General features: G+C 42.2%; 8 protein-coding genes and 3 non-coding genes across 31 annotated transcripts; 4 read left to right on the forward strand and 7 right to left on the reverse strand.

The window, feature by feature from the left end:
* The first annotated feature begins 6,136 nt into the window (after positions 1 to 6,136).
* Positions 6,137 to 37,352, forward strand: Nek4 (NIMA related kinase 4). Of its 2 annotated transcripts, XM_042680169.1 has the most exons (15): positions 6,137 to 6,370; positions 9,528 to 9,794; positions 10,649 to 10,846; positions 11,006 to 11,113; positions 13,815 to 13,969; positions 17,509 to 17,650; positions 21,766 to 22,167; positions 23,442 to 23,591; positions 24,304 to 24,450; positions 26,395 to 26,461; positions 27,434 to 27,531; positions 29,093 to 29,181; positions 31,314 to 31,519; positions 32,130 to 32,263; positions 36,112 to 37,352. In XM_042680169.1, the coding sequence occupies exons 1-15, from the start codon at positions 6,278 to 6,280 to the stop codon at positions 36,202 to 36,204; spliced, it is 2,349 nt and encodes a 782-aa protein (XP_042536103.1). In that variant the 5' UTR covers positions 6,137 to 6,277; the 3' UTR covers positions 36,205 to 37,352. The 2 variants fall into 2 exon arrangements, with proteins under 2 accessions (XP_042536103.1, XP_042536104.1); XM_042680170.1 differs by lacking the exon at positions 23,442 to 23,591.
* A 3,131-nt stretch (positions 37,353 to 40,483) lies between these two features.
* Positions 40,484 to 42,840, reverse strand: Spcs1 (signal peptidase complex subunit 1). The gene is made up of 4 exons (XM_042679730.1): positions 42,446 to 42,840; positions 42,100 to 42,159; positions 41,932 to 42,018; positions 40,484 to 40,879 (listed from the first exon to the last, which is right to left on the reverse strand). Exons 1-4 carry the CDS (start codon positions 42,659 to 42,661, stop codon positions 40,754 to 40,756), a joined length of 489 nt encoding a protein of 162 aa, XP_042535664.1. The 5' UTR covers positions 42,662 to 42,840; the 3' UTR covers positions 40,484 to 40,753.
* Positions 42,841 to 42,931: 91 nt separating this feature from the next.
* Positions 42,932 to 53,942, forward strand: Glt8d1 (glycosyltransferase 8 domain containing 1). Of its 3 annotated transcripts, none has more exons than XM_042679727.1 (10): positions 42,932 to 43,019; positions 46,117 to 46,170; positions 46,255 to 46,353; positions 49,705 to 49,918; positions 52,097 to 52,214; positions 52,412 to 52,496; positions 52,564 to 52,676; positions 52,933 to 53,099; positions 53,190 to 53,299; positions 53,445 to 53,942. In XM_042679727.1, exons 2-10 carry the CDS (start codon positions 46,155 to 46,157, stop codon positions 53,633 to 53,635), a joined length of 1,113 nt encoding a protein of 370 aa, XP_042535661.1. In that variant the 5' UTR covers positions 42,932 to 43,019; positions 46,117 to 46,154; the 3' UTR covers positions 53,636 to 53,942. The 3 variants fall into 3 exon arrangements, with proteins under 3 accessions (XP_042535661.1, XP_042535660.1, XP_042535662.1); XM_042679726.1 differs by lacking the exon at positions 42,932 to 43,019 and adding an exon at positions 43,140 to 43,158; XM_042679728.1 differs by lacking the exon at positions 42,932 to 43,019 and adding an exon at positions 44,022 to 44,071.
* Positions 53,943 to 53,993: 51 nt separating this feature from the next.
* Gnl3 (G protein nucleolar 3) lies at positions 53,994 to 61,866 on the reverse strand. The gene is made up of 15 exons (XM_042679725.1): positions 61,768 to 61,866; positions 61,118 to 61,176; positions 60,562 to 60,699; positions 60,360 to 60,470; positions 59,877 to 59,957; positions 59,329 to 59,461; positions 58,538 to 58,647; positions 58,202 to 58,319; positions 56,806 to 56,893; positions 56,080 to 56,254; positions 55,836 to 55,978; positions 55,624 to 55,760; positions 55,372 to 55,541; positions 54,473 to 54,542; positions 53,994 to 54,385 (listed from the first exon to the last, which is right to left on the reverse strand). Exons 1-15 carry the CDS (start codon positions 61,778 to 61,780, stop codon positions 54,303 to 54,305), a joined length of 1,629 nt encoding a protein of 542 aa, XP_042535659.1. The 5' UTR covers positions 61,781 to 61,866; the 3' UTR covers positions 53,994 to 54,302.
* LOC122108283 lies at positions 56,306 to 56,383 on the reverse strand. The gene has a single exon (XR_006147520.1). It is a non-coding gene; the product is annotated as a small nucleolar RNA SNORD69 (small nucleolar RNA).
* Positions 58,407 to 58,488, reverse strand: LOC122108289. The gene has a single exon (XR_006147523.1). It is a non-coding gene; the product is annotated as a small nucleolar RNA SNORD19B (small nucleolar RNA).
* LOC122108282 lies at positions 59,204 to 59,281 on the reverse strand. The gene has a single exon (XR_006147519.1). It is a non-coding gene; the product is annotated as a small nucleolar RNA SNORD19 (small nucleolar RNA).
* Positions 61,867 to 61,974: 108 nt separating the features above from the next.
* On the forward strand, positions 61,975 to 188,341 carry Pbrm1 (polybromo 1). Of its 18 annotated transcripts, none has more exons than XM_042679705.1 (34): positions 61,976 to 62,138; positions 64,694 to 64,833; positions 65,040 to 65,157; positions 67,521 to 67,673; positions 69,996 to 70,093; positions 79,651 to 79,798; positions 88,206 to 88,349; positions 93,016 to 93,132; positions 98,733 to 98,801; positions 102,873 to 102,971; positions 106,286 to 106,371; positions 107,220 to 107,315; positions 109,332 to 109,423; positions 112,304 to 112,517; positions 117,352 to 117,493; positions 119,143 to 119,240; positions 121,898 to 121,942; positions 126,809 to 127,085; positions 129,275 to 129,380; positions 135,052 to 135,694; positions 139,875 to 140,086; positions 149,493 to 149,678; positions 151,605 to 151,762; positions 153,358 to 153,621; positions 158,537 to 158,682; positions 161,731 to 161,888; positions 170,099 to 170,282; positions 172,500 to 172,710; positions 174,295 to 174,496; positions 177,616 to 177,780; positions 181,004 to 181,159; positions 184,684 to 184,754; positions 184,880 to 185,096; positions 186,023 to 188,341. In XM_042679705.1, exons 3-34 carry the CDS (start codon positions 65,110 to 65,112, stop codon positions 186,193 to 186,195), a joined length of 5,178 nt encoding a protein of 1,725 aa, XP_042535639.1. In that variant the 5' UTR covers positions 61,976 to 62,138; positions 64,694 to 64,833; positions 65,040 to 65,109; the 3' UTR covers positions 186,196 to 188,341. The 18 variants fall into 18 exon arrangements, with proteins under 18 accessions (XP_042535649.1, XP_042535658.1, XP_042535639.1 ...); XM_042679707.1 differs by having other exon boundaries at positions 93,019 to 93,132; XM_042679715.1 differs by lacking the exon at positions 181,004 to 181,159 and having other exon boundaries at positions 61,975 to 62,138.
* On the reverse strand, positions 186,613 to 198,109 carry Smim4 (small integral membrane protein 4). The gene is made up of 3 exons (XM_042679729.1): positions 197,794 to 198,109; positions 194,097 to 194,184; positions 186,613 to 188,239 (listed from the first exon to the last, which is right to left on the reverse strand). Exons 1-3 carry the CDS (start codon positions 197,942 to 197,944, stop codon positions 188,236 to 188,238), a joined length of 243 nt encoding a protein of 80 aa, XP_042535663.1. The 5' UTR covers positions 197,945 to 198,109; the 3' UTR covers positions 186,613 to 188,235.
* Positions 198,110 to 200,108: 1,999 nt separating this feature from the next.
* Positions 200,109 to 208,833, forward strand: Nt5dc2 (5'-nucleotidase domain containing 2). The gene is made up of 14 exons (XM_042679742.1): positions 200,109 to 200,395; positions 204,330 to 204,514; positions 204,610 to 204,684; positions 204,929 to 204,984; positions 205,074 to 205,167; positions 205,332 to 205,460; positions 205,576 to 205,636; positions 205,715 to 205,817; positions 205,910 to 206,011; positions 206,240 to 206,321; positions 207,927 to 208,013; positions 208,105 to 208,245; positions 208,327 to 208,391; positions 208,477 to 208,833. The coding sequence occupies exons 1-14, from the start codon at positions 200,170 to 200,172 to the stop codon at positions 208,736 to 208,738; spliced, it is 1,668 nt and encodes a 555-aa protein (XP_042535676.1). The 5' UTR covers positions 200,109 to 200,169; the 3' UTR covers positions 208,739 to 208,833.
* Positions 208,713 to 240,388, reverse strand: Stab1 (stabilin 1). The gene is made up of 69 exons (XM_042679741.1): positions 240,263 to 240,388; positions 235,436 to 235,572; positions 234,902 to 235,017; positions 234,628 to 234,713; positions 234,491 to 234,560; positions 234,095 to 234,190; positions 233,471 to 233,581; positions 233,123 to 233,319; positions 231,583 to 231,713; positions 231,309 to 231,436; positions 230,934 to 231,028; positions 230,609 to 230,743; positions 230,352 to 230,492; positions 230,114 to 230,176; positions 229,703 to 229,816; positions 229,568 to 229,621; positions 229,270 to 229,350; positions 228,922 to 229,080; positions 227,814 to 227,876; positions 227,488 to 227,583; positions 227,154 to 227,240; positions 225,424 to 225,535; positions 224,799 to 224,985; positions 224,604 to 224,697; positions 224,324 to 224,482; positions 221,973 to 222,068; positions 221,042 to 221,137; positions 220,825 to 220,872; positions 220,541 to 220,671; positions 220,239 to 220,350; positions 219,816 to 219,893; positions 219,621 to 219,719; positions 219,402 to 219,500; positions 219,109 to 219,240; positions 218,660 to 218,788; positions 218,489 to 218,545; positions 218,129 to 218,212; positions 217,419 to 217,614; positions 217,208 to 217,303; positions 217,071 to 217,116; positions 216,886 to 216,962; positions 216,570 to 216,695; positions 216,289 to 216,362; positions 216,082 to 216,156; positions 215,736 to 215,858; positions 215,390 to 215,437; positions 215,143 to 215,220; positions 214,902 to 215,048; positions 214,377 to 214,517; positions 214,234 to 214,293; positions 212,920 to 213,096; positions 212,750 to 212,836; positions 212,513 to 212,662; positions 212,356 to 212,412; positions 212,070 to 212,271; positions 211,609 to 211,758; positions 211,426 to 211,530; positions 211,207 to 211,314; positions 210,934 to 211,127; positions 210,706 to 210,850; positions 210,492 to 210,625; positions 210,238 to 210,403; positions 210,055 to 210,164; positions 209,844 to 209,963; positions 209,612 to 209,761; positions 209,430 to 209,534; positions 209,206 to 209,352; positions 209,001 to 209,120; positions 208,713 to 208,918 (listed from the first exon to the last, which is right to left on the reverse strand). Exons 1-69 carry the CDS (start codon positions 240,341 to 240,343, stop codon positions 208,862 to 208,864), a joined length of 7,725 nt encoding a protein of 2,574 aa, XP_042535675.1. The 5' UTR covers positions 240,344 to 240,388; the 3' UTR covers positions 208,713 to 208,861.
* Positions 240,389 to 245,407: the final 5,019 nt, after the last annotated feature.

Below are 245,407 nucleotides of genomic sequence, written 5' to 3' on the forward strand. Positions count from 1 at the left end.
GTTAGCCACTTAAGGAACAAATAGTTATTGGAAAAACCAGTTCTTGGAAGGTTCTTGGAAAACCCACACTCGAAACTGCAGTTATACCCCCTAGCAGCTGCCAGTTAGGTAAAGGGTTGAGAAATACGACCCCAGTTACTGGAAAATGGACAGGTGGGTCAAGTTCCTGGAAAAAGCAGCTGTAGGGTCATAAACAGTTAAAAAATATATTGTTTCCTAAAAATATATTGTTTTCTGCATTCCTATGGTTAGTCTTACGTATCCCAACCAATGATCTGCTTGCTGTGTATGATTTAACCAATCCTATAATCACTAAGTTGGAAAGCCCCTACCCTTACTGGAAATAATTATGCCCCTAACCAATGAGCTTACCCTGAAATTTGCCCACAAAATGCTGACCAATTGCTGACCAATTATGTAGAAGCCCGCGAACCTTAAACCCCCTCCTATTTGCTGGAAACCCTATAAGAACCCTACTGAACATGTGGTGGGGGCTCACATCTCTGACCTGTGGTACTGGTGATGATTGTGAGCTCAAGCTTGCAAATAGACGACTCTTTTGCTGTTTGCATTGGTCGTGGTCTCTGGGGATCGCTGTGGGGGGGGGGGGTCTCAAGTTCGAGTCTAACAAGGCACACCTCCACTTCCAGGTATTTTGGTACCTAATTGGAGATAAGAGTCTCTTGGACTTTCCTGACCAGGCTGGCTTCAAACCTCAATCTTCAGATTTCAGTCTCCTGCATAGTTAGGATTATAATTGTGAGCTATCGATGCCTGGCTTTTATTTCTCAGACAGAGTTTCTTATATTTGCACACGGCCAGTCTCAAATTGTGATTCTTCCATTGATTTTAGGCCCCATGTGCTAACTCCTGGGTCATCTCTGGCCTTTTGCCCCCAATGTGCCAAATAAATGGCAAGTAATATTGAACAGCAGAGAAAGGCTGTGTGGGCAGCTGAGGGAAAAGGAAAGATAGCCCATCTTTGTCAACCAGACACTTACCTTAGGTATAAATAGGAGGAAAAACTGGGGTAGGGGTGAGAGGTACTTGTTAGCACCATTTTGTCTCCCATATATCTAGGATTGCAAGTGTACACCATCATACCTGGTCCCGGTAGTAGGCAGACCCCTACTCAGGCAGGCAAGCACACCCAGTCGTCTGGAGTGACAGAGCCCACTGCAACAAAGTTGTTAACAAAGAAGCAACTTTATTGAGAAGGTTCCTACACTGACCTGTCAGGCCACAGCACAGGCTCGGGAGCTGATACTGCGCCCCGAGCAGCCCCCATTCTTTGGTTTTTAAAGGCAAAATCCATGCGGTCGAGCCTGGTCACTTGCAGGTGACCAATGGGATCATAACACACAAAGGATTGTATAATCATACCAGACCACACACAGGTGGCCAATAGGCGGAGTTTACCGCAAGCATGTGCAAAAGGCAGGGTTTACCATAAGCAAGTAGTGTCACCAGTTGGAGCCAGATTACAACCTATCTGTTTTATGGGTCAATCTTTAACTCAACAATCAAGGGTGGGTTAGGTTATTAAGGGGAGAGGGACCAGATGCATTTTTTTTCATTCTAGGAACTAGGCTCATCAAGTTTAAAATCCCTAAAACAGGGGCTGGGAAGGTGGCTCAGTGGTGAGCGCTTGCCTTGCATGCCTGAGCCCCGGGGTTTGATTCCTCAGCACCACATAGCAAAAAGAAAAAAGCCGAAAGTGGCGCTGTAGCTCAAGTGGTAGAGCACTAGCCTTGAGCTGAAGAGCTGAGGGACAGCGCCCAGGCCCAGAGTTCAGGCCCCACGACTGGACCAAAAAATAAAAAATAAAAATAAAATCCCTAAAACAAAGGCAAAGCTCAAAATGGAATCCTACCAGCTGGGGCCCCATCTCAGGGTCCACTTCAGTCCCTATATGTAAATTATTGAGGAATGATGATCATCAAGCCGAGCCATTTTTGTATTCCCATTGATAATGCAAAAGGATTCTTATTCCTTTACATTTTTGGTCTATATCCTGATAGACTTGGGTAAAAGCATTTGTCAAAATTATCTAATTCCAGGCTGGGAAGGTGGCTCAGTGGTAGAGCGCTTGCCTTGCATGCATGAGGCCTTGGGTTCGATTCCTCAGTACCACATAAGCAAAAAGAAAAAAACCAGAAGTGGTGCTGTGGCTCAAGTGGTAGAGTGCTAGCCTTGAGCTGAAGAGCTGAGGGACAGCGCCCAGACCCAGAGGTCAAGCCCCATGACCGGACCCAAAAAGGAAAAAAAATTATATAATTCCATACTTAAGCTTGTACATTTTGTGTACAATGCCAATTTCATCTCCATAAGAAAAACCAAACAAGCCATTATGTGGTGTAACCCTAGCTACTTAGAAGAGAGAGAGATCAGGAGATTCTAGTTTGAGATCAGCCCAAGCATAAAAGTTTGAGAGATTCCATTTCAATCAATGGCTAGGGACAATGGCTTATGCCTAATAACCTAACCTACTGGGGAAGCGCAATGGCTGAGTGTAGTGAAGCACTTCTGTCACCCCACTGGCAAAGGCAAACACAAATAGGAGGAATGTATTGTGGGCCAGCTGGGGCATAAGGCAAGATTTTAATCTTGAAAATAACCAGTGCAAAAAAGGGACCAGTACAGTGGTTCAAGAAGTAGAACACCTGGTTAGATTCAGACCCTGAGTTCAAGCCACAGTGTAAGAGGTACTTAAAAGCTGCTTTTGCTGAGGAACACTGACTGTTTGTGCCCACAAATTAGTTAAAACCTGTCAGCAGTTTACAGCTGTAATCCTAGCTACACAGGAGGCTGAGATTTGAGAATTGCAGTTAAAAGCTAGCCTGGGCAAGGAAGTTCGTGAGACTCTTATCTCCAATAACTACCAAAAAAATCCAGAAGTGGAGCTCAAGCGATAAAGTGCTAGCCTTGAAAGCAAAAAGGCTCAGGGACAGTGCCCAAGCCCTGAGTTCAAGCTCCAGGACCAGCACCCCCTGACACAAGGAGGGGGGCGGAAATAGGAGAAAATCTGGTCATTCCTGCCTCCATTTTGTATCTACATTCTTTTCTCCGAGTCATTATCTCCTGTAGTTATTTTACAACCATCTTGAAAGCCAGGAAGGAGAACACAGAAAACCAGGGCAATAGTCATTGTGCCAGGCCACAGACCCCCAAAGACCACCAAGGAGCCAAATCCGAGTACGTGAGAGCCATTTATTGCAAGCTCAAGCCTGGACTCACAATCATCACTGAAGCAGCGAGTCAGAGTTGTGAGCCCTGACCACATGTTCAGCAGGGTTTTTATAGGGTTTCCAACAAGAGGAGGTGTTTCCACCCTAGCAGTTACATGATTGGTTTAAGGTTCTCGGGTTTCCACCTAATTGGTCAGCATTTCATGGGCAAGTTTCAGGTAGGCTCATTGGTTAGGGGCATAATCATTTCCAGTAAGGGTAGGGGCTTTCCAACTTAGTGATTACAGGATTGGTTAAATCATACATAGCAAGCAGCTCATTGGTTGGGATACATAAGACTAACCATAGGAATGCAGGCAACAATATATTTTTTAACTGTTTATGACCCTACAGCTGCTTTTTCCAGGAACTTGACCCACCTGTCCATTTTCCAGTAACTGGGGTCATGTTTCTCAGCCCTTTGCCTAACTGGCAGCTGCTAGGGGGTATTATTGCAGTTTCCATTGTGGGTTTTCCTGAGAACTTTTCCAAAAACTGTTTTTTCCGACAACTGTTTGTCCCTTTAGTGGCTAACTTGTGTTCTTCCTCAACATAGCCAGGTGTTAATATTATTATAACAATGATCCACTGGACCAATTTTGAGATTTTTGAGACCAATTTGTCAGACTACATCTGACAGCACCTCTGGCCACCCCTCACCACCTCTGAACATCTCTGTGACTTGGGACTCTTAACTATACATGTATATCTCTTATCTTTTGCCCCTTAGACATTAAGCTAAGGCCAATGTGTGTACTTCAATGATGGATGAAACTTAACTCAAATCTTCCTGTGTCATATGTGACATGTCTCTGCCCTTCACCATGTCTTTTTATTTTGGCCGGATTTGATATGTGAAATTCCTGAAGTTTGGGCCTGGGGTCTAAAATTCCAGTTCCATCTATGCTGCCCAGTAAAAACCCAACCAACCAAACGAACAAACAAATACGTATTGAACTCTAGTTAATGATATTGTTAAGTGAAGCCAGGCATTTGTTGGAAAACAGAAAATAGATTTTTATTCAGTAACAGTAGTTGCAGTAAGAGAAAGGACTGAGGTCTTTTTCAGTTTGTGCAGAAGGGCCTGGACACTTTAAAGGGGAGATAGGATTGCTTAGATAAAGAAATAATGACAAAGGATGTGTGTGTGTGTGTGTGTGTGTGTGTGCGCGTGCCAGTCCTGGGCACACAGTCCTTGAATTCTGGGTGCTATCCTGAGCTTTTTATGCAAGGCTAGCGCTCTACCACTTGAGCCACAGCCATACTTCCAGCTTTTTCTGAGTAGTTTATTGGAGATAAGAGTCTCACGGACTTTCCTGCCTGGGCTGGCTTTGAAGTGTTATCCTCAGATCTTAGCCTCCTGACAAGCAGGCTGTCATTTTTAGGTATGAAGTGTATTAAAGTGGACCCTGAGATGGGGTCCCAGCTGGTAGGATTCTATTTTGAGCTTTGCCTTTATTTTAGGGATTTTAGACTTGATGGGCCTAGTTCCTAGAATGAAAAAAAATGCATCTGGTCCCCCTCCCCCTTAACAACCTAACCCACCCTTGATTATTGAGTTAAAGACTGACCCATAAAACAGATAGGTTGTAATCTGGCTCCAACTGGTGACACCACTTGCTTATGGTAAACCCTTTTGCACATGCTTAGGGTAAACTCCGCCTATTGGCCACCTGGTCTGGTATGACTATACAATCCTTTGTGTGTTATGATCCCATTGGTCACCTGCGAGTGACCAGGCTCAACCTCATGGATTTTGCCTTTAAAAACCAAACAATGGAGGCTGCTTGGGGTTGCAGTATCAGCTCCGGAGCCTGTGCTGTGGCCTGACAGGTCAGTGTAGGAACCTTCTCAATAAAGTTGCTTCTTTGATAACAACTTTATTGCAGTGGGCTCTGTTACTCCAGATGACTAGGTGTGCTTGCTTGCCTGAGTAGGGGTCTTCCTAATACAGTATCAGTAAATAAAGCACAGTGATGTGCTCAGTGCACAGACTGTTTGACATGCTTTGAGAATTAAAAAATAAAAAAACTTGTAGGAGTCTTTTTTTTTTTTTTGGTGGATCCTAGAGCTTGAACTCTGGGCCTAGGCGCTGTCCTTCAGCTCTTCAGCTCAAAGCTAGCGCCCTACTACTTGAGCCACAGCACCATTTCTGGCCGTTTCTGTTTATGTGGTGCTAAGCAATCGAACCCAGGGCCTCATGCATGTGAGGCAAGCACTCTACCACCACTGAGCCACCTTCCCCAGCACCAACTTTAATTCCCATTTCTTGCATGGAAAGCTACAAACCTTTTTCCATTTCTCTCGACAATGACACTTGTTTCTTGTGTGTGTGTGTGTGTGTGTGTGTGTGTGTGTTATGTGTGTTATACCCTCGGGCTTGAGCTTAGGCCTGGGCGCCGTTCCTGAGCTCTTTCACTCAAGGCTGGAGCTCTATCACTTGAACCACTGCTCCACTTCCGGACTCTTGGTGGTTAATCGGAGATGAGAGTCTCACTGACTTTCCTGCCCAGGCTGGCTTCGAATCACCATACTCAGAGTAGCTAGGATAACAGGCTTGAGTCACTGGGGCCCTTCTGTTAATACTGCTTTAGAAACATATACTCTTGCTAAAACTTTCAAGAATGAGTGAATCACACTTGTAAATGGCCTACAACTTGCAACGGCTCAGACCGGAACCCATCCCAACTTCAATCCTGCAGCTGGACTGAGATTCCGGAAGTCGGCCTCACTCTGGTGGGCTCGCTCTAGCCGCCCAGCGCCGAGGCTCTATGTCAGGTCCTCCCGGAGCTACGGAACCACTCTGGCCGCGCAGATGGCGCCTCTATGGTAAGGTCCTTGGCTGTCGGAGCATGCGCGGGACTTCCCCAACAGGATCGCTATGGCAGCGGCGTCGCGGTGGGCCGGGCTTCGGTGCAGTGGCCAGGCCTTCTCCTCTGCCGACCTCTCCGCCGCCTCTTGGGCATGAGCGGGGCCTCCCGCCACGGCCTGCTGCCCTACCTGCCGGCGCCCCCGCTGCAGGATCCCGAGGGTGGGCCCGCGCTGGGAACATGCTCCATTCCGCCTACTGCTACGTGCGGGTCGTGGGCAGGGGCAGCTACGGGGAGGTGACGCTCGTGAAGCACCGGCGGGACGGCAGGCAGGTCAGCGGGGCCGGGCCGGGGCCGGGCCGGGCGAGGGCCTCAGCGGGCCGGGGTGCGCCCAGTGCGCGGTCTGTAGGTCTAGGCCCGGGATGGTGTGAAGGGGATCTTCGCGGACCACACTTCCTTGGGAAAATCTTCCTGGACTATGAAGACAAGGCCAGGCCCACTGCGATATACACCCCAAACCCCTCTACTTTTGTAGTATTAATTAGTGGGCTTGACCTGCACAGTCCTCTCCCACCCCTGATATATCCCCGAGAGCAGATAATGCATTCCCAGGACCTGACAGCACAGCTTTTGTAACAACCACCTCCTCCACCACCACCACGTCCTCCTCCTCCTCCACCTCCTCCTCCTCCTCCTCCTCCTCCTCTACCACCACCTCCTCCTCCACCTCCTCTACCACCACCACCACTTCCTCCTCCTCCTCCTCCTCCACCTCCTCCTCCACCTCCTCTACCACCACCACCACTTCCTCCTCCTCCTCCTCCTCCTCCACCTCCTCTACCACCACCTCCTCCTCCACCTCCTCCTCCACCTCCTCTACCACCACCACCACTTCCTCCTCCTCCACCTCCTCCTCCACCTCCTCTACCACCACCACCTCCTCCTCCTCCTCCTCCTCCCCCCCTTTCCTTCCCCCCTCCTCTTTTTCCTTCTTTCCTTCCTCTTGGCCTTCTCCTTTGCTCCTTCTTAATTCTTTTTAGTTTAGTTTATTATGCTTTAAATAGCAAAGTAAAAGACAAATACCAAAACCTCATGTTCCTAATAAATGAAATTCTAAAACATTTTTGTCAGTACATCATATGGAATTTCCTCCTCATATTTTTATGTTTGAAGTAGACATTACTTAAATAATTACATGTTTCTCTTATATTCATACCTACCTTGGCAATTTTACATAGGTTTAAACCTTATAATTATTCTTTAATAAATATAAAAGGATAAAAATGTCAATGAAATTTGGGCAAATATATTACTATTCATTATAATTCACCTAGTTGTTGGTTTATTTCATGCCATTATTACATAAATTTTTATAGTGCTGAGTTTGATATTAATAATAGAGCATCAGTGTTTGATGGTATAACTACTGTGTAAATTTTAATGAATTTTTTTCTTTTTTTTTCTGCCAGTTCTGGGGCTTGAACTCAGGACCTCAGTACTGTTGCTGAGCTTCTTTTGCTCAAGGCTACCTATTCTACCACTTGAGCACCACTTCCAGCCTTTTCTGATTATGTGGTACTGAGGAATTGAACCCAGGGCTTCATGAATGCTCGGCAAGCAATCTACCCACTAAGCCACATTTCCAGACCCCTTAATAATTTCTTGAAGGAAGGGCCCCAAATATCCTTTACTGCAGGTTGCTGGGCTCACCTAAAAGTTAGTTCAAACCATCTTCCACCTCACAGCCATGCAGTTGCTCAAGCTGGACAACTTTGATTGTATTCACCTGTCACTATCCCAATAGGCATCTTCTCCATCTCCACTAGTACCAGCTCAGTCCAAAAGCATGGCCACTGGGTCTCAGGTAGACCCTGTCATCTGCCCATCACTTTCACTACATCCTCAGTGGTCTTACTAAAACTTAAATCTGATGTTGTCACTCCTCCTTTGTTTAAAGTACTGTATCCCATCACCCGAAGGATAACATAGTTTATTTATAGGGTGACCATATAATGTTTTGTTCAACTTGGGGTAATTTTGAAACCCAAAGGAAGCACTATTAGTAGTTACACCAAGAGCCAGGCAATGGTGATTCATACCTGTTAATCCTACCTACTGAGATGCATTGAGGATGGTGGTTCCAAGCCAGCCCTGGGAGAAAAGTGTGAGGTTCTTATCTCCAATTAACCAGCAAAAAGTGGAAGACCCTATCTCAAAAAAATAACCCTATGGCTCAAGCCTGTAATCCTAACTACTCAAAAGGCTGAGATCTGAGGATCGTGGATCAAAGCCAGCCTGGGAAAAGTGTGAGACGCTTATCTCCAAACCACCAGAAAACTGGAAGTGGTGCTGTGGCTCAAGTGGTAGGGCACTATACTTGAGCTGAAAAGCTGAAGGACAGCACCCATGCCCAGAGTTCAAGCCCCACAACTGACAAATAAGTAAATAACAGAATGTGCTTAGTGCAATATGTCTGCTTACCCAAGACAAGAAAGAGTTAAATAGTTAAGGGCTCTCTACTCAGAATGTTTTCCTGGTACAATTGTGTTGTCTTTTTGTTGTTGTTCCAGTACTGGGACTTGAACTGGGGCCTCTCACTCTGACTTGGTGTCTTTGTTCAAGGCCAGCATTCTAGTACCTCTAGTTCTGGCCTTGTGCTTTTGCTTGGCTTTTCACTTGGCTGAGGTTGCCAGTTCCACTTCGGGGTTTTTTTTTTTTACTGGTTAATCAGAGAAAAGAGTCTTTCTGATTTGTCTGCTCCAACTGGCTCAACCCTTAGATCTCTACCTTCTGCGTAGGTTGGACTGTAGGCAAAATCCACTGATGCCCAGATTGGATTCACTTTTTTTTTTTTTGTTTTGGTCATGAGTCCTGAATTCTGGGCCTGGGCACTGTCCCTCAGCTCTTCAGCTCAAGGCTAGTGCTCTACCACTTGAGTAACAGTGCCCCTTCTGGCTTTTTCTGCTTATGTGATGCTGAGGAATTGAACCCAGGGCCTTATGCATGCAAGGCAAGCACCCTACCACTGGGCCACCTTCCCAGGCCCTTCACTTTTTAGCTATTGATAAAATTGTATATTTGGTTGTTTTGTCTTTTCCTTGAGGAAGGATCTCAATATGTTACCCAGGCTAACTTTACTTCTCTGGGCCCACTTTTGCTTTGGCCTCTATCTGCAGGCATTTGGTTCAACGAAATTTGTAAAATAAAGACTTCTTGACCCCACAGGATTGTCAGCCCAACTTTTATTTTTTAAAAAAAGTATCATTAGCTGGGTTGGAGATATAAGTGGTAGAGTTCTTGTCTAATATGTACATATGATTTGATCCCCCAGCATTGCAAAAACAAACAAGTATCATTAGAACAATTTTATACTTCCAAAAAAAAGGAGTAGCTTTTCTGAAAGGCTCTAGAGAGCACTTAGATACTTTGGAACTTACAGAAGTACATGTTTACTTGTACATTATAAAAAAATATGTGTTTTCTTCATTAGTATGTCATCAAAAAACTGAACCTCCGAAATGCCTCTAGCCGAGAGCGGCGAGCTGCTGAACAGGAGGCTCAGCTCTTGTCTCAGCTGAAGCACCCCAACATTGTCACCTACAAAGAGTCATGGGAGGGAGGAGACGGTCTTCTCTACATTGTCATGGGCTTCTGCGAAGGAGGTGATCTGTACCGGAAGCTCAAGGAGCAGAAAGGACAGCTTCTGCCCGAGAGTCGAGTGGTAGAGTGGTTTGTACAGATCGCCATGGCTTTACAGGTACCACCTATACTCAGCATCCCGCTTGTTCCAAGGTGGCAAGAGGTTACCAGGTGTATTTTAGCAATTTTTTTCCACAAAATACTTAGTGAAAAAGAATTTTTGGAAAGCCCACTTATAAGCTGAAGTCAGTCCCTCTTAATGTAACTTTACAGTGTTTCTACGTGAAACCTTGATTTAAGTAGATAGGTTTCATCTATAACTGGAGGGAATCCTCTTCTTTACTCTGAGTTGAAAAAGAGCAAAGGATGGCCATGCTTAGTATTTGCTGGCCAAGGGTGTCATGCTGAAAGGTAGCTGGGCTGATTCATATTGTTGTACTTGGGGCTTTGGGCTTCCAGCCTGCTGTGACTAGAGGCTGCAAATGTAAAGCAAGTTTGTGTTTTAATATGCACATACTGTTTTTTTGCTTGGGATTTTTTTTTCCACATACTGTGTTTAAACTGTCACTGGAACTAGAAAGACTTATCCAGAATTAATTGATCTTGTTTATATTTTCAGAGACTCTCTTTAAATAAAAATGATTCTTGTTATTCTTGAAGATGTTACTACGTTCAGGATTTCATCAGTGAGAGTTTGTTAGTATATATTTTTAACTAGATCTAGATGTAGTTGTTAAGTTACCAGGAAACAATTTTGCCAAGTTCTAGACCAGTTGATGCCTAGAACTTAATTTTTATCACTTTGGAAGTGGTAAATGAGACCTCTTATTTAAATATTACAGAATAGTAATATTTTAGTAGGTAGTACCTATGGATCTTTAACTCACAGAATAACTGAAGATACAGAAGAAGCTGGAATAAATAAATAAACCAGTACGTTTATATGTAATGAAATTTCACTTTTCTTCCCAGTATTTACATGAGAAACATATCCTTCATCGAGACCTGAAAACTCAAAATGTCTTCCTGACAAGAACAAACATCATCAAAGTGGGTGACCTAGGAATTGCACGAGTGTTAGAAAATAATAGCGACATGGCCAGCACCCTCATTGGCACACCCTATTACATGAGCCCTGAATTGTTTTCAAACAAACCCTACAATTATAAGGTAAGATTGGGCTGTGAAAGCTGGTTCACCCTGTGTGTGAGAACTTGCTCAGAACTTCAGAACCCATCTGATGAGTTCAGTCAGAATTATCTATGAATCAGAAAAATGTAATTAAGGTGTTTTAACATGTAACCACTTACTGATTTTTTTCTTTTGTAGTCTGATGTTTGGGCTTTGGGATGCTGTGTCTATGAAATGGCCACTCTGAAGCATGCTTTCAATGCGAAAGACATGAATTCTTTAGTTTACCGGATTATTGAAGGAAAGGTAAACAGATAATCTAGAACTAATTGAGCAAGATTTATATAGCTACTGATAAGATCATTGATTTTTTTTCCTTTTTTCTTACATATGCTGGACAAATACTCTACCACTGAAATGTAGCCCCTTCCTCTTTGATTGTTTTATTACTTATTAAGTAGTCATTGATACTGTATTATTAGTTAAGAAAGATGGGTCCCTTCTAGGGGCAAGGTTGAAGTTGAGGAGAAGGGATTGATCATTTCTTAATGCTAATTTGTAAAAGTGGTATAGTAGCTCCAAAGAACCAGCTTTTTGAAACCAGTAGCTGGGAGATGTACAGATTCTTTGAGAGGCTATTAGTATCTTTTGGGAAGTTGGTAAGTGAATATCCTACTTACAATCAGTGTTTCCTTGTTTGTCCTTTTGATAATCATCACAGTTGTTAACACTGCAGAAAGCATTGTATATTGCCATAGTGACTAACTTCATATGTAATTTCCATGAGGTTATGTCATGTCAGTCATCCATGTATTGCTGGCTAACTTTGGACTCTTATTCATCCTACCTCAGCCTCCTACATGCTGGGTTTATAGACAGGTACCACCACATCCAATTATGTACTATTAAGTTCTAAAGTCTTAAGTCACTTCCTGATTTTAATATTATCCCATGACCCATTTAATTTTTTCAGTTTGAAAAAATATTTTAAAATATACACAAAAAAGTTAAATTTGCCAATTCCTGTACTTAAAGAATCAAATAAGAATGTGTGACCCGGCTAGATTAGGAAGATTGTGGCTTGAGATAGGCCTAGTCTGTGTGTGTGTGTGTGTGTGTGTGTGTATTTCCTTTCTGTATAATAATAATAATAATAATAATAATAATAACAACAACAAATTTAAAAAGAGTTTACTCCAGGTGCTGATGGCGCATACCTGTAATCCTGGCTACTCAAGAGGCTGTTTTGAAGCCAGCCCAGTCATGAAACTCCATGATACTCTTATCTCCAATTAACCACCCAGAAACTGGAAGTGGAGTGTTTGCTCAAGTGGTAGAGCAATAACCTTGCACAAAAAAGCTCAGAGACAGAGCTCAGGCCCTGAGTTCAAGCCCTAGGGTCAGCATAGAAAACACTTTTTTTTAAATTAAAAAATTCACAAAACTCTCCCATGCCCATCTCAACCAATAAAAAATGTTGGCATGGAGATATATACTTGCTGTATTGCAGCTACACAAGAAGGGTAAACAGGAAGATTTTGGTGTCTATCCCAGCCTAGGAAAAGAGGGAGATCCTGGCTAGGTGCTAGTGACATACTCCTGTAAACCTAGCTACTTAGAAGGTTGGGATTGAGGATTGAGATTGGAAGCCTGGAGCAGAAAGGGTTGGGAATATGGCTCAAGTTTGAGAGCCCAAACTTCAGTAACATCAAATAAAAAGTATTGAGTGAAACCTCTTACTTTTAATTTCCATACTTGCCTTTAAACAGAAATAACTGAATATATCCACATATACCTGATTCTAAAAAAAATAAACTGAAATTGAGTCAGGCTTTACATAGTATTATAAAACTTACTTTGTCTTTTTGGCTGTGCTAGAATTTGAATTCAGGGTCTTGTGATTGCTAGGCTGATGCTTTACCACTAACCCACACTTCCAGCTCTGGTTTTTGCCTTTTGTTTGTTTTTTGTGTGTGTGTGTGCTGGTCCTGGTGCTTGAACTTGGGGCCTGGGTGCTGTTCCTGAGCTTTTCTGCTAAAGGCTAGCACTCTACTACTTGAGCTACACTTAGGGCTTTTTGGTGGTTAATTGGAGATAAAAGTCTCATGAACTTTCCTGCCTGGGTTGGCTTCGAACCATGATTCTCAGATTTCAGCCTCCTGAGTAGATTACAGGCATGAGCCACTGGCACCTGGGTTTGCTGGTTATTTTTAGGCTAGGATCTTGTTTCTTGTCTTGGCTCATGCCTGGACTTTGATCCACTTACTTTAAGCTTACTATAGTTGCTGGTATCAGAGGTGTTTGCCACATTGTCCAGCTTCCTTTTGTGGAAATGAAGTCTCATGGGAGTTTCTGCCCAGGCTGTCATGGAAATGCAGTTAGTATCAGCCTTTCACATAGCATATATTATGCTATGTTGTTGTGCCACTGCACCCTGCTGTGGGTTGACAAAGAGTCTTTTTTGCCTAAGCTGACTACAAACCATGATCTTCTCAAACTCGGCCTCCCAGGTAGCTAGGTTTACAGTTGAGCCACTAACACCTGGCACGCAGCTTGTATTTTTTTTTTTTTTTAATGTATGAGGGACATATTTCCTGGTTAGTACTTGTCTTTTTTTTCAAAGGAGCTATCTAGTATTTTATCAGAATATACCATAATTTATTTCACAACTCCTCTATGGATATATTTAAGTTGTTTTTACTTGTTGACTACTGGAAGAACAACACTGCATTAAACATCTCAGTATATGCATCTTTACTGCGATGTATGCTCTTAATTTTCTGAAGGAGAGATTTCTAAAATGGGGCTGCTGGGTTGAAGGCAATAGTTTTACTATCTTAAACCTGCTGTTACAAACTAGTACCAATATACTTACTGTAGACGAATATGCTAGTTACTGCCTACTTCTGTGGATAAATAAGTAATTTAAATAAATACTGGTACTTTCTACTTTTACTTTGCTTTATGAGATCATTAGTCCTAATTGTAGCATTGCTTTTCTTTGTAGCTGCCACCAATACCAAGAATTTATAGCCCAGAGCTGGCAGAACTGATCAGAACAATGCTGAGCAGACGGCCTGAAGAAAGACCCTCTGTGAGAAGCATCCTGAGGCAACCTTACATAAAACACCAAATATCCTTATTTTTGGAGGCCACAAAGGCGTAAGATACTTCTCTTGTAAATTACAGGGCTAAAGAGATGGCATAAGGGCTGGGAAGGTGGCTCAGTGGTAGAGTGCTTGCCTTGCATGCCTGAGGCCCTGGGTTCAATTCCTCAGCACCACATAAGCAAAAAGAAAAAAGCTGGAAGTGGCGCTGTGACTCAAGTGGTAGAGTGCTAGCCTTGAGCTGAAGAGCTGAGGGACAGCGCCCAGGCCCAGAGTTCAGGCCCCACAACCGGACCCCCCAAAAAAAAGATGGCATAAAAGATGTTAGCTTCTGTAATTTTCATATGCAAGAATTTATAGTGAGTTGTTTGTTTTTTTTAAATGCAGGTACTGGAGCTTAAACTCAGGGCCTGATCATTCAGCTTTTTCCATTGAAAGATCCTTAGCCATTTCCACTTAAAGCTTGTGTTTACCACTCGAGCCACAGCTCTATTATCAACTTTTTGCTAGTTAATTGGCGATATGAGTCTCTGGCTCCCAACCTCAATCCTCAGCCTTCTGAATGTGAGCCACCAGCCCCTGGCCCTGAGTTTTCTTTAAACAGGAAGTAAAAAAGCATGATTAGAATATGGGAGAAGGCAAAATTCTACCCTCTGAGGGTTTTTTGTTTAGCCCTGAGAAGTTAAGGGGCATAAGATAAATTAACAGGAGAAAAACATACAAAATTTGTTTAACAAGTCTTATGTGACACGGTAGCTCTCATGAGGACCCAAAGAAGTGGCAAAACCTAAATGCATCTTTACTAATCTGAGCAGAGGAAAAGTAACTATGAACTAGATGGAGAGGCCAAAGGAAGATTAGACGTTTTAATAAGGTCTGTTTGTTTATACAGAGCTTTCTTCTACTTCTTAATGATAAGAATGTTACTTTCCTTCTGGTATGTGAGTTTCATCTTTAGTTTTCAAGAATCAGGAGGAGAGGGTTAGATTACCCTTTTTATACCTTCCCTCCCTCCCTCCCTCCCTCCCTCCCTCCCTTCCTTCCTTCCTTCCTTTCTTCCTTCCTTCCTTTCCTCCCTCTTTTATTATGTGGTCCAGGCTGGCACAAAACTTGCCTCTATCCTGCCTTTGCCTCCTAAGTGCTATTATAGGTATCACTATACATGCTGGTTTGTTTTGGCAGTCCTGAAAACTGAACCAGATTATGTCTCCTACCACTTAGCTATATCCCTGATCACACCAGTTGTTTGATTTTGGCAGTACTTAGGTTTGAATGCATAGCTTGACAGGGAGGAGCTCTTCTACTTTAGCCACTGCTGTGCTTCTGGCTTTTTGGTGGTTAATTGGAGATCAGTCTCACTGATTTTCTTGGTATACTGGCTTCGAACCAAGATCCTCAAATCTCAGCCTCCCTGAGTGGTAATGATCTCAAGTGTGAGCCACCAGACCCTGACTTTTCTTTGTCTTTTCAGTGTGGGATTGAACATAGGGCCTAGTACATGCTAAACAGGTGTTCTACCACTTGTGCCATTCCTCCAAGCCATAACTTGTTGGATGGTATTGGAATTTGAGTTCAGGGTCTTGTGCTAGCTAGCTAGGTAGGCACTATACTAATTGAGCCATACCTCTAGTCTGTTTTGCTCTGTTTTTTTTTTTCTTTCTTTTCTGAGACAGGGTATCACTTTTTTTCCTAGAAAGATCTGGAGCTACGGTCTTCCTAAACACTTCTTAGTAACTAGGATTACAGACATCCACAAGCATACATGGCTTGTAGTTTTTTTTCCACCCAGTATTGAGGCTTGAATTCAGGGCTTGGACACTGTCCATTAGCTTTTTTCTGCTGAAGGCTGGCACTCTACGACTTGAGCGACAGCTTCATTTCTGGCTTTGCAATTGGAAGTAAAAGTCTCAAGGACTTTCCTGCCCCAGCTGGCTTCAAACAGTGATCCTCCAATCCCAGCCTTCTGAAGAGCTATGATTACAGACATGAGCCACCAATAATACTGTGCTTGAGCTTCATCTTTTGTTTGTTTGTTTTTGTTGATTGTGGGGCTTGAACTCTGGGTCTGGGCTCTGTCCCTGAGCTCTTCAGCTCAGGGGTAGCACTCTACCACTTTGAGCCACAGCACTACTTCTGGTTCTCTTGTGGGTTTATTGGAGATAAGAGTCTCACAGACTTTTCTGCCCAGGCTGGCTTTGAGCCTCAATCCTCAGATCTCAGCCTCCTGAGTAGCTAGGATTACAGGCGTGAGCCACCCACTGGTTCCCAGCTCCATCTTTTTTTGAGAGTTGCTTCTATTGTCAAGAGAAAACTCAGAGTTGTAAATGAAGTTGAAAAATAAATTATTTTTTCCACATTTGTTCTAGGAATTCTCATATGCTCAATTTTAAAAGTGTGGCTTTGTAAATAGAAGATAAGTATAAAGGAGTGGAAAGAGGAATTAGCTTCAAAGCAATGAATTTCATGGTACATCTTAATCTAGGGTACCTGCTTTGTCTAGGAAAAAGTCTTTTTTAAAAAAATTTGTCAACATGGGGCCTCTCAGGGTATCCGGGAGCCAGGCCTCTGTGGCCATTTGTTTCCACTAATACGTGCTGAAGGATCAGCTGCTGTATTTTTTTTTGGTTTTTTTTTTTTTGAGGTAAGACATTTCAACTTTGAAATTGCTGGCTTTCAGGCAGTTACAACCATGGCTTAATAAGGACCATCATTTTGTTCACATTGTTTATAATTTTCGAACAGACCTTTGTTCTTCCATTAGTCTGATCTTCGTGCTCTCCTTTAATTTTCCAAAAGTGTAGGCTACTAAGACAGGTTATGATACTATTCCTACATACTTTTCTTTCTTTTTTTTTTTTTCTGGTCCTGGGGCTTGAACTCAGAGCCTGGGCTCTGTTCCTGAGCCTCTCTGTGCTTAAGGCTAGCACACTCTACCACTTGAGCCACAGCACCACTTCGGGCTTTTTCTGTTTATGTGGTACTGAGGAATTGAACCCAGGGTTTCATGCATGCTAGGCAAACACTCTACCACTATGCCACATTCCTAGCCCTCTTATATACATGTATCCTCAAGTCAGAAAATGTACACTGACCATTTTTACTATCAAAATTGGTGAAGCAGTTGTGGTTTTATTGTGAACATGTAAAACTTATCCTGGTACTTCTATATCTGAGGGTTTTTATTTTGGAATAATTTCATACTTACAGAAAAGTTGCCGAGTAGTGCAGAGTTTCTATTGCCTCTGCATCTGTTCTGTTTTAGCCTCTGACCTAACTCCAGATTTTATTTGGCTTTCACTAGTCTTTCCTCTGAAGTATAATTTACCATTCCAGCATTCAGTTTGGGATTCCATAACACATTTAGTTCTCAATGTTTCCTTAATCTCCTGGGGTCAGTGATAATTTTTTGCTTTCTTTGTGTCTTATGATCTTGACATGTGTTTTATAAAATGCCTCCTATATTTTTTAAAAATTCTATTATCTGTCAAGTGGTACAGTTCTATAAGGAAGTGCAATATATGCATACATTTTTCACATATATATAAAACCCTTGATCTTCACTCTGTTGATTATAACCTTTTCTTCTTTATAAAGAAAAACTTCCAAAAATAACATAAAAAATGGTGACTCTAAATCCAAACCTGTTGCTGCGGTCATTTCCAGAAAGGCAGAATCAGACCATGACGTGATCCACCACCACCCTCACTGTTCTGAGGCTTCCAAGACATATGTAATGGTACGTTTCTTTTTAAAGGATCATGTTTTAGAATCTATGTAGCAAAGTAGATTATCTAAGAAAATTATCTAATAGGGAAATGATTTTGCTTTATTTAAAATTCTGTTGTGCAATGACTTCTGCATTAAAAAGAAAAAATACTGGTGAGGGCAGGTTCTTTAAGTTACTGCATCTACACAGCCTGTCAACTTGTGCATGAAGTCAGTACCTTAATAACTTTTTAGATGAATTTTGCATAGCATTAACTATTTTAAAATGGACAGTTATATACATTCAGAGTGTTGTACAGCCATTATTTCTTATCTAGTTCCAAACTGTTTCCATCAGCCCAAAGGAAATCCTATATGTTAAGCAGTCACTGCCCATTTCTTCCTTGCCTGGCAACTGCCAATGTGTTTTCTGTTTCAGGAATGTACCCATCCTGGACATTTCACCCGAATGGAGTCACATAATGTCACCATTTATATCTGGCTTGTCTTACTGTGTTTTGAAGGTTCCTCCATGAAGACTATATCAATATCTCAGTTCTTTCTAGGCCTGACTATTAGTCCATTATATGTGTGTAGCATATTATTAGTCCATTATATGTGTATAACACACACATATATGCTACATGTGTACCCATTTACCTATTGATAAACATTGGGAATTGCTGTGAACATCTATATGCCTGTGTTTGAATACCCATTTTCAGTTCTTAGGGATATATACCTAGGAATGGGATTGCTGGGTTAAATGGATAATTCTAAGTTTAACTTTTTGAGGAGTCTCATATTGTTTTCCCAGCAGTTCTGTCGTCTTACAGTCACCACCACTTGTTATGTTTTGGTCTTATTTTTTATTAACATATATTGTCCAAATAATAGTTTCATTATGACAGTATCATACCATGTGTATAATGTACTTTGATAATATTCGTTTTCCCATTATCTGCCCTTATTCTCTTTCCTCACACTGGTTCCCTTCTGTGTTTCTTTTGTTTGTTTTTGGTGTGTGTGTATGTGTGCTGGTCCTGGGGCTTGAACTCAGGACATAGGTGCTGTTCCCAAGCTTTTTTTGCTCAGGGTTAGCACTGTACCTCTTCAGCCACAGCTCCACTTCTGGCTTTTTTTGGTAGTTAAGTGGAGGTAAGAGTCTTTTTGCCTGGTCTTTTTTTGCCTTTGAACCATGATCCTCAGATCTCAGCTTCCTGAGTAACTAGGATTTTATAGGCATGAGCCACCAGTACCCACCTTTTTTTTCTTTTTTGTGATAGCCATCCTAATGGTTGGGAAATAGATATCAGTGTAGTTTTGATTTGTATTTCCCTAATCATTAATAATGTTAAACTTTTTTGTTCTTTTTGGCCAGTCTTGGGGCTTGAACTCACGGCCTGAGCACTGTCCCTGAGCTTTTTTGGCTCGAGGCTAGCACTCTGCCATGTGAGCCACAGTGCTACTTTCGGCTTTTTCTGCTTATGTGGTACTGAGGATTTGAACCCAGGGCTTCATGTATGTTAGACAACACTCTACCACTAAGCTACATTCCCAGCCCCTAAAAAAATTCTTTCATGCTCATTTATGTATCTTCTTTGGAAAGTGTCTGTTGAAATCCCTTTCCCATTTTTTATTTGGATTATCTAGGGTTTTGTTGGAGTTTTCTATATTCTAACTATCAATCACTTCTTAGATATATGAATTTTAAGTTTTTTCCCACTGTGTGGGTTGCCTTTTGACCCTATTATGGTCTCTTTATTTTATTTCATTTTTTTATTGTGAGACTACCATACAGAGGAGTTACAATTACATGGGCAAGATAACGAGTACATTTCTTATCAAGCTGGTCTCTTTTTTTAAATTTAAATTTTATTTTATTGTAAAGGTGATGTACAGAGGGGTTACAGTTACACATAAGTAAGGTAATGAGTACATTTATTGTCCAACATTATTACCCCCTCCTATTATGGTCTCTTTTGATGCATAAAAAATTTAATTTTCACAGTCTTATTTTTCTGTTTTTTCTTTTGTAACTCTGTCTTTGGTGTCATATCCAAGAAAGCACTGCTAAATCCAATGTCATGCTCTGGTTTTTTCTAAGATTTTTATGGTTTTAGCCCTTACCATTTAGATCTTTGATCCTTTTTCAGTTAATTTTTTTTGTCTAGGGTGTTAGGAAAGGTCCACAACTTCTTTTTTTTTTTGTGGGTTGTGGGGCCTGAACTCTGGCCCTGGGCACTGAGGAAGCGAACCCAGGACCTCATGTGTGCAAGGCAAGCACTCTACCACTGAGTCACCTTCCCAGCCCCTACAACCTCATTTTTTTTTTCTGTATGTAGATAGTTTTCTCAGCACCATTGCTGTTGTTTAAATGTCCTCACCAAAATTCATGTTAAAATTTAATTCTGAGATATTAAAAAAGTGAGACCAAGTGGGACCTTTGAAACATGATTAGGTTATAAAAACTGGGTCTGCATTGATGGATTAATGGGTTGATGGTGTATTTTGAGAAAGGTTCTGTTAAAAAAGCCCGTTTGGCTCTGTCTTTTAGATATTTTCCACTCATCATGTGACTTCCTGCGTCACTTTGGGACTCTGCAGAGCCCCACAATTAACAAGACCCCCACCAGCTGTGGCCTCCTCACGTTGTGCTTCCCAGCCTTCAGAACTGTGAACTAAGTAGTTTTTTTAGTTTGTGTGTTCCAGTATTGGGATTTGAACTCAGGCCCTCATGATTTTGCTTGTGCTCTGCAGCTTGAGCCACCTGCCTCTACTTCTAGCTCTTTGGTGGTTAATTGAAGAAAAAAGTATCACAGATTTTCCTGCTCAGACTTGCTTTGTACCTTGATCCTCAGATCTCAGCTTCCTGAGTAGTTAGGATTATAGGCCTAGGCCACTAGTGCCCATCTAAACTAAGTAATTTTTTAAACATTATTTATTTTTAATTATTTATTTTTGTGATATTGGGCTTTGATCTCAGGGCCTTGAGTTTGATAATTAACTTAATTAGCTAAGTTTTCATTAGCAAACAATAGTACAAGAAGGGCAACTGATTTTTGTATGCTGATTTTGTCTTCTGTTACTTTACTAAATTTATTTATCCTAGCAGTTTATTTTTGTGGAATTGTTACCATTTACATACAAGATCATAACGTCATAGAGTTCCTGCCTGGGCTGGCTTTGAATTGTGATCCTCAGATCTCAGTCTCCTGAGTAGCTAGGATTACAAGTGAGAGCCACCAGCGCCTGGCTTTTTTTTTCTTTAAATAATTTTCAGTGCAGCCTTTCATATATAACTTGTCTTATATTAAGATGTAAAGTGGTATTTTCCCCTTTATTCTGTTCTTGTGGAGTGTAATGTTAATTGGTGAGTATGCTGAACAATCTTTGTATTTCAGACATAAATCTGACATAAAGATCATATTTTAACCATGTTTTGTTTATTTCTTTTCTACAGCTGGTTAACCTTTTTAAAGTTGCTTTTTAAAAAAAGAAAAGCGTGTTAGGATTTGAACTCATGGCTTTGCACATTTTAGACAGGTGCTCTACCATTGAGTACATTCCTAGCCTTTCATTTGAACCATTTTTAAGTATGCAATCCTGTGTCCTTAATTACATTCACAATTAGTGGTCCACCATCACCAGCACCTTCCAGAAACATTTCATGTACCCATTAAGCTAAGCTGTAATGCCTTCTTATTTTCCGTGTCTTCAGAGCCTAGTAACCATGTTCAATTTCTGTTTCTATGAATTGTTCTATCCGAGATATTTTGTATAAGTAAAATCACATGCATATCCTTTTGTGTCTGTCTTTTTTATTTAGCATATTTTCATGTTTATTTACTTCATAGCATAGTCTATATATACCACATTTTATTTATTCATCTGATAATGAACATTTGGGTTTTTTCTACTTTTCGGCTATTTTGAATAATGCTTCTAGAAACATTGGCAGACACATATCTACTTGAATTCCTGCTTTTAGTTCTTTGGAATATATACCTACACAAGGAATTGCTGGGATATATGCTAATTCTGTTTGCTTAATTTTTAGAGGAACCTGTTAGTCCACTTTGAGTTAATTTTTGTATATGCTATGAGGAATGCTATGCTAACTTGGAAACATATGCTTTTGCTCAGGGTGAAGACAATTGTTTGACCCAAGAGAGACCTGTGGTTATTGGTCCCTTGAAATCGCCTGCTAGTCCAAAAGGCCACACTGGCAAACCAGACATGAGCAAGACTACAGAATCATTAGCTACGATTAGTAGAGTAAATATTGACATCTTACCTGCAGAAAGGAGAGACTTAATGAATGATGGCTCAGTTCAAGAGAATCAACCAAGACATTTAGATGCTGCTAATGAGCTAGGTCAGTGTACCATTTCTCAAGTGAAAGAGAAGACACAGGACAACACGGAATCCAGGGCTCAGCCTGAAATCCCGATTCCCATACGGTGCTCTGATAATGGCCATAGGGAGGGAAATGAACCAGTGAAGCCATTCCAGCACCTAAATAAAGACCAGAGGCCAAAGGACCAGGTAAGTAATAAGTACTAGGAGTGATATATACTAGGAGACAGATAAGTTTCGGAGACAGTGTGGTTACAAAGTGTGAGTTTGCTTTGGTTTCTCATGTTAGGAAAATCAGTTATTTTGTGTGCCAGTTTAAACTTAGGTGTTTTTTTTTTCATCACTCAAAAAAAAATCCATGCTCAGTTTTACTCTCCCTTCTCCTTCCCTCAACCCTTGTAACATTTGTCCCCATAGATTTACCTATTTAGACATTTCTTATAAATAGAATAATACAATGTATTACCTTTTGTGTCTGGTTTTAAACATGTTTTCCAGGTTTTCCCATGGTATCTACCAGTATTCTTTTTATTACCAAGTGCATTCTCCTGAACGTACCCATGATAATTTAAATATCTTTTCATTATTTAATTATATTTGGGTTGTTTCTGTTTTGGGGTTACTGTGGATAATGCTGCTATGAATTTGTGTTTGATTTGTTTTTGTAGTACTGGAGACCAGACACAAGGCCATGTGTGTGCTAGGCAGGTAGCTCTACCACTGAGCTCAACCGTGCTTTGAATATCTGTGCCTGTGTTTTTGTATAGATGTGCTTTTTCAGTTCTGCTGGGTAAACAAACATGTAGGAATGGAATTTCTAGGTCATTTGGTAACTGCTTAACTCTTTGAGGTACCATAAATCTATTTTCCAAACTATAAAACTACCAACTACTAACAGCATTTTTTCCACAGTCTTTTTCCACTTTTACCACAGTCTTTACCAACACTTACTCTTATCCCTCATTTGATCATAGCCATCATCATAATGGGTATGCAGTAGTTCTTAATGTAGTTTTGAACTAGAGATATTGAGCTTTTTTGGTTTTTTTTGGTCAGACATGGGGCTTGAACTAAGGGCTTGGACACTGTTCCTGAGCTCTTTTGCTCAAGGCTACCACTCTACCACTTGGACCTACAGTTCTACTTCCAATTTTTGAGTGGTTAACTGGAGGAGCTGGGTGCCAGTGGCTCACGCCTGTGATCTTAGCTACCCAGGATGCTGAGATCTGAGGATCTCGGTTCAGTGCAGCCTGGGCAGGAAAGTCTGTGATAATCTTATCTCCAATAAACCACCAGAAAACCAGAAGTGGCACTGTGGCTCAAGTGGTAGAGCACTAGCCTTAAGCAAAAGAGCTCAGGAACAACACCCAGGCCCTGAGTTCAAGCCCCAAGACTGTCCCCCGCTCCCACCACATTCTCTGGAATTCTTCTGTATATGTTTGCTTTGTTTTATTGTTTTTAAGGAACAAGTTGCTGATGAATATATTATGGAAAAGCAGGGCACAATCCATCTTGGTTTGCAGCCACACAACTCTGAGTCTGAACCATCCCTTTCCCGACAGCGATGGCAGAAGAAAAGAGAACAGACTGAGCACAGCGGGGTAAAGAGCCAGGTCAGCAGAGATCTGGCTTATTGAGATGCTCTCCATTGTGCTGTTGCTTGAGATTCTGGTTTCTGTTTAGTACAATTAACAGTTGCCAAAAAAGCTTTTAAGTAATGCATGGAACATAAGGGGAAGGTGGCAAGGATGAGATGTTTTAAAATATTAGTGCATTGGACATACAGTAAGAATATCAGTCTTCCACAGCAAGAATGGGAATTAAAGAAAATAATTCTCAGGGCTGGGAAGGCGGCTCAGTGGTAGAGCACTTGCCTTGCATGCATGAGGCCCTGGGCTCGATTCCTCAGCACCACATAAATAGAAACAGCTGGAAGTGGCGCTGTGGCTCAAGTGGTAGAGCACTAGCCTTGAGCTGAAGAGCTGAGGGACAGTGCCCAGGCCGAGTTCAAGCCCCATGACTGACCAAAATAAATAAATAAATAAATAAAAATAAGGGAATTCTCCCATCTACTGCACAATATCATGTTACCTCCTTTCTTAAATTACCTTCCATAGGTAGCTTTTTTTGAGATCTTAAAGGACCATTCACCTTTGGCAGTCTCTTTATTAAACACACACACACACACACACACACACACACCAATGTTTTGAAGTTTTTAGGGACAAATCACTAACAAATACTCAGGGGGCTGGCAAATAGGGGAACTTTGGAAATAACAATATATGAAACTGACAATCTCCTCTCCTTTTTAAATTATTTAAGTTAAAAGAAGCACCTCCTCAGTTTTTGCCCTCTCATCCTACTGTTGGAAAAGTGAATGTCATATCAACACGAAACGTTGAAAACCAAAGTAGACTAGCCAGTGAATCTGTGAGCCGTTCTACAAACAGTGAGATATCATCATCAAAGGTTTGTGAGTGTGTGTGTGTGTGTGTGTGTGTGAGAGAGAGAGAGAGAGAGAAGAGAGAGAGAGAGAGAGAGAGAGAGAGAATGAGAGAGAGAATATGTCTTGTTTTGTTGAGACACAATTTCTTCATATAACCCAGGTTGGTATAGGTTGAGATCCTCCTGCTTCAGCCTCCTGAATGCTACATTTACTGGCATTGACACCATGCCTAGCTCTTATGTTTTTTTTTTTTGGATTGGTCATAGGGCTTGAGCTCTGGGCCTGGGCACTGTCCCTCAGCTCTTCAGCTCAAGGCAAGTGCTCTACCACTTGACCTACAGCGCCACTTCCCATTTTCTGGTGGTTTATTGGAGATAAGAGTCTTAAAGACTTTCCTGCTAGGGCTGGCTTTGAATCGCGATCCTCAGATCTCAGCTTCCTGAGTAGCTAGGATTACAGGTGTGAGCCACCAACGTCCAGCTAGTATGTTGTTTTTTTTTTTTTTAAACCTTTTTATAAAGCTTTTTGGTTATAAAATCTTGTGTATGCTGTTAAGTGTTATATTAAAACAGCTCAGGAAAAACAATGTCAGTCCTGCTCTTTTTGCTGAACCCTGGAAGGGACTAAGTTGTATTTCACAGTAGAAGGTTTGATTGAACCACATAGATTCTGTGGTTCCAGAGATGATCACTTTGTGTTAGTTAAGACGATCAAGTAGATTTTGTATAAGAAATGAAAAAAGTAAGACCAGGTACTCATGTGTAATCCTACATGCATAGGAATAATGGTGACCATAGAGATTGAAGCCAGCCTGGCCAGAAAAGTTCATGTAGCTCCTTTTCAACCTATACCTGGGTGTGGTGGTGCATACCTATTGCCCTAAGCTGTGTAGGAGGCTGATATTGGGAGGATCTCAGATGAGGCCAATTTGAGCAGAAAAATCTCTGACACTCACCTCTGCAGGGGGAAGCTTGGCAAAGTGGCACATGCCTATGATCCCAGAAACAATAGGAAGTCTAAGTAGGTGGATTGCAGTTGAGATGCTTGTGTGAGCAGGAGGTGAAACCCGATCATAAAAATAACCAGTTTATCCAGGCACTGGTAGCTCACAACCTATAATCCTAGCTACTCAGGAGACTGAGAGCGGAAGATCACAGTTCAAAGCCAGCCCAGGCAGGAAAGTCCGTGAGACTCTTATCTCTAGTTAACTACCAGAAAACTGGAAATGGCACTGTGGCTCAATTGGTAGAGCACTTGCCTTGAGTTGAAGAGCTGAGGGACAGCGCCCAGGCCCAGAGTTCAAGCCCCATGACCCCTCCCCTCCAAAAAAAAAATCAATTTAAAAACAAGCCTATACGCATGGCTTGAGTGATAGAACACTAGCCTAGCAAGCACAAGGTCCTTGAGTTCAAAACTCTGGTATTTGTCTCCCAGTTTCCCCTAAAAAGGAATGTGAAAGTCCCTTTTGCCTTTCAAAAAATGAGCATTTTGCAAAAACCAGGTCTGTGATTGTCCCTTTCTAGTAGCAGTAACCCTGGTATGAACATTTCTTTACAGGCTAGTGTAAGATCTTTATGTATTGTTGGATGATAGATTGTACTTTGTGTTACAAGAATAATGAATAGGAGCCAGGCTCTGCTGGCTCATGCCTGTAATCCTAGCTACTTAGAAGCTGAGATCTGAGGTTTGAAACCAGCCTGGGTAGGAAAGTAGGCAGGAAAGTCTGTGAGACTCTTATCTCCAATTAAATCACAGAAAAAGCTGGAAGTGGCACTGTGGCTCAAGTGGTAGATTGCTAGGCTTGAGGACAAGGAGCTCAGGGATAGCTCAGACCCAGAGTTCAAGCTTTAGGAGAAAGCAAGCAAGCAAGAGAAAGGAAGGGAAGCAGGGAAGGAGGGGAGGAAGGGAAGGAAGAAAGAAAGAATAGTGAGTAGGAATTGAAATGACTCTGTGACTTTCTTTAAAAGGATCGACCATTATCAGCCAGAGAGAGGAGACGGCTAAAGCAGTTACAGGAAGAGATGTCCCCTTCAGGTGAAGTTGGCCTCTTTTTTTTTTTTCCCCATCTAAATGACAGGTGATAGTTTGGCTCATGGTCATAAACACTGGTTCTGCTTGTGAGGTATTTTAACTTTCAGAAGGCAATACCCCATTGGGGGAATTGATTTAGGAGGTTTAAAAAAATTGGGGGGAAATTAAATTAAAAAAAAAATTGGGGGGCTGGTAATATGGCTTAGTGGTTGAGTGCTTGCCTAGCATGCATGAAGCCCTGGGTTCGATTCCTCAGTACCACATAAGCAGAAAAAGCTGGAAGTGGCAATGTGGCTCAAGTGGAAGAGTGCTAGCCTTGAGCAAAAGAAGCTCAGGGACAGTGCTTAGGCCCTAAGTTCAAGCCCCAGGGACTGGCAAAAGTTTCTTTTAGAAAACTTTTAGAAAATTATCATAGACTATTGAGTCTGGAATATATTTCACTGGAGAAAGAGGATATTAGAAAAGAGAGCAGAGGACTCTGAATGACAGTAATTCCTGGGAAGTTTCTGGCTGGAAATCAAGTGAATGTTTAATTGGTTTTCACATCCATAACCCGCTAGTCAGAGAAATGCTCTCTTCTAAGCAGCAAAGAGGAAGTCAGGGGAGGTGCTGCCTTGGGCTGAGGGCTGTGCTCATTCCTATTACCATTGTCTAAATGTGGTATTAGCAGTTTTCCTGTATTCAGTGTTGTCTCCAGCACTATGGTAAGCATCTTAAGGTCATTATTTCATATTTATAGAAACTGCCAAAAGTAGGCAGTATTTTCCCCCTTTGGCAAGGAAGAAAACTGAGGTTCTGAGGGGGTTAGGTAACTTGCCCAGAGTTACAGAGCTGGTAGATTCAGAACTAAGATTTGAACTAAAGTGCCCATAGTGATGATAAATGTGCTGTTTGAATTACTTCTGGCTGGACTGTCTTCAATCGAGACCAACCAGCCCATTATAAATAGCTGCTTGGGGATGTTCTTTTTTTCAGGCTCTTCAGTGAGGAGTGCAACTGGGCCAGGGAAACCACAGGAAGAAGGCCATTCCATCCCTACCCGACGGTTCTCTTCTGACTCCAGTATTGCTCAGGTGCTTCAATATTTCTACATCGTACAAGCCTAATACAGAAAATTTCATGAATGTCAGCTCCATGTATTTTAGGGGTAGGGCTGGTTAAGGTATGCCTTTTGCCTCTTGATAAAGAAAGGAACTGGTAAAGTATGATTGTGTTTGATCCATTAAGGGTAGACAACTTTCAATTATTGTAAACATCTGGTAATCTAGTTTAAAAAGTCTATTTGGGGGTTGAGATGCAGCTCAGCCTATAAGGTACCTATAAAGCCCTAGGTTTGATCTTCAGTACTAGAAAAGAAAAAAAAAGAAAAATCTGATTGTTAAAACAAGACTTTCTTCGAGTTTCTACTAGGACACACATTGTGTATTCTACTATGTTGCTAGTATACTCATCTACGTGTCCAGACTTCAATCTCACTTGCTAATCATCGTTAATAAGTTTTCTCTTTGTGTCAAATTAGTTCACCTTCTTTCCTGTGAATGATATAGGAATGCCATCTAGGGGCTAAATGGGTAATTGCAAGGTTTCCAAACCTGGGTTAACCTCCATAATACACCTGACACTCATTTTTCTTGCCATTTGAAAATAATGAAGATATTATTCCTTTAACAGTATCACTTAGTTATTTCACTAATTGAGGCTTCCACCTCCATTTCCCAAAGTTATGCTTTTTTTTTTTTCTGTCATGGGTCTTGAAGTCAGGGTGCTGTCTTTCAGCTCTTCAGCTCAAAGTGAGTGCTCTACTACTTGAGCCACAGCACCACTTCTAGTTTTCTGGTGGTTAATTGGAGATAAGAATCTCATGGACTAGGAAAGCCAGCCTGGGCTGGCTTTGAACCATGATCCTCAGATCTCAGCCTCCTGAGTAGCTAGGATTACAGGTGTGAGCCACCAGTGCCCGGCAAATTATACATTTTGTATTAATTATATCAAGTATTTTTTTTTTTTCGTTTGCTGGTCCTACGGCTTGAACTCAGGGCCTGGGTGCTGTCCCTGATCCTCTTTGTGCTCAAGGCTAGTAGCACTCTTCTACTTGAGCCACAGAACCACTTTTGGCCTTTTTTGAGTACTTTATTAGAGATTAAAGTTTCACGGACTTTTCTGCTTGGCTGGATTTTAAACTGTAATCCTCAGATCTCAGCCTCCTGAGTAGCTAGGATTACAGGTACCTGGCACAGGTAATCTTTTAAAACAGAAAATACAGGAAATACATTGCTTTGATGTAGATAAAATTCTGTAAACTGCAATATTCTTTTTGTAAAAAGGTTTCTGTTTAGAAGTTGATACATTAGAACTAATAACTCACTTTCCTCTGGAAAGGAAATTTCTTCATGATTGACTCATCAGGACCTTGTAAAACCTCACCTTGGTGTTCCTTAGACTTTATTTAGGAACATCATGAGTGAACTGTAGACATCATTTGGAAAAAGTAACTTCGATTTTTGTGTTAGTTAGTTTCTCCTATTAAATTGCAGTAGGAGCACATTGTGTCCAGCCATTGCCTCTAACACTGTTCTTGGGTTATATTCTGGTTATGTTATCACAGGTGATTTTATTTTTTCCAAACATTAATAGGAAAGAAAACTGATTCATTGTCTGTCTGAGGATGAGTTAAGTTCTTCTACAAGTTCAACAGATAAGTCAGATGGGGATTCCAGGGAAGGGTAAGTACTTTTCTATCTCCTGTCAGGAGCTATTTCTGTTTGAATCGATCCTAAATATGCATTTATAGTAGCATTCTGAATTGTAGTAGTCTCATTGATAACATTGTAGTTTGTGGTACATGCTAAAGCTGAAAATATCTTTTCTGTAAGTGCAGTCTAATTTTTTTAAACAAAGGTGGTTTTTATGTTAAATTTTTAAAAAAATGCTGTAAAGATGCAATCTATTATTCAGAATTCTTCTTAGATCTATAAGTTTATAGTTTTCATCATATTTGGAAAAGTTTTAGCCATTATTTCTTTTCTTTTCTTTTTGGTTGGCCGTGGGCACTGTCCCTCAGCTCTTGAGCTCAATGCTAGCGCTCGCTCTACCACTAGAGCCATAGTGCCACTTCCAGCCTTTTCTGCTTATGTGGTGCTGAGGAATTGATCTCACATTTCATGCATGCGAGGCAAGCACTCTACCACTGAGCCACCTTGGCAGTCCCTCCTCTTGCCTGTTGGGATTCTATGTACTCACATGTAGATTAGACTGCTTAACATTCAAAAGCTCATCAATTCTTTGCTCATTTGTTTTCATATATTCTCTTACTGTATCTTCAGTTCACTATATCTTTCTTTTCTTTTCTCTTTCCTTCTTTCTTTTCTTTCTGCACAGGCTATACGGTTTTGTGCATACTAGGCAAGTGCTTGACCACTTTAACCATGCCTCCAGCCAGCAATTTTTCTTCTGCAGTGTTTAGTTTGTTAATTCTATCCCATATATTTAAGACATTGTAATTTTTATCTGGGAAAATTTGATTTATGTCTTGCATGTCTCTCTAGAATGTTCATGTTTTTCTCTACCATGATTTTGTATAATTATAGTAACACTTTAATGTCTCATCTACTAATTCAATCACTTCTGTCATTTCTATTAACTGTTGTTGTTTTCTCTTTACAAATATGTAGTGCTTTCCTTCTTTGCATTCCTGGCTTCCAACTTTTTTTGATTGGATGTCAGACCTTGTGAATTTTATCTCATTGAAGGCTGTCATTTCTGTTTCCTTAAATACTTCCTTCTTGAGGTTTATATTTATGTATAGTTTGGTTGAGCAGAATATATATATAGATTTGGGGGATGTTGCTTTGGGTCCTTCTCCTTTCCAAGAACCCTCCCTTGTTTTCTACAGGCATTGGTTGCCTTGGATGTTGTTCCTTGATTTTGGAATTCAAAAAGGCTAGGTTTCATCCTGTACTTTGAACTACCTGTGGTCTCTCTTCCAGACTTTGCCAGCAGATTTTATTCATTCTCTGTTGCCTTTACATAGTTGGTTTTGTGAAGAGATTATTTAGGAGAGGGTCAGTCTATAGGCTTACATAGCATTTGGAAGCAGAACTACCTAAAGGTCATTTTGCACTAACTCTGAGAGAGAGAGAGAGAGAGAGAGAGAGAGAGAGAGAGAGAGAGAGAACTATTTATGGGTCTTGAACATAGGGGCTGGATGCTATCCCTGAGCTTTTGTGCTCAAGGTTAGTGCTCTACCACTTGAGGCACAGCTCCATTTCCAGCTTTTTAGTAGTTAATCGGAGATAGCAGTCTCAAAGACTTTCCTGCCTAGGCTGGCTTTGACCCAGATCCTCACATCTCAGCCTCTTGAATGGCTAGGATTATAGACATGAACTACTGGTGCCCAGATGCATCTAAATTGTAATGAAAAATTCTCATAAGCTGTGTGCCAGTGCTCATGCTTACAATCCTAGCTACCCAAGAGGCTGAGATCTGGGATTTGAGGTTTGAAGCCAATCCGGGGCAGACAAATCCAAGAGATTCTTATTCCCAGTTAACCAGCCAAAAGTGTCAGAACTAGAAGTATGGCTCAAGTGGTAGAGCACAGCAAGAGCTCAAGGCTGTGAATTCCAAGTCCCAGTTCCAAAACAAAACAAAATTAAATAAAAGCCAAACAAACAACAGGGCTGGAGACATAGTTCAGGTAGTAGAGTGCCAGCCATGCAAGCTGACAGACAGGCCAAGCAAGTGCAATACCCTGAATTGAAGCCAGAAGAAGGGGGAAGGGGAAAGGGAAAAGGAGGAAGAAGAAAAGAAAATTTTCATGAAGCCAATAAATAACAAGGTGAATTTTTCCCCCTTGCAGGAAAAGTCATACAAATGAAATGAGTGACTTGGTACAGCTGATGACTCAGACCCTTAAACTGGATTCTAAAGACAGCTGTGAAGATATCTTGGTACCAAATCCAGTTCCAGAATTCAAACTTCATCGGAAGTATCGTGATACGCTGGTACTTCATGGGAAAGTTGCAGAAGCAGCAGAGGAACTCCAATTTAAAGAGCTGCCTTCAGGTGATCAGGTTATTCTTTCATAGCAGTCTAGGAACTGTGTTTATTAGAGGAACTAATACTATAGTTTTGGCTTTTACAACTTCATTTGGGTATCTGCATAAAAGGTATATCTTACTTTATGTAGCAGATGTATTCCTAAAAGTCACATGAAAATTAACATTTAAAGACAACTGTAAGTAAATCAATATCAGCTGGGCATTGTGATATACTCCTGGAATCTTAGCACTCAAGAGACTGAGACAGGAGGAGCATGTGTATTTTAGGCCAACTTTGTCTTCATAGTGATAATATGTGTGTGTTTGTGTATAGTAGGCTGTCAGTATAACTCAGTGGTAAAGTGCTTGCCTAGCATGTTTAAGGAAGCCCTGGTTTCAGTTGCCAGGAGATATATATATATATATATATATATATATATATCTTATATAAATATACAATCTCCATAAATGTAAATACATTTACATATTTATATCTTATTTTTGTCTTAATAAAAACAAAACAAAATAATTGTGGTGTTCTTGCCTATAGTGGTGAAGGATTTAATTTCCCATATATATATGGGAAAGCACTCTACCACTAAGCCACATTCCCAGCCCTTGTTACTGCTTTTTAGCTATCTTGCCAAGTTCTGAAAGGATCAGAAGAATAATTGAAATCTTGAGAGCTGATGTAATCCAGGCCTTGGGAGTTCAGCTTTTAGAACAAGTGTATGATCTTTTGGAAGAGGAAGATGAATTACAGAGAGAGGTGAGTATCTCATTAGCTGTGTTAAAATACTCGGGTTATAGAAATTTTTAGCAACTTTTTGAAATATATTTCATGTACTATACAACTTGTCCATTTTAACTGTACATTTAATACTTAGTTTTTGGTGTGTGTTTTTTTTTGCCTGTCCTAGCCTTGAACTGTTGTCAACTGGATGCTGAGCCTCTTTGTGCTCAAGGCTAGTGCTCTACCACTTGAGCCACAATGCCACTTCTGGCATTTTTTGAGTAGTTTATTAGAGATAAGAATCTCATAAACTTCTCTGCCTGGGCTGGATTCCAACCATGCTCCCCAGATCTCAGCCTCCTAAATAGCTAGGATTACAGGCATGAACCACAAGTGCCTGGCAACACTTGGTTTTATAAAACATGTTCACAATTATACAATTATAACCATAATCAGTGCCTGAATATTATCCTCACAGAAACCCTATATCCATTAGTAGTCTTCCTCCATTATCTCCCAAGTCCCCCATCCCTAAGTAACCACAAATAGTTTTCTGTATAAATTTGTCTATTTTGGACAATTTATATAAATAGAAGCATACAAAAATGTTGCCTTTTGTGTTTTGCTCATTTCACTTAGCATAATGTTTTTTTTTTGGGGGGGGGGGGTTCGGTTGTGGGGCCTGAACTCTGGGCCTAGGTGCTGTCCCTCAGTTCTTCAGCTCAAGGCTAGCACTCTACCACTTGAGCCACAGTGCCACTTCCAGCTTTTTTTTCTTTTTTGCTTATGTGGTGCTGAGGAATCGAACCCAGGGCCTCATGCATGCAAGGCAAGCGCTCTACCACTCAGCCACCTTCCTAGCCCAGCATAATGTTTTTAAAATGCATCCATGTCTAATTCCTTTATACAGTTAAATAATATTTTATTGTAGGGTTTTGTTTATCAGCTTATGGTCTACTTTTTGGCTATTATGAAAATTCATGTGGAAGATTTATTTTTGGTAGTACTGGGGTTTGAACTCAAGGCATCATGCTAGCTTAGTCTGGTTCACTGGCACTATAATTTTAGCCATACTTTCAGCTCTGTTTGTTTGTTTTTGCTTATTGGAAATGAGAGTCTCTTGGGCTTTTCTGCTTGAGCTGGCTTTGAATGGAGATCCTCCACATATCCTAAGTAGCTAGAATTACAGGTATAAGAGCCACCAACATCAACTTAAATTTTTCTCCATTTTTTAAAAAATACCAGTATTGGGATTTCAATTTAGAGCTTCCCACTCACTTGGCTGGTGTGATACTGCTTAAGCTATACCTCTAGCCCAGCTTTCATATGAAGCTTTTGCATGGTTTCAGTTTCCTTGGATGAATACCTAGGAATGAAATTACTGGATCATGTAAAAACTCTCTTTAAATTTTTGAGGGATTTTCCAGACTGTTTCTTAGTGTATCTGCACCATTTTACATTCCTACTAGCTGTAAGATAAGAGCTGATGAGTTTTCCATACCCTTGACAATACTTATCTAGTTGAGTATAGTTAGAATCTTTTGTTAAATTGATTTGATTTGTATTTCATTGATGATGATAATCACTTTCTCATACACTTGTAGCCATTTGCATATTATCTTTGGTATAATGTCTTTTGCCTGTTTTAAACTTAGGCTATTTGTTGCCTATTTAGTTGTGAAATTTCTTTGTATTGTCTAGATACAGGTTGCTTACCAAATAGATGCTTTGTAAATATCCTCTAAGTTTGGGGAATGGGAGGATGTCTTTTCACTTTTAAAATAGTATTCTTTGAACTACTAAAATTGTTAGTTGGTGAGTATAATTCAGCTATTGTATTTTTTAAATTTTAAAATGGTTTTTGGTGGTACTGGAGTTTGAACTCTGGGCTTTGCACTTGTTAAGCAAGTCTTTCTACTTTAGCCAGGCCTCCTACCCCTTTAACACTAGTTACTTTTTTGTGCTGATACTGGGGCTTGAACTTAGCCTTGTACGATCACTTAGTGTGTTTTTTCTTTTCTTTTTTCTTCTATGTGTGTTTGTGTTGGTACTGGGGCTTGAATTCCAGGCTTGACCACTGTCACTTAGCTTCCACTTGACTTTCTTGATTATATCTGATGCTCTACCACTTGAGCCACACCTGCAAGTCATTTTGCTGATTAATTGGAGAAAACTTTTCTGACTAGGGTTGGTCTCAGTCCATCAGGCCTCAAACTCCTGAGCAGCTAGAATTACAGGTGTGAGTCACTAGCACTTGGCTTTAGTTCTAGGTGTGCATGTATGTGCATGTTGTGTGTGTGTGTGTTTTGCCAGTCCTAAGGGTTAAACTTAGGGGCTAGGCACTCACTGCTCAAGGCTGGTACTCTCCCACTTAAGCCACACCTCCACTTCTGGCTTTTTTGTTTTCGAGTGGTTGGTTAACTGGAGATAAAAAGTCTCACAGACTTTATTTGCCCAGTCCTGAGGCTTGAACTCAGAGCCTGGGCACTGTCCCTGAGCTTCTTTTTTTTTTTTTTTTGGGTCCGGTTGTGGGGCCTGAACTCTGGGCCTGGGCGCTGTCCCTCAGCTCTTCAGCTCAAGGCTAGCACGCTAGTACTTGAGCCATAGCACCACTTCCGGCTTTTTTTTTTCTGCTTATGTGGTGCTGAGGAATCGAACCCAGGGCCTCATGCATGCAAGGCAAGCGCTCTACCACCTTCCCAGCCCCTGAGCTTCTTTTTTGTACAAGGATAGCACTCTACTACCTGAGCCAAAGTGCCACTTCTGGCTTTTTCTTTTCTTTTTTTTTTTTTTAAATGCTGGTACTGAGGAATTGAACCCCAGGCTTCATGCATGCTAGGCAAGCACTCTACCACTAAGCCACATTCCCTAGTCCCTCTCAAAGACTTTTCTACCTGGTGTTGTACCACGATCCTCAGCTCTTAACTGCCTGAGTAGCTAGGACACGGGCATGAGCTAGACACCCAGCTAGGTTACACATTTTCAACTAAAGTACCACCAGAATGGTATGGTGTCATCAGTAAACTCTATCAGGAGTTTCAGGATATCCTTAACACATTGTTATTTTCACTTCAAGTGTTTCTTGAAACAGATAACCGTAAGATGTCACACAGTACTTATTACTAGTCAGATTGATTCATGTATTGAGTGCTAATTGGTAATTTGAGTTGTTTTAAAATGTATAGGATTTACATCGACATAAATATATAAATGAATTTGACAGATTATCTATGTGATATTTTATTTCATTAGTTCTACTATTCTAATATGGTTGGGGTTATTTTATACTGTAAGAACTCCTTGTAAGGGTTGTCAAAAGGAAACTCCCATGCAGTTCAGGCAGAAGAGAGTATATTAGGAAAGAGAGAGAAAAACCAAACTATCAGCCTGTGCAAGGTGGAGGCATGAGGAGCAAGAGAGCTAATGAAGGGAAGAGAGAGACTATATAGGGGAAGGTGGGGGAAGATGGGGGGATGGGTGTGGCCACAACAGATGTGGAGGTGTGCTCAGAGGATGGGGAAATGACCTCAGAGCCTTGGGGACCTCCCACTGCCCCAAGCATGCCAGTTGCCTGGGTTACATATGCTGGGCAGGGACTTACAGGGTACACTAGGAGAAAACCAAGGGAAGGGGTCATTTTTCCTGGGCAGACCTAACACTCCTTATACATTAGTGCTACTAATCCTTTGGCATGAATGTAAATATTTTCCCCGGTTATTCTTTGCTCTTTTATTTTCATGGTTTTTAAAAAAAAAATCTCCAAGTTTTAACTTTTTACGTAAATATAACTTTTTCTCATATGGACCCACTTTTGGTATCATACTTAGGAAAGACTTTCTTCTAGGATTATAAATACTGATTTTCTTTTTATCTTTTCCAAATAGGTACGTTTACAGGAGCACATGGGTGAAAAGTATACCACTTACAGTGCAAAAGCTCGTCAGTTGAAATTTTTTGAAGAAAACATGAATTTTTGAGAATTTTGTTACAATCTGCTAGAACTAAAGCTATTCTCAAAGGTTTTGTCTTAAAAAGCAAACTATTACAGTTTAGGTAGCATTCACCATTCTTTTATATCTCTTTGGGATTTTCTTATGGAAAAGAACAAAGTAATATAAAGCAAGTTCAAAGACAGTAAAAAAAAAGCTTTTGATTTTCATACTCTTTTTATGAGGAAAAAATGTTACATTTGTTTGGTTACTGTTTACTGAGCCGAAACCAATTTTATATTTTAACTTTATTTTTTTAAGGTACTAATTAGCTTGAAAACAGTGCCAGAAAGCATTGGTTTCAGTTATTTTATTATAGTAATAATACAACAGTAGAAACAAGTGACATGGCCAGTGATAATATCTGCTATTGTTAGGAAGTACTGTGTGTGCAATATATACATATACATATACATATATATACACACACACATATATATGTTATATATATATTGCACACACAGAGTAGTTGAGATATATATATGTATATTGTCAATTTACTATTCTGGGAATAGATTTAAAGAATATGAAGTTCTATGTAGTATTTGAGAAACTGGTTTTCTTTTTACATAATGATGAACTGTTAATATTTTACTTACTATGAATCCCATTTAGGTATATGAGAATTGGATCTAAAGTATTAAAATACTTTGTAAATCATGTTTTCATATATTAGTTTTATTAGATTTATATTTCTACCAGCAAGAAGTCTCTTAAACACTCCTTTTTCAATTAAGCAATTTGTGAGTAAAGTCCAGGTCCTTTACTTATATTGAGCACATGTAATGTTTGTCTGCTGAAATACGTCTTCATGTACATCAAAATAGTTTCCTTTCTATGTATGGCTGTATATCACATCATTTGTTTGATAAGAAATACTGCCTACACAGGAAATAGTTTTTATAAAGTAAAATACAAGACCTAGCCAGTAAATTTTCACTTTGTATTTAAATGACTCTAGAAATAAATACTCCAGATGTTCTTAGTTTCTTATAAAAATACTTTCTTCAAAATTTACACACACACAAAAATACTCTAATGAAATTTTCTTTTAGTCAGTTGTTTTTATTATGTGCTAGGTGCTTTGCCAGGAGCTGATATAGCAGTGAATAAAACAACACTTCCTTGCTCTTACAGTGCACAGTCTAGTTTCTGAGACCTTTTACATTGAAGAGCTTATTAGAACTCATTTGTAAAACTATCAAGCTCCAGTGCCAGTTGGGGAAAAATCTTTGACAAATGGCTGGTCTATGTTTTGGAAATCTGCATCTTTCTGGATAATTTTAATTACATTTTTTAATAATTATTTTCTTAGACTTAAATATCCATGCTGTGTTTTTGTTTAAACATTGACTCAGTTTTCAATCTACTCTCTTGCGGCTCTTCATTTTTATCTTAACTTTTTCCCCCTCTAGTACTGTAGATTGAACTTGGGACCTTATTACACACTTGTTAGGCAGATGATCTACCATCAGAGCCAAAATGACACTCCAGCCCCCATCCCTTTGTTGTTGTTGTTGTTGCATTGTCTCCAAGGTAGGCTCTTTCTGTATACCTGGGCTGTGACCCTCCTACTTATGCTTCCCTCTGTCACGGGATAACAGAGTACAAGTTGTGCCATGCCACTGTGCTTCCTGGCATCACCATGTCCGGGTTAAGATGGAGTCTCTTGAACAAAGCCAAGATCTTTTTTCCATAGAGCAGATGTTCTAATTGACAATTAACAGGTAAGCTACTGTTTTTTTGTTTTGTTTTTTGGTCTGGTTGTGGGACCTGAACTGTGGGCCTGCATGCTGTCCCTCAGCTCTTCAGCTCAAGGCTAGCACTCTACCACTTCAGCCACAGTGCCACTTCTTTTTTCTTTTTGCTTATGTGGTGCTGAGGAATCGAACCCAGGGCCTCATGCATGCAAGGCAAGCGCTCTACCACTGAGCCACCTTCCCAGCCCGTAACCTACTGTTAATGAGATACGTTATGAAACTCAGCAGACTTAAGTGATAGGCATTATACTTCATTTCAACAGATGGTCAGAATATTTATTTTTCATCTGAGACTAGGCCCAGACTTGGTATCTGATGCTTATTGGTTAGTGCTCTACCATCTGAGCCACACCTCCAATCCCTGGAATTTTTTTTATAGTAACAGTAGGTAGAGATCTCAACAAAATTTTTATACCTGCTAAAAGACATTCCAGGAATGAGGAATTATGCAAAGAAAAAGGGTTAAAAAGTTGGTCTACCAAGACTGAAATTTTGCCAAACTCATATGTAACTGTCTTCTACAATTCACAATTTTTTGGCACTACTGGGATTTGAACTCAGAGCCTTAACACTCAGTCAGCTTGCTTGACAGGCACTCTTCTGATTATTGTGGAGATGCAGTCTCAAATCCTATGGACTTTTGTGTGTGTGCCAGTCCTAGGGCTTGAACTCAAGGCCTGGGCACTGTCCCTGAACTTCTTTTGCTCAAGGCTAGCAATCTACCACTTGAGCCACAGCACCACTTCTAGCCTTTTCTATTTATGTGCTACTGAGGAACTGAACCCAGAGCTTCATGCATGCTAGACAAGTACGCTACCAGTAAACCACATTCCCAGCCCAATCCTATGGGCTTTTCTTACCAGAGATGGCCTCAAACCTTAATCCAGACGCTAGTCTCCTAAGTAGCAAAGATTTTAGGTATGATCCAACAGTGTCTGAATCATAGATGTATCATTGCTTCTCTTTTCAGCCTTTCAATTTCATCTTGAGAACAGAGGCAACTTGATTTTTAACTACATCTGGGAACTTCTAACTTTTTAGTCACATTCATTATCAATGAGTCTTAGTTTGGTTACTTAATTTCTCAATCTTTAAAAGATTCTTTCCTAAGTTTTGCTATGCTAATGTCTTTGCTTTCTTTCTTTTTTGATGATGTACAGAGAATTACAGTTATATAAGTCAGGTAATGAGTACATTGCTTTTTGAACAACGTCACTTCTTTCCTCATTTTTTCCCAGCTTTTCCCCTCCCAATTCCCCCCACAAGTTGTGCAAGTTCATTTTCAATAATAGTGTCTAGTGAGTATCACTACTGGATTTGTTCACCCTTTGTCTATTTTTGTATTCCTTCTTACCCTCCCCCAGATAAATTTATATACAAGACAAAGGTACAGAAAACAAAACAGTAACAAGGGAGGGAAAAAAACCAAAACGCAAAATAAAAACCTCTTATTTCCATTTCTTGGAGTTAATTTTGATAAACATCATTTTATGTGCTCATATGTACATAGCTATTGAGCCTTTTTGATTCTAAGAATAATATCCTCCTTCTTCAGTCTCACTGTGTGAATGTCTAGAGGCCTGTATAACTTATCATAGTAAAAGTAAAAGAATACACTTGGACATGCTACCTTCTCTTAACAAGCTCACAGTCTGGTAGCTCTGCATCCCACTACTGAGAAATATAACATTACTTGTAATCCTCCAACTAGCTAGGTGTGGTGGTGCGTTTCTGTAATTTCAGCACTCGGGAAAGTGAAGCAAAAAATTATAAGTGCAAGGCCAGCCTGAGCTGCAGAGTGAGACTGTCTCAAAACAATAAAAATAAAATTCCAAGGCAGGCACCAGTGGCTCATGGCTATAATCCTTGGCTGCTCAGGAGACTGAGATCTGGGCAGGAAAGTCTGTGAGATTCTTATCTCCAATTAACCATCAAAAAACCAAAAGAAGTGGAGCTGTGGCTCAAGTAGTAGAGTGTTAGCCTTGAGCAGGAAAGTTAAGGGACAGTGCCTAGGCCCTAAATTCAAGTACCAGGACTGGCACACAAACACAAAAAAATGTTCCCTTTTGCTCTGGAAAAATTGTTGTGTCACAAGTTTACATTCATACAATTTTTTTAAAAGGTGTTTGATGTAGTTAAAAATGTACCAGGAACAGGCTGGAGACATGGCTTAAGTAGTACTGCCACACCTATACCAACATACTTCCACGTGAAGTTACAGTGACAACAGTAAAAATGGTGCTTACATTTCCAGAATCACAAGCTCTTGTCTTTTACTAAGTCTTACAGACTATTCAAAGAGACCCTTTAGGTATAGACTTGCACTGAATTTTAATTAGAAAAGTCTAAAATAACTTAATGATTCATAATGAATTATAAAACCTAGTTAAATTGCACTAGCAAGCCAAGTATATGCCTATAGTCCCAGCACTGAGGAGCTGAGGAAAGTGAGTCCATGGCCAGCCCAAGTTACATAGTAAGATTCAAAAAACATGAAAAAATTGTGCTGTCATTTATGAGGCATTTATTATTTATACCTGGAAGAAACATTGCATACTTGTTTTTGTTTTCCATTTCATAAGATTATGAGGAGTTGGTCTAAAATATAAGTCAAACACAACTGAGTTATTTCTGTCTTTGAAATATAAAGAAAACTAAATCAATATGCAATTGTGTTTATGAGCATAGGGAGTTTTAAGCTCATTATTTGGTTATGATAGCAATTTAGCTCATCTCAGAGAAAACGAAAAGTGGGTGTTGAGTCATGAAAACCCCAATCAATTATTCTTAGCATGCCTCTTAATTTTTCTATCCCCTGTTTTCTTGTCTTCTGTTCCTGAGTCTTGAACAGGTAGCCATTTGAGGGGATGTCGTCGATAGATGGGCCATGGAGGAAGTGTCAGCTAGACCAAAACAGAAAAAGTGCATCTGTTATATCGATTATAAAATCATTATGCATTTAAAATTTTTTGTGTGTGTATGTGTGTGCCAGCTGTGGGGCTTGAACTCAGGGCACTGTCCCTGAGCTTTTGTGCTGAAGGGTAGCACTCTACCACTTGAGCCACAGCTCCACTTCAGGTTTTCTGTTGGTTAATTGGAGGGAAGTCTCACAGACTTTACTGCCAAGGCTAGCTATGAACGATAGATCTCAGATTTCAGCCTCCTGAGTAGCTAAGAATTACAGACTTGAGTCACCAGTGCCTGCTTTTTTTTTAAGTAGTGGTACAAAGGAGTTGCCATTTAACAAAGCAGATTATGTATTCAATATCTAGATTAATGTCACCCTTTTAAACATTCTCACCCACTCCCCCCCTCCTTTTTTTTTTTTTTGGTCGGTCATGGGCCTGAACTTTGGGCCTGGGCCCTGTCCCTCAGCTCTTCAGCTCAAGGCATGGGCTCTACCACTTGAACCCCAATGCCACTTCCGGCTTTTTCTGCTTATGTAGTACTGAGGAATCGAACCCAGGGCCTCATGCATGCAAGGCAAGCACTTTACTACTGTGCCACCTCCCCAGCCCACTCTTCATTCTGTAGAACATTGGATTCTTGTCTGCATTTTCCCCTTCTTTTAATCATATATGTTTTTAAAATTACTTCAATGCTAACGTCAACAAAACAAGACCCACAGAAAATACGGTCATGTAAATGAAACAAGCCTTAGTGTTTACACATAGGGCTTTGAGACTTAAGAGAAGGGCGAGAGGCAATGGTGAGCACCATGAGAAATTAATTCATACTAGCTTTGATCTCACTGCAGAAGAAAATAAGCGGTAAGGTTCTTCGCAGCTCACCACATCTGACACTATTTAACATGCCATTGTCCCAGTGATATTAAAGAGAAACGCTGACAGGAAAAATAGAGTTCACTGTGGTTCTCACTGCTAAGTCCAATCAGAGCAACCCAATTCTGAAAGCTTAACGTTCCTGCTCACCCAAGCACCCACAAATTTCTTACCAAACACGAAAAAGCAAATCCGGCCATAACTATATAGACTGTCCACCCGAACTGTTCGGCCACGTACCCATAGATAAATCCAACTATCTAGAGACAAACAGAATATATGAAAATACAGTCCAACTAGGGAGGAAAAAAAAAAGACTCAAATGTAAAACCAATACTTACTGCAGAAAAAAGAATAATTCCTTGAAACATCTGTTCAGCTAGCTTTTGTCCTTTGTAATCCTAGAAGTGGGGGGGGGGGGGGGGAGATGTGAGAGAGATTTGGTTCCGCTCCGAAGGGTTGCAGTTTCGGAACAGGACTCACATGGCAGCAAAAACGCATCTCCCCCGGCCCCTGCCCAGTAAGCAATCAGATCCCGGGCTCCTATGGGCCTGTCAGCATCCTGACAGCGCGCGGGCGCCTGGAGAGGAGGGTGGACGGGAGCCCAGGGGTTGGGGGCCGCGCGCGGAGGAGGCTCGAGGCCACCGGGTCCGTGTGGCGGACGAGGACCCCAGGCCAGACCCTCACCATCTGTGTGGGGAGCGCGCTGAGATGTTCCAGCATGGTTAGCTCCGAAGGCGGGCAGCGAGGCGAGGGCGAGCAGCAGTGACGAGCTGCAGCGGTCCGAATCGGACACCCAGAGTCGCCTGGCGGGCCGGACAAATCCCTACGTGCGACTGCCGCGGCCCCGGAAGCGGATGTATCAGAAGGGCGGGGATAACCCCTGGCCTCGCCCTGCGCCATCGCTAGGCGACGTGCGCTTTCGCACCTGGTGGTAGCCCGGCGTCCAGCCCGCGAGGGCTGTGGAGGTGGTCGAGCCGCGGCATCGCGCACCCGTGAATGGTTCGCCGTCAGGGGAACTGGGGCCACGAGCCGAGGCTCCGGTCCGATAAATTGTTCTAAGCCACGCTTTCGCGGCCTAACGGCTGCCTACGCGCGCTGCGTCTCCATGGCGACGGCGTTTTCTCAGCGAGGACCCCGGCGGCGAGGCTGCCCCGCGGCGCCTGCTGGGCACCTCGCTCTCGCTGCTAGAGCCACACCGTCGGGCTGGGGGCTGTGGTTGTGGCACTGGGCGGCTGCCGCGGAGGTCCTGGGCGAGCAGGTGAGCGAGCTTGGCTCCGAGTGCTGGGGACGCGGGCGGCCTTGCGGAGGGCTGGGGCCTGGGACCTGCGGCGCGGGCGCTGAGCTGGCGGGGCGGGCCGGGGCGCGGGCAGTGGCGGCTCCTCCTCTTCTCAGGGAAGGTAAGGGCGGCCGTGACTAGGGGGGAGGGGGCTGGCTTGTCGGACCTGGCCTTTACCCCATGTGACAGCCTGGCGGGACCCCCATAACGTCACCTCTCCATTCCCCCTGAGCGTAGTAGAGGCCGTAGTTAGAATTAGTAGATCCCCGAGCCGCATCTTTGCAAGAAAAGGCTCGGTCGCATCTCACACCGCTTGGGGAAAGCTGGGTCCCCAGCGGGGGTCCCAAGCTTGGCCCACCGCCCTGTCAGCCAGCTTATCTGATCACAAACCCAGGTTGGGCCTCCCAATGGAGACTGGTTGCCTTAGCCCGTTACAAGGCTGGTGTTTGACTGATCTCAAAAGCTTAGGTCCTCTCGGACATGTGAGGTAGGCGGAGTGGCCATGACCTGTGAACGTCCTCGGAGAATCCAGCCCTTGCTCTCTGCCCTCTGCCATCTATAGGGTCCATCCCTTCGCGCGGGGAGGCCTGTGGTTGCTGCCTGCGTTCACTCTGCCTGCCAGTTCTCCTGGCACGTAGTGTCAGCCGGTGGATCCGGCTGTGACCCAGAGACGGCTCTTGCCTAGAGCACTCAAAAGGAGACGGCCACGTCACTCCCCAAAATCTGCCACGGCTGGATTAGCCTCTGGGGAAATTGGAGGCCTGGTGCTCTGGGAGATGCAGCTCCGCGTGAGGGACGGGTCAAGTTTGTGTTGTAGAGTGGCTGTCACTACTCATGCCTCCAGTAATATGCAGAACCTTTTGTTGCTTTTCTGGTCTCAAAGGAGCCAGTGCAGGGAAGGGCTAGAGTTTATGCTGTCTCCTTCCTTCTTCCCTTGTATTATGCATTTGAAGTGTTTCTCTGTTGTATGTATAAGCAGGTGTATTCCAGCCCTCTTCAAGTGCATTTCGTGGGATGTCAGTTGGTGTAAAGAAGTAAGTTATTAGCCGGGCGCTGGTGGCTCACGCCTGTAATCCTAGCTACTCAGGAGGCTGAGATCTGAGGATCGCGGTTCAAAGCCAGCCCAGGCAAGAAAGACCGTGAGACTCCTATCTCCAATAAGCCACCAGAAAACCGGGAGTGGCGCTGTAGCTCAAGTGGTAGAGCGCTCTCCTTGAGCTGAAGCGCTGAGGGACAGCGCCCAGGCCCAGAGTTCAAGCCCCACGACCGACAAAAAAAAAAAAAAAAGAAGTAAGTTATTTCAACTATAAAATTTAAAGAAAAGGAGAGGTGTGTGTGTTAGGCCTGCCGCTTGAACTCAGAGTCTGGGCTCTGTCCCTGAGCTTTCTTGCTCAAGGCTAGCACTCTTACCATTTGAACCACACCCCCACTTAGGCTTTCTGGTTGTTAATTGGAGATTAGAGTTTCACAGATTTTCTTGCCCATGCTGCTTCTAACAATAAACCTCTGATCTCAGCTTCCTGGGTAACTAGGATTACAGGCGTGAGCCACGGGATCCTAGTTGGCAGATTTCTTTTGAAAGTGAGTGCATACTCCACTGTGGAAAAGGGTTCTAAACGCTAGTGGTTTCTGCTTTGCTCACCTATTTAAGTGCTAGAATTGGGTGTAGGGTTTGGGGTGGTTCCCCTCCTAACTGGAATAGCACAAATTCATGTGTCTCTCAATGCATATTTGTTCTTTTATCTGCCACTAAAAGTGAACCAGCTTTGTACTAGTATGTAACTGGGATTTATTGGAATGAAATTGTTTTATCAAGTCTTGGTGGAAGTTGTCTAAAAACAGATGTTAGAATTTTATCTGAGTTACTCTCAATCTGCTAGCTTCTGTAGGTAAGAGCTCACAATGAGAGACACATGTTATAGGGTATATAATGTGTATGCTTTAGAGATAAAGTTCATTGTTATACTTGAATATGTATTTCTCTGGAAAGAAATGTTTTAAATTGTTCTTTAGGCATACTTTCGCTCGTGTACTCAACACACCCACACTTTACACGCCTTTGGCAATACTAGAACCACATTCTCAGCCCTTTTGGCTTTAGTTTTCAAATAGTATTTTGCATTTATGTCCCACCTGGCCTGGCCTAAGATCCTCCTATTTATGATTTCTGTTTATCTAGGATGACAGGCATGATAATACTACTATGGTATTATCATATCTTCTTGCCATATAGCCTATGTTGGTCTAGAACCTTCCCCTTCCATCTCCTAAGAGATGGGATTACAGGTGTGCATCTTCATACCTGGTTAAATACAACCTTCTTACAAGATGGACAGTCAAGAGAGGAAGGTCAGAAAAAATTCCGTTTTTTTAAAAAGCAGTTTTAGGGCTGGGATGTAGCTCAGTGGCAAAGCGCTTGCCTAGCAAGTGCAACGTCCTGGGTTCGGTCCCCAGTACCAAAAAAGAAAAGACAAAAAAAAAAAAAATACAGTTAAAAAGCAGTTTTAAATTTTTTGAAAGTAACACTTTTACCTTCACATTACTTTGTCATAGACATCTGTGTCTTTTGTGTTCTAACTTAAGGTCTAGGCACTGTCCCTGAGATTTTTTTTTTTTTTGCTCAAGGCTAGGGCTCTACCACTTGAGCCACAGCTCCACTATAGCTTTTTGGTGGTTAACTGGAGATAAGAGTCTCATGGAGTTTCCTGCCTGGACTAGCTTTGAACCCCAGTCCTTAAATCACAGCCTTCTGAGTATCATGAACTACCGGCACCAGGCCATGCCTAAATTGAAGTAAGAATCTTGAGTAAAAATTTATTCCGAAATTAAAAACTCCAGGCTTTTTCCCCTAATAGTGTTTCTTTTGCTTTTCATGTGGTGTCATAGCTAAGGCTATGTATTTTCCCAAGGTATTTGGAAGTTATTTTCCAAGTTCTTAGGAATATCATAAAATTTTCAGACCTAAAAATTGGATTCTTGTAAACTTACTAGTTCAAACAAGTTTCTGGAAGAATAATGTACTTTGTTCCTATGTGAATAAGTGTGTAGGCATTTTGATGACCATTCTTTTGTTTTACAGGATTAATAACTAATATTTATATAAGACAGAAGAAAAAGATGTCGTTCCGTAAAGGTATGTTTGTTCTATCTCTCAATGTTGGTTTTATATTAATCAAAGGCAAGGAGATGTAATTTAGGTTTTTCTCATCTGTTTCAGTAAACATCGTCATCTTGATCTTGGCTGTTGTTCTCTTCTTACTGGTTTTGCATCATAACTTCCTCAGCCTGAGCAGTCTGCTAAGGAATGAGGTTTCAGGTACAGGTACCTTATTAATGCCTTATAAACTGTTGAGAACTTGGGGTTCCTTGTGTCCCATATATTAACTCACATCTCTATGTTAAAAACAACCACCACCACAACAAAACCTTGTTTCTAGGCCTTAGAAGTGCTATAGAAGATTCAAAGGCATGGGTACTTTTTCTATTCTTGGATGCCTTGTACAATATAGTCACTAGCTAAGGATTTGAGCTGACAAAATATTCCTTTCCACCAAATCAAGAACATTACAGAACTTGCTCAGCAGGCTGGGCTTCAGAAGATGGGCAGGAAAGTCTGTCTTTTTTATTTTTTTGGGGTATGGTCGTGGGGCCTGAACTCTGGGCCTGGGTGCTGTCCCTCAGCTGTTCAGCTCAAGGCTAGCGCTCCACCAGTTGAGCCACAGCGCCACTCCTGGCTTTTTTCTTTTTTGCTTATGTGGTGCTCAGGAATCGAACTCAGGGCCTCATGCACGCAAGGCAAACGCTCTACCACTGAGCCACCTTCCCAGCCCAAGTCTGTGAGTCTTATCTCCAGTTAACCAGCAGAAAACCAGAAGCAGCTGTAGCTCAAAAGTGGTAGAGTACTAGCCTTGAGCACAAGCTCAAGGACAGGACCACGTGCTCTGTCACTAGTGTTAAGTCTAGCTACTTTCCTTCAACTGCAACTTTACTTTAACTTGAGCAATCACATCAGGACAGTAGTAATACTACAGAAATCATAAAGGCTTATCAGCTGTTTAAATTATTTATTGTATAATTGTACTGCAAGTTGCTTTAGTTGTTCATACTGCCCCACCTTAATATTGAGAAATGTTTGAGGCATCTGGGTATTTATCAAAATCTTTTTTTTTTTTTTTTGCTGGTTGTGGAGCTTGGCCTGTGGGCTGTCCCTCAGCTCTTCAGCTCAAGGCTAGCGCTCTACCACTTGAGCAACAGCATCACTTCCGGTTTTCTGTTGGTTTATTGGAGAGAAGAGTCTCACAAACTTTCCTGCCTGGGCTGGCTTTGAACTGCAGTCCTCAGATCTCAGTCTTCTGAGTAGCTAGGTATACAAGCATAAGCTACCAGCACCCAGCCTGTCAAGATCATTTTGAAGCCAAGTATGGGGGAACATGCCTGTAATCTCAGCACTCAGGAGGCTGATGCAGGAGGAAGTTTCAGCCTGGGCTACACAGGGAGTCCTTGCCTCAAATAACAAAAAGCCCAAGAGCATTTTTGAATTGCTAATTACCACAGTTGACCAAAGCAAGAAAAGAATAGTAACTTTCCCTAACTTTCTTTTAGTGCTGGTAGAATGCTTGTTTTGTTTTGCTTTGTTTTTGGTGCTGGGGATTAAATTGCAGGCTCTTGTTTATACTAAGCATGTACTATACCACTGAGCTTCAGCTCCAGCTCTGATAGCTTGTTTCATAATTAAAAATGCATGCTTTTGGGCTGGGAATGTAAGCTTAGTGGTAGACTGTTTGTCTAGCATGAATGAAGCCCTGGGTGTGATTCCTCAGTACCATAGAAAAAGCCAGAAGTGGCATTGTGGCTCAAGTGGTAGAGCACTAGCCTTGAGCAAAAACAGCTTAGGGACAGTGCCCAGGCCCTAAGGTCAAGTCCCAGACTGGCAAAAAACCAAAAATTTTTTTAAAAAACTTACATGCTTCTGGTGGAAGTAGTAATGCGGGTACTTTGTTCACTGCTTTATCCCCCTTGCCCAAGAATGATTGCTGACACACTGGTTGTATTCAATAATAGAGTGAATAACTTAATTGACTCAAGATAACCATTATAAAAAATTTAGCCTGGTACCTCCAGTCTCTTTCTTTATGTACATATTTTTTTTCCTGTATAGTTGAGACTATACTAAATTATAATGACATGTTTTTCCTTATGATTTTGCATAAGTATATCATAAGTATATATGATAGTAAAAACTCTTCATACGTGATTTTAGTACCAATAAGATCTCTTGTGTCCAAGGAAATTAACTTATGGTATAATAACTCCCATGCTTTTTAAAACATACAATATTATATATAATATACACATGACTCCCTACCATATAATGCAGAATGCACAGTATGTATGAATATGCTACATATAATTAAAAAGTCTGAGAATCATACCGGAAGGAAGGTTATAAACAATTGTAAATAAAGAAGGAAGTGTGGCTTTTGCCTATAATCCTAGCTACTCAAGAAGTTGAGATTTGAGGATTGAAGTTTGACCCAGCCTGGGCAGGAAAGTTCCATGATACTCTTTATCTCCAATTAAGCACCCAAAGTGGAGCTGTGGCTCAAGTGGTAGAGCACTATCCTTCAGCTAAAATGCTTAAGAGACAGCACCCAGGCCCTGAGTTGATGCCCCAGTTACCAGGACAATAAAAAGGTTACCGAGCAAATTTTTTCAGATGTGCTCATGCACTTTTTCAAAATGTGGTTTGAACTTATTGCTAGGCAAGCAGTCTCCCACTTGACACTCTCCCAGACCTATTTCCTTATTTTTTATGTTTGCTTAGGGCCAGCGTCAGACAGCTATTCTTGCACAGCTGTGATTATACTCCTGGCTTGTTTTTTTTGCAATAAGGTCTTGCTGTTTAACTTTTATTTTTTGCCCATCTCTGCCTCCCTTGTAGCCAGTATTACATATACACACTATCATACCTGGCCCTGCTCTCGTCTAATCCAGAAACTTCTATTAATTTCATGTCTACTTAGGTTTAAAAATAAATATTTCTATGTTTACAAATATAGCAAGCCCTCTACTGCTTAAGCCATGCTCTTAACCCATTTGATGCTTCCAATATTGTCCTTAAAAGAAATAACGACGTGATGATTAGGTCAAAGACCATGTACTTATTTATGATTCTTCATACAAATGGCCACAATATATTTTAGAAAGGTTCTGTTAACTTTTCTAATGCTGTATCAAAGTGTTACATGCCTTTTTTAAATCCTTCCACTTTTCCAAAAGCTTGACTAGAAAAACATAATTTGAGGCTGGTCTAGATACTGAAATTTAATAAGTTAAATTGTCACCATAATCTTCACCATTCCTCTTTCCATGTCTGTCCAAAGCTCATGAGAACCAGGTGCCCAGTGGCTTATGTGTTTCACTCTAGCTACTTAGGAGTCTGAGATCTAGTGGATCAAGATTCATGGTCAGCTCAGGCAGAAAAGCACCCTAAACTCATTCTATGAGCCCAGCAAAAACTGGCTCAAAGAGTAGTACACCAGCTATCAAGTGCTAAAGTTCAAAACCTCTTACTGCAAAAAAAAAACCCAAAAACAAAAAACAAACAAACAAAAAAACCCCACGAGATTGTTTTATCCTAGTGCCTGCTTTTGTATGCTCTTTTCAGATTCAGGAATTCTGGGGCTTCAGCCTATTGCCTTTGTCCCCAATGCTCCTCGACATCTGGTAGATAGGAGAGGAGAGGAGATTCCTGTGGTCATTGCTGCATCTGAAGACAGGCTTGGAGGGGCCATTGCAGCCATAAACAGTGTTCAGCACAACACTCACTCCAATGTGATTTTCTACATTGTTACCCTAAACAACACAGCAGACCATCTGCGGTGAGTTTTCATTGCATGATTCAGCTTCTAATGGATGCTCTAGAGTAGGCCAGCTGCCAATTCATGAACTGTCTTAGAGTATACGTGTTTACATAATTGAGGTTATGACAATGTAAGATGCATGGGACATTTTTCCACATGACTGTATAAACAGGAATACTGTAAAGAACTTATGCCAAGAAGTAAACAAATTATCACTATTCCTATTACTACTGAGTTGCTGTTTCAGCAATAAGACTGATGGTTTCATGCTAATGTGGTGAGGTTGCAAGCAAATACTGATCCAAGTCTTAGAGTGTATTGATTAGGGGAACCTTGTAGCCCATTTTTCCTCCGCAATTAGAGTAAAAATACTCAATTTAGAGGTTGTGGCAAATGAAAGAGAAATTAGATAGAATACTTAGTTGGGCAAGATGGCTTAAGCCTGTAATTCTAGCTAGCCACTTGGGAGGCAGAGATCAGGGGACTATAGTTGAAGGTCAGCTGAGGCAAAATGGTGGGCATGAGCTTTCAGGGGAAGCACATCTGGGTTATTCCCTAGCAACATGGGGAAATCACAAGCAGAAGGACCAGCCAAAGCTGGCCTGGAACCTATCTATAAAACAACAAATGCTACTTAAACCCAAGTGAGAGTATTCATGCTTTGGTACTGGCACCAAAAGAAAAGACTAGAAGTGTGTTAACATGGTAGAGTGCTTTGCACAGCCTCTGTTCTACCCAGTACTAACAAAAACACACCTACCTCATAGTAATTGCTTGTAAGTCTTAACATTTTACTTATAGTTAATGCAAACACAATGGACTCTCATTTGTGAAAATTAAAGTTTATTACAAGAAACTGCTTAACATTTACCTGTGTTCTGAAACATGAACTATCATATGGCTATCTCCATGGCTCATGTTTAGTTTATGAAAGCTACTGTGACTTCAGAACCCTTGGAAGATGTAGAACCATACTGCATTAAAATACACCATAGAAATGACACTAAATGTTCCCCAAATGCTTACTTAAAATAGATGACAAGAAATGTGTTTACTTCTTCAGGTTCTTAACAGAGCTTCAGACTTCAGTGAAGCACGAATTACTTAGGGTTGTCATGGTGAATTAATTCATTATATAGGTAACAGACTACTTGCTAGCCTGTTACCTTTCACTACCATTGCAATTTGGGGGCAAGTACTGAATTTGAACTCAAGATCTTGTACTTGCTAGGCAGGCACTCTTGAACCACAACTCCTTTTTTTTGCACTGATTATTTTTTGACAGGGTCTTTTTTAAAACCTTGTCCCATGTTTGGACTATGATTTTTACTTTTTTGGGGGTGGGGGTTCACAGGCTTGAACTCAGGGCCTAGGCCCTGTTCCTAAGCTTTTTCACTCAAGGCTAGCACTCTAGCACTTCTTTCAGGAATATAATTTTCTTGCACTTGCTGGATTCTTGTATGAGATTCCCATGCCCAGCTTTTTTCTTTTGGGGGTGGGAAATGGTACTTCAGTACTGTCTTGGTCTCCTCATTACAGGATCCAGCCACTGGTATCTACCACTACCACTACTCTTTGACTTTTTTTTTCCCCAGGGTATTTGGAAAGTTAAGAATTGAATCTCTGGGGGCTGGGAAGGTGGCTCAGTGGTAGAGCGCTTGCCTTGTATGCCAAAGGCACCACATAAGCAAAAAAAGAAAAAAGCCCGAAGTGGCGCTGTGGCTCAAGTGGTAGAGCGCTAGCCTTGAGCTGAAGAGCTGAGGGACAGCACCCAGGCCCAGAGTTCAGGCCCCACGACCGGACCAAAAAAAAAAAAACAAACAAAAAATAACAAAGAATTGAATCTCTGGCCAGGCATGGTAGTGCACATTTGTAATTCCAGTACTTGGTAGATTGAGGCAGGTGGCTTGAAATACTGGATACATATGTAGCCTGGGCAGTGCCATAACCTACGCTCCCCAAAATTGAGTCATCCATGTGTTGGTGGCTACAGAGTCTTAGTTGACAGCCAATTATGGTAGCAATACCTACATTTCAGATAAAAAACCAAGGAAGGAACATGGAAACACGTTTGTTACTACTGAATTTTAAAGCATAGTGTATGCCCTCATTAGAAAAGGATAAGGTTATGTATGGCTTGGAAATATGACTATTTAAAGCTGAAATGCAGCCCTCACCCCCTTTTTTTAAAATCAGGTCCTGGCTCAACAGTGGTTCTCTGAAAAGCATCAAGTACAAAATTGTGAATTTTGACACTAAACTTTTGGAAGGGAAAATAAAGGAGGATCCTGACCAGGGGGAATCTATGAAACCAGTGAGTTCCCTGTATCTGTTAGTACGTGGGCATTATTTTAGAATACTGTGGGTATAGTACAAGTCAGTCCCTGGGGACCAAATCCAGAGGGTGCTAAGATTCCTTTAGTTATGCAAGGTCTCAGATGTCTTTGTAGCTTCTATGTAAATAAAAGTATAGCCACTAGATCCTATGTCAATGTTCCTTTCCTTTTCTAGTTAATCTTTGCAAGATTCTACTTGCCAATCCTGGTGCCCAGTGCAAAGAAGGCCATATACATGGATGATGATGTGATTGTGCAAGGTATTAAAGATGGGAGGAACAGGGAATCTTAAGGGACTGCGGAATGTCTTAACCATATCCATTTCAGGTGATATTCTTGCCCTGTACAATACACCACTGAAGCCAGGACACGCTGCTGCATTTTCAGATGACTGTGATTCAACTTCCACTAAAGTTCTCATCCGTGGAGCAGGGAACCAGGTATACAACTTTAATGTGAAGGAATGGCAAATTTAGGGAACTCATTTCTGATATATCACTTATTTCATAATTATTTCCCCTCCAAACTCGTTTTCCTGTTGTTTCATTTATAAACACAACAACCTAATTCTTGAACATCTGTTTTGTGAAGCCAGTCCTAAAAGTCACTTTTGTTAGTAAAAACCCAAGAAGCCAATTTTTAGCCAGCTTATTTTTGCTAGCTAGAAACTATTTTTGTTCCTGTTTGTGTTTTCAGTACAATTACATTGGCTATCTTGACTATAGAAAGGAAAGAATTCGGAAGCTTTCCATGAAAGCCAGCACATGTTCCTTTAATCCTGGAGTTTTTGTTGCAAATCTGACAGAATGGAAGAGACAGAATATAACTAACCAGCTGGAAAAATGGATGAAACTCAATGTAGAGTAAGTAACTGGAATTTTCAAACTCTTGGATTTCAACTAACAGGATTTGGTCAGTATTGTTCACTAACATTTGTTGTCTGCTCCACCAAGAGAGGGACTCTACAGAACACTGGCTGGCAGCATTACAACACCTCCTCTGCTTATTGTATTTTATCAACAGCACTCCACAATTGACCCCATGTGGAATGTCCGGCACCTTGGTAAGTACAAGTAAAATCAGCAATTAGTATGTAAAGACAGGCCTGTCCTGAGATGAAAAATGTGTAGTTATCTTAAATTTTTGGTAGCTTAGTATGGCTGCCTAATGAGTGGTACAATCACATTGTTCTTTCTCTCAACTGTAAGGTTCCAGTGCTGGAAAACGGTATTCGCCCCAGTTTGTAAAGGCTGCCAAGTTACTCCATTGGAATGGACACTTTAAGCCATGGGGAAGAACTGCTTCATACATAGACATATGGGAAAAATGGTACATTCCAGATCCAACAGGCAAATTCAGCCTAATCCGAAGACATACAGAGATGTCAAACATAAAGTAAAATAGAATAAACTATAACCATTTCTCAGGAAATCCTGTTGGATCCATGTGTGGCCATGCTAGGCTTCCATGCCTATGTGGAGCAATCCACAAATGAGATGTTTCAGAAGTTCAGTAAAAATACCAAATTGCCTTGTTTGGCAAAGACTGTCCATCTCTGTCTCACCAAGTGTTGCCTACCACAATGCTCATTGACCAGAATGGACTAAGGCTGGTAACTAAGTATAAAGCTAATTTAAGAACTGCTGCTTGGTTTTAATTTTGTAACCTGTGGCCTCATCTGTAAATAAAACCTACTTTTTTTCCCCCCCAAGACTGTGCTTCCAGGAGACTTCTTTTTATGCAGAAGACACTTTTTAAACAGTTTTGATTGTTTAATGTCATATATACACCATGATCCATATTAACAAAATTACAGCCCATGTCATACCAAAATAGAAAAGAACAAAGTTCCTTTCCTGGGCAAAGGGTAGATGGCTGAAATCCCAACACTTCATAGATATAGGCAGGAAGATCACAATTTGGGGAAACCCTAGGCTACAGTCTCCAAAAACTAAAATTAAGACCATGAGCCAAGCCCCAGAGGCTCCTAATTCTAGCTACTCTACAGGCTGAGAGCTAGGGAATTATGATTTGAGTTCATCTCCATAAATAAAGAGATGAGTTGTTTATACATAATCTGTGCTGAAGTCATAAGCATCATCCTCTTTAGTAATTTTATCCAAAACAAATGATCTTGCAGATGGTTCACCTAAATTGGAGAAAAATAAAATGAAGCTTTATACAAAAAAGTAAAACCAATTTGTGTCAATGGGCTGCTTTCTTGCAATCGACTCACCTGCTAAAGATTTTTCAGGCAGTAGTTCCTCTGTTATCTCTTTCACAGGAGACTTGTTGGAGATCTCTTCCTGTGAGACACAGAAATGATTAAGGATTGGCAGATCATAGTCTCATCTGTACCAATTAGTACCTAAAAAAAAATTAGTCAAAATACAAAACAATTTGTATTGTCAAAGCTCATGGAATTCACAAACTATATAGACCATGATGATAACGATGTGCCTTGTAAAGGTTAAAATGTGTTTGTGACTCTATCACTATTGCACAATATTGTGAAACGTGGAATTTACGTAATCACCTAATCTCAATTTAACGAAAAAAAAAAAAAAATGGAGAGAAGGATGGGTTAGGAGGGATGGCTGACAATGTTGTCAGATACCTTGTATTCATATACTATTTTGTAAAACAGGAACTTTTTTGTGTGACTACTTAAAGATAGCAGTAACTACAAAGTCTCACAGACTTCCTGCCCCAGCTGGCTTCAAACTGCTATGCTCACATTTCATCCTCTCAAGTAGCTAAAGATTACAGTGGTGCCTAACAAACACATACAGGTACTTAAGTACAATGCACCCCTTTCATTTTTCTCTCCCATCCCTCCCCAGGTTGAGAATCAAATACGTAGTAATCAAATCTGTAGTAAACTATGTAACATTTGAAAATGTCCAGTAAAAATATATGCCAGTGAAAAATGCACTACTAAAACTGGCAGAATAAAACAAAAAAACCCAAAAACAATTAGTCTTGGAAGGTTATACATATCAGGTAAACTTCAGACTAGTGATTTAAAAAAAAAAAAGCCCTCAAATATCTAAGTTTTACAGTATTTTCTAGCTGATTAAAAATTTGTCTCTAGCCTTTCACATCACACATTTATTCTACAAAATTTGAGCTTACATCAACTTCTTTGTTGTGCACACTCTCCTGGCCATTGACTATGTTATCCTTCTGTTTGCTCTCTTTCTGTTTTGGCAATTCTTCAGCTATGTCAGTTTCCTCTGTTATTCCATTTGTCAAACCCGAAGAGCAGAAAAGGATGCTGTTGGCTAAACTGGGGTTCCTAATGGCTACAAAAAGAACAAAGTCCACATAAATAGGTAAAGTCTATTTTGCCAGCAGATAAAAAGAGCAGTGAAACACAAATCTCACCTTGTATACTATGTGCATTGTTCTTCTCTAGTTCTTCCAGATTAAAGCCCTTTCTCATGTTTGCCACAGTATTCTCATTAAAATGTGGAGAAAGAGTCCAGGATGCAGGAGGATGGCAATGGTAACCTAATGATGCACTGGTATTAAAAACAGTATGTCAAAAAAAATTTTTTTTTGGTGGGCACCAAAATACCACCAAAATGAGGCCTTACCCTGTCCATTCAGACCATAGCAGCTTAGCAGCAGCTTCAATATTCAGGCTTCCACCTTTTTGGTGCAGACCTCTTCTCTGAGCAAGTGTTGCAAAAAACTCCTGCGAATTCTTATAGTTTGGGACAGTGTATTTTAGGACTACCTTAAAAACACAACACAAAATTTTCACTTATCTGCTACAGTGATAGGTTGTAAGATTTACAGGAAATTGGCGATGTCAAGCGAAATAGGGAGTTCTTTTACCTGCCGAGCATCAGCCTGGGACAGGATGGCACTGGCAAATTCCACTGGTTTTAGCGATTCAATGCTTGTTGGACTCCGAAGAGCAAGTGCAGCAGAGGAGTTAAGTGGTGAGACGATGAAACTTGGACTGTCTATGACAGTGATTTGTTTGTCCAACGGCACAATTTGCATGTTTCTGAAACAACAATGGAATTAATGGCACTGGTTTATAGAGGGCAAAAGACATAACATGAAGCTCAGGGTTGGATTGAACAAAACTCAACACAGCGAGTCAGATCCAATTTATCATCATTTGCTTCATGATTTTGTCCTTGCTTGGCAGGTGCTCTTATACTTGAGCCATAATCCCCAGCCTAAACTTTATTTCTTGAGGCAATTCCCCACCACTTACATGACAGGTGCTAAGTTTGCTTGCCAGTATGCTAGTAAACTTATTTGCGCTATGCCACCAGCTTCCTTCTCCTTAGAGAACAGTATGAATGAAAAAGCTTTGTCTTTGCAAAGGCTGAACTGTAACTTGTGTTCTTCTGTTTCTGCTTTTTAAGCAGTGGGGATTACAGTTGTACATCATATCCAGCTTCAGTTTTTAATTTTTCTCTCAAACTAAATTGTGGGCAGCCAAGACTTTATTAGCTCTTTACTTTTTAAAAGCTTTCCTCAATAGAACCAAAATAAAGTCTTTTTTACAATAAAAAAAATTTAAATTATTAAAACAGCTCAATTTACCTTGTAAGCCCCATAGCTATACCAACATTACATATCCGTTCTTGTTTCAAGCTATTAATGATGCTGCTTTTCCCCACATTTGGGAAACCTACAATTAAATGGAAATACACATGTATATTAGTCTGAAATTTATAAATTTTCCATTGCAAAATTCTATTTGCCTGGTGTTCGGAACTGGATTAGTATCCTCACTTCAGTCCAATCATCTTTTTTTTTTTGGGGGGGGGCCTATACTAGGGGTTTGAATTTGAGACCAAATACTCTTGTTGGTATTCTACCAATTGAATCATGCCTCCACTTTCAGCTGTTACTGGTTATACTGCAAAGAAGCTCATCTGTTATGCCCAGGCTGGCCTCAAATCCAGATTTCTCAAGTCTGTCACCTGAGCAGCTAGGATTATAGGCATGAGCCATGGGCACCCAGCAACTCCTTAATTTCTTGCACATTAACTTGTGAAAGGGCAAGAAAGGCTTAAACCAAGAATATGCATATATTCACTTGTAGAGCTGGGGATCAAATCCAATACCCCACTAATGCTAGGCAAATACTTCACCACTGATCTACACTCCAGCTACCAAGTTTTTGGGTTTTTTTTTTTGTCGGTCATGGGGCTTGACTCTGGGCCTCAGTGCTGTCCCTCAGCTCTTCAGTTCAAGGCTAGATTACCACTTGAGCCACTTCTGGCCTTTTCTGCTTATGTGGTGCTGAGGAATTAAACCCAGGGACTCATGCATGCAAGGCAAGCACTCTACCACTGAGCTACCTTCCCAGCCCCTACCATTACTTAGGAGGCTGCAGAAAGTCTAAAAGACTCTTCTCTCCAATAAACTAAAAAAGCCAGAAGTCTATCTGTGGCTCAAGTGGTAGAACTCAATAAGGAAAAAAGCTCAGGAGCAGTGCCCAGCCCCAGGATTAATGGGGGGTGGGGGAGGGAGGATAAACTTTTTTTTTGGGGGGGGGGGGGGGGGGGTCCAGTCGTGGGTCCTGAACTCTGGGCCTGGGCGCTGTCCCTCAGCTCTTCAGCTCAAGGCCAGTGCTCTACCACTTGAGCCACAATGCCACTTCCGGCTTTTTTCTTTTTTGCTTATGTGGTGCTGAGGAATTGAACCCAGGGCCTCATGCATGCAAGGCAAGCGCTCTACCACTGAGCCACCTTCCCAGCCCGGATAAACTCTTTTCAATGCCTAATCTTAACAAAGAAATGAACCTAGTAGCAATTAGGCCCCCCCCCTTTTGTGTCTGTCCTGGGGCTCAAACTCAGGGCTATAAGCTTTTTTTGCTCAAGTTAAGTGCTTTACCACTTTCAAGCTCCACTTTGAAGACCTTGGTTTCACAATAGACATTCTTATTTAACCTGGTAAAAATCTTTAAGAGGTAAACTATTATAAAACTCACCAATCACTCCAACTTGAATAGCTCTGCCGTAAGTCTCCTGTAAACTTCCAAGAAGTTTCCAAAGGCTTTCTCTACCAAAGCAGACCTTGCTTTTGAATGGAGCCGTTTTTTTCTTTACCTTGAAACATTATTCCAATTAGGTTAATTATTGTGTTAACTCATAGGTAAATGGACAAAGTCAAGCATCAGAGCCTAGCTCTTAAATGTCTAGCTGAAATCAGAGTTGGATCTTACTATTTTTTCACTTTAAAATCAATATTTTGTTTCACATCATATTTCAACCATCCAAATTCTGAAAGAACCACCTTTCCCATCCCTAACATTAAAAGTATATACCTTGGTTATTTTTTTGTTCTTCGGAATTGTTGAGGCTTTGAACACCACTGTTGGTAATTCTTTCTTCAAATAATTTAGCCAGTTCTCCAAATTCTCCTTTGGTACTAGATCTAATAGGAATTAAGGATAAGACAAATGGCTTCAAGCTAGGCATTTTTGTCAAATACAGATTTGAATATTATTTACCTTATCCCAGGCTTTCCACCACAAAAGAACTAATTACAAAACGAGGACAGGGTAAGTTTCCTATTATGCTGTCCAAACAAGATCAACATCTATACTACACTCGTATATTTCAATTCCTACACAACTCATGCATTATAATCCTACAGCTGTTTTCTGGATTTACCCTCAGCTAAAAAAAAAATCTTGTTTCTTGACTAGTGACTTTTCATCTTGTCCCCACATTGTGCCACAAGTCTCTTGAGTTTTTCTAAATATTTGTCACCCAAATCCCTTGACTACATAACACTGGTCAGATGGGAGATTCTGGCACATCATCATTTTTTATTGAAATAAGACTACATGGCAAACAGGATGAACAAGCTCACATCCTTAAAGTGTTAAAAGTACTGAATGGCAAACAATATACCAGCTGAATCACTTGTAGAAACCACCTTCTTCCCAATGCCCAGCACTGTCTTTGGCATACAAGAGGACACACACTGGTTTGTTGAGGTCAGAGTTGGATCTTATCAGTCTTCAGTGATAGTCAAGACTGTTCAGATGTTTTCCTCATACCTCAATCAGTGTACTCACAAGGACTCACAATGAAGATCCCCTTTCCTCACCTGATTTATTTAATACAAGTACTAGCTTTTTAAGTCCATTCTGAACAACAGCCTCTTCTACCTGAGGACACCTGCAACCAAGAGGATCTCTGGCATCCAATACCTCCAACAGAACATCTGAGACTTCAATTACCTGTCAAAGAATAAACAATCAGAACAGCATTCCTGTGGGAACACTCAAATTTAGCTCTCTGCTATCATCTACCTGGCAACAAAGTGAGTTCAGAGTTGGATCTCATATCTTCATTTTGGTATGAAGAATGTGCACACTCATCATTTCTCACAGGAAAAGTAAAGTATGTAAGCATCTTAGAAACCTGATAGATATGGATTTACAAATGTAAATAACCCCAACTCTATAGTTTGATAGACCTTCTGGCCTTCCTGAGAGGTCTGAGGAATAATTATGCTAAGATTATATCACCTACTTCCTTCAATTAGTTTTCAACATTTCCTCCTTTACATGGCTGGTGTCAGGTCAAGGAATGACCCATGTCAATTTTCAATATCTCATTACCATTATTAGACACTGACCTAGACTGAGATACCTTTTTAAGTTCCTGACAGTGTAACTTCTTTGGATTCTGTTTGGCCAACTTGGCTTTCTTTGTTTTGCACTGTCCAAATTCCTAAAAGGGCACAAAGATTAGAAGGAAACACACAATTAAGACTATATCAGTTGCAAGTTATATCTTCACATTTTTCTTTAATAGCTTAGAGTCTGAGGGTCTGCACATGGTGGCGGCACCTCTGCAATCCCAATTATTTGGGAGGCATAGGTAGGACAATCCCAGGGCACCCTTGGCAAAAATATTCTTAACAATATCTACAAAATAAGCAAAAGCAAAAAGGGATAGGTGTGGCTTAAGTGCTAAAGCACTTACCTTGTAAATGTTAAAGGTTCTGAAATCAAACCCAAGTCTAGTGCTCTCCTCGATAGAGTCTATCTTCTGCCCAAGACCCACTAGACTACATGTAAGTTTTTATTTGTGCCTCAAAACTCATCTTCCACTTTTAGAAGGATACCTTACCTCCTCTGGCTTCTCATCAGATGGCTTCTCATCAGGGTTAGTTTCAAGTTTCCTTTTCATTCCTTGTTCTTTCTGTCTATCAAGTTTCTCCTGCTGTTTTAGTTCTTCAAGCTGTGTCCAAACAGTAAGAAAAATGAGTCAGTGTTTTTACTTTGAAAAAAACTCACCCACACATGATTACTTAAAATTTCAGCTAACTTACCAGTTGTTTCCTTAGCTCCGCCTCCCGAAGAACAGCCTCTTTAAAAGGAGCACTGTTTGGAACTCCTAAGTCTTTCTTAGGTTTCTTGTGACCCCGTTTTTTAGCTTCTTTCCTTAATTTTCGATGGTGTTCTCTAATCTATTAGGAAAACAATCATTTTGCAAAAGTATTTTTAAACAGGAGTAAATGATCTAGCTACAGTTATGACTCTAAAATGAGAAAAATGGAGCTTTAATTGGCACAATAAAGTATGCATGTAATAAAGCCACAAAAAAAAGAACGTTAAAAAGAGGCTCTCCTCCCACATGCTGGGGACTATACTTCTAGGTACTTAGAAGGCAGATCTAAAAATTGAGCCAGGAGCAGCAAAGTCTATGAGACTCATCTCCAATTACCCACTAAAAAGCCAGGGAACTTGGCTCAAGTGGTAGAGCATCAGCCTTGAGGGGGAAAAGCTAAAATGAATCATTAATTTAGTTTTACCTTCAGAGGAGAAACGAGACAGAAATCAGTAGAATGATATACTGGGTATGACGCTCTAAACAACAATACGTACCTTTTTTTGGATTTTATACCGCTTATGGCAGGTCATTCGTTTACTTGCTTTCTTCAACTCTATATTTAAAAAAAATAGACCAGTCACAAATGATCTGTAAGTGGTTTTCGGTGATTCCACTATGCTATTATGTCCAGTCCTGTGTTATTACATTAGTTATTGATCTAACGTTAAGAACTGAGAAGTGCGGAATACAAACATGAATGTCATTTTCAAATCCCAAGATGATACAGCCGATCGGAGCCGGTTTCCCCACAACGACCCTTCCTCTATTAGAATGGGATCACACGCAGAAGCGTTGAGTCCCAAGCGGCAGCCACTCGTGCTAAACGCGTCGGCGAGGGGGCTCATAGCTTCAACCCCCAAAGCAAAAAGCGGCCTGAAATCAGGCTCGGACGGTATCTCACAAAAACTGGCCCTTGGCCTCCCCCATCCTCCGGACCCCGGTCTTCCTCCCACAAAGGAAATCCGCAGTTGACCATCGGATTGGCGAAGCGCCGCGCCGTTCCACCCCACAGAGAGAAGGCCTCCCCCCAATTCCACAGCCTATTTTCGCAGAGCCCAAACCAAAGAGCGCCACACTGCGCGGCCGACTACCAGAAATCAACAGATACAGGGTCTCTCCAAACCCGCCATTGGCCTCCACTCACTCGGCCGCTTCATGGTGGCTGGGAAGTAGCAGGGGCAGCAACCTCGAGAACGTTCCTCCGCCTGCGCCACGTGCGAACTGAAGATGGGGCCGGGGAGGAACGAACGTCACGCACTTACGCTACTGCCGTAAAGTGCGGCTCCGTCCTTCCGCGTGCACGCGCACGTAGTGTCGCTAAGTCTCAGGCTCGCTTGGCGGCCCGGGGCTGGTTTTGCGACGGCACTGGGAGGGGTGAGGGTTGTGAGGGCGGCGGGTGCCGGAGCTACGGCAGCGGCCGCGACCGGAGGAGCAATAGTAGCAGCCGTGGCGGCCACGGGGCGGGGCGCGGCGGCCGGTGACCGCGGCCGGGGCTGCAGACGGCGGAGCGGCTGGGTAAGGCCGGGCCTGGGGCGGGCGGAACTATTCCCCTTCGGCCAGTTGCCGGGCCTTTGTGTGGGCCCTGACGAGCGGGAGCTTCGGCGGAGGCCCCGCCCTGGCCGTAGGGACGCGCCGGTCGGGCCGGGCGCGGGGCGGGGCGCGGCGGCGGGCCTCGAGATGGGCCCAGCAACCTAGCCGCACCTGCCGGCCGGGACAAAGGCGCGCCACGGCCCGGAAACTCCCCGCGCTGTTCTTTCCCGCTCGTCGTGGGGCGGCTTCGCAGCTGTCAACGTTTCCCTTAGACTCCCGTACCAATGACAGGTCGGGAAAGTCCGTCCTCTCCTCGGCCGCTCAGGGCCTCCTTTTTTTGTTGTTCCTTTTGGATTCGACACAAACTCTAATGCTTTTCTCCTGCTTAACGTATGTTTTGTTCACGCCTGGTATTTTTTTTTTTTATTAGTGAGACATATTTAATAGAGGCAAGATAGTTCAGCTTCTCATCTGCAACATCACGGAGAATCGGGGTTTCCAGGACTACATTATTTCCTGGATTTGAAACATTTTCCCAAGTTTTTTTTTTTTTTTTTAACTTTCTAAAAGGAAAGCATAGTTTTGCTATTGTAAGAAAGCAATTTTGTTATAAAAAAATAGCAAAAATATAGAAGAAATTCCTAGTAGAGTAGTAAAAATATAGAAGTCCTGAAAAGCAAATGACAAATACACAGAAAAGTGGGTTAAAATTCTTAACAGTAAATATGAAAGCATGTGTTGGAATAAAATATTTTAACGTGGACTCCTCAAAACTGATTTTGGGTGTTTTCCCTCCTGTTTAGTATACTTTTTTTATACTATCGCTAGAAATCATATTGTACTCAATACAAATATTAAGAGCATAATTTTTGCTTTAGTAATTGTAAAATACAGGTCGGTTATTTCGGATCTGAAGATCTCAAATGGAATGAATATCTTGAAGTATTTCAGATTAAAACAGCAACAATTATGTTTGATGATGAATGGGAGAACCTTGTCTACTTTCTTTGGCTTGTGGAGTGTACAAAAATATTTCAACAATAATTTACAATAATTCTAAGTAAATTGTAGTATATTGATATAGTAGACTATCAAACGTGGAAAAATGTTTATTTGGAAAAATTTCTGAGTTTAAACAGACGATAAAATAATTTGTATGTTTTTTTTTTTTAACCACTTTTGTGTGTGTGTAATTACTGGGGTTTGAACTTAGGACATTGTGCTTGTTAAGCAGATCCTCTACTATTTGAGCCGTGCCCCGAGCCCTTTTAATCATGTTTGTTAATAATTTTTAAAAAGATACACATAATTAAGGCATAAATAGAAAGTCTCTGGATATAAATGGTAAGAGTAGTTTTTCTGTGATAGGTAGGATTATAGTTGCCTTTTTTTCTGTCTTTGAGTCTTCGGTTTTCCATGAGTTTTATTTTAAATGTACTACAGACTAAACATCTAGAAACACAGGAGAACACAAAAAGGTTTTCTCTCTGAAAAGTAAATAAATGCTGAAGGGATGCCTACAGGCCTTTGAAACCATGGATCTGAAAATTTAAGGCCTTATTTAAGTTCACTTTCATTGAACTTTTTTTGTTTTTAATCTTTAAAAGATGAATTGGGCATCCAACCTGTACCTAGCACTATTTTATAGGTTAGAACTGAAAAAATAAAGAGAACCCTGTTTTTGTGCCCAGGAAGCATGTAGTCTAGAGTTGTCCTTGAAGTTTCAAAGCCATTTCATGTATATGGTCTCTTATTGTCAGAGCAGTCCAAAAGATTGTGTGTGTGTGTGTGTATTTTCATTTTCAATTTAGAGATGGAGTAGATTTGAGAGGTTATAACTCAGGCAACATCAAATAGATAATTAGAGCTGGAACCTCAGGGACTTCTAATCTTCTTCATATGGATCCTGTTGCTTCTTTTGCCTCAGAACATTGCCTTGGTAGCTGGGTGTTGTGGGTCATGGCCAGTTAGTGCCAGCTACTGAGAAAGTGAATGCAGGAGTCTTTTTGGTTTGAGGCCAGCTCTAGCAAAGTTAGCTATACCCTCCCTCAAAATCAAAATGTAAAATAAAAGGACTGAGAGCATGGCTCAAGAGGTAGAGCATTTGTGTAGCAAGCTGGAAGGCCCTGAGATCAATTTCCAGTAATGTAAGAATGTTTTCTTTGTTGTCAAACTTCCATATGACATATTAAAATGTGTCCTTTGCCCCACAAAGGCACAAAAGATAAAAGTATACCTAAGTTACATATTTTTCTTATATTACCAAAGGGAATTAATGATTCAAGGATTTTTGGATATTGTATCATAAGCTATAAACAACAGTCACTTACATTTTTTTGTCATTTGATTTTCAGGGAATTTTTTTTTTTAATTGAACTGCCAAAATAGTTGAAGACTTCTAAAACCTTGCTAAACTTATTTGATGTCTTTCTGATGCAGATAGGACTTTTGGAAAGAAATGTTGTTTTTCTCTGAATGGGGGGGGATGGGTGGGAGTTTTCCAAACTCTGCTCACATGAGCCATTCTTGGTTTGTTCCAGCTTGCCAACACTTGGTGTCACATGTGAGCCTCCCACATGTGTTCACTCTTCATCCCAGCTCTGTGATTGAACTCTGCTCTTATTGAATAGGGGGCAATTGGGCAGGCATGCTTCATTCCTGGAGTTGACAGTCGTTCCATGTGAGTAAGGGGAACCTCAGTGAGACGTCTTAAACATATAAAAAAGCATTTGGTTTTAAAATGGAAATGTCAGGTGCTAAAGACAACTGGTATGCCTGGTTTGTTATTGTTTTCTTTAGCAATTCTATTTGAATGTTTTCTGTCTATTCATATTTATTGTTAATCTCTTCTATTTCTCCTTTCTGTGCCTTGTTCTTCTCTTTCAGTTTTGAATAGATTAACACTGAATCTAAAGTCCTACCTTCTCTCATTGGTTTTACTTGGCCTTCAGACATAATGAGGAGACTGGCTTTTCGAGGTGCTGGTTGTGCTCTGGTAAAGCTGGTAAATTACTGATAATCTACAACCTTACCCTTTTCTGTCACACCTTGTCCTTTCCCTTCCCCCTTCTTAAATTTTTATTAGACTCCTCCTGTGTTCATCAAATTCACCTGTGTCCTTGTCAAAGATTGTAATGAAGATTTCTTAATTTCTAAGATAATGAATGGAAGTTAGTTTATCAGCTTTTTGTAAAGTAAAAACCTAGCCAGATGCCTGGCTTGTGCTTGAAATCCTAGCTACTCGAGAGGCTGAGATTTGAGGATTGCAGTTTAAAGCCAGCCTGGGCAGTAAAGTCCATGAGACACTTATCTCCAATGAACTACTTAGAAAAGTCAGAAGTGGCACTGTGGCTCAAGTGGTAGCGCGCTGACCTTGAGCAAAAGAAGCTCAGGAACAGCACCCAAGGTTCAGGCCCCGGACAACCCCCCCTTCCTCCCCCCTGCCCCAAAGAAAAGAACAAAAATCAACAAAGCTATGTTTGGTCCAAACTCTTAGAAGCTTTTAACCAATGTCCAACTAAGAATATAACAAACCAGTGCCTAAAGAAAAAGAAACTTGATCATTGTAGGTTCTGTTTTTGTTTTGTTTTGTTTTGTTTTGGTGTCAGTACTGAGGCTTGAACTCACTAGGGCCCTGAGCTTTCCCTGAACTTTTTTGCTCAGTGCTAGTACTCTATCACTTGAGCCACAGCTCCACTTTTGGCTTTTTGGTGGTTAATTGGACATAAGAGTCTCACTTTCCTGATTGGTTGGTTTCAGACCACTGTCCTCAGATCTTAGCCTCTTGAGTAGCTAGGGTTACAGGTGTGAGGGGCAGGTGCCCAGCTATTCCTGGAGATCTCCCCCACCCCTAGCTTTTCTCTCTGTGCTATTGGCAACCAGTGCTTTTCTCATTCTATCCATTCAGCTACTAGCATATTAATTTCTTGATATTGAATGTGGATGACTAAATTTGGGATTCATTTTTCTTTTAGCTTTCAAGCTTTAGAAAAGACCTTTGAAGGGCTGGGAAGGTGGCTCAGTGGTAGAGCGCTTGCCTTGCATGCGTGAGGCCCTGGGTTCGATTCCTCAGCACCACATAAGCAAAAAGAAAAAAGCCGGAAGTGGTGCTGTGGCTCAAGTGGGAGAGCGCTAGCCTTGAGCTGAAGAGCTGAGGGGCAGCGCTCAGGCCCAGAGTTCAGGCCCCACGACCGGAAAAAAAAAGAAAAGACCTTTGAAATCACAATAAACTAATACTGTTCTTAAATTTTGTAGGACTTCTACTGTATACTGTTTGTAGCAGTGGTTATATTTCTAGTGTTACAGTCAAAACACATAGATTTGTAAAATAGTGTTTTAATTGTCTTAACAGTTAGCCTAAGTCCGAGAACAAATATAATGTATTTCTGAATGTCCAAACAGGACCTAAAAGCTTATATATGAGGTGGTCTTCTGGATTATCTAGAGCAATTTAAAACTTATTTGTGGGTATAGAGTATATTACGTAATTGAAAGGTAACTTATTCTGCATTTAGAGAACTTTCAAAGCACAGCTGTGCTATATCTGCCTACGTATGGACATTAAGTGTCTCACAGAGACACTTAATCTTGTGGATTCTGTTCATTTTCAGGGATTAATTTTTGGGTAGAAAGATTATGGTCCTCTGTCCCTTTGTTTTTACATTATACATTTGCCTTAGACAGTGCTTTTTAACCTTTTCCATATCATGGCCCACAATAAAGCAAATGAGGCTGCTCACTCTTATCTCCCAGGTCTGCCTAGCTGTTCCAGAGGTTTAGGGATTAATATCTGTGTACCTATTACAGTCTCTATACATGGGTTGGTAAACTCTAGTCTAGGGTAAATTTGAGACCAGAAGTGGTTGAATCATTCAGTATTTGTGGTACACAAATGAAAATAATTTTGTTGAAATTATCCCGTCAAAATTAGTAGTGTAGCATTTTGGTAAGTGAAAGGTCCAGGAATTTTTTTATTTTCCCTTAAGAATTATAGCTAGTTTAGCGGGCGCCTATGGCTCATGCCTGTAATCCTAGCTACTCAGGAGGCTGAGATCTGAGAACTGCAGTTCAAAGCCAAAGCAGGAAAGTCTGTGAGACTCTTATCTCCAATAAACCACCAGTAAATGGGAAGTGGCACTGTGGCCCAAATGGTAGAGCACTTGCCTTGAGCTGAAGAGCTCAGGGACAGCATCCAGGCTCAGATTTCAAGCCCCATGACTGACAAAACAAAAAGAGTTATAACTAGTTTAACTCCCTTCGGAACAGTTAAAATATCCTCAAGCAGAAATTTTGGTGGTAGGTGACCAGCTGAGGGCTTGGTGACAGTTGTAGTTTATATATAAGAATATGGCTAATTATTTCTTATAGAAGAAGTTGGATTCCATGGGTTCCAAGAGAAGAAGAGCTACATCCCCTTCCAGCAGTGTCAGTGGGGATTTTGATGATGGGCACCATTCTATACCTACACCAGGCCCAAGCAGGAAAAGGCGGAGACTTTCCAATCTTCCAACTGTAGATCCTGTGAGTAGCTTGGGCTGCATGGTTTCTACCCTTCATTTCCTTCTTGTTCCTTTCATGATGAAGCAACTGACATGCAAGCCTTCACTACTGTCTTTGGCTTAATGAGCTTAGCCTTTCTCTTATGGAAAGTGATATTATCCAAAGTTTTACAGTAATAGTAAAATAGTATGAAACAAGAATATCTGTGTGCTACCATGCCATGTACTCATTCAGTAGTTGTGTACCTGTTATATGCTAAGCACTGATATAGTATTGAAATGTAGTTGTGAATATCCAGCCCATTTTTCACAAGATTCCATTGTAGGAGAAGCAGAATTTTAAAAAGAAAATAAATAACAATAAAGTACTATGAGCCAATAAGTGCTATGAAGAAAAGGTTGGATGATTTGGGCTACTTGGGCTTTGGTCTTCTAGAAGATTCTCTGTGATGCTAAGAAGGCACTAGCCATGCTGGGTCAGAGATGGGTTATTTTATTGTGTTTGCATACAAATGGTCAGGAAGGAGAAGGAGATGGTTATACTCCACCCAGCCAGAGTGCACAGCCCTTCACAGGCTATGTTAAGAAAAGGGTGAATGAAAAAGTGCTTCAGTGGAATTCACTGTACACTGATAAAGTGAACTACGATTCATGGGTGGAGATGGGAGGGAGGGACTGGGAGAGTGAGGGAACAGAAGATACTATATGAAAGAAAATGTACTCATTACCTGACTCATGTAATTATAACTCTTTAAATAACCTTTAAAACAACAAATAAGTAAATTTTTAAAAAAAATTTAGGTTTTCAAAGCCAGATTCCCATGGCTCATCCCTATAATCTTAGCAACTCAGGAGGCTGAGGCCTGAGGATCATGGTTCAAAGCCAGCCCAGGCATGAAAGTCAGTGAGACTCTCATCCCCAATTAACCATCAGAAAAGTTGAAATGGGCACTGTGGCTCAAAGTGATAGTGTGATATCCTTGAGTGAAAAAGCCTCAGTGTCTAGACCCTGAGTTCAAGCCCCACTACCAAAAAAAAAAAACCCGTAGGTTCTTGGGCCTACCCAGTAGCCTGTAGCCTGATCTGAGAAACGCAGCTCAAAGCCAGCCCAGGCAGAAAAGTGTGAGAGACTCCTCTTATGTCCAGTTAACCACCAAAAAGCTAGAAGTGGAGCTGTGGCTTAAGTGATAGATGCTAGCCTTCAGCAGAAAAGCTAAGGGAAAATGTTCAGGTCCTGAGTTCAAGACCTACTACTGGCACATATAAACAAACAAAGAATTTAGATTTTGTTTTGTCTTTCTAAAAAGCACAGCTATTGGGTGATTCTTTCCTCCCTCACATTTTTTATTAGCTTCAGTTAGTTGTATCAGGGTGTTTCATTATGGTATGTGTGTATGTACATAGAATTAGTCACAGATGATTTTTTTTTTTTTTTGGTCAGTCGTGGGGCCTGAACTCTGGGCCTGGGCACTGTCCCTCAGCTCTTCAGCTCAAGGCTAGTGTTCTACCACTTGAGCCATAGTGCCACTTCTGGCTTTTTCTGCTTATGTAGAGCTGAGGAATGGAACCCAGGGCCTCATGCATGCAAGGCAAGACTCTACCACTGAGCTACCTTCCCAGCCCTACAGATGATTTTTTTTTTTTTTTAATTTTTTTTAAATTTTGAGATAGCATCTTACTATGTAGCCCAGGCTGGCCTCCAACTCATGATCCTCCTCCTTCAGCCTCCTGAGTGCCAAGATTACAGGTGTGTAATACTGGCTCTTTGAATGATTTTAAACACGAGAATGACATCAACTAATTTATTTAAAAGAAAGTCACTAGTAATGCAAATTTAATCAAAAATACCAAAAACTCAGTTATTTTGAAGGAGAAGTTCTGGAATTAGAGATATGGCTCAGTTGATAGAGCACTAGCCAGTGAGTAAAAATGTCAAGTACTAAGTTCAAATCTCCATCTTGGATCCCCAAAAAAGAGAAATCCTGTCAACATATTTCAGACTTCACGTCCCATCTGAAATTGAGTATTGATCTTTTGTGGGGTTGGGGGTTGGGGGGAATATCAGTCCTGGAGCTTGAACTCAAAGCCTGGGTGTTGCCCCGAGCTGTTTTGCTCAAAGCTAGCCCTCTTAACACTTCAGCCACTTGAGCCACAGCTCTATTCTAGCCTTTTGGTAGTTAATTAATTGGAGATAAGAGTCTCACAGTCTTTCCTGCCCAGGCTGGTGTTGAACTATGACCTTCAGATCTCAGCCTCTTGAGTAGCTAGGATTACAGGCATGAGCCACCAGCACCTGAAAACTTTCTGTTAACCTTTAAGTGATTTTTCTTTTTCCTATATATAGATTGCTGTGTGCCATGAACTCTACAACACCATCCGAGACTATAAGGATGAGCAGGGTAGACTCCTCTGTGAGCTCTTCATCAGGGCACCAAAACGAAGGTGAGTTAGAAACATCAAGACAAAGGGAAGATTTGGTCCAGGGTCCATGTTTAAAGTGTTTGGTAATTGAGTATTCCTTTGGCAGGAATGGCTTTAATGATACTGGGTCTAATTTTAGTCCTGTTTGCCAAAAGACAGTATGGTTTTTATTTTAAAAAAATATTGGGCTGGGAAGATGGCTCAGTGGTAGAGCGCTTGCCTTGCATGCTTGAGGCCCTGGGTTCGATTCCTCAGCACCACATAAGCAGAAAAAAGAAAAGCCGGAAGTGGCGCTGTGGCTCAAGTGGTAGAGCGCTAGCCTTGAGCTGAAGAGCTGAGGGACAGCGCCCAGGCCCAGAATTCAGGCCCCACGACCGGACCCAAAAAATTAAAAATTAAAAAAAAAATTAAAATATTGCCAGGTGCCAGTGGCTCATGCCTGTAATCCTAGCTACTCAGGAGGCGGAGACTTGAGGATCATGGTTCAAAGCCAGCCCAGGCAGGAAAGCCATGAGACTCTTATTTCTGATAAACCACCAGAAAACTGGAAGTGGCTCTGTTGCTCAAGTGGTAGAACGCTCGCCTTGAGCTAGAGTGCAGGGACAGTGCTCAGGCCCTGAGCTCAAGCCCCACAACTGACAAATAAATAAATAAAATAAAATATTTTAAATTAGAACAACATATAAATTAGACTTAGTCATTTTCATTATATAGTGCAAAAATAAGAATATTAACATTTGTGTAACAACCTCTAGACTTTTTTACATCTTTCTTAAAATTACACTCACTAAACAGCACTCCTATTTCCCCTTTCTCCCAGCTCCTTGCAAACACATTTTGTTTCTATGAATTTGACTATTTTAGCTACTTCATATGAATAGAAGAACAATTTACCTTTTTTTTTTTTTTCTTTTTTTTTTTCAATTTACCTTTTTATAACTGGTTTATTTCCCTTAACATGGTGCCTTCAAGATTATTAGTCTATATTGTGCTATGTGACAGGATTTCCTTCCTTTTTTGAAGCTGAATAATACTCCATTGTGTGTGTAAATAACATTCTTCTGTTAATAGATTGTATGGTTGCTTATAATTCCTGTTGTTGTGAATAATGCTACTGTGAGCCTTGATATGCAAATCCATATTTGAGATTCTGCTTTCAACTTTTATATATAATATATATTATATATATAAATCTCCAGATTGTTGGATCATATGGTAATTCTTCTGGTTCTTTGTGTAAGTACTGCATTATGATCAAATGTGGCTATACTGGTTTACACTCCCATCAGTAGTATACAGGAGTTCCAATCTTTCCACACTGCTGCCAGTAATAAGTGGTAAAAGAAAAATGCATTTGTCAGAATCTATTGCTCATAAGCTGTGAGTCTCTGTTCTTTTTTGCTTTCCTTCTCATCCTTTCCCTTTGTGCTAGGGATTGAACCCTGGACCTCATGCTTGTTTTATGCAAACACTACCACATGAGCTATGTTTCTGTTTATATTTAGTTTGAGGCGAGGGCTGGGTGTGGAACCCAAGGCATCATGTGTACTAAGGAGTGCTTTACCAAGGAGCTACATTTCCAGACCTATAGCAAGTTTTGAAATGAAGTGTGAATCATTTAGCTTTGTCCTATTTCAAGATCATTTTGAGTATTTAGTGCTTTTTGAAATTCTATATGAGCTTTATGATGCCTTTTTTGTTTCTGTAAAACATACCATGGGGATTTTGGTTTGCATTGAATATATAGACTGCTTTGAGTAATAGTAGCATTTTGTTGTCTTCTAATCCATATATATAGAATATCTTTTCCTTTTCTTGGATTTTCTTTAGTTTTTTTTTTCTCACAGATGTTGATGTCGTTATGGTGTATATGGTTTAACTTTGGGTATTTTAGTGTCTAAATATTTTTATTTTTTATTCAATTGTAAATTGACTTTTCTTAATTTTCTTTTTAGGTTATTCAGAGTTTTGATATAGAAATGTACCTCATTTTCATGTATGTTCATTTTCTTTTCATTTTTTTGGCTATAGCAAAGTTTGATCTGATGACGCTCACACTTGCTAGACAAGTGCTCTACTACTTGAGCCATGCAACCAGCCCTTCTGCTTTAGTTATTTTCTCAGAGTCTCAATCTTTTTGCCCAGCTTGGACTTACTTGAGCCATGCAACCAGCCCTTCTGCTTTAGTTATTTTCTCAGAGTCTCAATCTTTTTGCCCAGCTTGGACTGCAGTCTTCCTATCTACTGATCTTGCATTGCTTGGATTACAGACATATACCACTATTCTTGGCTTATTTGTTGAAATCAGAGTTTTGCCTAATTTCTTCTTACACTAGCCTCAAACCACCATCCTTCCAATCTGTACCTCCAGAGTAATTGGGATAACAAGAATAAGTCAACATAGCCAGTTATGTGTTGATTTTATATCTTAGAGCTTTGATGATACCAGTTATTCTCACATTTTTGTGTGTATATTTGTTGTTTGTGTGAAATCTTTAGGATTATCTGTGTAAAAGATCAAGTCATCTCTAAACAGTATTGTTTTTCTCCTTCCTATCCAATTGGATGCCTCTTGTTACTTTCTTTTTGCGGTTGGGGGTGGGGGTTGTCTATACTGGGCTTGAACTCTGAGGGCCTGGGCATTATCCCTTAGCTTTTTCACTCAAGGCTAATGCTCTGCCATTTGAGCCACAGCTCCATTTCTAGTTTTTTGGGAGTTAATTGGAGATGAGAGTCTTACAGACTTTTGGACTGGCTTCAAACTGTGATCCTCAGATCACAGCCTCCTCAGTGGCTAGGATTACAGGCTTGAGCCAGTGGTGCTTGGCCAAAGAGCTGTTTTTAAAATGAGGTAACTGTCTCCAGATTTACGTTGCTTTATCAATAGTAGGGTTTTATTTTTTTTTTTTTTTTGGGTCCAGTCATGGGGCCTGAACTCTGGGCCTGGGCACTGTCCCTCAGCTCTTCAGCTCAGGGCTAGCGCTCTACCACTTGAGCCACAGCGCCACTTCCGGCTTTTTTCTTTTTTGCTTATGTGGTGCTGAGGAATCGAACCCAGGGCCTCAGGCATGCAAGGCAAGCACTCTACCACTGAGCCACCTTCCCAGCCCCAATAGTAGGGTTTTAAACATTGTAATCTAAGCATAAAACAAAAGCTGTATTTATTGTTTTATCATGTGCTGACACAATGCCATGCACTTCCAGACTACGTTTTTTTTTTTTTTTCTTTATTGGTTGTGGGGCTTAAATTCTAGGGCTACACGCTGTTCATGAGCTCCTCAGCTTAAGGCAAGCTCTCTGTCACTTGAGCCACAGTACCACTTCTAGTTTTCTGGTAGTTAATTGGAGATATGAATCTCGTCGACTTTCCTTGCCCAGGCTGGCTTTGAACCACGATCCTCATATCTCAACCTTCTGAGTACCTAGGGTTACAGGTGTGAGCCACCAGTGCTAGCTCAGACCATGTGTTCTTTTTTTTTTTTTTTTTTTTTTTGTCAGTCATGGGCTTGAACTCTGGGCCTGAGCACTGTCCCTCAGCTCTTCAGCTCAAGGCTAGTGCTCTACCACTTAAGCCACAGCACCACTTCTGGTTTTCTGGTGATTTGTTGGAGATAAAGAGTCTCAAGGTCTTTCCTGCCTGGGCTGGCTTTGAACCGTGATGGTCAAATCTCAGCCTCCTGAGTTGCTAGGATTATAGACATGAGCCACCAGCGCTCATTGCCCCTCCCCCCTCCCCGACTTCAGACTATGTGTTCTTTAAAGTTGATTTGTTAGCTTAGTTTTTCAGTTGAGAACTTGCACAAGTATTCAGAATTTGTAAATAGTAGCCAACAATGTCTGAACAACATGGCTAATGTGTCTCAGTACTCTGGTTGAAATTTTTAAAGTTGTGCTTTGTGTGTTTTGTGATCATATTATGGCAGAGTGCGAGAAATCTGTTAGGAAAGATTATGTACTATGTAGTCCTATTCATGTTAAACTTTGTTTGTATGTACATGTAGAAAGAAGCCTGGAACATAGAGACTATTTTACTTATTTGTGCTGTTCTGTTTGTGTGGGGAGGGGGTACTCCTGAACCCTTTTACACTATTTGGTATGTTTGATTTAAATAGAGAAATCAGTTGTGCTTTTGCATTTTGAAAGTAGAGGTTTTGACCATATTTTATTTCGGAATCCTGATCTTTTTGTATGTGGGATAATTCTGAAATTGTTAATGAGGAACCTTGTAGTAGAGATCCCATGGGCATAGTGTGTTCTCTCTAGGTACATGTCTTCTCAGGATTCTTGATAGTCTACAAATAATCCTCCAAGACTGAAAGGATACTGAGGTCCAACCTCAGCAAAAAGACTATGGACCAGGAGGCCTGAAGAGGGCCATATTAGATATCAAATTAGCAATTGTTTATTCTAAGAAGTCCAGGGTGGATCTTTGTTATTATCCTCTAGTACCCTTAAACTCTAAACACATAATGTGATCATTAAACTGACAAGTACCTAAAAACAAAATTTATTTTCTCTTCATTTCCTGAAGAATTCAGTTAAGTATTAAATGAGGTTGAGCAGAAGCAGGAATGTCAAGAGTAGAAAAGAATCTTGGAAATAGAGGGGATATAGATAGCAGTGGTGTTGTTGCATCATGGAGTGTTAGAGCCTGGGCATGGTTAAGAAGGTGTTCAAGTAGACCTCTCTGGCACAAATTATTGGACCTAAGTGGAGAAGTGAAGGCTCCTGTTTGGGTGTGGAGTAGAGTAGTAGCAATGATCTATTATGGGATGTTAAAGTCTGACTGATCCTGGGCACCAGTGGCTTATGCCTGTAATCCTAGCTACTCAGAAGACTTAGATCTAAGGACCATGGTTCAAAGCCAGCCTGGGTGGGAAAGTCTGTGACACTCTTATCTGCTGTTAAATACTTATAGAGCTGAAAGTAGAACTGTGAGTCAAATGGCAGCACACTGGCCTTGAGCAAAAAAGCTTAGGGATAGTGTCCGGGCCCTGAGTTCAAGCCCCAGGACTAGCACAAGAAAAACAAAAACAACACCTGACTGTTCTGGGGGTCTATGTAGGGATCTACATAGATTTTGAAAAAGATGAGGAAAGCAATATGGGACAGAAGTAAGATAACAGCAAAAGGAAACTGCTTATATGCAGAACCTCAGTCACGCATGTAAATATGTTGAATATAATGGGAACCAGGTTTTCATTATCTGAGAGGGAGAATATAAATAGGGATAGAAACCTGGAATGAGTCCTATGATTAAAATGAATCCTGTTGGGGCTGGGAAGGTGGCTCAGTCGCAGAGTGCTTGCCTTGCATGCCTGAGGCCCTGGGTTCGATTCCTCAGCACCACATTAGCAAAAAAGAAAAAGGCTGGAAGTGGCGCTGTGGCTCAAGTGGTAGAGTGCTAGCCTTGAGCTGAAGAGCTGAGGGACAGCACCTAGGCCCAGAGTTCAGGCCCCACGACCGGACCCCCCCCAAAAAAATGAATCCTGTATTGGGTTGGAATTATTAGTATTGGTGTGAATTTAGGTTTCCAATATATGAAGATAAAAAATATAAGCATAATCACACACACAAACACAATAATTCTCTAGCTCTGTCTATTGAGACAACTTAGGAACAATCCTAATAGAAATGGTCACATCTTGTACTCAGATCTTGTGTGTGTGTGTGAGTGTTGGTCCTGGGGCTTGGAGCTTGAACATAGTGTTATCCCTGAGCTTTTCACTCAAAGCTAGTGCTCTACCACTTGAGCCACAGTTCCACTTCGGCTTTTTTGGTAATTAATTGGAGATTAGAGTACTTAATTGGAGATTAGAGCCAGTGCACAGCATCAGATTTTTCTTTTTAAATACCCTTTACTATTAAAAGAAACTAAAAGAAAGGTGCTGGTGGCTCTGGTGGCTCATGCCTATAATCCTAGCTACTTAGAAGGCTGAGATATGAGGATCCTGGTTCAAAACCAGCCCAAACAGTAAAGTCTGTGATACTCTAATCTCTAGTTAACTACCAAAAAAGCCAAAATGTCTCAATGGTAGAGCACTAGCTTTGAGCAAAAAAGCTCAGGGATAGTAGTCAGGACCTGAGCTTTAGTCCCAAGAGTTCAAGCCCTATGACTGACAAAAACAAACAAACAAAAAACAACTCTCATAAGCTAGGTGCAATTGTCTTAATGTTAGCTACTCCAGGAGGCTGAGATCTGAGGATCTTAGTTCAAAACCAGCATAAGCAGGAAAGCCTGTGAGACTTTTATTTCCAATTAATCACCAAAAAGCTAGAAATGGAGCTATAGCTTTGAGCTAGCCTTGAGCAAAAAAAGCTCAGGGACAGCACCTAGGCCCCTGAGTTGAAGTCCCAGGACTGTCGCACGTGCGCGCGCGCACACACACACATACGTAAAGATCTTCAATCCTCATAAGTTCCTAGAAGCTCATATTAAAATAATAACTTTAAAGTATGATTACTGGAAATTTAGAATGAGTACTTGTATCTTGCATGAGAAGATTTCAGGCAAGGCAGTAATGTAAAAGTGATAAGAAAGCCAGGTGCTGGTGGCATTATGCCTGGTGTAGTTGTTGCTGTTCAGGAGGCTGAGATCTGAAAATCCTGGTTCAAAACCAGCTTAGGCTGACAAATCTGAGCTTATTTGTCTTCAGTTAACCACCAAAAAAGCTGCAAAGTGGAGTTGTGGCTCAAGTGGTTGAGCACCAATCTTGAAGAAAAAAGCCAAGCAAAAACATGAGGCCCCAAGTTGAATCTTCAGTGCCAGCAAACAAAGTAATAGGAAAGTTTATTAGGAAAGAAGTGTGGAAGAGAAAGCGATTCCACAGCATGTGGCTTAGTTGGAAGATAGCTTGTTAGGCCATTTTTTAATCTATCTTTTTCTCTATAGTAAAAAAATAAAAATTAAAAAAAATTTAAAAATAGAATGACAGTAGATAAAATAGGCTCTGTTGGGAGGTGGATACCTTCTGGAAGGGCAGTGTGAATGAGGATGAATATGATCAAGTGTTTCATGTATGTATATGAAAGTAGAACATTAAAGCCAGTTGAAATTGTTTTAAGAGGAGGAGGATAGGGAGAATTTTAGAGGAGAGGTACATTACATGCAAGTATGGAAATGTCACAATGAAACTAATTGAACAACTAATATATGTTATTTGTTTGTTTATGTTGGTTCTGACTCTCACTGTCCCTGAGCCTCTTTGTGTTCAAGGTTAGTATTCCACCACTTGAGCCACTTGGCTCTACCACTTTGCTTTTTCTAAGTAGTTTATTGGAGATAAGAATCTCCTGTCATGGACTTTTCTGCCAGGTCTGGCTTCCCACTATGCTTCTCAGCTGTCAGAATCCTGAGTAGCTAGGATTACAGGGATGAGACACTGGTTGGTGCCTGACTTTAAAATGATAATCTTTTTCTTTTGCTTAAAATTAACACATGCTGGGCACCAGTGGTTCAAGCCTGTAATCCTAGCTACTCAGGACGCTGAGATCTGAGAATGGTGCCCTGTCAGGACAGTCTGTAATATTCTTGTTTCCAATTAATCACTAGAAAAAAAAAAACGGAAGTGGTGCTGTGGCTCAAAGTGATAGAACTCTAGCCTTGAGTGGAAAAAGCTCAAAGACAGTGCTCAGGCCCTGAATTCAAGCCCCCTGATCAACAACAACAAAATTACCATTATAATTGCCTTTGAAGTTCCCTTGAGTGTCTCCATATACTTCCTTCCACCTTAACAACCTCTATCCTGAATTTTTCCATCTTTCCTTTTTTTTTTTGAGGATTGAATCCCAGGCATGTGAGCCAACTGCTCCATTACAGAACTACATCCTTAGTCCCACTGTCCTAAGTTTTTTTTTGTTTTTGTTTTTTTTCTCGGTCAAGGGGCTTGGATTCTGGGCCTGGGTGCTGTCCCTGTGCTCTTCAGCTCAAGGCGAGCGCTCTACCGCTTGAACCACAGTGTCACTTCTGTTTTTCTAGGGGTTTATTGGCGATAAGAGTCTCACGGACTTTCCTGCCCAGGCTGCCTTTGAACCATGATCCTCAGATCTCAGCCTCCTGAGTAGCTAGGATTACAGGCGTGAGCCACCAGTGCCCAGCTAAATTTTTTTTTTTTTTTTGGTCAGTCGTGGGGCCTGAACTCGGGGCCTGGGCTCTGTCCCTAAACTCTTCAGCGCAAGGCTAGTTAGTGCTCTACCACTTCAGCCACAGCTCCACTTCTGTCTTTTTCTGCTTATGTGGTGCTGAGGAATGGAACCCAGGGCCTCATGCATGCAAGGCAAGCACTCTACCACCGAGCCACCTTCCCAGCCCTGTCCTAAATTTTTAGTCTAGTATTTCTATACCTTTTTAAATATAGTTTGGTCACATTTGACTATACCCTTGCCACCTTCCCAGCCCTGTCCTAAATTTTTAGTCTAGTATTTCTATACCTTTTTAAATATAGTTTGGTCACATTTGAATATACCCTTTCTTTTTTTTTTGGGGGGGGGGGTCCAGTCGTGGGGCCTGAACTCTGGGCCTGGGCGCTGTCCCTCAGCTCTTCAGCTCAAGGCTAGTGCTCTACCGCTTGAGCCACAGTGCCACTTGCGGCTTTTTTCTTTTTGCTTATGTGGTGCTGAGGAATCGAACCCAGGGCCTCAGGCATGCAAGGCAAGCGCTCTACCACTGAGCCACCTTCCCAGCCCCTTAAATATACCCTTTCATGTTTGATAAATTCCTTAAGCCAAAAAATTTGCCTTTCTCTTTTGTACCCTTTTTTTTTTTTTTTTTTTGGTCAGTCGTGGGGCTTGAAATTGGCCCAGGCACTGTTCCTGAGTTCTTTTTGCTCAAGGCTAGTGCTCTGCCACTTTGAGCCACAACTCCACTTTAGGTTTTTTTTGTTTATTGGGGGGGTCGGTCATTGAACTGGCCTGGGCGCTGTCACTCAGCTTTTCAGTTCAAGGCTAGAGCTCTACCACTTTGAACCACAGTGCCACTTCCAGTTTTCTGGTGGTTTATTGGAGATAAGAGTCTCATGAACTTTCCTGCCTGGGCTGGCTTCAAACCACAATCCTCAGATTGTAGCTGGGATTGCAGGGTGTGATCCACTAGCTCCTGGCTTCCTTTGTAACTTTATTAGTTGATATTAGAGTAAAATATTAATAATAGGTACTTGAGAGAACTTGACAAGAAAAGATTCTGTGGTCATTAAATTGAGAAAGATAATCTATTTTGGAAGTTTATAATGAGCTTTAAATCTTTATCTGATATTAGCTACTTTTGGACTCTAGGAAAGGTAAGTCATCTTTATTTACAGAAGGTATCATTGATGTGGGCTTAATTCTGATGTCTTAAACTTTACATATTTAGCCCATCACATGTTAAATAAAGGTTTTTATAACATTAAATTTATGCTGTGGAAAGATAACACATCTGTACCTTGCTTTTTAAATTTTTAGTTCTGATAATGGGAGTAAATCTGATGGCAAATTCTAATTTGGTCTATCAAATGGAATGCTGTATGCTACCACAAATTTCAAAGTATAACTTTTTATGTACTTTATATTATTATCATTAAAAAATATTTAAATTGTAACAGAAATCAGCCAGACTATTATGAAGTGGTTTCTCAGCCCATTGACTTGATGAAAATTCAACAGAAACTAAAAATGGAAGAGTATGATGATGTTAATCTGCTGACTGCTGACTTCCAGCTGCTTTTTAACAATGCAAAGGCTTATTATAAGGTAAGAATACATCACAAATGGAAGGTATCCACCTTGATCATTGTTTAACTTTTTAATAGTAGTGATTAGTAGTGATTTCTCTTTGAATTTGTCATTTCTACTCCCTATGTTGGAGCTTGAATTCAGGGCTTTGAGCTTGGATTCTCTTGCTCATAGTTAATGGTTTAGCATTTGAGTCAATACTCCAGTTCCAATTTTTTGCTGATTAGTTGGAGATTTTTCTGCTCTGGATGCTTTGAACCACGATCTTCATATCTCAGTCTCCTGAGTAGAGTAGTTAGCATTATAGGTGTGAGCTACTGGCACCCAACTTTTAATTTTTTTGTAATGGGGCTTGAAATTTGAGCTTCTTGCTCTTGCTCAGCTTTCTTCCTCACTATTTGTCTATCTTATGTCTTTTTTTCTTGAGTGCTAGGGATTGAATCGAGGGCCTCAAGCACTAAGCATACATTATACCACTGAGCTAAACCCCCACCTCTATTTTATGGTATCTTTATTGATGAACAGACATTTTTTTATTTTTATGTGGTATTGGGAGCTAGATTTTTTTCCAAAAGGTATGGTAGGAACCATCCTCTACTTTTGTCTGCAGTATCAGTACTAGCTTCATTTCTGTGTCTTTATGGAGCTGCTTTTGTTCCTCAGACTAGTTTATTACTGTGGCTTCAAAATTCTTTTTTTTGGTCAGTAGTAGGGCTTGTACTCTGGGCCTGGGTGCTGTCCCTGAGCTCTTCTGCTCAAGGCAAGTGCTTTACCACTTGAGCCACAGCACCACTTTTGGTTTTCTGGTGGTCAGTTGGAGATAAGAGTCTCATGAACTTTCCTGCCCAGGCTCTTTGATCTGCGATACTTAGATCTCAGCCTCCTGAGTAGCTAGGATTACAGTCATGAGCCACCGGGCACCTGGACAATTCTTTATCTGATAAAGAAAACATCTTAACTAGACTCTACCCTTTGCCTTTTTCTGTACTGGGCTGGGGAACCTTTTTTCTGCAAGGACCATTTGGGGTTTATAACATCATTCACAAGCCATACAAAGTTTTCAATACAGGCAGATGGCCTTGGGCAGTCCAAGAAAAACACACAAAACATGTCTGCTCCATCATGAACCAAAAGATTTCTCAGGACTTAACTCAGGCTAGAAGTTCCTGCTCCTGCCTTGAACATTTTACAATTAATATATTAAGTCAATACGTTTAAAAAAAAATGTTGACATTGCCTTGTCTCTATTGAACATATTAGGAAGAATTGACATAATACTGATGTGAACTATTCCAATCTGTGAATTTAGTATATCTTCAATTATTTTCTTAATGTACTATTGTAAAGTGTTAAACATTTCTTTTCAAAGACAATATGAATATGTCATTAGATTTACTTTTAAGATTTATCTATCTTAAGATATATTTTTGAATGACATAGAATTCACATACATTCTTAAAATACAGAACTAAGATCTATTTAGTTATTTACAAAATTGTGTATCCATTACCACTATCTTAACTCTAGAATGTTTTCATTAACCCCCAAAGAAAAATCATTCTTAGTAGGAGGCATTTCCTATTCCCCCCTCTACTCTTTGGCAGCCACTATCTACTTTCTGTGTGGATTTTCCTGTTAGGATATTGCAAGATCATTCACGTTTTGATATGTATCAGTACCTCATTCTTTTTATGACTGAATATTACTGTATTGTATGGATGTCAACATGTTTATTCTCTAGTTATTAGACATCTGAACCTCACTTTTGCCTTTCATAAATAATGCTACTATGAATTTTACAAATTTTACAAAAATGTCATTTGTTAGATAAAAAGCTATGCATGTCTTCATTAGGTCATATTCTCTGCCTGTTAATACCATTGTTAAATCTTTTCTATCCTTACTGATGTACCCATTTCTATCCAATTACTGGATGGAATGAAGTATATTAAAATCTCTTATGTCCGATATATATTTTTCGTTGTTGTTGGTCATGGGGCTTGACCTCTGGGCCTTGGTGCTGTCCCTCAGCTCTTCAGCTCAAGGCTAGCTAGCACTCTACCACTTGAGCCATAATGCCACTACCGGTTTTCTGGTGGTTTATTGGAGATAAGAGTCTCACTTGCCCAGACTTTTCCTGGCTTTGAACTATGATCCTCAGATCTCAGCCTCTTGAATAGTTAGGATTACAGGTGTGTCCTTTATATATTTTGAAACTATGCAAATAGGAACAAACTTGCTTTACATTGTTATATTGACCTAAAACTTAGACTTTTTTTTAACCATTGTGATATTCCCTTACATTGCTAGTAATGCCTTTTATTTGAAGTCTAGTTAATCTGATACTGACATAGTTATATCAGCTTTAAGTTAGTGTTTATTAGGTTTTTCTATTATACTTGGAACTTGTCATATTCTTTGAATGCTGATGTGTATCTTACAAACAGTATATGGAAATTTCTTTTAATGAAAAATACTTCCATTTTTTAAAATATGTTTTATCCTTTAAATTGGCTTTCATAATACATTAGTAATCTTTTTTAATTTTTATTTTTTAATTGTTCTTATAAAAGTAGTATACAGAGGGATTATGTAAAATAATCATTTTTCATTTAGCAAATCTCTTATCTTCAACTTCGTCCTCCTGTAATTGAATAGGACATAAATAATTTGATTTTAGAATGCTTTTAAAACATTCAGTTTAATGTTGTTTTTTTCTCTCTGTGTGTGAATATTTCAAGAAGCTGAAATGTGATGGGAAAAAAGAAATATGAAAATCTGAAACCTCATATGAATACATGAGTACACTTAACTATAGTGGTGGAATCAAACCTAAAGGGAATTATTTCTAGAGTGCTTATGAAATCTATTTCATTCATTCATTTCCAGCTCTGAATGAATTGGTTTCATTCATTTGTTTCATTAGATCCAGTTGGATCTGCAACTAGTGATTTAACTACTTGAGGGCCAGAATGAAAGTTTTAGCTGTTTCTTGTGCATCACGTGCTAAACACAGGCATAGATCTGTGCATCAGGATTAGCCAGTCCTGCCTTTTCTCTGTACAGTCTTTAATCCAATAATGGTTGTCAGTTGTTTAGTGTTGGGAGCAAGGGATAAAAAGGAAAGTGATATTTCAGGCCATGGAAGTGCTATGAAATTCAAAGTTTAGGGTCCTATGAGGAGGCTACATTGGAACCCATGCATGCACATTGCTTATGAGTCACCTCTGTCTGCTTTTGTGCTACAAGGAGAGTTGAATAGCTATAACAGCTACCATTTGTACTACAAGACCTAAAACATTGGCTCTCAGACCCTGAAAAGAAAAGTGTTAAGGCCACTCACATCTGTAATCCTCAGGAAACTGACATCTGACAATCACAGTTCAAAGCCAGCCTGAGCAGAAAGATGAGTCTCAGGGACTCTTATTTCCAATTAACCAGCTTGAAGTGGAGGTGTGGCTCAAGTAGTAGATTGCCAACCTTTAGGAAAAAGTAAACAATAGTAGCAGTAGACACTATGTTGAAAATGAACTACTCAACTTGTGGGTGGAGACAGGAAGGAAAACCTGGGAGAGTGAGGGGAAGGGGTGACATTGTCCATAAAGAAATATATTCTTTACCTAACATACATAACTGTAACCCCTCTATATATCACCTCTATAATAACAATAAAAATTAAAAAAATATGCAGTTTAGCCAAGTGTTGGTGGCTCATGCCTATAATCCTAGCTACTCAGGAGGCTGAGGTCCAAGATTTGCTGTTTCTGTGGGCAGGAAAGTCCATATAACACTCTAATCTCTAGGAAAACTACTCAGAAAAGGCAGAAGTGGTACTGTGGCTCAAGTGGTAGAAAGCTAGCCTTGAGCACAAGCTCAGGGACAGCATCCAGGCCCTGAGTTCAAGCCCCAGGACCATCAAAAACAACAACAGAAAAAAACAAAACAAAAACATATAGTTTGTTGGGTGCCATTTGCTACTCAGGAGACTTAAGATAGGAGGATCAAAGTTCTTAGCCAACCCCAGCAGGAAACTCCATAAGACTCTTATCTCCAATTAACAACCCAAAAACTGGAAATGGCCTATGGCTAAAGCGATAGAACAGTAGCCTTGAGTGAAAATACTAAGGGGCATCACTTAGGCCCAGAGTTCAATTCCAAGTATCACCAAAAAAAGAAAAAAAAATTACCATGCCCTCCCTCCCTCCCTCCCTTCCTCCCTCCCTCCTTTCTTTCCTTTTCTTTTCTTTCCTCTTCTTTTCATTTTGGTCGGTCATGGGGCTTGAACTCTGGGCTTGGGCTCTATCCCTGTGCTCTTCAGCTCAAGGCGAGCGCTCTACAGGCTTGAGCCACAGCACCACTTCCGGTTTTCTAGTGGTTTTTATTGGAGATAAGAGTTTCATGGACTTACCTGCCTGGGCTGGCTTTGAACCAAACCACACCGCAATCCTTAGATCTCAGCCTCCTGAGTAGCTAGGATTACAGACGTGAGCCGCTGCTTAAGAGGAAATAAACCTCATTCATCTTCTCATCATAATCATTTTACAGTTTATAGATAACCACTTTTTCAAAATGGTGCCTTAAAAAAAAAGTACCAATTTCTAATTCGCCACACCAGCAGAGCCAAAGGCAGATACAACATCCATTTATCTTAAAAGCTTCGGAGCTCACACCTGTAATCCTAGCTACTCAGGAGGCTGAGATCTGAGGATCTCAGTTCAAAGCTAGCCTGGGCAGGAAAGGCCATGAGACTCTTATCTCCAATAAACCACTCAGAAAACCAGAAGTGGTGCTGTGGCTCAAGTGGTAGGGTACTCGCCTTGAGCTGAAGAGCTGAGGGATAGCACCCAGTCCCAGAGTTCAAGCCCCACGGCAGACCAAAAAAAAAAAAAAAAGCTTTGGAGAAGTTAGGAATAGAAGGAACATTCCTTAATAAAGGCTGTATATGACAGAGCAACAGCCAACATCATACTGAATGGGAAAAAACTAAAACCATTTCCCCAAAAATCAGGAACATGGCAAGGATGTCCACTCTCTCCATTCCTCTTCTATATAGTTCTGGAATTCCTAGCCAGTGCAACAAGGCAAGAAAAGGACATAAAAGAGATTCACATAGGGAAAAAAGAAATCAAACTCCCTATTTGCAGATGACATGATCTTACACTTAAAGGACCAAAAAACTCCCATCTCCAAGCTCCTAGAGCTGATCAATCATTCTGGCAAAGTAGCAGGATACAAAATTAACCCATAAAAATCAATAGTTTTTTCTGTACACCAACAATGTACAAGCAAAAAGGGAAATCATGAAAACAATTCCATTTGTAATAGTCTCAAAAAAAAAAACAAAACACCTAGGAATTAACCTAGTCAAATACAGGAAAGTTTTTTTTAGCAAAAATTATAAAAATCTGAAGAAAGAAATCAAAGAGGACCCCAAGAAATGGAAAGATTTTCCATGTTCATAGATAGGTAGAATCAATATTGTGAAAATGGCCGTACTGCCAGAAGTGATATGCAATGCAATCCCCATCAAAATCCCAGTGATGTTCTTTACTGAGATAGAGACAGCCATCCAAAAATTCATCTGAAACAACAAAAGACCTAGAATAGCCAGAGCAATACTAGGCAAGGAAAAAAAAGCAATGTGGGTAGTATCACAATACTGGATCTCAAACTCTTACTGTAGAGCCATAATAACGAAAACAGCTTGGTATTGGCACATAGACCTGTAGACCAATGGAATAGATTAGAAGACCCAAAAATAAAACCATATACTTAATTATCTGATATTTGATAAGGGATTCAAAGGCATACAGTGGGGGGAAAATAGCCTTTTCAATAGTTGGTGTTGGGAAAACTGGACATCCATGTGCAGAAAACTAAAAGTGAATCCCTGTTTGTTTTTTTTGTTTTTGTTTTTATTTTTTTTTGGGTCCGGTCGTGGGGCCTGAACTTGGCCTGGGCGCTGTCCCTCAGCTCTTCAGCTCAAGGCTAGCGCTCTACCACTTGAGCCACAGCGCCACTTCCGGCTTTTTTCTTTTTGCTTATGTGGTGCTGAGGAATCAAACCCAGGGCCTCATGCATACAAGGCAAGCGCTCTACCACTGAGCCACCTTCCCAGCCCCAGTCCCTTTTTGTTATCATGCACTAATATCAATTTAAAGTGGATCAAAGACTTCTGTGTTAGACTTGAAACTTTGAACTACTGCATAAGAGAGTAGGAGGAACATTAGAACTTACTAGGTATAGATAGAAACTTCCTGAAGAGTCCCAGGAGCACAACAAATAGGAAAGAGACTTGACACGTGGGACTACATGAAAATAAAAATTTTCTGCACAGCTAAGCACATAGTACTAACCTAGAAAGGCAGTCAAGCAACTGGGAAATTATCTTTACCAACAGTATATCAGACAAAGGCCTTATATCCAATACAAGGAGTTTAAGAAACTAGCTTCTCCTAAACCTAATAAGCCAATCACTAAATGGGCAAGGAAGCTAAGGAGAGACTTCTCAAAAGAAGAGGTAAGAATGGCAAGAAAAAATACATAAGGAAAAGAAATGCATATGCCATAAAAGAAATGCAAGTCAAAACAACTCTTGAGATTCTCACCCCAGTTAGATTGGCCAACATTGTGAAGGCTGACAACAAATGTTGGTAGGGATGCAGGGAAAAAGGAATCCTATTGCATTGTTGGTGGGAATATAAACTAGTACAGCCACTCTGGATAGCAGTCTGGAGGTTCCTAAAAAAAGCTAAACCTAGATCTTCCCAGCCATACCACTCCTGAGCATCTACCCTGACATCATGAGCCAGGCTATGATAAAGACACCTGAACATCCATGTTCATTGCAGCACTATTCATAGTAGCTAAGATTTGAAAACAGCCCAGGTACACCACAATAGACGAGGCATCCAAAACGATGTGGTACCTATATACAATGGAATTTTACACAGGCATAGCAATAAAATAATGTCATTTGCGAGGAAATGAATGGAACTAGAACAAATTATGTTAAGTGAGGTAAGCCAAGCTTACCAAGACAATGCATGTTCTCTCTAGTATGCTGAATGAGATCTAAAATACACAGGATATGATAAATTATACAGGAGTCTAGATATACACAGTGAGACTCAAAAGAGGGTACTGTAATGCCTAAGTGCATCTTCATATTTATATAAAATAATAAACATACTGAAATGAACTCCAAAATATGGAAATGATTTTTTCTTAGTTTTTATTTTTTGATGATTCTGTCTTCTTTACCTTACGTATGATGTATTCATGTATATATTTTCAGGAGGGTGGCGGGGAGGGCACAGAACTCAAGGGAAAAAGGTTGAAAAAGTACAGTAGTGGAGCTCACTGGACATTGATAGAAGTATACAACTCGTGAGTGGAGAAGGAAGGAAGAAACTGGGAGAGTGAGGGAACAGAAGATACTGTAGGAAAGGAAATATGCTTATTACCTGACTCAGGTAATTGTAATCCCCTCTGTATAACCCCTCTATAATAACAATAAAGTAAATTAATTAAAAATACCAATTTCTAATGGAACATATTTTAGCTTTATTTGCTTATTTATTTAGCTAGTCCAGGGACACTGTCCCTGACCTTTTTTTGATCAAGGTTAGCACTATCACTTGAGCCACAGCACCACTTCGGGCTTTTTCTGTTTATGTGGTACTGAGGAATTGAACCCAGGGCTTCATGCATGCTAGGCAAGCACTCTGCTACATTCCTAGCCCTGCTTATTTATTTATTTTTTAATTTTAATTTTTACTTTTTGTGAACATACTGTACAGAGGGGTTACAATTATATGGGCAAGATAATGAGTACATTTCTTATCAAGAATTGCAGCCCTGCTTATTTAATTTTGTGCGGATCCTGGGTTTTGAACTCAGGGTCTGGGCATGGTCCCTAAGCTCTTTTTGTTAAGAGTAACTCTCCCTGTAATCCTAGCTATTCAGGAGGCTGAGATGTGAGGATTGCGGTTCAAAGCCAGCCTGGGCAGGACAGTCCATGAGACTCTTATCTTCAATAAACCACTAGAAAACCGGAAGTGGCACTGTAGCTCAAGTGGAAGAGCGCTCACCTTGAGCTGAAGAGCGCAGGGACAGCGCCCAAGCCCAGAGTTCAAGCCCCATGACCGACCCCACTACCCCCGTCCCCCAAAACAAACCAAAATAACTGTCTACCACTTTTGCCACAGCTCTGCTTCAGGCTTTTTGCCAGCTAACTGGAGATGATTCTTGTGTATTTGGCCTGCCCGGGCTGGCTTCAGACCATGTTCCTCGGTTCTCAGCTTCCTGAGTAGTTAGGATTACAGGTGTGAGCCACCTACACTAGGCTTACGATTTAACTTTATTGATTTGCAATAAAATACTAAAATGATTTTTCCCCCTTTTTCTCTTTACTAATATTCAGCCAGATTCTCCTGAATATAAAGCTGCTTGCAAACTCTGGGATTTGTATCTTCGAACAAGAAATGAATTTGTTCAGAAAGGAGAAGCAGATGATGAAGATGATGATGATGATGGGCAAGATAATCGAGGCACAGTGACTGAAGGAGTAAGTTTGAAGCTCAAACCAGTGATGGATTGGCTATGATAGTGATTAGGAACACTGCCTATGATTCCCTCTCAGTTGTTATGCAGAGCTATGTTTTCTCTGCTGTTGTATTGGTAACTGGGTGGGTTAAATGGACATGTAGAGAGCCTGACTCTCAGTGATCTTGGGCAGTGTGTGCCATACAGGTTTTTAGTAGAATCATCTTAAGCAGATTTTTGTTGTTGTTGTTGTTGTTGTTTGGTCAGTTGTGAGGCTTGAACTCAGGGCTTGGATACTATCCCTGAAACTCTGTGCTCAAGGCTAGTGCTCTACCACTTGAGCCACAGCGCTGCTTCCATTTTTGAGTGGCTAATTGAAGATAGTCTCACAGGGACTTTTCTGCCCCAGCTGGCTTCGAACCGTGATCCTCAGAGCTCAGTCTCCTGAGTATAGCTAGGATTACTGGCGTGAGCCACCAGCACCTGGCACCTTAACAGTATTTTTAAATTTTAAGACTAATCCTGGGATGGGAAGGTGGCTCGGTGGTAGAGTGCTTGCCTTGCATGCATGAGGCCCTGGGTTTGATTCCTCAGTACCACATAATCAGAAAACACTGGAAGTGGCACTGTGGCTCAAGTGGTAGAGTGCTCACCTTGAGGTGAAGAGCTAGGGACAGTGCCCAGGCCCAGAGTTCAAGCCCCATGACCAACAAAAAAAGACTAATCCTAGGACATGCTAGAAGTGTTCCTTCCTCTGAAATGTTGTAGTCATTTTTACCTCTCCTTAGAATGTGACTCCTTTGGCTTTTCCTATGACTGACTTTTTAAATCATTCCAACTGTGAAAATCATGTCAATTGAAAGGGGACTTTACTGATTACCCTGTTTCAAATGGTCTCCATTTCTCCCTTTTTACTCTTATATTGCCTCATTATCACATTATTCTGTTCTGTAGTTCTCAGTTTTTAATCGCCATATGTGAAATAACTTACTAGTTTACATGTTTATTTTCTGTCATCTCAAAAATATCGTGATAGTTACTCAAATGCACCTTGTAGGTATATGCCTGTAATTCCAGTGCTTAGGAGGTAGAGAAAGAAGAATCATGAATTTCAGTTAGCCTGAGCTATGTGGTGAGACCCTGTCTCATAAAAGGACACAAATATTTCTCCATCTATCTTTGGTGTCTAGGTTATGCTTTATGTAGGTAGGGGTAAATATTTTCAGAAAGAAAAAATGTTTAGGAATCAAAAAAAAAAAGCCAGGCACTGGTGGCTCATGCCTGTAATCCTAGCTACTCAGGATGCTGATATCTGAGGATTTCAGTTCAAAGCCAGCCCAGGCAGAAAAGTCTGTAAGACTCTTATCTCTAGTTTACCACCAGAAAACTGGAAAGTAGCACTGTGGCTCAAGTGGTAGAGAGCTGACCTTGAGCTGAAGAGCTCAGGGACAGTGCCCAGGCCCAGAGTTCAAGCCCTACAACGGACAAAAAGAAAAGAAAAGAAAAATAGAATCACAATAGAATCTCTTCAGCAGATAAATGATAAACACAATACACGACATTTTACTTTCTCCAAAAAATTACCTAGATAGGCCTGTTTTGGAACTCCAGCACCAAAAGAAATATTAAGTGGATAAATTTCTCAAACTTCTTGGGGGTCTCAAACTATAATTGTGGTACTTTTTTAATTTCTTTGAAGAAATTAAGTGATTAGAACTAGTTAGATGACAACAAACAATAGGTATTTCCTGGAATTTTACTCTTAGTTATGAACATTGCCTGGTTAGGCAGACCTTACTATAGTTAATAAAAATAATGATTAAAAACGCCTATATTTAGGACTTGTCTATATTTATTTTGTATTTTATTTGTATAATTGATGAGACATTCAGAGTATCTTAAACATTTACTAGCCCTCCAAGCATCTTCCTAGCCCAAAAGTTTTTGTAAAAGGCAAAGGAGTTTTCAAGCTTTTTTTTTTTTCTTTTCTTTTTTTGGTCAGTTGTGGGGCTTAAATTCTGGGTATGGACACTGTCCCTGAGCTTTTCAGCTTAAGGCTAGTACTCTACCACTTTGAGCCACAGCGCCACTTCTGGTTTTCTGGTGGTTAATGGGAGATAAGAGTCTCATGGACTTTTTTGCTGTGGCTGGCTTTGAGCTGTGATCCTCAGATCTCAGCCTCCTGAGTAGCTAGGATTACAGGCATGAGCTACTGGCACTTGACAAGCTTCTTATTTATGAGACAAGATTTGCTTTGTTGGAATGTGGATTGATTGTATAGATAGATTGTATTAAAATTGTTAAAACCTACTCTCTGGTTACCTGTAACATGTTTCTAAAGGAGCTAGTTGGTTTAAGAGGAAAGAACTATTACTGCAGAACATTGCTCTCTTCTCCCTCCCCCTCTTTTTTTATGCCAGTCTTGGAGCTTAAACTTGGTCTGGGTGCTGTCCTTGAGCTTTTTTACTTAAGGGTAGCACTCTACCACTTAAACCACTTGGGCTATATTGGTAATTAATTGGAGAATCTCATGATTTTTCTCCCCAGGCTGGCTTGGAACCATAATCCTCACATCTCAGCCTCCTCAGTAGCTGGGATTATAAGTGTGAGCCACTGGCAATACCAGTGCTTTTATAATTCAAAAGAACCAGGTATGGTGGTTCACATCATAATTCCAGCTACTTGGGAAATAGAAATGAGAAGATCCCTGTTCAATGCCAGTTTAGGCAAAAAAAATTAATGAGATTCCTTCTTAACAAATAATCCATGTATGGTACTGTATACCCATAGTCAAAACTGCTTAGGTATAGGTAGGAGGATAATAAATCTGAGGTAAGTTCTGGACAAAAATTTTGAGATGCTATCTGGAAAATAAAAGCAAAATGAGGTAGAACAAGGCTTTGAGATTGAATCTCAGTATAGGACCTTAAAGCACAGATAAATATCAAAGTTTTAATTTCATTTTCACACAACAGTCAGACACCGGTGGCTTATGCCTATAATCCTAACTACTCAAGTGGCTGAGATCTGAGGATTGTGGTTGGAAGCCAACCCAGACAGGAAAATCTGTGACACTAAACTCTAGTTAACCTCCAAAAAGCCAGAAGTGGAGCTGTGGCTCAAGTGGTAGAGTAGTAGTAGCCTTGAGCACAAACTGTAAGGAGAGGGTTCAGGCCCTAAGTTCAAGCCCCAGAACCAGCATGTGTGTTCCTGTGCGTGCACAAATGCGAGCGCACATACACACACAATAAATAAATAAATAAATAACATAGTTTGAATATGAAGTGCCATTCATTATAAACCTTGACAGTGATATCCCATTGCACACTAGAAACTTGCTTCAAATTTAGACTTTCTTGGCCAAGTACTCTGTTAGACTTAAACTAAGTGTAACTATGTGTAGCCCAGTCAGTTTGAAGAGCAGAAATGGTGTACATCTCTACTCAGTTTTGTTTGTTTTGTTTTGTTTTGTTTTGTGGTCTGGTCGTGGGGCCTGTACTCTGGGCCTGGGCGCTGTCCCTCAGCTCTTCAGCTCAAGGCTAGCGCTCTACCACTTGAGCCGCAGCACCACTTCTGGCTTTTTTCTTTTTGCTTATGTGGTGCTGAGGAATCGAATCCAGGGCCTTAGGCATGCAAGGCAAGCGCTCTACCACTGAGCCACCTTCCCAGCCCTTTCTTTCTTTTTTTTTTTTTTCTACTCAGTTTTGACTTAACTTGAATTCAGTTATTAGTCCTAGCAGAGCACTGATTACTAGTTTTTAAGCCCAACTCTGTTTGTAATTATTGTCTTACTAGAATACCATCATATCAGTATATGGAAATGACCAAGTATTATATGGCATGTTTTCTCTAACTCAGTTACTAATATCCTAAAAATGTATATAAACATTTTCATTATTTCACATGTGGTGCTTGAACTTTGTTTTTTTGTTTTTTTGTTTTTGCCAGTCATGGGGCCTGAACTCTGGGCCTGGGCACTGTCCCTCAGCTCTTCAGCTCAAGGCTAGCGCTCTACCACTTGAGCCACAGTGCCACTTCTAGCTTTTTCTGCTTATGTGGTGCTGAAGAATTGAAGCCAGGGCCTCATGCATGCAAAGCAAGCACTCTACCACTGAGCTACCTTCCCAGCCCTGAACTTTGTTTTTAAAATGTTTATTGTGGAATAGAGTTCAGTAAAGGATCTGATCCAAGTGGTTTAGTTACAGAAATAAAATAGAGAACATCACTAGTTTTCATATAAGCTATTTTAGGGATGCAATTCTATGTAAAGCATTAAAGCATGCTTTTTTGTTTGTTTTGGTAATACTGGGGTTTGAACTTAGGGCCTTTTGATTGGCAGTACATGTTCAACTGCTTAGCCTCATTTCTCAGCCCTTTATTTTGGTTTTTGCCTATGTGTACATGTGGGCCATAATCTGCCTATTTTAGGCTTTTGGTCATAGTTAGGATAACAAGATAACACCAGGTCAACTTCTCAGTTAAGTAAGGGGTCTTGTAAACTCTTCAGTCCAAGCTGATCTTGAACTGTAGTCTTTCTATCAGTCCTACAGGCATGAACCTCCAATGTTCAGCTAGCATTGGAGCTTTTCATGGTATTACTGAAAGTTAAATTTAATATTACTTAGAAGTTGGTCTTCTTCTCTCATAAAGTACTTTTTTCTCCCCTCCTTTTCCCTTGCCCTTATAAGTCTTCTCCAAGTTACCTGAAGGAGATCTTGGAGCAGCTTCTTGAAGCCATAGTTGTAGCCACAAATCCATCAGGACGGCTCATCAGTGAACTTTTTCAGAAACTGCCTTCTAAAGTGGTAAGTGATATGATTAAGTGATATGACTGGTTATTTTTCAGATAGACTTCTCCCCTGCCCTTTGGGTAGGCTCAATGCAGCTACTTTAGGCTTCCCATTGTTGCTGGAATCACAAGTAACTATAGCCAGCTTCCTTCCATGGAAATGGAGTTGAACTGAAAACCACAGTCCTTCAATCTAAATCTCATATGGGTTGGAATGCCAGACAGAGTTGAGGAGAGTTCTCTGGAATATTTTTGCTTGCATTAGTTACAATCTCAGTCCTCACGTTCTCAGCCTTCCAAATAGGTAGGATTACAGGCATGACACCTAGCCATTGTCACCTGGCTAGCTATTAGGTTTTTGTTGTTTTTTTAAATTTTACATTATTATAAATCTCCAAATCTGAATCTCCATACCCACTAGGTACCAAGTCCACTTCTTTCATCCCCAAGTTCCTAAACTATCATTCTACTTTTGCCATGATTTTTTTCTATTGTATATATTTTTAAATTATAACTTACTTAAATTCTATTCTAATTATATAGTTCCTTCTGCTTTCTTTGGACTTTGTTGAATATTTTCCAAATTTAAAGTATATATAATACAATAATCATTCATATAATAGGGTATTTTTTATGTGTTTCATGTTGTTTCACGATTTTAACTACTCTTTAAGTACTCCATATAAGAAAAGCCAAGGCGGGGGGAGGCTCGGAAGGGATGTGAAGGATAAACAAAGGAGGAGGCTGCAGTGCTTGATAAGAAATGTACGCATTATCCTGCCCATGTAATTGTAACCCCTCTGTACAGTATGTTCACAAAAAAAAAATAAAATAAAATTTAATTTAAAAAAAAAAAAGGAAAAGAAAAGCCAAGGTTGGAGATGTGGCCTTGTCTAACATACTGAAGGCTCTGAGTTCAGTGTCCATTGGAGAGCTGGGGGAACCAATTCTGTATTTGTCTTTATGATTACTTATCTTACCATAATATTTTTAGGAGTTATCTTTGTTATGAGGTCAGACTTCCTTCTTTTTGAGGATGAATGATATTCCACAGTGTCAATGTATCACATTTTGCTTAACTATTATGTCATATTTGGATTGTTTCCATGTTTAGATATTGTGAATAATGCTGTTCTAAATGTGGGTGCACACATCTCAAGATCCTACTTCTTTTACTTATTTACTTATTATATATACCAAAGTGGCATTGTCCTTATACACCAATTCTATGTTTAGTTTTCTGAAGACTTGTTATATTTTTTTGTCTTAAAATTTTAAGTCATACTATGAATAGTTTATTACATGAATACCTATGATAGCAATGATTATATATTGTATTGCTAATATGTTCTAACTGTTCTACACCAATCAAGATACCCTATTATTTTATTTATTTATTTTTTGTACAGTTTTTATCCCATTATTTTAAATAACTAGTTTTGTCAGTGACTCATACGAAAAGCTGCATGCCATTCATCAGTTGCAAGTACTTTTTTTTTAACAAAGTTAGAATCTTTGTCCTCAGGAAATTCAGTGGGTTAGGAAAGAAGTAGATACAGAAGTAAATGATCACAATGAGAGTTAAGTGCTATCCCAAGGAAATACTTCATAATGTACACTGTTTCTTAGATATTTAAAAATGCTGGAGCCATGGAAATTTTTGGTTGTTTCACAGGCTAGATGTGAGTTAGATCTGTAGCCATTTTAATTGTTCTTGGATGTGAAACAAGGCACAGTTTGACTTCCCTGAACTTCTTTAATCTGGGGAAAAAAACAAGTTTTGATTTTTTTTGTTAACATCAGGTATTTTCTCCAAAGAACAAAATTTGTAGAAGAGCTCCAGATAATAAATGTCTCCAGGGCTGGGAAGGTGGCTCAGTGGTAGAGCGCTTGCCTTGCATGCATGAGGCCCTGGATTTGATTCCTCAGCACCACATAAGCAAAAAGAAAAAAGCCAGAAGTGGCGCTGTGGCTCAAGTGGTAGAGCGCTAGCCTTGAGCTGAAGAGCTGAGGGACAGCGGCCAGGCCCAGAGTTCAGGCCCCACAACTGGACCAAAAAACAAAAAACAAAACAAAAAATAAATGTCTCTGAACCAATAATGGATGTCTCAGGGATATCCCTCAATATGTGCAGTTTGTTAGGATGAGCTAAGATGTGGTCAATCAGAAATTGCTTAGAGAAGTGTCTGATGGCATACACCTATAATCTCATCCACTCAGAAAGCTGAGGTAGGAGAAGGAGAAGTTGGAAGGGAACTTGGAGATCCCATCTCAAAGAAAGAAAGGGTAGAGGCCTGGGGACCATAGTTCGTGCCTATAATTCTAGCTACTTAGGATTGCAGTTTGATGCTAGCCTATACAAAAATTTAATGAGACTCTAATCTCAACAACTAAACTATGATGATATGTGCCTATAATCCCAGCTATGTAGAAGACTGTAAGTAGGAAAATCAGGCAGGCCCCAATCCAAAACTTAAGGCTATCCTAAAATCACAAGAGCAAAAGGGCTGGAGCTTGGCTCAAATGGTACAAGGCCTGAATTCATACCTCAATACTGCTTCCAATCCCACAAAAAATGCCTAAAGGCTTGGTTCAAAGGGTTCTCCCTGAGTTTAGTCCCCAGTAAGCTCCCCTCCCACCCCCACCTCACATAGGAGTTTTATTTTGGCTCAGTACCAGGGGCTTATGTCCATAGATCTCAGAAAGCTGAGATCTGATTACTATGGATCAAAGCCAGTCCAGGTAGAAAAGTTTGCAAGGCCCACCATCAATTAACCAGAAAAATGCCAAAGTATAGTTGTTCTTCAATTGGTAGAGTAACAGCCTTGGGCAAAACAAAGCTGGTCAAGAGTGAAAGGCCCTGAATTCAGACTCTGTTATTTACACCAAAAAAAAGTTTCATTTTGAAAGGCCTTGCCTTAACTGAATGACTAATGCAGTAAACATAACATTAACAAAATTTGAACCTGATTTTTGATGGATGCTTCTGAATGCTTGTAAATATACATTTATATTATTTAGGTTGCAAAATTACAAAGGCTTGTAACGGGTGTTACAAATAACTTTCTTTTTCTAAGCTGGGCACTGGTGACTCACATCTGTAATTCTAGTTACTCAGGAGGCTCAGATCTGAGGATCGAGGTTTGAAGCCAGCATAAGCACACAAATCTAAGAGACTCTTATCTCCATTTAAGCAACAAAAAGTCAGAAGTTGAGCTATGGCTCAAAATGACAGTCTTGAATGAAAAAGCCAAGCAATAGGTCATGGTTCTGAGTTTAAGACCAGAACCATCATTCCCTCTCCTTCCCTCCAAAAAAGTACTTCATTCTTTTTTCCATGAATAGATTGTCTTTGGCCCTTAAAATTTTTGCAATTCAAGCTGGGCACCTGTGGCTCATGCTTGTAATCCTAGCTACTCAGCAAGGCTGAGATCTGAGGATTGCAGTTCAAAGCTAGCCTGGGCGGGAAAAGTCAGTAAGACTTTTATCCCCAATTAAGCATAGAAAAAGCTGGAAGTGGTACTCTGGCTCAAATGATAGTGTACTAACCTTGAGCAAAAGGAGCTCGGAGACAGTTCTAAGTCCCAGAGTTCGAGCCATAGGACTAGCACCCAAAAAACATTTTTTAAGTGTAATTTTATTTAGAAATTTTTTAGCTTAACATTTTAAAAAGATACTGTGTTTAGTGGGGTTCATTCCTGTAATCCTAGCTACTTAGGAAATTAAGATGGATCATGGTTCGAAGCCAGGTAGGCAGGAAAAGCCATGACACTTTTATTTATTTTTATTTATTTATTTTTTGGGTCCGGTCATGGGCCTGAACTCTGGGCCTGGGCGCTGTCCCTCAGCTCTTCAGCTCAAGGCTAGCACTCTACCACTTGAGCCATAGCACCACTTCTGGCTTTTTTTTTTTTCTGGTTATGTGATGCTAAGGAATCGAACTCAGGGCCTCATGCATGCAAGGCAAGCGCTCTACCACTGAGCCACCTTCCCAGCCCCAACACTTTTATTTTTAATATTTTTATTAGCTTTAAGTTGTTGTACAAAGGAGTTTTCATTCACCGAAGCAGTTTATGAATACAGTGTGTCTTGATCACCTTTCATCACCCACATCTCTCAACCTATCCCTTTTCTTGCTTATCTTAATTTGAGATTATATATCGAATTTTTTGCAATTGAACAAAGCAGTTTATGTGTTCAGTATCTTGATCTGTGTCACCACTTCAACATCTTCACTACTTCAACATCTTCACCCCTCTTTGACCCACCCCTTCTCTTATATTTCTCAGTTCTCTGGTACATGCAGTGAATTCTTGCCTGCATTCTTCCCACTTTCCTTTTTCATTCTTCTACTCCCCTCCACTCTGCCCCACTCTCCCCTCTTGCAAGTACCCATTTTCTGGTACTTATTTTGTTGGACTTTGACTTAGTCTTTTTAAATTATTAAATTTAAATTATAATATTTAATTAATTAAATTATAATAGTTGCACTCTCATAGAGTCTTGTACACTTAATTAATTTGTAACCTCTTGTTTACCACCCAGTGTGATTACTTGTAGATTTATAGGCATATTCTAGCTACCATAAATGGGAAAAACATGTAATCTATGTTTCTCTGGGTCTAGCTTACATTCGCTTAATACAATTTTTTTTTCCAAGTCTTTCCATTTTCCATGAGACTCTTATCTTTAATTAACCACCAAAAAGCCAGAAATGGTAGCGTACCAGCCTTAAGCACAATAGATCAGGGATAGTGCCAGGCCCTGAGTTTAAGGCCCAGGACCAGGACTTATGTTATAGCAAATTGTTTGTATAATGATAACTATCAGATACCAAATATAAACTCCTGTAACCTGCTATTGAGCGTTTAATGAAGCTTCTTAAAATTATATTAATAGCCAAACATGGTAGTAGTAAATATTAGTGATCTAATCACTCTAGAAGCTAAGGCAGGTGGACAGAGAGTTTGAAGCCAGCATGGTCTACATAGTGAGACCCTGTGTAAAAATAATGATAAAAGTAGCTAGATGCCAATGTTTTATGCCTTTAATCCTACTTATTCAGGAGGCTAAGATCTGAGGATCAAAGTTTAAAGCCAGCTAGACAGGAAAGTCTTGGAGACTGATTGTCTATTAACTACCAAAAAAAGCCAGAAGTGGAGCTGTGACTCCAATGATAGAGCACTAGCCTTGAGAGGGGAAAAAAAAAAAAAAGCTCAAGCAAGCAGGTCCTGATTTTAAGCCCCAAAACAAACACACACACACACACACACACACACACACACACACACACACACACACACACACACACACACACACACACACACACACACACACACACACACACACACACACACACACACACACACACACACACACACACACACACATCATCTTTTACATAAAATGTAGCAATAGGCTATATAGCTTAGTCTTTAGACACACACACACACACAAATCATCTTTTACATAAAATGTAGCAATAGGCTATATAGCTTAGTCTTTAGCCATGCAATTCATAAGGCTGTTCATGCAGGTTGAAGAACGGATTGTTACTTCATTTGAATTCAATTGGGTAATTTAACTCATTGAGCATACCTGGTTTTTGTCTTCCAGCAATATCCAGACTATTATGCAATAATTAAGGAACCTATAGATCTCAAGACCATTGCCCAGAGGATACAGGTATGAAAGTAACCAATTGTAATTATATGTTTTAGAGCAGATTTGCCATAGACTTTCTAGGAGCTTTTACAAAGCAAAGAAACAGATGTTTCTGTTTAAGGGGTTTTGTTATCAGCAAATAATAAAAACAAGATCATTGCTAATTGTAGCTTTGGCTTGTGTCTTAGGACAAAAATTAGGACTTGAGGTTGAGCCTTTGCCTAATATGAGCATAATTTTAGGTGTTAGTCTTTGCCATGGGGGTCAGGTGAATAGTGGATTAATTGGATTAATTGTAGACATTTGTGACTATGAAAGGTATTTTGGCAATAAAAGCTTGTTTATTTTATCTACCTCCAAATAGCTTTAGGATATCTTAGAATAAGAGTTACAGCAGATTAATAGAGTATAAGGTCAATGAACATAAATACTTCTTTTCTGTCTTCCTCCTCATCACTATTTCTCCTCAGTAGTTATAACTAGCATTCATATACATTTACTATATATCTAGCACTGTTTTAAGTGCTTTGTGTATATTAACTAAGTCATTCTTACAACTCCATGGGCTAGATAAACCATTATGATTCTCATTTTACAGGTTAAAAAGCAAGGCTGGAGAAGTTAGCCTGCTCAAGAGCTAGAATTTGAAACTAGACAGTCTAGCTTCAGTGTTTATGCTCTTAACTCTTATCTATATTTACTGTCCCCATGGAATACTTAATAAATATTAACTGAGTAATGAGTGATTGTCATTTACAGCTTGATAATCAGGGTTAAAGGAAGGTATGCTGAGAAATCATGTGAGAGTAGTTTGTTTTAGGGAATACTGGAGTTTTGAACTCAAGGGCCTAGTGCTTATTAGGAATTTCTTGATGTAAAGCCCAATAACTAAAGTTTTTTAAAACTAAAAAGCTTTATCTCCTGCTTTATCTAAAGTTTGTTTTTTTTTTTAAACCTATAAAACATGCAGTGGCTCCTGCCTGTAATCTTAGCTACTCAGGAGGCTGATATTTGAGGATTACAGTTCAAAGCCAGCTCAATCAGACACGTCCATAAGACTCTTATCTCCAATTAACCACCTGAAAGGCCAGAAGTGGAACTGTGGCTCTAGTAGTGGAGTACTAGCCTTGAGCGGATAAAGCTCAGGGACAGCACCCAAGTCTTGAATTCAAGCCCAAGGACTTGGACAAAAATTTTTTCTGTTACTTTTTAGATAGAGTCTTGTGCATTTTGCCTGGGCCATTCACATTGTGATCCTCCTGGAGTTAAAGGTGTACACTATTTTGCCTGGCCATTTAGAAATGTAGTTTTTATGTTATAGTTCTTTTTCCCAGCTCTGTATATCACTGTCACTGGTCAGCTGCCCTGTTTGCTGAGTCATGGAGGTCTATGGTGATATATGTAAACCAGCTCATATAGCCCTATAGGATGAGACCCTAGTCAGTGTGTCACTCATCCTTGGGATAAGAAGGGTTTGTTGTGGCTGGGAAGGTGGCTCAGTGGTAGAGCGCTTGCCTTGCATGCATAAGGCCCTGGGTTCGATTCCTCAGCACCACATAAGCAGGAAAAGAAAAGCCAGAAGTGGTGCTGTGGCTCAAGTGGTAGAGTGCTAGTCTTGAGCTGAAGAGCTGAGGAACAGTGCCCAGGCCCAGAATTCAGGCCCCACAGCCGGACCAAAAAAAAAAAAAAGAACATTTATGGACTGGGAATGTGGCTCAGTGGTAGAGTGCTTGCCTTGCATGCATGAGGCCCTGGGTTCTATTCCTCAGCACCACATAAGCAAAAAGAAAAAAGCCAGAAGTGGCGCTGTGGCTCAAGTGGTAGAGCACTTCAGCCTTGAGCTGAAGAGCTGAGGGACAGCACCCAGGCCCAGAGTTCAGACCCCACAACCAGACCCAAAAAAAAAAGGATTTGTTACTTGCAGGAGATAAAGCAAAAAGGAAGACTTGATGTATTTATTAGTCTCATTGAGCAAGGAAACTGATTATATAGCGATTTGGCAAAAGGGAGCAACTTCCTTGGCATTGAAGTTTCTAACATCTATCTATGGAGATGATATCTTTATAATACTAAAAATTAGATTTTTTTTTTTTTTATCAGTAGTGGGGCTTGAACTTCTGGGCCTGGGTGCTGTCCCTGAGCTCTTCACCTGAAAGCAAGCACACTACCACTTGAGCCACAGTGCCACTTCTGATTTTCTGGTGTTTATTGGAGATAAAGAGTCTCATAGATTTTCCTTCCTGGGCTGTCTTTGAACCCTGATCCTCAGATCTCAGCTTCCTAAGTAACTAGGGTTGCCAGGATGAGCCACCAGTGCCTGGCTTAAAAAATCAGATTTTAAATGCCTCTAAGTCAGCTCTTATCTTCTCTCTCTTGCTTATCATCTTCTTTCTTTCAAAAGGCCTACAGTCACGTCACCTTCTTTTATTATTACCCTTATGTACTATTTTAATTTTTATTTTTTGTCGGTCGTCGGTCTGGGCCTGGGCACTCTCCCTCAGCTCTTTAGCTCAAGGCAAGCACTCTACCACTTGAGCCACAGTGCCACTTCTGGTGTTCTGGTGGTTTATTGTAGATAAGACTCACGGACTTTACTGCCTGGGCTGGCTTTGAACCACGATCCTCAGATCTCAGCCTCTCGAGTAGCTAGGATTACAGACATGAGCCACCAGCACCCAACTCTATTATCATTATTTTATGTACTAATTATTGGTATAATCTTTCCTGCTACACTGATGAGAGGCTGTCTAGTCCTTTCTACAACTTGCTTTTTGATCCTGGCTTTCTTCCTGCTATCCCACTGTTCAGAGACTTAACTCATTTCCTAATCCTTGAACCAAATAATCAACTCTGACTACCTTTGGCAAAAAGGGAATTTATGAAAAATATATTGACTATCTTATGGAATTGTTAAAGTAGATGACTGGGGAACTACCCTTCAGAAAATGGGCAGAACAGGGATATGCACAGAGTCTTTGTGCCATTTCTGTTACCACTGTCATTTTCCACTGTTGGTCTTAGATGCTTTCTAGTCCACTGTTAGAATACTCCTACTCTGCAGAAGTCAGGAATGAATTTCTGCCATTCTCTGGCCATTGCTTTAGTCTTTTCAGGCTAATGTGAACTAGCTGGCCCATGGGTATTTCTCTTTGCCATGCTGCCAGACTTCTGGTAAAGCAGTCGTCTTTTATTCTTATTACTCCTACCTTCCATCCATTCTGGATTCTCTCCAAATAAGATGAATGTTCTGATACCGGGTAGAAAATAACTTGCCTTGGGCTGGGATGTAGCTCAGTGGCAAAGCGCTTGCCTAGCAAGTGCAACGTCTTGGGTTCGATCCCCAGTACCAAAAAAGAAAAGACAAAAAAAATACAGTTAAAAATAAAAAAAGAAAAAAGAACTTGCCTGGTTTTTGGATTCTGCCTCTTTTGGCCTTGTATATACAGTTCTACCATTCACCATGCCCCAGGTTATTTTTTCTAGAACCTGTCCTGTTTTATTCTGTGTATTATCATTTGTCATGTATGCCTTTTACATAGCGTGTGTACCTCCTTACTTTCCCTTGTAAATTGAGGCCAACTATATGCGTGTCCTACAGTTATTTTTGACTGACTGAGGTTTGGAATGTCACAGCTCTGTGACATAGTAAGTACTCTTTGCTGGATTCATTTTATGTTTTACTTCAAATGGCCTGGAGGGAATTTTACATCATATTGAATGAATGATTTAATATGAATTAATGAATTAATGTGTGAAACATCTAAAATAGCACTTGGCACATAGTAACCACTGGGAACTAGTAATAATTTATAAAAGAGAAAATTAGGGCTGGGATGTAGCTCAGTGGCAAAAGTGCTTGCCTAGCAAATGCAACATCCTGGGTTCGATCCCCAGTACCAAAAAAGGAAAGACAAAAAAGAATAAAATAATAGAGAAAATTACTTCATACATTGTTCACATATGTATTTTCCAATGAAGTCTTACAATATGTTGATAATTTAAAACTATATGGATTTCTTTACTTTCTTTTTTTAAGTTCTATTTATTTAACTTTCATTAAGAGAAATTGCTCTATTTTATTGTTTACTATAGAATGGAAGCTACAAAAGTATTCACGCAATGGCCAAAGATATAGATCTCCTAGCAAAAAATGCCAAAACTTACAATGAGCCTGGTTCTCAAGTATTCAAGGTTAGTTTTTTGTTGTTATTTTCATTGATAAGAGTAGATACTTTAAGTTAGGATCAATAATTTTTATATAACAACTTCACTGAATTATAATTCACATATCATACATTTCATTCATTTAAAATGTAATCATTTTTAGCATATTCACAATGTTGTATGCCCATTACTCCAATCAGTTTCAGTCACTCTTCATTTTTCTCCAACTTCCCCACCCTTTAGACAGCCACTTTCTGTCTCTGTACATTTGTCCATTCTGGATATGTTATAAAAATGTCTAGTATATGGCATGGATACCTTTGTGACAAGATTTCTTCATTTAGCATAATGTTTTTAAGGTACATCCATATAGTACTTGTGTCAGTACTTCTTTTTTGTGTGTATGTGCCAGTCCTGGGGCTTGATCTCAAGGCTGGGTGCTGTCCCTAGGTTTTCTGCTCAAAGCTAGTGCTCTGCCACTTGCCAGAACTCCACTTCTGACTTTTTGGTGGTTAATTGGAGCTAAGAGTCTCACAGACTTTCTAGCCCAGGTTGGCTTTGAGCTGTCATCCCCAGATCTCAGCCTCCTGAGTAGCTAAGATTATAGGCATGAGCCACCAGCACTTGGTTAGTGCTTTTTTTTTTTTTGGTCAGTCGTGGGGCTTGAACTTGGGCTTGGGCCCTGTCCCTGAGCTCTTCAGCTCAAGGCGAGCGCTCTACTTGTTGGGCCACAGCACCACTTCCGGTTTTCTAGTGGCGTATTAGAGATAAGAGTCTTATGGACTTTCTTGCCTGGGCTGGCTTTGAACCGCAATCCTCAGATCTCAGCCTCCTGAGTAGCTAGGATTACAGGTGTGAGCCATCAGTGCCTGGCTAGTACTTCTTTTTATTGCTGAATAATATTCTTTCTTGTAAATATATTTAATAATTTGTTGGTAGACCATTGAATTATTTGCATTTTTGGCTATTATAAATAATGTGCTATAAACATTCACATGTAAATCTATATGTACTTTATTATATCTATATGTGTATATACATTTGTTTACATTCATATGCTTCATAGATTTACTTCCTAGAAATGGAATTGCTTGGTTTTATGATATGTATATGTTAAGTTTTTCCAAAATAACTATGCTGTTTCACATTCCTACCAACAGTGTACAAATGTTGCAGTTTCTTCACATTCTTAAGAACAGGTTTTTCACTTTTGTTTTTATTACAGCCATTCTATTGGGTATGATGTGGTATGTTGTTCTAATTTTGACTTCCCTTTCCCTAAAATTTCCCTAATATACTCAACATCTTTTCATGTGTGTATGTGTATTTTTTTTGGAGCGATGTCTATTCTTTTGCCCATTTTTAAATTGAATTACTTCTCTTTTTATTGTTGCATTTTAATAATCCTTTATATATTCTGTATATCATACCCCGGTTTCGTTTTTAAGAATTTTATAGTTTTAGGCCTCTCAGCATCATTGGCTGCTGCCATGTATGTGGGGGGACCAAGCTCGAGCTTGCAATAAAGACTCCTTTGTTTTGTTTTTTTTTTTTGTTTTGTTTTTTAAAAAAAAGAATTTTGTAGTTTTAGCTCTTAGATCCTTTCATTCAGTTTTTTCTTTTGGTCAGTTGTGGGGCTTGAACTCTGGGCTTGGGCGCTGTCCCTGCGCTCTTCAGCTCAAGGCAAGCACTCTACCACTGAGCCACAGCACCACTTCCAGTTTTCTAGTGGTTTTTATTGGAGATAAGAGTCTCACGGGGGGCTGGGAAGATGGCTCAGTGGTAGAGTGCTTGCCTTGCATGCCTGAGGCCCTGGGTTCGATTCCTCAGCACCACATAAGCAAAAAGAAAAAAGCCGGAAGTGGCGCTGTGGCTCAAGTGGTAGAGCGCTAGCCTTGAGCTGAAGAGCTGAGGGACAGTGTCCAGGTCCAGAGTTCAGGCCCCACGACTGGACCCAAAAAAAAAAAAAAGTCTCACGGACTTTCCTGCCTGGGCTGGCTTTAAACCACAATCTTCAGATCTCAGCCTCCTGCATAGCTAGGATTACAGGCATGAGCCATCAGTGCCTGGCTTTTCATGCAGTTTTTGATCCAAAAATTTCTGTTTGCTTGGTAGAAGTCCAGATTTATTTGTTTACATGGGATACTATCCCAACACAATAGATTATAAAAAGATTATTCTTTCTCAATTGAAGTTTCTCAGCATTCTTATTGAAAATCCAAATCACCATATAGGGATTTAAATCTAATTTCTTGTTTCTGTTCTAGTAGTCATCTAAATGTTTGTTCTTAGGCCAGACAATTCATTTTTTTATCCTCTTAAAAATATTGATTTATTCTTTGCATTAACCTTTGTATATATAAAAAGTAGCCTATGTACTGTAGTATACAATGTAAAATAATTATTTCATTGTGTTGCTATTGCCTCTTAGAAATTTTGTAGTCACTATTCTAATGAATAGTTGCTTCTAGAAGTTTCTGCATTAGTCATACATTAGGAATTTATAAAAGATTACTCAGAAAATCTTTCAGCTTTAAAATTATTAGACTTTTTTGACTGCTGACCCAGTACTCAAAATTCTGTTGTTAGCTAATATTAGCTTTTTGTTTATTTTTAATTTTTTGAGACAAGAAGTCACTATATAATCCAAGCTAGCCTCAATTTTACAATCCTTTTGCCCTCTTGGATTACAGGTGTATGTCACTATACATATGTATATTAACATTTCATATTGAGAACTTTTGAGGAAAAATCAAGAATAAATTATGAAGTCCTTGTAGTCTTAGTCCTTATAGAATATTTTAAAAATATAGTACTAGTTGTTGGTTGATATATATAATAATTTTCTTTTTGCTCTAATTAGTTTTCTTTAACTGAGTTTTAAAGAGAAAGGACACTTTCAATGTGTTATGTTAGTGTCCTGTTAATTTAAATAAGTATATAAACTGGAAATTTCTTTAAATTTTTAGGTCAGGATACAATAGAATTCATTATATTTTGCCATTGGATCTTTATGTATTGCTTGACTAATTAGTAAAGGACTAGGAATCTTTTTAGCTTATTTTTAATTAGTGACAACTTTATGAAAATATTTTCAGAAGTCTGTAAAAAGGTTAGAGATGGAGTTTAATGGGTATTAAATGGGAAGAGGGCCATAAAAAGGGCTTAGGGCCTGAGTGAGGGCAATTCTAGCTATATATCTATAAAAACGTCTTTTTTTATTTGTTTGGGATTGATTGATTTTTTTCCTACTCCGTTTATAAGTCAATTAATTTTAACCATTTTTTGTTTGTTTGATTTTTCCTGTTCTTTTTTTAAGCCAAGTAATTTTATCTTGACAGGATGCAAATTCAATTAAAAAAATATTTTATATGAAAAAGGCAGAAATAGAACATCATGAAATGGCTAAGTCAAGTCTTCGGATAAGGTTGGTTAAAAATGTTTAAGAGCTTTGTGTCTTTAAATTTGGTGATTTTTTTTTTTTAAGTAAATGAAATCAGTACAATGGAAAATAAGATTTATGTTACATTTAAGATCTTATTTATAATTGACTACGTAAATCTGAAAAGAATAGAGGTAATTTATTTAGCCCCTTAAATGCAACTTTATTGAGAACTTTATTTAGAAAGAAACGTTTTGGACCTGGAAACATAGCTCAAGTGGTAAAATACCTGCCTATCAAGTATTATAGAAATTAGAAGTATTGTTAAGATTTCTAACACCACTACATATTTTATTTCCTTATGAGTACAAACATATGTATATAATACTATACATGTAACATATATAATAAATGAATATGTAAATTATGGTTGTGTATAATTTACAACACTATATATTTTCAATAACTATATTTAGCCAGGAGATCTGGAAGTTTTATTTTGTCTTTCCCTTCACTAGCACTGTAACTTAGAACAGGCCTCAGTTTGGGGATTCTTATTCCTCTTACCTGGAATGGGAAGGTTGGGTGACTACTTCCAAACCTTTCTTTTGGCTCTCCATTTGTTCTAATATCATGTCCTATGGTTCTGCAGTAACCATAAGCTCTCAAGGACTAACCCTAGTCTGTTTTCTTCTATAGACTCCAGATCCCAAAGCAATTCCTGCTTACCTAGTTGAAGCTCAGAAATGTTTTGTTATTTCTGTTAGAAAAAAATAAAATGATTGTCTTGTTTTACCCAACATTCTATTTTTAGCTATCAAGTTTCTGAGCTTTATTTATATGTATATATATACACATACATACATACATACATACATATTGTCTTTGGATAGGACTGCATCAAATTTGGCTGCAGCCAGGCTGACTGGTCCTTCTCATAGTAAAGGAAGCCTTGGTGAAGAAAGAAATCCTACTAGCAAGTATTACCGGTGAGCAGAAGAGGGTTTAATCTTAAAGTTGACCCATGCTTCTGATTGTAGACAAACTACTATTTGCCTGATAGGTATCTTGAAGTAATATGTTTAGGTTATTAGGAGAATTGATTATCAAGTGCTTTAAAAAGTTGAAGTATGAGCTGGGTGCCAGTGGCTCATGCCTGTAATCCTAGCTACTCCAGAGGCTGAGATCTGAGGATCACGGTTCAAAGCCAGCCCGGGCAGGAAAGTCCATAAGACCACCAGAAAACCGGAAGTGGTACTATGGCTCAAGTGGTAGAGTGCTAGCCTTGAGCTGAAAAGCTCAGGGACAGCACCCAGTCCCAGAGTTTAAGCCCCATGACCGACCAAAAAAAAGCTGAAGTATGGGTTGGGAGTGTGTCTCAAGCGGTTGAACAAGGGCTGGGAAGGTGGCTCAGTGGTAGAGCACTTGCCTTGCAAGCCTGAGGCCCTGGGTTCGATTCCTCAGCACCACATAAGCGAAAAGAAAAAAGCCGGAAGTGGCGCTGTGGCTCAAGTGGTAGAGCACTAGCCTTGAGCTGAAGAGCTGAGGGACAGCGCCCAGGCCCAGAGTTCAGGCCCCACGACCGGACCTAAAAAAAAAAAAGAAAGAAAAAAAGAGGTTGAACAACTGCCTAGCCAGCTCAAGGCTATAGGTCAAACTCTAATACCACCAAAAAAAAAAAAGGTTAAGGTATGAGCTGGGCATGGGTACATCCCTGTATTCCCAGCACTTGGGCTTAAAAGAAGGGAATCACAAGTTCAAAGCTAGTCTAGCCTACATCATTTTCCTTGTCACATTAGGGGGAAAAAATAGCTAGGCACTAGTGGCTTTTGCCTGTAATCCCAACTACTCAGGGGGCTAAGATCTGAGGATCAGTTTGAAGTCACCCTGGACAGGAAAGTTAGTGAGACTCTTTATCTCTAACTACCAAAAAAAAAGCCAGAATGGAGCTGTGGCTCAGGCTTTGAGCTGGACTTCAAAAGCCTGGAGCAACAAAAGCTCAAAAACAGCATGTAGGGGCTGGGAAGGTGGCTCAGTGGTAGAGCGCTTGCCTTGCATGCTCGAGGCCCTGGGTTCGATTCCTCAGCACCACATAAGCAAAAAGAAAAAAAAAGCTGGAAGTGGCGCTGTGGCTCAAGTGGTAGAGCACTAGCCTTGAGCTGAAGAGCTGAGGGACAGCGCCCAGGCCCAGAGTTCAGGCCCCACAACCGGACCCAAAAAAACAACAACAACAACAACAACAACAACAAAAACAGCATGTAGGCCCTGTGTTGAAGCCCCAGGACTGACACCAAAAAAAAAAAAAAAAGATTGAGATACCGTAGTAGACCTTACCTCACCTTTCAGACAAGGCCTCCACTTTGATTATTAGGTAGTGTTATAAAAAAAAATAGAGGATTAAATACGTATTTATATTAAGTTTTGTGATCATAATAGAATTTGTTATTAGGACATATAAATGTCTTAGAAAATAATAACTAGTAACTGTGACTAAATCATTTCCATAAAATAGTGGTATGCTACATTTTTGTTTAAAAAAACAAATTTCAAAGCCAGATGCTTGTGGCTCACGCCTATAATCCTAGCTACTCAGGAGGCTGAGATGATAGTGGTTTGAAGCCAGCCCAGACAGGACTGTCTGTGAGACTCAATCACCAGAAAACTAGAAGTGGTGCTATGGCTAGAGCACTGGCCTTGAGTGAAGTTACTCAAGGAGAGTGCCCAGGCTCTGAGTTCAAGTCCCACAACAGACAACAAGGACAACAAAAATTGTATTAGCCTGTTCTAGGCTTTATACCACCACTTCTTTTCTGAGAGGGAAAAACAGAACCCTGTTTTCTTTCATAAGACTGATTATAAGGAATATTAGTAGTGCATAGAGAGGGAAATAATAAAAATTATTTTTCTTTGATATTAGTGCTTTGCTAATAGTTGGTATCTCATTTAAAGTAGTCAATTATTGTAACATTATTCCATGTCTTATAGTTGCTTTTTTTTCCTTATAGTAATAAAAGAGCAGTCCAAGGGGGTCGTTTATCAGCAATTACCATGGCACTTCAATATGGCTCAGAAAGTGAAGAGGATGCTGCATTAGCTGGTAGGCATTAGGTTGTGCCTAGTTAAATGCTTTCTAAGTGGATCTTTCTAGCTAGGAGTTGCAGTGGTCTGATCTAGAATTTGTTGGTGTGTGAAGAAACATGCTGAGTTTTTTTGCATTTAATTGCTCTCTGATTGGCAAATTTATCAAATGCTAATTGCTTTATGTTGTGATAAAGCTCTTAGGGTAAATATTAAAACATAGGAAAGTTGAACATGAAAAGATAGAAAAATATAGTAGACAATGTCAGTATGTTTGTATTAACTTGTTTCAATAGCAGTAGGAAACATATACAAAGAAATCTGTCTGTCTGGGTACCAGTGGCTCACACCTGTAATCCTAGCTAAGATCTGAGGATCACAGTTCAAAGCCAGCCCAGGCAGGGAAAGTTCATGAGACTGTTACCTCCAATAAACTGCCAGAAAACTGTAAGTGGTGGAGTTGCTCAAGTGGTTGAGTGCTCACCTTGAACTGAATTGCTCAGGGACAGCACCAAGACCCAGACCCAGAGTTCAAGCTCCTTGACCGACCAAAAAAAAAAAAGTCTGTTTAAATCTTTAAATCTTCTGTATCTTTATTAGTTTACTGTCTGCTTATCTAATAATTGAGAGATAAAGACTCCTGTTCAAAGGTTTTCTATTTTTTAGTTCCATTTGTTTATGTTACATATGTAGAGCTCTTTGATAATTTAATTACATACTTGTTATCTCGGTATTCTGGAAGTTGAGATAGGAGGATCTCAAAATCTGGAAGCATAGGATTTTGATTATCTTCAAAACCAAACAAAGGGTGGATGCTGGTATCTCAGGCCATTAATACTAGGTATGAGGAGGCTAAAATCTGAGGATCATGGGTTCAGAAGCCAGCCTGGGCAGAAATGTTTGTAAGAGGGCTGGGAAGGTGGCTCAGTGGTAGAGCGCTTGCCTTGCATGCATGAGGCTCTGGGTTCGATTCCTCAGCACCACATAAGCAAAAAGAAAAAAGCCAGAAGTGGCGCTGTGGCTCAAGTGGTAGAGCGCTAGCCTTGAGCTGAAGAGCTGAGGGATAGCGCCCAGGCCCAGAGTTCAGGCCCCACGACCGGACCCAAAAAAAAAAAAAAAAAAGAAATGTTTGTAAGATTCTTATCTATCTCTTATTAACTTCAAGTGGTAGAGCCACAGTCTTGAGCAGAAAAGCTGAACAAGAATGCAAGGAGCTCAAGCCCTGTACCAGCATGCATGCATACGTGTGTGTGTGTGTGTGTGTGTGTGTGTGTGTGTGTGTGTGTGTGTGTGTGTGTGTGTGTGTGTGTGTGTGTGTGCGCGTGCGCGCGCGCGCATGCGTGTATGTGCGTGTGCATGCCAGCAGTGTATATATATATGAAAGATATGATGACCCACTTATTAGCTCTGTTGACTTCCAGTGAGATGGACTTTAAACATAGATATTTAGAAAAGCAAAAAGGGATTTACCTCATAGTGGTAAAAGATAAAAGGAAAAATTGTTTCATTGGAAAGATGAATTATAAGAGAGCTCCAAATATGTAAAGTAAGCAGATGGAACTTTATGGAGATAGTGAAAACACCATCTTAGAAGTGAGGCGCTTTCTCACAGTTGGTACATAAGCAGAAAGTAAACCAGTGAAGACACAGAAGATTTGAAGACACATCTTTATATTTGTTTTCTATTGCTGTTGAAATAAAGTAACACAAATGTAGTGACTTAAAGCTACCCAACTTTATTTTCTTACAGTTATGAAGTTCAGAAAAAATAAAGTCAGGGTATCAACATGCTAGTGTTCCATCTAATTGCTCTAGAGGAAAATCTATTCCTTGGCTTTTGTAGCTTCTAGAGGTTACCTGTATCTCTTCACTTATGGCCCTTTCTTCCATCTTCAAACTGCACCTCTCCAGCCTTTTACCTTCTTTGAACTTCTTCCTTCTTAGTGTGTCCTTTATGATTGCTTTTAACTACCTACTCACATAATTTTAAATTAATTCAGATTCTTTTCCTTATGTCTCATCTGGAAAGTCTCTTTTACTATGTAAAGTCACAATCACTGGTTCTGTGAGTTCAGACATGAATGTTCTGTTCTCATGGTTATTACACAGCTTATTATAGCAAGCTTAATATATTACATTTAGAAAATACACATTCTAGCAAGGTGCCAGCGGCCTATGCCTAACTACTCAGAAGACTGGAAGATCAGCCAGTCCAGGACAGAAAAGTCTGTGAGATTCCATCTCTATTAGCCAGCAAAAGGCCAGATTAAAACATGGCTTAAATGGTAGAATACCACCCGCCACGGGCAAAGAAGGGCATGAGGCCTTGACTCAAGCATTGACATCAGCGCGCATACACACAGACACAAAAGAAAATGTATAGTCTTCCCAGGTACATATTTATTAGAACTACTTATCTATAAAACAAATTTCAATAGATTTGAATAATTCAGAATTTAAATATAGAACACATTTCTGACTATAGTACAGCTAAGTTATCACCTAATAAGGAAAAGATAAAATTTTAAAGCCTAAATGTTTGGAAATTTTAAACGTTAAAGAAATATCAGAGAAATTTTCAAGTACCTAAAAGTGAACATTAGCATGATGAAAATAACGTTTGCCAAAAGTAGTAGATAGGTAGCATACTGGATTGGCAGCACAGACCTGTAATCAGTATTAATATGTAAGTAGCCTAGGCTGGCCTCAAATTCCTCATAATCCTTCTCCCTTAACTTTCTTTGTGCTTGAATTATAGACATGCAATACCACAAATAGTTGAGATTTTTATTTTTAAGAAGAATGTTAGCAACATTTCATATTGTTTATTCTAGATGGTTGTTGGAAAAACATTAAAGTTCATTCTTCTCTCATAAATACTATTTTTTTGTCTTCCCAGCTGCACGTTATGAAGAAGGAGAGTCAGAAGCAGAGAGCATCACGTCCTTTATGGATGTTTCAAATCCTTTTTATCAGCTTTATGATACAGTTAGGAACTGTCGGAATAACCAAGGGCAGTTAATAGCTGAACCTTTTTTTCATTTGCCTTCAAAGAAAAAATACCCTGATTATTATCAGCAAATTAAAATGCCCATATCACTTCAACAAATCAGGTAAGATTAGATCTATATTACTCAATGCAAATTTGTTTTTCTTTTTTGTGGCTGACTCTGCACACATATATTTCTTAAAGTAGATAAAGATACTAAATGTTAAAAAAAAGCCCTCAAAATGTAACCATTTGTCTTACAACTGACTAAAGTTAAAAGATTGCCTATACCCTTTCATTGATATTTTAATTTTTATCTGTATTTAAATTCTATATCTATAGTTGAACCCCCAGAATAAATATAGCAGTTCTTAGAGAATTTATACTTGAAACTGTACATGAAAGGTAATGTATTGCCATGAAAGGTAATGTATTGCCATGTATGTTAGTACAATCCTATAATCCTGACTACTTAGGAGGTGGCCATTAGTAGTATTGTAGCTAAGGCCAGCCCAGGCAATAAGTTAGTATGAACCCATCTCATAAAACAAGCTGGGTATGGAAAAACATATCTGTAATCCCAATTAATGGGAGAAATATTTAGGAGAATTGTGTTCCAAGGCTGACCCTATTCAAGAAACATCAGACCTAATCTGAAAAATAATTAAAGCAATAAAAGACTTGGTACATGATTCAAATGGTAAAGCATGGGCTAGGAATGTGGCTTAGTGATAGAGTGCTTGCCTAGCATGCGTGAAGCCCTGGGTTCAATTCCTCAGTACCACATAAACAGAAAAAGTCAAAAGTAGCACTATGGCTTAAATGGTAGAGTGCTATTCTTGAGCAAAAGAAGCTCAGGGATAGTACCCAGGGCCTGAGTTCAAGCCCAAGACTGGCAAAAAAAAAAAATTCTAATTTTCCACAACACTCTTGTTTTTTGAGTAGACATCTCACTATGTTGGCTAGAGTGGTCTCAAACCCATGTGCCCAAGTTAGAAAATGCAAAAGAAATTGTTTGGAATTCAGCCACCATTGTCTCATTAAAAAACTGTAGCAAAACAAAACAAACTCTTTACCAGGTATGGTAGCACATACTTATAATCCCAGGACTTGGGAAACTGGAGCAAAATGATTAAGAGTTTAATTCCACCTTTATCTAAAAACAAAAAAAAAAATCAAACATTAAAGTATAAAGTGGTTACAATTTGTGGAAAACAAGCATGGCAGTTCTTTAAAAAATTAAATATTAAACTCATATTAGGAAAAAGAAAAGTAGTACTATATGATCTAACAATTCCAATTTGAGCAGATAACCAAAGGAACTGAAAGCAGGGTTTCTTTTTTTTCAAATTTTTTATCGTGATTAAGTGGTTACATAATTTCCCAAATTTCACAGTATTGTGGGATAGTGAAGCTTAGTTAAAGTCACAAACACATTCTAACTGAAAGCAGGGTTTCAAAAAGGTATTTGTAGGGGCTGGGAAGGTGGCTCAGTGGTAGAGTGCTTGCCTTGCAATGCATGAGGCCCTGGGTTCGATTCCCCAGCACCACATAAGCAAAAAGAAAAAAGCCGGAAGTGGCGCTGTGGCTCAAGTGGTAGAGTGCTAGCCTTGAGCTGAAGAGCTGAGGGACAGTACCCAGGCCCAGAGTTCAGGCCCCACAACCGGACCCAAAAAAAAAAAACAAAAAGGTATTTGTAAACCTGTGTTCACAGCAGTATTTTTTATATTAACTAAAACATGGAAGTATCTCAGGTATCCATTAGCAGATAAGTGGATAAGTAAAATGTGGTATGTATGTACCAAGAAAAAACAGTCTTGAAAGGAGATTCTGACATGTTACATCTTGTATGAACCTTGAGAACATTATACTAATGAAACAAAACAGTCATAAAAAGAAATATACTATATCCTTCTGCTTATATGAGGTACTTAATCTTAGTCAGAATCAAGGAAACAAAAAGTAGAATGCTGGTGGTAAAAGGAAACAGGATTAATGTTGAACAGGTACAAGTTTCAGGGGTTTTACTTGTTTATTTTGGGGGTGGTTGTTTTGTTTTTTATTTTGTGTAGCTTAGGGTTGAATCCAAAGCCTTGCACATGCTAGGTAAGTGCTTACTGCTGAGCTATACCTCAAAGTCTCAGCTTTGATTTTTCAAGAAAGATTTCTGGAGATGGGAGTGGTTATGACTGCATAACACAGGTGTATATAATGCCCCTGAATTGTATCCTTAAAAACAGTATGTCATAAAAAATCTCTAAGCTGTTGATCAATAGATGTTTGTGGGGAGGGCAAGGAAAGGGAAAGCAGTAGAGAATTGTTCTGAGCAAAACAATATATTCATGTCTGAAATACGATGGTGCAATTAAAACACGAAAAAAAAAAAAAGAATGACAGGAAAGCAAAACAGGGAAGTAGACACCAGAAGGTAGGGGTTGGGCTAACAAGGGTGTTGATTAAGGTTGAAGTATTTTGTTAGCATGTACAAAAATAGAACTGTGAAGCCTGTTGAAATTGTTTTAAGAAAAGGGAAGGGAGCAGCAATAGAGGGGAAAAGATTGTGGAAATGATCCCCTTGCTCCCTTGTACAATGTAGGCTAATAAATAAAAATTTAAAAATACATAATCCGTAGATGGGGAAAATGTTAAATTAGTATGACTATAACAAGCAAATATTTGATGGAAAAAAATTTGGTGAAGGTGGTAAATTTTATGTGTATTTTACTACAGTGAAAAAATTGGGAGTAGAGTAGTATAGTGTTTTGCTAGAATGTGCACAGATTCATCCTCTGGACAATAACAACCGTAACAACAAAAGAATCAAGTAGGAATGGTAGCCTTTTGCTCAATGCTAGTTTTCTACCAATATCAGATTTACTTCTTTTCCCCCCAAATTTTATTGGGGGAAAACTACAAAACATTACAGTACAATGTTTACAGTCACAATTTGTGTTGAACTGATTCCCCAAAATATAACTCAAGTTGACTTATCCTGTTACTTTTTAATCTCTTGTGTGACCACTAAAACTGTCAGTGATACAATGAAGTATATATTTGAGCTCTTTATGACATTTGTGTAAGTCAAAAACTCCCTTCCAGATAAGCACAAAATTAATGTGGCCCATCCATAGTATAGATAGAAGGAAGAACATGAACTTTTTGCCCAGATCTCTGGCTCCTAAATAGCTAGGTTTAAAAGTTGGAGCCATAGCACTTGGCCCTTTGTGGATTTTTAAGAGCACATAGTACTTCACACTTTGAATTGACAGGAATAAATTTGGGTCTGTTTGTTTGTTTTACTGCATACTGAGGTTTGAGCCCAGATTCTTGCACTTAGCTCACTCAACTGGTACTCTACTATTTGAACCACACCTACAGTCTACCATTTTGCTGGTTAATTGGAAATGGAGTCTTATGGACTTTTCTGCCCAGGCTGGCTTTGAACCTTGGTCCTCCAGGTCTCAGCTTCCTGAGTAGCTAGGGTTACACGTATGAGCCACAAGCACCAACCTGAGGCTGTAATTTAACTCTGGTGCTAGCTATATAAGCTGATACTGAGAACTACATTTGTGCTTAGTTGTCTGTTTTTCTTCATTCCAGAGACTTCTCTAATATTTAATATTTAATTACTATATGAAATCTGAATATGATTTTGGTAAATTTCAAGTAAAACTTTACATATAAAGTGAACATTTCCATTCTGTTTATTTTTGTGGTTTTAATGATTAGCAGGTAAGTAGTTTAATCAAAAGATTTAAAACTTCTGTCTAAATTCATACAGGGGGACTGGGAAGGTGGCTCAGTGGTAGAGTGCTTGCCTTGCATGCATGAGGTCCAGGGTTCGATTCCGAAGCACCACATAAACAGAAAAAGCCGGAAATGGCACTGTGGCTCAAGTGATAGAGCACTGGCCTTGAGCTGAAAAGCTCAGGGACAGCTAGCTCCCAGGCCCAGAGTTCAAGCCCCATGACCGACAAAAAAATAAATAAATTCATACAGAATTAAAACTAGCAGAGATTAATCACTTTGTATAAAGAACAGAGGCCTGAGTGTTCTTATTTGTCACTAGCAATAGCTATCTGCATTCTTTGGAGTTGCAAGTAAAATAAGCATATCCTTGCTTTTAAACCACTTATAACCTTCCTTACAAATGAGTACATTGGAGGACTAATAATAAATAGGCTCTGATAAATGTGTTTCTTATTTACCATGGGGAGAGTTCTCCTTCACTCTATATATGTTTCTCCCCTAGAGGTAAATATATTATTCTAAATGCTTCCTGATGGTATTGTATTATTACTTTCTTTTTTTATCTCTCATGAACTTCAGTAACCTCATTTTCAGAGATGAGTAGGTCGTGATTCTTCATTGAGATAGCTTAAAAATCTAATTTTTGTTTTTCCTTCAGGTTCACTTCTTAGGCATTTATTAGAATTTTATTCCTAGTGTATTAGCTTGCTTGCTTGCTTTATTTATGTGTTTATTTGCTTATTTATTTATTATTAGTCATGGAACTTGAACTCAGGATGTGGGTGCTGCCCCTGCACTCCTTTGCTCAATGCTAGAGCTCTACCACTTTGACCCATAGCTCCACTTCCAGCTTTTGAGTAGTTAGAGATGAGTCTGGCTTCAAACTGAGATCCTCAGATCTCAGTGTCCTGAGTAGCTAGTGAGCCACCAGTGCATGGCCATGTGTTATTTGCTTTATAATTGACCACTCTACTAAGTCCTTTCATTTTTCCTGTTTTAATTTATTCTTCTAGATTTTTCAGGCAAACATATTGCTTAAATGTAATGATGCTTTTAGCTCCTTTCTTTTTATCTTGAAAGTCAAAGTCCTCTAATCACTATCCATAGTCCCCACATGCCTATGAAAAGTTTTGTTCAAGTCCAATGTTTTGTGAGTGTTTTGTAACTTTCATAGTAGAAAGTTCTAGCCCTTTGTTTGTCTTTCACAGAACAAAGCTAAAGAACCAAGAGTATGAAACTTTAGATCATTTGGAATGTGATCTGAATTTAATGTTTGAAAATGCTAAACGCTATAATGTTCCCAATTCAGCCATCTATAAGCGAGTTCTAAAATTGCAGCAAGTCATGCAGGTATGATTTCTTAGTTTTGCCAAGTTTGTTATTTGTGTCATTGAAATAATTTCATGTGTTTTTAAATAAGTTATTTTTTAAGTTGTTGGGATGTGTTTTGTTTCCGTTTCATCTTGAGGAGGCAGTGTAAAAGACTTTAACTAAGGGCCTGACACTTGCTAGGTTGGCACTCTACCATTTGCACCACTGCTTCAGCCAAAGTATGTTGTTTTTAAGATGTATGAATTCATCCCAGTAATGTCACCTCATTCATTTTAACCACAAGTACTACTGAATATATTTTCAGATTTCTCAAAACCTTATAGAGGGAAATGTAATAGCTTTGCTACTGGAAGAAGCAGAAAGGGGATAAATTGGGAGGTGATACCTTTGGCATTCTCATATCCCCCCCCCACTCACCCACAAGAATCCTAGATGATAGTCTTACCAATCCAGTTTTATACTTGAATTCTAGATTTGGTCTCTAATAAGAGACTCTAATAAGAGACCAACAGGCTACCAAGCTAAGATTACAAGTCTGTAATCTTAGCACTCAGGAAGTTAAGGCAGGAAGATGATGAGTTCAAGGTCACTCTGGGCTAAATAGCAAGACTCTCTCACATAAAAACAAAAATGAAAGATCGAATTGGTCTAGGAAAAAGAGTATCTGAAAATTATTTAATCAACATATAAGGCCCAAGAGTTTATCAGCTCCTTTGAGGGCATATTATGCAGGAAATCTTTATATCACTAGTTATCTGGGATTTTAAGGTTAAAAGGTTGTTAGGAAATATAAAGTGGGCCTTATAGTTTCTGGTAGACTATTTCAAAAAGATAATCTTAGAGTAAGAATAAAGCAAAGGCAATTTTTGATCACCTATAGAAAAGTCTTCATTTTGTGTGATCAGCAGTACATACTCTTTATATACATTCTCTAAGCCTGATGAGTTCATCTTTGTTTGGCAGAAGGTCTTTGAAAATGCAGGTGTTGAACAGTAGATTTTTCTGTCAGGGTTACAAAGGCACTCTTGGAATTGGTGTGATCTAAATAATGGCTACAAGGTCAAGCTGACCCTACAACTAGCCTCAATTCTTTTAACCAATTTATATCATTCAGAACTTTAAATGCTTATTCTAAAATTAATTCTTTAACCATCTGGATCTATTTTGTTAACTTTTCTGTCATTCAAGCTTTTACTAAATTAGATTAATTACTTTAATTTTATGCAGCTACATGCGATTGTACCTTTCTAAATGAATCTCAATATGTCTGGCTTTTTAATTTATTGATTAATATTAGTTACACAGGGAACACGGGTTCATTGTTGTATCCACCAAACATATTAATTAATCCAATTAATAAATCCATTCAGTTTCATCACCTCCATCACATTCTTTGCTATATCTAGTTTTTTAAATAATTTTTATTGAGATTAAGTGATTACATAAATTTTACAAATTTCACAGTATTGTGGGATAGTGATACTTAAAGTCAGAAACACATTTTAACCTTTTCAAGGCAAATTGTCATTTTCATGGTCAATAATGTTTGTGAATTCTATGAGCTTTGACAATACAACTATTTCTTTGTATCTAGCTTATTAATGTTTATAGATTCATAGGAATGCTTGGCAAAGTGAGCGTAAGTCCTGGGATCTGCTCTGTTGTAGGCAAAGAAGAAAGAGATTGCCAGGAGAGACGACATTGAAGATGGAGACAGCATGATCTCTTCAGCGACCTCTGATACTGGTAGCGCCAAAAGAAAAAGGTATATGTTCATCTCAGTTCCTAATTACTTTAAATAAGTACAAAAAGAATGCTTTAAACTGTAAAGTACAAATTCAAAACATGTTCTCTTTTAAAATTCATTTGTAAATTGGATAATTAGCTTAAAAAGTAAAAGTTTCATATTGCTTTCAGATGTCAAAGAAGAATGTCTTACACAGGTAGTTTGGCCAAACAGGATATTCCTTTTATTATCCAGTAACATTTAATTTAGTTAATTTCTATGTAATGAATTACAAAAACCAAATATGAATTAGAGAAGGAAAGATGAAAATTGATGTTCTGTCACTGAAGTGAAGAAAGTCATTGCTCTGACCCTTTGGTTTTCTTTGTTAACTTGATCTTTATTTCTGGCTTTAAGAATATCTAATCATGGACTAGGAATGTGGCTTAGTGGTAGAGTGCTTGCCTAGCATGCATGAAGCCTTGGTTTGATTCCTCAATACCATATAAACAGAAAAAGTCAGAAGTGGTGCTGTGGCTCAAGTGGTAGAGCGCTATCCTTGAGCTGAAGAGCTGAGGAGCCTTGAGCAAAAGAAGCTCAGTGACAGTGCCTAGATCCTGAGTTCAAGCCCAGGACTGTCAACAAAAACAAATTACAAAAAAGAATATCTAATCAGCTAGGCCTGATGGCTGACACCTGTAATCCTAGTTACTCAAGAGATTGAGGCACAAAGGATCTTCATTCAAAGCCAGCCCAGGCAGAAAAGTCTATGAAACTACATATCAAATTAAACAGCAAAATGTCAGATTGATGGCATGGCTAAAGTAGGTAAGCTCTAGTTGTGAGCAAACAAGCTGATCAGTTTGAGCCCTTGAGTTCAAATCCTGGTACTAGAGAAAAAAAGTGTATCAAATCAAAACTTATAGTTCATAAACTGTTAAGCTAGATGTTTGAGTGCTCTGTTTTTGCCTTTTCCTTTGTAACTTTTCTGCCAGTTTCCCTGACCCTTTCTTTCTCTACTGGATTTTGTGAAAGGGGACCTTATTGTGAGATTCTGAAGCTGGGCTCCTGTAAGGAATTGTGTAAGACCCATCTCTCTTATCTATGTCTCCCACATGGAGTTTCTCTGTCTTGATCATTGTAGAATACTATATTCTCCCTAACTACCATAAAATCTTTGCAGCAGCAGTCAATCCAAGGAGGATACCTTAAACAAGAAGTAATCTAATCACTAATAGTAGGGCTTGACAAATTAGAAATTGAATGAAGTTATTAGCAATTGACACCATTCTGTATATGTGTTAAAAGATCCACTAAGGCTAGGCGCCGAGGGCTCACGCCTGTAATCCTAGCTACTCAGAAGGCTGAGATCTGAGGATCACAGTTCAAAGCCAGCCCGGTAGCAAAGTCCGTGAGACTCTTATCTCCAATTAACCACCAGAAAACCAGAAGTGGTGGTGCTGTGGCTCAAGTGGTAGAGAGCTTGCTTTGAGCTGAAGAGCTCAGAGACAGCGCCCAGGCCCAGAGTTCAAACCCCACAACAAACCCAAAAAAAAAAAAACAGATCCACTAAGATTGGAAGTGCTTTAGAAAAGAGAAGCTGTCCTGTTTTTCCTTCTCTTCAAGAGCATATGGGGAAAAAAATTAGATTTGAAAATAACTTTGCAATGCTATGCCAAGGTAACTAAATTGATTGGTGTATCCTGAGTCTCCTCCATTACTGGCCTATGAATTTCATCCTTCCAAGTTCTCAATTCCTTGTTATACCAGGGACAACGGAGGAAAATAAAAGTGAAACCAGATCAGAGACATCAAATCAAGAACATCTTTGAGTGTAATTATATAACTACTTCAGCATCACCTGTGTTTTCCAGATCAGTCACCAGGCAAAGATAAAAACTTCTCAGGCAAAAGAAGGTAATGGAGGCAAAGTGATGGTACAGTTGGTACCACACTAGCTGAAAGAGAGATCTTAAATTAGTTGAGTATTAAGAAAACAGTTACAAGGAAGCATTAATTAGCCCAGACCAGATCCTTAGAAGTTACATATTTCTATGGCCTTTAGTTTGTGAGACACTCAAGTAGATTAAGTTAAAGTTATTGCCCTTGGAACTCCTGTAGAAAGAAAACAAAGCTCTGTGTTCTTACAATAATAAAATACTATTTCAGACAAAAAGTCTCATTTATAAGCAGGTTTCCTTGAAAATTATTTATGTAACAAAGTGATAAACACAAAATATCAATGAAAGAACAAACCCAGATTTCAGACACAGGCACAAATGGACATTAAAAGACTGAGAGAGTTAAGTCTTACCTGATGAACTTCCTAGAAAGTTGAGAAGTTTTCATAGTAAGAAACGGGCAAACTGCAATCTGTAAGGTAAAATATGGCCAGAGAAGACAGGGTCAAGTTTTCCAAGTACTTCTTGACTTGACTCATAAGTAGTGTATATGATTCTTTCACTACAGTGTGGAAAGTTTTGATTATTGGTATATTCAATATTGGAATGCATTCTTTCTCTTCCGCTCCCCAAAAATCTTTGTTTTTTTATTGTTGAAATGTTCCAACTATTATGATCTTACATCCTTTGGACTAAAAAAATCCTCTTTTCTCAACCATGTTTGGTTTATGCATGCCCTCCAATGTTACTTATATTGTTTTTCTTCACATGTAATGTTTGTTTCTGCTTTCCCAGGAACACTCATGACAGTGAGATGTTGGGTCTCAGGAGGCTCTCCAGGTGTGCAGTCCTTTTTTATGCATAAACATACTTTGAAAAATGTAACTTTTGTGGCATGGTCAGTAATAACAAGATGAAAGCTAATGCCTTAAACATATGAAAAAAGTATTTGGGATGCCAATTTCTTTCTTGAATATAGCAAGTAGTTCAGAAATCTAGTTACATCAGAATTAGCTAGCTTCTGTAATGTTCAGTGCTACCCTTAATTTGTTGCTAGCTCCTCCAGGAACAGAAAGTCCCTTCACCAATCTTTGTGGCTATGCTTCTGTTGCAAAAGGTACTTGGCATTGCTAGTAACTAGCTGGTGGGTGCTGATTCCTTCCCAGCAATGTCTTTTACTGATCAAAATCAACATTGTCAATCCAGATAGTGTCAATAAAAGTGGACACTCAGACATTGTGTTGACTTTGTGCTTCTTGTCATTTCTTCAGTCTCTGATCCTGTCATCTTATTTCTTTAAAGTAGCCATTCTTGCCAGGCGCTAGTGGCTCACGCCTGTAATCCTAGCCACTGAGGAGGCTGAGATCCGAGGATCATGGTTCAAAGCCAGCCTGGGTAGGAAAGTCTCTAGAAGACTCTTATCTCTAACCACTCAAAAACAGAAGTGGCCCTGTGATTCAAAGTGGTAGAGTACTAGCCTTGAGCAGAAATTGCTCAGGGGCAGTGCCCAGGCCCTGAGTTCAAGCCCTACTACTGACTCAAAAAACAAAAGTATTCATTTTTGGAGCTCATGCCTATAATCCTAGGTACTCAGGCAGCTGAGATCTGAGAATTGTAATTCAAAGCAACATGGACAGTAAAGTCCATGTGACTTTTATCTCTAACTACCAAAGAGCTGGAGCTAGAATTGTGGCTCCAATTTCCTCAGCTTTAAGGAAAAGAAAAAAATAAAGCTCAAGGACAGCACTCAGGCCCTGAGTGGAAGCCTCAGGACTGGCACACACACAAAAAAAGGTATCCATTCTTTAGTATGTTACTACATGATTTTTAGAACAGCCTGTGAGTTTTCCTGTTACAGTGCTAATGATAATTGTTTAGTGCTTTTGTTTTCATATTTGTCATGACATCTTACATTGATAGAGTGTTAGTTGCTTACAGAATATCAGACTTCTCTAAAAGGTGAACATTGAATGATCTTTTCTACTTGTAAGCAATTTAGTGGCCAGGAACGGAGGCAAGTTGGACATTATGTGAGAACAGTGTAGTAAAACAATTGCATAAGTCATGATACATATATAGATATAAATGTGTGACTTAAATAGCTTTAGGAAAGATTATTTCTCCACCTACTTTCCCCTTGCAAGATGTGATCTATACATTGATACCATAAGCTATTCAGAGTTAATTACAGTGGTATATAACCATTGACTTAGTAGTATACTCTTTAAGTATGGCCTCTTGAGTGCACAATAATGAATGACTCTAGTTTTGAGCTTCCTTAAGATTTATTTTAGCCAGATGTGACATGCACTTGTAATTTCAGAAGTCAGGAGGCTGAGGCAGGAGGATCGTGTTTTTGAGGCTGGCTTGAGCTACATATTAAGACCTTGTTTCCAAAAAAAAAAAAAAAAGAAAAAATTTCTTTTACTTTAGTATGTTCAAAGGTGATGATTTAAAATAAAAAGAAGAGCCAAACACTTGACGTATACCTATAATCTTATCTATTCAGAAAGAAGAGATGGGAGAACTGCACCACATGGTTAGCCCTGGCAAAAGGTAGCATGACACTATCTCAAAAAAAAACAAACTTAAAGCATTTAATTCAAGTCCCTAATTATTGATTACTATGCCAATTTTTATGTATCTTTCCAAAAATGGAGAAGACTCAATGTTAACAGTAAATGCTTTGAAGGAGATAGAGGATAACTACAAGGCTTCTAAGAAGAATCTGAAAATCAAAGTGACATTGAAAATGGAAGCCAGAAAGAATCAAATAGAGAACTATCATTTTGTAATGAAGTTTGCTTCATTCAAAAAGTATAAGAAGCATTTGGAAGTCATATATAATAAGGTGTACTGTCTGTATTGGAAAGATACAAAGTAAACATACTAGCCATCAAAGCTAATCTAATTATTATGAATGAGTATGAAATTTAGCTGTGAATTTTTCCTGGTAGCCAAGTTAAAATGAATGACAGTAGTTCTCAGTACCAAAGGCAACATAAAAATCTAGAAAAACAGTAACAAAATTGGATTTGTTTGGAGGAGATCATAAGTGATCCTCATAATAGAAGTTTTGCGTGCTTTTGAGGATAGAGACCTTTTTGAGGATGAAAGACACTTACACAAAACACTTATACAGCCAGGCACTGGTGGATCCCACCTGTAATCCTGGCTACTTAGGAAGCTGAGATTGGAGAATCACGGTTCAAAACCAGCCCGGGCAGGAAAGTCCATGAGATTGTAATGTCCAATTAAGCACCAGAAAACCGGAGGTGGTGCTGTGACTCAATCGGTAGAGCACTCACTTTGAGCAGAAGAACTCAGGGACAGTGCCTAGGCCACAGTTCAAGCTCCATTATGAACACACACACACACAAAACAAGAAACTATTTACATATTATCTAATTATGCATCACATCATCATTCTCTTATACAAATGGAGAAAGGATACCATGGTACTATGAGTATCAAAATAGTGAAGTATAGTAACTAGATTAAAACAATTTCTTACACATAATAGATTTCATATTCTGCTTATTTCTCATTAAAAACTGCCAAGTGTTGCCGTGCACCGGTGGCTCATGACTGTAACCCTAGCTACTCAGGAGGCTGAGATTTGAGGATCATGGTTCAAAGCCAGCCCGGGCAAGAAAGTCCACATAAGACTCTCATCTCCGATAAGACACTAGAAAACCAGAAGTGGCGCTGTGACTCAAGTTCACGTTGAACTGAAGAGCACAGGGACAGCACCCAAGCCCAGAGTTCAAGCCCTACAACTGACAAAAAAAAAAAAAAAACACAAAACTACCAAGTGTTAGTATTATTGGCATTCGAAGAATGGACATCATGCTATTGTTTATTGGCAAAATTCAGCTTAAAATTTGCCCTTCTCTTTAAAACCTCATAAAGATGTGCCCTAGGTTCAGTCCCAGGTTAGAATATTTGTTACTTCATACAGAAAAGACTACATAGTGGAGGTGGTACTCAAGTGGTAGAATGCTGAAAGAAAAAGCCAAGTGAGAGTACAAGGCCATGGCACATGGTGGGGTAGAGCTGGGACAAGGGTAGATATACGTATAGAAAAATCTAATGGTAATTGAGAGTGGTATGGAGAATCCTAGAAGGGAATAGAGCTGATTCCTGGTCTAAAGCTATCTTTTTTTCAGCCAGTCCTGGGCTTAAACCCAAGGCTTGGGCACTGTACCTGGGCTGCTTTTTGCTCAAGGCCAGCTCTCTACCACTTGAGCCAGTGTTACTTCCAGCTTTTTTTGAGTAGTTTATTGGACATAAGAGTCTCATGGACTTTCTGGCCATGGCTGGCTTCTAACTGGCTTCGAACCCTGATCCTCAGATCTCAGCCTCCTGAGTAGCTAGGATTATAGACGAGAGCCACCAGCACCAGACTGAGTCAATCTTTCATTGATGTGTTTATGCCTGGAATTCTTGTAATGTGGATGATTTCATTCTGACTTGATTGGTGAGATCTGATAAATTTAGTACTTCAGCACTAAATTTTTGAGTCTTACTTTAAGTCAGTCCCCATAATCAAACCATGTCATTAGCAAATATTTGTTGAATAGAAAGTAATGTCATTGTTTAATAGGTTCCTATTACTTGGAAACATCTGGTTCGAATCTGGCTAGAATTCTTTATCAGTGTCCAGAAGATATAAGAACAGTTGACCCAGAAGTCTTATTGGAAAATCATCTTTAATAATTAACTCACCAACTCTTCTTAGGCATTATCATTTAGCCTCTTTGAGTCAGCTTTCTCTACTATTTGGACATGTAATCATCTGCCTTGTTTGAATTCTAGTGCCCAGCTGTGGTCCATCATATTTATTCTATACTAATATCAGGTTCTTAGCATCATACCTCATTTGGGGGAAATTCAGGGCAGTGTGTACAGTGCAAGTGGTAGAGGACTTGCTTATTAGGCCTAGCATAGGAGAGACCTTGGATTCAATCCCCATTACCACCAAAAAAAGAGAAATATTTATGTTTAAGGATGAAAATTTACTCTATAGAGACCTCTTACATGAGTCATAGGCTACTCCAAGCTAAGTTGGTATTGTATGATGATGATGGTAGAAGGAAAATGTTGAAACTGACCCTCACATGACCAAAGCAAAAGAGATTTATACCTACTATTCAGACACCAAGCTGGTGGACAGTCTTGTGTTTTCTGGCAACTGGAATATCTTGATTGGGAGTGGCTGCCTTAAGACATGGAACACTTTCATTGTTAGGTTGTTTTTTGCTTTGTTTTGTGCTGGAGATGAAGATGAGTTTGTTTGTTTGTTTTAATCTTTCTTGGAGATTAAGATGGTTGTAGTAATAGGAAATAGCAAATTTTATTGCACTTTTGCTTTAGTTATCTTAACAAAAATTTTAGTCGATTATAGGACATCATTTTCTTTTGGTGTCAGACAAGATGTTTTCAATACTACATTTCATGAAATTCTAAACAGGTTTGTCTAATGGTCTGTCTGCCAGGATCAGTATATTTTAACTATTTTAAAAATTTACCTGATGTTTGCTTATAGCTTCCAGCATTTTTACTATATTTGTGACACGTGTAATTATTGCAATAGTCATTGTGAAGCACCTGCCCAAAAAATTAATTTGTTTTATTTCACATTTATCCTGTATAAAGAGAACTGAACATGTCATTTCCCCCTTTTCTACCTCCCCCCTTCAACAGTAAAAAGAACATAAGAAAACAGCGAATGAAAATTTTATTCAATGTTGTTCTTGAAGCTCGAGAGCCAGGTTCGGGCAGAAGACTTTGTGATCTCTTTATGGTTAAGCCATCCAAGAAGGACTATCCTGATTATTATAAAATCATCTTAGAGCCAATGGACTTGAAAATAATTGAGCATAATATTCGTAATGACAAATACTCAGGTGAAGAGGGAATGATAGAAGACATGAAACTCATGTTCCGCAATGCTAGGCACTATAATGAGGAGGGCTCCCAGGTAAGGATTGGAGGTGTTTCTAAAGTACATATATTTTCTTTTTTTTTTTTTAATTTTTTGAGAAGGGATTGCAGTTACATAAATTAGGTAAACAGGGCTGGGAAGTTGGCTCAGTGGTGGAGCGCTTGCCTTGCATGCCTGAGGCCCTGGGTTTGATTCCTCAGCACCACATAAGCAAAAAGAAAAAAGCCGGGAGTGGCGCTGTGACTCAAGTAGTAGAACCCTAGCCTTGAGCTGAAGAGCTGAGGGACAGCGCCCAGGCCCAGAGTTCAGGCCCCACAACCGGACCCCCCAAAAAATAAATAAATAAATAAATAAATTAGGTAAACAATACATTTCTTTTTGAACAATGTTACCCCTTCCCTCACTCTCAGTTTTTCCATCCCATGCCTATATTTTCTTTGAATGCTAGTACAGTAATGCATTTTATAAGACCCGCTCTATACCTACATTATTATTACTTTTGGGGGTGGGGGGCGCTGTCCCTCAGCTCTTCAGTTCAAGGCTAGCACTCTACCACTTTCTACTTTTCTGCTTATGTAGTGCTGAGGAGTTGAACCCAGGTCCTCATGCATGCAAGGCAAGCACTCTACTACTGAGCCACCTTCCCAGCCCCCACCTACATTATACTTGATGACTAGGTATTAATATATGATCTTTGTTGCTTAAAATGGGAGAGAGTACATTTTAAAGCGTAAAACTTCAGAAATTGTAATTTGCTTTGCCAGTCCCTATGTAAGTAATTTATCTTTCCTGAATTTCAGTTTCCTTGTCTATACTTTTGGAATACTAGTACCATGTGTCCTAGTGTTGATAGTATATACTGGTATTTAGAACAGTGCATGATACCAAATAAGCCATCAAAGGAAAAACAGTTATTTATTATTAAAAAGCTGTCTTATTTTTATTTTTTCTTCTGGGGATCAAGACCAGGGCTTTGTTTAGAATAAGCATGTTCTACCAACCACACAGCTATATTCCCAGACCATGATTTCAGTTCTCTATCAGTATAGTTAAGTAAGTCTTCCTTTTTTGATATATTGTTTTGATTTGTTGATATGTATTTCATATCTCTTGTCTACTTTAAATCTCTCAAATTAACATTTTCAAATCATTCTAATACATTCATATATTAAAATATATATCATAGGGCTGGGAAGGTGGCTCAGTGGTCGAGCGCTTGCCTTGCATGCATGCATTCCTCAGCATCACATAAGCATAAAAAAAAAAGCTGGAAGTGGCGCTGTGGCTCAAGTGGTAGAGCGCTAGCCTTGAGCTGAAAAGCTGAGGGACAGCGCCTAGGCCCAGAGTTCAGGCCCCATGACGGGACCCAAAAAATTAAAAAATTAAAAAATAAAACATACATCATAAAGATATTTGTAGATAAAAAGATGGTCCTCCATATAAAATAGGGGTTTATACTACCCTCAAAAATCACTGATTCCGACCCCACCTTGCTATATCTGGTTTAAATAAAAGCTCTCCCTACAAAAGGTGGCCAGAGAAGAGATAGCACTTCTTCCTTCAATCACTATTCTGGTGGGTAGTCAAGGGAAGGTAGGAGGAGGCAGTTGTGGCAGCAGGACCATTAGGTGAGTAAACTTGTTCATAGGCACATAATACTGCCCTTGACTTGGTCTTTAGAGAGATATTTTTAATCTCTAATTTACTTTGGGTTAGGTCAGCTACCTTGAAGGTCCAGAGGAAAAGATACATCTTTTAAGAAAATAACACATATAAGTGTATTTTGGAATTTCTGCTAAAACTGGAAAAATTCTAACAATGGTTCTCAGACATTAGCATGTTTATCTGCACAATAGAATCACATAGGAAGCTTAAAAACAGTATCATTCACTGCTTAGATCTTCCCATGAGGTAGTGATGATATTGTTTTACAGAGAGCCTAAGCAGTTCATAGCTACAGCTATTCTAAATCATGTATTTAAAATCTATTTCTTATTTTTAATTTAATTTTGTCATTTTGCTTTTTGTTGCTTTTTGAGAAAGGTCTCAATATGTAACCCAGACCATCCTTCAGTTCAAAACCTTCTTGCCTCTAGCCTCCCAAGTGCTGGGGTTGCAGGCATGTACCATCATTCCCAGCAAAATATACTCTGCTTTACAGGTGTATATGACCTTAACAGAAGTTTTTTAAAGAAAATTATCTTAAATATATTTTTGGAATGTAGGTTTACAATGATGCGCATATCCTGGAGAAGTTACTCAAGGATAAGAGGAAAGAGCTGGGCCCTCTGCCTGATGATGACGACATGGCTTCTCCCAAACTCAAGCTGAGTAAGGCTCCCTCAGAGTTTGTTATTTCGTTTAGTCTATCAAGATATTATTTCTGAAATAATATTTAGTTAAACAGTGAATATATTTTATACACTGAAATTCTAGCATGAAGCTTCTTTTCTCAATCACTGTCTTTTACTGTGTTGTAAGTAAACTGTGAAGGGGTAGGGAGGGAGAAGGTTAGTTAAGTATTTTCTTGCTGTGACCAAATACCTAAGAGGAGGATTTATTTTGGCTCAGTTTCAAGGGTTTTAGTCCATGGAGAGTAACACCATTGCTTCTGGGCCACAGTGAGAATATCATGGCAAAAGTGCATGGAGGAGAAAAGTTTCCTTGTAACAGGAAAAAGAGAAAGACTTGGAGAAGCTAGGGACAAGATATCCTTCACAAAGGCGTGTACCCAGTGACATACTTCCTTAAACCAGCCTCTATCTTAAATCCTCTCCCAATAACGCCACCAAAGTTTGACCCCATCTGGTCTAGTCAACTCTAAGTGGTTGTATCATCACCTAGACTAACAGTTAATGTCCAAACCATAATAGTGGGAGAGGAAGACCAGAATATGATGTCAGGTTTTACTTGCTTTCTTGAATGTAATGAGCATTTTATAAGCATTAAGTAGGAAGAACATACATTCTATATTAGATATCTACCTAAAAGTGTATTGTGGAAGTATTTTGTTGTTTGTACAGTAATTACTAGAATGAAATATTAATCACAGCAGCTGCTATTAAACAGAATTTGAGAAGTTACACACTGACCTACTTACTATTTAAGTGCACTCTGGATAGTGATTATATTAAAAAATTGTAGCCGGGCTCTGGTGGCTCACGCCTGTAATCCTAGCTACTCAGGAGGCTGAGATCTGAGTATCACGGTTCAAAGCCAGCCCGGGCAGGAGAGACCGTGAGACTCCTATCTCCAATAAACCACCAGAAAACCGGAAGTGGCGCTGTAGCTCAAGTGGTAGAGCGCTCGCCTTGAGCTGAAGAGCTGAGGGACAGCGCCCAGGCCCAGAGTTCAAGCCCCACGGCCGACAAAAAATAAAAAAATAAAAATAAAAAATTGTAAAGGAAGGGGCTGGGAAGGTAGCTCATTGGTAGAGTGCTTGCCTTGCATGCATAAGGCCCTGGGTTCTATTCCTCAGCACCACATAAACAGAAAAAGCCAGAAATGATGGTGGGGTTCAAGTGGTAGAGCACTAGCCTTGAGTTTGAAGAGCTGAGGGACAATGCCCAGACCAAGTTCAAGCCTCATGACTGACAAAAAAAAAAAAATTGTAAAGAAAGACAGCAAAAGTAATTAAATCTAGTGAACTACTTTTTTGCCTTATTGAAAGTATAAAAATAAAGCTAAAGATAGGTATTCTTTGGAGTTATATGTGCTGAAAAGGAGAAAGTTAACATCTTTTTCTATGAAATAACTTTAAAGTGAATTTCACATTTGCTTTGGGGAATTACTAAGTGATGACTCCTTGCTGTTAAGGCATTTATCTTTTCATGAAATTGTAAAAGCATACATAGGTTTGCAAAAAATCAATACTAAGACTTGAACCCAGGGTTTCATAGGCAAGCACTTTGCCACTTGAGACATACCCTGGCTGGCCTTGAACTGGAGACTTTCCTACATCTGAGTCCCAAGTAGCTAAGATTATAGATATGGTACACCACGCCCAGCTCACAGTATCTTTAAAAGCTAGAATTCCATAAATGGAGTTAGGAAAGTAATCTAACTAATTATCTAAATAATATATTTACAGGAAAAGGCAATTTTGATAGGGAATGATAATTTTTAGCTTCTGTTTTCTTGTAAAAACAATCTTGAAATATATACAATATAAAGTAAAGTACAATGGATTTATATTTCCCTGTTATTCAGCATTTCCAGGATTGTGCTACATTTATTTCCTATATCCTTTTTCTGTTCTTTTTTTCTAAATTATTTTTAAAACAAATCCAATCATGTTGTTTTCACTTCTATATAATTTGGTACATGTTTTATTTAATGCCTGGCAAATTTTCAGATTTTTCAGATTGTCTCACTAATTTTTTTTTTGGGGGGGGGGGGTCCAGTCGTGGGGCCTGAACTCGGCCTGGGCGCTGTCCCTCAGCTCTTCAGCTCAAGGCTAGCGCTTTACCACTTGAGCCACAGCACCACTTCCAGCTTTTTTCTTTTTGCTTATGTGGTGCTAAGGAATCAAACCCAGGGCCTCATGCATGCAAGGCAAGCGCTCTACCACTGAGCCACCTTCCCAGCCCATCACTAATATTTTTTAACTGTTGGTTTAAGCAAATCAGGATCTAATTAAATTCAATGTATTATATTTGATTGTGGTGCTCTTAAGACCATAATCTAGAACAATCACCTTTTTTTCTCCCTCATGCCACTCATAGAAGAAAACAGGTTACTTTACATAGTGTCCAAAGTTCTCAGTACATTTCCTTGTCAGTTAACTTTTTTTTTTTTTTTTTTTTTTGCTGATCCTAGGGCTTGAACTCTGGGCTTGGGCACTTTTCCTGAGCTCCTTTTTGCTCAAAGCTAGCACTCTACCACTTGAGCCACAGCACCACTAATGGCTTTTTCTGTGATTAATTAGAGACAAAGAGTCTCATGGACTTTCTTGCCTAGGCTAGCTTTGAACCAGTATCGTCGGATATCAGCCTCCTCAGTAGCTAGGATTACAGCTATGAGTCACCAGTGCAAGGCTGTTGATTAACTTTTTTTTTTTTTTTAATCACCCTTACTTCCTGAAAATATGTTAACTTTAAAGGCTTCATTAGATTGGGTTTCAGTTTGGCAAGGTTTTTTTTTTGGTCAGTCATGGGGCTTGAACTCTGCACCTAGGTGCTATCACTGAGCTCTTCGGCTCAAGGCTAGTACTCTACTACTTTGAGCCACAGTACCACTTTTGGTTTTCTAGTAGTTAATTGAAGATAAGAGTCTCACAGACTTTCCTTTCTGGGCTGGCTTTGAACTGCAATCTCAGCCTCTTGAGTAGCTAAGATTACAGATGTGAGCCACCAGCTCCCAGCTATGCAAGAATTATTTTATAGGACATTTTCTGCACTTTATTTCATTATGTCTTAAAACAATTACTGGTGGAGATAGACTCTAAATAAGACCTCATACTGCATTTGATTGAGATTTCTTTTGGTATATTAGCTTTTCTATTGAAGAAATTGTGTCTGTACTATAGTTTATACAGTTTGAGTTTTGTGAGTTTTATTTCTGTTTTGCAGTTTAAGATATCCCTGGGGTTTTGGGTTTTTTTTCCTGTTTCCTACAAATGAGTAGGTTCAACTAGGGGATTTGATTAGATTGAATTTTGATTCTCTATACTCTCTGTTTTCTACAAAAACCAACTTTATAGGTTATTAAGTGGCATACGTCTGCTGAGCCATGTCTTTCTGTTATTTGAACAGATATTGATGCTCACTTCACTGATTCATTGAAGAGCCATAAAATATTTCTTGACCATTTATTAGTTGGAATATTTCAATCAACCACTAGAAGCCAGACTATAATCCTAGTTACTCAGAAAGCAGAGATCTGAGGATCATGGTTCAAAGTTAGCACAGACAGAAAAGTTCTTAGGACTCTTATCTCCAATTAACCAGCAAAAAGCCAGAAGTGGAACTATGGCTCAAGTGGTAGAGTATAAGTATTGAGTGGGAAAAGATAAGAACAGTGCTTAAGCCTTGGTATCAGCACAAAAAAAATAAAAAAAGAAAACCAGATTTGCCAGGCACTGGTGGCTCATCCCTGTAATCTTACTTACTGAGGAGGCTAAAATCTGAGAATCATGCTTTGAAGCCAAACCAGACAACAAAGTCTGTGAGACTCTTAACTCCAGTTAAGCACCACCCCCCCCAAAAAAAAAAAAAAAAGCTGGCTGCTGAGTTGTGGCTCAAGTGGTTAAGCACCAGCCTTAAGCAAAAAGAGTTCATGGGACCTGGGCACCAATGGCTTATGCCATATCCTAGCTACTCAGGAGGCTAAGATCTTAGGATTAAGGTTCAAAGTCAGCCCAGGCAGGAAAGTTCTTGAGACCACTAAAAAGCCAGAAGTGGAGCTGTGGCTCAAATGGTCGAGCACTAGCCTTGAGCAAAAAAATAGCTCAGGAAGGTTGTCCAGGATCCAAGTTCAAGTTCCAGGACTGGCACGTGCACTTGTGCACACACACAAGCACGCATGTGCGCACTGTGGGATAGTGACCAGGCCCTCAGTTCAAACCTCTGTACCAGCCCCCTGCCTCAAAGAAAGAATTATTAGACTCAAACATATTGCTGAGTTTAATATTACAGTTACTGTCCTTATTGATAGATTGTTTTAGATTGTTTTAAATTGACGATCAGAAGTTACTGGTAAATTATTTAATTCTAGAGTTTTATGATATACCAGACTGGAAATCAGATGTTTTACAAAGAGTCACAATCTTTTTGTGTTCTATTAAAAAATAAATAAAAAGGTAAGGTCTCCTTGATGATAATGTTTGAAATTAGTATTTTTAAATTATAGTGTTGTCTGGGAATATGGCTCAGTGGTAGAGTGCTTGCGTTGCATGCATGAAGCCCTGGGTTAATTCCTTAGTACCACATACACAGAAAAAGACGCAAGTGATGCTGTAGCTCAAGTGGTAGAGTGCAAGCCTTGAGCAAAAAGAAGCTCGGTGACAGTGCCCAGGCCCAGAGTTCAAGCCCCGGGACTGGCAAAAGAATTAAAAATTAAAAAAAATATATAAATATAGTGTAGGCTATACTGATACTGACCTGGTCATTGTTTCTAACTGTTTAGTAAATAGACCTAGAAAAATAATTTGTGTGTGTGTGTGTGTGTGTGTGTGTGTGTGTGTGTGTGTGTGTGAGTGAGAGAGAGAGAGAAAGAGAGAGGGAGTGTGTGTGTAATATAAGCTTATAAGCTCAATTAAAACTTTCAATTTTGATTCAAGTCTACAAGGTTTTTATCAGTGTCTTCTGCATCTTTCTTTAATTCAAAAATTAAATCTCTGAGATTGAGATAGCAGAGATGATGGACTTAGTATGTCACTCACTTAGTGATTGTCTTTACCTGTTCACAGATACTTCAACCTAACAGCACTTACTTTTCTTCAAAAATATGATTGCTCTAAATATTTAAAATTTTCTTCCTGGTCTTTTTTTTTTCTGTCTAGGGGACTTGAAATGCTCAAGTGTTGAGCACCTGGTTTTAATAACAAGTACAAGACCTTAAGTTCAATCCCCAGTACCACCCAACCCAATTAATTTGGGGGAGGGGGAGGTTCGAGATTGGGGGATCAGTCATGGGGCTTGAACTCGGCTAGGGCACTGTCCCTGAGCTCTTCAGCTCAAGGTTAGCGCTCTACCACTCTTGGTTTTCTGGTGGTTAATTGGAGATCAAGAGTCTCATGGACTTTCCTGCCTGGGCTGGCTTTGAACTGTGATCCTCAGATCTCAGTCTCCTAAGTAGCTAGAATTATAGGCGTGAGCCATCAGCTCCCAGCTCAATTAATTAATTTTAATTAATTTTTAAAAAGCTATCTTACTAGAACATGTTGATTATTATGTTTACAAATCATTTGAAATAGTTCCTTTGTTGTGATTATACTGTCAGCAAACAAATTTAAGTTTGTTTAAGTTTGCTTATCCATTTACTATTACATCTTTTTCTTCAGGTAGGAAAAGTGGTGTTTCTCCTAAAAAATCAAAGTACATGACTCCAATGCAGCAGAAACTAAATGAAGTGTATGAAGCTGTAAAGAACTATACTGATAAGAGGGGTCGCCGCCTCAGTGCCATATTTCTGAGGCTTCCTTCTCGATCTGAGCTACCTGACTACTATCTGACCATTAAAAAGCCCATGGATATGGAAAAAATTCGAAGTCACATGATGGCAAACAAGTACCAAGATATAGACTCTATGGTTGAAGACTTTGTCATGATGTTTAACAATGCCTGCACATACAATGAACCTGAATCTTTAATCTACAAAGATGCCCTTGTCCTTCACAAAGTTTTGCTTGAAACTCGGAGAGACCTAGAAGGAGATGAGGACTCTCATGTCCCAAACGTGACCTTGCTGATTCAGGAGCTTATCCATAATCTTTTTGTGTCAGTCATGAGTCATCAGGATGATGAGGGAAGATGCTACAGTGATTCCTTAGCAGAAATTCCTGCTGTGGATCCCAACTTCCCTAATAAACCTCCCCTTACTTTTGACATTATTAGGAAGAATGTTGAAAATAATCGCTACCGGCGGCTTGATTTATTTCAAGAGCATATGTTTGAAGTATTAGAAAGGGCCAGAAGGATGAATCGGTATGTTTTCAAAGCCATTTCTATTTGAAGCCATATGATACTTAATGCAATACAGACAGAGGAATACTGCTCTAATAGTGCTATTTCAACATAGATATATCATTAAAGTTGATAGGATAGGATCCTAAATCCTAAAGTTTTAGCAGAAGCTAAAACTTCTACTTTTTGTTTGTTTGTTTTTGTAGTACTGGGTACCAAAATCCTCTAAAGAAGAGAAGGCAGCCTCCTGAGTCTAGATTAGGGCTGAGTAGAAGGAAGACAAAACTGAAGAATTTGTGAAAGGCACTTAAAGGATAAGTGCTTGTAATTTGAAATGCAAGAAAACTTCAGTTTGTTTCTGTTCTGAAGTTAGACTCATGTAAAAAAAGCTTGTTAGCTTTTATATTTTACTTTTTTAATCTAGATTCTTCAATTTAACAGCTTACGATAGACATTAAATGTTTTAAAAGAAGTAATTGAATTTAATTTTTTAAATTTTATCTACAGTGTCTTTGCTCCATAACAGTAGCTTATTTAGCTAAATTAAGCAATTACAAGTTAGATGCCTTTTGTGAGCTCTTAGAGTCACTTAAAAGAGTATAAGAATTTAAAATTACAAGTCCTACAATTCTGGACCTTACAGGCTGTTGGGCCAAAATCTAACTCTTACTCTGGATCTTGAAGGAAAAAGAAATAGTAATATTTGCTACTGCTGAGTATCTGCTCTTTGGTAAAGCACCATGCTAAGTACTTCATGTACTTACATAGTGCCTTTCTACAGAAAAAAAAAATCATTTTCCCAGTTTACATGTGAAGAATTGTAGACATAAACAGAAATTACCCAAAGTCACATAGCTACTAAGTGGTATGACATGTGATGTTTTCCACTACAGAGCACTGGTGGTCACCAGTCATGTAACACAGCCATTAAGCCTTGAGTTCTGTGCTCTTTAAGGCTTGAAGTCTCTCTCATGTATAGGACAGTTTATGCTTAGAGAAAAATAATTCCAGATGTGAGTCAGTATCTCAAAATCTGATATTTAGGAAATGTGGTGGTTTGATGAACTCTGTAGACCAGAGAATGTGGGAGAATAGGAAGTTGGGTAGGATTGATATGAATTAAGGGGAAGTCTAAGCAGAGGCAGAGTTAGGAAATTATTATGGCACATTCCAGGGGCAATTAGGCTCTTCAGTGACTTTTTTAGGAAATGGCCCTTGTTCTTTGACAGTAGAGATAGAAGGAAATAAGGGGAACATAGGAAAATACCTTGCAATCAGAATCTTCAGGAATTCATCATTCAACAAATTTTTATTGGTTACTGCCAGTTAAGGATAAGGTTCTAGATACATGGTAATACCAATGCTTTCATGAGCTTAGATACTGATTTTAACCCTTGGTTTATTTAAATGGTCCTTAATTCTAAAGCCATTCTGCTCTCACCATCTATCTCCAGTGACATTATTATCTTGGGCCAGTTCTATAAGACTTCCAAAGAGCATTTTTCTATTTGTTTGGCAGTATTGTTTATGTTGTATAAACATGTTTAAGAATTAAGCAGATTTGCCAAGCACTGGTGGCTGACACTTGTAACCCTAGCTACTTTTAGGGTGAAATCCAGAGAACCAAAGTTTGAAGTCAGCCTAGCTAGAAAAGTCTGCCAGACTCCATCTCCAAAATAACCTGCAGAAAGCAGGGCTGGAGGTATATGGCTTAACAAGGAACCTGAGTGAGAAACCTCAGTACCACCAAAGAAAAATAAAAATTTAAAAACAAATTAGCAGGCTAGTACGGTTAAGGAATGAGTTATTTTCATTTTTCCATTGTTGAATTGATGGTCATTTGTTTTTGAGAGCTGGAAAATGATAGACTTTATTGTGTATTAATGTAAGACAAATACAGTTTTTCTAACCCAGGGTTTTGCTGAAAAGCATAGAGGAAACTATTTATCTTTGTAAATGAAGATAGTGTTATGACTGCTTGCAGTACTTAATGTGAATTACAGATAAGCAATAATTGATGGAAATGCATCTGTTTCATGACTAACAAGCCATATCTTTATCTGTTTTGCATTGCCGGTAATGAAGGTAGGCAATCCACATGTATAGGCATTCATGGATGGATTCATTTAATGAAGCAGTAGATTTCTAGTCTAATCTCTTAAGTGTGCCAATGCTTAATACCAATTATCCTTATCTACCACTGCCACCCAACAACCAGGACCTTGACACTCTGAAGGAATCTGTAGATTTTTGCTACAGTTTTTAATATATTGCCTAACCTGTTCACAGATTAGTTAGCAGAAGGAGAATCCTTATGAATTACAGGAAACTTGTGGCAGTTGTTTGTCCATCAGCATTTAGTAACAGCATAGTGCTACCTCACATGAATTGACTACTTACTGGATTTACTAATCTGCTGGCATATTCTTGGATTCATGTTCTGACTCCCTTGTTGGTGGTAGGAAGAATTCTTGGGGGACGAGGGCAAAGAAAGAATCAAGATTCTCTTACAATCTTTTTTTTTTTTTTTTTTGCTGAATATCTGCCTTGTATAGAAAAGCCAGTTGAGGAAAATTAATGTTAGTTGTTTTTCCATCTTGAGGTTTTATTCTCATACATTCAGTGAACACCTGGCCCCTTAGGTTAACAACTTCTTCATAGTACTTTGTTTGAATAACCAAAATTTAAAGAGGTTTTTTTATATTTTTTAAATTTTATTGTAAAGCTGCTGTGTATAGTTACATTAGTAAGATAATGAGTACATTTCTTGTTGAACAAAATTCTTTTATCTACATTCCATTTCATCTTTTACTTAGACAACCTGCCTTTCCATCTCTACTGTATGTGGGCTAAATGCTTACTGATCTTAAGATTTACCAGATGTTTTATGACTTGTACAAATTCATTAAAACATGAAACTGTATTTCATGGTTGAATTATGAATCTGCCTTTTGAATGCAAATGTGTGTTTCTTAAAATTTTATATTTCGACGTTACTCTAAAATGAATTTAATTTTAAGAAAACAGACTTCAGAATCTGTATTCAGGAAAATAGGTCAAGATCTGGCAGAGTAACTGAAGTGGTAAAGTGCCTTCCAAGAAAGCAGTAGTCCCTTAAGTCAAACAAAAAAAGAAGGAAAACAGATCAAAATGATGTCTTTCCTATGGTTTTATTTGTATTGCTTTCCTACAAATATTAGAATTTCTATAACTTCAGTGCATGTTTCAAACCTCTCTAGAAATACTCATTTTGTTTATTGGCAGTGTTAACTGTTTGCTGGTTCCCTTTTCTGAGAGAGGCATCTGGAGGCTTTTTTGAAGTGATGTTCCAATGATATATGTCAACCAATGGCCAACTGGCCTTTGCTTGCGACACCCTCTTTACCAGAATACTACTAATTGTTAATAAGATATCATTTCTGGTTAGGCTTCTGAATAAACTTTTAGACTTTAATATTCTTAGTAGAATTATATTCATACATTCCTCTAAATACAGTAGATTAAGGATGATAATAATAAAATACTACCTTTATTTTGCCCATTTCTTTTTTTTACAAGTGGGGAAGAAAGAAAGCTCAGAAAAGTTCTGCATATGCCACACAATTTTTTTCATCTTTCAGTGTATTGCCTCTGTTAATTCTTCAGAATTAGTTATTTCTCAGAAATTTTCAAGTCTGTAACTGTTACAGGATACACTCATAGCTTTTCAGTTTAAATATAGACAACAATAATATATAGGTCTAATTGGAGGAATGTGGACATCACCTAAATATTTTGCTAATACTTTTTATAATATTTTAGTCTGCAATTAAGAGAATGTAAAAGTTAATCCAAAGATTAGATGGTCTGGAATTTAAAGATGGTTTATTTGGTGTGGAGCCAATTCTTGATTCTTCATAAGCTACCTTCTACTACAGTCAGTTGATACATATACTTTTTATGTCAGAGAAAAAATGCTAGACCTTTCCTTTTACATGAGCTGGACAAGGAGTGAGGCTTGAGGTAAAGGAAACTAACTGGTGGGCATGGTAAAGTGTCACCTCAGATACTGTGTTCTAACAGACCTCAAGGGGATAAACTTTTTAGAAATATACAGAAAAAGCATAGCAATTAACTTAGCATTTAATAAAATTTAACATAGAATTCACCTATTTAAAATAAGCAATTTATGTATCAATGGATATTCTTAATGCTCTTATAGGACAGATTCTGAAATATATGAGGATGCAGTAGAACTTCAGCAATTTTTTATTAAAATTCGTGATGAACTCTGCAAAAATGGAGAGATCCTTCTTTCTCCAGCACTCAGCTATACCACAAAACATTTGCATAATGATGTGGAGAAAGAAAAAAAGGAAAAATTACCAAAAGAAATAGAAGAAGATAAACTAAAAAGAGAAGAAGAAAAAAGAGGTTGGTTTCTTTTCCTGTTATTATGAAGAAATATACTTTGTTCTAGCTGGAGAAGAGTCTATTATGAAGTCTTTGGTTGTTGGTATTTTATATTAGATATGAGATGGAAATGCTTTTATCATGATCATTTTGGTTGTCAGACTGAATAAGATTGAAAGTTACAGAGCAAGGCATAGTGGTTCATGCCCATAATCTCAGTAATCACAGATCTGAAGATAAAAGTTTGAAGCCAATTGGGGCAGACAAATTTGAGAGATTCTTGTCTATAATTAACCAGCCAAAAGCCAGAGTGGAGCTGTGGCTCAAGTTACAGAATATCACATCAGCAAAAAAAGCTAAGGAAAAATACCCCAACCCCAGTACAGGCATTAAAAAAAAAAAAAGATTAAAAGTTACCTGTAACACAACTGTTCTAAGGAATAGTTAGTTAATTCACAAGTATGAGAACCTAATACCTCTTCATACTGTTAGTAAATACAACTTGAGGGGCCCAGCTAGAGCTAGCGTGCATTCTCTACTTCAAGTTACTACCACATCGAATAGCATAGCTTTCATTTTAGATACTGTATGCAAAATAAGTAGATAATACTTGTTTTAACCTCATATCTTGATTTTATTCATATAAATTTAGAAACTTTACTTTGAGCCAGGCACTAGTGGCTCATACCTGTATTCCTAGCTACTCAGGAGGCTGAGATCTCAGGATTGTGGTTCAAAGCCAGCCCAGGCAGGAAAGACGGTGAGACTTTTATTCCAATTAACCACCCAAAATCCAGAAGAAGAGCTGTGACTCAAGTGTTAGAGCATTAGCCTTGAGCATAAAAGGTCAAAAACAGTGCCTAGGCCCTGAGTTCAAGCCCCAGGACTGGCACGCGTGCGCGCGCACAAACACACACACACACACAAATCTAACTTTGAGTCATTCATCAGACTTATTATTTTGATAATGAGACCTTATTGTTACAAATTGGATCATTTTGGACATTTGTATTTGAGTTTATATAAATACTTAGAAATATGTAGTTTTTACTAATGTTAAATTTGTTTTTAGCATTAAACTTCATTAGATTTTTTTCCTCTTAGGCAATAAAACAAAATTAATTTATTTGAAGCAATTTCTGATAACTGATGGTATATATCCATAATGGAAGCTGGTTAGTGAAAATAGTCATTTTCCCAGGACAGAGCTACTCTAGTTTCTATTCAGAATAATAACGGGAGATGTAGGGGAGCATTGTAGGAGATAGTTTCTACATCTTTGCCAGCTGAAAGTGGTAAATTTGGAAATAAATGGAGTAAATCTACAGCTTTGCTGACCTAAAGTACACGTTAAGGATTATACTGAAAACTAGAGAGCTATAGAAGGCATTTGAGATAAACCCTGTTTTGTATATTCCTGAGTGGCTGGGAAACCTGGTGAAGAAAACCAGGTAAAATCCAAGAGATATATGAAAAGTGGTGGTTAAGAGGTAGAATGCCTGCCTAGAAAGCACAGGACCTAAATTTAAAACCCATTACCTCTGAGGAGAGAGGGGAGGAGATTAGATAGATTTTTTTGCTACGATTTGGAATGCATCTCCTAATCTATTCATAGATTACTTAGCCAAAGGAGAAGCCTTATGGGTTTAAGGTTTGAGCCCAACCTTTTCCTTACCCCTAGCTGTAGGGGTTAGGGTTAGCTTTGGCTATCCCCTAGCTATAGCTAGTTCTAGTGCTAGTTCTAAAACCTAGTATCAAATCTCTTAGTATACCTGATAAAATAATAGCAAAGGAGAGAAGAGAGAAAACTTGTCAAGTTTAGTGAAAGATTATTAACCTATATATCCCAAAACCTCAAGTAAGATAGACACAAAGAGAACCATGTTTAGAAACAACAAAAACTGCAAGAAGAGTCTTAAAAATAACACAACTCATCACATAAAAAGTAAACAATAATAGAATTAAAGGCTTTTCATATAATGGAGGCCAGAATGATACTAAAAAAATTGAGGGGAAAAAATAATAGATTTGTATATCCAGTGAGACTGCCCTATAAAAATGAAGTTGTCTGGGTATTGGTTACTCTTGCCTGTAATCCTAGCTACTAAGGAGGCTGAGATCTGAGGATTGTGGTTAGGCAGAAAGTCCCCTAAAACTCTTACTTCCAGCTAACTAGCAAAAAGCCAAAAGTGTTGCCAGGCACTGGTGTCTCACATTTGTAATCCTAGCTACTAAGGAGGCTGAGATCTGAGGATCCCAGTTCAAAGTCATGAACCACCAGAAGACTGGAAATGGCACTGTAGCTCAAGGAGTAGAGCACTAGCCTTGAGCTGAAGAGCTGAGGGACAGTACCCAGGCCCAGATTTCAAGACCTAAGACTAACAAAAAAAAAAAAGAAAAGAAAAAGAAGAAAGAAAGAAAAAAAAAAAGCCAAAAGTTGGAGATGTTGCTCAAGAGGTAGAGGTACCAGCCTTGAGGGAAAAAAGCTCTAAATAAGCAAGAATGTGAGACCCTGAGTTTTAAGACCTAGTGCATGCACCAATAAAAAAAAAAGTTGAAGGCTGAGACAGGAAGAGTGAGTTGAAGGCCAGCTCGGCTAAGTAATACCTTAACCTCAAAAGAAAAAGAGCCAGGTTATATTTCACAGGATTGCCTGGAATCCTAGCTACTCAGGCGGCTGGAATCTGGAAGCTTGTAGTTAGAGGCCATCCCAGGCAGAAAAGCTTGCTAGATTCCATCTGTAAAATAACCAGCAAGAAGCAGGGTTGGAGAGGTGACTCAAGTGTTAACATGCCAGCAGGTGTGAGGCCTAGCTCAAGCCCCAGTACCACTATTGAAAAACAAAAAAAGCTGGGCACCAGTGGCTCATGTATACTACCTAAGAGGCTGAAATTTGAAGATTGAGGTTTGAAGCCAGTCCAGGAAGACAAATCCAAGAGACTCTTATCTCCAACTAACCAACAAAAAGCTGTAAGTGAAATGTGGCTATAGTGGTACAAAAAAGTGAACAAAAAAGCTAAGGGAGAGTGTGGGACTCTTTGAGTCCCACAGTACAGTACAGCACCCACAAAAAACACAAGTAAGTCTTAAGTAGGACAATTAAAATATATTTTTTAAAAATGGAATTCTACATTACCAGAAAGAGAATGTAATGTGGTATAGCCTCTGTGGAAGAAAATTATAGTTTCTCGGTATGCTAAGTTTCATATTCCCATAAGGTCCACTCCTGAGTATAAAGGACTTAAAGCAGAGATTTGAAAAATATTTGTGCACCCACTCTATAGTAGCCAAAGGATGTAAACAGCTTAAATGTTCATGAACAGATAACTGACTAAACAGATTGTGGTATAGTCATTGTTGAACCATAAAAACAAATGAAATACACATGCTGTCTGGATGCGCTTAAAAACATATTATGTGTTAGGCACTGATAGAAACAAATCCTGAAATCTCTAATCTCCATTTAACCAGCAAAAAAGACAATTAGGTTAGTGCCCTTTGAACAATCAAAAAAAAGTTTTTTTTAAGAATTTTTTTTTCCTTTTGTCTATGGGGCTTGAAATCGGGGCCTGGGCACTGTCCCTGAGCTTTTTCACTCTACCACTTTGAACCACAGCGCCACTTCCGGTTTTCTAATGATTAAGGAGATAAATGTCTCATGGACTTTCTTGCCCTAGCTAGTTTTGAACTGCTTTCTTCAGATTGCAGCCTCCAAAGTAGCTAGGATTACAGTGTGACCCAATGGTACCTGGCAAAAAAAAAAAAAAGTAAATTTTGTGTTACATATTTTACCATAGTTTCTTTAAATTAATAATATTCTAAAGGTCATTAGATTCTATACTTTAAATTAAAGCTGGACATAGTGAAGTCTACTTGTGATCCCAGGTATTAGGAGGCTTAGGCAAGAAGATTGGGGGTTGGAAGCTGGCCTGAGCTACATAGCAAAAGCCAAGCTAGCCTGAGCTGCAGTGACACTTTGTCTCAAAACAAAACAACAAGCTGGATGCTGCTGGTCTGTGCCTGTAATCTTAGCTATGCAGTAGATTTCAGGAGGCAGAGATCTGAGGGTCCCAGTTCTGCCAGACCAGGCAGAAAAATCTATAAGACATGTAGCTCCAGTTAGCCAGCAAAAATCCAGAAGTGAAGGTGTGGCTCAAGCGGTAGAACAAAAAAGGCTGAAAAAATTAAGCAAGAATATGAGGCCCCTGTGTTCAAGCCCCAGTATTCACACAGATACACACAAAGTGAAAGATATAATGTGTTCATTATATCTCAGTACAATTTTTAAAATAGGTCATAAAGGAAACATTCAAAAAATAAAGAATATTAATTTGAAGAAAGCACCCAAAAAGTAGGATGACAAAAACAAATAAAGATAACTAAAAGAACAGCCCAAAAAAGCAGAGAAAGAATCCTAATAACTTCAGGATGCAATTCCAATTAGGTTTTTGCCACTGTATAGTAAGAATTTTCTTTTCTCCATATCTCATACATGTGGAAATTCTCCATTTCTTTTTAGCTTTCAGCTGCCAAGTTTTTAATGTCCATTTTTCTACTAGACTGTTCTAGGCAATAGGCTTTGTCTGTTATGCTTCTCAAATTTTTCCAGTCTCTGCTTGCTTCCCAATTTCAAAGTCACTTCCACGTGTTTTAGGCATGTGCTACAACCATATCATTCTGACAACAAAACCTCACCTTAAGGATCTTCAGCTTAGAAATCCCAAATCTCACCATCTAAATCATTTGCAGTATGTGTATGGATGAGACTGTGGTCTGATCCATCCTGGTTCACCATTTCTCTCTATACTTGTAAAAACAAAATGTCCTCTACTAAATTCAATGAGACGTATAGGATAACAATTACAGATATTCCTATTTAAAAGAAAAGATGGAAGAAAGTGTTGCTAATCAAGTTTTAAATCCATTGGATAAATACCCATTGGTCTTCTAACCCCAAAACACACTTCTGTGGTTCAGCACTCTGCCCTCAGAATCGTAGTTTTCCAAGGAGGTATTTGTTTTGTATTCTGCCCCTTTCAGTCCAATTGACTATTTGTACTAGTATCAAATTCTCAGGAACCTTCTGGATCTGTTATCTGAGATTTGCCAAGTCATCTACTTGATATTTTCCACCAAAATTATGATGCTAGTATCCAAGCATTTAGAGACTTAAATTGCTGTAGCCAATTAGAGGTTATTTTGGAATGTGCTTTTTTTTTCAATTGTCTCAACAAGGCAAAATTAACTTCTGTTTAAGAGTTCATTGACAAGCTGGGCGCTGGTGGCTCATGCCTGTAATCCTAGCTACTCAGGAGGCTGAGATGTGAGGATCGAGGTTCAAAGCCAGCCCAGGCAGGAAAGACCGTGAGACTCCTATCTTCAATAAACCACTAGAAAACTGGAAGTGGCGCTGTAGCTCAAGTGGTAGAGCGCTCGCCTTGAGCTGAAGAGCTGAGGGACAGCACCCAAGCCCAGAGTTCAAGCCCCACGACCGACCAAAAAAAAAAAAAAAAAAGAGTTCATTGACAGCCAGAAATCTGGCAAGCAAGCACTCAGAGCAGGCAAGCTGCTCTTCTATTTCTCCATAACACAGCATGCCCTGCCCCTCTGCTCAGATTGGTTGAGCTCTGGTTCAGAATCTGCTTGTGATTGGCTAGTTTGATTTTGAAATAAGGTTAACAATACACAAGTAATCTCAAAATATACCTGCACCCTCTACTTTTCCTGAACAATTTCAAGTGTGTCTTAATCCCATCTTGAAAAAAAAATCAGTTTAAGACAAAACCTTAGATCCCAAAAATCCTTCCTTATCCACTTCCTGTTTTCCTTAACAAGAACCGAGCCACCAGGCCAAAACAGGAATTTTTAAGCCACACTTTGATAGAAAAGACTTTTTTTTTAAGATTCCCCCTCTTTTATTTGCTATTCTTCAAACTCTTTAAACATTAGTCATCATAGGAATTAGTCCCACAGCAACCGATTACAGCCACTGTTCAAATTACAACAAAGAGGGACATTAGAATTGAGGTCAGCACTCCCTTCCAAAGCAAGGGAGCCATTTACCGCTGAATTTTTAGTTGATGGTCCTATCTGGGGTTGTATGTATTAGGATGAAGGTTCAACCTTCACTTCTCCCCACCCCCCACCCCCAATTAGGACACATACCCCTCTTTTCCTGCTAGAATAATAATAGGAGCCACCCCAGTTTTTCTATGCCATCTTTGCTAGAGGGATTTAATTGTTCCTGGCCTTAGGTTCATCAGGAACTCCTCATTGGACCATGATGGCTTTTAAGTAAACCTGAAGGTCAGATGACTCACTGACATTGAGATCTGTTTTTGTCTGTTGTTTGTAATCATAATTACTCAGGAGGAAGAGATTGGGAGAATTGTTTTAAAGCTATCCAGGGCAAAAGAATTATGAAATCCCCATTTCAACCAGTAAGAAAAAAAGGTGGACAGGGTAAGAGTGCCTATCATTCCTCTTATACAAGAAGAGATCATAGTCTAGGCTGAGCCAAAACAAAAAGTGAGACCTTATTAGAAAAAGAGGGGATAGGGATGTGGCTCAATCTTTGAATTTAAACCCCAGTATTGGCCCTTAAGGGTCAGAAGATCCACCATGGGACCCTATCCAAATTAGTGGAATCAAAGGGTTTTATTGTACACATAAGGGAACTCACCCAAATTTGGCTAAGGTGTCTTGATCTTTATTTAGATCTACCTTCCCCCCAACATTTTTCTTTAACAGCAACTGCCTACCAGGGAGAAAATGGGAGTTCCCTGGAGCTAATCTGGCTCTGGCAGCTGCTTGAACAAGTCTTTAGTCTCTTCTTCTTCCTGCTTTCCATTGTATCTATCCCAGAGTTGAGAGGGAGGTGTTCCTACAAACCTCTGTTCCCCAGTGTCTGTGGAATCAGGGTGAGAAACCTTCTCAGATACCTTTATGATCACTAAGCTTGATACCAGACATTCAGTCTGCTCTATCAATGCCAATTTACAAATAATGAGATCCAAGTTTTGGAGAAAATAAAGATATATATATATTGGCAAGGCAAAATAAGGACTTCTTGAGGTATTATCTCAGAAAGAAGCACACTTATATGTGTGCGGGGGCGGGGGGGGGGTGACAAATAGAAAGTCCCAGGCTTTTCCTTAAGTGTGTGTGCTAAGGCATGATTACAGTGTTGGACACCCTTCCCCCTTATTTTCTGATGTGGTGGTAAGTCTCCAGAGTTATATTCCTAACTGTCCTGTATGTTCTTTCACTCCTGTGGTCAGCAGTATTAAGAGGAGTGTAGTGTTCTTCTTGAAACTATAAAGACATCCTAACTACCCTCATACAGAGAATGATGTGTGGAGGGATATAAGAGAACAAGAAAGAAAAGCGGGGCATGCAGATGTCTTTTTAAAATGTATACCTGAGCCGGGCGCTGGTGGCTCACGCCTGTAATCCTAGCTACTCAGGAGGCTGAGATCTGAGGATCGCGGTTCAAAGCCAGCCCGGGCAGGAGAGACCGTGAGACTCCTATCTCCAATAAACCACCAGAAAACCGGAAGTGGCGCTGTAGCTCAAGTGGTAGAGCGCTCGCCTTGAGCTGAAGAGCTGAGGGACAGCGCCCAGGCCCAGAGTTCAAGCCCCACGGCCGACCAAAAAAAATAAATAAATAAAATGTATACCTGAAAGCATCGTGATTAGGTCTGTCGTCAGTGGCTCACATCCTTAATCCTAGCTACTCAAGTGGCTGAGATCTTAGGATTATAGTTCAATGCTAGTCCAGGCAAGAAAGTCCATTAGACTATGATCACCAGTTAACTGGCAAAAAGCCAGAGTTGTGGCTCAAGTGGTGGAGTTCTAGCAAAAAAGCTAAGACAGTGGTCAGGCCCTGAATTCAAGTCCCAGTACCAGCACCAAAAAAAAAGTATCCTGGTTGATTATTGATTTAAAACTGCAGTTGTGGGGCTGGGAAGGTGGCTCAGTGGTAGAGCGCTTGCCTTGCATGCCTGAGGCCCTGGGTTCGATTCCCCAGCACCACATAAGCAAAAAGAAAAAAGCCGGAAGTGGCATTGTGGCTCAAGTGGTAGAGCGCTAGCCTTGAGCTGAAGAGCTGAGAGACAGCGCCCAGGCCCAGAGTTCAGGCCCCATGACCGGACCCAAAAAAAATAAGTAAATAAAACTGCAGTTGTATTTAGGTGTCTGTTCCTGTTAACAGAACTACCAAAAGGGTGGGGGGCGGACAGTTCTTGGGGGAAATATATTTATGTGTATGTGTGTACATGTGTGTGTATTATGGTTTCTTAGTACATTGTGTGATGTATATATATTCCCTTTCTGAATTATTAAAAATGACTATATGAGGCTTGAACTCAAGGCCTGTCCACTGTCCCTGAGCTTTCTTTTGCTATGGCTAGTGTTCTACAACTTGAGTGACAGAACCACTTCCAACTTTTTGTTATTGGTGGTGGTCGTGGGGGTTAAACTCGACCTGGGCGCTGTCCCTGTGTGCTTCAGCTCAAGGCAAGCTCTCTACCACTTGAACCACACTGTCACTACCAGTTTTCTAGTGGTTTTATTGGAGTTAAGAGTCTCACAGACTTCCCTGCCCAGGCTGGCTTTCAACCAAAATCCTCAGATCTCAGTCTCCAGAGTAGCTAGGACTATAGGCGTAAGCCACCGGCACCCAGCTTCACTTCCAACTTTTTGATAATTAAATTGGACATAGAGTCTCACAGACTTTCCTGTACCTGCAGGCTTCCAACTTCTATCCATAGATCTTACCCTTCTGAGTAGCCAAGATTATAGGCGTAAGCCACCTGCACCCAATTCTCTAGAATCTTTATGTATTTATTTAAATTATGGTTATGATTCAAAAAGGCAATTTTGAAGCTATATTTGGTAGCACACACCTTTTAACACCTTTACTTCTCAGCTACTTGGCTGATTTCTTGAGCCTGTGAGTTTGAGACTCTGCTGGACAACATAGCAAGACCTTTATCTCAAAACAAAAAAAAAAAGCAATTTTGGATAGAATGTATAAATCATACTGTTTTTCTTTTCTTAATTATATTTTATTTTTATTGAAAAGGTGATGAGCAGAAGGGTTACAATTACATAAGTAAGGTAATGAGTACATTTGTTTTTAATCATTGTTACCCCATCCCTCATTATCTCCCACTTATCCCTCCCTATTCCCCTTCCTCCCCCACATACTATTTTTCTCGACATACCTCTTTGGAAGTCACACAAAGAATTAAATGTAACCAGGCATGGTGGGTCCCGCCTTTAATCTTAGCAACTGGAAAGTCTGAGCAAGAAAATCAGCCTGGACTATATATCTTTAAAAGAGGGATGAAGGAATTAGGATATAATATTTGAATCTATGTCTGATTCTGTTTTATTGAGTATCTTTTTCTTTTTTTAACCCAAGAAGCTGAAAAGAGTGAAGATTCCTCTGGTGCTACAGGCCTCTCAGGCTTACATCGCACATACAGCCAAGACTGTAGCTTTAAGAACAGCATGTACCATGTTGGAGATTATGTCTATGTGGAACCTGCAGAAGCCAACCTACAACCACATATAGTCTGTATTGAGAGACTATGGGAAGATTCAGCTGGTAGGCTTATTTGATAAAATATGTCTTTTACTGTGCTTTGCTCCTTAGGGAAGAAAAAAATATTTTTAGTGTATGTGTATGTTGGTCCTGGGGCCTGAACTCAGGCACTGTCCTAAGATTTTTTTTTTTTTTCTCGAGGCTAATGCTCTGCCACTAGAGCTACAACTCCACTTCTGGCTTTTTTTTTTTTTTTTTTTTTTTTGGTAGTTAATTAGCAATAAGAGTCTCATAGTCATTCTTACCTAAGATGGTTTCAAACTGAAATCCTCAGCTCTTAGCCTCCTGAGTAGTTAAGAATACAGGCATGAACCATTAGAGCCTGGCAAGAGGAAAATTTTAACTCACATATTTTATACCTTCTAATGATAGTTCTGTTGTGACAGTGAATATAGTTCAGTGTGTCAATAAATACAATTAAGCACCCATCATGAAAAAAAGATCTGCCAAGTGTTTGTGACTCGCCTAAAATGTCCATAGGACTCTTATCTCCAATTAACCAGCAAACAGCTGGAAAAGATTCTGTGATAGAGCATCAGCCTTGATTGGAAAACAAACGAGACTGAGAGATCTTGAATTTAAGCCCCATTACAAGGCACCAAAACAAACATAAGATCTAACACTATTTGGCAGTTGTCAGAAGAACTGCAAAGTCTAAGTTTAATTGACATTCGTTTATTCAGATGATTCTTATTTAAAGCTCACTTGAGCTGGGTGCCAGTGGCTCATGCCTGTAATCCTAACTATTTAGGAGGCTGAGATTTGAGGATTGTGGTTCAAAACCAGCCAGGGCAGAAAAGTCTTTGACACTGTTATCTCTAATAAACTATAAAAAGTCAGAAGTGGAGCTGTGGCTCAAGTGGTAAAGTGCTAGCCTTGAAGCTCAAAGCAACACCCAGACTCTGGAGTTTCAAACCCCAGGACTGGCACCAATATGTACATACATACATACATACATACATACATACATACATAAATGTACACACTGTGCATTGGTCATTACTGGCTTTAAATTTGTTATTGAAAAGACTTCCTAGGAAAAATACCCTTAATGATTCATGTGCTTGAGAATCTGGCTAGCAAGTGTGATACCCCACATCATTACCTCCCCAGAAAGGAAGAGGAGGACATCACTACTACCCAAAAAAAAAGAAAAAAATGGGCATATATAGTAGCACATCTCAGTACTCAAGAGACTGAGGCAAGAGGATCCTGAGTTTAAGACCAGCCTGGGTTACATAATGAAGTCTTGTCTAGAGACAGAAATGGGCAAGAAAATGGCCTTTCATACTACTAAAGTTTGCTAAGTAACAAGTAGAAGTTAATGAAACCAGAGCAGGTGAGAGTATGATCCAGGTTTTCCAGGTTTTTTTTAGTTGCCAGTCAAGTGCTATAAATGTCCTTTATTATGTCCTAATCCTTAACTGAAGCACACACAGCAGTCTAGGTGTATGTTTATCAATATATTTTCTTTTTATGTATTATGTACCTTTTAATGTTAGGGGAAAATTAGCACTTTTAGACCCTCATGATGGATTTCATTAGTAGCAGTAGTAGTAGTAATTAGATTAAAAATAGTTGCCTAGAAAGCAGTGGCATAATGACTTGATGGAGTATTTCCTTATTTTGTAAAGAATGTATGCTGGGCGCCGGTAGTTCACGCCTGTAATCCTAGCTACTCAGGAGGCTGAGATATGAGGATCCTGGTTCAAAGCCAGCCCAGGCAGGAAAGTCCGTAAGACTCTCATCTCCAATAAACCACTAGAAAACTGGAAGTGGCGCTGTGGCTCAAGTGGTAGAGTGCTCGCCTTGAGCTGAAGAGCTGAGGGACAGTACCCAAGCCCAGAGTTCAAGCCCCACGACTGACAAAAAAACAAAAAAAGAATGTGTGATTTCTGTTAATGATTATTCTCTCTGTCTGTTTTTGAGGTGAAAAATGGTTATATGGCTGTTGGTTTTATCGACCAAATGAAACATTCCATCTGGCTACAAGAAAATTTCTAGAAAAAGAAGTATTTAAGAGTGACTATTACAATAAAGTTCCTGTTAGTAAAATTCTAGGCAAATGTGTGGTCATGTTTGTCAAGGTAAGAAAATCATTAGTTCCCAAAGTATTGATAATTTCCTTGGAATAAAATTTAAAAACACAGCCAGGCACCAGTGGCTCATACCTGTAATCCTAGCTACTAAGGAGGCTGAGATCTAAGGATCAAGGTTTAAGGCCCAGGCAGGAAAGCCTATGAGACTTACCTACAGTTAACTACCCCCTCCCCCCCCCCCCCAAAAAAAAAAACAGAAATGGAGCTGCAACTCAAGTGGTAGAGTGCTAGCCATGAGCACAAAAGCTCAGGGACAGCAACTAGGCCTTGAGTTCAAGCCCCAATACCAAAAATAAAAATAAACAATTAAAAATTCAAAAAACAGTATTTACAAAATTAGAATAGAACTCTACTTAAATAGAATTCTATTTTAACTGAGTTTTGTTGTTTTGGTTTTTGAATTGTGTCTATATAGCTATATATAAATATTTTGGAAGAAATTTACCTCAATAAGGCTTTGTAATATCATTTACTGCCTACACTGTTTAACTATACTCAATTAACTTAATTTTAATCGATTGTGGGGCCTGAACTCTGGGCCCGGGCACTGTCCCTCAGCTCTTCAGCTCAAAGCGAGCACTCTACCACTTGATCCACAGCGCCACTTCTGGCTTTTTTTTTCTGCTTATGTGGTGCTGAGGAATTGAACCCAGGGCCTCATGCATGCAAGGCAAGCGCTCTAACACTGAGCCACCTTCCCAGCCCCACTATTGGCTAATTTTTAAGATTATTTTGGTTCTTCTTGCCTTTTTTTTTTTTTTTTTTTTTTTTTGCCTGGCACCAGTCTAAGACTATGACCTTGTTTGTATCTGAGACCCCTGGAACAAGCTGCCACATGTTGCTTATTCATTGATAAGAGCACTTGCTAGCTTTTTGACTAGGTTTGCCTTAAACTGTGAGCTTCCTGATCACTACTCCCCAAGTAACTGTAATTACAGGCGTGAACCTCTGTGCCCAGTAACAATGATATTTTCTGAAAAATAATCATTATAAATTTATCAGCTTGGTATTCAAGTAATAAATTATACATTTTGAATGACTGTCTGGTATAAAGTACAGAAGGCCTACCCAGAGCTTTAAGGAACTATAATTATGTGAAATATTAATATATTTTCAAAGGGTAATTAGTAAACTAAATGAAATTTTTTCATACTTATAAATTAATGAATATATTGTTAATAAATTCTGTGGCTAAGAAAGTATCTCTGAGTCAAACATTAGTGATTCACATCTATATTCCTAGCTACTCAGCAGGCTGAGACCTGAAGATTGCAGTTCAAAGCCAGCCCAGTCAGGAAAGCCAGTAGTGGGTTGTGGATCAAGTGATAGAATGTTAGCCTTGAGCAAGAAGGAGCTCAGGGAATGTGTCCAGGCACAGAGTTCAAGCCCCAGGACCAACAAAAAAAAAAAAAAGAAAGAAAATTATCTCTAGCCATTTCCCCCTTATTTCTAGAAAGTCAGTAGTTTAACCTTTGATGGATTGGTAATTATTTGCTTTTGTCTTTTATGTTGGTCTTCAGATAAATTTACTTAAGGATTAGTTCTGTTCTTATGTTCTCTCCCGTCTCCCACCTTACTCTTAGGAATACTTTAAATTATGCCCAGAAAACTTTCGAGATGAGGATGTTTTTGTCTGTGAATCACGGTATTCTGCCAAAACCAAATCTTTTAAGAAAATTAAATTGTGGACCATGCCCATCAGCTCAGTCAGGTTTGTTCCTCGAGATGTGCCCCTTCCTGTGGTCCGAGTAGCCTCTGTATTTGCAAATGCAGATAAAGGGGATGATGAGAAGAATACAGACATCTCAGAGGATAGTCGAGTAGAAGACAATTTCAACTTGGAAAAGGTATGTGAACAATAGTCATACAGAAAATAATTTTATACTTAAAAATATAATAAAATATTCATAACTCAAACATATATTATGAATGTAATACCTTAGGCCAAATAAGATGAAACTAAAAGGATATAGAATTGAAACCTCTTTGTATAAGTACTTCAAAAGAAATATAAAACTTAAAGAAAAACTTAAAGAAAAACTAAAAAGAAAGGAAAATATGAGCAGAAAACGTTTCCAGGTACCTATAATCCCTATACTTAGGAGGCTGAGGCAGTTTGATGCCAAGTTTGAGGCAAAGTTGGGCTCCATTTCAAGACCTTGTTTCAAAAACAAATATTGTAAAAGGATAGTTGGGAGTTACCTCATTAAACTTGTCAAAGAATTAGTTCTTGGATTCGCTTTTAGTTTATGATAGGATTACTGTGTGTGCTGTCATATCTCACCCTAGCTCTCTTAATAAAAAAAAAAAAAGTGAGTGGTTAGGCTCACAAAAATGTGGAAGAAAATGTATTTTCACTAATAAATTTGAAGACATAGATTAAATGAATATTTTTAGGATATTACAAATTATCAAAATAGAATCAAGAAGAGACATAGCATGTAAGTGGACAACAACATGAAGAAATTGAAAATGTGTGCAAGAGTTAACCTAAAGGGCATTAAGCTTCCATATGTGAATGCTTTAAAACTCTTTGAGTGGCTACTATAACTACAGTGTGTTGATTTAACTGTTACAGAGCATGAGAACAAAGAAAAATTCCACATTCGCTTTATAAGCCCATTCACTTTGTAAACCCAGGACAATCTGGATTCTACAATCTGGCAAAAACTAAAAACTACTTTGTCTTATATATGAATATTAGTGTGAAAATTTCTTGGGAGAAAAAGTATTTTTGTAAATGAAATCAAACTTTTTCTTTGTGGCTTAAACTTGGCCTGTGCTTTTCACAACTTTTTTTGAGCCACACCTCTAGTTTAAGCTTACTGCTAGTTAATTAGAAATAAAGAGTCTTTCAGGTAATATCTATCTAAGCTGGCTATGAATCAGGATCCTCAAATCTCAGCCTCTTGAGTCGTTAAGATTATAGACATGAGCCAGCAAAGTACTTCTTTTAAAACAAAATGACCAAGGAAAGAGAAGTTCATTCTAAGAATGCAGTGATTGTTCAAAATGAGGAAAGTTTTTACATTTTATTTTATTAATAGTCCTGTATGCTTAAGCATGGATTGTGTCATTTAGTCTTTCTAACAATAATGTGATGGGCACACTATTACCTTCATTTTATACATGAAGAAACTAAAGCAGAAGAAGTCAGGTAACTTCCCTGATGATGTGTGTTTGTGTATTTGAGTGGCTATATTACAGGCCATACAATATGTTATCAAGTCCTACTTATTTTGAATAAAAATATAGTAAAACATTTTAATCTATCAATTGTTCTAACTAAAAAAATCTGAATAAAGTATAATAGAAGTAATAATGATTCAACTGTTCATTCTTGTTTTAATTGTACATTACACTAATGTATATACCATACAATAGGAGAAAATTCTACAGAGGTATATAGAAGGCTTTCTACTAAGTTTACAAAATTATTTGTAACTAAAAATTTTTTTAACTTTATTTATAAAATATCTTTGGAGCCAGGCATTGGTAGTTTACACCTGTAATCCTAGCTACTTAGGAAGATGAGATCTGAGGATTGTGGTTCAAAGCCAGCCTGGGCAGGAAAGTTTGTGAGACGCTTATCTCCATCCAGTAAAGTACCAAAAACCTAGAAGTGGAGCTGTGGATCAAGTGATAGAGCACTAGCCTTGAGCAAAAGAAGCTCAGGGTCAGCACCTAGGCCCTGAGTTCAAGATGGGCATATACACACAAAAATGTCTTTAGAGCCATTCATGGTTGTGCATGCCTGCCCCCTGCCAAAAAAAGAAAAAGAAAAGAAATGAAGGGATGTTTTATTCACCTATAAAGAGGAATGAAGTTCATTTGCAGGAAAATGGTAGCAGATCATTGTATTAAATGAAATCTCATTCAGAATCTATATTTGTAAAAAGGACTTGAAAGTAGAAGTCAGAGAGAATGAGGAGGTAAGAGAATATGGGGCATTGAATATATAATGAAACTTACTCTTTCGTTCAAAGTGATATAGGCTAATAATATATAAATGTATGGAATTTTAAAAGAAATGAAGGAGGTATACTTGTACGCAAGGGGAAGCACTTAGCTCTCTTCTTCTTTTTTTTTTTTTTTTTTCCTTTTTTTTTTTGTCATGGGGCCTGAACTCTGGGCCTGGGCACTGTCCCTGAGCTCTTCAGCTCAAGGCCAGTGCTCTACCACTTGAGCCACAGCATCACTTCCAGTTTTCCTGTGGTTAATTAGAGATAGGTAAGAGTCTTATGGACTTTCCTGCTTGGGCTGGTTTTGAACCATGATCCTCAGAGCTCAGCCTCCTCAGTACCTAGGATTATAGGCATGAGCCATCAGCACCCAGCTCCAACTCTCTTCTTTTTCAGAGGTTTGAATGTAGGATTTGATGCTTATTAGGCAAAGTACTTAACCCTTCAATCATGCCCAGCCTTCAAACTTTATTCTTAACATCCTTCTCTCTCCTTTTTCTTGCCTGCAGTAGAAAAGGTACATTCCTTGAGGTGGATGAGAAGAGGCAGGGATGGAAGGATTAGCAGGCCTTTCAGAGCGGAGGGGCAGAGGGAAGGTTCTGTACAAGAAGAATGACTTCTTGCCTAGACCCGCTTCCTTCCCACTTATCCTGGGTTTTGTGGTTCCTGGCAGTCTCTTTGCTTCCTGTACCTCCAGCATGTGCTCTTTTACCTTCCCATAAGAGCAGGTTGGGAAAAATATAGGGTTGCAATTCAACCCTATAGGGTTACACCTTTTAGAAGATGATGTCAACTTCTCACTCTGACATGTCTCCTGCAGTTTATCTGTTCTGCTTCTCTTTCCCATCTGCTAAATGCATCTGTAGTATGAGGAGTAAACCTTTGTTTTTATTTCTGTTGTGCTGATGAATAACTGCCCTTTTTGAGGGAGTTCCCTGAGTTTGGATTTCACCAGTGTCTGAATCAGTGACTGGGATGGAAAAGATGAAATAGAGAGAGAGAGATTTTTTGTTGTTGTTGGTCATGGGGCCCGAACTCTGGGCCTGGGCACTATCCCTTAGCTCTTCAGCTCAAGGCTAGTGCCCTACCACTTGAGCCATAGCACCACTTCTGGCTTTTCCTGCTTATGTGGTGCTGAGGAATAGAACCCAAAGCCTCATGGATGCGAGACTCTTATCACTGAGCCACCCTCCTAGCCCGGAGAAAGACATTCTTTGTGTATTACACAGATAGATAACAGAGGCAGGTCAAGCTGCTAACTTGTGTAATATCTAGAGACTGGAGAGGTCACAAAGGAAATGTTGCTTTCCAGAGCAAGCAATAAGTAAATGAATTTTCCCATCCTGAGAGATTGTAGATTGAGTTTATTTATTTTTATTTTTTTTTTGTGTGACTGTCTTTTTTTATTTTTTTTTTAATTGTAAAGATACTATACAGAGGGTTACAGTTACATGAGTGAGGTAATGAGTACACTTCCTCTTGAACATTGTTACCCCCTCCATTGTTTTCCCCCTACCATCCCCTCCTTACCCTACCTTACCCGAGGTTCTTTTTTTTTTTTTTTGATTGTGATTAAGTGATTACATAATTTCCGGAATTTCACAGTATTGTGGAATAATGATGCTCATTTAAAGTCACAAGTTCATTCTAACTTTCCTGGAGCAAATTGTCTATCACAGTCTGTAACATAAACAGGATCTTACTATGTAATCCACGCTGTCCTTAAATTCAACAGTCTTTCTTCAGCATCTAGAATGCTGGGATTATAAACATGTGCCAGTATGCCCAACTGAGTAGACTGAATTTATAAAGAGAAAAGAAGCTAGCATAGAATTTGCTCTTTATATCCATGTGTTATTGAATATATCTGCTTCTGAATACTGATAACTGCTCTCCATTATTTTTCCCTTAAAACTTATTGGAATAGGAAGGAGAGAAAAGAGATAAGTAGCATTATGTCATTAAAATTATAAATTTAGGGCTGGGAAGATGGCTCAGTGGTAGAGCGCTTGCCTTGCATGTCTGAGGCCCTGGGTTCGATTCCTCAGCACCACATAAGCAAAAAGAACAAAGCCGGAAGTGGCGCTGTGGCTCAAGTGGTAGAGTGGTAGCCTTGAAGTGAAGAGCTGAGGGACAGCGCCCAGGCCCAGAGTTCAGGCCCCATGACTGGACCCAAAAATAAATAAATAAATAAAATTATAAATTTAAAGTAAGTACAGGGGGTTGGAGGTCTGGGTCAGTTTATAGAACGCTAGCCAGTAAATGAAAGTTTCAGGTAGATACCAAGTTCAAGTGCTGAGGTAAAAATAAATATAATATTTTATATGAGAGGGTTTTTTCCTTTCTTTTCTTCCTCTGTGTGTGTGTGTGTATGTGTGTATGCGTGTGTGTGCATGTGCACATGCGCGGAAGAGAGAGAGAGGAACAGAGACAGAGAGATAGAGAGCACTTGCGTGCTAGTCCTGGAGCTTGAATTTAAGGTCTAGGCACTGCACGAGCTTTTTTGCTCAAGGATAGTATTTTACCACTTGAGCTACAGCTCTACTTCTGACTTTTTAGTAGTTAATTGGAAGTAAGAAACTCATAGACTTCCTTCCCTTGCTGGCTTCCAACCTCAGCCCTCAGATCTTAGCATTCTGATAGTTTTGTTACAACCACCTAAATTTTTGGTTTCTTAACCATCAGTTATCAAAACTTTTTATGGTTGTTTTTCCTTTTAATGTAAAGGAAAATATTCTTTTCTTTTTTTCTTACTCCTGATTGTTAGCTTCCTTTCTAAAACCAGTTTCCTTTACCACAGGAAAAAGAAGATGTCCCTGTGGAAATGTCCAATGGTGAACCTGGTTGCCACTACTTTGAACAGCTCCATTACAATGATATGTGGTTGAAGGTTGGCGACTGTGTCTTCATCAAGTCCCATGGCCTGGTGCGCCCTCGTGTGGGCAGGTAAGTGTCATTGATGTAGGGAAGACATGGTTGGGACTAAGATTTAAGGCTAAGATTTAGACTAATCCATCAAGCCAACTCCTACCACACTACCCATGCTTTCACATCTAATCATCACACTTTCTTTAAATTCTCCCCATGGATTTTTTTTCTTTATTCTTTTTCTTTCTTTCTTTTTTTTTTTTTTTTTTTTGATCATGGTTCTTGACCTCAAGGCCTGATCCCTGAGCTTTTTCTGCTCAAGGCTAGTGTTCTACCACTTGAAATTACAGCTCCACTTCTGGTTTTATGATGATTAGTTGGAGGAAAGAGTCTCACACAAACTTTCCTACCCAGGCTGGCTTTGAACCATGATCCTCAGCTCTCAGCCCCCTGAGTAGCTAAGATTATAGGCGTGAACCTTGGTATCCAGTATGAATTATTTATTTATTTATTTTCCTTACTTATTTGTGATAGTTCTAGGTCTTAAACTCAGGGCCTGGGCATTGTCCCAGGACTTTTTTGCTCAAGGCTAGTACTCTACTACTTGAGCCACAGTGCCACTTAAGGCTTTTTCTGTGTATGTGGTACTAAGGAATCAAACCCAGGGCTTTATGCATGCTAGGCAAGCACACTACCACTAAGCCATAAGCTCATCCTGAAATGACTTTTTGTTGTTGTTGTTACTAGTCATTGGGCTTGAACTCTGGGCCTGAGCACTATTCCTCAGCTCTTCAGCTCAAGGCAAGCACTCTACCACTTGAGCCACAGCACCACTTCTGTTGTTTTTTGTTTTTTTTTTACTTTCCTGCCCAGGCTGGCCTTAAACCGTGATCCTCAAATCTTAGCCTCCTTAGCAGTTAGAATTACAGGCGTGAGCCACCAGTGCCTGGCCCATGACATGACATTTCTTAAAGAAGCCTTTTCTCCTCTTTGCTAAGTAGGTTAAGTCTTCTTATTTCCTACTCCTTAGACTATATATGATATATTGATGTTCTCTTAGGGTTTCCATAGCTTGAATTTTCAACTGCTCTGAGACTAGGAACTTTTCTTTTTCTCAACCTCATATTCCCTATTCACATCATATTATTTGAAACATAGGAGATCAGATATTTGATGAACAAGTAAATTGGTAAAAGAATGTCAGTATGGTTGGGTGACAGTCACAGCAATAATGGAGTCAGATAGTGGTTGAGCGGTGGAGGATAGTGATTAAGACTATCTGTCACATGTCAAGAAAATGAACCCTTAGATGTGTATTTTAATGTTTTTTTTTCTTTCATGCATGTGTTTCTAACACATTTATAAGATTATCTCTTTGTTGCTTTGTATGTCCCTCCTCCACAGTATAACCCCTGCTTTCACTATATTTGATGTCAGTATAACTTGTGGAGGAGATGGGGAAAAACCAGTTGTTTATGGATACAGGTGGACCTGTTGCAACAATGAGAAGTACAAGTTGTCATGTCCAAAACGAGCTTTACAACGTTGGTGTGGGGGGGGGGGGAGGGGGAAGGAGAAGGATTGGGATTAGGGGGGGAGGGGGGAGGCTGGGAAGGGATGTGAAGGGTAAACAAAGGAGGAGGCTGCAATGCTTGGTAAGAAATGTACGCATTATCCTGCCCATGTAACTGTAACTCCTCTGTACAGTATGTTCACAAATAAAATTAAATTAAATTAAAAAAAAAAAAAAAAAAGACTATCTGTCACTAACTGGAGTTATGGCTCAAAGTGGTAGAGTGCCAGCTGTGATAGAAAAGCTGCCGAGCAAGAGCTTGAGGCCTGAGTAAAAGCCATAGTACTGATACGTACACACACTACAACAATCAAACTGGAGGTGTAGTTCAAGTGGCAGAACAACTGCCTAGCAAGGGACCTAAATTCAAATCCCAGTACTGCAAAAAATACATTTTAAAAAGAACATCAGTTGAGGACTAAGAGTATATCCCAGTGGTTGAATACTTGCCTAGCATGGGAAAGGTCCTGGATTTGGTCCCCCCGGGCCATAAAAATAAATAATAGTTGGTTCTAGGAGATTTGGGGTCAAATCCCTGTTGTATAGCCTTAGAAAAATGATTTATTTCCTTAGGTTTCTGTTTCCTTATGCTTGTTCATCACTCAACAATCATTTTACTATTTGCCACTACTTCGAACAGCTCCAAGGATACATTAATGAATAAAGCAGACAAACATTTTTAGTTCCGTAGAGGTTTGTTTTAATGAGAAGACACAGTAAACACCTTGAATAAGTTGTTGATGTTAGATCCTGATACATGCTGATGAAAAAAAATGGAGCATAGTAAGGAGAGTAGACTTGGTCAGATCTTAGGAGACTGGTTTGTATAGGCCTCACTCAGAAACTGGCATTGAGCCAACACTTGAAGAAACAAAGTGAGAATTATGAATATCCAAGGAAAAGGACAGTGATTAGTAGGTATAAGAAATGTGTCAGGTCTGTTCATACCAGTAGTTTGTTACTAACAGAATGAGCCATTCATGAGTTAGGTTTAATAGGTGAGAGCCAAAGAGTAACTTGCAAATCATATAAGGCTTTTATGGGGTTATATGGGATTGTTTCAAGCATCTAAGTATCATTTGATTTAGGACTTAAGGATTATGCTACCTATTGGTTGAGTAGACTTGAAGAGTCAAAAGTAGAAGCAAGAGCTGGGAATGTGGCTTAGGGGTAGAGTGCATGCTGGCATGCATAATGTCCCAGGTTTGATTCCTCATTACCACATAAACAGAAAAAGCTGACTCAAATGGTAGAGTGATAGTCTTGAGCAAAAGAAACTCAGGGACAGTGGCCAGGTCCTGAGTTCAAGCCCCAGGACTGGCAAACACAAAGCAAATCGAAACAAAAAAAAAAGAGTGTAAGAAAGGAGATCTGATAGGAGATATTACAATTATCTAGGCAAGAATGATGGTGACTTAACTGAGGTTGATTGACAAAAGTACTATTTTGAAGGTCAAGTTAATGGCATTCCTAATGAGGGAGCAGTCAAAGGTAATGATCCTTCAAGAATGAAATTATTTTCAATATCATTTCTCAATTGTTTTTCTCCCAAGAATTGAAAAAGTATGGGTCCGAGATGGAGCTGCATATTTTTATGGCCCAATCTTCATTCACCCAGAAGAAACAGAACATGAGCCCACAAAAATGTTCTACAAAAAAGAAGTGTTTCTGAGTAATCTGGAAGAGACCTGCCCTATGACATGTATTCTGGGTATGTATTTATGCCTTTTCATTTAATCATATCACTTGGAATACTGCTTCTGTGCTAGACCCTGTTCTAGATTTAATAGCCATAGCAGTGGCTAAAATGAAGTCTTAAACTTGTAAAGACTTAAATTTAGGCAGAGGCAAGATCCTGTGGTCAGCAAAAGCTTTGTTAATAAGTACCATGTAAGTAAAGTTTTGAAGAAGACAAGAAGGAAACTATTTAAATATTAGCTTTTATTCCCTATAAGGCACAGCTTAAATTAGAGTATCTAGGCTTTATTGAAACATAATAGAAGTGTTGGGTAGCAGGAGGAGGGTAGAGAATGTGGCAAGAAATGAGCCTTATGAGGTAGCTGGTGCAGCAACTGGCTGACTCAGAATAAATAGGAAATCATTGTGTGGGAAGGGGAGGCACAAAGTAGAATGGAATGTGAACTGACATACACATTGGGAGTAGGAATCATTGTGGCTGCTGATGGAGATAGTATGGATTAAGGAAGAGAATGGGGAGAATAGTCAAAAGACTGTTGGACTGAGTATTCACTGTGGCATTGCACTTCTTAGATAGTATTGTGTATCATTGGATACTGGCGTTGCTTTCAGCTCTTATATTTCTAGTAGTCCTGGGTTGCCTCTGTTTACTTGTACCAGCTACAGTACTATCTTTTAGAATGGTTTCCTAAAAGAGTGCTGGTTATAAGCTTTACCCTATGGTTTCTGTCTTGGGGTTTTTTAGTTTCTAGTTTTGTTTTGTTTTTAAATTTCTAGTACTGAACTTGGGGCTCTGCACATATTGAGCACACACTGCCACTGAATCAAACCTCTAATTCCTGATCATTCATGATTTTAACGAAGCCACAATGAAAAGTAAAAAAAATAAAAAGGCTCATTCCTATAATCCTTCCTAATTACTGGTGAGGGTGATGAAAGTTGAGGTTCAAAGGTAGCCCAAGTTACCTTTTGATTAACAAGCAAAAAGTTGCAAGTGGAGGTATGACTTAAATAGTAAAGCATCAGTCTTGAGCAAAAAGCTAAGGGAGAACAAGAGGTCCTAAATTCAGTACTATCATTAAAAAATATATATATATTTAAGCCACAGAAAAGTTTGTTGCCAGGAGCTGATGGCTCATGCCTATGATCCTAGCTACACAGGAGACAAAAATCTAGGTTTGAAGTCAGCCAGTGCAGACAAATCTGAGATTCTTATCTTCAGTTAACCAGGAAAAAGCTGTAAGTAGAGAAGTAGCTTAAGTGGTAGAGCATCAACTGTGAACCAGAAAAGTTGAGCCAGAGTTTAAGGCCTTGAGTTCAAGGCCCATGCTTAGATCATCTAGGATCTGCTCTGAGTAGATTAATGCAAAGGGCTCAGGCTCTTTTGCACTCTTGCCCTTCTAAAGCTCCCACTTTGCTACAGATGACTAGAATCATCCAGATGCTGGTGCCTTGATTTGGGACTTACCAGCTTCCAAAAGTAGGAGAAAATAGATTTTTGGTCTTTATAAATTACCTAGTTGATATTTTTATAGCAATAGAAATAGATCAAGACAAAAATGTTTTTAACAAAAATACTTTGGCCATGTCTCCATGAGAGAATTCCAAGTTTGGCAAAAACAAAGGCAAATGCTTTCAAAGTTTGTCTTTCCAAGAAACTCACTACCAGGTCAAAACAAAGACTGTTCTGTTATCTTTTATTACCAGAAACTCACACAAAGAACAAAGACTGTCATCTTTAGGACTAAAGCTGAGTTTCTCCTTTGTGGCTCAGATCATCAGTTGGTTTCCAGCCACATGAGGCACTTAAATGTAAAGAAAGTACCAACAATAGTAAGCAGGACAGCAGGTATAGACAGTTATCAAGATAACTCCTAGAGGAAAATACATCTAATGATCACAAAGTGAGATTTCACCTCTGCTTATGGAGTTTCAGATCCCCCAACTACCAAGGAAAAAGAGTCCTTGTTTCATAAGCTTTAGAGGACTTATATTAATTTTATACAGTATTGAATGTAAATCTTTCGTACCTTTTTGTCTTTCTGAAACAAAAGTTTTGTTGTTCTCTAATAGAGACCTGGAGGCATATTTCACTTAGGCAACAATCTTGCTTTCCTGCTTCAACTATGCTATTCACTTTAAGAAGAATTGTATCCAGTCATTTAAAAAGTAATCAAATGGCTACAGGGAAATTACTTTTTACAATGAATATGGCAGTATCTGGCAAAGAGCATGTTCACTCCATGCTTTCAGGATACTGGTCTTTTGAAATGTCCAGTTGCTAATATATTTATTTTCTTCACTGTAGATTTCTCTCATGCTTCATCATTTGAAAATCCTCAGTAAGGCAAGGAAAATAAAAGGTTTAAAGATGTGAAAGGGTAGGTTTTTCTTAAAGACTTTGTTAGGCACAGAAAATATCCAAGAGATAGTCAGATAAACTATTTAAAATTAATAAAATACCAACATTTGTATTTTAAGCAATTATTAAGTTAAATATACCCTGTACATTGTTTACATTTAGTACCTAAGAATTTTTTTAAGATGCTTAATGTATATACACACAGGAATAAAGAAGTCATTAAGGCTGTGTGTAGAGGTCCAACAGGACCCTAAGTCAAGGCACAGAAGCAGCACATTTATTATAGGACCACCAGTCACTCTCACTCTTTAGCTGTGGACATTAATCCTAGCTGTAATCCTAGCTACTCGAGAGGCTGAGATCCGAGGATTGCAGTTCGAAGCTAGCTCAGGCAGGAAAGTCCATGAGACTCTTAATCTCCAATTAACCACAGAAAACCAGAAGTGGTGGTGTGGCTCAAAGTGGGAGAGTGCTAGCCTTAAGTAAAAAAGCTCAGGGACAGTACCTAGGATCTGAGTTCAGGCCCCACGAACTATAAAAATAAAGTAGAATAATAAAAAATATAAAATATTTTGAGATAAATGTAATGAGCTTCTTGCTAGTTAAGGGTAAGAATCTCAAGGACTTTTGTACCTGGACTAAGCTTCAAACTTGGACCCTCATATTTCAACCTCCTAAGTAAGTAGAATTATAGTCATGACTCATCTGCCCATCACCAGTTTAGCTTTAATAATAAGAGGGTTTGAACTCAGGGACATGAATTTGCTAGGTTAGACACTCTGCTAGTTGAGCCTTTTTTGTTTTTATTTTTTCTAATAGCATCTTCATTTATGACCAGGCTGGCCTGGACCTCCTATTTATGCTTTCTGGGATAGCTGATATGACATATTGATCACCATATTCAGCTTTTATTATTTGAAACAGGGTCTCACAAAAGTCTGGCTTCAAACTGATTTGCCTCTTAAATCTGAGATTACAGGTATAATTCTTAAGTAATTCTTAAGTGAGAATACTTCCAACTGTAACCAAAGCAATACTGTACAACTTTAAAGTGTTCAGACATTAAGGATTAGGGCAATTGTTGCTAGTTAACAAAAGCATCAAAAGTATGGGGAAGGGCTGGGCACTGGTTGCTCATGCCTATAATACTAGCTACTCAGGAGGCTGATATCTAAGAATCTGTTCAAAGCCAGCCCTGGCAGGAAAGTCCATGAGACTCCTGTCTCCAATAAACTACTCAGAAAAAGCCAGAAATAATGTTGTGGCTGAAGTGGTAGAGTGCAAGCTTTGAGCAAAAGAAGCTCAGGGACAGCGCCCAGGTCCTGAGTTCAAGCCCCAGGACTGACACAAAATATATATAGAGAGAAATCTCTCTCTATATATATATACACATACATTTATGGAAGAGGGTAGGCATGGTAGTATATGCCTGTAATCTCAGCACTCAGGAAGCATAGTCAGTGGTAGAATACTAGCTTATTAAGCACAGGCCCTGAGTTCAAACCCAGTAACTACCAAACAATAAAATAAATCCAGCTAGGCACTGGTGGCTCATGCCTGTAATCCTAATTACTCAGGAAGCTACTATCTCTGAGGATCGTGGTTTGATGCTGGCCCTGGCAGGAAAGTTCATGAGACTCTTTATCAGTTAACCACCAGAAAACTGGAAGTTGTGGCTCAAGATGTTAGAGTGCTAGCCTTGAACAAAAAAGCTCAGGGACAGTGCCCAGGCTCTGAGTTCAAGTCCCACAACTGACAAAATGACAGACAGACAGAATATCCAAATGTCCATCTGCAGATGAATGGAGGATTACAAGTTCTAGACATACATGCGTTACATAGTTCAAAACTCATCTGAACTACATAGTGAGACCCTGTTTCAAACAAAATGAAATTTAAAAAGAGCATAGGGTATCAGTATTCACCTACTTTTCACTGTTGTATAAATTTATTATAACCTCTATGGAAGATAATTTGAAATACCTGTAAAAGTGAAGGTGTACTTACACTTCATTCCAGATTTTGTACTTTTAGAAATGTATACTTCAGACCTGGACACCAGTGGCTCACGCCTGTAATCCTAGCTACTCAAGAGTCTGAGATCTGAGGATCACAGTTCAAAGTGAGCGACCAGGCCCAGGGTTCAAGCCCCATGACAGACCAAAAAACAGTGTGTTTGTACTCACACTGCAAATTTATATGTGTTAGTTACTTCAGCAGAACTTCAGTGAACAACCTAAGTATCCATTAGTAATTAGCTAAACAAATACAAATAGGGATACCCGAGATAGATTGTAACAAAATTTAGATTCAAAACATTGTACATAATGTGCTATAATTTGTGAGAGCTTTATTATTTCTATAAGTAGCATAAAAGTAACCATTTTAACTTTTTATATGTGTGCCTATAGTGGGGCTTGAACTTGGGGCCTGCAATTCTCACTGGACTATTTTTGCTCATAGTTAGTGCTCTACCACTTGAGCAATGTCTCTAGTTCCAGTTTTAGCCTCTTTTATCCTAGTCCTGGAGCTTGAATTTAGTGCCTGAGTGATGTCCCTGAGCTTTTTCACTCAAGGCTAAGACTCTACCACCTGAGAGCTCTACTTCTGGCCTTTTTTTTTTTTTTTTTTAAGCTGTTAATTGGAGATGAGAGTTTATTGGATTGTCTGCCCAGACTGGCTTCAAACAATGATCCTTAGATCTCAGCCTCCTGAGTTTGTGTGATTATAGGCACAAGCTAATAGTGTCCTACCCAGTTTTAACTGTTTTTTAGTGTACAGTTTAGTAGCATTAAGTCCATTGACAGTATTATATGATTATTACCTATTTCTGGGAATTTTCTACTATTCCAAATAGAAATTTTTTATAGTTCATGGGGCTTGAATTCAGGACCTGGGTGCTATCCCTGAACTCTTTTGCTCAAAGCTAGTGTTTTACCACTTTGACCACAGCACCACTTTCAGTTTTCTGGTAATTAATTGGAGATAAGAGTCACAGACTTTCCTTCCCCAAACTTTGACCCTCAGATCTCAAACTCCTGAGTAGTAAGGATTACAGGGTTGAGCCACAAGCACCCAACCCAAACAGAAACTATGTATCCATTAACAGTAACTATTTCTTCTTTTTCTCTTCCTGACCCTAGTAATCTCTGCTTCCTGTCTATATGAGATTTGTATATTCTATCTTCTACATAAGTGGAATTGTGATACTTTCCCTTTGTGTCTGGCTTATTTTACTTAACATTATGATTTTTTTTTTTTTTTTTTTTTTTGTCACACATGGGGCTTGAACTCTGGGCCTCCGCGATGTCCCTGAGCTCTTCAGCTCAAGACTAGCTCTCTACCACTTGAAGGCTAGCTCTCTACCACTTGAAGGCTAGCTCTTTACCACTTGAGCCACAGCACTACTTCCGTCTTTGTTTATGTGGTGCTGAGTAATCAAACCCAGGTCCTCATGCATGCGAGGCAAGCACTCTACCATTGAGCCGCCTTCTCAGCCAGCATTATGATTTTTTTTAATATATTTTTATTGTGAAAATACTGTACAGAGGGGTTACAATTACATGGGTAAGATAATGAGCACATTTCTTATCAAGCATTGTAACCTCCTGCTTTGTTTCCCCTTCCCATCCCTTCGTATCCTCCCCCGCCCCCCGTCCCCCCCCCCCCCACCAAAGTTGTAAAGTTTGTTTTTTGACATAACGACTTATACATCTCATTGTTGCAATGGGTCCTCCTGTATCCCTGTTTTAACAATTTGTTTTTTCCCTTCCCCTCCACATATACCAACATCATATATAGTGAAAGCAGGGGTTGTACCATGCGGGAGGGACATACAAGGCAACAAAGACATAATCTTATAAATACAGCATCATGATTTTTAAGATCTGTTCATGTAGACAAAATTGTTACTGGTTATTTCGGAGATGGAGACTTTCTAACTTCTCTCTCTGGGCTGATGTCAAACCATTATCATTTTGCTAGGATTACAGGCATGAGGCACCTGCACCTAGTTTTGTGCATGTTTAGGTACTGTGAATCACGTTACTATAATCATTGGTATACAGATAACCCTTTGAGCCTCTGTTTTCAGTGTGTGTGTGTGTGTGTGTGTGTATGTGTGTGTGTGTGTGTATGTGTGTGTGTGTGTGTGTGTGCGCGCGCACACACGAGTGCACAACAGTCCTAGGACTTGAACTCAGGACGTTGACATTGTCCCTTAGTTTCTTTTATGCCCAAGGCTGATACACTTGAGTCACAGCTCCACTTCTTAATTTTTGGTGGTTAATTGGAAATAAAAGTCTCATGAACTTTCCTGCTCCTGCTGGCCTCCAACCTCAATCTTCAGATGTCAGTACCATGAGTGGCTAGGGTTACAGGCTTGAGCCACCAGCATCCAGCCTGTTTCCAGTTCTTTTAGATATATTCCTAGAAGCAGAATTGCAGTCATACAATAATTATTTAGCTTCTTTGAGGACTTGCCAAACTGTTGTGTACCACAGATGCATGATTTTATATTTCTCCAGCTATATATAAGGGTTCCAGTTTCTCCACATCTGTGCCACCACTTATTATTTTTTGTTTGTTCATTTTTTTGTCCTAATGTTGTAAAATCTTATTGTAGTTTGATGGGCATTTGCCCACTGATTAATGATGTTAAACATTGTCTTATGTGTGTTTATTTACCTCTCTCATACCTTTGGAATAATGTCCGTTAAGATTCTTTGCCCATTTTTTATCTTAAAATTGTTAAATTGTAGTCTATTATATGTTCTAGAGACTAAACTCTGGATACCAGATACTATTTTCTTGTATAGTTTGTCTTTTTTACTTTTCTTTTTTTTTTTTTGTCGGTCATGGAACTCTAGGCCTAGGTGCTGTCCCTGAGTTCTTCAGCTCAAGGCTAGCACTTGAGCCACAGTACCACTTCCGGTTTTCTGAGTGGTTTATTGGAGATAAGAGTCTCATGGGTCTTTCCTGCCCGGGCTGGCTTTGAACCACGATCCGCAGATCTCAGCCTCCTGAGTAGCTAGGATTACAGGCGTGGCCACCGGTGCCCAGCTGTCTTTTTTACTTTTTAATAGAATCCTTTAGATCACAAAGTTTTTAATTTTGATGATGTCTAGTTTTTTTTTCTATAGTTTATGTTGCTTTTCTGATTTCACATTTAAGAAATCATTGCCTGGTCAGAGGTCATAAAGATTTACACTTAGGTCTTCTGAGAGTTTTATAGTTGTACCTCTCATATCTAAGTCTGTGATCATTCTGAGTTAATTTTTGTAGATGATACAAAGTAACAGTCCAACTTCATTCTTTTGTAGTTATCTAATATGATTTTAATCCTGTACTTCAAATTGAATTCTATTCTGTTGACCTGAGTGTCTATATATCTTCATGTAAATATATACCCTTTTATCTTTTTTATTTAATTTTCAGATGTGAACATTTGTGTGTGCGTGTGCGTGTGTGTGTGTGTGTGTGTGTGTGTGTGTGTGTGTATGTATGCGTGCGCGTGCGCGCCCCCGCATATGTGTGCATATGTCAGTTTTGGGGCTTGACCTCAGGGGCTAGACACTACCCCTGAGCTTTTTGCTCAAGGCTAGTATTTTACCACTTGAGTCACAGCTCTATCTCTGGCTTTTTAGTTGTTAATTGGAAATGAGAGTCTCATGAACCTTCCTGCCTTGACTGGCTTCCAAACACAGTTATCAGATATTAGCCTCCTCAATAGATAGGATTACAGGTGTGAGCCACCAGCACCCAGCTGAACATATTATTTTTTAAATAATAGAAAATTTAAAACAAGTGTTAACTGTGACCTAAGTTTGTTCCTTTAATTCCTCTCCAACTTACTCTTTCAGGAAAGTGTGCTGTGTTGTCATTCAAGGACTTCCTGTCCTGTAGGCCAACTGAAATACCAGAAAATGACATTCTGCTTTGTGAGAGCCGCTACAATGAGAGTGACAAGCAGATGAAGAAATTCAAGGGACTCAAGAGGTTTTCACTCTCTGCTAAAGTGGTAGATGATGAAATATACTACTTCAGGTAAACCTTGAAAACTGTAGGAACAAAGAGTACTTTGTCTAACTCATTTCAGAACAAGGTAGCCCAGACAGGTACTGATGGCTCACACCTGTAATCCTAGCTACTGAGAAGGCTGAGATTTGAGAATCAAGGCTTGAAGCCATCTCAGTAGGAAACTGTGAGCCCTTATCTCCAACTAACCAGCAAAAAGTCAGAAGTAGGAATATGGTTCAAGTAGTAGAGTGCTAGCCTTGAGTAAAAAAGCCACATGAGAATGTGAGACCCTGAGTTCAAGCTTCAGTACCAACACATACAGAAATAAAAGACAAAAAACAAGCTGGGTACTGGTGGGTCACTCTTATAGTCCTACCTACTCAGGAGGCTGAGATCTGAGGATCACGGTTCAAACCCAGCCTAGGCAGGAAAGTCCATGAGACTCTTAACTGCAATTGCAGAAAACCGGAAATAGCACTGTGGCTCAAGTAGAGCGCTAGACTTGAGCTGAAGAGCTCAGGGACAATGCCCAGGCCCCAGAGTTCAAGCCCCACTACTGAAAAAAAAAAAAAAGAAGAAGCAGTATAGCCCATTGTTTTCACTTTTTAAAATTATTAAATGTTAAACTAGAACAATATAAAGCCAGGTGCCAGTGGCTCACGCCTGTAATCCTAGCTACTACTCAGGAGGCTGAGATCAAGGAGGCCCAGAGTTCAAACCCTATGACAAAAAAAAAAAAAAAAATTAATTCAGTTAAATACTAAAGAAAATGTTGGAACTAGAGACATAGCTCCAGTAGTAGAGTGTCAGCTATGAGTGAAAATGCTGAAGGAGAGTGTGAGGCCCTGAATTCTTGCCTAGTACCAACACAAAAAAGAAAAAATAATGTTCATAATCTACTAGAACCTGGTAACCTAATAGTGTCCTTTGCTTAGACTCCAGTAATTACAGAATAGAGAAGAAATACTTGGTTCTAGATCATATCCTATTTCTTAGCAGATTGCTCAGTTCTACAGAATGTGAAACTCTTCATCATATATAGTCAACTAGATCTTACCCAGTACTTCCTCTTTTTTTCTACCTTAAAATGTATCGTGTGTATATGTGTGTGTGTATATATATATATATATATATATATATATTTTTTTTTTTTTTTTATTGTGGGAATACCATACAGAGGAGTTACAATTACATGGGCAAGATAATGAGTACATTTCTTATCAAGCATTGTTGCCTCCTCTTTGTTTTCCCTTCCCCTCCCTTCCCATACTTCCCCCACCTCCCCCCCATCCTCCCCACCCCACCAAAGTTGTGAAGTTCATTTTTCGACGTAATGACTTGTACATCTCATTGTTACAATGGGTCCATCTGTATTCCTAGTTAAACGATTTGTTTTTGCCCTTGCCCTCCACAAATTATACCAATATCAAATACAATGAAAGCAGGGGTTATACCGTGGGGGAGGGACATACAAAGCAACATAGAAATCATCTTATAAATATGTTAGAAACAATTGCATGAAAGAAAAAAAAACACTTGAATACTTATCTTGGGGTTCATTCCCCTAACATCAACTTATCTGACCTTTTTCATCAAAATTCTTAAAAAACAAAAAAAAAACTTCTGAACCAGGCACCGAGACTTACACTTATAATCCTAGCTTCAGGAGGCTGATATCTGAGGATCACAGTTCAGAGCCAGCCCAGACAAGAAAGTCCATGAGACTCTTGTCTTCAGTTACCACCAAGTGGTAGAGCATAAGCTTTGAGCACAAAAACTCAGGAACAGGGGCTGGAGATGAAGATTAGTGGTAGAGTACTTGCCTAGCATGCCTAGCCCTGAATTCAGTTCCTGAGTACCACATAAACAGAAAAGGCTGGAAGTGGCGCTGTGGTTCAAGTGGTAGAGTGCTAGCCTTGAGCAAAAGAAGCTCAAGGACTGTGCCCAGACCCTGAATTCAAGCCCCAGGACTGGCAAAACAACAACAACAAAAAATAAAACCCTCAGGAACAGCATCCAAGCCCTGAGTTCAAGCCTTAGGACAGGCACACCAAAAACAAACAAAAAGCCTAGCTTTGTAAGTAGAAGTAACTTCAGAAACAATCAATTAAGCTTTCTTACTGTCCTTAGAATGGACAGTACACATCACAGGAAGTTATTTCTAGACTTTAAGGTAAAACACTTTTTCTGACCAATCCTGGAGTGGTGTTAGGTGACTTTATTTTCTTATGTCACTTCTTTCAGAAAGCCAATTGTTCCTCAGAAAGAGCCTTCACCTTTGTTGGAAAAAAAGATTCAATTGCTAGAAGCTAAATTTGCTGAGTTAGAAGGCGGAGATGATGATATTGAAGAGATGGGAGAAGAAGACAGTGAGGTCATTGAACCTCCTTCTCTACCTCAACTTCAGACTCCCTTGGCCAGTGAGCTGGACCTTATGCCCTACACTCCCCCACAGGTGAAGCTAACATGTCCTGTTACTTACCTTTTTCACAGCTGTGGTTTGTAGTAAACACAAACCAAACTAAGGAGACCTCTGCCTCTTCCATATGTGAGCTTCCACCCAGAAATTTGCAGGAAGGAACAAGTTGTTTGGTTTTGTTGCTTGGTTGAGTTTGGGGGGATTTTTTTTGTCAGGTTCTTTTTCATATTTCTTTTAAAAAAATTGATTATATGCCTGTAATCCTAGCTACTCAGGAGGCTGATCTGAGGATCACAGTTTAAAGCCAGCCCGGCAAGAAAGTTCATGAGACTCTTGTGTCCCATTTAATCACAGAAAAAGCCAGACGTGACATGCTGTGGCTCAAGTGGTAGAGTGCTAGCCCTGGCGCATATATATATATATATATATATATATATATATATATATATATATATATATATATATATATATATATGCGCCAGGTGTCATTGGCTCACACTTATAATCCTAGTTACTAAGTTACTAAGAAGGCTGAAATCTGAGGATCTTAGTTTGAAGCCAGCCCTGGCAGGAAAGTCCATGAGATTCTTATCTCCAGTTAACTACCCAAAAAAGCCAGATGTGGAACTGTGGCTCAAGTAGTAAAATAGTAGCATTGAATAAAACAGCTCAAGGCCAGTGCCAAAGCCCTGAGTTCAAGCTCCAGGACTGGCACTTACACACATAACAAAGTATATATTTAGCAGGGTGCTGGAGGCTCATGCTTGTAATCCTAGGTGCTCAGGAGGCAGAGATCTGAGGATTGGGGTTCAAAGCCAGGCCAGGCAGGAAAGACTATGAGACTCTTATCTCCCCTAAAGCACCAAAAGCCAGAAGTGAAGCTGTAGTTCAGCACTAACCTTGAACAAAAGAATTTCAGGGACAGCGCCAGGCCCTGAGTTCAAGCCCCAGGACCATCACAAAAAAAAAAGTATATATTTGTCATGTCATTAAGCCACTAATGATTTAAATTTTAATCTCTTAGATTGTATAGAATTGTTTTATTTGCACTTTACTTAGAAAGCTTTCCTTGCCTTGTATGGAAGAAAAGTAGTAAGGAAAGGCATCATCCTATTGCTTCTCAGTTTTCATTATCTGTCTTTTTTGGTTTTGTGGGGGGTTTTGTTTGTTTGGGTTTTTCGTTTGTTTTGAGAAAGGGTGTCAGTATGTAGCTTAGGCTGATCTCAAACCTATGGTCTTCTGCTTTTGCCTCCCAGGTGCTGGGATTACAGGCATGCTCTACCATACTGATCACCTATGTATGTCTTTCAAATCTCTTCTTCCTTAGGACCTTATCTTTTATTGAGGTGATCATCATTGGTATTTTTTCTTATTTAGAGCCTCAGGATTTGTGAAGTCACTATTATATATTATAGTAGTATAGTCATGGAACTCAGTGAAACTTTCATTTATTTCTTGTTTTGAGGCAAACAAGAAGTATATTTTGACCAAGAAATGGCCAACTACAAACTAAATGTGTCTATAAAACAGTAACTGTCTTGTGTTCCTGGCTTCCATAATTCCTAAGCAATTAATCAGGTGCAGTGTTCTGATCCACTATAAGAGCTTTCTGTCTTACAGTCTACCCCAAAGTCTGCCAAAGGCAGTGCAAAGAAAGAAGGCTCCAAGCGAAAAATCAACATGAGTGGCTACATCCTGTTCAGCAGTGAAATGAGAGCTGTGATTAAGGCTCAGCACCCAGACTACTCTTTTGGGGAGCTCAGCCGACTAGTAGGAACAGAATGGAGGAACCTTGAGACAGCCAAGAAAGCAGAATATGAAGGTAAATAGAGACTAGGCACAACTGTCCAAGCTTTCTAAGCAAGGGAGTGTTTTCAGGGATGCATATGTGTAAATGATCTTGCCACATGCACATGAACTTTTTGTTAAGGACTGCTTCAGAGGGTACTCACTCAATAGTTTACATGTGAGACATTTTCTTGGTCCTGATTAAGCACAGTGCTTCCCTGACTTTGCTTGTGATCCTGGTGTTGCAGCCTCCTTCATCCCCACCCCAGAATTTCTCAGTATATTTTGCTGCCAAAAATTGCATGGTTTTCTTCATTTTCTTTCATTTAGCCCTATAAACACATACATCTTGAGTTGGGAAATTAATATACAGTGATGTTAAATATAATTTTGATATTCATCCAAAAGGAGCCTTTTAAAATCAGTAATCAGCTATGGCTCTTGATAAGTTTATACATGTATAAACTCTTAAGCTGCAGATTGGTGGAAGTACCTGGTTTGCTAGTCCAGACCCGGCCTCTGATGTGTCTGTATTCCTAGCTACTGTTACGGTACCTGGGGTTGATAAAGCCCAGCTGTCTTTATTTTCCTTTTATTCTGATTAAATCACTTTGGGCCATGAGCTATCATTTAAGGATTTGGTGATTCTTAGCCATTAGGTACAAATACTCGAGTTTTGGTTGTTTTTGTTTATTTTCGTTATTGTTAATTTCAGGCTTTCTTTAATAAATATGTATAAACATTAGCTTGGAAGGACTTTTGCCTTTGAGCTGTATTTTTTTCCATTTGGAATTTTATAGCAGTCAATTCTTAGTCTTATTGGCTTGGTCCAAATACTTTACTTTCCCTCAAATAAATTACTAAGGCTGCCTGCTTTGTTGAAATTTGTTAGAGTTGATTGATTATTAAAAATTATCTGGCAGGCTTCCCTAAGAATCTTCTGCGAAAGCCTAATCCTGTAAGATACTCAGTCAAGAAACATTCGTGGAAACCTGCTTGAGAGTATGCCAAACTCTGTGTCTTAGGAACTTACAATGTATATTTCATGCTAAAGTCTCTCAGAGCTAAAAAGAAAAAAATAGTTTTTATCTAGAATTTTCTGAAATTTGACCAGGTGTTCATGTAATATCTATTACTATCCTGAAAAAACATGTTATAGAACATCCTTTGAGAAATCCTAGAACTAGAACTTTAGAGTTTTAGTATTTATACTTAGAGTAAGAAATTAACATAGTTTTAAAGTCTGTTCCAAAACAAATAAAGCCAATACTTGGGTGGCTGATTATTTAGGGAGTGATCAGGAGAGAGAAAAATGTGGAGATAATGTGAAACATGGGAGTATGGCTGAGGAAGGAAAAGATGTTGGCTTAAAGGAAATTCTACCAGATTCAACAAGGAATCTGAAATTCAGAATGATCTTAAGGGAGTTAAACAACTCAGAAACATCTGAACTTTTGGTGTTCTTCACCTATTGAGCTACACAGATAGGAGTTTGACTTGACTTAGATACAGTTTGGCTTTCCAGGACAGCTTAGTTAGGCTTCTCCTAGAAAGAGACACCAGTAGCCCATCCAGTATTTGACCCACAGGCCTGAATGTTTTCTGTTTTTCCATCTTCTTTCCTGTTTTTTTTTTCTTTGCTCTCTCATTTACTGTGTCATTTGTATAATGAAAATACTAGAATTTAATGTGGGGTCTAAATCATTGATGTTTTTGTTTTATTGTGAGCTCAGGAAAATAAGTTGTTCAAATGGCCTTTGTCCCTCACACTCATTGTACTCAGTTTGCAGTGGGTATGTCAATTGGGACAGTGCTAGTGGTGGATGACAAATCTCTGCTGACAACTGTGTCACAGCTAAGGAGTGTTGGACTTACTTGACTTTCATATCCTTACCCTAAAAGAGGACTGGAGCTGTTGCTTCTTGTTTCTCTTTAAAGCCATGTAACCTCAAGCTGTTATCCCCCTCTTCAGATAGAGGAGCCTTTTGAGTTCCATATTGGAGGGTTAATGTGTGGTAGTTGGAGTATATGATATCAGGAGTCAGAGCCATCGGTTGCTGGTTCTCTCTACATTCTTGGGCAAATCATTACTATCTCCCAGTCTCCATTTTCCCATATGAAGAGTGGGGAGGGCTTCCTACCTATAAATGGTGAAAATAGAATAAACCCTGTGTGGTGGGAGCTTTGATAATATCCCTCTAGCATAATATATAAGGGTTTACCTGCTAGAAACATGATTGTTGGAGCTGTTGGCTGTGGAGATGCAGAATAGCTCAAGAGAGTGAAAGAAGTTTTCAGGTAAAAGCCCAGAAGTTCCACAAACAAATGCTCATCTTGCATTTTATATGAAGTAAGAGTAGATTCTGGAATTCATATGGATTTAGGATTGATTTATGATCAGCTTTGAAGTACACAGCTGTAGGCAATGTGGTTCTTTTCAGAACATTGTCCTTTGCTACATACATACATGTATTAGTTCCCTGATTCTGATGACTGTAGCCTAGAGTATCATGCATTTTTCCCTTGGGTTTATTAAACAATGGCCTCTTTGCTTCACTAGAATATAGAAAGTGGCTGTTTACTTTCCCTAAAATCTTGTGGAAGAGGTAGTAAGCTACTTTTCCCTTACAGAGTTAATTTTCTTCAGCTGCTAAACCTGTGATACTAATGATAAAGAGTCCTCAAATCTTTGTAAAATTGGGTACAAGGAATCAGGAAAATAGAGTAAGTAACAATTGTATCAAAAATTATAATGGGCCATGGAATTGCTTCATGTTAAAATTATAAACTATAATGCTATTAATACTAGAATAATGGTAGTGCTTCTCATCTTCAGGGTGCCTCATGAGATTAACCACGGTGGTTACGCTGGTGATGTGTTTAAATAAAACTTGTGCTTTCTGAATGTGTGTTGCAGTCTTAACATTCTTGAAATCTTTGCAGACCAGTTCTCAAGATGGGATAGGAAAGCTGGATTCTAGGTTACCAAGTGAAATCGGCCCGACTCTTCCTGTGTTGAGACTAGTCAACTACTGTTCCTTCCATTGAGACAGAACTGTTGCCTGTGTTTTTACTAGTCCTGTTGAATGCAATGGATGGTATTTTGAATTCCTGGGTTAAAAACAGAATTGAAAATCTGAAATGCCTTTACAGAGCGGGCAGCTAAAGTTGCTGAGCAGCAGGAGAGAGAGCGAGCAGCACAGCAACAGCAGCCGAGTGCTTCTCCCCGAGCAGGCACCCCTGTGGGGGCTCTCATGGGGGTGGTGCCACCACCAACACCAATGGGGATGCTCAATCAGCAGTTGACACCTGTTGCAGGTAAAAACAGGAGCTAAGACCATTTTTTTCCACTTTAAGAAATTCCTTCATTTTTTTTTCTCCAAGAGGAGTAGGCCACAGCCTGTAGCCTTTTCTCATGACAGATTTAAAGTTTGAAGTCATTCATGTCGTCCTATATTGCCTTTCCCATATGGGCAGTGTCTCCTCTCTGCCCCAGATATGGGCCCTGGGCATAATCCAGGGAATTGGTAGGGACCAGTTCTTCCCTGGCTGTGGGCATGGTCTGGCAATGTTCTTACCCCAGACTGCTCTAAATAGAGCACTACAGCAGATAATATAAATAAACCCTGAATTCTGTTCTGAAGAACTTCCAAGAGAAAACACAAACCAGTCTTTAGGTAGTGTTGATTTTCCTTCTTGTGCCAGTATTCAGTTTGCCTTGTTCTGCTGCAGCCATACTTAAAAGTCTGACCATTTAAAAGGATTTTTGACAATGAATTATAAATCCTTTCCTGGTCACCAGTGTGCATGACTGCTAAATTAAAAAAAAAAAAAAAAGTCCTTATTCAATTCATTGTGCCCACTCTGTAATGCTTTTCTATTTAATTACATTAAACTGCATTTTCTGTTAGTATCCCAGTCACATATTAAACAAAAAGAAAGAAAATGATGAATGTGGTTTGCTTGCTTGTGTGTGTTGTCTCTGGTTCTGGTAGCCATAGTGAATTTGACTATTCTTGAATTCAGTATCTTGTCTGATATGTCTCCAATGAGAAACCTGCATACCACCTCTCTGGCCCCACCTTTGTAATCCCCCCAAGTCTGATGAGATCTGTACAAGCCACCTATGTTTTTTCTTAATTCAATAGCTTGACCTCTGTCACAGGGAGTCCAAGACAGTGTTGTTCAAGGCAGGTTTGTTGGGATGTCGTTTTTGTTTTTGCTTTTTAAGGAAGAGCAGTGTAGGATACTTTTCCATTGTCGCTCTTAACTTTTGTGATGGCAAGTTCTCAAATGCACTGTCGCTGAACTTAGCAGTTGCACTCGCCAAAGCACTTGTGAATCATGGCTTTCAGTACTTTCAGTGTAACTGATGTTGATCTAACAAATTTCATAATCCGCCTGCTCTATTCCATGGCCCATTTTGGAATTAATGGGGTTCCAGAGGTTTTAGAAATCAGGCCTTGAACATGGGGACTTTGAAAGTTAGACTTCCTTCATTGATATTCTGTATTGTTCTAATTGATGTGTGATATTGTGGCACTGTGCCCTTGACTGCAAAACCCAGGGACATATTAACAAAATGAAATTTTGAAAAACAGCAGCTGCAGCATTTTAGCTCCCTGTTGGGGAATAACATAGAGCTCTGTGGTTGAGGATGGTGGACCCTCTAGAAAGCCCCTGCTCTTGTTACTGAGGGTGTGCTACCCATACTTCTAGGTCATGGGAGTTAAGGGCAAGCATTCTCCACAGTAACGGTCTTTGATCCACAGTGGGAACTTTGCAGCCAAGAGGATGATTTTTCATGGGTTTACAGGTTGCTTAGGGCCTGATTCTTAGCCTTGTTGCTGTCTGAGACCAGCTTTGCTTACAAGCATTGAAGCTCATTTGAACACATGTGACTGGGATAATAAATGCCAAAGTACAGTTTAATGAAGACAAGTGTCATGTCTTTCAGTGCTTAATAATTTAATCTTCAATCACAGCCCACGAAGGCTGCGTTCAGATGGGCTTTTGTAATTGAAAGCAAAGCCTCCCAACATTCTTACATTTCTCACGTACTTCACACCTAAAAGCTCAACCTGGTGGTGTGGTTAAAAGGCAGTTTGGCAGCATTGGATGTCCTCATGTTTAAGATGCTGGTGTCTGGTCAAAAGTAGTTTTTTCTCTGAACTCTCATTTCTTTAAAAAAAATTTTAAAAACCTTTATGCATTAAAGATAATGTTTCAGATTTCTTTCATCAGCTAGGTAATTGTAACTTTTGTAGTCAGTTTAGATATGGAAGCAGGGTGAATCAGTCTCAGAGTTTTCAATAATGTCATAGATTTAAGAGGTTTGTACAAGAGTCATGAGCAAATAAATGCCTTTCGATTAATTCTTAAGGGAAAGCCAAAAAGGGGAAAAAAATCTCAGAATCTGGAGTTCTGTACACTCTCTCAGAATCCCTCTCCAAAGAATATTTTATCAGAATGAGGTTTGACACTACTAATCTTCCCTTTGTGAAATGCTAAAGTACTTCAAGGGGAGCTTTGAGTTCTTGTTCATCATGATCATTACAAATCACTGAAAAGCTTAAATAAATAATGCCATGTGGTTTTAAAACTCTTTAGATAGGTGGAATCTTATCACTCCCTTTGCCAAAACTATTTGCTTAAACTCTTCTTAGTCATCACATGTGTTGTTACATGAAGATAGGCTTTGAAGATGAAGGAATAAAAACTGTTCACAGAAATTCTGTACCTCAGTTGAAATACCCCTTATCGACTGAAGATGTATATGAGGACATTAGTGAACCTGACAGCAGTCAGTGATGAACACTGACATTTTCTCATATCAGCAGAGCCTGATTCTCCAGCCATTCCTCCTTAAGGCATTCATGAAAGTTTTTGTGTGACCTGGGCTTTAGTTGATTGGGAAGGTTTGGATTTGTTTTTAAACATGTTTTAAGATCTAAAGGTGAAAGATCATTTTTGCAATGGCTGTTAGAAGCTACTTCCCAGCTCAAACCCTAGCTCATACCATTATTACCAGTAGTGGTGGGACTGGGAAGAGTAGAACTCTTGAACATTTCAAGCTGGAGAACCATGCTTTGTGATCAGGACTGTGTGATCATTTCCCTCCATTCCAATTTCCCCTCATATGTACCCATGATAGACATGAGTATAAGCAGAGTAGAATGGGGAGCCGTGTACTGTTCAGCTGTAGTTGTAGTTGCTCTGCTTGAACAGCTTGCAACAGTTCTGACCCTGGAAAGGCTATTATTCAAACGTCTTCTTATGAAAACATGCAGCATATTTATTCCAGTAAGAATAACTATGAACAATAATGTACTAAGTACTAATTTATCCAGAAATGTTGGGTATTCATACTTGTAACTTTTTATTTTGTTCATTATTGCAACAAAATAATTGCACTAATTACCATTATATCATGCAGTACTAAGGGTGCTTTATTCATTGGTAGTGCATGGGGGGGGTTGTTATTACTTAGCTCATGTTGCATGTTAATGATGCATGTCTGAAATTTGTTGTGTCCTTCAAGGCATGATGGGTGGCTATCCGCCAGGCCTTCCACCTTTGCAGGGCCCAGTTGATGGCCTTGTTAGCATGGGCAGCATGCAGCCACTTCACCCTGGGGGGCCTCCACCCCACCATCTTCCGCCAGGTGTGCCCGGCCTCCCGGGCATCCCACCACCGGGTAAGAACTTCATCTTCATTCACTCATTAATCTCATCTTAATATCTTTTTTTTTTTTTTTTCTCCCTAAGCCAGTTGTTCTGGAAGGAAATACCTGTTGCCTATTCTGCCAGGCCTACCTCACTGAGAATTCTGTGTGTTGAACAGAACGCTTAGCATCTGTGCTCTTTGTCAGGCAACAGCCCAGGGTGCATAGCAAAGGTCAGATTCTGCCCAAGGGGGCAGAAAACATACTCCATAATCACTTATACAGTATAATATGTACTTATAAGGTCAGGTAGCCTAGAGGGCTGCATCCTCTTTATCAGTGAATGAAGTTTCCTAAATTGCTAGCTCAGAGTAATATATTAAAAATAGTACAGATTTTCCCTTAGTACATTTCTTCATCTGATGCGATTCTTATCTCACAGGGTGTTCAGTATATCTCTTCCTTCTTAAGCAGCCCATCTAAAAGGACTATAGAATCGATTATGTAAAACTCTTCAGAAATCCTTCACTTTGTTTTGGGAACAAAAAGGGGGGAAAGAGAGGTTTTGTATATCTAACTCCCATAAGAAGTATGACATAGCCAGGCACCTGTGGTTCGTACTGGTACTCTTAGCTACTGAGGCTGAGATCTCAAGGATCAAAATTTAAAGATAGCCCAGGTAGAAAAGTCTGTGAGACTCCATCTCCAAAATAACCAGTAAAAACTAGAGCTAGAGGCCTGGTTCAAATGGTAGAGACCAGCTTGGCAAGCACAAAGCTCTGAGTTCAAACATATAATAATAAAAACAGCCTAGCCCATCCTGACTATAGACACCAGTCTATCACCACAAGCTCGTTCTTTCATGTAGACATATATAAATGGAATCTAGAAATTGTTATACTTAGTTTCACTTTACAATGAATTATAAATTGAAATTTTATTCTAATACCTAAAGGAGCCGGGCTGTGGTGGCTCGCACCTGTAATCCTAGCAACTCAGCTGAAGATTGTGGTTTGAAGCCATCCTGGGCAGGAGAGTTTGTGAGACTCTTATCTCTAGCTAACCACCAAAAAATTCAGAAATGGAGCTGTGTTTCAAGTAGTAGAGTGCTTTGAGGAAAAAAAAAAAAACCTCAGGAGCAGCACCCAGGCCCTGAGATCAAGCCCTAGAACTAGTATAAAAGAAAAGAAACTTAGCCCAAGCACTCATGCCTGTAATCCTAGCTACTCAGGAGGATGAGAGCTAAAGATTGCAGTTCAAAACCAGCCCTGGCATGGAAGTTCGTGAGACTCTTATCTCCAGTTAGCCACCAGAAAACTGGAAGTGGCACTGTGGTTGAAAGTGATAGAGCACTAGCCTTGAACAAAAAAGTTCAGGGACAATGCCCAGGCCCTGAGTTCAAGCCCCATGACAAAAGGAAGGAAGGAAAGGAGAGAAAGGGAAGAAAGAAAGAGAAAGGAGAGGAGAAAGGAAAGGGGGAAAGAAAGAGGGGGTGGAGGGAGAGAGACAGAAGAGGAGAAAGAAAGGAAACCTAAAGGAAAATTCCAAGTTCCCATACTTGTTGTCATCATATGTAAGAGAACTAAGTCTTGGCTATAATCTAGTCAGAGGTAATGCTTCTTTTTTAGGTGAGTTTGAGTACTATTTGTCCATTACTTAAAAATATCATCTAAGGAAACACACTGTATATACACGTATATATATAGATGTATACACCTAGATAAAATATGGATAAAAACTAATCAAGTTGGCTTACAATAGCATTGGATCTACCGACCATAGAGTTTTGCAGAGTTCCAGACAATGCTTCAGAGAATGGACCTAGCAGTGTGTAGGGTGAACAAGCCTAGTAGCCTGGCTTGAAACCTCCAGCTTACACTTTTTTTTTTTTTTTTAAAAACAGTGTTGCTGTATAACCCAGGCCAACCTTAAGTTTATGGTCCTTCAGCCTCAGCCTCCTGAGTCATGGAATTACAAAGGTGCACCACTGTGCCTGACTGTCCAGCCATACTCTGTAAATGTTGCTTAGAGAATGGCCATAGTTACATCAAATAATTTTTCCCAGATATCCCTAGAGGAGGTAATGTTTGCAGAGTGAATGAAGCATTATGGAAATAGTAACTTGGGTAAATCGTAGTGGCAACAGGAATCAATTATAAAATAATTGTTCCCCTAGTTCTATGTTCTCATTCATTAGCACATGGTATTTTTGGAGCAGTAAGACTGCATTTGGACATGACAATTTCTAGATGCATGTAATACTCAATGGGAGCCCTGTCTTAAGGCCAGTGGCCTCTAGTAGCAGCTGGGTTGTAGTGGGTATTGGGGCATATCATCCTCCTTCGCATCCAAAATGACATTTGAAGGAAGCACAACATATATGGTTATAGTCCAGGGAACAGGGGAAGGACTCTTTGATTTGTGCATGCATATGTCTGGGCTGATTTTGAGTAGCCATAGATTCAGAGAGCAGCTATGCTATCTCAGTTCATATGCTCACTGGCTGCCCCTGGCATTGCACTTGTAAATGAGGAAGCAGAAGAGTTTGCTGATTCACTTGTGCTGCCCTGCATAGCAATGATGTAGGCAGCTTATAGAGTTTAAGGAGGGGGTAAGTGTACAAAAGTAGTGGCCAGAGGCTTCTGGTGTGTTGTTGGAGCAGTAGCTTATCAACCACCACCTTTTCATTCACAAGTAATCCTCAGTATCCTTCTATGTTGATCCAGATAAACTTCTGAGCATTTGGAATATTAAAAATCCTATTTTTTAACACAAGCCTATTTTTATTTACTCTGTCTCTTTACAAATAAAAAGATGCTTACAACTCTGAATTTGAGAATACTGAGCTGTTTTTAAGTTTTTACGAATGGGGTGGCTCCCGTACCTATTTCTGTGTTTTATTGGAATATCAAATGGATGGTCCTGAGGTAAAAATAGTCTCAGATATTAATCAGTTCATTCCTGTGAGACAGCAATTGGTCATGATCATTCATCAAGGGAAGTTTACTAAATTATTATCAGAGACATAACACATGAAGTCTTTCTCTGTTCCTTTATTATATTCACACTTGAAACAACAGCAGCAAGGCTACTCCACTTCTGCATCATTGAAGTATCCTTTCTCTGCCAACATTAGTGACTTCAGGTAGAACCAGGTGCTGATAAACTATAAGAGGACAGCAAAGCAGTGCCTTCTAGCCTACCCAAAGCTCATTTAACTGCATTTTCACAGCCATTTCTCTTGTGTCCTTGCTATCTTAGCATATTGCTTACTAATGAGCCTGATTTCAGTGCCATTCCCAGTGAAATTCAACACAGGCTCCAGTTGCAAGACAATGTAGTACCTTGTAATCTAACTTACCCAGGGAAATACTAGAATTTTATAAAGATCACTTCTAAGCTTTTTGTCCTGTTTGGGGCACTTAGGATTCTATCAACACTGAAGGGCACAGGAACATATGTTGACCATGTAAATGCCATCATTTCTTATCAGACAGTAATTTTTCAATCAGCTCAACCTGAATCTTCTAATTGTGCCATTACCTTCTGAATTATAGGTGTGATGAACCAAGGAGTGGCCCCTATGGTGGGGACTCCAGCACCAGGTGGAAGTCCATATGGACAACAGGTAAGGGCCCCCATCCTCAGTTCCACTTTGGTTTTCTTAGGACTCAACAGAAGTCTAATCATCGTCCTTCTAGAACATATATGAACTACCTTTTTGTCTTACCATGTGGTACTGTGCTCTTTCAGGTGGGAGTTTTAGGGCCTCCAGGACAGCAGGCACCACCTCCATATCCTAGCCCACACCCAGCTGGTCCCCCTGTCATACAGCAGCCAACAACACCCATATTTGTGGCTCCCCCACCGAAGACCCAGCGGCTTCTCCACTCAGAAGCCTATCTGAAATACATTGAAGGACTCAGTGCTGAGTCCAACAGCATTAGCAAATGGGACCAAACTTTGGCAGGTAAGAAATATCCTTCCTACAGTAAGTCTTTGTGACAAGGCCAATGCTTGAAATCCTAGCTACTCAGGAGGCTTAGGTCTGGGGATTGCAGTTCACAGCCAGCCCAGGAAGACAAAGCAGCAAGACTCTTATCTCCATTTAACCAACAAAAAGCCAGTAGAGGTGTGGCTTAGGTGGTAGAGCACCAGCAATGAGTGAAAAAGCTGAACAAGAACATGAGGCCTTGAGTTCAAGCTCCAGTACCAGCACAAGAAAAATAAGACTTTATAATTAATATACATTCTTCCTCTTATTCCTGTTGCTGCTATTGGCTCTTGTACAACAAACATTCCCTTTTCTTTTTCTCCAAAGTTAGAAGGATGATTTATTCGTTTTATCAGAAGAAAAAGGAAGAAAAAAAAGGAAGGAAAGAAATTTGTTTGGATATAGTCTACACCTAAAATGAATAATATTTATAATAAATATGGTTTTATGGTGATTTTTTTGTTTTGTTTTTTGCTTTTGCTAGGGCTTGAACTCAGGGTTCAGGTGCTATCTCTGAGCTCTTTTGCTCAAGGCTAGTTAGTGCTCCATTTGAGATACAGCTCTCCTGGCTTTTTTGGTAGTTAATTGGAGATAAGAGTCTTAGAGACTCTTTTGTCAGGCTGGTTTCAAACCATGATCCTCAGATCTCAGCCTCCTGAGTAGCTAGTAGGATTACAGGTGTGAGCCACCAGGATCTAGCATGTTTTAATACATCTATCGACCCTTAAAAAACAGTGAGTTTCATCACCTTAAATTCTAATTTTCGGAAGTGGTGCTGTGGCTCAAGTGGTAGAGCGTTAGCCTTGAGCTGAAGAGCTGAGGGACAGTGTCCAGGCCCAGAGTTCAAGCCTCATGACCAAAGAAAAATTCTAATTTTTGATTCTCTGCATTTTAATTTTCAGCTCGAAGACGGGATATCCATTTGTCAAAAGAACAGGAGAGCCGTCTACCATCTCACTGGCTCAAAAGTAAAGGGGCCCATACTACCATGGCAGACGCCCTCTGGCGCCTGCGGGATTTGATGCTTCGAGACACCCTCAACATTCGCCAAGCATACAACCTAGAAAATGTTTAACACATCATTACGTTTCTTTTATAGAAGCATAAAGAGTTGTGGAACAGTAGCCATTTTAGTTACTGGGGGTGGGGGGAGGAACAAAGGATGACAATTTTTATTGCATTTTACTGTACATCATAATGCCATTTTTATATAAGGACACTTTTAATAAGCTATTTCAATTTGGTTTTGTTATATTAAGTTGACTTTATCAAATACATAGATTTTTTTGCATATGTTTCCTTTGTTTAAAACCAGTTTCATAATTGGTTGTATATGTAGAATTCTAGTTTTATCTTTTTACTTGTTGCCATGGGACTTAAACCATCAAAGGTTTTGTCTTGGCTTAGGGTTTGTTTTTTCTCTTGTTTTGGGGGGTTTTGTGATATATATATGAACAAACAAATGAAAAAAAAAAGAGTTTACAGATTAGTGTAAATTGACAATGAAATGTGAAGTTGGTCCTAGTTTACATCTTAGAGAGGGGAATATATATGTATGTTTCACGTGCCTGAATATCTTAAGCCACTTTCTGCAAAGGCTGTTTCTTACAGATAAAAGTGAAGTGCTTTCTTCGAAAGGTTGCTATTTAGATTATAGATATTTGGCAGACATGGCACCTTTGCTATATTAACTCAGAGGCCCTCTACATAAATCTACAGTCAGTGCTGTGCATTTATTTGCCGTTAGTATATCTCCTAGATAGCTGGAGGGAAAGCAGTTTTTCTTGTGGTGAGTTAGATATCTGTGATGTCAGTGATTTTTGCAGAACATGTGCGAAGCCCTGAATTATATTTAGTATTGGCAGGTAAGTTTAAAAGTACATTTGTTCTGTTTATAATGAGTTCACAGTTTATGCCTATACATGTTAGATTCTTTGAAATTTTAAATCTTTTACATTGCAAAACATTGACATTCATCTTGAAGAAAGCATTGGGGTAAAAACGTGGAGATTTATTTTGAAGCATATCCCCTAATATAAGAAAGGAAGTATGTATTTGTTTCTAAACAATATCGTGAGCTAATTGTGAAAGGATAGATTGCCTGCATGCAAATGTTTTCTATTCTTTATTTCTTTATTTTCAGTTGTGGTATTTCTTTTTCCTTCCAAGTGTCATGGTTGTAATTCTCAACCAGAAATTGGATATTTTCTAAAATATGTTTTTAAATTTATATTGTGCTTTTGAATTATAGAAGAGAATCATTATTTTAAGAAAATATTCACTAAAAAAAAAAAAGACCATTACTGATCCCAAACACCTAGAGATTTGGTGACTTTCTTATATGGCCCTAGAATAAACATTTTGAGGCAGTATATGATTCTCAGACAGTAGGAAACTACCAACATGGAACATTATTTCACTTGGTGATCTCTGAAACTTGCCATATTCTAGCAGAGTAGGTATGTTATGGCATTTCCACTGCTGTTTGTCTGATGAGAGTATAACTTTCAAAGGATACTTTTAATTCCTTTAATCTGTTCTACATACCCACATGTATAGTTATCCTACTTAATAAATCATGAGGGCAAAGGAGTAGTACAAAATAGGGAAACGTCTCTTGTATCGAGATACTTTAAATACTGGAGGCCCTTGTAACTTGATTGCCACTAGTCAACCACTGGATCTCAATTTGCATTAAGCATTTGAAAGAATTTTAAATTTTCAGTATGTCAGTACCTATTGTTAACATGAAAAATCAGATAGATCTCTTCTAGTTGCTGATTATTTGGACCATTGATTCATCATGGAGTATATAATGCAATCAGATTCTTTTCTTTCTAGATATCCTTGAATTACACCAAAGAACCTGAAACTTAATTTTGGTTAAATTATTTATTTATTTCATGCATTCATTTTATACCCTTTTTAAGGTCTGGATGACTTTCTTGGAAAGCCTCTAAGAACTGTTCACCATGGGCCATTGGGGCATTAGAAGCCAGAGCCCTCCTCCAGATTCCTTTCCCTGCACAGTGCAGGAGGAACCAGGAGCCAGGAACCAGCCAGGAGCTCTAAGGCAGTGCAAAACCAGCCCAGGGTGTTATTAGGCAGGCCCTAGTTAATTTAAAAGAAAAAAAAATATTTATTTTAGAATCATGTTTTTCTATATACTAACTTGGAGAATATTGGTATTTAGGATAGAAGATTTAAGGTCAACCATCTTCCAGAAAAAAAAATCTGACATAAGAAACTATAAGTAAACTATACATCTTTTTTTTTTTTTAATTCCTCTCCTGCATTTTTAGGAACTATAATGTGGCTCAGAAAACATAATGGCCTAAATGTTTCAAAATGTGAGTTCCTGTGGAGAATTTTGTTGCGGGGATGGCCATAGATTTAAAATAGAATGACAGCCAACTGGTTTTTGTAAAGGCCTTTGTTTTTATTTTTTTTTTAACCCATCCTCCTCCTATGAGGAAAAACAGAGGTGGGACTCTTATGTACCATCCCCAAATTGATAATAATGACTTTGAGTTTGAACATTTCCAGACCTGATTAAAACTTGTTTTATTCTTATTTCTGTATTATCATCATCTGAGGTTTAAGTGGTAACTAGTCTTTAAACATGTATGTGTCATATGTTTGTTCTAAGGCTTTTTAATCCAAATAAAAACAGAGTTTGCAAAGTGATTTGGATTAACCAGGTTTGGTTGTTCTGTTAAACCTGTGTAAGATGTTAGTTTTGGGCACACTGAAGAGAAGTTCTATAAGCCCTAATTTCATGCCATGATGATATGGCTTCAGATTTGAGGAAAGGACACCCCTTTGGTGGAGGTCAAAGTCAACGTGCAAATCCCTGATTGGGAGCTCAGATGTGTTACCATAGAATCTGAATATGGTAAAATGCAGCCTGAAGTCCCCTATACTTATTAGGATTAGAAGCATGGCAGAAATGCAGGTTAAAAATTGAAATTGAAGGGCTAGGGGTATGGCTTAAGTGGTAGAGCCACCGCTAAGTAAGCTCAAGGCCCTGAGTTCAAACCTTAGTACTGCCAAAAATAAAGAAATGAAAGCTGGGCGCTGGTGGCTCTCACCTGTAATCCTGGCTACTCAGGAGGTTGAGATCTGAGGATCACAATTCAAAGCCAGCCTGGGCAGGAAAGTCTGTGATACTCTTATCTACAACTAATGACCAGAAAACCAACAGTAGCATTGTGGCTCAAAGTGGTAGAGTGCTAGCCTTGAGCAAAAGAGCCCAGGGACAGCACCCAGGCCCTGAATTCAAGCCCCATGACCAAGAAAAAAAATGAAGAGAAAAGTAGAGGACAAAAGGTGAGGGAAATATGTCCTCTATTAGAATGCAGGATAACTCACTTCAAACAGTTTGTCTGTGACCAGAGGAAACAGGTGGCCTAGGTGTGTCTTTAAATGTTACCGTACTTTTGATAGAAAATGTTAGTAAAAGATTAACCAACTGTTTTCCTCTAATATCACTTTGCAAATCCCTGTGTTTCTGTTCTGAGAATGTAGGACTGTACTTCCATCTGTGTCCATGAGCAGTCACTGATGTATAAACATAGCAGCTGATCACTGTGAGAAGTATTTCTTTTCCTTTTCAGTTTGGAAGTATGATAATTCAGCTAATGAAAGTTCATTACTGAGCAAATTAATAACAATGACTTTTTCCTATTTAGAGTTTTATATGGTATTTATGTCTTAAAGATTGCACATAAATGTGGCAGGGTCTCAAATTATTTAGTATGTGTGAAGTCTAAGCACTGATAATTGCTTTATAGGAGAGAAATTGCTTTGGAAAACACATAGTCTAAAAGTTCATTTTTATTAAAGGGTAACTCACAGTGTGAAAGTCTTACATGTACAAAAGAGCTGCTGAGCTAGTGGCTCATATCTACAATCCTAGCTACTCAGAAGGCTGAGATATGAGAACCAAGGTTGCAAAGCCAGCATAGGCAGACAAATCCAAGAGATTCTTATCTCTAGTTAACCCATAAAAGCTGGAGATAGAGATATGGTTCAAGTGGTAAAACATAACTATGAGTAAAAAAAACCTAGCAAGAGTGATAGGCCCAGTCCAAGTCCCAGTGTTGGCACCAAGGGAAAAAAAGAAAAAAAAAAAAAAAAGACTCGTGCAATTAAGTGTAACAACAATGATTTAGGTAACACAAAATGGACCTGCTAGTTGTACAAGTAGCTTTGTTAAAATTTTATCACTTAATGCTCTATCCTCAACTCAAGTGATAACAGTAAAATTCCAAAGCCCATGATTTTTTCCAGCACTACACTGGAGGTAGATTTCTAACAACAATGCTAATTAAGTATATATCATTCTAAAATAAGTGGGATTTTGTTTTGTTTTACTTTTTTTAAGTGCCAGTACTAGGGCTTGAACTCTTAAGAGTAGAGCTCTTGATCAGCTTTTCTTGCTCAGGGCTGGGCCACTTTTAAAACAAAAACATGTCTCAGATTTTTCTGCCCCCACTGGCTTTAAACCTAGATCCTCAGATCTCAGCCTCTGGGAGTATCTAAAATTACAGGTATATGTGCCAGCAGTTCCTAGCTCTGTTACAGCTTTTTAAATCTGTTGAATTTTTTGCCTTGTAGTTCACACTAGGGGGCACTGCCATACTGTAATCAGAATTGTGACCTTTAAATTATAGTTCAAGTATCTAAGTAGGTTAGCATTACATTCCTAGTCAGAAGGTTATGAAAGGATTTCCCCCCCCCCCCAGGGGTCATTCCTAGGGAAATGTGACTCAGTGGTACTCAAGTGTCTGGTTAGCACTTAGCACTGATTTTTTTTTTTTTTTTTTTTTGAGGCAGTTAAAAGCAAATGTGCTGGGCTGGAAAGGTGACTCAATGGTAGAGTGCTTGCCTTGCATGCATGAGACCCTGGGTTTGATTCCTCAGCACCACATAAGCAGAAAAAGCCAGAAGTGGTACTGTGGCTCAAGTGGTAGGGCATTAGCCTTGAGCTGAAGAGCTAAGGAACAGTGTCCAGGCCCAGAGTTTAGGCCCCACAACTGGCAAAAAAAAAAAAAAAAAGCAAATGTGCTCAAAGAAATGTATCTCACATTAAATACAATAATTGAGTTGCTAGTCTACTTGTTTTAAAGTCAGATGTTAATCTATCAGCTTGCCATGGTGGCACACATCTATAATCACTGCTATTTGGCATATTAAGGCAGGAGGACCTTGAGTTCTTGGCTAGCCTGGCAAAATCAGAAAAACTCTATCTCAAAGATGAAATATAAATGAGTTGAGAACATGGTCAAATGGTAGAATACATGAATGCAAAGCTCTGGCTTTGATCTCCAGTACTGAAGAAAAAAATCTTACATTATACTGCCATTTTCAAACTTGTCCTTTTAATATAATTCTGACGGGGAAAACATGACTGGGGGTGGGGTGGGGGGAGGAGGAACCCTAGAGAATAACAGAATTGAGAGGCAGCAGGGAGATTGCTCAGGGAAGAAATCACACCAGATGTAGATGCTGGCTAGTAATTTGACTGGCAGTTACTATTAATAAAAGACATGGCATATTCTGTGTGTCAAAACACTTCCTTTTTTTTCCCTCCCCTCGGTTATAGGTCTTGAACTCAGGGCCTGGGTGCTGTTCCTGAGCTCTTTAGTTCAAGCCTAATGCTCTGCCACTTGAGCCACAGCGCCACTTCCAGTTTTCTGGTGGTTAACTGGAGAAAAGAGACAGACTTCCTGTCAGGGCTGACTTTGAACCGCAATCCTCAGATCTCAGCCTCCTAAGTAGCTAGGATTACAGGCATGAGCCACTGGCTCCCAGCCTCAGTTTCTAAAACTAGGAGTGTGAAGAACACACAAAATGTGTTCATACGGCCAGGCACCAGGGGCTCATTCCTGTAATTGTAGCTACCCAGGAAGCTGAGATCTGAGGATCACAGTTCAAAGCCAGCCTGAGCAGAAAAGTCTATGAGGCTCTCCAGTTAACCACAGAAAAACTGAAAATGGAGCTGTGGCTTAAATAGTGGAGTACTATCTTTGGGCAAAAAATCTTAGGGATAGCAGCCCAAGCCCTGAGTTCAAGCCCCACAACCAGTAACAGGGTAAAGAAGTGGCTACATAATTAAGAATCATGTCTTCTTATGTAGCAGTGTCTCTGAGATTAAGTTTAGAACTTTAGACAACTGGGCATATTACTAAGCACTCTTGGTTTTGTCTGTCATCACTGGCCTTCATACCCAAGCCACCTCTTAACAATGAGCTGAACTTGCTGTAGTTAATGCTTTGATGAAATATGAGTAATCACTGGGTCTTTGTTTACATTGGATTGGTCCTAACACTAATGGACAAATTTAGATTAGGAAAATTATAAGATATATTAATGGCTGAGATAATTATCTTGAAGACAACCTGTAGCCTTAAACATCAGCTTGCTTATTTCTTTCCAATAGTGAATTCTACTGATTTGAGATTTAGTGTGTTTTTCTGTGCCATTCTTGGGACTTGCATTCAAGGCCTGGGTGCTGTCCCTGAGCTTTTGTGCTCAAGGCTGGTACTCTACCACATAAGCAATGCTCCACTTCTGGCTTTTTTGGTAGTTAAGAAGATGAGAGTCTCATGGACTTTCCTGCCTGAGCTGGCTTTGAACCTCAATCCTCAGATCTAAGTCTCCTAAGTAACTAAGGTTACAGGTGTGAGCCACAGCATCCAGCTTAATCTTATTTAGAATGTTGATATTTCTTGTTTGAAAACATGTTGGATATGGTTGTCTAAGCATGTAAAAATGCCTTTACATTTCTACCAGTGACTGCACTTAGGTTGAGTCAAATTGCCAGATAGTAAAATGCCTTTACATTTCTACCAGTGACTGCACTTAGGTTGAGTCAAATTGCCAGATAGTCTGGATGCTTTCCACTATGTATAGTTGTCGTTAGCAGCATTCTCATCATAAAGGGGTGTGAATCATGGAGTTCCTAACCTCTTGTGTAAGGAAGTTCACAGAGAACTAGCATGAGCAATGTAGTCAGTCAGGAATTGCCACAACCCTAGCAAGAAGTTTATGGGCTGGTAACAGGCAGAAATATAATTGCATAATTATCTTAGTTTTGACAATTTTGCAAAGAGATTGGTTTTTTTTTTTTTTTTAAGTCATGTCTATGATCTAGTTTGGATTCTGAAAAAGAAAAGCCAGCACCAGTGGCTCATACCTATAAACCTAACTAAAGAGGCTGAGATCTGAGGATCATGGTTCAAAGACAGCCCTGGCAGAAGGTCCACAAGATTATCTCCAGTTAACTACCAGAAAACTGGAAGTGGTGCTGTGGCTCAAAATGGTAGAGCCTGAGCAAAAAGAGCTCAGGCACAGCACGGAGGCCTTGAGTTCAAGCCCCACGATGAAGAAAAAGGCAGGGAAAAAAGGAGAGAGAGAAAGAAAAGGGAATGAAAGAGAGGTAAGATTACCATTTGTTGCCTTAAACAAGCCAGGATTAGTGGATTAGCTACTGGGGAGGCTCAGATTGGAAGGATAACAGTAGGAAGCCAGCACAGGCAAACCGTTCTTAAGACCATACCTCAACCCAATAAAAAGATGCACATGGTGGTTCCCCTTGTCTTCTCAGCTATGGGAAAAGTATAAATAGGAAAATTATAGTTTAGGCCAACTAGGCAAAAAGCCAGGCCTTATTTTAAAAAGCCAAAAAGGGATGGGATTGTGGCTCAAGTGGAAGAACACCTATCTAGCAAGCACAAGATCCTAAATTCAAACCATAGTACTGCCCAAAATAAATGCTCATTAAGTGTAAATGAAGGAAGTAATTTTCTGACAAGTACTGTCCAATAGTGAGTTTGGTAGAGACAGCAAAACTGAAAAATCATTGTAAAGGCAATTCTTGGAGTAATGTGCAGATGCTAGACAAGCAAGAACGGTTCTGAAGAGTACATTTCTAAAGGAGCTGAAACCAGTCATGAAAATTCATATATTCACTTTATTGGCTGCTGAAGTTCAATCTCTGATGCTTCTTCCAGCCTTCTCTGATACTGTCTTTCTGAGGCTTTTCTACGGTAGACATCATCTGTATCAAACAAAAATTTTGCTTAGATTGTCAGAAAACAGGGCTTTTATAACATACTCAAGTCTGAGTGATTCAACCAATAGGCTTAAGTTTGTCACCTATTTCTGAATCTCAGTGTTTAACCCAAGGGCAAAACAGACTTAAAACTAGTTGAATGAATACTAGTTAGTGGAGTTCTAGACTTTGGTAGAAACATTCTGACACACCTCTTGGTAATGTTTCAGCATTCCTTCACTTCCTTCCCACTCATGATTTCTGTTCTCTCTAAAATAATACTTAATTGGGCTGGGAAGGTGGCTCAGTGGTAGAGCGCTTGCCTTGTATACATGAAGCCCTGGGTTTGATTCCTCAGCACCACATAAGCAAAAAGAAAAAAGCCGGGAGTGGCACTGTGGCTCAAGTGGTAGAGCACTAGCCTTGAGCTGAAGAGCTGAGGGACAGCGCCCAGGCCCAGAGTTCAGGCCCCACGACCGGACCCAAAAAATAAATAAATAAAAATTTAAAAAATAAAATAATACTTAATGGACCTGGCCCCTCAAAGGCACTTCATACCCTGAAGTGATGTGCTGGCTCCCTTTTCCATACCCCACAACCTCAGCATAAGGAGGGGAAGTCAGTTTCCTTCTCAGCTGCTGTTTTTCCAGACTGCGATTGCTGTCTTCATTTTTTTTTAATCCTCTTGCTTTTTAGGTTGCATGCGCATGTGCGCACTCGCACTATTCCTGAGGTTTTTGTTTTTGTTCTTTTCCCAAAGCTAGTGCTCTACCACTTGAGCCACAGCTCTACTCCCAGCTTTTTGGTAGAAATAGTCTCATTTTCCTACAGGAGCTAGTTTTGAACCACAATCCTCAATCTCACTCTAAGTACATAGGACTATGGGTATGAGACACCAGCCTGACTCGTACTGTTTTACTGGATTTTGAATTCAGGGCCTGTGCTTGTTCAACAGACACTCTGCCACCTATGCCATGCTGAGGTCCCTCTTCCTTTAAAAATTCTTCCTTCAGGGCTTGTGCCATTTTGAGCTGGGAAGGCGGTTCAGCAGTAGAGTGCTTGCCTTGCATGCATGAGGCCCTGAGTTCAATTCCTCAGCACCATATAAGCAGAAAAAGAGGGACATGGTGCTGTGGCTCAAGTGGTAGGGCACTAGCCTTGAGCTGAAGAGCTGAGGGACAGCACCCAGGCCCAGAGTTCAGGCCCACGAGTGACCCAAAAAAAAAAAAAAAGTGATATACAGGGCTTGTGCCATTTAACAGTCTCTCTCTTCCTGGGCTGGCACCTGCTCTATCACACACACCCATTTGGTCACTGAAAAACACTAGACTCTTGCTCTGGCTCCTTGTCCCATCCTGGACCTTCTCAAAAACACTGCCACTACCCTTGTAGACAAAGAACCAACCCCCTTTGCCTTCCTGACTTCTTCTTTTTCAATGCTGTATGGAAGGAATTCTGCTTAAACCACAACCTCTCTACCCTTTCACCTTGGAGTTCATCAACTTCTTCCCCAGATCCTTGGCTCTTCGTTTTCCCTTCATATTCTCTCTTGGCAAAGTGGATGATATTCCTTCACAGTCATCAATATCTTGACTTATACACACACCCTCTGGCCAGAAGCCAGAAATTAATTCAACTTCCTACTCCATGACCCTTAATAGCAGTACCTAAGTCCATCTACTGCCATGTCTGGAAATCAAGTTTTCTCAATCAAGACCCTCTCCTTTCTTTACTCACCTCTGAGTGGCCATGAACTCTTTCTACATAAGTAAGTTACTACAATGAACTCTCAGCTAATCTCCAAGGCTACTCCCATCTTCATAAGAGCATATCTACACCCCCACCCCCAAGGGCTATCTTTCCTTCACAGACTCAAATTTCCTTAACTTCATATTTATGAAAACCTTCCTGGTGTCCCTAACTTCCTCCTTTGACCACTCAAGTCATCCTAAAATGGTTGGTCTTCACTATGGTTTACTTGTGAATGGTACAGAAACCGAGATTTCTAATCCAGTTCAGTCTCTTGAGTTTGAGATCTGTAAACCTCCACCTCAGCATGTCCTGAGTGGAGCTGAAGGTCACCTTGCCTGGGCGCTCCACCTTCAGAGAGGTAGCACCCATGTTCCATCTTGATCATCAAGCTTTGTCAGCATTACCTCTGGGCTGTCAACATCACTCACTCCTTCTACCTCCAATCTAGACACTAGCCTCTCTCAAATGCAAGCCCAGACTGTGTTCCCACCAGTGTTTCCACATGAGCCCCATCGAACCCTTCAATCCTGCTCACTTATCCCACTGTGGTTCCTTTCTAACCACCTTTGGCTCTCATCATCTACTTCCATCCCTCGGCACCCACAACAAGGCCTCCTAAACAAGGCATTCCCACTTGGTTGAGTCTGCAAAACCTATTTTGTATGGTAGCTTTTACAAAAGTTTTCCATCTAGTCCAGTGAGATGCCCACCTACAATCCCTGAGCATCTCAGCTACACCCTAGCTCTAGTGGTAATTGTATGATCTGTCTTTCCCATTAGCTCTTCCAGGTGGAGACCTGCCTTGTTCATTCGATCCCCTCTTGGGTGGTCAGTCAGAGGCAGTGACACACTGCTGTTAATCCCAGTTACTGGGGAGGTAGAGATGGGAAGACTGTAGTTTGAGGCTATCCTGGGCGAGAGTTATGGAGATCCCCCTCCCCACCTAAAATCAACAAAAAATGTAAGTATGGTGCCTAATCCTAACTTCTCAGAAGGCTTAAGTAAAAGGATCAGTATGGGCCTACTTGGGCAAAAAAAAAAAAAAAAGGAAGACAATCTGAAATATAAAACAGAAAGGACTGGGGGAATGGCTTAAATGGTAGGGTTCCAGTGGCATTGAGTTCAAACTCCAGCACCACACACATCCACTCATCCATACATGCAAACTATTGATGAATAATGAACAGAAGGAAGTACTAACGTAATACCTTAAAAATGAGAGTTGGCAATTCACAAGTATTTCAGGAAAGTGGCTAACAAAATAGCCTAGGGGCTGAGAGGTCCTGAAACGGAACTGGCCTGCCCAGAAGTTGTGCTCAGAAAAGCAATGCCAGGCGTTCTTTTCGCAGTGGTGGGCCTCTGACCCAAGCCAAACACCTGGTGCCAATGATGGCTCCGTAAAGACATTGGGCGTATTTAGTCAGGCAGGCCAGTGCTCTCCAAGGCTTGGGACAATTAACTCAGAGAGGGAAGGCCAGTTAACAGGGATTTCTATAAATCCTCAGGATCCACCCCTCTGTGGTAGTAAGATTCTCCCTAAGGCCCACTCACTGGCAAGCTCAAGGGCAGGCTTGAGAGGAGGGCGGCCTGAGATTGGGGATACGAGTCCTCCAAGTGTCGGGAAAAGTGGCAATGCTGGACGCCAATGTGTGCGGTGAAGAAGAGGCCGGTGGGCATACGGCCAGAGTTGAACCAACAGTGGCAAAGTGAATGGAAAGGCACTTGTCCTTCAACCACAGTTTTAAAAGCAACTCGGTACTGAAGGAAATCAGCAGTCTGCAATGTAATGCCCTCAAGGGAAACAGATCCCTGCTAGTCGTGCCTTCCTGAAAGGAAACGGAAGCTTACTGCACCCCCACTTACAGAAAGTCTCCTGGCCCACACGCACTTTAATCATGATCCACTCCATTGTTCCTCCCAGGACAAAAAAAAAGGGCAGGAACCTGTAGATGCCGAGTCGCTGCTTCCCGGGCACTCGCTGCAGAATTCGCCTCAGCTGGGCTCTGAAGAACATGTTCGACTGAAGTGGAAAAGGGCAAAGCGGACCTCGAGCGCCTGGAGTGCCCCTGCGCGGCCAAGCCCGTCCTGCATGTCCCCGCCGCGTTCCGCGGCCAGGCCGAGCAGCCACAAACTCACGCCACAGCCGCTGCGGAGCTCGGGGCGGAAGTCGACCTCTCGGTTCCGCCAATCAGTTCGGCGGGGTGCGCGGATCCACCAATCAGAGTACTGCTGAGATGGAGCGGCCTAAAGGAGCAGGCGCTAGCGTCCCGGCTCTGGAGGGCGATCACAGGGGGCGGGGCCACCAACGTGGCGTGGGCCCCGCCGCGTCCCGGGTCTCCCCCGCGCAGGCTGGGCTGGGACTTGACTGCCGCGCACTTTGCCACCGCCATCTTTTTTTCCTGATACACTAACTGAAGTCGCGACCGTAAGTGAAGGTCTGGCTAGTTCTGTACACCACCATACTCCAAAATGCAATTATGTTACGTCGGTCTTCCTTTAGGAATGTTACTCTTCTAAAGATTCGATATGCATTGTTTAAAGCTGAACTTTTCATTATCACTACAAAAGCCTGGTTTAGAGAAACAACCCAAAAATGATTTTTAAGAAATAGCTGTCATATACGGGCACTTTTATCTAGGCATTTGTAGTTTTTGTTGTTTTGTTTTGCTTGCCTAGCCTCTTTATTCATAAATTGCACAGATAATTACAGGATTGGCAATGAGCATAGCTTTGTTATTAGATTACATCTTTGTGCCACCATCAATTCCCCTTTGATGCATTAAACACAGCACCTGAAACATAATAACTTGTCAATTAACAGTTGTAATATTCATGATTATGCTTTATTGAGTTCTCATGCTGCACATAAATTCCCTTTACCAAAAAGAGATTAAGCCAGGCAGACACAGAGCTCTGACTCAGAAGCCATCACTCATGATCCATGGCTGCTTGCTAACCATACCTACAAGAGGCTTTCCCTCCAAACAATTGAAGTAAAGTTTTGAGAAGAGAGACAACTATGACCATCTTTAAGAGTCAAATGAAAGCCTACGTTCTTTTCCTGGTCCCCAGAAAAGATCAAAGGCCTTCCATGAGCAGCTATAGCTCATTTCTCTTGACGTTTTGGAGGGCTGGACCCTGCAGGGCGTTCACTCCCCTGGAAGAGGTTTATATGTGTCCTGAATCCAGGTCACACTTAGCTCATGTGGGCCCTCAGGGACACTCAGGAACCCATTTTTTGGCCTCTGTGCCTACCAGTGCCCAACCTAGGATCTGGCACACTAGCTAGGTGTTAGTCCAGATGTAGAAGCCTTGCGCAAACAACCTTAAACCCAGTGAGCATCCTGGGAAAAACCATGCACCCAGCTGACTTGCTCATCATGGATACGACTCACAGGGTGCTGGGCTGACCATTGTCACCGGACGGAGGTGCGGTCACTAAACCTCAGCTCCGTCCGGTGACAATATCATTGGTATACCTGCAGGTAAGAAAGCTAAATAGAAAAACGAAGTAAAGAGAGGTTTCAAGAGGAAAAGAGAAATTGCATTGTAAGCTCCGACACTGATAGAATGGACTTGGGCCTCTCAAAAGAATGACTTCTCCGGGCAATGAAGAGTTGACAGATTTGCAGCAGCCAGAACCAAGTAGCTGTAGTGATTCACACAGCTCCACTAGGCTCCAAGTTAAAAGAAGTCCCCTGTGTTGGGTACCTGGAGGCACAAAGCAGAGGCACAGGGGAGCGAGCAGAAAAGGGCTCTTTACAAGTTAAATGAGTGAAGCAACCAGGGCTTTCAGCAGGCAGGGAGAGGGGCGGGGGGGGGGGGGGGGCGAGCAGGACGCCTAGGCAGAGAGATTTGGGGAAGGGGGGACCCCTGGAGACACGTGAACTGCCTTTTCCCTCTCTCGACCGTCGGGAGCCTAGGTCTTAGGTTCTCCTACTTTCTGAACGAGGGACCAGAGAAAGAGCCGCCATCTCGGCGAAGACGACAATGGGGGGGCGCCGATCCCTGGGCCGCGCGGGGGGCTGGGAGAAGGGGGTCGGGAGCCCGCCCCGCCCGGTCCCGGAGCCTCCCGCCCCCCCAAGCCAAGGGGCACACCCATTGGCCGGCCGGGATCCTCGCGCCGCGCCCATTGGCCGGCCTTAGTGAGGAGCATGCGGCCACCGTGGCGGGCGCGCAGTCGGAGAGCGGCGGGCTGGCGGACGGGCGGCGGGGCTGCGCGGGCAGCGCGCAGGGGGCATGGCGGGTGCGGGACTGCGGGCCGCCGCGCGGCGCTGGCTGCTGTGCGGAGGCCACGGCGGGCAGCGAGCCGCCTCGTCCTCACCCTCCTGCCCTGGCTGCGGCCCGCCGGGTCCCAGCGCCCACTGCCCCGGCGCTCCGCGCCCCGCTCCGGCGCCCACCGACGGCGCGGAGCCCAGCGCGCACCTATGGGCTCGTTACCAGGACATGCGGAGGCTGGTGCACGGTGGGTGAAGCCTGGAGCGGCCGAGCGCGGGTGGGGGGCGTCTCCCTAGCGGCGGCTGGCCGCCTCCGAGCCATCCTGGACGCCGCTTCGGTGGAAGCGCCCGGTGAGGTTCACCACGGTCCCGAAGCCAGAGGGCCGGGAGGCCTTTTGGAAAAGGCTCCAGCGGGGCGTCCAGAGCCTCCGCAGACGTTCTTGATGCCCGGGGAGGTTTGTGCCCGGACTTGATCTGCAGGATCTTGGAGCACACGTCGGTGTGTGCTGCCCCCGCCGACTCTCGCGTCCTCTCTGCGGGGCAGCGGCGGAAACGCTCCAACCCCTTGTTCCCCGCCGGCCCTTGTTAGACTAGAAGTGCTGTGGACAAAGCCGGCACATAACGCTCGGCTACTAGGGGCCACTGGACCTAAGGGAACATCAGCGGGATTTTCAGGCCCTTCTTCAGTTGTTTCTGAAGCTCGGGGTGCACGCTCAGCAAGGGTGGGAATGCATCAGAGGAACTGAGTCACCCACGTGATGGTGGACAGATGGGGCCCCAAGGGACTCCTGGGAGGGTGTAGGACTCATCTGTCCATTTGTCTAGATAGGTCTAATGAGTCTGTCAGGCAGGGTAGACTTCAGCAAGCCTTACTCTCTTCATTCTCCACCGTCCTTTAGGCATAAAACAATCTTGGATCCCCTGTCAGAGGGTTGCGGCCGTGACTCAGAACTAGGTCAAGAAGGGGTTGGGGAGCTCCTGCAGGAACCCCCAAGGGTGACGTGGCTTCTATTGTCTGGTAAGACAAAAGTGGCCCTGGCTAGAGATTACAGCTACCTGGACAGGGACTTCCACACGAGCTGTGTGGAAGCTCTGGGAGGCCAGAGCTCACCTGAAAGCTGAAGACAGGGTCTCTGAGGAATGGCGATTCAGAAGCCCTTTGGGCCTGAATTAACTTTGTCTCCATGGAAGGACAGGCTAGACTGCTGTTTAAGAAGTTTGTTTTGTTTTTGGTGCTGATCCTGGGGCTTGAACTCAGGGCCTGGGTGCTGTCCCTGAGCTGGTTTTGCTTAAGGCTAGCACTGCACCACTTGAGCCACAGCACCACCTTTGGCTTGTGTTCTTAGTAGCTTATCAGAGATAAGAGTTTTATGGCCTTTCCTGACTGGCTGGCTTCGAACCTCCTGAGTAGATAAGTGTATAGGCATGAGGCACCAATGCCCAACTTATTTAGGAAGTCTTTATGCTCCCAGAAAAAGCTTTCTGAGTTACTTTGGAGGTGAGAGGAGGATCTACTAGGCATTGTTCTCCAGGACCTGCCTGTATCTTCAGATCCTTATAGACCCCATAAGTTCCTCTTGTGCAAGGTCATTTCCACCAACATGCCATGGTGAACAAGGTGAGCCTAATACCTGGGTCTAGGCCTCCATCTGGCTAGATTTTCTAGAGAGGTTTCTCACCATTGAAATGTATCTTGGCCAACACTTTGCCAGGGATGCCAGGCTCAGCCCAGCCCAGCTCCCCACCCTGAAAGCAATGCAGCAGACCCATCACTTCCCATCTTACCTGGCTTCAGTGAGGTTACTCTGGAAAGCCAGGCCAAGGGGAGAGTGATGAAGTCAGTGACCAGGGTGCCTATTGCCAAGTGATTTGAAGCTATTTCTTCCTCTGGGCCCTGAAGAAATAAATGACTACCTCCCAGGAAAGATGAGGATTGAACAAGATGAGCCTACAAGACTCCCACAAGTGAGTCTCAAGGCTGCCAGGGACAACTTGGTCCCAGAACTTGGAGCCTTAGGCACATGAGAAGCTGAGGAGGAGGAATGTAGAGACTGAACAATACTAGGTTGGGCACATCCTTTCCTGGCCTATCCCCACACTGCGGAAGGATATAAGACCCTGCAGCCCCCAGAGGTATGGTTTGCTTAGTCCATAGACTGGGGGTTGAGGTGTGGCTGTAGGGGCCTGGCTTCGCCATCTTGCTTTGACCCTGGGAGGATTGTTTACCCCTGGGAACATTTCTCAAGGGCAAAGGCAAGGCCTGGACTCAGCCAGAATTCTGTGCCAGGAAGGGGCTGCACGGCCAAGTAGATGCCGCCTACCCCAGTGTTTCTGGGCACTGCAGCAGGAATCATAGTTACAGTTTGTATCTATAAATACAGGGTCATATAGAGGGCAAGGTCTAGCTAAGTGGGCAACTAAAGTTTCAGGTTCTTGTGACACCCCAAGAGGGCACTTTAGAAGCAGCTCTCTAGACATCTGCAGTCAGCTATGTCCCCTGCACATCTGAGTGAAGCACCCTGTCCACGGCCAGGGATCTGAAGAGCAGCTACTCTGCTGGCCTGCAGCCACCAGAGGAACCAGCCACACCTGTTCCCACACCCACACTCTGCACTTGACTCAAACTGAAGTGGTGAGGGGTGGAGCCCTGTGCTCCAAAGGGGCCTTGGAGGCAAATGCTCTGGACACGGGCGCACGTAGGAGCATGAAGTATCTTTTCTGGAGTGCAGCAGCTGCCAGGCTTGCTGTGGGGCCAGGGACCTATAGTGTGGGTGAGAGCAATTCCCTGAAGGCTTGGACCCAAAGTCTAAGGTAGTATTCCTGGTGTCCAGTCCTACCTGTTTCCCTCCTGCAACCCCTGCTCCAGGAGTGACAGAGAGGCCAGGGACAGGGAACTTTGGCTTTAGCTCACATAGATCCAGATGCAGAGTAGGGATGCCACACTGAAGAAGTTGTTACAGGTTTTATTCTCCCCTTAGAGATGAAGAAACAGATCCAAGGGCTGAGGTGACATTCTTGAAGGCATCACCATGAGACAGACAGAGGTCCTAATTTGGCCTGCCTGACCCAAAGCCCATGCACTTTCAAATACTTCCCCTTCTCCAGCCACTTCCCTCATTGTATAAAGGGGGAAAATGAGGCAAAAAGCCTGGAACACCAGAGCCTACCTGGCCTGGTGCCCTGCTCAACCTCTCTGTTATGGGATGGAGGGCCCACTTCAGCTCCTTGAGCTCAACCAGAGTGGGGTGGTTGTGGCCACATCCCCAGAAGAGAACAGCCCGATCCCAGAACCAGACATCACACGTCCCACCTGTGGTAATTAGCAATGTTCTCTAGCTACAGCCAGGGAATGTCATTATGTGGGCTGGCAACCAACTGAAATCCGATTAAAGGGGCCTTATTCCCCAGGCTGTGGCAGGTGTTCAGAGTTGGTAGCCTGAGTGGCACAGGGGCTCCCCATTTGATCGGTGTTTTCTCAGCCCAAGCCCCAGATCAGGGCAAGGCAGCAGTCATGGCCTCAGGCTCATGCTGCCCCTCACAGATACCCCTCGGGAGCTGGGGGTGAGACCAGTGGGCAGATCAGAGAGACTGACAGCTGTGCTTCTGAACAGGTTTTGTTTTGCGCCAGTACTGGGGCTTGAACTCAGGGCCTGTGTGCTGTCCCTTAGATTTTTGGCTCAAGGCTCAAGGTACCACTTGAGCCACAGCTCCACTTTCCGCTTTTGGGTGGTTAATTGGAGATCTGAGTCTCACAGACTTTCCTGCCTGGGCTCACTTCAAACCAGAATCCTCAGATAGCCTCCTGAACAGCTAGGATTATATTATAGGCCACCAGCACTTGGCCTGAACACATTTTGAGCCGCCTACCTGAGGCCAGACTGAGGAGCTGACTGCCTAGCTAAGCAGTACTGCCCTTAGGGTTGCTACACAACTGTGTGTCTGATAGGACTAATAGGTAACAGCCTGATGGTCCTACAGGTGATGGGGTAACATAGGCAGGAATAATAGCAAAACCATTAGGGGGAGCCCCAGGCATGGGCTCAGCCTAGTGCCATCTCTGCGTGTGGCCCCGGCAAGTTCCTTCTCTCTGAGCATGTTTGGACCTCTGCAGCATGGAGCTGTAGGTGTTTCGTGAGGTTACATGGCCGATCACTGGTGAAGCCTTATATCTCCTTCCTCTAGACCTTCTGCCCCCTGAGGTTTGCAGCCTCCTCAACCCAGCAGCCATCTATGCCAACAATGAGATCAGCCTGCGTGATGTGGAGGTCTATGGCTTCGATTATGACTACACGCTGGCCCAGTATGCGGATGCACTGCACCCTGAGATCTTCAGTGCCGCCCGGGACATCCTGATTGAGCACTACAAGGTGAGGCAGACCTAAGCCACAGACACCATGGCTGGTGGCCGGGCTGATCCCCTGAAGGACCCTTCTCTGAAGCCTAGCCTGCTTTTGCCCAACAGTACCCAGAGGGGATTCGAAAGTATGAGTACAACCCCAGCTTTGCCATCCGTGGCCTCCACTATGACATTCAGAAGGTAGGTGGCTAGATGCTCACTCTTCCCACTCCTTCTGGACACGTAACAGGGGCTACTTCCTTAGCCTCAAGGGAGGAGGCTCTTCTCTCTACACCCCTTGGCCTCAACACTGTAGCTTCTTTCTTCTCTTTATGTACCTGGTCCCCTTGGTATCCTGCAGTGGCAGATTTGTGTCAGGGCTAGGAGAGGTTGACAGGAGCTACCTCCTTACCACTGGCCTCCCCTCCACCCCGGATCCCCCCAGAGCCTTCTGATGAAGATTGATGCCTTCCATTATGTACAACTGGGGACAGCCTACAGGTCGGTGCTCCTCTGCCCCAATCTCCCCTATGCCCCCACCCTGCACTGCTGCTTAGGCTGAGACTGATGGCATCTGTGCCACCACTCAGGGGCCTCCAGCCTGTGCCAGATGAAGAAGTGATCGACCTATATGGGGGCACCCAGCACATCCCACTGTACCAGATGAGTGGCTTCTATGGCAAGGTATCTCCTGCACCTGCTACAGTGCGTGCTAGCTCCCCACGTGTCCAGCCCTGGCCCACAGGCCATGCCCGCTGCTAATGTCCTAAGGCAGTTCTGAAGCCCTTGGTCTCCCCTGCTGGGAATAGTAGGGCCAGAGAGGTGGCTAAGATATGTCTCCTTCCTAGGGCCCCTCCATCAAACAGTTCATGGACATCTTCTCACTGCCAGAGATGGCACTGCTGTCCTGTGTGGTAGACCACTTCTTGGACCATGGCCTGGAGTTTGACCAAACACACTTGTACAAGGATGTGACGGTGAGGATACTGGGTCTGCCCCTTAGATGGCAAGAAGAGGAAGTCCAGCTGTAACAGGCAGGCCCTCTTGGAGCCCGCTGTGCCTTCACTGTCCCCCTATATCTACTTCCCCCAGGATGCCATCCGAGATGTGCATGTGAAGGGCCTCATGTACCAGTGGATTGAGCGAGACATGGGTAAGGGTGGATGGTAGCCCGACCACAGCCTGCCGGGGGGGGGGGGGGTGGTCCTCATAGACCCATCCTTTCCCTCAGAGAAGTATATCCTGAGAGGGGACGAAACATTCGCAGTGCTGAGCCGCCTGGTGGCCCATGGGAAACAACTATTCCTCATCACCAACAGTCCTTTCAGCTTTGTGTAAGTCCAGCCTCCCTGTGGGAGGAATAGGGGTGGGTGGGGGTACACACAGCACCACCCTTAGACCTGCAGCCATTTCCCCCTCTACACAGGGACAAGGGGATGCGGCACATGGTTGGTCCTGATTGGCGCGAACTCTTCGATGTGGTCATTGTCCAGGCAGACAAGCCCAGCTTTTTCACTGACCGTCGCAAGTATGGCCTGGCAGAGACTACAGACAGGGTCAGGGAAGGAGGTGGAGGCCCTAACCCTGTGTGGGGGCTGAGGCTGATCTTTGCTCACCACTTTGTGTGCTTGGAATGAGCTCATCTCTTTGCTAGAATATGGCCCCTTCAGTGGATGGGCTTTTTCAAGAGAGGAGGGAGGTACCTGGCCCTTAACCCCATCACAGACTGAAAATCAAGTCCTTTACCCTCCCCCAGGCCTTTCCGAAAACTGGATGAGAAAGGTTCTCTCCACTGGGACCGTATCACCCGCCTAGAAAAGGGCAAGATCTATCGGCAGGTGAGGCGTCTTGAGTAGAATCTCACCCTGATGAAGGAATATGGGTGGACAGGAACTATCCACATAACCATGGCCCTAGCAACATCACACTGTGGGACTAAAGCCAGAGACCACCAGGGCAGGGCAGGGCAATGTGGAGAGTGAGCTTGGCTTCTGGGTCACAACTGGGTTTAAACTCCACTTAAAAACAGGGGGTCAGGACTAGGAAGGTGGCTCAGTGGTAGAGCACTTGCCTTGCATGCTCGAGCCCCTGGGTTCGATTCCTCAGCACCACATAAGAAAAAAGCCGGAAGTGGCGCTGTGGCTCAAGTGGTAGAGCGCTAGCCTTGGGCTAAAGAGCTGAGGGACAGTGCCCAGGCCCAGAGTTCAGGCCCCACGACCAGACCCAAAAAAAAAAAAACGGGGTCTGGCTTAGATGCCACTGTGCCTTGCTTTCTTCCTCAGCGAGAGAATAAACAAAGTTGTAGTGTAAAGCCCTCAGAATGCCCTGCAATTGCCCAACACCAGTTAACGGCACTGACAAGTTGGGACTGAGCACACACAGAAGCAGCCTGGTTAGGCATCCTGAGGCTGGCCTTTAAGGAGGCGGCTCATGAGAGTGCATTGGGGAGCCACCCCCACTTCCTGTCTGGCAAGAAAGTGAAGTGGGTAAGGCTGGGTGTTGAATAGCCATGAGAAGATGATGAAGGCATTTCACCCTGGCTGGAATGTGAAAATCTTAGCTGAGCTTCTTAGAGGCAGGCATACCAAAGGTCTTAAGGCTTGGGGGAAGCCAGCAGTTAACAGGGAAAACAATACTGGGTGCCCAGGCTTAGCTTGCAGGCAGTGTTCCCACCCCTGTATCTGCCGAGCTTCACCTATCTCTCTGCAGACAAGAGGGGCGGGGGGGGGGGGGGGGGGAGGTACAGGTGCATCATGGGAAGGTGACTTTCTGAGTGCTCCTTATGCTCCATGTCCTAAAGTTTCCTTATACTGTACGTTGGATCTGCTTGGGTCTGAGAACCTCATCGTAAGTTCCCTGTCTTTCTGCATCTTTCCAGTCTCTCAGTCGGGAGGCATGTCCTTCACACCGCTCTGCGGTGGGTCTGCCTATTCCCCTGGTTCCCATCTCCCCAAGGCTCTTGAGCAGACTTGCTTTGGGAACTGGCCTTTGGGTATGCCTTCTCCTGGGGTGTGGATGCCTGTACCTGGTGGCTGCTGCACTTCTAGTTTTGGCACCTCTAGGAAGGAGTTTCTCAGTTATGCTTGGTCTTGGCTGCTTCAAGCTTTTGAGCAAGAGAAGCACGTGGCCTGCCAGTGAATTTTGCTCTTGCTTTGCTGGGGCTGAGTCAGCCAACAAAGACTTCCAAGGCCCTTTGCTTTAGGGAGCGGGGCCTTCCTTGTGATCTGTTTCTCACAAACAAGAACGCAGCCTGGGGTGGGTGTGAGGCCATAGCGGGGACACCCCTGAGGGCAACGAGGCCACGGGAAAGGCCAGCCTACTTTCCCAGCATCCGGCTAGCCTTGGCTGCCTCTTGGGATTTAGCAGGGCTGAGGGAGGACAAGGCCTGCTTCCTGCAGCCCTAAAGTGCGCAGTTGGCTCAGCAGTGTCCACGTCTACTGCAGGGAAACCTGTTTGACTTCCTGCGCCTGACAGAATGGCGAGGCCCACGTGTGCTCTACTTTGGTGACCACCTTTACAGTGACTTAGCGGTAGGTGAAGGGGTCAGGGCTACCGCAGGAAGAGGGTGGGGGTAACCCTCCCAGCTAGCACTGAGGTCCATCCCAACACCACACCTGCCAGGATCTCATGCTGCGGCATGGCTGGCGCACAGGTGCCATCATCCCTGAGCTGGAGCGCGAGATCCGCATTATCAACACGGAGCAGTATATGCACTCGCTGACCTGGCAGCAGGCGCTAACAGGACTGCTAGAGCGCATGCAGGTGTGAGGGGCTGAGGGTTGGGGGTGTCTAGTGGGGGAAGCCAGTGAGGCAGCCTCCTGCCATCACATATTGTCTCCTCAGACCTATCAGGATGCAGAGTCTCGGCAGGTTCTAGCTGCGTGGATGAAGGAGCGGCAGGAGCTGAGGTGAGCGGGGAGACAGCCAGGCCCGGAGTCCTGACCCAGCCCCTCCTGTGCCCGCCCCTCATACGGCCCCATGTTGCCTTCCCAGGTGTATCACCAAGGCTCTGTTCAACCCTCAATTTGGGAGCATATTCCGCACCTTCCACAACCCCACCTATTTCTCAAGGCGCCTGGTGCGCTTCTCGGACCTCTACATGGCTTCCCTCAGCTGCCTGCTCAACTACCGCGTGGACTTCACCTTCTACCCGCGCCGCACACCCCTACAACATGAGGCACCCCTCTGGATGGACCAGCTCTGCACGGGCTGCATGAAGACACCCTTCCTGGGAGACATGGCACACATCCGCTGAGGGTGCCTTTATTGTCTCGGACAAACCCCCAGTCCTTCCTACACCATCCACCTCGGGCAGCCATCCAGACAAGCAATAAAATGGTCTCCTTCATCCATGTGCCTCTGCTTCAGCTCTCAGCCCTCACTTGACTGCAAGGATCCTCTGGGTGTCAGGGAAGTCATCCTCCAGGAGTGAGTCCTAAGACATATAGGCCATCTTCAAACAGGGGAGCACAGGCCCCAGGGCCCCTTTCCACACCCTAAACCCATACTACACTCACATCAAAGGGCTCACAAAAGGCATCATGGCTACCAAAGATGGGGTTGGGGACAGAGACCAGGGTTGGGCTGGTGGGCCCTTCTTGCCATGGAGAGAAGTCTTCATCAGCATCATCTTCTGCCTGGAAAAAAAAAAAAGCAGAGTGAGGGGCCGCAAGCAAGATCAAAGCACCTCACATTCCATCGGCCCTCTAATCCAACCCCTACCTGAAAGGCAGAGAAGCTAAAGCCTGTGGGCTTCCCTCGGGTGCGCAGGTAGAAGGCCCCAGCCACAAGCCCGAGCAAAGTTCCAGCAGCTACCACTGCTCCCACCCCTGCTGCCACAGGCGGTGACTCAGGTGCCAATACTGCCTCCTACAAGTGAAGAAAGTGTCAAGGGCCTGGCCAAAGGTGGCCCTTTACAGCTCTGCCTTCCCCTTCCGTGGACTTACAGGCTGTAGGGGTGCCAAGAGGGGACTGGCCAAAACATGAATGATGCCATTGAAGGCCATGATGTCCCAAAAGATGACATGGCTGACCACAACTGCCCCAGGAGCCTGCAGGAAAACCAGAGTTAGGCCCTGAAGGTGAGTGAGGGCTAAGCCAGCAGGGTAGGGACAGAGACCAGACTCACCGCAGGGGCCCAAGAACTGTTGTCAGAGCCCATGTCATTTATGAAGAGGCTGAGACCTGAGTGGGCAGGGAGCAAGATCCCTTGGCTGGCATTGGCACTCAGGAAGGTAGCATTGGACGCATGCAACTCCAGGTCTGGACCAGTCAGCGTCTGGGCAGAGCAAGATCTATTCGGTTAAGCCACCTATAGAGAGCAAATTGGGGCTCTGCTGTGCCCACACCCCTGCTGTTACCATATTGTGCGCAAAGCCTTCATTGACAGGGACAAAGAGTGTCTTGTAGGTAAGCTCATCATTCAGGAAGTCCAAGAAATCAAGCCCTTGCTGCGTGGTGTTGGCATAGCCCAGCAACATCTGGGAGGGTGGGAACATAGGGCTGTGGCAAGTTTCCTTCCTGGGGATCCCAGTTACCTTCCCCTTATGCCTAAGGTGAGCCCCTGCACACCCCATAGAAGGTGGAGAAGTTGGCAGTAGCAGCCAGTACATCCAGCAGCTTCCCATTGCACACACTGATCCCATCGCCCACAAAGCCGACCTGACATCTGCAAGTCACATCTGTGGAAAAGGCAGATCAGTGGGTTGCTGGCAGGGGCAGAGCAGGAAGCTGGGCTTAGTGGAATGCACCCACCTTGCACACGGTAGCAGTAGGCATCCCAGTGCTCCGAGAGATTCTTACGTACACCCATGCTGACCACACCCACCCGACCATCACCACAGTCCGCCGCTGGGAAGACAACAGGGTGGGCAGCAGAACCATTGGCCAGCCATCCCACGAGGCAGAGGTGGAAGCCCAGCTGTAGGGGTAGCAGGAGGAAATGCTGAGACCCAGGCTCAACTTTATAGATCCTGTTAGGTGTGGCTCCCACTCCAGATCCCACACACCTGCTGGGCAGCAGAGAGCTGAGAGAGTGAGGCCAGGACAGCTCCCTGGGCCCCACAAGCCATCTCAGCCTCTGAGAAGGTCAGGCCATAGGGGCCGCTGCTGGCCTGAAGGTGGAAGACACCAGCCTTCTTTTCTGTAGAAGGGAGGATGCATGATCAGCCAACTGGCACCCAGGGGTAAAACCAGGTTCTGGAAGTAGGCAGGGGAGCACACCCTGGAAATGTAGGTCAGTGCACACAGCATCTGCATGGCAGGGTGATGGATGGCCCAGGCAGCGGTCTACGGGCGGCTCGGGCTCCTCCAGACATAACAGTCCATCGCCCACATAACCCGCGTGGCATTCGCAGCGCCGTGTGTTCTGGGGGAGAACAAGGAGTGTCCTACAAAAGCTAAGGGGTGCACCTGTGAGGCATCCCCAACCCGGCTCCTCCCCCTGCTTACCGGGCCAGTGTTCAGGCAATCTGCGTGCTCGCTGCATCCCCCGCGGTGGCCGTCCAAACACGGGTTGCGAGCCCGGCAACTCCAGCCATCACCCTCGTAGTCAGACAGGCAGACACAAGCCACTACTGTGCCTACTTGACTGCAATTGGCATGCTCACTGCAGCCACCGTGCCCGTGCTGGCATAGATCCACCACTGGGGGGGGGGGGGGAGGGGCTGAAACAGGAAACTGAGCCTATTGGAGGCCCACCCACCTGTACATCCACCCGCTTACCTGTGCACACACGGCCATCGCCTTCATAGCCCAGGCTGCACTCACAGCTGTTGTTCACACGACACACAGCCTGGGGTGCACAGGGCGGGACACACACAGGCTGCAGCTCTGTGCCCCAGGGCCCATCCCACATGACCAGGTCAGTAGCTGTCCTTTGGACCTCTTCCTCCCACCCTCATGCAAGTGTGCAGCAGGAGCGCAAGCACAAGCTCCACTCACCCAGCTGTACTTCACAACGTGACCCAGTCCAGCCTTCATCACACCAGCAGGAGCCAGACCCCCCGAGCCCCTCGTCACAGTGGCCGTGGGGGCCGCAGCGGCAGGCTGGGAAGAAGAGTGGTCAGGAAGAGCAAGACTGGCCCACCAGCTATGGAAAACAGGACAGGGTGGGGAGAGCCTCACCTTGACACTGGGGGCCAAAGGCACCAGGAGCACAGAGTTCACAGGCTATCCCAGCAAAACCTGAACGGCACACACACTGTCCGCTGCCACTCATGCCATCCATGCACACACCATGGCTGCTACACGGGCTGCTGGGGCCACCAGGGCAAGCTGCAGGTTGAGTAGCAGAAGTAAGGTAGAACCAGGGGCTCATCAAGATACCCACACATGAAGCCCAGCCTGACCCTCTCTCTCCCATCCAGTGGTAGCCAAGGCTCTTCAAAGAGTACCAAGCACACAAGCCACCAAGCCAAGAGACCATCCAAAGCCTCCATCTTTCCTCTAAGTCTGCTCAGTGCCCAACTTTCCCCATCCTGGAGCATGCCACTACCCTTTCTTGGGGACTGGTTGAAACCTTGTCCTTGGCTATCTTGGGGGCTAGAGGCACCAGTCAGCAGTGCCTGCAACCTCAGGCTGCTCACCTTGGCACTCACTGCCATAGTGACCAGGGCAGCATCTGGGCTTCCAGACGGTGGTGACACAATTGCGGTAGCAGCCCCTGCTCAGGCGTTGGGTCTGTCCCCAGGGGCTGGGCCGCACCCAGGCGCTACGAAGTGCCAAGGAGCTCAGCAATGGGGTTGTCCAGAACTTGGAGTAGTGGCGCCAGCACGCCTCAGGGGTGCCCTGGGCCAAGAGGAGACAGACCACAGTCAATCCCAGGTTGCTTTTGTCCCTATCCAATCCCCACCTCAGCTCCAAACTCCCTACCTGCTCCCATGAGCCCTCGGGACAGGGTAGCTCCAGCCCACAGATACTGCAAGTCTTCTGGAAGGGATGAGGCCAACATGTGTAAAGTCAGATGAATAGACAGGACAGATAGGCTTGGGGCCTGCCCATCCACTTCTGGCCAGTGTCCTCCCCTCACCATTTGCAACGACTGGGTCGCAAAGTGATCACATCGGGAACCAAGGCCAGGTGGCTCTAGCAGCTGGTCAATACCATAGGCCAGACCACCTTCAAAGGGCAAGTGCCGCTGAACAATGTGGGCATCGTCCTCACCCACCATGAGCTCACCCTGTAGAGGAAATGATTGGAGGATGTAGGGATCCTAGGTACTATAGCCTCACACTGCCCCTCCTGCTTCCCTCCTACCCAGACTCACTGGCCGGGCACGGCTGCAGGAGAAGGAGATGGGAGTCCCATGCATTGTTCGGAGTGGGCCCAGGTTGGGCAGATCAGATGCCAAGGCCTGAACAAATGGAGCCATGATAGGAGCTGGGCAGGCAGGGTAAGCTGGAGACAATGGGGACCAGTAACTGGCCACGTACCCACCTCAACATTGCGGATTATGTGGCCCCGCAGAATGGCTGCCAGCTTGTCACGGTGGTCCTCGTGGTACAGCCAGGCCTGCCGATCAGGAGGCAGGGCTTGCAGGGCGGAATCTGTGGGCCACAGCATTGTCAGGGGCCTGTGGGACACATCTCGAAGCATTGGCAGGAGGCCAGCCACCTGGTGTGATGGAGCACAGGTGTAGCAGTGAGAGATTTGGAGGGGGACACAGAGACCAGGAAAGGGCTCCAGAGACCCAAACAGCCTCCCTTGTAGCCACATTCATCTCCAGCGGATAGTAGTCCCCTTCATCTATGGGAAATACATCCCAAGACCCCCAATGGATGCCTGAAACCCTGAACAGTACTAAAACTGATAAATTGACCTTTTTTTCTATACCTATGATAAAGTTTAATTTATAAACTTGTAATAGTAATCTTACAAGATTACTATTGTTAATCTCTTACATAGAACAATTACTCTTATACAATAGAACAATTACAATAATACATTGTAATAAGGGTTGTTTAATGTAACTGCTCTAAACAACTAACATTTTAACAAAAGGAATAACAGGAAGCTGAAACATACTTTGTCAAGTCAAGGAGCAGAAGGCAGAAAACTGAAGGGAGGAAGGGTGGGCAATACAGTCATTATAGTCAATGTACATGTGAAAACGGAACCATGTAACTTGAAGGTCTGGGTATGATTGGGACAGATGGAAGATAATGATATAAAGGATGTATTGATCAAGGTGTATTGTATTTATAAACTGATTTGTTGAGTTGAAACCTCTTTGTACAACTACTTAAAGATTTTTAAAGCTGGGTACTGGTGGCTCACACTGTAATCCTAGCTTCTCAGGAGGCTGAGATCTGAGGATCACAGTTCAAAGACAGCCCAGGCAGGAAAGTCTGTGAGACTCTTGTCTCCAATCAACCACCAGAAACTGGAAGTGGTGCTTAAAGTGGTAGAGCACTAGCCTTGAGCAAAAGAGCTTGGGGACAGTTGTTTAAAACTTGTAAGTTATTTCTAGGATTTTTTCCATTTAATATTTTCAGGCTACAGAAAGTAAAACCAGGGAGAAGAGGAAGCATGGTACACAGGCGTTGGCAGGGAAAGTTGCACATAAACACTTGTACCATTGAGCACACTGGACAAGTGTGCAAGCTCACACAAGCACATGTGTGTCCACACTGGAAGCTCATGCACACAGACATGACCTGTGTTCAAGGCCCTCCACATAGGCAATTCATTCATGGATTCATTCATGCATGCCTGCACACACTTAAAGGCCCATCCATGTGGGAACAGTACCGTCACAAGGCGGCTGAAGATCTTGTATCCGAAGCTCTCAGCAGCCACAGTGACATTTCTCTGGGGAAAAGCACTCATGAACAACCAGGTAAGGCAGGGAGGGAGGAGTCCAGGCCCAGGCCCAGGCCCAGGCCCAGTCATACCCGAGGGGTTGGGGTAGCATCAGCCTCCCAGTGTAGCACATCTGGTGGCAACAGGACACGGTCAATGAAGTGCAAGACACCATTCACTGCCTCATGGTCGCTGCTCACCACCCGTGCAAAGTCGTTGAGGTATATGCTGCCCTGGGGAGGGAGGCATGAAGCTGATTGGTGGGGTGCTCAAGAGCTGTGGGTGGGGCTTGGGATAGGGGTGGAGTCAAAGCACAAGGTAGAATTTGGATCTGTCTCACAGAAGTAAGCACAAGGAACAAGGTTTGGCTGGGGCTTTAAGAGCAAGAGACTGGTGCCAACTTGGCTCTGGAGTCCTGGCGCTGGAGGCTCAAATTATGAGCAAGATCTAGACCAGACTCATCTCCCTTGCATTGCAGTACATGTACACATGTACACACACACACACACACCACTGTGCCTTAAAGGAGTGGAAGGCAGGGTAAACCTTGAGTGGGACTGGGGGTACACTCCACAGGGGTACAGACCAACAGTGGGGTGAGGGGAGGTTTGGCTCACCTCCCTCTCACTGAACCGTAGTGTGTGCCCAGAGAGTGCTGTGGCATATCCCTGGTCCAGGAGCTCCTGGCTACTCAGCTGCCGGCAGCCAACCACATGGTAGCGAAACACAAGCTGGCGATGTGCTCGAATCTGAGCCAGATCATCCTAGAGTAGTCATGAGGGGAATAAGGATCCCTGATTGCTGCTTCTATCCTGCAGTGTCCACCACCAGAGGGCTCTCCCTTCTCCAACGGTGTACCTTTGACAGATTGGTCATTAGATCTGCATGTGGCACGAAGATTGTAAAAGGCCCATCACCCTTGAGATCTTTGTATTCCTGGAGTAATAGAAACAGCTTGAGTGCCAGAGGGATGACTTAGGGCTTCAGCTGTTCTCCTGGGGAAGACTTGAACTCTGAGAGGTCAGACTAGCTGACCCTCTGACCAGATGGAAACACTGAGGACCAGAGACAGATTGGGTCATGGAGGAGCTGGCTGGCTACTCACCAGGAGGTGGAGGCTGAAGAATAAGGCCTGCTTGTCACGTAGGAGCTCCTAAGGGAGCAAGGATCAGCTTAGATTTTGGGTGGCTCCCATTCAGGGGCTGGTGCCTATTCTAGCCACCTGTAGCCCAAGGTCTGAGTAAGGTAGAGATGGGAAAAAGGAAAGCTGGGGGACAGAGGTGTGAGCTAGCAGGATTGGTTCCATGTGTCCATAGCTAAGGTCAGGACCAAGAGGAATAGAGGTGAAGGTCAAAGCCAAGGCAAGAATCAGGATTGAACCTAGGATGTTAGGCAAGCTCCCAAGGGCATGACCAGGATCAGGGTCAGGGGGAAGACCAGGGCCTCGTTACCAGACCAACTCGGGCGCGGCAGGTGAATCCATCTCCCACAGTGTGGGCTGTGTCACAAGTGCACGTCCTCTGGCCATCCCCTGAGCTTTTGCACACAGCATAAGGGCTGCAGCCCCCATTGTTCTGAGGCAGGGACCAAAGAGGGAAATGTCAGTAGTGTCCAGCCCTCTTGCCCTGGGGAAGAGGCCACAAAGCTTTCTGCCCAGCCTCCAAAGCCATAGCTTTAACCCACTAGCGAGACTTGTGCTTGACAGGAGGAAGGCCTACTATATGAAGCCCTTGGGTATCCTGTGGGGTATGTGGAGGGTTTTCTGCTCTCCTTTCCCTGAGAGATGTGTTGACTGACCTGGGAACAGGGGTCCAGAAGTTCACAGGCCTGGATGCCATCTCCACTGTAGCCCTCCCGGCAACTGCAGGAGACCTGTCCCAAAATCAGGTGTGCTAAGAGCTGCTAAGGTCCTGGATTGAAGGGTCAATCCCCCACTCCAGACCTGGGAGGCCCCAACCCTATGGAGAACAACATAGCCCCTGTGTCCAGCCCTGTCCTGCTGACCTGCTGGGGGCCTGTGGGGATGCATTCGGCATGAATGTGACAGCCCCCGTGATGGACAAGGCAGCTGTTTGTTTCTGGAGGAAGAGACACTGGGATGAGGAGAGGCCCTTGGTGGTCCCTCCACTCATTGGTCAATCTACCCTCAGTGTCCATCCCCTCCCCTCTCTGGGCTCCAGTTCCTACCACAAGTATACCCTTCAACCTCTCCTTGTCTGCATCACACCACTGAAAATGGACTCCTTAGCCTCAACATGCATCCACGTTCGGGGACCCAGCCTCACCCTGGCACAGCTCCCCATCTCCTGAGTAGCCATCCTGGCAAGTGCATATCCGCTGTCCTGGGGCCACCTTGGTGCAGTTGGCGTGGGGGGAGCAGCCCCCATGGTCATGGGCACAGGGGTCCACCTCTAGGATTAGATGGTCCCAAGAGTAGTGAGGAACAGTGGGGCAGAGGAGGACCAAGAAGAAGTCAAGAGAGAAAGGCAGATGCCAGAGAGCGGGGTAACACCCAACCCAGAAGGGACAGTGAAGGGGAACTTTTGGGGACAGCCACCCCAATATTTCAGAGTGAAGACCATGGCCTCCCGATAGAGGGACCTGAACAGTAGCTGCCATTTCCTGTGTATCCTGCCGCACAGACACAGACCACAGCTCCATCTGACACCTGTACGCAGCTGCGGGGGGGAAATGGCGGCAGTTCAGCCTGTGTCCGGCTTGCTCTGTGCCCAGTCCCTCCCCCTCTCCCCCGCTAAGCCTACCTGCCTCAGGTTGGGCTCACTTACTTGGCATTGGAGTCACACGTCTTAGGACACTGAGGGGCAGTGATTTCTGGGGGTGGGAGGAAGAAGGTTCTGGTCATATGACCAGAAGCTGACTCTCCCATCATTCCTTACCGCCCCACTTCTGGGGATCTACTCACTCTGGTCACAGCGAAGACCCTGCCAGCCCACGTTACAGACACAGCTTCCGTCCCCTCGCAGCCCCTCCTGGCACAGCCCATGGACACAGTCACACACTGGGAATGGAACAAGGGAAGACAGGATTTATTCAGTGCCTCCCTCCGAGCCCTGCCAAGATGCCCAGCCTGCTCTTGTCCAAGATGCCACCATTCTGACCCTGCCAGGCCTCACCTCCAGCACAGGTGGGCCCATAGCGGCCCAGCTCACACATCTCGCAAGCTGTTCCGTGGAAGCCCTCCTGGCAGCGGCATTCCCCACTGCCTAGCAGCCTGTCTTGGCACTGTCCATGGCCGGAGCACACGCCCCCCAGGCCTCCAGGGCATGGCTCACACAGCATGCCAAAGAAGCCAGGGCAGCAATCAGGTACCTGTGGCGGCAGGGGAATGGGAGGGAGGAGGGAGAGGGAGGAAGGGGGAAAGGGGAGAGGGATCTGGCTCAGGCCAGTACACTGTCAGAGGCAAGGAAGCAGTGAGGAGGAGCTCAGGTCCCCAGAGCCAGAATACAAAACAACTTGGAATCAGAGGAGCATGGAGAATGCTTCCACATCCTTCCCCTAGCAGTAGTAGGGAAACTAAGAGGGGTGGGCACAGATGGATCCCCCTCTGAGGAGCAGAGCCAGGCCCCGAAACTCGGTGATGGATACCTCCAGCTCTGGATACCTCACTCCTCAAGGGGGGGAACATAGACAACATGGCCCTTGTATTTGGCATGTATCTCCCCTTTTCTTCCTCAGGCCACTCACTTTGCTGGCCTCGCCTGAGACTCAGCCCTCCTTTGCTCTTCAAATTGATCCAGTATCCCTTTATCCCCTCATCCCTCTACCCCCATCCCTCACTCCACTTTGTCCTCCCACCTCTGGGTGGGGGCATCTCAGAGCAAACCTGGATCTTCTTGGCACAGGTATAAGAACATCCCCGGGAGAAGGAGAAGCCAGATCTGTAGACACAGCTCTTCCTGGGGGTGTCCTGGAAACAATGAGGACAGGCAGGAGGAGTAAGCTTAGACACAGTCCAGGCCAGTGATGAGGGAGACAGACAAATGGACTGCAAGGATCAGAATGGATAAGAGAAACAGACATGAGCAGGAGAGATGGATCTCATGAGGGATGGTGACAGGACCAGGCCTCAGCCCGGACCAGAGAGTAGCTAGCTGCCTGTGTCAGTGCAGCTCTGCACGCAGGGCTGCACCTGGGGATGGGAGGCAGCGAAGCAGATATAGAGCTGTGCCAAACCCAGCCTCACCTGCAGCTGGAAGCCTTGGGTGCAACGGAATTTCCGGGTGCAGTTTATGCATTTCTCCTGGAAAGCAGGATGTCAGGTGGTCCAGGAATAGGAGCCTCAATCCCCCTACCCTTCCTCCAGGGCAGGCTGACCAAGGCTCCTCCCTACCAGGCAGGCCAACCAGCCACTCACCCTCAGAGCCTCTGCATGGCTGTGTAGACAGCGGCTTGAGCCCACTGTCAGGATCCCCGACAGGCCAAACAATGACTGGCCAGGGGCCTCCAGCAAGGGGCCTTCCATTGGCACATGGTTCACCTCAGGCTGGGAAGTACAACAACAAAATGGAGCCATCTACCCCTCCATCACCCTCACTCTGGTGCGTGGGAGTACTCCAACTTGGGACATCTCTCCCTTGTTGCTCTTTAAGCTACCCTATGAGGCTGGCATTGATCCAAGGCCTAGCCTCACCTTTGCCCTTGAAATTTAGGGCACACTCCAGTGCTGGGAGGTAGGTTTAAGGATGGGAGAGGTCTCCATGGAGCAGAGGGTGGGGATTTCTAGGTAAGGAGACTGCAAAGAGAAGGGATCATTCTAGAACAGAACCCCAGAGACGGGTCTCCTTGTTCCCTGCCCCATCAAACCTGGCCGCTGTGGTTGTAGAAGACGAGCCAGTGGGCGGGGCCCAGGAGGGAGTTTCGGTGTCCCCCCTTGCTCAGGGTTTCCACAGAAAGTGCTTCCCCCAGGATCACGTGGTGTCGGACTGTGTCTGCATCCTGGTGAGGGGAGGGTTAGAGGAGTCAGTTTGAGGGGGGCCGATTCCAGGCCTCCCGAATGCCCTGGACATCCTGGTATTTCTACTATTTCCCTTTGCTTGGCATGAGAGAGTCACACACTCGGCTTCACCGTTCACCCTCGGTCACCCCAGTGGTCTCACCAGGCTGCTGCTGTTGCCTTGGGCCTCCAGGGAGTGGTTTGTGGGTATAAAGATGGTATAGGCAGTGGCAGCCTCAATCTGGGACACCAGTTTGTGGCGCTAGGCACAGGGGTAGAGGGAGGGGAGGGGCAAGTCAGCCCTCAGTCCTGACGTTGAAAGCCAGCAGGACTCCTGCATGTTGATCTGAGCAGCCATGCCCCCTTCACCAGCCTCCTTTACCTGCAGCAGTTCCCGGAAAAGATGGAAGGCAGGTACCAGGTCCAACTGCTGCAGTAACCCCTTCCTGGCTAGCACATCCCCTTGTGGAGGTAGCAAGACCTAGAATATAAAGCAAGGGTCTCTTGGTCGCTCATTGCCTCTTGGCCCATGGAACGTGTGGAGGGGGTCCCTACTCATACCCTCCTCCTGCCATACCTGGCTGATGATATGCAGGACGCCATTGGTGGCCAGGAGATCAGCTACATCCACACTAGCGTTCTGAACCCAAACCCTCTGGAAGAGAGCAGGCAGAGCTCAGCAAAGGTGGGTACAGGTATATGTTTGAGAGAGGAAGGCCCAGCCTTGCCTCAGACTCAGGCTCTACCAGGTGAGCACACAGACCCTCAGTAGGACCACACCACCACCACCACCACCACCCTGCCATGAGAAGGGAAGATACACATGCAGACACAGATAACCAGACAACTGCTGCTGGCCCAAAGACCTACTACCATCTGCAGTGTGGGGCAGGGTCTAAGAACCCCAATCTCATCCCCCAGGAGCCCAGGCCCAGGGAGCCTATGATCACTCAAGCTCCCTCCCAGGTCTAGTCCCTTGTGCCCAGAGTTCACCTCGTACCCCACTGATGTTGTGAATCTCCCAACGTGTGGTAGAGCTCAGAGTAGCCACTTTCTGCCCGCTCATTTGGGCCAGATCCTCCTCAGAGAAGGCACCCTGGAGAAAATGGGCCCTGAGGGGACCCAGTTTCCGGGGTCAATGCAACCAACAGAGACCCTTGGAACAGTCCTTTCCCAATGGGTGGGCCCAAATAAGGGAGAGGACCCAATTTCCTTCCCTTTTTCTAGGAAAGGCCTGGGTGCCTAGAAGGAAAGGCCTCCAAAAGGCCCCTCCCATGACTGGCTCCAGTATGGCTATCCTACCTGATCAGGGTTGGCAGCATTTTTGGCTGCAGCCAGAAGGCCCGGTCCTTAGGGCTTAGCCTGCGGATGGCAGACTCAGAGGGCACCAGGGCTGTGACATTGCTATCAGCAGGAAGCGTGATGCCAGTGCTCTGTGTACATAGAGAGCAGGGATGGGGCGATGAAGGCAGCACATGGAGATGACCTGCTCCCACCTCCAGCTCTTGGAGTAATAAGTGGCACCCCTACATCCAGAAAGGTCTCTTGGATTTGAGCCTGAACCCCAGCATTCTTCCCCATTCTACCTTGAACCACTGGAAGAAGGCAGAGAAGTGAGCATTGGCTTCCAGCTCCTAGGGGGGTGGGAAAGAGCAGAAGTCATGAGCTTCAGTAAATTTAAGGGCTTGTTCAAACTCATCTCTAGCAAGGGCCCTGATGAGCACCACCCCATTTCCTGAGGCACGTGGGAGAACTCAGGCCCAGGCCCAGGGAAGAGAACAAATGAGTCCGCACTCAACTTACTCGGAAGATGTCACCATAGCAACTGAAGCCATCCCCCCCAAAACGAGGGGGGCAGGTGCAGATCCGTTGACCTCCCCCAACTGCCTGGCAGGTGGCCTGGGAAGTGGGGACAGAGAGATATAACCTTCCATTCAGTATATAGCAAGCTGTACACCAGATGTCCACTATCTTTTCTCCCTCTCTGTTATCCCTCCTCTGCTCTCTTCCTGTCTACCTCTACCTCAACATCTGCATCCAACAAAGTCCCTTCAGTGGACCTAGCCCTGTTCCCAAGGTCACTGGACATCTGATGGAGATGGCAGGGAGAAACACAGGGCTAAGGACTCAGGAGGCTTTCTGCCCTCAGGAGCCCACACTGGAGGCAGGAGGAGCCAGCCGGTCTAGACTGACTTAGGGAGGTGGAGGTGCTGTGGTGTGGAGCAGGGTGATGTCAGGGGACATCGAGGAGCTTGGAGTTGTGAGAGGACAGGGAATGGGAAAAGGCCACTTGCAGGGCTACAAGTTCCTAAAAAGGAAACATGAAGCAGGTCTGTAGTCCTAGCTACTCAGGAGGCCAAGATCTCAGGACTGAGGTTCAAAGCCAGCCCAGGCAGACAAATCTGAGAGATCTTTATCTCCAATTGACTAGCAAAAAGCTGGAAGTGAAGCTGTGGCTCAAGTGGTAGAGTACTAACCTTGAGCAAAGAAGCTCAGGGTCAGTGGCTAGACCTTGAATTCAAGCCCCAGTACTTCCACCAGGAAAAAAAAAAAAGGCAACACTATCCTCAGTTGGTGGTTAGAGAGACATGGTTGAATTTGGGACTTAGCATGTCCAGTGTTACAGGAGCCAGAGACACTGAGAAAGAGGAGAGACACTAAAGAAGAGGAGAGCATGAGAGTCCACCCTAGAGGTACTTCCCCAGGACTCTGAGCCCTCGTTCCCCCCTCTTACCAGGCCATGGCAGCCACCGTTTCCCACTCGGCAAGGGTCAATGGGGCTGCACTCGTAGCCATCTCCAGCAAAGCCCAGCTTACAGGTACACCGGCTCTGGAACAGAGGGGCCCACCACACCATGAGAACCAACCCCTGTGCCTTCCACTCCCCAGCTAGGCCTTCCAACAGAGGAACTTCTCCAATCCTGCCCTGGGAGGTCTGCTGTGCAGTTTGGAGATGGGAGTGGGTCCTCAGGATGTGGCTGAGGGGAGATGGGCTCAGTGCCCTTCTGTAATCCAAGTTCTTCCAGGGCCACTGAGGTCATCTGTAGCAAATGAGGAGATGTCTGCATGGCCTGTGCCTGGGATGGCAGCTCAGAACTTGTCTCTGTTTAGCTGCTCTGATCTCTTCCCCTATGCTGATGTCCTTGGGCCTGTCCCTGCTGCAGATGACTAGTGAGGCTCTGATGTCAATTGTTCTTATTTGAAAGTTGGGGAACTCAATCTGCTCCTTTAAAACCCCAGCTCTAATTGATTTTTTGTGCCAATACTGAGGCTTAAACTCTTGGTTGGCTTTTTTTCTGTTTGTGGTTGGCATCTTGTCACTCAAGCCACACCTCTACTTCTAGCTTTTTGCTGGTTAATTGAAGGTAAGAATCTGTTGGATTTGTCTGCTCGGGCTGGCTTTGGACTTCAATTCTCGGATCTCAGCCTCCTGAGGAGTTAGGATTACAGGCATGATATACTGGTATCTTAACTGGCTTAGTTCTAAATTATAAGGCTCTTTTTCTTGTTGCCAATCCTAGGGAATGAACCCTGGTCTTGGCCAGGACACTGTCCTGAGCTTCTTTTGCTCAAGGTGAGTGCACCATTTTGGGGGGTTTTTGAGTAGTTTTATTAGAGGTAAGAGTTTCATGGAGTTTCCTGCCTGGATTGGCTTCAAACTGCAATCCTCAGATCTCAGCCTTCTGAGTAGCTAGGATTACTGGCATGAGCTACAAATCTTCAGCAATTATAAGGCTCTTAAGGGGATTTGGAGCTCCAGGCTTAACATTTATCTGTGTTCCTACTGCCAATAGTTCATGGCCTGGTGTCTGAGGCTTAGAGCTAGTTTGGAATTGAAAGACAGAGAGCCCCATGGTCCCTGTATATATATATGCCTGGGCCACATAGAGGCTGGCTCAAAATCAGCCAGTTTGGCCTTGCCTTTTTTTTTTTTTTTTGGTTTGGTTTGGTTGGCCATGGGGCTTGAACTCAGGGTTTGGGTGATATCCCTGAGCTTTTGTGCTCAAGGCTAGTGCTCTACCACTTTGAACCACAACTCCACTTCCAGTTTTCTGGTAGTTAACTGGAGATAAGAGTCAAACAGACTTTGCTGCCCAGACTGGCTTTGAACTGTGATTCTCCAGACTCCAGAGTAGCTAGGATTATAGGAATAAGCCTGCAGCGCCCAGGTTGTGTGTGTGTGTGTGTGTGTGTGTGTGTGTGTGTGTGTGTGTGTGTGTGTGTGTGATACTTTCCTTTGAATTCAGCCTCCTTGTACTTGGAAGGCAGGAATTCTGCCACTTAAGTTTTGCACTCAACTCATTTTTGCAGGGAGTGGAGGTAGGGCTCACTTTTTTGTTCAGGCCAGCCGTTGAGCTATGATCCACCTACTTATGCTTCCTAAGTAGTTGTGTACCACCATACCTAGTTTATTGAGATCATATCTTACTTTTTGCCCAGGCTAGCCTCAAACCTGATCCTCCTGATCTCTACCTTCTGAGTAGTTGAGATTACAAGTGTAAGCCACACAACCTGGCCAGATACTCTTAAATAGCTGTAAGAACTTGGGTTCACTAGGCCTGAAATGCTTCACACAAAAGATCTAGGCTTGCCAGGCACCAGTGTCTCATGCTTATAATCCTGGCTACTCAGGGGGCTGAGTTCTGAAGTGCTGTTCAAAGCCAGCTCAGACAGGAAAGTCCATGAGACTCTTATCTCCAGTTGACTACCAAAAAGCCAGAAGTGGAGCTGTGCCACAAGTGGTAGAGCTCTAGCCTTGAGTACAAAAGTTCAGGACAAGACCCTGAGTTCAAGTCCCAGGAGTAGCACAAAAATAAGTAAAAATTATTGGTTCTAAGATTCCCTAAATACCATGGATCCGGGGGTATACCTCCATGGTAAAGATCTCTTCTTGCTTTGGTCAGTATCACATTCCCTAAGTCTAGAATAGGGGCTAGCCTAGAACAGGTGCCCAATGACATATGGGCAGATGAAGCAACCCCAGGGTGTATGACCCTCTGAGCTTAAGCTTGAGCTTGAGTTTGGGGTAAGTGTTTCTAGGTTTCCCCCAGAACTCCCAGCCACCCTGGGCCTGCTGAGCCTCACCTGCCCAGGGCCCACATAGCTGCACAGGGCATCGGCATGACAGCCACCTCGAGTGTCCAGCCCACATTCATCAATGGCCACACACACACGACCATCCCCACTCCAGCCTTTATGACAGGTGCAGTGGTGGCTTCCCAGGTCCCCAGGGACACACTCAGCCTGTAAGAGTTGGGGACAAGTGAGTCAGGGCTGCAGGATTAGAAGCAAAGGACCGGGAAGCCCCCCCCCCAACCCTCCCCCCCGCCCCGTCTCAGAACTTGTGAGAAGAATTGGGACTGACGTTCTCTGAGCAGCCGCCACGGTCTGGACGGGCGCAGGGGTTGCTGCGTGTGCAGGAGTAGCCATCACCCTCAAAGCCATCAAGGCAGACACACCTGGGGACAGGTGAAGGGAGGGTTTCTGAGCCTGGGGAAGAGGCCGAGCAAACCACCCCGTGAGAGCACAGATGCGGCAGAGAGGAACCAGGAATCCTCACCTCGGAACACCTTCCAGGCTGAGGCAGCGGGCATGCAGGTGGCAGAGCTGGGCCACCCCTGTGGTTCCACAGCCACCCAGGGACTCGTTACAGAAGCGGCCTCTAAAGCCTGGGGCACACGTGCCATGCTGGCACACACCCCCGCTGCCCGGACGGTTGTCACACAGACCATGGACACAGCCACAGTCTGCAGAGAGGAGATGGGAACAGAAAAGCAAGTCAGACAGGAGGCGGGGCTGTAGGGGGCCAGGGTTGATTTGGGGGAGGAGGGTGGCTAGTTCAGATTCGACTTCCAGGTCACTCCAGACTTGCCAGGCAGGCGGATGAGTGTAATGGGAGGGCATTCTGAACTTTCAATCACCCCATTCTACACCAGCCCCTAACACCACCATCAGGAAGTTCTCCAGTGTGTATGACCTAAATCCTGCTTGCTTTATTTTAAAACAGAGTTATCTATCTGGCAAGGGTGAAGGAAATAACATCTATTTTTGTTCCCAAATCTGGCTTTATTCCCTCTGGCCTTCATTTCTCCTCTTAGGGCCTTGTTCCCTTTCTTGGAAGCCCCCAGACTCTTTTCTAGGAAGACCTTTCTCCCTGGGAGGTGCCCTGGACAAGGACTACTCACCTTCCTGGCACTGGTCTCCATGCTTGTTGGGGTTGGAGCATATATGGCAGGCAATGCCTTTGTAGTCTGGGAAGCAGAGGCAAGCCCCATTGCCCTGGATTCCATCACTGCACTGCAGGGCGGGCAGGATGCAGACTGACGTCACATCCCCTCGCCCAACACCTCCTTCCCCAGGCTGGCTCTGAACTGCGCTCCCCAGACCTCACCCTCAAAGGACCTTCAGAGGCCCTGATTCTGTCCAAGAGCTAGCCCCTAACTGACATCTGTTCCTGAAGTTTCACACTCAGCCTAGAAGCATATAACACGTGCGTTCTTCCATGGCTGCTGACAGAAAGCAGCAAAGGCTTTTTCTTTGTTGTTGTTGGTTTTTAATGTACTATGTGATTTCTTTTTTCTTTAGTGTTTTTTCTCTCTTTTTCCTATGGCTTATCCCCTGTTGTCCCTGTATTTGATTTTGGTACCCTGGGAATTGTATATACATTTATCTGAAATAGGGAAGGGAAGGGGAACAATAAAATGGAGACAAAGCACAAAGGGGAGTATATGCAATAGCGATTCTCACAAGACAATGTTATAAATGAATTGTACAACTTGGGGGGGGGGGAGGAAAAAGTGGGAGAAAAATGAGGGAGGGGGTAACAAGTTCAACAAGAAATGTACCACTACCTTACATATGTAACTATAACCCCTCTGTACATCAGCTTGACAATAAAAAAACTAAAAGTAACTATTAAAAATGGCTGTGCGTGCGTGCGTGCGTGCGTGTGTGTGTGTGTGTGTGTGTGTGTGTGTGCATACACACATGAGCATACATGCCAGTACTGGGGCTTGAACTCAGGGCATCTTGATTAACTTTTTTGCCCAAGGTTGGCGTTCTACCACTGTTGGCTTTTTGCTAGTTAACTAGAGGACTCTCATGGATTTTTTTTTTTTTTGCTTGGGCTGGCTTTAAACTGTGATCCTCAGATGTCAGCCTCCTGAATAGTTAGGATTATAGACGTGAGTCACTAGCACTCTGCTTCCAGCTTGAATATTTTTGGTGTTTTATTTTGTCTTTTGTCAGTTGTGGGGCTTGAACTCTGGGCCTGGGCGCTGTCCCTGAGCTCTTCAGCTCAAGGCGAGCACTCTACTACTTGAGCCACAGCACCATTTCCGGTTTTTTAGTGGTTTATTGGAGATAAGAGTCTCACAGACTTTCCTGCCTGGGCTGGCTTTTGAACCATGATCCTTAGATCTCAGCCTCCTGAGTAGCTAGGATTATAGGCGTGAGCCACTGGCTCCTGGCCTGTTTTTATCTTTTTTTTTTTTTTGATCATGGGACTTGAACTCAAGGCCTTTGTGCTGTCCTGTGCTTTTTTTTTTTTTTTTTTTTTAAACTGAAGATCAATGTTTTACCACTTTAAGCCACCACAGCTCCACTTCTGGTTTTCTAGAGGTTAATTGGAGATAAGAGTCTCATGGACTTCCTGTCTGGGCTGGCTTCAAATCACAGTCCTCAGAGCTCAGCCTCCAAATAGCTAGGATTACAGGCATGCCTTAAAAATAAATTCTTAACCACACTTGGTCAAAATTATATGTGGTAAGTTTGCAAATAAGGCAGGTTTACTGTATTTCTAATGAGAACATTGGAAATGAGGAATCTCACAGCAGAGAAAGGCAGCTTAGCTCTGATACTCACTGCCAGCTGGGGAAGAGGCCTATCTCTCCCCTTCCTGCTCCCAGGTACTCACGTTGCCTTTGCCATAGCAGGGATTGGAGAAGCCCCCAGGACACTGTGTACAGTCAGGCCCAAAAAACCCTTTACAGCAGCCAGGTTTCTGTAAGAGACATAGTAGGCCCCAGAACCTAGGTTAGGTCATGCCTTGCCCTGCCCAGCTATTCTTCATCCCATTCCCCTTCTTTAGAGTAAGCGAGTGGCTAAGGATGGTCTATGGCACCCCTTCCACCATGGGGATGCAGTTTAGCTCTTTGGGAAAGGTAATCTACTCAACTCAGTTTGGGGGTCCCAGATGGGAATCCAGTGCCCAGGGTCCCAGGGGAGCACACACCCATGCCCTGCCTCACCATGATTGTCTGGTTGCAGTAGTGGGCACAGCCCTTCCTCAGCACATTGAGCCCAGTAGGGTCATGGGTGTAGACACACTCCTTGGGGAAAATGTCCTGGGTACGACACCATGCCAGGTCAGTCAGCAGGGGTATGCTGGGTCAGCCCCTTGCCAGGCAGCCCTGGGTCCAACACTCCCACGCTCAGGGTGGCTGTGAAGCACTGAGTGTCCAGGTCTGACCTGGCCTTTTGATCCCTTCTCGCCACCATGACCCAGGGCAGGAACTGACAGGCTCAGGCTATTGGGAGTCAGGGAGCCCTGGGAGTTGGGCCAAGGACTTCTCACCAGCTTCACGCTGTTGGGGGGACATGTGCTGGTGTTCAGAGCTTGGCAGTCCACACAGGAGCCCTACACCAAGTCAAGGAAAGGGGGAGGGGGTCAGACATCATGAATTCAGCAATCTTTAAAAAGTGACATTGAACTGGGTGCCAGTGGCTCACACTTATCCTAATGATTCAGGAGGTTGAGATCTGAGGATCACAGTTCAAAGCCAGCCTGGGCAGGAAAGTCTGTGAGACTTTTATTTCCAATTTCACAGAAAAAGCCAGGAGTGTCACTATGGCTCAAGTGAGAGAGCACTAGGTTTGAGCAAAAAAGCTCAGGGACAGTCCCAGGCTCAGAGTCAAGTCCCAGGACTGGCAAAAAGAAAAAGAAATGAAAAGGAAAAAAAAAGTGACATTGTGCTGAGACCTGGAAGGCTAAGACAGGACCAACCACAAGAAAGCCAGGGTAGAGCCAGGTACCTGCGGCTCTAATCCTAGCTACTCAGGAGGCTGAGATCTGAGGATCTTGGTTCAAAGCCAGGCCGGACAGGAAATGCTATGAGATTCTTATCTTCAGTTAACCACCAAAACAGAAGCATCCAGGCCCTGAGTTCAAGCTCCAGGACCAGCACAAAATGAAACCAAACCAAATCAAACCACAAAACAACCCAGGGTAGGTTTGTGAGGAGATGAGATCTTTAAGATATATTTAGGGTCATGGGGTCCCCCACATACAGTAACAGAGTGCTCAAAACCTAGTCTAATGATCATGAAAGTAAGCTGGTGTGGAGTCAGCCTGGCACCCCTCCTGTCTCCTCTCTCCTCCCTCCCTCCCTCCTTCTCTCCCTCTCCTCTCCCCACCTCTGTTTTCTTCTTCCTACACCTGAGGCCCTCTGCCCCCAGCCTTCTTCCGCAGAAGCCAGTGTAGCCTGATGCTGGCTCCATGCTCTGAGACTTCCAGAATCATGAGCCAAAAACATCCTCTTAGAAAATGACCCGGCCTCAGACATTCTGTTACAGCGTTGGGGCGAGGACTCGGTGCCTCTGCCTCCGGAGGCGGTCACCTGTCTGCATCCTGGGGTGGGAGTCATTTCAGTGTTAAAAGCTTGGGCGCACTGGGCAGAGCTTACCATCACAATCTTGTGCTGCTCCTCGTCACAGTGCTTGGGTAGGATGGGCAGGATGGTTGGGGGCAGCAGGATACCCTCCAGCATGTGGATCACCCCGTTGGCAGCCGGCACGTCCACTCTCCGCAGAGGGATCCCATTGGGTCCCAAGAGAATGCGCCCCTGCAATCACAGACCTGAGATGTGCCAGCCCTCACCCAGCAAGCCCTGCCCGGCCCTGCTATGACCTAGTCTTGCCCTTGCCCATCATGGGTTAAGAGCAACACAGATGGCATACAAGAGGCTTGATGACCAGCCAGCCATCCGTAGCCCTTTCACTGATCTATGTGTTCAGACCTTTGGAGATCTTACCTCTTCGGAGATATTCACAGCCAGGATCTGGTTTGCCATAGTGAGGACCCGCCCCTTAGAGATGAGCTTCTCCACAGTCAGCTGCAGATAACCAAGGGAGGCTTTAGGGAGGGGACTCAGTCATACCCTGTCCAGGTGATGCCCAGCTACCCTCTTGATCCCAGCCTTTCTCTGATACAATGTCCAGATCGGAGTGGAGAGATGAAGAAAAGGAGGCGAGCCCCCAGGAAGACGGGACCCCATAGGCATCCCCTCCCCAGGAACCCTGCAGCAGCTGGCCTGAGAGGTGAGCCCTCACCTGCCCATGGCTGTAGATGTGGTACTTCACCAGCTCCTGCAGCTTGGAGAGGCCCTAGCAGGAGAGAAGAAGCTTGGTTCCTAGAGGCTTGTCATGGAGGATGGAGACCCCGGTGTCCCCAGCCCTAACGCTTACCCCTGTGAAGAGGTAGATCAGACGGCCATCACGCAAGCTGTCCACAGCCTCGTTGCTTGGGGCAAAGACCGTGAAGGGCCCAGGCCCCTCCAAGATGGAGGGCAGCCCACAGTTCTGTGGCAGTGGAAAGGAGGCTAGGAGACTCCATGGCCAGCCTCCACTTTGGAGCTATGCCTGACCCTGGTACTCTTAGCCTGCAGGAACTCTCACAGAGGAAGTGGAAGATGTGGACAATGGGTCCATGCTACCAGAGAACCTCAGAAACATGATGGTTAGGCTCTAGATGGGATGTAGGCAAGGCCACATGACATCTAGGACCCCATAGCCCTGTGGGGCACATTCTAGGGTAGTGAGGAATTTAAGGCTTTTGAGCTCACCTCCAGAATGGCTTTTGAGTTCACCCCAGCTCACCTCCAGAATGGTTTCAAAGCGGCTAAAGTCCTCAGTAGAGGCAAGGATCTGGCCAACGGTTTTCTATAGAAAGGAATGCATATCCACGATTCAGGTAAAGGAGTGAGACTGCTTCCATCCCATGGAGAAGGAACTGGGCTCCCATCTTCCAGAACCATCCCTGCCTCTTTCCTGTATTCTGCAGGTCTCTGAAGTCACCCAGCAGCTCAGAGTTGGGGGGAGAAGGATGCTGGCTCACCTTGGGGTCCCCAGGGAGCTTGGGTGACACCTGCCATTGTAGAGCAGTGACCACATGGAAGACGCCATTGGCTGCTATGTAGTTGGCCTTTTGGATGATAAATGATTGCTGGGGCTGGTCTCTGTATGTATAGGTGTATCTCTGAAAAAAACAAAGGCATCTGGCTAGATCACATATACCAGCCCTCTGTCATGTACACCATCGCCAGGGCTATGCCTGCGACTCCTCTCATCTCCCAGCTGAGGGTCCTCCCTTACTATACGGTTGAAGGTGACGGTGATCTCCTGCCCAGCCAGCGTCCACCACCTGCGTATACTTGGGGACTTTGTGTCCTCCAGTATGTGCTGCCCTGCAATGATGTGCTGTCTGCAGAGCTGCTGGGCAAGTGCTGCCTGCAGAAACAAGGAAATGGTGCCAAGTGAGCTCTCTTCATGCCACCCATCTGAGCAATGGATGGGATGAGATGCTTCCTAGGTTCTGTTTTCTGGTGTGGATGAGGGGCTGACTTGGGGCCTGAAGATGAGGGCACAGCACTGGGGGAGGAAGTGAGGCCAGGGGCCACACTGCATGGGGAAGACTCACGTTTATGGTCTTGGAGGAGCCGGTGGAGCTGGAAATGGACGGTACCAGCACAGTGAATGGGCCAGATGTGGTGAGGATATCCAGGCAACCCTGCTCTGCAGGGAGATTGGTCAGTAAAGAGCATCAGAACTACTCTGTGGGATAGTGCAGAGGATGGGAACCAAATCTAGAACAACCTTGGTCATTGATCTTAGCTTTTGGGAGTTGTCGAAGAGGCTTAGGGTAGGTTGGGACCATCACTCCCCAACTTGTATCATGTACCCCAGTGCATGCTCTTGAGTAAACAAACAGGAATCTCTGCTGAGGCCTACCTCCTGCCTACCAGCTAGGCTTGTATGAGGGGTGGGGTTGTGGGCAGTGGTGGGGAACACACACCGAACATGGAGATGGCGACTCTCAGTTTCAGGAACACCAAGCCTATCTGGTGGGCTTTCTGCACCTCATGGAGCAGGTGTCCGTAGCAGGCACGCCCATCCCCCACCTCGCCCTCCTTGCACACACATCTGGGGATCCAGAGAGAACCAGTCAGAGTGGAGCAGGCCAGTCCTTCCTCTGGTCCTCCCTCAGCCCTCCCTGCACACCTGTGACAGATGTGCCTATGTCCAGCCCACCTTCTCTGCTTCCATGCCCCCAAGGCCTCTGTGCCCACCTGGTCTTCCCATTGGGGGTCACCTGGCAGGTGGCCGACTGGTCACAGGAGTGACGGGAGCAGTAGGCAAAGCAGCCTGCAGAGGTATTGCTGTTGAAGCGGAACAGGCCTGGCTGACATGAACAGACAGCCTGGACAAATGACAGGGGAAGAAAGGGACACACATTCAGTTCGTGTGAATTTCTTTTCTTTTCTTTTTTTTTTTTTGCCAATCCTGGGGCTAGAACTCAGGGCCTGGGCACTGTCCTTGAGTTTCTTTTGCTCAAGGCTAGCATTCTACCACTTGAGCCACAGTGCCACTTCTGGTTTTTTTTTTTCTGTTTATGTGGTACTGAGGAATCGAACCTAGGGCTTTATGCATGCTAGGCAAGCACTCTACCACTAAGCCATATTCCCACCCAGTCCAGTCCATGAGAATTTTAAGAATGATTGGTCTATGACTACTGGTCTATGTCTCCCTCATACAACCCTGCTGGGGACCCCATAATTGTCCTTCAAGAACAGAGCTGCCATTCTCCTCCCACTTATTTTACTTTTGGGTGCTGGTACTAGGGCTTGAATTCTGGACCTCTAGCTCTTACTTGGCTTTTTGGCTCAAGGCTGGTGCTCTACTTCTGGATTTTTGGTAGCTAATTTGAGATAAGAGGCTTATAGACTTTCCTGCCCAGAGTGGCTTCAAATTGGGATCCTATTGAGTAGCTAGGATTACAGTATGAGCCACCAGCTCCTGGCCCTCTTCCTTTTTTTTTTTTTTTTTGTGAAAGTCCTGGGGCTTGAACTCAGGGCCTGAGCACTGTCCTTGAGTTTTCTTTTCTTTTTTCTTTTTTTTGGGGGGTCCAGTTGTGGGGCCTGAACTCTGGGCCTGGGCGCTATCCCTCAGCTCTTCAGCTCAAGGCTAGCACTCTACCACTTGAGCCACAGCGCCACTTCCAGCTTTTTTCTTTTTGTTTATGTGGTGCTGAGAAATCGAACCCAGGGCCTCAGGCATGCAAGGCAAGCGCTCTACCATTGAGCCACCTTCCCAGCCCTGTCCTTGAGTTTTCTTGCTCAAGGCTGATGGTCTACCACTTGAGCCACAGCTCTACTTCCAACTTTTTGTGGATAATTGGAGATAAGAATCTCACAGGGGCTGGGAAGGTGGCTCAGTGGTAGAGTGCTTACCTTGCATGCATGAGGCCCTGGGTTCGATTCCTCAGCACCACATAAGCAAAAAGAAAAAAAAAAAAAAAGAATCTCACAGACCTTTCCTGCCCAGGTTGGCTTTGAACTGCAATTCTCAGATCTCAGCCTCTGAGTAACTAGGATTACAGGCATAGAGCACTAGTGCCTGGCCACTTCCAGCTTATTTGAGTAGTTTATTGGAGATAGTCTCACAGACTTTCCTGTCTGGGCTGACTTTGAATCATGATCCTCAGATTTCAGCCTCTTGACTTCTAGCTAGTCAAGGTGTGAGCCACAAGTATCTTCCCCCTTTTCCTATTTATAAGCAGTGTGGGTTCTATAGCTAAAGTGGGAAGGCCCAGCCTGTACCCCAACTCACCGTTCCTGGCTTCTGGTATATACACACGGTAGAATTGCTGGGGCAGCCACCAAAGTTGTTGGTGCATGGGTCCTGGGGCAGACATATCTTCCCATCACCATGGTAGTTCTCAAGGCAGTGACACTGGGCCTGCCCTGTGGGGCTCACTGAGCAGCTAGCCAGTGGAGAGCAGGGCGATGACTGACAAGGGTTGGGAGCTACCAGGGAAAAGAGAGAAACAGCCTGAGTGAGTTGAGACCCACTACCTTTACAGCTTCTACCAGCAGTCAGAGCTGGAATGAATAGGTCTCCCTGTCTCTCCCTCCCCCACACCAACCATAGCCCCTAGCTTCCAGGTCTCAGGCTCACCTATGCATTTGGAGTCCTGCAGAGTGTGGCCAGGCAGACACCTGCAGGCAGGGGCCTCTGCAGAGCACTGGGAGTTCTGGGGGCAGCTCAGTTCCTTGCAGACGCGGAGCTCTGAGCAGAAGAGAGCACAGAGATGGCCCAGGTTTGGAAGGAATAGAGGAACCACGGCACTCTGCTGGGCTTGCCATCTAATCCCAAGCAAGACCTTGTCCTTTCTGTGCTTCCAGATAGTGGAGGTCTGGGATAACACCCCTTTCCCCCCACTAGGCTGCAGGCAAAAATATTGCTGATTTTTTTTTTTTGGCACATCCTAAGACTTGAACCCAGGACCTGGATGTTCCTTGAGCTTCTTTTTGTTCAAGGCTAGTGCTCTATCACTTGATCCATTTCCAGCTTTTTCTAAGCAGTTTATTGTCAGTAAGAATCTCACAGACTTTCCTTCCCAGGCTGGCTTTGGACTGTGATCCTCAGATCTCAGCCTGCTGAGTAGCTAGGATTACAGGCGTGAGTCACCCGTGTCAGGCAATACTACTGAATTTTAGGTCCCATCTGTCACCCAATTGGTTTCCCCTGCTCTGATCACAGAGAAGCTGTTGTCCTGGGCTGCCTAGCAGCCCTGCTTACCTTGGTCACAGCGGGGACCAGTGTATCCAGCAAAGCACAAGCAGCTTCCGTCACCCTGCGGCCCATGGCTGCACACGCCGTGCACACAGCGACACACTGGGAGGGGCATTCAGGGACAGGTGAGACCTCAGCCTCACCAAGCACATACAAGGACTGAGGGTAGGGGTGGGAGGAGGGGGGGGAGCACAGAGGGTGGCAGCCCAGCCTAGGGCCAAGAGGACTCCAGAAGGAGGCCCTCTGAAGGAGGCAGCACATTCAAGGAGCTAGGAGCTAAGGAGGACAAGCAAGTCTCCCTAGGGGGGAAGGGCAGCGCTGGGAGGGGCAGCAGGGACAGTCAGGGGTGGACTAGAAGGCACAGTGGGCTCTGGCCCAGCCCTCCTGGCCTGTCTGCTTCACCTGATTGACAGTCAGGCCCAAACCGCTGGGGATCTTGACACTCCTGGCAGGCTGAGCCGCTGAAGTTCTCCTGTAGATGCCAGAGTCAACAGGGTTCCCCCAAATCCCTCCACCCTCCAACCCTGCCTGTCCCTTACCTGGCACACGCAGGTCCCATTTCCAGATATGCCATCCAGGCAGGTTCCGTGGCCATTGCATGGGGTCTCAGCACCTCCAGGGCACTCTGTGAACCCCCAGAACTTAGTTCTGTTCCCAGAACTCTCCCCTGGCCCACACCCCCACAGTCTTAGGCCAGCCCTACACTTGGCCTGGCAGCTGCACCCAGAGGGGCTCAGTGTGTGGTCACTGAATGAACCAGGTAAGGAAGAGCTGGGATGCAGCGGGTGGAGCCAGGTGAGCCCTCGCCCATACCATAGCACAGGGACCCCCAGTATCCAGGACAGCAGGCCTTCTGAACTACATCCTTGGAGCACTCCAAGCTGCAGCCGCTCAAGGACACCAAAGAGGCCCCCAGCTGTACCTCATATCTGGGGACACAGGACAGACAGGGTGGTGGTTAGGATGATGAGAAAAGTTCCCACTTATAGACCCTGCACTGGGTCCTATGCTCCCATCCTTCCTCTCCCATCTCTGCCTAGCCCAGAACTGAGCACAGGGCCTGGCAAATCATAGGTACCCAATAGACACCATCAACCTTTCACCCTTTTCCTTCCTCTCTGCCTGTCTGCCTCCCAGGGAGATTAGTTTCTGTCCTCACTTTCTTTCTTTCTTTTTTTTAATGTGCACCTTTTATTATTATTATTGTGAAAATACCGTACAGAGGGCTTACAATTACATGGGCATCTGTCCCCACTTTCTGACTTATGGGGCTCCCCTAGTTGCCCGCCTCCTCCTCCTCATGGGGTGCTCCTAGAAGTGGGAAAAATGGAAGTGAGGAGTTCATACTGGCAGTCCTTGGTTATCTTCTCTGGGAAATGCCGAAGCCAGCCCAAGGGACAAACCACTTTCTTGATGGCTGCACACGTGGTACAAGGTGTGTGAGTGACAAACTTGGTCTTCACATCGCAGCGTTTGGACCGCACCTGGGCCGTGGGCAGAGTGTGGAATAAGGGACCTGGACCCCGCACTCAGTTGGATTCTGGCATGATCGCCACAAGACCTCAGCACCTCAGGAATCCATGAGAATGGGGAAGGCCCTGAGAAAGTGCCCTGTCACAATTGGCTGATTGCAACTTAGGAAGCTGAGATCTGAGGACTGTGGTTTAAAACTAGCCCAGGCAGAAAGTCTAGAGACTCTAATGTCCAATCTATCATCAAAGAGCCAGAAGTGGAGCTGTGGCTCAAGTGGTTGAGTGCCAACCTTGAGCAAAAAAAGCTAAGGAACAGCACTCGGGCCTTGAGTTCATGCCCCAGTACTGGCACACACAGAAAATAAAGTTGCTAATTGACACCAACATATTCCCATTTCCATACCAGAGATTCCAAGTCTATATCTGCAAACATGAGGCAAATCTCTGCCATTTTGTTCTACCTTAGATCATTTCAGGTGAAGAAACTGAAGCCCAAGGTGGTCCTTGTTCAAAATCACCCCTAGGCAGGGTGTGGATATAGGACTAGAATCGGGGCTGAGCCTTGCTTTTTCATTTAAAGACAATCACTAAACAGTATGTCTGACACTGAGCCAGCAGCTACCTGGTCCCCAAGCCTTAGTCCTGTGAGCTGATATTCTGTGAGAACACAGCAATGCTGTCTTCAATTCATAGGCATTAGGGAGGGATGGATGCAAGCTTTTATCCATGGCTCATGTGAGTGGAAATCTAGCCACATTTCTGCTGAACTGGCCTCCTCAGCTCCTAGGTCTCTTGTCTAAGAGCACCAGACCTGAGAGTCTGGGTTAGTGAGGGATCAGCTGATGCAGGGCAGAAGAGTCTAGCCTATGTGCCCTTGGGCTAGGCAGCTCTGAGTCCAGACCTGGCCCTTGGTCTCCATTCATAGGCAGGGACAGGTAGGGGAAAGATCATCACCTCATTACCTGAGGGTGGCCTGGCTGAGGTGGGGACAATGGGACAAAAGGGCTGGCGAGAGGGCTCAGGACTCAGGTTAAATGGTCCCTGCTATCCCATTCACTGGCCTGCCTTAGTTTCAGCAAGTCCCCTGATGGGGCCACCTTTAAAGGACAAAATGCCAGAAACAATATTGTTTTCGCCTGAAGGGTAGAGTCACCCTCCATGCTTACAGGTGTGAGAGAAAGAGGCAGAAGGAAGGGCGCTATTGGCTCAACAACTGTAATCCTAGCTATTCTGGAGGCTGGGATATGAGGATTGTGAAGCCAGACTGGGCAGAAATGTCCATGAGACTTGTTTTTTTTTTTTTTTTTTTTTTTTTTTTGCGGTTGTGGGGCTTGAACTCTGGGCTTGGGTGCTGTCCCTGCGCTCTTCAGCTCAAGGTGAGCACTCTACTGCTTGAGCCACAGTGCCACTTCCAGTTTTCTAGTGGTTTATTGGAGATAAGAGTCTCACGGACTTTTCCTGCCTGGGCTGGCTTTGAACCGCTATCTTCAGATCTCAGCCTCCTGAGTAGCTAGGATTACAGGTGCCTGGCTCCATGAGACTTCTATCCTCAATAAACTACCCAGAAAAAGCTGAAAGGGGTGCTGTGGCTCAAGTGGTAGAGCGCTAGCCTTGAGTAAGAAGAAGCTCAGGGCTGGGCGCTGGAGGCTCACACCTGTTATCCTAGCTACTCAGGAGGCTGAGATTTGAGGATTGAGGTCCAAAGCCAGACCAAGTAGGAAACTCCCTCCATGAGACTCTTATCTCCAATAAGCCACTCAAAAAACCAGAAGTGGCGCTGTGGCTCAAGTGGTAGAGCGCTTGCCTTGAGCTGAAGAGCAGAGGGATAGCGCTCAGTCCCAGAGTTCAAGCCCCACAACCAACAGCAGAAGAAGGAGAAGAAGGAGAAGGAGAAGGAGAAGGAGAAGAAGAAGAAGGAGAAGAAGGAGGAGGAGGAGGAAGACGACGACGACGACACTCAGGCACCCAGACCCTGAGTCCAAGCCCCAGGAGCAGGGAAAAAAAGGCAGAGGAAAGTGCATGATGACAGGGAGAGCTGTGGTGGGTGGGAACATGGGCTAAAGGGGCTGAGATGTGCTGAAAAATGCTGAGGCTGCTGTGCTCTGAAGGGAGTGAGCGCAGAACATCCTTTTCCTAGAGAAAAAAAAAAACTACAGATGTGTGGCTTTTCAAAGGCAGAGAAAAGGAGAAATAGCGCCCCAACACTTTCTTCTAGTGAGCATGAGAGTCCCAGGGCCTCTCCACAACTGTGATTTAGCCTTTTCTGCTCATGCCTCTGTGGTCTACAAAGAAGGAAGTTGTTCCCAGTGGTTTCGGGGGCTGGCCTTGGGCCTGGATACTGTGATCTCATTCCCTACTCTGAGCCCCAACTTTGCTGAGCCAGGTAGAGCTCAGGAAATTGGGTAACTCAGGAGCTGGGCAGCTGCTGGCTCAGGGCAAAGGTTGGGCTGGCAATGAGCTGTCTTCAAGGCCACCTGGCTAGCTGGGCAGAACTACCAGCATGGCCACCATGCTGAGGATGATTGGTCAGTCCTGGATAAGGCTTATGGCTGGTAAGAGTGCTGCTGTCACTCTCAAGCAGAGCCAGGGCTGGGTGAAGCTGTGGACAAGGGAGAGACCAGGAGGAAGCCAGAGCTTTGTCACTTTGTGAAGTGGTGATGGGTAGATAAGCAGTTGCCAAATCAGCTCCTCGCCAAGGACCACTCCCCAGGGCAGCACTCAGGCCTGCATCTGCCCAGTAGCCTGGAAGCTGCTTCAACAGCCAGATTCAGAATCCTGCCACTAATGCTGCTGGGTAGAGTGAGGAGGAATCACAGCCTGAATGCTCAATCAGGTTCTTCCTTGGGACCTGTCAGAGCCAGAGTGAGTCCTGCATCCCTCCCACATAGGTTCCGAGTTGAGTTTGCAGTGTCTGCTTCCCACAAAGATCCTGCTAGAGGAAGCTGAGGAGACACGAAATATTAAGCCTGTTGGTGAGAACGTGGAAGTTCTCTCAAGATGGAAGCAAGATCTTAGGAGGGATTTTCTGGGGCTGACCTCCCTAGAGACCTGTGAGGGAACCCCCCCCCCCCCCCCGCAACACACACACAGCTGACCTCTCCCCAAGAGAGGAATTGGACTCAAACTTCTTCCCTCTACACTGGATCAAAGCAGGAGGGACAGTGCTAGCTCCCGGCAATGCTTGTTTCTTTTTGAACCCTGACTTAAGACCACAGGCTCCCAGCACTGAGGAGGTCCTGCTACTACCCCTGCCGGGTATGTGACGCAGGGCGTCCCTCAGAACCTCTGTTCCTAACAGCCCCAGTCCGTTACATGGTACCCAGGTTGCCAGGAGGGCCGAGTGGGTGTAAACATGAGATAAAGCCAGCATTGCTGTAACTCCCTCCCTGAGGACCCCCATACTTCCTTTGGCGTAGGCAGGATAAGCCCCAGACCCAGAGCTGCAGACTTAGAGCTGCTCAGAGCCTATGCTCAGCTCTGAGTAAGTTCCTCTACAAGGAAAATCCTCCAAGCTAAGGTTTTTCATTAACACTTGGTCCTAAGATAGGTGGTGAGGACGCCTTGCAGTATATACACGGGGAAACTCCAGGGCCCAGAATAACTAGAATTCTCACCTTCCCAGCCTCCTGGGGCCTGTCCCACCCAAGGCCTATCCCTGAAGCCAGCGAGGTCCTTCTCCATGGCACCTTTCTAAGGGACCACAAGGATTATAAGATTAAAGAGCTCATCAGTGGTAGGGAGCCTGGGTCCCTATACTAGACCACCTGGGGTGGATCGTGGGCAAAGCTTTTCATGTCTGGACTTCAGTCTGCCCATTAGCACCATGGAGACAGTGGCAGCATCAAGAAGCAGATGAACTTGATCTCACATGACAAGTTCCTTCCCTCGATGGCAGGTCCATGTCAGAAAACTCTATCTCCATAATCTGAGAGTGAAGTTCTTCCCAAAGCTCATTGCTACTGTGGGCCCAGTGCAGCCCGGCAGTGGCTGGCTTCACAGGCCTGATAGGCGCTGTGCCACAGCTGCACACAGGGCTCCTGTCTGCTCACCAGCTCGCCTCTGGTGAATCACAGGCTGTGGTCTGGACCACTGCTCCAGTGGGAATGGCCCGTAGCCTTCACCCTTGGGCCTTGGCTTCCTCACTAGGAGAACAACAGGACGCACTAACGAAAGATTGTGAGGACTCAGTGGGGTCAGGCCCAGGGCTGAGCAGTGGCTGTTTGCCCAGCAGCACAGACGGTGCTTTCACTCAGCCACCAGGCAGTCTTAGGGCTGGACACAGTACACACATGTGTTCTATGGGAGCCTCTCAGTTTGTCGTTCCCATGGGTTTGATGATAATCACATCTCAAATCTCTAGGTAAAAAGCCACAGAGACTTGGGCCTCAGTCTTGACAGGATAGCCAGGAGAATGGAGCTGGTGGTGTCCCCCACTCATTCTTAGGCTGGGAAAACCCAGGACCACCGCACATACCACACAACTGACTGAGCAGGCACAGTGAAGAGGAACACAGACAGAGACATCTTGGTACCTCAGGTGACAAGACACAATCCTGGAGACTGGCTGGCACAGAATCAGACAGATACCCGCTACTTTGCTATCCCCATACACATGCCCCATCTATGGAAAGTTCCTCCCTGCTCCCACAGCTGGCTGGCAGCTCCTGGATACCAATATCCCCTATAACTGGCTCACACTCACCTTCTGCCCCCTGATAACACCGGAGCCCACCAGGCAGAAGGCGAGGAGGCAGAGCGGGAGGAGGCTCTGGGACCCCGCCATGGTCCACGCGGTTGGAGAGCACACGGTCCGGGACCAAGTGGGAGCAGCTGGCAGGCACGGGACAGGCAGGCGGAACAGGGCAGTCGCCTTAAAAGCACTCGGCCAGCTCACCCCCCACAGGAATCTGCCAGGATTTCCTCCTGTGTATCAGCAGCCTGCAGGCGGAAGGGAAGGCGCTAGACACTGACCCCGCATGGACAACCTGGGCCCCCAGTCAGTGCTTCCAGGCCCAAGACCCCCCTTCAAGCCTACCATTAACCAGGGGAGATTCAGAAACATACTGCAACAATTCCCACCCCCATCCTACCCAGCCAGCACTTTATATTTGGAGCCTCTGGGGTTCTGCTGATTGGGAGGTTATGGAGCCCCAGCTCTAGCCTAAACCTTCCCCACTACTAGGAGAGGTAGGTGGACCCTCTCTCTCTGCACCTGTCCCACCCCCAATTTCCTGCTTCCGGCACCACTCCAGACCCCAAATGTGTTCCATCCCATTTCTCATCATTCTGCAATACCGCTTCATGGCGGCCACAGCCTCTTTTGCTCTGCTCCAGCTACTGGGGCATTTTCCTTCAGGTGAGCACACCTGGCATGTGGGCTATACTGCTTATCCCTAACCCTAACCCTAGCCCTAATCCTGATTGTTACAGCTGGCCCCTTTTCTCAGACAGTCTTAGGTAAGAAGGGTTAAAGCTACTGGTGTGGACTGAGCTCCCACACCTAATAGACGAATAGACTAGACTGGAGTGGATTCAATTGTCACTCATTTCCTAGTTCCCACACAAAATCACCAGTCCTTGAGAACCATATGTGGAAAACCATTTCAGAGTATCTCACAAAAAGGAAAGTCTCTAGGAAATTTTAGCCAGGATTTGTTTTGGTAAAATGGGGTTAAAGTAGGGAGGGAGGGAGAAAGAGACAGAGACAGAGACAGAAAAGAGACAGAGACACAGAGAGACAGAGACAGAGACAGACACAGAGAGAGAGAGAGAGAGAGAGGGAAAGAGAGGGAGAGAGGGAGGAAGGGAGGGAGGGAGGGAGAGAGAATTTCCTGTTTCCTATGCAGGAAATGGGAGTTAAAGACTCAAAATGGCAGCTATTACCTGCTGCTTTTATTCCTTCTGCGCTGGTGGAAAACACATGGTCATGTTGCTGAGCAACCCTCTAATGCTTCAGCAGTGATTTTGGGTGCCTGGTATGGGATTATTCTACCCTATGGTGATGTCTCCAGACCTAGTTAAAACATAGGGACAACAAGTGGTTTAGGACTTCCTTTTCCAGATAAACTTCTCATCTTGCTGTCTGTAGTTCCAGAGTTGCCAGGATTTTGTCAGGGGATTTAAATAGCCCCTTTTGGGTCTCCTAGGACTAGTAACAGCATTTAAATGGAGGGAAGCTTAAATGCCTTGTCAGTTGCTTCCTGGCATATATATATATATATATATATAGTTATTTTTTTGGGGGGGGTCCGGTTGTGGGGCCTGAACTCTGGGTCTGGGTGCTGTCCCTCAGCTCTTCAGCTCAAGGCTAGTGCTCTACCACTTGAGCCACAGCGTCACTTCTGGCTTTTTTCTTTTTTGCTTATGTGGTGCTGAGGAATCCAACCCAGGGCCTCATGCATGCAAGGCAAGCACTCTACCACTGAGCCACCTTCCCAGCCCCCTTTTTTTTAAAGCTTTATTTTATTTTTATTTATTTATTTATTTTTTGGGTCTGGTCATGGGGCCTGAACTCTGGGCCTGGGCGCTGTCCCTCAGCTCTTCAGCTCAAGGCTAGCACTCTACCACTTGAGCCACAATGCCACTTCTGGCTTCTTTTTGCTTATGTGGTGCTGAGGAATCGAACCCAGGGCCTCAGGCATGCAAGGCAAGTGCTCTGCCACTGAGCCACCTTCCCAGCCCCCAGCCCCCTTTTTGTATATATAATTTTCCTGTCTCCTATCTCTCCTGACTCCCAATCACAGCACTGTGCTTCAGTGTCAATTGGAATCCACTAGCTAATGAAGCTATAAACAGAGGAATTTACTCCCCACTTTTTGTTTGTTTGTTTGTTTGTGGTACTGGGAAGGGAACTTAGGACCTCATGCATGCTGCAGGTGTTTTAATACCCTAGTCCAAGATTTTCCTTTTTTCACAAGTGCCACCAGCTCAGAGAGCCCCCTGGATCCAGGTTCTGATTGATCTCCTTTACCACTGGCCACCAGTTGGCACTGCCTTAGTTTATTTTCTATCTGTGGGAGATGAGAGACAGGATCTAAGACAGGGTACTCAGTATTGAGGTGTGGAAAGAACATTGTTCTGTTTTCTTTTTCTTTTTTTGGGGTGGGTCCGGTCGTGGGGCCTGAACTCTGGGCCTGGGCGCTGTCCCTCAGCTCTTCAGCTCAAGGCTAGCGCTCTACCACTTGGACCACAGTGCCACTTCCGGCTTTTTTCTTTTTGCTTATGTGGTGCTGAGGAATCGAACCCAGGGCCTCAGGCATGCAAGGCAAGCGCTCTACCACTGAGCCACCTTCCCAGCCCCTCATTGTTCTGTTTTCATACAAGTACTTGCCTTCCACAATAGCTCTTACACATTCCTGTCATTAATTTTCTTATTCATGGACTGTGCAAAGATATTTTGAAGGTGGTTACTTTTATCATCTTTGTTACTGGTAAGGAAACTAAGGCTCACAGGACCTGTTTCAGCTCCAGACTCCCCGAGTGGGAGGACCCACCTGAGGACGAAGTTCAGGCTTGGACATGGTGAGCCCTGCCTTTAGTTGGCAGTACCTTGGTACCCCCCCTTTCCTCTTCCCCTGCCCCCGACTCTCACAGTGCTCATCCTGGGGCTTGAACTCAGAGCCTAGAGGTTGTTCCTGAGCTTTTTTTTGCTCAAGACTTGAGCCACAGCTCCACATCCAGCTTTTTGTGGTTAATTGGTGATGAGTCTCACGGACTTTCCTGCCTTGGCTGGCTTCAAACTATGATCCTCAGATCTTAGCTTTCTGACTAGGTAGAATTATAGGCATGAACCACTGGAACCCTTTTTTTCCTGCCCCCTCCCCTCTCTATGTAGCCCAGACTGTGCTCACAACATATAGTTCTGCCTCGTGAGTGCCAGAATTATAGATGTTAAGTGTTCCTCTACTGAGCTTTTCAGCCCTAATACCCCCTGACTTCAGTGGGAATCAACAGAGATGGAAAGAGGCAAAGCCACACTGCAAACACCTGTGATAAAGGCCTGGCTGAGGAACTGCTCACCTGGCTCTCCTTAGCATGGTCCACCCAGGCAGTTTGTAGGGCCACTGGGCTGGACTTTGAGGTTTGACTGAGGGCCATTGTAGGTGGGAGGCTCTTCCCTGGGCAACACCTCTGCCCCTTGTTCCTCCCACGAAACCTCATAATGTTCTTCAGGGCAGCAGGTCCTCCAGGCCAAGATTTCCAATTCCATTGTCACCAAGTGAAAACTGGGAAGCAGAGCAGGTCCTTACCTCTACTCTCCAAAATTCTGCTGGCTCAGCAGCCCTAGGAGCTGAGCTCATAAGAAAGCCAGAGAGAAGAGTGGGAGAGCTTTGGAGTAGGAAAGGATGAAGAGTGGGGCACAGGAATCGGCCCTCACCGACACTTCAGGGCTTCCCGAGACAACCTGCCTCTCTCATTGGGACTGGGGCAAGCAGGGGCCCTTTTCTCCACTCTCTACCACCTGGGTCCATTGCCCCCTGCTGCCATTTAAGATCCATCCTGCGAAGACCCCAAATGCAGACATGCTGGCAGACATGCTGACTCTAGGGGTTACCCCGACAGCTAGGTGAATTTCAGGTGGGGTTAGGCCCAGATGCAAGACAACCTGATGAGTGGTAAAGGGGAAACTGTCTGGTGGGTGAGGGGGTGTCACTTTTTGGAGCTTCCTTTCTCAGCATACCATTCTCCCTGGGAGGTGGCCTGGGCCAGGAACACTGGCCTCCTTGACTGTTTGGGTTGGAGTGGATATGGCAGGAGATACCTTGTAGTCTGGTAAGTAGAGGCAGGCTCCATTGCCCTGGATTCCAGCACTGCACCACAGGGCAGGCTGGATGCAGAATGGCATCACATCCTTTCCCCCAACATCTTCTTCCCCAGGCCAGCTCTGGGCTGCTCTCAACTGCTCTGAGCAGTTTTATGAACATCTTCTCATCATCAGGTTCCTGATTTGGCCACAGCTCAGAATGGCCCATCCAGAGAGGTCCTCTTGTAAGATGTAACCTAAAAGATGCTTATGCTAGGCCCTCAACTTTGTATCTGCGCCCTTTGATCTGAATTATTTTCTGCTGTAGTCTGTTTGCAATCAATCACCTGGGGCTCCAAGAAAGATTCCCTGATAATGTCTTATCTTCTTACCAGAAATGGCCTAGAAACTCAGGAGGCCACCCGCCAGGCAACTTTTCCCAACAGTAATCCAGAAATCCCCAGAGACAAAGACGAAGCTAATGAATGGTCAACCAGGCACACCAATGACCTGGGATTGTTTTAACTATTCATACCCTTCTAATTCTCTGCCCCAATTCTCCCCTTGAAGTCAATGTCAGTATCTCTGAAGATGGCCAAAGATGTACTAAAGTGCTGTCTCCTATGGCTGCCATGTAATAAACCACCTTTCTCTGCCCTTCACCGTCTTTTTTTTTTTTTTTTCCTCGTCTGTTGTAGAGCTTGAACTCAAGGCCTGCGCGCTATCTCTGGGCTCTTCTGCTCAAAGGTAGCACTCTTACCACTTTGAGCCACAGATCCACTTCCGGTTTTCTAGTGATAAATTTGAGGTAAGTCTCATGGACTTCCTGTCTGGGCTGGCTTAGAACTTGCTATTTTCAGGGGCTGGGAAGGTGGTTCAGCGGTAGAGCGCTTGCCTTGCATGCCTGAGGCCCTGGGTTCGATTCTTCAGTACCACATAAGCAAAAAGAAAAAAGCTGGAAGTGTGGCTCAAGTGGTAGAACGCTGGCCTTGAGCTGAAGAGCTGAGGGACAGCGCCCAGGCCCAGAGTTCAGGCCCCACGACCAGACCAAAAAAAAAAAAAAGAACTTGCAATCTTCAGATCTCAGACTGTTGAGTAGGTATA

Source organism: Dipodomys spectabilis, unplaced genomic scaffold (assembly GCF_019054845.1).
Source record: "Dipodomys spectabilis isolate Male_0828 unplaced genomic scaffold, ASM1905484v1 ptg000054l, whole genome shotgun sequence".
Classification (NCBI taxonomy): Eukaryota; Metazoa; Chordata; class Mammalia; order Rodentia; family Heteromyidae; genus Dipodomys; species Dipodomys spectabilis.

What these genes read in the sequence shown, in the direction of transcription:
- Nek4 (XM_042680169.1), top strand. Translation starts at nt 6,278, where the DNA reads ATGCTCCATTCCGCCTACTGCTACGTGCGGGTCGTGGGCAGGGGCAGC. An exon ending in TTTTTGGAGGCCACAAAGGC is followed by an intron (nt 13,970 to 17,508) that starts GTAAGATACTTC and finishes TTCTTTATAAAG; the next exon opens with AAAAACTTCCAAAAATAACA. An exon ending in ACAGCGGGGTAAAGAGCCAG is followed by an intron (nt 23,592 to 24,303) that starts GTCAGCAGAGAT and finishes AAATTATTTAAG; the next exon opens with TTAAAAGAAGCACCTCCTCA.
- Spcs1 (XM_042679730.1), bottom strand. Translation starts at nt 42,661, where the DNA reads ATGGCGCAGGGCGAGGCCAGGGGTTATCCCCGCCCTTCTGATACATCC. An exon ending in GCGCGCTCCCCACACAGATG is followed by an intron (nt 42,160 to 42,445) that starts GTGAGGGTCTGG and finishes CCCCACTTCTAG; the next exon opens with GATTACAAAGGACAAAAGCT. An exon ending in GAATTATTCTTTTTTCTGCA is followed by an intron (nt 42,019 to 42,099) that starts GTAAGTATTGGT and finishes GTTTGTCTCTAG; the next exon opens with ATAGTTGGATTTATCTATGG.
- Glt8d1 (XM_042679727.1), top strand. An exon ending in AACACAGCAGACCATCTGCG is followed by an intron (nt 49,919 to 52,096) that starts GTGAGTTTTCAT and finishes TTTTAAAATCAG; the next exon opens with GTCCTGGCTCAACAGTGGTT. An exon ending in TGGATGAAACTCAATGTAGA is followed by an intron (nt 53,100 to 53,189) that starts GTAAGTAACTGG and finishes TGCTCCACCAAG; the next exon opens with AGAGGGACTCTACAGAACAC.
- Gnl3 (XM_042679725.1), bottom strand. An exon ending in AGAACAAAAAAATAACCAAG is followed by an intron (nt 58,320 to 58,537) that starts GTATATACTTTT and finishes TAATGTTTCAAG; the next exon opens with GTAAAGAAAAAAACGGCTCC. An exon ending in TATTCAAGTTGGAGTGATTG is followed by an intron (nt 56,894 to 58,201) that starts GTGAGTTTTATA and finishes ATTTAATTGTAG; the next exon opens with GTTTCCCAAATGTGGGGAAA.
- Pbrm1 (XM_042679705.1), top strand. Translation starts at nt 65,110, where the DNA reads ATGAGGAGACTGGCTTTTCGAGGTGCTGGTTGTGCTCTGGTAAAGCTG. An exon ending in AGAAACTGCCTTCTAAAGTG is followed by an intron (nt 93,133 to 98,732) that starts GTAAGTGATATG and finishes TTTGTCTTCCAG; the next exon opens with CAATATCCAGACTATTATGC. An exon ending in GTGCGCCCTCGTGTGGGCAG is followed by an intron (nt 158,683 to 161,730) that starts GTAAGTGTCATT and finishes TTTTCTCCCAAG; the next exon opens with AATTGAAAAAGTATGGGTCC.
- Smim4 (XM_042679729.1), bottom strand. Translation starts at nt 197,944, where the DNA reads ATGTTCTTCAGAGCCCAGCTGAGGCGAATTCTGCAGCGAGTGCCCGGG. An exon ending in TGTGGGCCAGGAGACTTTCT is followed by an intron (nt 194,185 to 197,793) that starts GTAAGTGGGGGT and finishes TGTTTGATACAG; the next exon opens with ATGATGTCTACCGTAGAAAA.
- Nt5dc2 (XM_042679742.1), top strand. Translation starts at nt 200,170, where the DNA reads ATGGCGGGTGCGGGACTGCGGGCCGCCGCGCGGCGCTGGCTGCTGTGC. An exon ending in GTGGATTGAGCGAGACATGG is followed by an intron (nt 205,637 to 205,714) that starts GTAAGGGTGGAT and finishes CCTTTCCCTCAG; the next exon opens with AGAAGTATATCCTGAGAGGG. An exon ending in ACCTTTACAGTGACTTAGCG is followed by an intron (nt 208,014 to 208,104) that starts GTAGGTGAAGGG and finishes CACACCTGCCAG; the next exon opens with GATCTCATGCTGCGGCATGG.
- Stab1 (XM_042679741.1), bottom strand. Translation starts at nt 240,343, where the DNA reads ATGGCGGGGTCCCAGAGCCTCCTCCCGCTCTGCCTCCTCGCCTTCTGC. An exon ending in CCTGCAGCCGTGCCCGGCCA is followed by an intron (nt 212,663 to 212,749) that starts GTGAGTCTGGGT and finishes TTTCCTCTACAG; the next exon opens with GGTGAGCTCATGGTGGGTGA. An exon ending in ACAGTTCTTGGGCCCCTGCG is followed by an intron (nt 209,535 to 209,611) that starts GTGAGTCTGGTC and finishes GTTTTCCTGCAG; the next exon opens with GCTCCTGGGGCAGTTGTGGT.